This window comes from Ictidomys tridecemlineatus, chromosome 5, assembly GCF_052094955.1.
Source record: "Ictidomys tridecemlineatus isolate mIctTri1 chromosome 5, mIctTri1.hap1, whole genome shotgun sequence".
Classification (NCBI taxonomy): Eukaryota; Metazoa; Chordata; class Mammalia; order Rodentia; family Sciuridae; genus Ictidomys; species Ictidomys tridecemlineatus.
This window is the reverse complement of record NC_135481.1, coordinates 66477445-66725985: the sequence shown is the minus strand read 5'-3', so window position 1 is coordinate 66725985 and position 248541 is coordinate 66477445. Positions and strand designations below refer to the sequence as shown.

Genomic DNA, 248541 nt, shown 5'->3' with positions numbered 1-248541 from the left:
CTTCAAAAATATCTGCACAAGTCTCCTCCATGAACTCTTCCCTTACCATTCAAGTACAATTGACCATACTTCCTTTGCACTGCCACTATAACTGGTTTATATCTTTATTATTGCAATTATCCCAAAATCACAACGATTTTTTTCTTATGTCTCTCTTATTATGGGTGAATGGACAGTTTAAGGATATGGGATGCATCTTATTGATTTATTTGTCCCTAATATCCAAGAGAGTGATGTGTATCCCTGATACTTAGCATAGAGCTTGTTGATTGAATTGAATGGAAAAAAAAAAAAAAAGCATTGAGTTTCAGAGAAGCCATAGAGGGAGGATTTGATAATGAGATAAGGGAAAAGAACCATATTGTGGATTTTATATAAGTTGTTCTAGACTTATATAAAATTCACAATATACATAGGACCTCAGCTTTGAGTTAAATCTGGAGAAAATGCAACAACAATGAGCTACATTTCATTTGCTGTTTGTTCATTTATGTAAGTATTCTGAAAGGTCTCCAGAAACTTCTCTGCTAAGTTCTGCCCTCTGAAGCCTCCAAAAGTCTGCCACACTGGGCTCTTCATGTTTTCACAAGTGGACTACTTCTCTTTTTTGGTACATTCTGCTGTGAATACCAAACTGGTAATGTCCTAAACATTACTGATGTCAAACAGGATTTTTTTTTTTTTTAATGAGAGTAACCTCTTGATTCTTTCCCCCTGTGACTGCTTACTCTCTTCTGTGACAATGGTGGAGTCTAAAAGAGAAAATGAAGAAATCTGGGTGAGCTGGGCCTAGTGGTACATAATTGTAATCCCAGCTATTAGGGAGGCTGAGACAGGAGGATTACAAATTCCTGGGCAGCTCGGCAACTTAGTGAGACTGTATCTCAAAATAAAAAATAAAAAGCCTGGGGGAAAAACTCAGTGGTAGAGCAACCCTGGGTTTAATCCCCAGTACGTCCCTAACCAACAAAATAAATAAATAAATAAATCTGAGTGAGACATAAAAGTAAACCACAGGCACACTGCTATTAACTTGGAACTCTTTCTTTTTGACAACTGAAGATTATGTTTTCCTGGATCATGTTATTGTGCCGCTTACTTAGGACAGTGTCTTGAGTATCCCTCCAGCTTGCAAGAGTTTACCAGTCTGAAGTCTCAGAATGAGCAGTTGGGAGATTGCCTCCTTCCCTACCTTTGTTCCCATACATTACCTAGCTTAACTATAGTCACAAAGCTAGTCAGTAGGTACCATTCTCACTTTACAGAAAGGGGAGCATTCAAAGAGTTTAAATAGCCTAAGGGAATACAGCTAGATTAGGTAGTAATCAAGTGAGCTGCTTTCTTTAGAGAAAAATAGACTATTCAAAGCTTGGGTGCATAAAGGGAAGGTGATCATATCTAGAACTTAAATGGAATTGTCTTCCAGAGTTAACTGGGAATTCTGTTCCTACCAGCTATACAACACCTCTCCAGTTTGCTCCTGTTCCTTGGAATCCCAGGTTAACAACCAGACACTTATTTTATAAGGGCAGAGAGTAAATAGACTGAATATGGGTATCTAGTACATGCCTGAAAATAAAAAGCAAATTCTGAACAATTAAAAAAAATCCTGTAACAAAATTTAGAAAGACGATAGCTATTTTACAGGAACATCATTATACTTACATCAATAAATGTCACTGAAATCCAAAAACATTCTCTGGTTAAACATTTATTACTTGTGAGAATGTTCAACTTGTTTGTCCTGTTTGTAAGTTTCTAGATATCAGTCCTGTGTTCTATTGCATGAGATTATTCTTTACACTCATTCTGAATGCTAAGTGTAAAGCTTCTCATTTAAGCTTTGGATAAATCGTGCTATTCTTATTTAGATCACTTTAATATGAAACTGTTCTATACATGCAGTACAAACAGATTTTCAGAACACATTATTTTGGGGGTGGGGGAGGTTAACTGGGCTTTAACCCAGGGGCACTTTACCATTGAGCTATATCCCTAACCCTTTTTTATTTTTTGAGATGGGTTCACTAAGTTGCTGAAGCTGGCCTTGAACTTGCCATCCTCCTGCCTCAGCCTTCTGAGCCAGTGGGATTATAGGTGTGCACCACTGCACCCAGTTCAGAACACATTCTTTAAAAGAACAAGATCGAGTATTGAATGTAGATATATAGTATTGTTGGTACTTTAACTATAACTCTGGCAATGATTTATCTAAGCAATAATGAGCCAATATATGGGCCTGGAATTTAAGTAGATTAACAAATGAGTTAACCTTCTAAAAATTACTAAAGATTTCAAAGTACTTGGGCTGGGGTTGAAGCTCAGCAGTACAGCATTCGCCTAGCATGTAGGAGGCACTGGGTTTGATCCTCAGAACCACATTAAAAATAAATAAATAAAAATAAAGATTAAAAAAAAAAAAAGAAAGTACTGACCCATCAAGAGTTTAATCAACTGCCAGGGGTAGCTCAATAGAACTAATAACCTGAAAGAAATTTGTTAACTACTCATTTATGTCTTGAGCTGTATCTAGCAATGTTTTCAACCTTGCGAATATTAAAAAAATGTGAATTGATTCTTTATCAAAAGAACTTAATAGATGTAATAAGATTTTTAAAAATTAAGACCAGCTGTTTAGTATTCACAATGATCTTTTCTATCAGTAGATAATAAAAAGGCTTGAAAGTTTAATATGTAGTAGAGCATATGTGTTACTTAACACTGCAGAGCAATTTAAGTTTTCTCATGTTGTCTGTTGATAGGTAGCTTGAAGAATTAGTTAAGACTTTGCATCCTATCACATACTTATTACACACACAGTAAAAGACCATTCATCTGAAAGCAACTGCTATGAAGCTCCTTTATAGTTAATACATCTAAACTCTGAAAATATTGTTATATAGACCTTAGAAATATGACCTTCTGCTGTACTTTAATTACTTGCTACCTAACTGCTCTCAGGTTTAACAGAGATAAGAACTAGAAGGCAGAATTGGCTAAGGGTTGGGGTCAATAGAATGTTAATCTTGAAGCTCCAGCCAGCACACCCCGACTCCCTATTTAAAGAAGGTAATTTCTTTCTTTCTTTCTTTTTTAAATATTTATTCTTAAGTTGTAGGTGGACACAATATCTTTATTTTACATTATGTGGTGCTGAGGATTGAACCCAGTGCCTCGTGCATGCTACGCGAGCACTCTACCACTGAGCCACAACCCCAGCCCCTAAAGAAGGTAATTTCTTTGGTCCTTGGCTTTTGAATGCTCATGGCACTTGCTTTAAAATTGTAAAAAAAAAAATTAAGGGTAAACAATGATTTTTTTCTACCATATTTTCCTCTTTCTAAAACTGCATACTTGTTCAAATAACTGTATGGTGGAACAGTGTTCTCAATCTTCTTCTACCAGTTGCCTCTCCTAACAGAAAGGAATGTTTACATGCATCCTATATTCTGAAAAAGATGCCCAGATTTCATACTGCAACAAATAAAATCAATTGGCATTTTCCAAATTCTCCCTGTAATTGTACCCCTACTCTAATCACATTTATTGAACTTACTGTGTGCTAAGTATCTTCTTGGACTACATATATTAAACTAATTTAACCCCCATGGCATTGCATGATATAGATACTATTATGATCCTCAACTTAGACATGAGGAAAATAAGGCACAGAGAGTTTAAGTAAGTTTCCCTAGCTAACACAGCTAGTAAATGGAAGAACTGGGATTCAAATCCAGATAATCTGGTCTTAGGGCCTACCCTCTGCCATGCAGTTTTCAGAATGCATATGAGAAAAAGATTATCATGCAGATAACTCAATATAGCATATTTTAAATCTATTATTTGCAAACTATCATATCTTGCTATTAGTAGTAAATTACTTAAGAGTATCTCACAATTGATGAATACTTCCTAGGTATTTTCAGAACTCCATCAACACATGAGAACTTAAGACAGTGTCTTAACTCTAATCCCTGATAGTTAAACTTAACTATTGGAAATAGTTTGAAAATCTTACTGCTTTTCTATCTAAAATAATAAAAAGTAAAAACATTTCATTTTCCATTGCTTACTTTTCAGTAAGCTTTGTTGGCACATTTCCCCCCTGTATTTGTATTAGGTCTCTATGGTATAAAAACTGGATATTCTACTTTTATAATATTTGTTATCAAACAAATCAAAAATATTTTCAAATCCCAATGTTTCTTGAGGAGAAAAATCCCAAAAAGGCAAATAGCTGACCTAAGATTATAGGATTGTGAGATAACCAAAGACAGAGCTTCAGTCTTTTGATGTAAAAGTGCTACTCTAATGAGAAAGGAACACTGATTTGAAAAACTAATTAAAATTAATTAGAAGTTTCAAGTCCTCAGATGTAAAACCATGTATTATGTAAAAGGTATTTTCAAGGTGAATTTAATTTTCAAAGGTTCACTTGAACTAATTTAACCTCTTAAATGCCTATATACCTGGGAAGCTGAGGCAGGAGGATCACAAGTTCAAAGCCAGCCTCAGCAACTTCGAAAGGTCCTAAGCAACTCTGTGAGACCCTGTCTATAAATAAAATACAAAAAAGGGATGGGGATGTGGCTCAGTGGTTGAGTGCCCCTGGGTTCAATTCCCAGAACAACAACAACAAAAAAGCATGTATCCCTCTTACAGATGATATCAGTAGCAGATAAAATGTTTAATGAATTTTAATTCATGTACCTTTATGAAAGACATTCAAACGTATCAAAATGAAACAAAAATAGAGGCTTGGGTGGTAGCTCAGTTGTAGAGCTAGCATAGCTAGCATAGCTAGCATATGTGAGGCACTGGGTTTGATTCTCAGTACCACTCTAAAAAAAATAAATAAAATAAAGGTATTCTGTCCATCTACAACTAAAATAAACACACACACACACACACACACACACACACACGCCAAATACAATTTTATAACAAAGTGATCCAGTTTTACTTGCATCATGTTATCTTCTGAAAGGAGCTCATAATAGGCTTATTTAAAAAAAAAACAAATTTAGTTCACCTTAAAAATCTAAGTGTGATTAATTCAAAATAGATTCTATTTTTACAACTTCCTTCCTATAAACTGTTAAAGACAAAGAGAAGTAATGCCATCTACAGGGAACCTTCAGAACAACAGTTATACTTCTATGACCCACACTCTTTAATATCCAAAATCTAAGTTAATATCACATGTAACGTCACTGAACAAGGAAATTTTCAAGGAAAGGGGTAAAAGAATTGAAAAGGTGTGTGATATAAAAAAAAATCCCACTAACATTATGGATTATCAATACTTCTTAAAAGTAACCTAACTTCAAATTCACCTAACATGATTCACAGACACTTGGTTAGAAACTGCAGCAGGTTAAGATGCAAAGTTACACAACCTCAAAGGTCTTTAAAGTTACAGCTAGTAGAAAGACTCAAGTCTTTGGAGAATAAACCTGTGACAGTTTTCTTTTTCCAACTGTTGGATCACCCTTTCCTCTTGAGTAACATCACCTTCACCTTCTTGGCTAAATTCTCTAAATTTTTAGGCATTTTAATAGTCCATTTCACTTTCTAAAGCTCATTCCTATTTTTAAGTCTCCTATTTCATAGACAATTATACATCAAAGTTTTTCCTCTTTATGCAGCATATGCCTACTCTAACCACAGATGATTTCATTTTTTATACTTCTCTCTGCTGTCTTCCCCGGCTAAAAGAGGTTTCCTTATTACAATGGTTTCATTTAGGCTAAATTTTAAAACTATCTGGAGTCCTTTAGCAACAATACCACACCTCTAACTTCCTTGGATTGGGATGGGGCTTGAGTATGGATTTTGTGGCTTTCAATTTTACAAGTGATCTCTCATGCAACCTGGTTTGAGAAATAATGCCTTACTGTGGATTGGAGCCCTTTCCCTAATTGGCTCCAACAGCACTCTTAAGTGTTTATGGGTTCCAATGTGCACAGTGGCAACCCCCGTTGCCCTCCTGGCTTGTTCTTGAGCTGTTTCCCCAGTCACTAGCTGTGCCTTGAGATGGACAGTTAGCTATATGGTAGCTGACCCCCAGGTAGTGGCATCATACCTCATTCATTTGCTGCAGCTAACCCCAACCCCCAACTTATGCTGTTGTAGAAGCTTTCTAGCTCCCAGCTCACGGATCAATTCTGGATCAATCCTCAGGCTGACAAGAATCCAACTGTTACACAGTGCCCACATCACCCCTCCAATTCTGTCTCCATGCCCTGGAATAAAACAACTGAGTTAATCTGGATAAATCCAAACAGAGGAGAAAATGTTGGTCTTCCCTTGTTACAATTATCTTGAATCTTGAGTATTGCCTCAGGCATCCTTCCTATGGTTTCTGAGTACAGATACATTGTTCCCTCCCCCACACAATAGAGAATCCAAAGGACTAAACCTCATTCCCCAAACTGTATTCCTCCAAGAGGGAAATTCTCCCAAGGCTTCCATGGTAGTTGGTGATAGAGCAAGTTCCTTCAATTGGTAGCCCTCAGTAAGCTCTCTACAGTAAGCTCTCTGCAGTACTCATTGGTACTGACTAGTGGCTATTTGATCTTGTGGAACTGGCATGTTGTGATGCCAATGTTGATATTCCAGAATGGGATGGGGGAAATCCCATTTGATTTTGTTACAAATCACTTTTATTGTCAGTGCCTTAGGTAAGTTCCCCAGAAACAGAATGAGATGAAAGTATGCAAGTGATTTATTATGCAAGTGATAAGTAAAGGGGTGGTACTAGCAAGGCAGGGAAGGCAAGCAGAGATGATTTCAGCAAATTTGTGTAGAAGCTGATTCAGTCTGATTCACTCAGAAAGTTTTAGACTATAAATAGCACCTTTCTGAGATAAAGGAACTGGGCTTTCATATAGTAAATCTATGGGTACACTTCAGGCCAAAGACTCACAAACAGTATAAATTAAAAACCACAGTGAAGAAAGGAGGGCATAAAAATTGGAAGATGAAAAGGGATGTGAGAAATCCAGCTAGACTACTACAGTCAATGTCAAGTTTACCTTCACAATTCCATAATGTTTTGGAACAAGCCAGAAAGTTGTCATTTGTCCTAAGACCTCACTAATAATAGATAGTGCTATCTGTAACTACCAAAAGCATCACACATTTAGGTTACACGAACTGCCTAGGGGAAAAAAGTGCTTAATGAAATGCTGGGGCAATATGAACAAAGTATTTTGACAAAGAACAAAGCAAACTTTAAAGACTAAAGTAAGCCTGAAAGGAGAGAACTATTTCCTTTGCTTTGATCCTCAAAGTCTCTAAACAGGGCTGTTTTTGCTCTTTCTGGAAGGCAGTCACCTGCTTTAGATGTTTATTTTCTTTAAAGCTATTTCTGAAACATTCACAAAGTCACAGGGTCTCAAAATCAATGTTTATTTTAACACATAAAATGTGACATCTAGCACCAATGCCAGTAAATACCAGAATTCCATCTGGTCACCACTCTGGAACCAGTGTAATGGAAGTCCTTGACATTCAGTCCATGTATGCTGAAGATTATCATAACACGAAATAGAAATGACACAGCATAAAAATAATCTGATGGATATGTATAGAACTACATTTGTAGTTACTCAATAATCTTTTACTGTTTCATGTAAACAAGTTAACTTAATACCAGTGTTTTAAAACCAGATTTTCCTGGAAGACAATCACAAAGAAAAATGCATGAGCTATACCAGTGCATAACCCTGAAACTGGGCTTTCCATTCTCACTCCATTTCCAAATGAAAAATTTTGTAAAGGTACCTTTTGTTTCCCTAATCTCTTTTATTTTTTTCTTCTTTGTAACTAATTATAATATTGTTCACTATTTAGAGTACTTACATATTTATTTGAAAAGAATAAAACTTTGGTAAATGTAAGTATACAAGACAATAGTTTTGTTTTGTTTTTTTAAGTAAAAGGACAATTAAGCATTAAAGATACCATATGAAGCAAAAGACAAAACTATTGCCTAATTATGTAAAAGTGAAATATTTAAAATTTACTTATTCCCAAGACAAACTAAGGTTTACTGGTTTGAATTTAGAACATTATTCGATAGTGATATACTTCTAAAAATTGCATCAGTTTCCCTCTAGTTTCTTGAAAATGTGTCAAATCAACCATGTTGCTTCACTATTTACTTTTGGCAGATTTTAGCCTAATCCTAATACCAGTTTTTATTTGAGTAACTGATCTCAATATTTCTTTTAAGCAGAACTTAATGCTGAGGCTAAGTAAACCTAAGATGGATTTCAGGCCCACTGGAAGGCAGGCAGTCATTTTTCATATTGCAGGCAGACCATGGTGGTTGTCATCCATATATCAGACCTCTAAGGACATGCTGGAAAAATCTGTAAACACAATCTTCCCATGCTGTATTCACATGCTTCATTCACATCTTTAGCTTACCCAGGTTGTTAGAGGTTTGGGTAAGATGACTAAAAGTTTCATGATGGCAATTTCTATAAGAAAAAAAAAAAAAGTTCACCAACTATTTATGGAGTACTTAATACTAGGCAATATGCCCAGCAGTGGCTAAATGAAAGTCAAATGAATAACCAAGTATAATGTTTAGAAAGTTTTAAGCTGACACATGTTAAAGCTGCAAGCAACTAAGGAAAAAAAAAGATATACTGGACATTATCAAAATTCAAAACCTTTTTGCTATAAAAGACATAATACCAAAACAAGAAAGACAACCTGCAGAATAGGAGAGAGTATTTTGCAAATTGAACATCTGATGTCTCAGTATCCAAAATGTAAAGAACTCTTAGACTTAATGAAAAGACAAATAACTCAATTTGAAAATGGTCCAATGATATCTTGTCAAGTGAGACAAGATATTCAACATCTTTAATCTTTAGTTATTAGGGAAATGAAAATAAAAAACATAAGATCTGCCGGGGGCAGTGGCGCATGCCTGTAATCCCAGCAGCTCAGGAGACAGATAGGAGAACTGCAAGTTCAAAGCCAGCCTCAGCAACAGCAAGGTGGTAAGCAACTCAATGAGACCCTGTCTCTAAATAAAATGCAAAATAGGGCTGTGGATGTGGCTCAGTGGCTGAGTGCCCCTGAGTTCAATCCCAAGCACACCCCACAAACAAACACACACAAGATCCTATTTCACACCTCCTAAGATGGCTGTAGTTAAAACGATGGACAATGGCTTAGGAATACAGTTTGTCAATTCCTTAAAAAGTTAAACACAGAGTTCCCATATAACCAAGCAATACCACTCCAGGCATATACCTAAGAGATCTGAAAAGATGCTCACACAAAAAAAACTTCTACATAAATGTTCACAGCAACACCATTCATTACGGCTAAAGACTGAAAAAGTAAAATGCCACCAAATGATGAATGGATGGACAAGATGTACACATTCATACAAATAAATATCCTTTAGACATAAGAGTAAAAGCATGCCACAATATGGATGAACCTTGAAAACACTGTCTGTGTTGAGTAAAGAAGCTAGACATAAGAGACCATATAATGTGAATAATTCATGACATGAGCACAATAGGCAGATACATAAAAATAGAGGTTAGTGACTGCCAGGGGCTAGACTGGGGAGAAATGAGTGACTGCTAATGGTATGGAGTTTCTTTTGAGAAAGATGAAAACTTTGTTCTGTGAATATATTTACACTGAATTGTATACTTCAAAAAGGTGAATTTCATGGTATGGGAATTATTATCAATTAAAAAAAAAAATGAAGCAAGGCGTGGTGGCACACTCCTGTAATCCAAGCAGCTTAGGAGGCTGGAGCAACAGAGAGATTGTGAGTTCAATGCCAGCCTCAGCAACAGCGAGGTGCTAAGCAACTCAGTGAGACCCTGTCTCTACATAAAATACAAAATAGGGCTGGGGATGTGGCTCAGTGGTTGAGTGCCCCTGAGTTCAATCACTGGTTCCAAAAAAAAAAAAAAAATATTTAGGAAGCCAAAATCTTTATGCCTCAAAAAATTTCTACTTGTAAAACTGTATAATGCTTTAGTTAAAACTGAATCCCTTAGCTGGCTGTGATGATGCAATTCCAGTGACTTGGAAGGCTGAGGCAGGAGGATCACAAGTTTGCAGTCAGCCTGAGCAACTTAATGAGACCATGTCTCAAAAAAAAAAAAAAAAAAAGACTAGTAGCTACGCACATCTGTCTGGGTTCAATCCCCAGTACCAAAATAAAAAACTGGATACTTTAAGGCATAAAACATTTTAAAAATTTTGTCACATTTATAAAAGGTGCTGGAGTTACAAAATAGATGAGATACAGTTGTACAAGTTAAAAACTGTAGGCGTCACAGATGCAACTTGCATAAAATGGAATTGTTATATCATGTAAAGGAAGCACCAAACAAGGGGAACAAAAATGAATTCTAGGGCTGGGGTTGCGGCTCAGGGGTAGAGCGCTCGCCTCGGATGTGCAAGGCCCTGGGTTCCATCCTCAGCACCACATAAAAATAAATAAATAAAATAAAGGTATTATGTACAACTAAAAAAAATGAATTTTATTTAATTAGGTGCATTTTTCTATAATAAACAGATCTAATTTTTTTTTAAAAGAGAGAGTGAGAGAGAGAATTTTTAAATATTTATTTTTTAGTTCTCGGTGGACACAACATCTTTGTTTGTATGTGGTGCTGAGGATCAAACCCGGGCTGCACACATGCCAGGTAAGCGCGCTACAGCTTAAGCCACATCCTCAGCCCCAGATCTGTCTGATTACATTTTACTTTGTTAAAAATAATTTGAATGACTGGAGAAAGTTCACAAAAGTATGAACTGGCATTTTAAAATCTGAGTTAAGAGAAACTACAATATAAAGAGCTAAGTCACTTGTCTGGGATAATGCCCAATGCTATAGTCTGAATTAGTGTCTCCAAAAGGCCCATATATTAAAGGAGGAAGTGAAATCTTTCGAGATGAAACCTTGTGGGGGAGGTCTTCTGATCATCGGGGATGTGTTTTCCACAGGACTCTGCCCTTTCCTCTTTCTTTCTTTTTCCTTCCCAGCTATGAGGTGATTGGGCTTTCTCTCTCATGACATACTGCCTTGTCATAAGGCAATGGAGCTAAAGGATTACAGACTAGAAATGTGAGCCAAAATAAACTTTTCCTCTTTTTAAGTTATTACCTCAGGCATTGTTACATTAACTGCTGCTTACTAACACATCCCATTACAAAGCTATATATAAAAAAAAGCCTGCTGGGCTGGAGGTTTAGTTGAGTGGTAGAGTGCTTCCTTCCACATGCAAGACCCTGACTTCAGTCCCCAGCACAGCATGAAAGAAAACAAAAAGCCTGCCTTACTTAGAATAAGAACCAAAGGCAAGACAGATAAGTGATCTTAATCCTGAGTCAATGCCTGAGTTCAATGAAGTCATAGCTGTTTTACCACATCAAAATCAAGGCCTTGACCACACACAAGCCCAGAAACAGTGATCAGATGATGAAATATCCTCAGAAGATGAAGAACTGGGAATGTACTTACTGATTTTTTCTTTCTGATGTATATAATATGAATATCTTCACTTCGATACTCTTCATCATGTTTTTCCAAGGGAATTTTTTCAAAATCAAAGTCTAGCTGAAGCAGCTATAAATTTAACAGATATACTTTAAACTCAATAATATGAACAGACCTGTGATAAAGAAGGTACAATGGTGGCTATCTTTGTAGGAATACTGACTAGGAAGGGGCACTGTGGAAACCTTCTGAGGTCTTAGAAATGTATATTTTTATGCTGGGTAGTAATTATGTGGCTGAGTGCTTGATATATATGCATTTAACTATGTTTTACCTCAATAAAAATTATTTTAACTATATAAAAAATTAAAATTAAGAGTCCCAGGGGCTGGGATGTGGCTCAAGAGGTAGCGCGCTCGCCTAGCATGCGTGCGGCCCGGGTTTGATCCTCAGCAGCACCACATACCAACAAAGATGTTGTGTCCGCCGAGAGCTAAGAAAAAATTAAAAAAAAAAAAAAAAAAATTAAGAGTCCCAAAAGCTCAGTAACATTCTTCATATTCAGGAAAAACATGAAGGCTGGGGCTGTAGCTCAGTGGAAGAACACTTGCCTAGCATGTGTGAGGAACTGGGTTAAATCCTTAGCACTGATAAAAAAAATAAATAAAAATACATCTACATCTATTACTACAAAAAAAAAGAGAAGAAATTAAAAAAAAATATCATATATTATCTGAGGCAGTCATATTCTTGCTTTCTTATTAAACCAAAGCAGTCCGTCAGCAGACAAAAGTTGCAGAGCTATATAGATGTACAAAAAGATTTACTTGTAATGGGATGAATTTTTGCCCATAAAAAGGGCCTGGGGTCACCACTGGGGGAAAAAAAGAGTAAAAGATACGTAAGATGTTATGTATTGGGTGCAGTGGGGCATGCCTGTAATCCCAGCGGCTCAGGAGACCAAGACAGGAGGATCTCAAGTTCAAAACCAGCCTCAGCAATGGCGACAGGTTAAGCAACTCAATGAGACCCTATCTCTAAATAAAATACATAACAGGGCTGGGGATGTGGCTCAGTGGTTGAGTGCCCCTGAGTTCAATACCCTGTACCAAAAATAGCTATGTACTACATTTGCAACTTCCTGTGAATCTTTCTGACTATTAATTAAGTCCCTAAAAACAGGTATGTAGGTCAGAGGTTTCACAAAAATGTAGAGAAAAACAGAGAAGTACAAATTTATCACCTCCTCATTTCTATCATGAATTCTCTTTTTTAAAATATTTATTCTTAAGTTTTAGGTGCACACAATATCTTTATTTTACATTTATATGGTGCTGAGGATCGAACCCAGTGCCTCATGCATGCTAGGCGAGCACTCTACCACTGAGCCACAACCCCAGCTCCTCTCTCATGAATTCTCTAAAAGCAACATATGTATCACTGATATGTTCCCCAAAGCCAACAATTAAGAAATATTAAGAACTTTCTCAGAAAAGACAGTGTCACCATTATTATTTTACACGGTTCTGTAGATATAGTATCAACTAATTAGATAAAAAATAAAGGATGAGAATAGAAAATGGGGGTGAGCTTTGTGGAATAGTGGATTTTAAAGAGTCCCCTACTGGCTGGGTTCATACAAACAGATTGTCCAAACCTCCAAAATTGCCATAAAATACTAGATTAGTCACATATAGCCTCCCTGAAGGGTACTCACTACAAAGATAGATCTTGTAGTCCTTACCTCAAAATATTTTTTCTCAATTTCTGGATTTTTCCCCATTGTACGTTGTTCATAGCAACATATGATACAAGTTTCAGATCCACTGAGATCTTTCAGTGTTTTCAGCAATGGTTCCAAAGACTATAAAAGAAAAACGTATTTCATGACTTCAAAAATTTTCTATTAAGAGGAGGTTAGGGAAGTAAAAGGATTAATTCCCCTATTATTCATTTTTGAATCAATACAACAAAATACACGTAGTTAACGTTTTCTAACAATGTTTGGTAAACTCCTCTTAATAATTAATTATTGGCCTGGGTGGTGGCTCAGTGGTAGAGCACTTGCTTAGCATGTATGAGGCACTGGGTTCGATTCTCAGCACCGCATCAAAATAAATGAATAAAATAAAGTCCATCAACATGTAAAAAAAATTTTTAAAAATTAATTATTATACTACAGTTTTCAGAAAAAGAATTCAAGTGACTGAGTTTTGAAGTTCCCATGGAAATAAATGAATAGTGTTGATTTCACTCTTAAAAGTAATTTCATTTACTCTAATCTAATGTAGGATTTAAACAATCAACAATTTTCCCTACAAAAGTAAATCTGAACTTAACTTGAACATGGGTTGGCTCAGTGCTCATTATTTTAAATATAAATGATACCCACAATGCTATCATAAACCAATATTTAAAGAAAAATATTGCAGTGGCACATGCCTGTAATCCCAGCAGTTTGGGAGATTGAGACAAAAGGATCCTGGGTTCAAAGCCAGCCTCAGCAATAGCAAGGTGCTAAGCAACTCAATGAGACCCTGTCTCTAAATAAAATACAAAATAGAGCTGGGAATATGGCTTAGTTGGTCATGTGCCCCTGAGTTCAATCCCTAGTTCCAAAAAAAGAAAAGAAAAAAGAAAAATATTTGGTTTAGTAAATCTTGCCACAAAACCATGAATTTTTTAAAAAATGCAACTTAATTCTCCTGGTTAAACATTTCATTGGGAACAACTAAGGGCAGGGGTGGGAGGCTAAGGGGTCATTTTAGGGCTGGGGATGTAGCTCAGTAGTAGAGCACTCACATGTGTAAGGCCCTGGATTTGATCTCCAGCCCCCTAATGTCTGCCACCCCCAAGAAAGTTTTTTTTTTTTTTTAAAAAGGTTATCATAGCTTTTCATAACAGATCCAAGTGGTAAAATCCTTTAAAACTTTTGAAGAAGCCTCTAATAAAATGCATATAACACTCTTCTAAACATGATTTGCAGGTATATATGAATGTATATACATAGTCTCTTGTGACTTTTGTTTTATTTTTGCTACAACCATCTATTAACCATAGACAAATATCCTGAATTCAGAGATGTTAAAATGTGAAGAAATGTAGTTTCAGAATACAAAAAACAGTTAATCGATTAGAGAGATTTCACTCACTGAACATTTACCTCCTCGTAGTATATGCAGTCAGCCATCAGTATGTAGTCTGGTGGAGAAGGAAAGTCTTCTATTTCTTCCCCCCTTCAAAATGTCAAACAAGTATTTTAAACTGTTAATAATTTAAAATACTCTTGCTTTATAAGCAAGAGCCAATAAGTTCATTTCGTATTATCATGGCTTTAATGAGATGCAATTTAAAACAAATTATGAATTGTTATTTTAAAACAAGCTGAAAGGCCATACAAACCATTTCAGTACCTTGGCTTGAACAGAACCAGTGACAAGATGTTTGTTCATATTAATATTCATCTTCAGCAAGTCTTGTAATTCCTCAAGATCGGTGACCACAACATCTGCCCTATAAAATAACATTGATTGAGGGGTAGGCACAGGGTGGGTAACTGGCAATATGAGTTTCAAAGCAAAGCGGTGTCCCCTCCCTTCAATTCTTACCCGAGGGTAGCAGCCATGAGTCCCACCGCCCCGGTGCCTGAGCCCAGCTCCAGCACCGACCGCCGGCTCAACACATGGGCCCCATCTCCAGAAAACCCCGGCGTTTCCAAGTATTTAGAGAGCACAATGGCAGCGTCCCAAACAACGCAACCCACACCACCGGAGTCATACTGCTGCAGTCGTAGGGCTGTCCCATCGCGCTTCTCCAGAACTCTCACAAAGCTCCGCAGCGGATCCTCCACCACCGAATCCACAGCAGCCGCCATCTCTGCCGGCTAAAGGGTGCAGCTCGCTTAGTGACGACTCATCTGTGCGCTGCTCACAGGCCAAGCCTTGAGAGGGGCCCGCGCCTCCTAGTGGCGGACTTGGCACGTCGCGCGTGCGCAAGTCAACAAAGCCCAGAAGGCTGCAGCACCTTGGGCGTAACCCAGCACTAACAGCCCTCTTCCCTTCCTTCTCCTGTAAAACCGCGCCTGGCTTAAGGAACAGCTAGTTTAAGTCACTTTCCCAGATAAAACTAATATAATCCGCTCTGTGAAAAAACAAAGCAAACACTGGAGCATTTTTACGTGGTTAGAGATTGACTCATTACTGTAGTTACCTTAAATCCAGGCAGCTTCCCAGAGCCTACCAAACGTGTCTATTATCTTTCTCAGGAAGTTTCCAAGTGTGCTCCTAGTTTTTCCATATGAATGCATAAAAAGGATTACTGGAAACTTGCAGCTTGCATTTACCAGTTAAAAAATTTTTTTTAATCCCTCTAAAATTTACATCATATAAATTATTTGGGATTATGTAGTTTTAAGTTGCATGAAATAACTCAATGTGTATATACATATATCTACAGTACTCTAATATCCCCTTATTCTTTATAATGAAAACACATTTTTTAAAAAGTCTTTTAAAAATTAAGACTGAGGTGATTTATTAATCTTGTTAAGAACTCTGATACAAAGCACAGTAAAAGGCCACAGACCAGTAAATAAAGAACGTCGCTTTTGGCTACTTTACAACCACTGCTATAGCCTATCACATAACATAATTTTCATCACTTTGAGCGAAGGTATCCAAATGGCAAATAAAAGTTTTACTCGCTTCTGATTAAAAAGTTTAATAAAGCATTAAGTATTTGCTGGTTTAAATATTACCAATCTAAAAAAATATTTTTAAAAAATTTCAGTTAACACAAGATTTATAGAGAAAGTCACTAGGTTTTGAAGGCAAGGCAGTTGGTTCCTATGCCATAAGAACTTTTCCTCTGAACCTATGAATTAGTAAAGTAGCAGATTGTATTATAGACCTCAAGTCATTTAAATTTATATAGGTTATTAACATTATCTTTAAATATACAATATAAACAAAACTGTACATACATGGCATATTAACTTTGTTTTCTAAAACAATAGGCAACTTATTAGCTAAAGACACCATACTCTGCAAAAACAAAAGGCACATCTGAATGAGATACATGCCCTTTTTTTCCTCTATAATTGGGTTATGTATTCTTTGTTTACATTTTGACAAAATAATATACACAGTGCATTCTATTATTTTCATTCCACATTTCATTTTTGTCTCCAGCAGCAAATACTGGCATTTAAGACATGGCATTAAAGAATTTAAGAACAGTGGGTGTTATTCACAATTCTCCTAGATGTAAAAACTACAAGTAAAAACCTTCCAGAAGATGGTCAAAGAGATTTAAAAATCAGTAACACCATACACCTCTATATTTGTGTAAATTCATTACCTTAAAAAAAGGCCTCTATTACTCAAATTTGAAAAATTCCACAAAAGCACTATCCCCTTTCAGTGCAATCAAAGTCACTTTAAACCATATTTTAGCAGAGTCTACAGTGCAAATATAAATTCATTATACTGGCCTTTTGGCAGCACTGAGGATCCAAGACAAGGCAATGCAACTGATCACCTGAGGATATTGGTAAAGGACTTTTGTATTTTATCTTTCCAATTCTTAAAAGCTTATTTGATCAGTAGCATTTCTGTAAGAGCATTATTTGTAAAAACAAAAAACAAAAAACTAAAATACTATGCCTTTTTGAATAAATTAAAAAAAAAACTTTACAAATACTATTCCAGTGTCAATGACTACGTATGGCTAAGGTCATTGAGGAGTTTCTGCATTTTCTACCATAGACAGTCTGTACAATGGGGGATGTGAAAACTCTCGCTTGTAAGTCTTTGGTGGAAGTTTTGGTAGGTGAGGGCTTGAATTCTGCCTTGGTGGAACAGGGGGAGCTTGAGGATGAGCAAGACTGTTGTGATAGCATCGACGTGGTACCCTTGGAGAGGGCGTGCTAGGAGGAGTGCTTGGTGAATTTGGACATGTACTAATGTCTCTGAGCCAGTCTGGATCTCTGTGAAGATGTCCCAGTGGAGGTGGCTGAAGATTAAACGGACAGTTTATAAAGTGTTCTGGAGGTCGAAGGGGAACTGGTGGAGGGGTATCAGGAAGAGGATCTCTTGGCGGAGGTGGAGGTGGACTATGCAGAAGTCCATCAAATGCACTGGTAGGAACAGGAACTCTGGGTTTTATCTTTGGGGGAGGAGGCTGTCTTGGTGGAATAGCAGGAGGGTCGTCATCAGATTTCACAGTTCCCTTTAAAACAAAAAGTTATATAACTATACTTCTTTTCTCCTGAAAAACTTACAAGGCAATTTTAAAAGTCTGAAAAATTCTTCACACAGAAGAATTTTTTAACTCGACACACAAGTTAAATCCAGAAGCTCAAAGTAAATTAATCTGGTTTAATTATCAGATTTATAAGTACATTACTTCTAGTTTAATCCAGGGCTCTGTTTAATACTTCTATATATGAGATGTTTTAATTGAAGTCTTAGAACATAAAGCTTCAATTTATCTTGCTTTGTGTTACTATTTCATAAATTTAAGAAATTCATGAATTTTAATTATAATAATAGGTAAGCAAAAATAATATATAGTTTTGTAGATGTGAAAGGACATGATGTTAAGGAGACTTAATGTCCAGCTTCTCCTGATTAAGCATTTACTTCTACTTTTCCCAGTGACACTCAGAACAGTGGATTTCAAAGGGTCATCCAAGGACCAGCAACATCAGTACCAGTAGGGAACTTGTTAGAAAAGCAAATTTAAAAAAAAATTATTTGTTCTTTTTAGTTATACATGAAAGGAGATTATATTTTGAGATATCATACATACATGGAGTATAACTTCCGATTCTTCTGGTTGTACATGATATGGAGTCATGTATTCATTTATGAGCATAGGAAAGTTATGTCTGATTCATTCTACTGTCTTTCCTATTCCCATTCCCCGTCCCTTCCCTTCAACCCCCTTTGTCTGAGCCGGTGAATTTCTATTCTCCCCTCCCCACTGCTTATTGTGAGTTAGCAACTGCACATTGGAGAGAATACTGGGCCTTTGGTTAGAAAAGCAAATTTTTGAGCCTCACTCCAGATCTACTGAATCAAAAACTCTAGGAGTAAGGGTCAACAATCAGGTTTTAACAATCTTTCCAAAAATTAAATTTGAAAAGCTGATGGAAAGTTGGAAGAATCCTTCACATAATAGTACCAGAAAAAAAGTGTATTTGTGAGTCTGTGAATCAGCACCCCCCCCCCCCGCTTTTTAAAGAAAGTTTTTTATAAGAATTAAACTACTAAAAGCATTTTTCAAATACAACAATATAAATGTGGAAAATGATAAAGAAAAGCCAAAATACAACAAATTCGTAAGAATAAAGTCCTATCTTGAAAATCCATAAATTTTTAAATAAATTGAGGCAAACCCAGGTCCTGTTGACTACCTTTGAATTTGAAGCATCTTGGTCAAACTTTCTTCGAGGAGGAAGTGGAGGAGGAATCAGTAGCTCTTCACTTGGTTTATTTAAACTACCACATGAACTGAAGACAGACTCTAGAGAGGCAAAGATTAGTTTAACCACTATTTACAGTGCAATTAATCCAACAAAACTTCATTGCAACTTGTGATCACTTCTGCCATGGCATTTATCAGACTGTAGTACCTGTTATATATTATCTATCTTCTCTTCTAAAATGTAAGCTCTCTTAGGACAGCACATTTATTTTGTATTCCTAGTACCTAACACAGTTCCTGGTACACAGTATATATGATAGCTAACTGAAGGCACATTATTTAGTTATGATTAATAATGAGACTCCTCCTCCAAAAGTCTTTTTAAAATCTAAAACAAAACCAAACAAAAACATGAATGTATATATGTAGTTACTTTTAGAGAAAAATCATCCTAAGCAGAAAACATTTACTCTGAAGCAGCTACAATCAGGTTCACATTCATTACACAGGTAATAAAATCTCCATATAGGAGACCATAAAGTAGGGTTATATCTCATATAACTCTCTTTGCAAGTCTCTTAATAATAAGGTATATGTTATAGAGTCACACTGAAGAAAATTTACAAAATAATAAAGTATTAGAGGAAAATTACTCCTGAACAGGTCAACTAGGTACAGAATAAGAACTATTTTCATTTTGATCGATTTCTTTTCTTATTTATACGGTTTTAAAGAACTCTAAAATTATGGTCCAACTCCCCATCTAATCTTTCTCCACATTCACAGTTATTATAGAGACATTCATCATGTCTTACTTGTCATTATACTTAGATTGAGTTTGCAGGAATAAGTTGGGAAAGAAGTTGATGAATTTAGTTTTAAACATGCTAAGTGACTGCTTATGGGACATTGAAGTATAGTTTTTGTTTCCTGCTACCACAAAATAATTTTACTTTTGTCATTGACAATATGCATGACACTGTAATTGTATCATTTTTGGTTTATTAAATATTAAGCACACATTAAAAATGTTTTAAGAAATGTGATACATTAAAGAAGTCAAACATATCCCTTCTCAATATATTTTTCTGTTTTGTTTCATATCCAAATAACAATCTACAAAGTCATAAATAAAACTATCAACTCTTACAATCTAGAAGTATATATAGATTTTGTAGTTTGACAAAAGTTTTCTTTTAGATTTTATAAAACAAACTTGAAATATTCACAGTGTTCATTATCAAATGACTTTATCACATGGTCTTATTGTTTCCCAACCCTTCTGCAGTAACAGACCTTCCAGTGCACTTTGTAAAGATACTAAGTTTAAGAGTCAGATGGGTGCTGGGCCCAGTGGCGCATGCCTATAATTCCAATAACTCAGGAGGCTGAGGCGGGAGGAATGCAAATTCAAGACAACCTCAGCAACTTAGCAAGACTCTAAGGACTTTGTGAGACCCTGTCTCAAAATAAAAAATACTAAAAAGACTGGGGATGTGGCTCAGTGGTTAACTTACCCTGGGTTCAATCCCTGGTACCACCCTCCTCAAAAAGCCAAAAGGGTGAAAAGCCTAGATTTTTAATAAAATAGCAAAGAAGGTTGCTATTTTAAAAATGCTACTACAGTGTAAATGCTTATATTATCATTTAAATGATATATAACAAAATTCAAAATTTAAGAAATCAAATCAAATTCATATTAGTCTTTGTAAAAAAAATTCCCGAGACTGTTAGAATAACAGAACAAATAATAGCCTAAATTTCCTAAAATTTTCTTTTGGATCATTGCTTTGATGAGTTAAAACTGTAAGGATAAACCTAACAAAAGAGGTGAAAGATTTATACAATGAAAACTACAGAACCCTAAAGAGAGAGATAGAAGAAGATCTCAGAAGATGGAAAAATGTACCCTGTTCATGGATAGGCAGAACTAACATCATCAAAATGGCGATATTACCAAAAGTTCTCTACAGGTTTAATGCGATGCCAATCAGAATCCCAAAGACATTTCTTGTAGAAATAGATAAAGCAATCATGAAATTCATATGGAAAAACAAAAGACCCAGAATAGCAAAAGCAATTCTAAGCAGGAAGTGTGAATCTGGAGGTATAGCGATACCAGAGCTCAAACTGTACTACAAAGCAATAGTAACAAAAACAGCATGGTACTGGTACCAAAACAGGCAGGTGGACCAATGGTACAGAATAGAGGACACAAAGACTAATCCACAAAGTTACAACTATCTTATATTTGATAAAGGGGCTAAAAACATGCAATGGAGGAAGGATAGCATCTTCAACAAATGGTGTTGGGAAAATTGGAAATCCATATGCAACAAAATGAAATTGAATCCCTTTCTCTCACCAGCCACAAAAGTTAACTCAAAATGGATCAAGGAGCTAGATATAAAAACAGAGATACTGCGTCTGATAGAAGGAAAAGTTGGCTATGATCTACATATTGTGGGGTCGGGCTCCAAATTCCTTAATAGAACGCCCGTAGCCCAAGAGTTAATAACAAGAATAAACAAATGGGACCTACTTAAACTAAAAAGTTTTTTCTCAGCAAGAGAAACAGTAAAAGAGGTAAATAGAGAGCCTACATCCTGGGAACAAATTTTTACCCCTCACACCTCAGATAGAGCCCTAATATCCAGAATGTACAAAGAACTCAAAAGATTAAACAATAAGATAACAAATAATCCAATCAACAAATGGGCCAAGGACCTGAACAGACACTTCTCAGAGGAGGACATACAATCAATCCACAAGCACATGAGAAAATGCTCATCATCTCTAGCAATCAGAGAAATGCAAATCAAAACCACCCTAAGATACCATTTCACTCCTGTAAGATTGGCAGCCATTATGAAGTCAAACAACAATAAGTGTTGGCGAGGATGTGGGGAAAAGGGCACACTTGTTCACTGCTGGTGGGACTGCAAAATGGTGAGGCCAATTTGGAAAGCAGTATGGAGATTCCTGGGAAAGCTGGGAATGGATCCACCATTTGACCCAGCTATTGCCCTTCTTGGACTATTCCCTGAGGACCTTAAAAGAGCACACTATACGGATACGGCCACATCAATGATTATAGCAGCACAATTCACAATAGCTAGACTGTGGAACCAACCTAGATGCCCTTCAATAGATGAGTGGATAAAAAAATTGTGGCAGCTATACACAATGGAGTATTATGCAGCACTAAGAAACGACAAAATCATAGAATTTGCAGGGAAATGGATGGCATTAGAGCAGATTATGCTAAGTGAAGCTAGCCAAGCCCTAAAAAACAAATGTCAAATGTCTTCTTTGATATAAAGAGAGCCACTAAGAATAGAACAGGAAGGAAGAGCATGAGGAAAAGACTACCAGTAAACTAAGACGAATGGGGGGAGAGAAAGGAAGAGAGAAGGGAAAACATATGGAAATGGTAGGAGACCTTCAGTGATACACAAAATTATAAGAGGTTATGAGGGGCAAGGGGGTGGGGGGAAAAAAGGGGAGAGAATTGAACAACAGCAGAGGAGGTAGAGAGGGAAGATGGGAGGGGAGGGGAGGGGAGGGGGGATAGTAGGGGATAGGAAAGGTAGCAGAATACAACAGTCACTAATATGCCATTATGTAAAAATGTGAGTATGTAACAGAAGTGAGTCTGTATTATGTATTTGGGGAGTTCAAAACCCAATTGAGTCGAATGTATGAAAGATGATATGTCTTGAGCTCTGTAATGTTTTGAACAATCAATAAAAAAAAAAAGTTAAAAAAAAACTGTAAGGATAAAAACAATGGCACACAAATAATTTTAGAAAGATATAACTCATAATTCCTACTTCTTCAGAAAATATTAAATACCTATTGAAAGACACTACCTACCTAGTAATTTGTTAAATAACCACTCAAGATTTACTAGGTATGCATTTCAGTTTTATGTAATAAAAAGGAAATTTTATATATTGTTTGTTTAATTTTATACATTTTTGCAGGCCTTCACTGATAGGGCATAAAATTTAGAAAAATATTTCAACTAATATTAGATTTAAATGATTCAAATTGCAAATAATACTAAGTACTGCCATTATTTTAATAAATATAAGTTTATAGAAGTTTTACTAATCATCAATACAAAAATGATCTGGTTCATACAATTCACTGCCTGCATACTGTTTAAAAATTAAATATTCTTTGCAAAAGAGCAGATTACAAGAAATATTTTCCATTCTTATATTTTAAAAGACAAGAGTTGCTGGGCATGGTAGTGGCACACCTGGAATCCCACAGCCTCTTGAGACACTGAAGCTGGGGGATCATGAGTTCAGTCAGCCTGGGCAACTTAGCAAGACCCTGTCTCAAAACAAAATAAAATAAGGCTAGGGATATAGTTCAGTGGTTAAAGCACCCCTGGGTTAAATCCCTAGTACCAGTAAAAAAATAAAAGACAAGAGTTTGCTACATACACAATGAATCTAAATAAAAATTTAAAAGTGGTGGCTGAAAGCCTGTTAACTTTCAGCCCAATACGACTCAAATCCACAGTTGTTATGTATGTATAAACAATTTAATGGAAATGTCAACAAGTCATAGCTACTACTCATCACTACTCACAGATTCTACTACACTTCAACCAGGTACAATAGATGTATGCAGCGAATGACTGTTTAGAAAATTAAAGCTATCAGAGCTATAAATAAGGAATAAATAGAGAATAGCAATGCCAAAGCATTAGGGGCATTAAAAATAGTGTATAAGATGTGATATAAACACATCTGATAATTTTAAGTCACTTTCCACTGACTTATAAAGCTATGTTTTAAAAAAAATTTTATTTGTTCTTTTTAGTTATACATGACAGAATGTATTTTGACAAATTATACATAATGGAGTATAACTTCTCATTCTTGTGGTTGTACACAATGTGGAGTTACACTGGTCATGTATTCCTATATGAACATAGAAAAGTTATGTCTAATTCATTCTACTGTCCTTCCTATAAAGCAATGGATTTGTGTTTCTTTTAAAAAGGAAAACTTTTCTATACTGATGTATATAGTAATTTTACTGTACATTTTTTTACTTCCAATCCTTTTGCAGAACTTGACATATCTCACTAGTATTTCTCAAGAATGTTACATTTTTAGCAGCCATCCATGGTCTCTGTCACTGCATTTAGATTCCCCCCTACCCCTCCACAACTGCTACATTTTTCATGATGAAGAACAAGGAGTCAGGAAAAGGGATTGACTCAGAACTGGAACTTTTTCCTCAAATACAGATATTAAATTTATTATTCCATGTCAAAAGTTGCTGCCCTGATTATGTGGACTCTGCAGTTATTTTCAGGGGTCCTGCTGGTTCAGGGACCCAACAGTTGATACAAAAAGTATACTTTTGGGAGTATTGATAAGAAGTGGGCACGGGATTCACGTTCTCATTTTCTTACCACGATCAGATTTTTATCCACCTTCTCATACATGTAGCCATGTGTGCTTCAGGGAAAGCTGACCTTACCCCTTAGCAACAGGAATAAGGCCTGATTAGTTCAAGTCTGAAAATTCCCGCTAAAGAAATGGAATTACTCTATTAAACTCATCACTTAGAACTCAACTGGTCACTGAAATACCAAAGGAGATTTTTCTGGAGGCTATTAAAAAGGATATCCCTTGGACTGGGGTTGTGGCTCAGTGGTAAAGTGCTTGACTAACATGCGTGAGGCACGGGGTTCGATCCCTGGCACCATATAAAAATAAAACAAAATAAAGGTATTGTGCCCACTTAACAACTTAAAAACTTGTGCCCACTTACAACTTGTTATTTTGGAAAAGTACTTTGCCATTTTGTTTCTCAACCTTTCTCTAACTGCTGAACAAAGAAACATATAACTTTTATCATTCCTGCCAGCATTTTTATGATCTTAAGGAAAAACAGCTGTAGATAAAGATGTTAATCTGGACAAAACAATGAGAGTCAAAAGGAACTCCAGTCTTTAATAACATCATTGAGCCACTGAATCAACTAGTCCTAAAGCAGCTTTCCTATACAGTTCCAATTATATCTGTCAGAATGGGTTCTTACTGTTTAAGGTAGTCTTACATGAATCTTTTCTTCTTTATAAACACATTAGACTCATGGAAACAGAAGATATCTAAATGATGGTGGAACATATTTGATAGTTTCTGAATTTGGGTCTAAAGCCACCACATAACCACTATGTTTATACAAAGTAGACACTCAATAACCCTTGTTGTGTGAACACAATTTTATTTTCAAAAAAGAGCATTTTGTTACCAGATTGTTTTCATTAACATTGGGCCATTTACTATACTGCAAATACTGTTCTACTCGCTAGCAATATAATAGTGACTTGCTTATGGAGTTTATATTCTGGTTGGGGAGAAAGAATAAATATGTAAAAGTAGAATAGCTATACATCATAAGAAGAAATAATTTGTAGGAAAGGGGTTCAGGAACAGGTGGATGGGAAGCAATTTTAAACAGGTGATTGGGGAAGAACTCACTAAGGAAACACTAAGCAAAAACTTGAAGGAGTCAAGGGAGCAGGCCATGATGCCAAATGGTTAAAAAGCATTAGAAACAGAAGGAATAGCAAAAGCAGAAGTCCTAATGTAGTAATGTGCCTTTGTGTTCTAGAGGCAGAATAACTAAAGCAGTGAAGAGTAAGGGAAGAAAATAGCAGATTATTAGATCTCACAGATCAAAGGAAGCCAAGCCCTGTAAGGCCTTGTGGGCCCTATGAAGGAACTTTAGCTTTTAATCTGAGTGATATGGAAAGTTTTATATACAGGAGAGTCAAGGTCTTACTTATTTCCTAAAAGGATCAGTCTGGCTGTTGTATTAAAAACATACTGGAGGGGCTGGGGTTGTGGCTCAGTGGTAGAGCGCTCGTCTAGCACGTGTGAGGCCCTGGGTTCGATCCTCAGCACCACATAAAAATAAATAAAATAAAGGCATTGTGTCCAACTACAACTAAAAAAATATTTTTTAAAAATATATGTATACTGGAGCAGGTATAACCCTAACATCCAAACCAGATACCAAATGGCAATTATCAATTATCTAGGAAAGAAAACTACAGACCAATCTCCTGATAAATATAGATGCAAAAATCCTTAATAAAATATTAGCAAATCACATTAAAACACATATAACGAAGAAAATACACCATGACCACAAGTGGGTTTCATCCTAGGGATGCAAGGTTGGTTCATCATACACAATTCAATAAATGTAATTCACCACTTAAATAGAATAAAGAACAAAAACCATATATATGATCATCTCAATAGATACTGAAAAGGCCTTTGATAAAATACAGCAACCATTCATGTTAAAATGCTGTAGAAACTAGGAATAGAAGGAACTTATCTAGCATTATAGAGGCTGTATACAACAAACCCAAAGCCAACATCATACTGAATGGAAAATAAATGAAAGCTTTTCCTCTAAAATCAGAAACAAGACAAGGATGTCCACCCTCACCACTTCTATTCAATATAGTTCTCGAAACTCTAGCCAGAGCAATCAGGCAAGAGAAGGAAATTAAAGGAATACAAACAGGAAAATAAGAAGTCAAACTTATCACTGATGTTGATGACATGATTTTATATTTAGAAGACCAAAAAAATTCTTCCAAAAAATTCCTAGAGCTAATGAATGAATTTAGCAAAGTAGCAGGATTCACTCATATATCAATAGCTTTTCTGTACTCCAAAAGCAATTCAGCTGAGAAAGAAATCAGGAAAATCATCCCTTTCACAATATCCTCAAAATTAAACAAACAAACAAACAACTGGAAATTAATCTAAACAAGGTGAAAGATCTCTACATTGAAAAATGAAGAAAGAAATTGAAGATAATCTCAGAACATAAAAATACCTCCCATGTTCTTGGATAGGAAGAATTAATATTGTCAAATGGCCATATTACTGCAATATACAGATTAAAAAACTCAGTTCCCATCAAAATAACAATGACATTCTTCACAGAACTAGAAAAAACAGTCCTTAATTTTAAATTCATTTGAAAGATTAAGAGATCCAGAAGAGCCAAAGCAATTCTGAATAAGAAAAATGATACAGGAGGATCTCAAATTATATTACAGAGCTACAGCAGCAAAAATAGCCTGAAGATCAATGGAATAGGACAAACTCACATTTCTACAGCTATCCAATACTTGAAAAATATGCCAAAAATATATGTTAGAGAAAAGACAGTCTTTTAACAAATAGCTGGGAAAACTAGATATCTCTATGTAGAAGAATGAAAGTAGATCCCCATCTTTCATTCTGCACAAAAGTCAAATCAAAATGGATCAAAGAGTTAGAAATTATACCAGAAATCTTAAAACTGCTCAAAGAGAATAGGGTCAACACCCCATCTATAGATGGAGGCATCAATTCCTCAGCAAGACACCTAAAGCTCAAGAAATAAAACCAAGAATCAATAACTGGGATGTCATCAAATTAAAAGTTTCTTTCTACACAGCAAAGGAAATGATTAAGAGTGTGAAGAAAGAGTCTACAAAATGGGAAAAAAAATCTTTGTCAGCTGCTCCACTGACAGGGGATTAATTAATATTAATAATATATAAAGATCTCAAAAAACTCAATGCCAAAATAACCTCACAGTTATAGGGCAAAAAACAGACATACCTCAAAAGAAGAAACACAAATGTCCAACAAATATATAAAAAATGTTCAAAATCTCTAGCAATCAAGGAAATGCAAATTAAAACTACAGTAAGCTTTCATCTCACCTAATCAGAATGGCAATTATCAAGAATATAGATAATATATGCTGGTGAGGATATGGAGAAAAAGGTACACTCACACATTGTTAGTGGGACTGCTAATTAGTACAACCACTTTGGAATCTCAAAACACTAGAAATGGAAAAACCATATGACCCAGCTATATCCCACTCCTTAGTATTTGTTCAAAATAACTAAAATCAGCATACTATAGTGATACAGCCACGACAATGTTTACAGCAGCACAATTCACAATAGCCAAATTATGAAGCCAACCCAGATGCCTGTCAACAGATAAGTAGATCAAGAAAATGTGGCAAATATATATACACAATGGAGTTTTACTCAGCCATAAAGAAGAGTGAAATAATGGCTTTTGCAGGTAAACAGATGGAAATGGAGAAAAGCATGCTAAGTGAAATACGCCTGACTCAGAAAATCAAGGATCAAATATTTTCTATTATATGTGGAAGCTAGAACAAAATAAGGGAAAGAAGGCTTTGGGGGAGGAAAATAGATATCATAAAGATACAGGGAATATCACATTGGAGTAGAAGTAGGAAAACGAGAAGAAAAAAGGAAAGGAAAGTTAAAGAAACATGGAATGAATTTAACAACATCATTTTATATACATATGTAAATGTACCAAAGGGAATTTCTCCTTAATGTATATGTAGAAAATATCAGTTAAATATAGATAAATAAAGGAGTGAAAGGAAGATCAGTAAGGGTTGGGGAAAATTCGGAGGAGAGGAAATCAAATTCCTTGTATGTATGATCTTGTCAAAATGAACCCAAATACTATGTAGAATTATAATGCTTTAATTTTTAAAAAAGGAAAAAAATATACTAAAGCAAGAAAAATGGAAAATTAGGATGCTATCATATTGAAAAAGGTTAAGAGATTGTAGTGGCTATCAGCGTAGTAGCAGTAGAAATGGTAAGAGATGGTTAGATTCTTGATATATATTGAGGGTAATCAAGATTTGTTGATGGGGTCACATTTGAGGTATGAGGAAAGAGAGAAAAGCTACCTCTCATATTTTTGGCCTAAGTAACTGAATTGAGATGAGAAGGCAGTAGGAAAAACAGTTTTAGAGGCTCAGTTTTGGAAAGGTTAAGTTTAGATTCCTATCAGATATCCAAATGAAAATGTGGAACAGGTCATTGAATACATGAGTCTAAATCTAGTTGGAGATATGAATCTGGAAATTATCCCATAAATGATATGTTACTGAATGAGGTAAGTGAGAAATAAAGAATCAAAGAAATTTCGAGATCAAGTCTTTCCAATGTTAATAGTTTGGAAAGCTGAAGAAGAACTAACATAAGAGACCAAGGAGCTATAAATGAAGTAAAAAAATCAAGAGAGGAAGATGAGCAATATGATCTACATGCACTTGATTTTTTTTCCAAAAAATTTGGAGGTATTTTGTATAAACAGGCAGAAAGTCTTTCTTGTTTTCCACCAAATCCCTTGTGCTTAGCTGAGAAGCTGTACAAACTAAGTGCAGGTTGAATACTGCTTATCCAAAATGGTTGGGACAGGAAGTAATAAGGATTTTAGACTTGGAATATTTACATATATAATAAGATATTTGGGGGTTGAGGCCCAAGTTTAAATAAAAAAAATTCATTTATGTTTCACATAACACTTTATACACATAGCCTGAAGGTAAACACAAAATTCATTTATTTTATTTTCCTTTTCTTTGTTGGTACTAAAGATTGAACCCAAGGGTGCTTAACCACTGAGCCACATCCTCAGCCCTTTTAATTTTTTTAAATTTTGAAACAGCTTCTTACTAAGTTGCTGAAGCTGGCCTTGAATTTGCAATCTCCTGCCTTAGCCTCCCAAGCTGCTGAGATTACAGGCATGCACCACCATGCCTGGCTTCATTTATGTTTCATCTTTGAGAGCCTGAAGGCAAATAATTTTGTGCATGAAACAAAAATCTGTGTACAATGAAATATCAGTAAGCAAAGGTATACAAGAATTGCCAGCTAATACCAGAGGCTAAGAAAGGCTGTGTGGTTACAAACAGCATTTCTTAGCCTACCTTGCAGCTAGGTAAGCCCATGTGACTAAGTTTTGGAATGAGAGCAGAAGGGATGTATGCATGCTTTCATAACAAATGTTCTTGTTCTCCACCTTTCTGCTAGCTGAAAAATGGTAACTATTGGAGCAATTGTTCAAGATAGAGATGGAAGCCACATCTTGAGAATTCTGAATCACCCTGCTAGCCTGAAAATCCTGTGGAGCAGAAATGTCTACTTGTTCTGGCTTTTGTGAGAAATAAACTTTTACTTCATTCAAATCCTTTTACAACTGTAGTTATACCTTGGCTATTTAAAAAAAAAAAGGAAACAGAAACTGTGGTCACTGAAAGAAGAATTTTTGTCTATTTTGTTCACTGCCATATCTCTTGTACATATCAAGCATTCAGAAATATGTACTGAACTGGGCACAGTGGCACATGCCTATAATCCCAGATACTACAGAGTCTGAGGCAAGAGAATCACAATTTTGAGGCTAGTCAAGGCAGCTATGTCAAAATTTAAAAAACCCTATCTTAAAATAAAAAATAAAAAGGCTGGGTATGTAGTTCAGTGGAAGAGTATCCCTGAGTTCAACCTTCAGTACTACCAAAAAGGAAAAAATTACATTCAATATGTGAATGGATTAAAATGGTATTAGCAATTATAAAAGCTAGAAGGCAGTAAAGATAATTTAAATTCTATACTCAGGCACACTATTAACAATTAAATGTATAATACACTTCCAGAAACTTAAGAACTTAAACATTTATATACTATAGTATACTTTAACAGGTTACTATGCAAGTATGTGCCCCTACCAAAATGAAGGAACACATAAAGAAAGGAATCTAAGAAACAAAAATTCAATACAGGAGGAAGGTGAAGGGAATTTCTGGATGATAAAGAAACTTCTAAGATGATGGTTGGGTCAGAGGCTAAGACAGCAACCAGTTCAAATTGGAGAATGCCAGGAAGGAGGTTTCCAAGTAGAAGAGGAGAAGGGGTGGAAAGGAGAAGAGAAATGAAAACTCTGATAGGTTTTCTAATAGGCTTGATCTTATGAAAATGAGCTATAAAGGGGCATGGGAAGACCAAGCAATGTCTTAAACAAATCCATGCTTTAATGAGTAAATTCTTAACTCCAGGAAATAGAAGTGTATTAAAAAGGAAATACAATAAATACCATTTGATCTAATAGTGAATAATATCACATTGCCCTCAATGTGATAAGTATAGGTAAGGTAGAACAGGAAATCCTCATCAGTAAATAGTATGTAAAATTAATGATTCAAAAGAGGAAGCAATATAAAAAATCATTTTAGAAATGAAGTTTCAATGAGGAACAAGAAAAGGGGTGAAGAGACTTGGGGTAGGGAGCTTCTGTTAATTTCATTTTAAGTGTTTAATCAGTTTGCATTGGTTGCTGTCTCAGCCTCTGACTCAGAGGCACTGAAAAGACTGGAATTCCTGCTACTGTCTATATCATATACATTTTACTATGTTAGAAACAGAGGTTCTCCAGATTGAGAGAATTATTCCCAAAGCTGCTGTGTTCCTTTTTGGGTTATTTTTGTCTTAAACAAATAGCCACAGAAAGTTAATAACATTTTGATAATAAATGATGAAATAATTAGAATGATAAAATACTGCTTTCCTTAAAATACTACTTTAACTAAATAAGATATCAAGAAATAAATTATCAAAGGCTAGCCTGGGAACTTAATAAACATTTAATATAGTCATCCCTTGGTATCTGGGACTGATTATAGCATATTTCACAGATACAAACTCCACAGATGCTTAAGTCTCTTACAATGCATAATAATGTTATAAAATGCAATTTACTATGATATATTTGCATTTAACCTACATATATTCTGCAAATTTAAATCCTCTCTACATTATTAGTATTGTTTTGAGGTGGGGTACTAGGGATTGAACCCAGGGCATCACATATGCTAGGCCAGTGCTTTAGCAGTGCAGGGTTTGTATTTTTTTTTTTTTAAATTTTGAGTTGGGGTATTTCTAATTGTCCAGGGTGACGCTGAATTTGCAATCCTCTTGCCTCAGCCTCCTGGGTAGCTGGGATTATAGGTATGTGCCTCCATGCCCAGTTCTAGAATATTTATAATACCTACTATAGTAGATATACTATATAAATAGTTACACTGTATTGTTTAGGAAACAATAACAATATAAAAAAGTCTATCTGTGTTCAGTACAGATGCAAGCACTGTAGGTATAACTACATTTCAATATGTGGCTGACTGAATCCATGGGTATGGAAACCACATATATAAAGTGCTGACTGTGTAGCATTCCTACAGGAAAATGAATTGGAAGGGGTGGAGAAGAAGATAGGCAACTGATATGAAATAATTGTTCATTCTGTGCTAAGAAATAAATTAGGTTTTCTATTTTTTTTTAAAGAGAGAGAGAGAGAGAGAGAGAGAAAGAGAATTTTTTATTATTTATTTTTTTAGTTTTCGGGCAGACACAACATCTTTGTTGTATGTGGTGCTGAGGATTGAACCCGGGCCGCACGCATGCCAGGCGAGCGCGTTACCAGTTGAGCCACATCCCCAGCCCAAATTAGGTATTCTAAATAGTTATTTCATTTGGTCCCTAATAAGTTTGGAGATAAAAAAATAATTTGTTCAAGGTCACACAGTCCCTTGAACACAGGTCATAAAATAATTTTAAAAAACTATAGGAAAATTTAAATATTACATAACAATAAGCAAATAATTCAATTTATTTATAAAAATTTCTTTCAAGCTGGGAATATAGCTCATCAGTAGAGGGTTTGTCTAGAATGTATAGGGCCTGGGGCTCAATCTCCAGCACCATAGAAATAAAGAAGAAAAAAGGGATGGGGTGAAGGGGAGAGGGGAAGGAGGGAGGGAAAAAATTTTTCTTATTCTTTCCATGTTGCTAAGCCCCAAAATGTTCAAATACAAATTTGGTCAACCAGATTATTATTATTATAGTAATTTCATTAGAATCATACTTACTTGAATGTGGCAAGAGCACTGTAGCAAAGATGCTATTGCTACCTATTGGAAAGAGAAAAATTAATTTGAAAAGATAGGTAACATGTATGGTTTTATTTTTTACATGTCAGCATAAAGTAACATGTAATATACATAGCACAAAATTTTATCACCATCTTTTAATGTGTCAGTTTTTTTTTTAGAAAGATGAAACTAAGTATTCCTTGTACCTAGAATGTTTTTCTCTTTCTTAGTGTAAATGGTTCCCCTTTTATCACAGTCCCTTTCAATTTTCCTCACTGAACTTATGTACTTATTTTCTTATTCACTGCCTGTTGCTCCCTTTCAAGTGGTGGTGAGGTCCCAAAAGTACTAAATAAATCTTTGTTGAATGAATAAATCAGAAAACAACATGCATTAACAAATGCATAAGTGTGATAATCACCATTTTCACATTTAGATGCCACTTTTCATACTGATTTGATTACAAAGGATTCTATAGTTTGTTAATTAAAATGATGAGAATTATCTGAAACATAAATTCCTTTTTTACCAAATGGTTTGTATCAAATACTTACCACAGGAACTATTGAGATCCATATCTGAAAACACACTATGTTCTGAAGAAGCAGACACTGGTGGAGTAGATGGTGTATTTGGAGAGGTTGGTGCTGACACTGTTGATTCGAGCTCAGTTTCAGCAACCCGACTAAAGCTTATCTTATAAGGTTCTCTTTCTAATGGTGTTGGATGACCTCGTAAAGTGCCTGAGGTAGAGCCATGCCGGCCTGAATTAGGCCTTATTCCAGGAGATTTTAAGGAGTAGGTTGATTTCCTAGCCTAGGAAAAGTAAACATAATTAGTATCATTTATTATCATGAGTTACATTATTAGTTAATTAGTTCTCAAGGAACCAATTAATTAATTCTCAAGGAACAAATTAAAAGAGTGCAACAAAATGCCAATCTGCAGGGGCAGTTTGTGGTATTCTAGTAATAACTTCTGGATTTAGCTGGATTAATTTAAAAATGAACTTGAATATAAGTAAATCTCTTTTAATAACTGTAGAAATAAAATGCCTAAAAAATTGTGTCAAAACAACCTTTAGCTCCTAAAACACTTGCATCTAAACTTTTTTTTCAAATAACTTATATCAATTTAATAAGTATTTACTGGGAACATAATTTATGTTTATATTATGTTATGTGCTTCATTTTTTAAAAAAGTCCCCTTTTCCCCTTTTCTTATACTAAATGTTCAATCTCTACAACAGTACTTTCAAAACCCTTTGGTGAAGAGGGCTATCATTGTTCCCTATCCTAAACTCGATCCCAATTTTAAAACTCTGGCAGTGGTAACTTGATGAAAAAACAAAAAACTCAGATTCATAAATTTGAGTTGGAGGCAAATGCTGTGGTAAATGCCTATAATCCCAGCTACTCAGGAGGATGAGGCAGGAGGATTGTCAAGTTTGAGGCCAGCTTGGATATTGTGGTTTGGATATGTGGTATCCCCCAAAAGTTGATGTGTGAGACAATGAGGGAATGTTGAGGGGTGAAATGATCAGATTATGAGACCTATAACATAATCAGTGGATTAATTCACTTCAATGAATTAACTGAGTCGTAACTATGGGCAGGTAGGGTGTAGCTGAAGGAAGTATATCACTGGGAGTTATACCGTTGGGTTTATATTTTGACCCTGGTGAGAAAGAGTGCTTCTGCTGCCTGGTTTCCACATCTTGAGCTGCTTTACCTCTTTCACGCCTTTCTGCTTCTGCCTGATGTTCTATCTCACTTCAGGCCCCAAATTAGGGGTCCACTGACCATGGACTGAACCTCTGAAACCATGAGCCAAAATAAAATTTTTCCTCTTGATGTTGTTCTTGTTGGTCATAGTGATGAAAAAGTGACTAAAACACTGGGCAATGTAAGAGACATCCTGTCTCTAAAATTAAAAAAAAAAAAAAGACTGGGGATATAGCTTAGTGGTAGAGCCCTTGCCTTCCATGCATGAGGCCCTGGGATAGATCCCTAGCACCCATTCAAAAAAGTTTGAGTTAAAATCTCAACTGTGCCAAAAACTAGCTGTTCAGTCTTGAAAAAGTTATTTAATCTCTTTGAGCCTCAATTTTTTTTATTTATAAAGTAAGGATAATCTCTATCACATACTGATGTGAGAATGAGATACCATGCAACTACCTAATTTACTGCTTTGCCAAAGGGAGTCTGTTTATAAATGTTTTTTACTTTTTTCCAAATCTTGCTTCACTTTCAGCTACTTAGAACTAGTCTTCTATTATTTCTGTTGCCCTTTGCAAACCTGTGGAATAACTAGAAAGTGAAGAAGCAATTCCTAGTGTGAGAGATGGGTTTCACTGGCAACCACAGACCATGGAGCCCTAATAGCAAGAGCCAATGGTCAAGCAAAAAAAAAAAAAACTATATACTACTGCTTACTCTTTTCCCAGTTCTTTTCACTTCCTTTGTTCCATTCAGCTACTGCTAGGCTCTCATATTCTCACACCTGTTTCTCTTATACTAGAAGGGATCAAAAGTGGACAGATAAATGGTAGTAGGACAAAGGATACATCAGATTTTATCAAAAAAGTTGATATCTTCCTTTACAGTATACATAATTTTAGAAATAATACTATAAAAAATCTAAAAATAGCTATTTGATTACAATTTTAAGGAAATAGGTTGTTAAATATTAAAAATAATATTTTCCAACATTGTCATGGACTTACAAATCGAGGAGGTTGTTTGCAGTTTCGGGGTTCAATTTCTAGTGACTTGTTGAACAAATAATCTGTAAACTCTTTTTCAGATGAGCTTCCCATGGGGTTAAGGTTTTCAAAGAACCTCTGGAATTAAAGAAATACTCCTAAGTATATACTTAATCAAATTTTTAGTGAAAATTATTTATTTTATCATTTTTAAAACTAAAAAATTAAGAGATCACAATGTCTGGAAAGGTTACAAAGATTGTTTATTCTAGTCGCTCTACTTTTCAATAAGATTACATAATTTCTCTGGAAGTCATATTCTAGTCAAACATTATGATTATAAGATGATTTTAAAGGCTCAGTAGTTAACACTTATCCTTTAGTAGTCCTACTAATTATAACATAATGATCACGAGTAAGCTAACAAAAGTGTTTAGAATCAAAATTATACTTAAAAAAACCACAACAGAACTTTGATAATTGGAAAGACATATTCAAAAGTAATCAAGAGAAATTATAATAAGCTTTATAACTTATCTGTGTCAAATTCTAGTACAAAAGTATTTTTATCAAAAATATTTTATCTTTATCAAAAAATATTCACCAAATATTTTGCAAGTAAAAATTTGAGTTCCGAAGTAGGAAATTTAATACTTCAGCAAAGTGCTCCCCTCAAAAAAAAAAAAAAAAGGAATCTCACTAATTAGAAACCACCCTGTTTATATTTTACTATATTTTCTGGTGTTTTATTATGTGTGATTATATATACATAAATAAATAAATAGAAACTTTTTCTTTTTTGCAAAATTGGGGTAACAGCATATTTATTTTTAATCTTTTTAAAAGTTTATAGTCAAGTTGTTCCCATGTGGTTTACTTATCTTATAAAGTACAAATTTTAACTCTATGGAATTTTATCAGACATGTTCCAGAATTCATTTCACTAATCCTTATATAGGCAGTTATCCAGATAAAAGCCTTTTAATTCTTTGCTATAATAATAATTATTAAATCCTGGTGCATATATTTTTCTACATAATTCTTATGGTTATCTTTGAAAAATCCTTAGAAGCAAATTTCTAGATTTAGCTTTATTTCATTTTTGAGTGTTTAGAAGCAAGTAAAAGATATTTATTGGGTTTGGCTTTTGTAAGAGGCAAAATGAACTTGAAAAGTATATCACTCCTCTAACAGAAACAATTACTTTTTATATTCAAGTTAGCTAACTTAAATTACACTAGCCAACGGTAATTTAAAAACTTTTAGAAAGCTGTATTTTTAATTTTCTCATCATTTGCTCTAACTTAAAAATACTATTTAGTTTGGTTAATGTTGGTTTGTAAAATGAATAGCTTAGTTTGTATATATTTTAAATGTACTTTGATTCAATCATAAAGAGGCATTCCCCTTCTCCAAAATGCTTTAAATGATGGTAAGAAACCTAGATCAGAACAAAAAAACCTATTGGCATATATGCTACTGAGATACAAATGCTTAAAGTATTATTTCAAGTATACCCAATGACAATGTAAAATTATTTCTGTGGAAAAAATATATTGTGAACTCTAATCTGACTTTAAGAACACATTTTCTTATTAGCCTTCTGAAGATCCACATAGAGAGGGTGGGCCCAATGAAACAGGCAACAAAAATTACTATTTACTTTAAAACAGTTGTATGTCTGCATTTTAATTAATGGTATGCTTTAGGTCATTCTTTCTAAGGACTGTAGAGTATTTGAACTGGGAACAAAGAATAGTAACTATCTCATAATTCAGGAGGGTAGAAATGATAGTGGCTATTTTCATTCAATATGCCCAATTTGTAGATTCTGTTTAAGAGTATAGCATAATTTTTAACATAACAAGTTAAATTACAATATGTTCTCAATTTCAAATACATATGATATATTAAGTTCATTTAATATAAACGTGGTATCATAATCCACTCTAATTTAGATGGCATCCCACATTTTTTTTCCCCTGTTAGGAAAAAAGTACAATCCTAACTTTCTTGGGACAAAAATTTCAATAAAGACAGAAATGGCAACAGCCCACTAGATAGACATATTGGCAGAGTTAAAACTAAAATAATGCATTCCTATAATGCTCAACTTAAAATGAGACAAAGCCATAGAATACACTAAGCATAATGTTTCTAAGAGGGTTCATCATGAGATTTCCACTACCAAAATATTAGCAAGAATGTATGTTCCCAATGAATTAAAGTATACCTGTAGGAAAGCCAGAAGATGTACACTTATGATATCACAGTATCAGTATTATATACCATTGTTCAAAATAGATCATCAGTTGATAGAATATTAAAGTCCTTTTGTGCTATGCATATATACCACTCTTCCAAACTCTTCTCCTACTTAAGCATAGTCATCTTCTGAGAAGATAAGTTATTTAATGTTATACTGGCTCACATAAAATATTTAAAATGGTTATCCATCAATGATGAAATTAGTAGTGAATTTTTACTGCATGGACATCAGAAAAACTTATTTTGTTCAACTTTGCCATTCACTTTTTTGGAAGTGTTGCTTGAACCAACTCAACAAAGAAGTGATATTTTCAAGAGAAAGCACTTCATATTAATAACTGCAGATAATGTAGGTATAATATTTAACATTATTAACTACTAATTATTAACTCATTTTATTTACAAAGCAAAATAAACAGCATGATATGTGATTATGGTATTTTGTAGAGATCACCGAGTACTTAACACATTCCCTTTTAAAGACAAGGAAAAAAAATATTTACCCTCATTTCTGGTTCTATTCGTAAACAATAAGGCTGATTCTGATATTGCTGAATTTCTCCAGTAATTTCTGCCACTTTTCTCCTCTTACTGAAATTGATTAAATCTTTCCCTTTCTTTTTTAAAAAATCATTATTCCCTTCTTCAGTCTTCAGAATATTTGTTAAATATATTCCTAGTGAAAAAAATATTTAAAGAAAATTTATTTTAAAATTGGTCATTTAATCAATCATTTGGGAAAACAATCTTGTAAAACTAAAAGACTTACTAGCAATTCCACTCCATAATGTTGATAAGGCAAGGCTCTGATAGACTTTATGATTATGATTAATTCTCCATTAAATTTTTTTAACATAGAAAAAATTTAAAATAAAAAGAAAATAAAGGCTACTAGTCTAAGAAATAGCAAATTAAGCTTTCCTAAACCGTGTTTACAAAGTCTAAATTATAAGTTTTAAATTGAACCAAAATTTTTAATGCTTGATTTTATTTTATTTTATTTATTTATTTTTCACATTACAACACTTTCAAATTTTTATTGAGTATGGTCTTATTACCTCTGTAATAATGCTTGATTTTAAAAAATTGTTTTCAATAATCTTTAAGTGATCATCAATATCATAAGCACTGCTGATTATAAGAGTTCAGACTTAAATTGTTTTCTCAGAGCCCATGATTTAGATTTAAAAACCAATTATATTTTAATCTTTCACAATAGAAACTTTAATCTCCTTTTTTGAATAATTACTAATATATTTAAATTAGTAGTTATCAATTGATAATTTTGTTCCTCAGAGTGTATTGGAAATGTCTGGAGATATTTCTGGTTATCATGATGTGGGTGTTACCAGCATATAGTAAACAGGAAACTAGGAGGCTACTAAATATCCTACAAGCACATGACATTTACTCATTTATTTGATTCATATGCCAATAGTGCTGAGGTTGGAAAACCTTGATTTAAATAAATTATACAATTTCAACAGTTTAGTCATACATCACATTATTATACTTATATAAAAATGATCTATAAGGCTAGAATGGAGGGGCTAGGAGTATAGCCTAGTGATAAGAACAGGTGCTTAGCATGTGAGAAGCCCTGGGTTAAATCCCCAGCATGAATGTGTGTGTGTGCGCGCGCACGTGCGCACGCGCACACACATACACACACACACACACACACACACACAAAGAATTAAGCTGAAAAACTGCTGTAACATTATAGTACAATATGTTACTCAAGTGTTTGTGGTGATGCTGTTGTAAACAAACACTGTTGCTGCCCACCATATTAAAGTATAGCACATAAAACACACCACATATACGACAGTGGTCCCGTAAGATTATAATAGAACTGAAAAATCCTCATTGCCTAGAGATGTAGCTGTCATGATGCCAACATAACACATTTTTCAAGCCTCCATAAACAGACCTGTCAGAAAAGTATAGCATGTTTGTCTATGAACAGTACTTAACACTTGATAATAGTAATAAATGACTATGTTATTGGTTTATGCATTTACTATACTACACTTTTTATCATTACTTTACAACAAAAACGTTTACTACAAAACAGTATTCTATATTATGCCACAAGTAGCCTCACATGTATCATCTATGTTGAATGCATCAAGAGATCACATTCAAAGCAGAGGCACACACCTAAAGTTCCAGCTACTCAGAAGGCTGAAGCAAGAGGGTTGCTTGACCCAGGAATTTGAGACCTGCCTGGGAAACATAGCAAGACCCCATGGCAAAGCAAAACAAAACAAACAGGCAATGTTTAGTAATTGACTTATACCATCTATAATTGTGTGAATACACTGTTTGCAGAACAGAATTGCTGCCTACTGATGCATTTCTCAGAATATGTCCTTGTCATTAAGCAATGCATGAATGTATTTAAGAAAAGTTCACTTTATAAAACTTTGCCTAATATATAACAATTCTGAGTTTATTTTTTATTAGTGTATTAAAATTTTACATAATAGTGGAATTAGTTGTTACATGTTTGTACATGCACACAATAATATGATTTGTTCAAAGTTGTTCCAATTCTGAGTTTTAACAAATCACTTAAAAGCCTTTAATAAAGAGAAAACGAACACTGTAGATATGACATAAATAGATAAAAACAAAAGTTACCACTCTCTGAGTGCCTGTTCTGATAGAATTTGTATTAGGTCGTATAGATAAAATATTTTTAATTCTTACAACTCCATGAGGTAATTATTATAACCTGCATTTTACAGGCAAATAAATAATAGAGTTTTAAGTTTTATTTATCAATACAGATGAAAATAGACAAGGTAATATAAAATATGAACAACTGACCTCTAAAGACTGGCCTCTTTGGACTATAACACAACTTACCTCAAAATACAATATCCATCTTTAGTAACTTACCAAAAAAAGGCACACAAGGTGGATTGATTGACTTCAGTTTTACTAGGTATTTTTTAAAGTGATCCTGACTTAATTCCACAGCTTCATCTAAAATTTTCCGTTTTCTTTCCTGTAATGCCTTAAAAACATATAAAATGAGCATAATCTCTGTTTATAGTTCAATCAAATGTATGGATACAGAACTTTAGAAATTATAAAATTTTGCAAACATTTGATATTAAATATTTTTTAAAATTAAAATAAGAGAGGTAATCCTTTGGGCATTTGCCTAAAGTAATTTTTCCTCTTTTTATCTATAATATAAAATCTAAAACCTTAAGTTTTTCTAAAACAAATTAGAAGATTAAGCAATCAAAAAATTTCATCCTCAGGACCTTGATAGTCATAATTTTGATTAGCCAGAGTTTCAAGTCATAGATGTAGGAAGGGAGAATCATAATTGTTCAGCATTTAAGTACTTTTCCTCTGAAAGGACTTTTGGGGACAAGGGTGGAGTTTTGGTAAACAGATGACTACAGGAGGGTAAGAAAGCATTAACAAATTTAGTTAATGTAATAAACATAGGAATTTCTTTTTAAATTTCATTGTTAGATTTTCTTACTAGATGTTAGCTTATAACTTGATAAGAGCAAACATTATACTTGAGAACCATTCAATATATTTCCTTTAAGTTATGAAGAAAGAGTACACCATAGCTTTTATTCAAATCTATCCAAAAGTCCTAGCTAAAATGGACAAGAAACAAAAGAAATAACTAGGAATTGCAAAGAAAAGGAAAAAAAAAAAAGAAAGAAAGAAAAACGTCACTATTTACAGAGATTATGACTATCCACAAAGAAACTACAAAACTCTATCTGCAAAGTGTTAATAAGAGAATTTACTAATGTTGCTGTATCAAAAATCAACTAGATATGAAAATCTTTCATCAATAAGGAAAATAATTTTTTAAAAAAAGTCTAACATAAATCTAACAAAAAAAGTATGAAGTCTCTATCAAGAAAACCATAAGACAGTATTAAATGGGTAAATAAATGGAGAGATATACCATGTTCCCAGTTGGGAAGACTCATGACTGTAAATTGGCACTAACTGATTTTACAGATCTAATGCAACTTCTATTAAAGTTCCAATTTTCAACTTGGCAATGGTGGCACATGCCTGTAATCCCAATGACACAGGAGGCTGAGACATAAGGACTGCAAATTCAGCCTCAGCAATTTAGCAAGATCCTTGCTTTACAAAGCAAGACCCTGTCTTAAAATAAAAAGGGCTACAAATGTGACTCAGTGGTAAAATGCCACCTGGTTCAATCCTCAGTACCAATAATAATAATAATAACAATCCAATTTTTAAAAATGAAGCTTAAAATTATTCTAAAATTTATATATGAAAATAAAGGGCTAAGACTAAGTCAACCTTGAAAGATTGCTAAAAGATCTGCTCTACTTTCTTTTCAAGAATTAGTATACAAGTAGGCTGGGGTTGTAGCCCAGTGGCAGAGCACTTGCCTAGCACACTTGAGGCACTGGGTTTGATCCTCAGCACCACATACATCTACAACTAAAAATAGAAAAAAATATAAAAAGACCAGAAACAGGACCACACATAAGGATACTAAATTTATGACAGTTGACACTATAGGTCAATGGGAAAAAATGAATTAACAATAAATGAATGCAAACAACTGGGTAGCCTTATGGAAAAAAAAATGAAATAGTAGGGGTTGTGGCTCAGTGGTAGAGTACTTGCCTAGCATATGTGAGGCAGTGGGTTCAATTCTCAGCACTGCATACAAATAAATAAAATAAAGGTCCACTGACAACTAAAAAAATTGTTTTAAAAAAATGAAATAATATTCCAACCTCACCCCATATTCAAAACTCATTTCCACCTAGAGTAAGGATTTAATGAGAAAGATAAAACATTAGGATAATGGGGGGGCAATTAAAATGGAGAACAAAAGCATAAATAATAAAGAAAAAAATAAGTAAATTTGACTACATTAAGAATTCTTGTTCATCAAAACACATCACAAAAAAGATGAAAAGGGGAACTTCTATCTGGGAAAAGATAAATGATGAAATATTAGAATCCAGAATATAAGAGCATTTGTATATAACCATTTAAAGTTAAAAAATTTCCACAAGAAGAACGAAGAACCAAATAGAGGTTCAAACTCATTAAAAATCAGGAAAATATAAAACAAAACCACAATAATGGAAAAGATAAAGGCCTGAAAATATCAAGTATTGATGAGAATATAAAATAACTGGATTTCATACATTTCTGATGGTTGTGTGAATTGGTACAATTACTTGAGAGAACAACTTGGCATTATCTAGTAAAGTTGAAGACATCTATATCCTAAATTCTACTTTTAGAGTAATATATTTGGGTATATCAGGATATATATAAAGAATGTTAACAGCTATATTGTTCATAACAATTCCAAATGATTATTAACTAATGAAAAAATGATTAAATTTTGGTAAACTGATTTCTATAATTATGATATAGTTATGAAAAAGAATGAACTATAGCTATAAACAACATGGATCAATCTTAGGAATACAGTGCTAAGAATCATTGAAGAATTATAAAATTAAGAAACATGCAAAATAAAACAATATAGGTTAGATAAAAGCAAGAGAATTAAAAGCCTAAGATTCATTACAGTGAAAGAATGGAGGGGCTCTTAAACTGAATGCTAGGTACACAGATGTTTTTATTCTTTATGCCTTATATATATAGAAATACTGTTGTCCAATAGTTTTTAAAATGAATGCTTAGCCTGTAAAATGAATAAACTGCCTCAGAGTTTTTCAATATCTGAGTTGAAATAATTAATCTGAACAGATAGTTAATTTCTTTAATATATAAAGTTCATAAGTCAATAAAATGCAAATACCCAAATAGAAAAATTCAAACATAAAAATATTTTTTCTTCTTCTCCCTCCAATCACAACCCACTAAAAGAATTAATGAAGAAAGACATATGTATCTTTCCACACTATTCTTAATATTCATGCAACTCCATTTAGAGGTTTAGGGTTTGTTCTGTTTTGTTGTACTAATATGGAATCACACTATAGTCATTCAGAACTTCCTTATGATTTTTTCCCCACAAATATCACATATATTCTTGCAAGATAATGTACAAAAATGACATCATTTTTTTCTATAGAACAATATTCCATGTTATAGATATAAGATAACATATTTAATCATTCTGCTGATGGACAGAAGAATATTTCTAGTTTTCTGCTACTACAATAATGCTAAAATAACTATATCTTCATACATATAACTTTATACTGTGGTGCTTTTATTTCTTTAGGATTTTATTTATTTAATATTCTGGGTCTGAGAGTATGTGTACTTTAAATTTTAACATACATTGCTGGGTTGCTTTCCACAAAGATTTTACAAATTTACATTCCCAAAGGCAATATTAATATAGTTGAGTTTGTACCTTGTTAGCTTTCACTTAGAAAAAGTCTTTCATAGTAAAATCACAGGAAGACCCCATAAATTTGGATTGATTTATGAGTCTATATATCAAGGCAGTATAAAAATGTTTATATTAAAAAGCAGTCAAAATAAAGAGAGACACTGAAAAAAATAGTTTGACTGTCTTCATATCTTTAATATATTAAAAAGTCCATAAGTAAAAATGCAAACATCCAAAAAAAATGAAAGAAGACATGAATTAAATAAATCATAAAGAAACAATAAAAGTGACCAATAAATACATTTTAAAATATCCAATATCACTAGTGGCCAATAAATACATTTGAAAATATCTAACCTCACCACTTTTTAAAAACACAAGTTTAAAATGAGAATTTTTAGTTTTGGCTGATGAAGTCTTTAAAGTTTTTAATACAGTAATACCCAGAGCCATTTATCATTTCTTGCTAAAAGACACTTGGCAAAACTACCATCTTTAGAAACTTCTAAGGAAATAATCATATTCTTTTTTTTTAAAGAAAAAGAAAGAGAGAGAGAGAGAGAGAGTTTTTAATATTTATTTTTTTTTTAGTTTTCGGTGGACACAACATCTTTTTTTAATTTTTATGTGGTGCTGAGGATCGAATCCAATGCCCTGTGCATGCCAGGCGAGTGCGCTACCACTTGAGCCATATCCCCAGCCCCAGGAAATAATCATATTCTTAAAAATACATCTACATATGGGTGGTCCATGATAAATTATTTGTCACAACAATAAAATCCAAAATAACTTAATTGTTCCACAACAGAATGATGGAATAAATTATGGTTTATGTGTGAGACAGAAAACTATGTAGACATTAACAATCTTGTTTTTGACAACAAACTAAAATAAAAAAGTGTTAAAGAGAAAAATATGTAGGCTACAAAAATCTACTTACAATATAATCTCAATTTTGTTATTAAAAGACATAAAGTCTTTCTATACACTAAACACATTATTTTATAATTTAAAAGATAAAATTTTAGAAAGGGTTCTTTCCATATTATTTTTTTTTACTATACTAAAGGTGACACTTCTCAGAGGAAGATACACAATCTATCAACAAACATATGAAAAAACGTTCAACATCTCTAATAATTAGACAAATGCAAATTAAAACAACTCTAGGATTTCATTTCACTCTAGTCAGAAGAGTAGTTATCAAGAAAACATGCAAAAATTAGTGTTGGCGAGGATGTAGAGGAAAAGGCACATTCATACATTGCTGGTAGGACTGCAATTGGTACAGCCAATCTGGAAAACAGTATGGAGATTCCTCAGAAAACTTGGAATGGAACCACCATTTTGACACAGCTATCCCATTCCTCGGTCTATTCCCAAAGGACTTAAAAACAGCATAATATTGGGACAAAGCCACATCAATGTTTATAGCACCACAATTCACAACAGCTAAACTGTAGAACCAACCTAGATGCCCTTCAATGGATGAATGGATCAAGAAACTGTGGTATATATACACAATGGAATATTACTCAGCAATAAAAGAGAATAAAATTATGGCATTTACAGGTAAATGCATGGAGTTAGAGAATACCATGCTAATCGAAGTAAGCCAATCCCCAAAACCAAAGGTCGATTGTTTACTCTGATAAGTGGACACTAATCCATAATGGGGACAGGGGGATGGGTTGAGTGGAGGAACTTTGGATTGGCCAAAGGGGAGTGGGCATGGGAATAGAAAAGATTATGGAATGAGATGGTCATCATTACCCTAGGTACATGTATGATTGCACGAATGGTGTGATCCTACTCTGTGTACAACCAGAAATGAAAAATTGTGTTACATTTGTGTACAATGAATCAACGAACATTCTGCTGTCATGTATAATTGATTAGAACACATAAATTTTTTAAAAAGTTATTTATGTAATTATATTTAATATCATTTGTCATTTATGGGAGACTATCAAAGTGCCATTGAAGAAATTCATGTGAAACTTTATTACATTTAGGTTAAGCACATTAAAAAGAGGTACAGGTCCCATATTCTTTGACAAATCCTAAACTTACTAGTATATATTGATATATTTTTAAAAATATCTTTAAATTTCTATATTTAAGTGGAAAATATGGATTCATTCAAAGATAAATTCAAGCCAGGAGTGGTTGTAATCCTAGGTACTTGGGAGGGTGAGGCAGGAGAATCAGAAGTTTGAGGCGAGCCTCAGCAACTTAGTGAGGCTCTAAGCAACTTAATGAGACCCTGACTCAAAATAAAAAATAAAAAGGGCTGGGGATGTAGTTCAGTAGTTGAGTGCCTCTAAGTTCAATCTCTGGTACCAAAAAGGGGAAAAAAAAAAAAAAGATTAACTCAAAAAGACAGGTAGTAGGAGCAATCTCTTTGATATTAATTTTATCTTCCCCCAAAAGGATGAAATACTTAAGCCTAAAACTTACCTCAAAGGTATGGTCTAGTCTGTACACTGACACTGAATTTACTGCACTGACTATCTCCAATACGCCATTGAAATTATTCAAATCTTGAAAAACTTGCAGAATTTCTATAATTCTACTTAGTACTGCCACCCGTTCTTCAAAATTTTCTGCTTCCACAATGCATCTAATAACAACAACAAAAAAATCCACGGCTTAGAAAAGTTTCTCCACCTAACTTAGGAAATAAGAAACTTCTTTAGAGCCAGAATTCAAGCTTAAATAAGACTTATTATGATGATGATTAAGAAGCAATAATAAAGAATAAACAAAAACTTACTTTTCAAACCACAGGGTGAGGTTTGTGGTATGGCGAATCATTTTTAATAAATTTGGAGAATTTATCTCTTTATCTTCTTTGGTCCACACACTCCCTACAAGTTCAGAAGGCTGGACTTTCCTAGAAATAAATTTAAAAAAAATCAGTACAACCTAATCTATCTATAAAGGATTAGTATCAAGATTATTTAAAGATCTGCTAAACTTAATTTAAAAACAGATAATGACAAACATGAAAAAATATTTTCTCTCAGGAAAAAAACTGCAATAAAATTCCATTTTATTATTGCCAAAGCCACAAAACCTCAATAATATCAAATTGGTAAGAAATGATAAAATAATCTCCAACTCCAATATGCAAGTAAAAATTGATACAACCACTTTGTAAAACAATTCAGCAGGATCTTCCATTACTAAAGATATATATACTAGCTGACCCAACAATTCTATTGCTAAGTACATTCCTATGTAAACTCTTACAGAAAGTTACAAGAACTCATTCACAAGACTGTTCAGTGAAGCACTATTTACAGAAGTGAAAAACGCCAAACAATCTACCAGTTCACCAAAAAGAGACTGAATAAACTGTGGAATACTCATAGAATGGCTAAAATAAGTGAACTAGAACTATATTCATGGACTTTAACAGATATCAAAAAGAATATAAGTAAAAACATGATGCAGAATAAGTATGTTTAAAATGTACAGGAAAATGTGTGTATGTATATATAGAGAGACAAACAGAGGAAGAGTAAGCATCAAATTCTGGGTAGTTGTTATTTCTTGTGGGGAAAGGAGAGCAATGAATTAGGGAGAATTATAGAATTTCAATTTCATCTGTAATGTTTTTGTTATACATGAGCACTCATTACATGGCTGCTTATGAGGGCTCCTGGATACAGAAAAGATTTTAATGGAATGATAGTGGCAGGGGCTTACTGTTGAATAGTTGTTACCATTATACTGCATTAGTCTTCCTACCATTCCTCTTGTGAAGGATTGCTCATCCTTAATCTAGGTCTATATAGCAACATGTTAGAAGACTTACCTACAGGACATACTGTGATTAAAACTGCTATGAGCTTCCCTCCAAACCCAGGAAAATAGATGAGATATTTTTAAGCAGTCATGATATGTAGCAAAATGTTTAAAAAATAGGTAAAAGGTATGCTCAAGGTTTTTGAAAATAGACCAAGAAATAACAATTACCTACCTGTAGAGATCAGATTCCAAAAGTGTTAGCTGACGAGCAATTTCTATTGGGTGAAGTGTCATAAGATCAAATGTTTCAAACTGCCCTGGTTTACTGATATGCCATTCAATTGGTGGAGGTGGACTTTCAAAGGTAATATTATGGCTTATTCCATTTGCCTGAGCTTGCTTCTTCCTCTTGATGATCTTAGCAATTGACTCTACCCATTTCTTCATAGCTTTCCCTAGAAAAAAACACATAATTAGAATGTCTTTTACTTGACAGACATAACTGTAAATCTTCATATAATTTTTAACGTTCACCCAACTTCAACAATTATCAACTCATGGCAAATTTTTGCTTCATCTAACCCCAAATCATGCCATTCCTTCACTCTGTTGTTTGTTTTTTGGTACTAAGAACTGAATCCATGGATGTTTTCTCACTGCACTACATCTCCAGTCCTTTTTGTTTTTCATTTTCAGACAGGGTCTTGCTAAGTTGTTGAGGATCTCACTAAATTGTTAAGGATAGTCTTGAACTTGTGATTCTCCTGTCTCAGTCTCCTGAGTTGCTGGTATTACAGGCATACACCACTATACCCAGCTCTAGTTATTCTTTAAACAAATTCAAAAATCATATCATTTTGTCTATATTTAAGTCTTTTTAAAATAATCATTAGGTCATTATGACATATAAAAAATGAAGCATTTTTTTCTTTTTTAAAATTTGTTTTTAGTTATACATAACAGAATATATTTTGACATACTAGATGGAATATAACTTCCCATTCTTGTGGTTGTACATGAGGTGGAGTTACACTGGTCATGTATTCATTCATATATGAACATAAGAAAGTTATGTCTGATTCATTCAACTTTGTTTCCTATTCTCATCTCCACTCCCTCTCCTTCATTCCCCTTTATCTAATCCAATGAACTTCTATTCTCCACCCCCTGTTATTGTGTGTTGGCATCCACATATAAGAGAGAACATTTGGCCTTTGATTTTTTGGCTTATTTCACTTAGCATGATAATCTCCAGTTCCATCCATTTACTGGCAAATGCCATACTTTCATTCTTCTTTATGGCTGAGTAATACTCCATTGTGTATATACACCACATTTTCTTTATCCATTCATCTGTTGAAGGGCACCTAGGTCGGTTCCATAGCTTAGCTATTTTGAATTGAGCTGCTATAAACATTTATGTGACTTTGTCAAAAAGTGAGATCTTAAAATCTTCAAATAGTTGGTTAATATTCAAATTTCTATCTCTTAAATATTTTTCTTAATTTGTTTTAAAAGGACATAAATAACATTTACTTAATTATATTTAGTCCATATATCCTAAGTTTCCTTAGGACTACAGGTTCTCCCTTTATGTCTCATTTTTGCTTGCAATTTATTTGTTGAAGAAATGGAATTGCTTGTCTTGTGGTGATTCTCAAGTCTGTCTTGCCAACTGTACCCCTGTGGTATCATCTGCCATGTTTCTCTATCCCCCCTATTTTCTGAAAACCAGAGACATAGAGATTGATGTTTTTGTTTGTTTGTTTTAGTATTGGGGACTGAACCCAGGAGCACTTAACCACTGAACCTCATTCCCGGCTCTTCTCTTTTTATATTTTATTTTGAGACAGGGGCTTATTAAGTTACTTGGAGACTTGCCAAGTTACTGAGGCTGATTTTCGATCCTCCTACCTCAACCTCCCAAGCTGCTGGTATTATAGGCTTGTGCCACTGTGCCCAGCGAGATTAATGTTTTGACATGAATACTTGCCAAGAATACTTTAATAGGATTCTTAACCAATATCTTATACTGTTAGATAAAACACAAATGTTCTTAATATAACATATGTTTGATGACACATATTATAGCCTGGAATTTTATCACATAGGCTATGTTTGAAACTTCAAGTTGGAAATTCCTATCTTTTAGACACAAAAATGTATTCCTCTGGGGGCTGGGGTTGTGGTTCAGAGGTAGCACGTGCAAGGACCTTGGTTTGATCCTCAGCATCGCAGGCACTGGGTTTGATCTTAGCACCACATAAATGTAAAATAAAGATATATGTCCACCTAAAACTAAAAAACAAATATTTTAAAAAATGTATTCGTCTGGACTATGTTTCTAAGAGAGGAAATATTATTTTAAAAAGCTGATAATCATCTAAAATTAAAGAACCAGATTAAGGAGAATAAAAAAGCATAAAATTGCTGGGTGTGGTGATGCACACCTATAATCCCAGTGGCTGGGGAGGCTGAGGCAGGAGGATCATGAGTTCAAAGTCAAGCCTCAGCAACTTAGCAAGACCCTAAGCAACTCAGGGAGACCCTGTTTCTAAATAAAATATAAACAAAGGGCTGGGAATGAGGCTCAGTAGTCAAGTGCCCTGCCCCTCAGTTTAATCCCCAGTACCAAAACAACAACAACAAAAAGCATAAAATTATATATATATAATTTTATATTATTTATATATATATATATATAATTTATTTAATGGAAAAAAATGGCAAACTTGAGGTGACATAAAATTTAATAGCTTTAATTTATTAAAAAGGACTTTTGACACTTTTAAAAGCAATATTCTCCTTAAAAACTTAAAAGAGGGGGCTAGGATTATGGCTCAGTGGTAGAGTGCTCGCCTAGCACGGGCAGGACCCAGGTTCGATCCTCAGCATCACATAGAAATAAAGGTGTTGTGTTGTGTCCATTTATACCTAAAAAATAAATTTAAAAAAAAAAAACTTAAAAGGGGGTTAAGAGTATAACTCAATGGTATGGCACTTGCCTAGCACGTGCAAGGGCCTTGGTTTGATCCTCAGCATCGCAGACAAATAAAAATATGAGAAGACAAGGTTCTAAGACTTTATATGGTTCTAAATATATGTGAGCTTACTGGAGTCTATAAAGATCATTCCAAATGTTATTTAAGCTTTTTAAAAATGGAAAGCAATTTACATTCTTAGTCATACAATTTTGAAAATAAGCTCAAGTGCAACATAAGAGTCAATCAAAACTTTAAATAATATACCTCTTACACTTGAAATGAAGGATTCCAGTCTTTTAAGCAATTCCACATCTCTTTCAAAGTCATAAAAATGGTGTTCAACCCAATGGCGAAATACATTTAAAATCCTGGTAAAATAAAAGAATCACATTTTAGTGAAATCTTCAATTATACTTTTTTACTTCTATACTTCTTCATTATACTTCTTTCATTTTTCTAATGCCATGGCGATAGTTTTATATGCAACAACCAATATAATACTTAGAGTCTCCATTTTTAATGAATACCTTAAGTGCTTCAATAATAAGAAGAAAATCAATCTCCAAACTGTACATTATTTTTAAATTATACTTTAGCCAGGAGTGGTGGCACACACCTGTAATCCCAGCTACTTGGGAGACTGAGGCAGGAGGATCGCAAGTTCAAAGCCAGACTGGGCAACTTAGTGAGACCCTGTCTCAAAATAAAAAATAAAGGACTGAGGATGTAGCTCAGTGGCAAAGTGCCCCTGGGTTCAATCCCCAGTACTGCAAAAAAATAAAAATAAAAATTATACTTTAAAATATGTATTTGTATAAAGATTATGGTTTCTGTGCTTAATCACCAATTAATGTTAAGGAAAAGTGTCTTTTATTTATTCATATATAGAAAATACATGCTCTATAATAGAAAAGCTATTTTAAGTTTTTAAATTGAAAAAGTACTTTAAGCTGTAAATTTTAATGTATTTTTCATATAAAATGGAAAATTAACTAAGATTTATTGTATTTGGTTCTAAATTCAAGTGCTAGCCTAATGTCGTGGCACATGTCTATAATCCTAGTAACTTGGGAGACTACAGGAGGAAGACTGAACTTCAAGGCTAGACTCAGCAATTTAGCAAGGCCCTAAGCAACTGAGACCCTGTCTCAAAATAATAAATAAATAAATAAATAAATAAATAAATAAATAAATAGGGCTGGGTATGTAGCTCATTGGTAAAGCACTACTCTGTTCAATTCCCAGTAACCCCCCTAAATAAATAAATAAATAAATAAATAAATAAATAAATAAATTCAAATGCTATCATCAAATTTCCCTGTAACCTACAAATATGACTATAACCTTATTTCATTTTAAAAGACAAAAATATTTTTGTCAAGAGAGTGATTTTGTTTTGCATATCACAAAAATGATTACTCCTGATCTTGCAAGTATTTAATTATCTATACAAATATGAAATGCTCTCTACCAGAGACATCCTAATAATATTACTTTTCTTCATTACTTCAACAAATGGCCATTTTCAGGTTAGATTTTATTTCCCTACCACAGACAACTATATTTCTCTCAGACTATGCAAGTACATTTAATTACCAGTCTTCATCATGCTATTTATACTAAAACAACGTTAAGTCATTGTAGTCTGGTAAGTTCAGGAGCTTAGAAAATATATCAAAAGACCATAAATTGTTAGTTTCACTTATATCAGTTCAAACAGTTCTGCTTATATTTTCTTTCTAGTTTCTATAGCACTGATGTAATTTTAAAATTACGATCAGATAAAAGAAAAAAGTCTAATCAGACTTCATCAAACTTAAAAACTTCATCTCATCAAAGTATCATTAAGAAAACTAACAGGCAAACCATAATCTGGGAGAAAATATTTACAAAACCTTTTTCTGACAAAGGACTATATCTAGTCCTACTCGATATACTTATACAACTTAGTAATAAAAAGATAACTCAACAAATGATAGACATGAGTCAAACCTATTCTTCAAAGACGAAGAATGACTAGCCAATAAGAGACAGTAAAATGTTCTCAACATCATTAGTCAATAGGGAAGAACAAATTAAAACCACAATGAGATACCACTATACACCCAACAGTATGGCTAAGGTATGAATAATAACATCACTAAACAATGGTGAAGATATGCAGCAATGGAATGCTCATATATTGCTGGTGAGAATTCACTCTGAGTTATTTACCCAAGTGGGAAAAAAAGAAATACACACACCCACCCACACCCACATTCACAATAAGACTTCTAAGATAAAGTTCATAGCAAATTTACTCATAATCAAAGACTGGAAAAAATGCCCAGGTATCCTTCAATGGGAAAAATACATGAACTGTGGTGTATTCATATAAGGAAATAACTATCTTAGTAATAAAATAGAAAAAAACCATTGATTCAAGCAACATGGATGAACCTCAAAAGCATGTTGAGTCAGGCATGAAAGTTATAGAATCCATACCTTTCTTTCCCATACTAGTCAGAGTCACACCCACAATAGGAATGAAGTAATTCAGACTTGGGGATGGCACCAAAAGATCTCAGAAATTATTATCTCCTAAATTAACAAGTGAATTATAACTCCTGAACAGAGAACAAGGAATGTAGCCTTTGAATGCCTCTTTAAAAACCCTTGTTCCCCCTGATCAGCAGAATCACAGCCTTTGGGACTGGAGTCCCCTGTGTTTCCTTTTTGCTAGCAAAGCAATAAAACTTCTCTCTCCTCAAAACAAAAACAAAAAAGTATAAAAATCAATTTATACAAAATTCTAAGACAAGTAAAAGAGTCAATAGCAGGATAAATCAGAATACTGCCTTTGGGCAGTAGCAACAAAAATTGTCTAGAAGGAGCACAAGGGAATTTTCTGGGTTGTGGTCTATCATTCTGTATCTTGAAAGGAATTTGAATTACAAAGACATTAAAATTTAACCAAAGTACACTTAAAATGTGTGTATTTCATGTTATGAACATTTTAGAACAAATGAATAATAAATACTGAAATGTTATTGATATATAAGTTGAAGTATTTAAGAAATAGTGTACTTTGAAACATATTCAAAAGATTAGGTGATTAATGAACTGAGTGAAAAATGACAAATAAATATATGTGATAAAAGTAAGTAAAATAAAATGTTAACAGTTGATCTGGTGGGTTTATCATTGTTCACTATGAAATTCTCTCAATTTTGCTCTTTTTTAAAATGTCAGAATAAATTGCTAAATAAAATACATTAGCTTACATTTTACTAAAATTCCTTCAATGCTCACAGAAAAAGTTTAACAAACTGGCTTGAATTTCAAAGCCATCTTCAACTCTACCCCGATATAATTAATCTCCTCTATTACAACTTACAATACAATGTCTTCATTCCTCTAAGTTCAATTTCCTTACCTATTTCCTCTGCACACCATTCTCAATCCTGTCTTTTTACTTTTGTTCATACTATTTCTAGGTACCCTCAATACCTTCAATCACCTTTCTGCATATCTAAATTCTACACATCCCTTAGGGACAATCTCAGATTTTACCTCTTCTAAGATGTCTTCCCTAACTACTGGAGTCTAATCTTAGTTATTCCTGAAGTTTTATAGGGGTATATTTTTGTGAGCCATTAAACTATTCAAAGTAGTATAATGTATAACTATTTCATGTATCTTTTTACCCCAATAAAATCATAATATTATGGCAGCATATCATGACAGTCTATTATTTTTGTATTCACCATAAGTAGACAAGTATATAACTGAGAACATGCTTAGATATAAACAGTTAAAGAATTCACATGACTGAGATCTAAGATCTTATTTCCTGTCTGCCCTATAATAGGGACCTCATAAATGTATGCCTCATTTGAGTAGATTAGTACAAATGCATCACAGTTACTTTAGAAAAATTATTCTTCTTTCTTGCTAATGTAATGGGTAAAAAATCTCATTTTCTTATACAAAGAATGACATGTTAAAAGTTTTGGCTAAAAGACATATAGCTAGGAACACCATTATTCCTCTAAAATTGAATTTATTTATGGTAATTATCCTGGAAAATAATAAATCCAGTTCAAAGCTATAATTTATTAGTTAACAGCAATCAAGGAAACAATATTTAGAAAAAATTTAGATCATATATAGTTAATATGATAACTCAATATCCAATGATAAGGGGTAGATAATACTTTAGTTTTCATTTGGATTATAAGAAGGTTAAAGGAGCTTCCAATTTTTAATGCTTAGTGAAACAAAAACACAATGGCTCAAGAGGTCAGATATGGTCCCATCTTGTCACTCCCTTTACATGACCCAAGTTCAAATTACTTAATCGTACTAAGTTTTCCATTTCTTCATATATAAAGTTAGAATAATCATTGTGTTGCACCATAAAAAAAATTGTGTTTTGAGGATGAGATTAAAAACAGATAAAGCACTTAGGGTAATATCTAGCACAGAAAGTACCTAACAACTGGCAACTCTATAATCAAATCTATTATAGATATTACTGCAATGATTCCTTAGGTAACTTTACATAGGATAAAGAGTAGGAAAAGCAGTAGAACTTCCATAAACATTAAAAATTATAAAAAAACAAACAAGGACCAAGTAACTACCATTACAAAGGGACATAAGGGAAATAAAGTGGAAAGCTGACAGTAAGCAAGCTTATATATGTAAGTTTTACTTATAATAACACACATTTATTTTGATCTGTAAATATATCACATGTCAGAGAGAGCTGATGTAAATAACATGGTATACTTATATAAATTTCTTCAGGATATTTATTTAAAATAGCTTCACAGTGAAAGGAATTTGGAAATTTAACTGTCATAAAATTAACAATAATATTTATATTTAAATTAAGAGCTAAGAATTTTTGTGTTAACTATATACTGAAAATGGCACATAAGAAATGTAATATTCAGGTCAAACCTAAGTTGTACTGGTTGGACGTATTCCTTTCGGAATCTTTTAAGGTCTGCACTGATTGGCTGCTCGCCTTTCTCTATTGCCAATTTGTCTGCTTCAGTAGGTTCTGGCTCTGGAATTTCAAATCTAAGAAGAAAACCAAAAGGACAGGAATTTGTTCATACATAAATGAAAGATATTTTAAATACAACAAAAAAAAATTTGACCAAAGAATCCCCTTTCCTATCACTTTGTAGAAAGTGCTATTACTGATAAGCCTTCCCTGTAGTACTCCATACTACACAAGTACAAAAATTGCCTTCAGCTATATGATCCTAAGATTTTATATCAAATCTTTATAAAAAGTTTTTTATGATTAGCATTAATCAACCAACAAAGGGTTCATGGAAAAGATCCAAGAAAAGAATCCACAGGAATATAACTTCTTTAAAGATCAGAAAGAGCTGGGAGATTTAGTGTATGCCTGTAATCTCAGCTACTAGGGAGTCGAGGCAGGAGGACTGCAAGTTCAAAGTCAAACTCAACAATTCAGTGAGACTGTCTCTAATAAAATAAAAGAGACTGAGCATGTAGCTCAGTGGTAGAGCTCTAGCTAGCTTCCGCGAGTCCCTGTATTCAATCCCCAGTACCATAATGTGAAAGAAAGGACTTATCTAACCATCTATCCTTAATATTTATATCATAAAATGAAAGCAGACTAATCAATTTCCTTAAATACGTGAGTATGAAATTCAAAAAGGAAGCCCAAGATGAACTTTTAAATTAAGAACATAACCTAAGTGGGTAAGGCAAAAAATCAAAATTAAAAAACCAAAAACCTTGCCTAACCAGAGGAAATATAGCTATAATGTAAGTTAGGAAATATAGCTATAATGTAAGTCTAGCAAATATACTTTCCTTATTTTGGACACAGAAATAGAACAATAGATTTTCATAACATATTATACTAAGTCTAGTAAGTTTAATTTCATAGAACAAAATGGAAATAGGGGTCAAGACAAAATTTTAGTTAAGTTTATAAACGTAAAACAAAATCATTTTGTAGTTCAGATTATATATGAACATATTCATATACATGTGTGTATATACATATACATATTTGTGTATGTATATATGTATTTTAGTACATTTTGTTTTTTGAAATTGGATCTCATTATGTTGCACAGGCTGTCTGAAATGATCCTTCTGCCTCAGTCTCCCAAGTACCAGAACTATAGACCCATTCCATGACATCCAGCCAGGTTCTTTTTTTTAAACTACAAAGCATTTAAAGTATCACTAAGTAAAAAACATTCAGTTAAAAAATTTTTTTCAATTCAAAAAATGTTTAAATATTAATAAAGGAATTGTTTTTTAGGCTTAATAATAATACATGATTTATTTAAAATAAAAATTCTTAACTTTCAGAGATACACATAGAAGTATTTACAGACAAAATATGTTTTCTGAGATCTACTTCAAAATAATCCTGGGGGTAGAATATTTAAATCTGTAGGGAAGCAGATAAAACATGAGTTGATAATTATTGAAGTTAGATAATGGATAAATAGGTTCATTATATTTTCTGTCTACTCTTGCACATGTTTGAAATTTTCCATAACAAATTTGTTTTAAAATCAAAAAGTGGAAAATTCCCTTAAATAACAGAACAAATTTTACTATAATGTTGTTTTTTTCTCTCTAAATTGGGTCTTTAAGGGGCTGGGATTGTGGCTCAGCAGTAGAGTGCTCGCCTAGCACATGTGAGGTGCTGGGTTCCATCCTCAACACCACGTAAAAATAAATACATAAAATAAAGGTATTGTGTCCAACTACAATTAAAAAATATTTTTAAAAACTGTATTAAATTGGGTATTTAAGATTACCTCTTGGAATATTGCTAATAGCCGAAAAGAACTATGTTACAAACAGCAAACACTACTTAAAAAGTATGGTAATACATCTAATGTAATGCCAAATAAATTATGTTCAACACCTACCTGAGTAGGTACCAGCTACTAGGCACTTTGCAAGGTACAGAACAGTTAATTTTTTTATAAAATATTAATGCAAGTAAAATATACATTTTTCTCACCGTTCAATCAGTAAGCTTAGCAATTCCTGTGGTTTACAAAACGAACGATATGTAGTAAGAAAAGTACGAACAAAATTGGGATCTGAAAAAGTAGAGCATAAACATATTTCATGTTCAATTTTTCAGTTTAATTAATTCAAAGTACCATATTTCCCTTCCTTTTTAATTTGGTTCTTCCTGCCAACTATGGTATTTTCTTGATAAATAATGATTGTTTTCAAATTTTTAAAATTTGCATTAATATGCAAATTTTATGAGCACTTATTTAATAACTAATCAAGTTAACAATATTATATTTTAGAAACATTTAATTAGCTATTTATCCCTTTTGATTCTGCAGTATTTTAATATTCTGGAGGCAAATCATTTTTTTTCCCTGAGATCTTCAAAATAATTCTGGGAATAGGTATTTAAATCTGTAATGAAACAGATGAAACATGAGTTGACAATTATTAAAGTTGGATGATGGATAAATGGGTTTATACATTATCTTTGAACACCATTAAAAAGCTTTTGGGAATTAGGCCCTAGGTAAGTACTCACAATGAGTTTCACATACCTGCATACATATGATATGTTAACCTTTCAATTAATTTCACCACAGTTCCTCCTTTAATAATGGGGATTCCACTTCTACTTTGCAAGTTGTCTTCAAAAACAATGTTTTCCTCAGAGTCTTTTACCACAAAACGATACACATCTGGACTTGGTAATCTCAACGGCTGATCATTTTCTTCTTTCAATAAAACAGAATCTAGCATTCTATCTAGAGTACTACGATAATGAAGAGAAATAAGGGCTGCCATCCAATTATTTTTCTCTTCTGCAGACTTAGCAGCAAATATTATGCTGTTTTCATCTTTGGATACTAATTCAAAAGCATGTCTGCACTCACAAGTATCTTCCTTATCACAGATTTGTACTTTCCTCATGACAAACTTTTCTTTTAATCTATATTCTGCACTACTGTAACCTGGAAGCCGGGTCTGGCCATGATTAGGTTTACAGCTGATCATTAAGCCATCAAAGAGAAAAATATGTCGTTCATGTTTAGCACCAATTCTTGTCAATGGTCCTTCCATTATAAATTCATTGCAGCACTGTCCAATATCTTTGCCTTCCCAACCATCTATGTTTTTCTGAATTTCATTCATTTTTTTGATGGCCAGGTGCTTGCTTCTTAATTGACGATTATAAAAAGGGCAAACAGGATCCCTAATAAAAAAAAGAATATAAGATTATTCAATGATTACACAGTCCTAATTCCTAATTTCTTCAAGTGAGAAGTATCTCAAATCAAGTGACAAAAATATTAAGTTGGGATGAGGGTGTAATCCAGTGGTAAAGCACATGGTTATCAGAATACATGAAATTATGGGTTAAATCCCCAGACTTTCAAAAGAAAAAAATTAAACATCCAAATACTAAATTTTACATACAACATTTACTTTTTTCTAACTTTGTCCCAAAAATATACTTTCATTACTGTGAAAGTGAAGTACTACAGACTATATTTCAAAATTCCTAATGCCATAAGTACTAAAATTACAAAAGAATCCTAAATTCTTATACTGATTATACAAAATTTTTTAGATTCATTAAGTGTATCTTAAGATTATGACAATGCTAACCTAAAACTAAAACAACCAAAAAAAGCAAAAGAAAAAGCACAACTTTTAAAAATGCAACCATCATTATAAATTACACTTTTTGAGAAAACCAAGTATCAGATACAATGAAGCATACAGAAAATATTCATTTTTTAAAAATATTTATTTTTCAATTGTAGTTGGACACAATACCTTTATTTATTTATTTATTTTTATGTGGTGCTGAGGATCGAACCTAGGGCCTCACACATGCTAGGTGAGCACTCTACCACTGAACTACAACCCCAGCCCCAATATTCATATTTTTAACAGTTTGGAATTACCCAGGTCGGCGTCTAGGTGAATACTGCTTGTAAATTCGGTCCATACTACCTTGAAGATTCATGAGAGCAGTAATAGCTTGGTTCAAACATTCTCTGTCTTCTTGCTCTTCACTACATGCTTTCAGTTGCTAACAAAAAAATAAATGATAAATTAAAACTGCATTGTTTGATTCTTCTCTCAATTTTCTTATAATTAGAGAATCATCAAATATTTAAAACTTTAAATACATTTTAAATATACTTAATAAAACTAGCTAAATTTTACTTTATGACCTCTTAAACCAACCTTTTTTTACAAATACAATATAGATACAAATTATTATTAGCAAACAGTAAAAAAAAGACTTTTTTTCCCACAAATAGTTAAAAATGAAAATCACTGGAACATCTTCCAGATTTACAATAATAGTCTAAAATACCTAAAACATGAAGACTGCATGCTACTTTAATTTATCAGTAACTATGAATATAGAAAATAAAATAAACTACAACAGATGATTTTATATTCTCTAATAATTAAATACTCAAGTTTTCAAGTTTCAGCCATTTCAAAAAGCTTACATATCTTTGTTTTACAACATAATAAAGTAGAAAAACACTTCAATCCATCAGAAACTTTTCTGCAAAGAGAATTCATAAAGAAATCTACTAGTATGTTTATACCACAGAATTCAACCATTCTAGTCAAAAATCAAGAAACTATAAAAATTAATATTCTATCTTATAACCATTGGAAATAAAATTTAAAAACTGGCTTGTTAATCCCCAAAGCTCTAGTTTTATTTAATTTTCCAAAATTCATTCGCATCTCACTCTCAGAAAGGAAGTTTACTTTGTAAAAAATAATGCACATTGGATTATGCTTCAATGTTTCAATCCTTTTGATAAAAAATTCAAAGTAGAAATAATATATAGCTATCATACAGAAATTATCTAAATGTGTATTTATGCAATAACAAATATGGAAAATTATTATCACTTCTTTTAGAAAAATTTTAAAAACTTAAATCTATTTTATTTATTTTTTTTTTAGAGTGTGCATGTGGTCAACTTTTTATTTATTTATTTATTAATTGTTCAAAACATTACATAGTTCTTGACATCATATTTCATACATTTGATTCAAGTGGGTTATGAACTCCCATTTTTCCCCCGTAAACAGATTACAGAATCACATCGGTTACACATCCACATTTTTACATACTGCCATACTAGTGTCTGTTGTATTCTGCTGTCTTTCCTATCCTCTACTATCCCCCCTCCCCTCCCATCTTCTCTCTCTACCCCATCTACTATACTTCATTTCTCTCCCTTGTTTTTTCCCCCCCTTTCCCTTCACCTCCTCTTATATGTAATTTTGTATAACGATGAAGGTCTCCTTCCATTTCCATGCAATTTCCCTTCTTTCTCCCTTTCCCTCCCACCTCTCGTCCCTGTTTAATCTTCTTCTCATGCTCTTCCTCCCTGCTCTGTTCTTAGTTGCTCTCCTTATATCAAAGATGACATTTGACATTTGTTTTTTAGGGATTGGCTAGCTTCACTTAGCATAATCTGCTCTAGTGCCATCCATTTCCCTGCAAATATCATGATTTTGTCATTTTTTAGTGCTGAGTAGTACTCCACTATGTATAAATGCCACATTTTTTTATCCATTCATCTATTGAAAGGACATCTAGGTTGGTTCCACAGTCTAGCTATTGTGAATTGTGCTGCTATGAACATCAATGTAGCAATATTTTATGATCTTTAACTTCCTAGAAACTTTGTGCAAACTTTGCGTTTTCCTCATTTTCCAACCACAATCTCAAAAGCATTCAACAAGATTTTCCTTTTTCAGTAAGGAAATGTTTGAATATTGTTTGAGAACTTGGTCCATTATCTTTCATTTAAAGTCCTAAAAATTATTACACATATGAAACACAGAGACAGTTGGCCTTTTTATGCAGAAGTCTTGCTATCAAGAGATTAGCAATAAAAATAATTTAAATGACTATCATTAGAAGAAATGCCTTAATCCCTAGACTAAGAAATAAAACAATGAAGCATTAGCACAAAAGGGTCAAATTACCATGTAAAGTTTATGACCTTTAAAGGTGAAAATTACTAGCAAAACCACTTATTTTGTTGCTTCAAAAATTTCATGATTCTTCACAGCTACACTCTAAAATACTTTAATAAAGATGGATGTTGATGATATAAAATGCTTAAGGCATTTTTATTCTGTTTTGTTGGTAGAAATTCCCAAATTGCCACTAATGTTAAGATTCTGGGGCTACAAGAATAGTAAGTATCTACTATCTATTTAGCTTAAGCCTGTCCAAACTCTTACACATCTTTTAAAAATAGTTGTGTAATAATTACAAGTTGTCAAGCAGGAAAAAAAATTTCAGGATATTTACAAAATGAGATTTCCTACTGATAATAGTATGTAAAACATGACTCTGGCATAACCTTCATCCAATAATTTGCAAAATATTTCTTGAATTCTCAGCAGTAATAGTTCATAAATGTCAGCTTAAGAATATCCAAACTAGTTCTCTACAGATATTTGAAAGGCTGTATTCTAAATTTCTTACATTGACACAGAAATTACCATTCTGAACTACGTGCAAATCAGTCATTCTCTTTTATGGCTCCATAGACTTTCTACATATTTGCTCTGCCTTCCTAAACACCCAATGAACTTAGCCTCTAGGTTATCTAGAAATGCTTCTTTTCAAGGAAGATGGCTTCAAATGATGCCTTTTCTCTCTTTATTTTCTTCTTTTGAAGTAATAGCACATTTACAGAAAAGTCAAAAAAATTTACACAATTCAACTCCTATATACTATCAATCCCTATTTTTTTTAACATTTTTCCACAAGTTTCATCATTCTGTGTTCACCATTCCCCCCCCCCGCCCAAACTATTTATTTAAGTGTAGTTTGTGATACTATCCATTTCCTTGAAGAATAAGGGGAACAACTGCTGAATGATTGTGAGATTATTTTTGGAATGTAAGAAAAACTCAAATGTAGAACAAATAGTATTGTTCCCTTTAACTCTTTTAATATTTCAGTGGTACATTTTAGAATAAGGATTTTCTTTCTTTCTTTTTATTTATTTTACAGAATTATAGTATAGCGATCACTTTCAGGAAATTAAACACTGATAAAGCTCTATTACCTAATCTATAGTACATACTCCAATTCTGTCACTTGTCCCAGGAACATCCTTTAGGATTTTTTTCCCCCAATATAGGATCCAGAGTTGCACTAAGTTCTCACATTTCTATTGTCAATCTGAATAGTTCCTCAGCATTTGTCTTTCATGACTTCTTCAAATGAGTAAGGATATACACACTTACTAGGATAAATCCTTAAACATCCAACAACCATATGATTTTTTTTCTAACTGCCCTAGGAAGAATTAGTTATTCCTACCATGGTGGTCTCACAGTATCATTTCTATTAGGCACTTATAGTATAATTCCTTATTCTTCTTCATTTCCTTCACTAAACTGTAGACACCTTAAAGATTGTGGCTATTCTATTCATTCATTAGTATACTACCTGTGCGCAGTAAGTACCCCAAAGAATAACTAGCAGCACTTAGAATGACTTATTTTATAAAAACACTTAAAATTTTAGGTGTTAAGACAAATAATGATGAATACTTTTTTAGTTCTCTGTCCATTTTCTTTTGAGTTAGCTTATTTAATCTTTATTATATCTCTGCAAGATAAGTGTTATTTTCATAAACATGGTACAAATGAAGGAAGTGAAGTAGAGAAGTTAGGTAATATGCCTAAAAGGAGCAGTAGAACCTATACTCAAACCTAGGAGCCCTAACCCCAATGTACAAACTTTTGGCTGCATTACTCTCTCTATACATTGACACCAAACACAGTTGTGTAAAGCACTGGCCTATTTCTACATCTGATGACAAACTGAAAAGGATCCCTTCTATGTTAAAAGCAAACTGGATAAGTATAATTTAATGAAATTGTGCTTTGGATGAAAGGTCAATGAGAATAAACACCCTTGTAATATATGGTTAAATTAAGTAATAAAATAGAAGTGATTAATTGAAGTGACTAATTTGTAGTATCTTATAAACCTCCCTGAAGAGATAATCATTCTTCTCAGTTGTGTGCATCTTATCCAAGATTTTACACCTCATTTAAGCTTTTTCTCAACTCTAGGGGACTTCACTAAAATATTTACCAAGCTTCTCCTGAATTCCTGTAAAATGCTACAACTACCATGGATATCTGTATGTCTGAAGCATGAAAAATTATAACAAATTTCGAACTTGTCTCTATTGGAATAGGAGCTCTGCCTAGATGTGAAATAATATGTGTGTGATTATTTTTTGGTAGTAATAAATTTCTTTTTAGATTTTTACAAAAGTAGAGTTAGTAATTTGGTGGGAAATTCAATTCATTAAAACAATGATTTTTTTAAAAAAATTGCTTTAAAAAACAGCCCCATATTATTTTTATTCAACATGTCCTTAAATGATGTGTCAGTACTAAAAGAGTAAATATGCAGTAAAATATTTCTCAAAGTCTTTTTCAAGGTTCAGGACATTTCTTTCAGTAGATATATCTCAAGCTTTTGATGTTATGAATTTACTTACACATACATACAAAAAGAATGACAAAGCAAATATTGCATAAGTTAACAACTGGTGAATCAAGGTGAAGGGAGTTTAGTATTTCATTTTTGTAACTTTTCTGGTTTTCAAGGTAAAAGGTAAAAAAATATTACCTAAAGAAACTTCAAATTATTTCATATTGAAATTGACTTATCTTTCTCAATGACTTCATTAAAATTATTAATAATACATCTTCCTGTGAAGCTTTAAAATAGAGACCTCCTTAAATAGGGAATAATCCATAAAGAACTCATAAAGAGAGTGTTGGCTTCATATGAATAATACATGCATGACCCCAGATATTTACTTGAATTTCTAAAATATTTCTAGATAATGTACATGTCTTTTCAGAAGTCCTATCATTAGTCTTATACTTGTCTTCTATGTTTGTCAACATTTTAAAATCCTGATTTGTATATAGTTAAAATATTTTTTTCCCTATCTGGGTGATTACAAGGTTGCTCTTATAGCTACTATGTCTGCATGTAAGATCAAGACATTGACTATGATGGCCTGACTCATCCTGAAGCCACAACTACCTTGTCACCATTCACTTACTAGATCTCTTGGTTCTTGATGATGTGACTAAGAATAGTGGTTGTTTAGTAAGTTAAAATAAAGCAAAGAATCATTTTTAAAAAGATATATAGTATGTACATTACATATACACATAAAAGAATATATTATATATACTTTTGAATGTGTTACTTGGTCCTAACGGTGAGAGAAAGAATACTATACTGCATGGTAAAAAAAAAAAAAAAAAAACCCTCAGAAGTGATTTTCTTAAGAAGTTAAAATAGGATGAAAATTTAGAGCAATGTTATGCATAAAAATTATTATGTAAATAAATCAAGAATTAAAAGACTAGTACTAAGTGTCTCTAAAAGTTAATTTCAAAAAAGTAAACTTTTTTATCAGATGGTAACTCAAGATTCGGGTGTGAAATGACAAATAAATTTTCTACCACATGGAAATGATCTGAACATAAGAAAGATATATAGAATATATAAATTCCTAGAAAATTTATTACACACACACACACACACACACACACACACACACACACATCCTTAGCCCTAAGATATTTTATTTTTGTGAATAAGAAGTATTTAAAATAATATTATCAGGTCAAAAACTAGTTTTCAGATCTCATAAATGTACTTCCTATAAGGCTCAGGAAGTTTTTGCCTTACCTTTAATAATTCAAAATAATGCCAACAATGATACACTGGCACCAGCATAAGACGAGGAAGGACATAACGAACTGCTTCTTTAAAACCATCAGCAATGGACTGCAAAGCAAAAAAAGATGTAATAATGTACCTCTGACTTCAAAGATACATAAAAGCAATTCCTAACAAACAGCTTTAAAAAGTATACAAATTTGTCAAAACTATAATGAAAAGCATAAGCTGTATTGAAATTGTAGTGCCATAAATTAAGTTTTACCTCATTTCCCCCTTTATTAGAGAAATATATTTCTTCGTCTCGGTAAAGCTTAAATAACTCTCACAAAAGTGGTCTGCAGCTTTTCTTTAAACATTTGGGCTTCCATATACCTTAAAGGCATTCTGAAAAGCTATATACTCTCTTGTACATTTTTATGTTGACATTAGAAATGTTCACAGTTTAAATACCTATAAAGCATGTATTTGAAGAGATGTATAATATAAATGTGACTTAAATATATTTCATCAGTGACTGAATACATTTCAGACTAAGGCTATTTAACTTATGAAAAATGTTTGCTTTACAACTTAATTGACAAAGCCAATCTTCATTGGCAAAACAAATAGCCAGATCAAACACTAGTTAGAAATCCTGAGTTGATTATTATACTCAAAAAACATATTAATATGGTCTCAAGGAGTAGAAGCACCAGGAAGAACTTAAAAACTGCTTCTAACATACTACCTCCAGGTAGTATGAGAACTTTACAAGCTGAATTTATACTGAATGAATAATGAAGAACTTTTTAAAAAGTTAATATTCACCTTTGTAATAAGTATCTTGCTTCTTAGTTCTTAGGTAGCCAGATAAATGTGACAAGGCAGAAGGAAATATGACATTCACTACCAAGAGTTTTTACCATAAGCAACCCATATCCTTCTTTTGGATAACCTTACTTTGTATTCAATAAATTCTCAGTAGCAATGTTTTATTTTATTTTGTTTTGTTTTTTCTTTTCACTGGTTCCCTGGAGATTTCTTACATCTTGGATCAATGCATAATAGGAAATTCAATGTGGCAAGGGGTAATGTATAAGAGGAATTGGAAAAGAGAACTTAAAATACATTAAAAAAAAAAGGGGTCTCAGGCAAACTAGGAACCAATTCCCCTAAAGTTATCTGTGCATTTTTATCCCTTGAAAAACTTTCATGTGTACCTAGGGATAAGTATATACAGGTGTTGAAAACTGCTAATCTGTAGAATAGATAATTTTCTAAAAGTTATAGGGGTTTAAAATCAACTCATGCTGATTTTTTAAAGTTGACTTACTGATGTTTCTCCCCAAGAAAAACAATGACAAGACCAATATTTAATGTGAGAAAGAATATGATAGGCTTCTTTGTAAACATTTTCCTCATAAACACTCTAATTCAGATATTTATACTACGGACAAAAGTATAAAATAGAAATATGCACTGTATTTTGCAAATTAAATTAGTTGTCAAAGGTAGTTTTTAGCATTATATCCTGATTAGAACACCATGGTAGTGTTATTCAAAAAACATATTAATATGGTCTCAAGGAGGAGAAGCACCAGGAAGAATTTAAAAACTGCTTCTAACATACTACATCCAGGTATAATAAAGATAACAGATAGTAAAATAACAAAACATTAACTGCCCATTGCTTTTCCAATGTATATATTTAAGAGAGATGGGTAAAAAATAATATGAAGATAACTGACAGTAGAGTGAAAAAATGGAAGGGTGGAGTAGCTAGAATGAAGAAAGGTTAGATGGTTTGCTTGCTCGTTTTAAGAATACAGAGTTGATCATTTCATATGCTGGAAGAAAGAGCTAGTCTAGATGTAGAAGTTGCTAGGGTAATTAGTAAAGTATCACTTATGTCAATGAAACATTTAAGTATTGACAGAATAAAAATTTTGCCTCTCTTCATCCATTTTCATTTTATCTAAATGCATTATTAAACCAAGAAATTCATATCTTACTTCTCACTTCAGTATTTATCTTCTCTAAATTGTAGAACTGATAGAGAAACCAATTTGAGAATATACAATATATTCTCATTTCTTTAAAAGATTTCTCCAAATCTTCCTATAGGAAATATGATACTGAAATAGCTCCCCAGATTCAGCTCTATAGTCTCATCTAGAATGTGCCAGATTTTTCTGGTTGTTCAATATTTGCAATGTAGTACTATAAAAGATTTACCACATTAAGAGCAGACTGAAAAAAGATAGAAAACAGAAAATAATTTAAAATGAGCTTAGAATTAATAGATTTTGAAGAACTAATGAAATTTATTCTAGCATTACAAACATTTGAAGGAGAAGATGGTGATGTATTTCTTTATTTGTTTTATAAAAGAAAAGAGCATTTAAGTTAAGTTTACCTGAAAGTGTAGAGCAACTGCAGGTCTAGCCATCAACTTACTAAAATGTTCATTAAACTCTGGTGAAAGAATGTCCTGTGATAATGTTTCATAAGGATCAAATGCTTGCTCCTGTTTTTTAAAAATGAAAATGTATTAGGTTTAAATGAATATCTTTTCTACTAATATGCTAGAGATCATCTAGTGACAAAATTCTATTCAAGTCCTCAATAAAGTATCATCCCTTCTTGCTTTCTACTTTTCAAAAACAAACAATAATTATGTCTGCAACTGATAATTTTTTTTAAATGTAAGCACTGACCTTGAACACTAGATGCCAAGAGGCAATGGATCTTCAAATAAATAACAGACTCTGTGATCACAGGTGTCAAGGTATTAAAATGTACATTTTATTCCCAGTAAATGAGAAGTATATTGATAAGTAAAAGAAGGCTGGAAACTCAAGCTTATCCAAGTTTAAATAAGTTTACATTTACGATACTTTAAAGGAAATAACATTGATACTCAACAGTTTCCAAAATTAAAGAAAGGAGAGCAAAGAGAACAGAACATTAACAGCTCATAGCTTTTCCAATGTATATATTTAAGTAAATTTCTACTCTCCAATAATAACCAATAACTACAATGTCTAATTAGAACTAAGGCTAGTGCTAATGTAAAATGATATGGCCCCCATAAAAACAATTTGGCACCAGGTGTGGTGGCAACACCTATATTCTATTAGAGGCTTGGGAGGCTGAGGCGAGAGGATTGCAAGTTCAAAGCCAGCCTCAGCAACTTAATAAGGCCCTAAGCAACTAGTGAGACCCTTCTTTAAGTAAATAAAAGGGGCTGGGGACTTGGTTCAGTGGTTAAGCACCCCTGGGTTCAATCCCTGGCCAAGGTGGGAGTGGGGTAGAAAATTTGGCAGGTCTTCAAAAAGCAAACATAGAATTACCATATACAACAATAATTTCACTCCTAGGTATACACCTAAAATAAGTGAAAAAAATGCAATGTTATTCATAATAGCTAAAAGGTGGAAATAATACAAATGTCGATCAACAAATGAACAGGATGAATAAAACAAGGTAAAGGTTGAGTATCACTTATCAAAAATGCTTGGAACCTAGAAATATTTCAGATTTTGGAGTTTTCCAGATTTTGGAATATTACATAGATTTTATGGGTTCAGCATCCCTAATCTGAAAATCTGAAATCTGAAACTTCCTGAAATTCCAAACATATTTGAATGATGGCTCGAAATGCTTTGGAATCCAAAACTTTTGAAAGCTGGCTAGCAGTCAAAAAAAAAAAAAAAAATTGGGGGGCGGGGTGAGCATGGTGCAGCATGCCTATAATTCCAGCAACTCAGGAGACGAGGTAGGAGGAGTGCAAGTTCAAGATCAGTCTCAGCAAATTAGCAAGGCCCTAAGGACTTAGTAAAACCCTGTCTTAAAATAAAATGTAAAGAAAGAGCTGGGAATATAGCTCAGTGGTTAAGTGACCCTGGGTTCAATCCCTGGTACCAAAAAACTCTTTTTAAAGTTTTGGATTTCAGATTAGTGACGTATATGAAATGGACTATTATTAAGTCACAGAAAGGGGCTGGCGATGTGGCTCAAGCGGCATCGTGCTCGCCTGGCATGCGTGCGGCCCAGGTTCAATCCTCAGCACCACATACAAACAAAGATGTTGTGTCTGCTAAAAAATAAATAATATTTTAAAAATTCTCTCTCTTTTTAAAAAAAAAAAGTCACAGAAAGGAATAACATTCTGACTCATGCACTGACAAGAACTTTAAAACATGCTAAATGAAATAACCAAACACAAAAAAACAAATATATGATTCCACTTACATGAAATACTTAAAATAGGAAAATTCACAGAAATAGAAAGTAGATTAGTGGTTACCAAGAGCTGGGACAGGGAAAACCGGAAGTTATTTCTCATTGTGTAGATTTCTGTTTAGGTGATGAAAAGGTTTTGGAATGAGGTAGGGGTGATGGCTGTACAATACTATGAATTTTAATTAATACAAATGAACTGCACCCCTAAAAATGATTAATATGGGGCTAGAGATGTAGCTCAGCTATACTGCACTTGCTTAGCATACTTTACATAAAGTCCCAGCATACTTAAAGTTCTGGGTTCAATCCCCAGTGCCAACAACAAAAAAAAAAAGGATAGAAAAGAAAGTTAAAATGGCATTTACATTTATAAACAAAATAAAAATAATATAGTATTTTAGAACTATACAAAAAAATATAATATTTTAGAACCTCATATATCTTTAAGAGTACAACAAATTAACAAGAGAATAACAATTAATATGACATCACAATATAAAAACATTCTATTAAGAATCAAGGCTGAATGTGAAGTATCAGTAACTGAATATTTTCATCCTGTCATTTTCTTTGTCCTACAAAATGGACCTAATAAAATTGATGTATGTTTTCAGAAAAATATAGGCAAAGTTTATAAAATTAGGCACTTTTACATGAAATCTAAAGATAGCACTAAAAGAAATAAAAATGGCCAATAAGTATGAAAGAATGCTTAACATCATTAGTTTTTTTTAAAAAACAATGATATGCATTTCTTTTCCCATTAGAATGTCAAAAATGAACTTTGTTTACAATAAAAAGAGAAAAAAACTATAACCTTCTAAAGATTAGATGTTATGGTATCTCCATATAACAGGGTATTCATATGTAAAAATTCTGGTGAAGTATATTATTAACATAGAAAACTTTTATAACATACAGGTAAAAAAGGTTATCAAATAAGACAATCAGGGCTGAGGTTGTAGCTCAGTAGTAGAGTGCTTGCCTAGCAAGCACCACATAAAAATAAATAAATAAAATAAATGTAGAAAAGAAATCCAGTCTTTAAAAAAAATAGAACAACCATTTTACTGTAAATACAAATAGGTTTGTATGATACATACAAAAATATTTGTAAGGATTGAGGCTGGGGTTGTGCCTCAGTGGTAGAGAGTTTGCCTATCATGTGTGAGGCACTGAGTTCCATTCTCAGCACTGCATTTAAATAAATGAATAAAATAAAGTCCCATCAACAACTAAAAAAAAAAAAAGATATAAAAAAATTTTAAAAGGGATGGGGTTGTGGCTTAGTGGTAGATTGCTCGTCTAGCATATGTGAAGTACTGGGTTCGATCCTCAGCACCACATAAAAATAAACAAATAAAATAAATTCATGGTGCCCATCTACAACTAAAGAAAAATATATTTTTTTAAATTTTAAACATTTCTAAGGATAAATAAATGTTATCTAAAGGACAAGTTATCTCAGGGAGTTGAAAAATAGAATGAATTTCATTTTATTTGTCTCTATTTTTTGAATATTTTGCAATAAGCCACATTAGTTTTCTTTTCAGTTTTGATCTTTTTAAAAATTTTTTTATTCTAATTTGTTATATATGACAGAATACATTATAATTCTTATTACACATATAGAGCACAATTTTTCATATCTCTGATTGTATACAAAGTATATTCACACCATTTTTGTCTTCATACGTGTACTTTGGATAATGATGTCCACCTCATGCCACCATCATTTCTAACACCATGCCCCCTCCCTTCTCCTCCCACCCCTTTGCCCTATCTAGAGTTAATCTATTCCTCCCACGCTCCCCCTCACTACCCCACAATGAATCAAACTCCTTGAATCAGAGAAAACATTCAGCATTTGATTTTGGGGAATTGGCTAAATTCACTTAGCATTATCTTCTCCAACTCCATCCATTTACCTGCAAATGCCATGATTCTATTCTCTTTTATTGCTGAATAATATTCCATTGTGTATATCCATTCATCTACTGAAGGACACCTAGATTGGTTCTATAATTTAGCTATTGTGAATTGTGCTGCTATAAACATTGATAAAGCCATATTACTTTTATAATCATTTATAAGATTACCAAATAATTTTCTTAAATTATTAAAAATTAATATGAAACTTTTCTATTTTTGAAAATTCAGTCTAAGATTCACAAAAGCTTAAGAACTATGGTCAATAAAATGTATTTTCCTTTACCTTAAATGCACTTACCATTTAAAAAAATATCCTAAATGTTAGTACTCTAGTGTATAAGTTTTCACTAAAAATATTAATATAAGTCACTAAAACTATAAGCAATGTAATTTTAGTTTGCTACTAGTTAAACCTCACATATATATATATTTTTTGGTACAAGAATTGAACCCAGGGGTACTTTATCATTGAGATATATCCCCACTCCTTTTTATATTTATTTATTTTGAGATAGGTTCTCACTAAGTTGCTGAGGTTGGCCTCAAACTTGCGATCCTCCTCCTTCAATCTCCAAAGTTGCTGGAATTACAGGTGTGCACAACAGCACCTGCCCTTAAGTATTTTTTTAAATAGTAGGCATATTTTACAAAGAATACCTTCCTTAATTTCTTAATACAGTATTTAGGATTTTAATGAGAATTTAAAGTAGTTTTGTAAACTTACTTCTGCCAAATCTTCAAAACAGCTGCCAGCTAAAGGATGAGGACTGCTTTCATCTGTCATTTCAACTGTGTCTTCAATTAAACCTAAAAGTTTCACAGTCAATTCATGTATATCTGAAATGTTACTGAAAATCTTTTCGATATCCTGAAAAAAAGAAAGATTAAGTAAGACCTGTGAGGGTGTGAATTACACTTTAAAATTACTAAATACAAACAGAACATAAGTATTAAAGGTGCATTTTCACCCAAAAAGATACTAATATATTCCAAGACATAGTGAAAGTCAATTGTAAATATCGAAGAAAAATTTCAAAATATCGTGTGTTATAGAGAGTAAAAATACTGGAAAATATAAATTCAGGATAGTTTTCTTCCATAATCCTAAAGCCTCACACCAGGAATGATTCTAAGCAATTCTTTTTTTTTTTAATATTTGTTTTTTAGTTGTAGTTGGACACAATACCTTTATTTTACTTATTTATTTTTATGTGGTGCTGGATCAAACCCAGGGCCTTACACATGCTAGATGAGTGCTCTACCTCTGAACCACAACCCCAGCTCTCTAAGCAATTCTTGAAATAGAGAATTCTGGCATGTGTGTTTCTTCAAAACTGGCTATGATGCTAAACGACCTGATTAAGGTTGTATAGAGTTAGTGAATGACAAGAGCTGAGATCAAACTGAAGATACCTCAGTTTAAAGATACCTCAGATACAGTCTGTTTTTACAATTTGTGACTCATCTCCTGAATTTAAGAAGGAATTAAAGATTTCATTCAAAATCCAATGTGTGAATTATATTTAGGTTAAAAAGGTTTGAGTCCTCTGGATATCAACAAATCATATGACTAATTATCCAGGTTGTGATCCACTATTATTCACCCTAGCAACTTGTACTGTAAATATCATGAGCTTTTGAATATAACAAACTTGAGCTTAAATTCTCCACCATGTGTAGCATAAAATGACAAAGTGTTTGGTCTTTGTCCCTGATTTCTATGATGGGGCTCATTTTATCATATAATCTAATCCTCAAAAGAATCCTACCAGAATTGGGTGTTAGTATATCAGATATGTCACCATGAGCAAATTATTTACTTCCATCCTAACTCTATTTAAGGGGAACCCAGGGCTTCAAGGTCAGCAAGGAAAAACAAGAATGAAGAACCCAAATTCAAGTTGAGGTCTCTAACTAACCTGAGTAAGTCATAATTATTTCATGTCAATTTCCCTACTAGAAAAGTAGAAATAATGATACCTACCCTATACATCTCATGACATTGTTATAAAGGCCAAATAAAATACTAAAGGACTTTGAACCACAAAATTCTGATGACTTAAGATCATATGTCAGGTGGGAGTTACTGACATCATTAAACTAAATATATGTACCAAATAAAAAAGGTGTCTAGTATGGTGGCACATGCCTATAATTTCAGCTGCTTGAGAGGCTAAGGCAGAAGGACTCCAAGTTTGAAACCAGACTGGACAACTCAGAGACCTGTCTCAAAATAAACTTTTTAAAAAAAAACATTGTGGATGTAGCTCAGTGGTAGAATTCTCAGTAGAGAATCTGCCTAGCATGCATGAGGCCCCGGGTTTTTGTGCCAGTACTAGAAAAAGAAAAGGTGAGGGAGGGAGGAAAATAAATAAGGTAAAGACCAATTAAAACACCTTAAATTATCATTTAAATTCATAACTCATTCTTTTCGAAAATAATGAGAAAACTAAATCGGTTCTTAACCTTAAACATTCATCCAGCTATGTCTTAACACCACTCTCATTTTTTCATGTAATAGTTATTTTGAGAATGAAGTTAGGAGGTATAAGATAAATAAGCTAAGGGCAGAGTATTTTTAAAATGTGGATGAAACATACAGTTACTTAAAATTAATCATGTGATAAAAGAAGGAAAGAAAAAAATATAAAGATAGTGTTTGTCTATCCATTAAGAGCTGACTTAAGAAGCAATAGAGATAAAAGAAAAAAAGATAAGTCTCTCTGAATCCCCATCCTACTCATGCCACTCCCACCCTGTCTTCAGCAGGGCAGCTCTCCTTTTGTTTATATGTGGCATTCAGTTAAAACTTTAAACTACCGCCTTAAAGTAACTACTAAAAGACAGAAAAAAATCATAGATCTATTTTTTAGACCACACCTTCCAGTGAATAACTAAATCTTAGATATTAAGTAGCAATATTCACACCAGTGTAAACCCCCTCCTTCTAATTTTGTGTCCCCTCCCATGTCACTGCACTTATCATATAACAATTTGCATATTTTAAATCCACAAATATACCAAAGAATATTTATATATGCTAATAAAGTAAAGAACATTACTATTTATAATTTTAAGCTGCTATTTGGTTTGGGGGATATATAGAATTTCAAATCCAAAAGTCACTTACAGAAGGTTTAAATAACTTTCTGTCAGAAAGAAAGGCTTCTCGAAACACTTTTATAATCATATTTAGTTCCCGCAGATACTGTCTTTCTTCTGCAATTTCAGTTCTGACAAGATCATAGTAGTTTAATTCACCTGAAGAACTAGGTTCATCTTCACAGAGAGAAACCAAACCTATATCATCCTGATCAAACATGTCCATCAAAACCTGAGAAATATAAATCAGGAATATATAAAGTTATTTTCTTTACTTTAGTAAAACTGTCTCAAAAAACTTGAAATTGCAATATTAAACAATGAGAATTATAGGTATTATAGGCAGATTTATACTAGAAAATTTAGGAGAAAAAAGAAAAATGTAAAGATGAAGGTAAAAAATGTTAAAGTCAAACTGGATATGGAAAAATAAATACTTCTGAAAATAAGACAAACCTAATGGTGAAATATACACATATGTATAGGTATGCATCTATATGTATACACACATGTATGTAATATAAGATACACATACATACATACAAACATATGTAAAAAAGAGCATACATGAATCTGAACCAAATCCCAGTTCAGCCACTTACTGAACTATGATTATGAACAAGTGATTTATTCTTCTGTAAATAAGATAACCTATATGTAAAATGTCATTGATGGAAGAATTCAATGAGGTAATGTACATAAATGTATACTACCATGTCTGGTGAATAGTAGGTATTTGCATGGTAGCTCCTTATTGTATTATAAAGAAAGTTGTATGCACTTGGGTAGAGTTAAAAAGGGAAAAGTGGCTGGGCATGGTGGCACACTCCTGTAATCCTAGTGGCTCAGGAGGCTGAGACAGGAGGATAATGAGTTCAAGGCCAGTCTCAGCAAAACAAAACAAAACAAAACAAACAAACAAACAAATAAACAGAAAGAAGAAAGAAGCTAAGCTTCTTTCTGTGAAAGAAAGAAAAGAAAGAAAGAGACAGTGAGACGCTGTCTCTAAATAAATACAAAATAAGGCTGTGGATGTGGCTCAGCAGTAAAGTGCCTCTGAGTTCAATCCCCGGTACCTCTCACCCAAAATGGGAAAAGTGAAATGATATATTGTAAAGGTAGACAGTTGATAACAGTATGAATCTTCTGATGCATACAATCAGCTTTTTGTATATATGGGTTCCATATCCAAAGATTCAATATACCTCAAATCAAATTATTAGAAAAAGAAAATCTGCACCTGTGTTGAATATGTATAAAGACTATTCTTCTTGTCATTATTTCCTAAACAAAAAATTTACACAGCATTTATGTTGTGTTACATATCACAAGTAATCTACAGATGAGATATGCATAGTTTAAATACAAATACTATGTAAGAAACCAGAGAAGATCCTGGTACCAATTCCAACAGACACCAAAGAACAACTTATTTACCATATCAACAACTGCTATTAAGTTTACTTGCTAACTCCAAATATCGTACTGACGCTCAAATAGCTATAGTAACAATTTCTTCTCTCAGAAATAGTAAAAACTGCTACTATATATTAAGTCTGCCAATAGGCAAGAACTTTTAGTAAATCAAAAGCAACAGCAAGCAAGGCATTCCAAGTGGCTCAGGAAGCTGAGGGAAGAGGATCACGAGTTCAAGGCAGGTCTCAGCAAAAGTGAGATGCTAAGCAACTCAGCGAGACCCTGTCTCTAAATAAAATACAAAATAGTGCTGGGGATGTGGCTCAGTGGTCGAGTGCTCCAGAGTTAAATCCCCAGTACCACAGGGGGAAAAAAAAAAAAGCAACAGCAATAAGGTGACCACACATTTTAAAAATTAATTATAGTTACAAAAATAGATTCTACCTAGGTAATTATAATTCAAAAATGAATAAAAAGAATTCTCATAATCCAGGGGGAAAAAGATATTATCCTGAAAAGAAAACTCCAAAGTAAAACTCTTCAAAGGCATAAAGGAAAATTCTGACAACACAGTAAGAGATAACATTCATTCAGAAAAAGACCTACATATCACCAGAAATTGTACCAGGTGTTGGTAAATTACCATAAAGAAGAAACTAAAAATGAACCCTGCCCTCCTGATCCTTGTAACTCTAACTCAGAAATCTCTCTTAGGGGGTTGGGGTTGTGACTTAGTGGTAGAGAGCTTGCCTAGCATGTGTGGGGTACCACGTTTAATCCTCAGTACCACATAAGCATAAACAAATAAAATAAAGGCATTGTGTCCATCTATAACTAAAAACATTAAAAAAAAAGAAATCTCTCTTACACCTGGTTGGTTATCTCTATCCCCTTCCATGCTCTAGATTAGACTATTAAACAATCAGCATCTCTTACAAGGATATACAAGTCCCAGAATTTGATCTGTCTGCCACAAGTCTTCCCATTCCCATTTCCAAAATTATGTTCTTAAAAACAAATTTGTATCATCAAATGTGGTGATGCACACTTATAATCCCAGTTACTTGAAGGCTGAGGCAGGAGGATCATTATTCAAGACCAATCTGGGCAATTTGAGAAACTCTCTCTCAAAACAAAAAATAAGAAGAGTTGGGAATAAGCTCAGTAGCAGAATACGTACCTACCATACATGAGGCTCTGGGTTTAATTACCACACACACACACACACACACACACACACACACACACACACACACACACCAAAAAAAAAAGAAGAAGATAAAAATGATACTGCATTTCATTGCCTTCTGCATAAAATTTTATTTTATTTTTTTTAGGATAAAAGCCATTTATAATTTAAACCCAACCTATTTTCTCAAATCCCTTGGATCCCTCCCTCTCCTCTTCATTGCCCACTCCATGTGACATACCTTCTTATCACTGAACATCATTTACCCCTAATTCCTAGTCATTTAGACTTTGAAGAAACCCATGGGGTTACACAGGGAATTTGCTGATACAATCTAATTTTAAACAAATATTCAAAATGAAAGGTATGACACATAAAAACACACAAAAAAGAGCTATCACTCTCTTTTTTTCTCCCTTATCAAAGATCCTTTTAGAACAGTCTATACCTGCTGTCTCTTCTCACTCCTATTCACTTAACAAGCCCATTAGTCTATAAAATTGGTCTCCTTGATGATTTTCTAGTATCAGATCTAATGGTATATTTTTGTCTTTTTATAGGTAACCATCTCTACTTCTTAAAACATTCCCTTCCCTTGGTTTCTAAAAAGCCATCTGGCAATGGGGCCTCCTTCTCTACACTTAATTCTCTACCATCTACTCCAGGGTTCCATTCTTAGAATTCTTTTTGCAACTACTAAAGTTTGGCTAAGTGTCTCCTAAGGCCCATGAGTTAAAGGTTTGGAACTACTGGGAAGTGGTAGAACCTTTAAGAAGTGAGGTCTTGTGGGAAGTAGGTAGGTCACTGGGGGCATGCCCTTGAAGGGTATATTAGGACCACAGTTCTTGAGTTTTTGCTTTCTGGAAACCATGAGGAGAGTGGGCTGTTTCACCATGCACTATTTGCAATGGTATGCAAGTAGTGCATGGTGAAACAAGAACAACTGATCAAGCAACAAGAACAACTGATCATGGACTGTAATCTTGAAAACTCTGAGTCAAAGTAAACCTTCACTCTTTTTGATTGTCTCAGATATTTTGTTATAGTTATGAAACACTGACACACAGTAACAAAACCAAAAGTCCTGAATTTAAATAGTAGAGGAATCAGGCAGGTAACATCTATATAAGAAATAGTAGAGACTGTGACAAATTGGAAGATGTATGCACCTTAAGAGAAAGTCTACTGTTCAATGTCAGCTATTTTCTCTTAGGCTTTTTGCCTTTCTTTTTTCAATAAAAATACAGAATCCAGATCTCTATGTGAAAAAAATTATTTATAAATACAGATGGGAAAATTTAATTTTTTAAAAATCTCGAGGCTTTATTCACTACCAAGCTTCCAGTCTAAAAACATCTGCTATCCTTGCTCCATGAGTAAGTTCATCCCCTTAGATGATTTCCAATTACTATCTAGATCACAATGATTCCTAAACATTTATATGTAGTCTCAGCATCTCTCTGGACCCTAGACAAATGTTGCCAAAGCTTAATATCTCCTTGTCTAACAAAACCTACATATATATGCTCCATCTCAGAATCATTAATAATATCACTTGGTCTTCATAACTACAAAACTTGCCATTACCTTAGACTTATTACTTATCCCATTTTTCTCCTATATCCAATCTATCCCCAAATCCTGTTGACTCTAACTCAGAATATCTCTTAAATCTGGTCAATTCCCTCTATTACTTTTTAAAAAATGTCTTCACTTACTTCCTCCCTCTTTTCCAACTGTTACATTTATTCATCTGACCAATACCTACCCACTTTTTTCATCATTTAGCTCAAATGTAATTTTTATATAGTTTTTCCAAACTCTCCCTCTCTACCAGATTTTCCTACCAGCTTCAGTTGTCCATTAGCAATCTTCTATTTCCTATAGAAACAACTAACTTATAATGAAATTTCTATTCATATCTGTTTTCCCCCATTAGCCAATGACCTTCTAATGATTAAAAACCATGCTGTCACCTTAAAATACACATCATCTGACATATAATAAATGTACCGAACATACTTGTTTAATCTTTAAACAAGTATATGTGGCCAAGTGAAGAGGAACACACTTTTAATCCCAGCCACTCAGGAGGATGAGGCAGGAGAATCACAAGTTCAAGGCCAGGCTGGGCAATTCAGTGAGATGCTGTCTCAAAATAAAATAAAAAAGAAAGGGCTAGGGATATAGCTTGGTGGGGAAAAGCCCCTAAGTTCAAACCCCAGTACCATAAAAAAATAGTAAGATAAATAAGAAGCATATGTATAGTGTATTTATTTTAAAACTATTATACTTGTAAAAAAGGGTAAAGGCAAAATTAGTGAAGAATCATAAAAACTATTAGGACAATTAAAGTATTTTGGGGTCATGTTTATAACAAGAACAATCAAGTAGAGGCAGTTCTTGGGGCTGGGGTTGTGGCTCAGTGGTAATGCGCTTGCCTAGCATGCGTGAGGCACTGGGTTCAATTCTCAGCACCATAGAATACCCCAGAAGAGCCAAGTGCTTTTATTTTTTTTATTTTTTTCAGTTGTAGTTGGACACGATGCCTTTATTTTATTTATTTTTATGTGGTGCTGAGGATCAAACCCAGGACTTGCATGCGCTCTACTGCTGAGCCACAACCCCAGGCACCCAAGTGTTTTTATGTTTAATGTTTTTTAAAAAAAGTTTGATTCTCAAGTTCTCTGGCAAATCATACAGATTCCTAGAAGTCAACATCTTAAATAATTTATTAAACAGATGGATGGTTTGTGAGTTCTTAAAATAGTAATCACTAGAAATCAGTTTAGATTCACAAAGATCACACTGTGTCAAATAATCTCAATACTTAACTTATATAACTATAATCATAAATACAGTCATCTGAATTTTAGCTAAGCATATGGCAATCTGAAACAAGGATTAGCAAACTAGAGCACAGAGGCCAAATTCAGCTCACTGCCTATTTTTGTAAATAAAGTTTTACTAGTAGACAGCCCATGCTCATTTGTTTACGGCTGATTTCATGCTGCCAAGGGTAAAGATAGTAAATAGTTGTTAGAGAAAATGTATGTACTGCAAAGCCTCAAATATTTATCCTCTGCCCTTTACACATAAAGTTTGTTGACCCAGATTTGGACAAGAGATGAAACAGTAAATGAAAAGTTATAATGATGAAAAGTTGTGACATTTAACCTAGAAGAATGCTTAATAACATTTAAAATCTCATTTCCTATACTGTATTTATCAACCATTTTACTAAATAATTTCATCTAAAATAATGTTTCCTGGGGGCTGGGGATGTGGCTCAAGTGGTAGCGCACTTGCCTGGCATGCGCGGGGCACTGGGTTCAATCCTCAGCACTATATAAAAAAATAAAATAAAATAAAATAAAGATGTGTCCACTGAAAACTAAAAAAAAAATAAAAAAATTTAAAAAATTAAAAAATTCTCTCTCTCTTAAAAAAAAAAAAAAGAATGTTTCCTGGACTTGTACACATTATAAAAAGCTGGGTAAAATATTTAAAGTATTATATGTCAGAATTAGATTTTTTTAAGATATCCTGGTATTTTAGAATATAGCTTCAATAATAGTATGAAAGTATCTAGGGATAAATTTGAATTCAATCTTACATTAAAAAAATAGCGCTATGAGGTAAAGAAATCAAAGATATAACATCATAATAGTACTTCATAAGATAAAGTCCAAGGGACTTCAAAAGTATCTGTAAACTCAGTAAGTAATCAAGATGACATTGGGGATCAAAAATGTTAATGCATAAATTATATAACAGCATACAGAATCAAGAAGGTCAGAATCTGATTATACTCAGATTTAGTCAGACCAAGTCTGGACTTATGTCTTTAATATTAGCAATCAGTCTGAAAACAATATAGAAAGGGGATCTGAAAATCATGTCACATGAATTTTTTTGTTTTGTTTTGTTTTTGACTCTCAAAAGATGATGATTTAGGACATGAAAAAAATGTTTCAAATAATTGAATAACTTAAAAACAGTATAGTCTGAAAAACAGTATAGTCTGATTTAAGGTACTTCAGAAGACAGAATTAATGAATGAAAGTTAACAAACAAGCTAATTTTAGCTTTATATGAAAAAGAAATTCCACTTAATTCAAATTTTACAAAAACAGTTTTGTGAGAAACAAGTTTACTAGTGCCCAAGAGCACATAATCACTTGACAATCTGTGCTTAGGATTCAGTGTCTTCTAATTCTGAAACTGTTTTGAAATTAACTGCTTTTGCCTTTCAAGAGTCATAGAAAAGGTGAACCTCAAGTATGGTAGGAAGTCTCTCATTTTCATAATTTTTCAACAGTCTGTTCAAGGTACTAGGGGAAGAGGAAGGACAAGGTAAATAAGGTAGGAATTCCTGCAGGGTGGAAAGGGAAGAAAAGTTGTGGTGGCCCATCTCAGGGTGTTGGATCCTTAGTGGAATAAGAAGGGTGTCTGAGGGTGAGGCACAGCCTGATGTTAGAGACTAAGGCCTATCAAGATAAAGAGACTATCCATATAATAGGCAGCTTTGGTAAACAGTGTTGGAGCTTAGTGGTTAAGAAAGGCATTTACATGGGAAGACAGCCTACTGTGGTATGTTAAAAGCCCTGGAAAGGGAGAAGGATAGTCATATGGTGGGGGAGGTAAGACATGGGGGGAGGCAGCAGAATAAGATTATCAGAGCTTGAGATGGATAAGGAGAATATACATGAAAAGGGTGATTCTAAATTAAAATAGGGTTAAGAAGGCAGCCTATACCAGTGGGGAAAGAGAAAAGGTTGGTTACACACAGGAGGATTGATCAAATGAGAAAATATATCCAAAAAAAAAAAAGAGAGAGAGAGAGAACCACTTTTCCCACAGTCAAAAGGGAGTTGTAAATATGAAAAATGGAAGACTAACATGAATCTTATAGTATTATTAGATTGGATTAGAGAGATGAGAAATAAGTATGTGTGTGCATAGATATATGGGGTGCATATGTCACACACAGCATGGCATTTAGAAACAAGATCTGGGTGCTAGACAAGTTCATTGGGTATCACTGATGGGTATCTATATGTACACATATTCCCTCACTCTGGAGTGAGGAAATATGTTTATGTGTGTGTGGTGTGTGTGTGTGTGTGTGTATTATATATATATTATATATATATGTGTGTGTGTGTGTACATTATGTATAAGTTACATATAAATAAGTGCATACATGTGTATATACACACATATATATGCCAAAGCAGTGACACTCCAACAGTAATGACCTCATATAGCACCTAGATTTTGGATTCATTCACCAGCACCAGCACAAAACATAAAAAAGAGTACAATAAAACTGGGGCTGGGATGTGGCTCAGTGGCAGAGCACTTGCCTTGCACACATAAGGCACTGGGTTTGATCCTCAGAACCAAATAAAAATAAGTAAATAAAATAAAGATCTTGTGTCCATATACAACTTAAAACAAATTAAAAACAGTATGATGAACCTGGAATATTCAGTGTCAAAAGAAAGTACTCCAGAAGGACAAATACCACATATTCTCTTTTATATGTGTAATCTAAAATAATAAAATTCATAGAAGCAGAGAGTAGAATGGTGTTACCAGAGGCTGTGGGGTGGGAGAAATGGAATATGATGGTCAAAAGGTACAAAATCTGAATCAGATAGAAGGAACAGATTTTTCTGTTTTTTGAAATTATTGCACAGTATGGTAAATATAGTAAATAACAATATGTTGTACATTTCAAAATCACTAAAAGAATAATTTTTGAATGTTTTCATCACAAAAATACTGTGGTATTTAAGTTGATGTATATGTTAATAAGCTTATTCCACACTATATTTATAAACCATAACATCACTTTATTTTTATTTATTTTATTTTATTTTGTAGTTGGACAGAATGCCTTTATTTTATTTGCTTATTTTTATGTGGTGCTGAGGATTGAACCCAGTGCCTCATGCATGCTAGGCAGGCACTCTACCAATGAGCTACAGCCCCAGCCCCCATAACATCACTTTATAAGACATAAATATATACAACTAAAATTTGCTAATTTGTACTTTAAAAAATAGGCAAACAGAAAAATAAAATGTTCAAAAAATGACAAAAATACATAAGCCAACTCAGAGATCCCACTGATCATATCTGGTGCAATTTGAAAATCTAAATAAATAATGAAGCAATGGATTATGGCCCACTGAATAAGAATCAAGAAGCCTATATTAAAATAAACATATGAGTGAATTTAAAGCACTGTAAGGAATAAGATATAGTCCGAAAATATTCTATAAATAATTTGTTAATTTACAAAATGGAAAAGAATAACTCACAAATAAAAGGCCTGGCAGACAACCAGAACATAACCACTAATAAAACATAACCACTATAAAACACACTGAAAACTGTATACCCAAGTGCCATGTGAGAAAACACAATGAAAAGAACAGGGCACAATTTTTATGATATTCCTAACTAAAGATCATAACTTGCTCTTAATTAAGAGATTATATCAGAAAAATCTAAAGCTGGGTGTAAGTGATACACTCCTATAATCCCAGCTACATGGGAGGCTGAGGCAGGAAGAATACAGGCTTGAGGCCATTCTGAGCCAAGACTCTGCCTCAAAATAATTTTTTTTTAAAGGCATGGGATGTAGCATGCTTATCCTGTGTGAGGCCCTTAATCTGAAGTACAGCAAAACAAAAAACACAGAACCTGAACTGAGGAATATTCTACACAATAGTTGGCTTGTAACCCTCAAAAGTGTAAAAGTCATAAAAGTTGAAGGAAGAATAAGGAATTGTTCCTGACTGAGAAAAAGATAAATGATAACTAAATTAACAAATATATAATTTTCATTAGATCATTTTGCTATAAAGGACATTATTGGAACAACTTGCAAAACTTGAATTGTATAAGTGTATTAATTTTCTGGATTTTGGTTGCTATATACTGTTGTACTGTAGGAGAATGTTCTCGTTATAGGACTATGGGGGAAACTTATTCTCAAATGGCTCAGAAGGAAGAGGTTTTATTTATTGTACTTCCAAATTTTCTATAAGCCTGAGACACTTTGAAAGTAACCAAAAATATGTTGTCATTATTTTAGAAGTCAAAATAGAAATGGTGAGGAATTTCCAAAATAAAATGTAAGTGAAAAATCATTTTTTAAATTATGTATACTACAATGGATATTGGGTGTATACACATCAGAATCAAGGATGTTTTCAAAAAATAGTGAAGCCTGGCAGTCCAACCAAGGCCAGTTAAATTTCTAGGGGTAAGATGTAGGTATCAGTATTCTTTAAAAGCTCTCTAATAATTGCAATGTGAAGTCAAGGCTGAGAACCATTGGCATGTGGCAGGCCCTAGAAGCTCCATTTTACGCACCTTCTCTGTGCAGTTTCCCAGGCCTTTCCCTGATCACTTTCTCGACTCCGCCCTGGATTATTAGTGTAATAGTTTAAATCACATTGTGTTGCAATAATTTGTTTACAATAGTTTTATTTCACACTAAAACACATTACTTCTAAAATACGGGTTGCTACCTTAGTGTTGTATCTTGCCTGCTTGGTACAGTGACAGTGCTCAGGTCCATAACAGACACTTCAAAAATGTTGATTATATCAGCATACTACAGTGATACAGCCATGTCAATGTTTACAGCAGCTCAATTCACAACAGCTAAACCATGGAACCAACCTAGGTGTCCTTCAATAGATGAATATGTGGTGTATATAGTCAAAGAAGAAGCTTTTAAAGAAGAAAGAAATTATGGCGTTTGCCAATAAATGGATGGAGTTGGAGTCTATCATGCTAAGTGAAGTAAGCCAATCCCCAAAAAACCAAAGCCCGAATGTTTTTTCTAATATGTGAATGCTAATTCACAAAAAATCGTGTGTGGGGGTCGGGGATTGAGAAGAACAGAGTTACCTTAGATTAGATAGAGGGAAATGAAGGGAGGGGAGGGGAGAAGATATGGGCATAAGGAGGACAGTAAAATGAAACAGACATTATTACTTTATGTATATATATGACTGTATGACCAATGTGATTCTACAACATGCACAATCAGAAAAATGAGAAATTATATCTCATCTATGTATGATCTATCAAAGTGCATAAATGCATTCTACTGTCATGTATAACTAATTGAAACAAATAATTTTTTTAAATAATATTGATTTTAGGGCTGGCGATGTGGCTCAAGTGGTAGCGCGCTCGCCTGGCATGCACAGGGCACTGGGTTCGATCCTCAGCACCACATAAAAATAAAATAAAGATGTTGTGTTCACCGAAAACTAAAAAGTAAATATTAAAAAAATTCCCTCTCTTTAAAAAAATATTGATTTTAAAAAGAAAAATAAGAAAAAGTAAAAACAGAAGAAAAGAAGAGAGAAGGAAGACAGATATGTAAACAAAAAGTTATCAGAAGGGAGTAATTTGGCTTTGCAAACTCCTTTTTCTTCAGCTGTGCCCTACTAAACTATCTTGTGAAACCAAAGTATGCTCTTCATTATCAGTTGTACTTAGAAGTACCAGAGTGAACTTTACATGTTCTCCTAAAAATATAAAACTCAAGCTACTTTTTAAAAGTGGTTTGAAACTCTGAATGTTTTTTTCTTCTAGGTAAAAGATTCTTTGTGGGAAAAAAATAGAAATTCCCCACCCATCCTGACATACTCTTAAAAACATGGAAATATTATGATTACTCTGTAACCAAGATTTTTCTGTCTTCTAATATCAGGAATTATAAAATTACTAAGATAATAATATATTAAAAATTGAGGCAGAAATGATACACATTATTATTCAGTTTAAATAACTTTTATCACTTACCTTATCTGCACACATAGACACTTTAATATCCTGTTGAGATATTTCATAATGTCGGATATTAAAAACATAATTACCAGCCAATTTCAAAATATCTGCTGATATATACTCTAGTACAGCCACAATATATAGGGACACATGGTAATCCACTTTATACCCCAAAACTTCCTGTGGAAAAAATAAATAATTTAATTCCAAAAAATAACACTGTCTAGTATCAGTTAAACACTTAAAAATTCCTACTTTTTTCTTATAAAGAACTTTCTATAAGTCAAATGTCTCAACTTATAGGTATTGCAGGATATAAAATTACCTTTTGATCCCAGTGCTACAGGCGTCAAAAAAATTTTTTTAAAGATATCTAAACAAATAAATCTGATTTCTTATCAAATGAGAATAGTTGATTATAATATAGAAATTATGAGCTGTACTTCACTGAAACCTCTTAACACATTATCTAAAACCCATGTGACAAATATCTCCTTTCTTCAAGGACCTTGTTTTAAACCAGCATCCCCTAATTATAACATTTTCTATTGGAAGGGAGGATGTATGTTTGTATGTGTATAGGGCGGGTGTTCTTGAAATTTCTTCAAAATGGTCTTTGAATCAATATACAACAAGCATATTCTAGAGATTAAATAATATTCTCTGGCCTGCTTTTCTAAAGTGTAGTGAAATATCTGTATTACAGATTAATTTTAAAATGTTTATGACATTTTAAAATGACATTTTTATATTACATATACTTTTTTAATATTTATTTTTTAGACACAATATCTTTATTTATTTATTTTTATGTGGTGCTGAGGATCGAACCCAGGTCCTTGCACATGCTAGGCTAGCGCTGTACCGCTGAGCCACAACTCCAGCCCACATTACATAAACTTTTGACATTACATATACTTTTCTAATCAACAAAAGCTTAAGAATCATGGCCAAATACATAAGAACCAGTCAGGGTAGCATTCCTTGAAAAGTGCCACAATGCATTCTCACAATTAATAACTTTTAATATTATTTGAAAGCAATCCTAATTCATCAGAGCACATTTATTTTTATTTTGTTCTTTTGGGGCAGGCAGTGCTGAATATTGAATACAGGGCCTCACATAATTAAGCATGTGCTCTACCACTGACATATACTTGCAACCCCTATTTTATTTTGTACACATACTAATATGCACATATGTATGTATGTGTACAATACACATGCAAGTGCACATATATACTAACAGACCATGCTACATTAATACTACATAAATACACCAATGATTTATAAATAATTATTTGTAAAAGAATTCCCCAAATGTTTAATCTTATTACCTTCAATGAAGGATGAATTTTGTCCACAGGTAGTAAAAGAGGATTTCTTCGTTTTCGTTTCTCTATGGCAGATTGTGCATCAGCAATAGCCCATTTGTCAATTGGATGAGGAAAGGTCTTTTGAACTCGTTCCTGTTCAGATGGTTGCAATACCATTGCAGAATTAAGAGAAGTGTTCACAAATAGAAAACTCATAAAAAAGTCAACTTTAACATTATATTTACTGCAAAAAGGGAACAGTATGATATAATATGTTCCGTTTACTATATTAAATAAATTTTTATGTTTAAAAAAGGCCAATAGGGGGCTGTGGTTGTGGCTCAGCAGTAGAGCGCTCGCCTAGTACGTGCGGGGCATTGGGTTCAATCCTCAGCACCACATAAAAAAGGTATTGTGTCCAACTACAACTAAAACAAAATATTAAAAAGAAAAAAAAAAGGCCAGTAGGACTATTAAGATTTTTTCACATAATTTAAGATGAACTGGAGGCTGGGAATGTAGGTCAGTGAGAAAGCACTGGTCTAGATAGTATGCATAGTACTACAAAAGTAAAAAAAAAAAAAAAAAGATGAACTTGAAAAAGGAAAAGATATAATGTATAGGACATTAACATGAAATAGTTATCAGTGATCATGTTAAGTAAAGAGAATTTATAAAAACAGATATCATGAGATCATGTGGGAGTGGGACCTCAGAATGACCATGGAAATACAGATTTTGGCAAAAATAATCCAAGCCTCTGTGGTTCACCTAATTTTAAATTTAACAAGTGATTGACACAAATAATGAGAATTACTGATACCTGAGTAAAACTTCAATTTAGCAAAGTTTCCTACTTTTAAAATTATATTCTCATATTTTAGCAAATTTAGCTACTGAAAAGTATTCTTTCATTGTATTTATTTAAAGTTCAAATCTTTCAGTGGAGAAGTATAAAAATAAATGTTTTAATTCCAACGGTTCCTGAAAAAAATAATACCTTAATTACTGCAAATTAAGATTTTCCTAAATGCTGCAAGTTGTTGCTTTATTATAAAAACAATCTTCAAAAGAAAGATAATGTAAATTTTATAGTACAAAAGCAATTTTTAAAAGCTGTACTAGTACTTCTACAATTCTAAAAATACTCCCATGAAACTGAGGCAAAACAAGTATTTGAACTCTAATGCACACACACTCTTTTAGAGGTATTTTTAATCAATAAGCAAAAATTTACATTTATCTACTGAAATAATATTTTTATGCAGAAAATGGCACAGATCTTAAGTGTACAATTAGATGAGTTTGTTTTGTTTTATATGGGTGATTGAACCCAAGAGTGCTCTATCACTGAGCCATCCTTCCATCCCTTTTTAAAAATTATTTTCATTTTTTATTTTGAGACAAGGTCTCACTAAGTTGGTTAGCGCCTCCATAAATTGCCGAGGCTGGCCTTGAACTTGTGGTCCTCCTGCCTCAGCCTCCCGAACCACTAGGATTACAGGCGTGTGCTACCATGCCTGCCCAACTTGATGAGTTTTGAAAATGTTCACGCTTTTGTAACCGTCATCTAAATCAACATAGAGAACATTCTATAATTGATCTTCATCCTTCCTAGACAACCACTACCCTGATTTCTACCACCATATGTTTTACCTGTTTCTAAAGTTCTTAAAATGAAATCTTACAATATATGTACTCTAGGTTCTGGCTTTTTTCGCTCTGTGAATTGCAGCTATGTTAGAGCACGTGTTAATAGTTGTTGATTAGTATTTCATTTTATGAATTTACCACTATTAAGAATTAAACTGCCTAGACATTCACATGTAAACCTCTTCAGGAACATATATTTTCTTTCTCTAGGGTAAATTTGGAGAACTGCTGAGTCACGCAATAGATATATAACTTTATTAGAAACTGCTAAACTATTGTCAAAAGTTTTATGCCAGTTTATATTCCCACAAGCAATATAAAGAGTTCTAGCTGCTCTATACTGTCACCAACATGTGGCATAATTAATCTTTAATTTTATAGATTTTGGTTGATGTGAAATAATATCTCACTGTGATTTGTTTTATTTTTGCATACTAGGGATTGTACCCTGAGCCTCATGCATGCTAAGCAAGTGCTATACCACATAGTTGCATCCCCAGCTCATTGTAATTATTTTTTAAAAATATTTTGTTATACATGGACACAATATCTATTTTATTAATTTATATTTATGTGGTGCTGAAGATAGAACCCAGTGCCTCACATGTGTAAGGCAAGCGCTCTGCTACTGAGCCACAACCCCAGCCCTCTCATTGTGATTTTAATTCCTATTTTCCAGATGACTTCTGAGCTTTAGTACCTTTTCATGTACTTACTAGCTACTAAATATATTTTATTTCGTGAAATTTCTTTTAAAGATTTTTGCCAATTTGGGGAAGAAGGTATATTTTTCTTATTTATTTGTAGAAGTTTTTTAACTTATTTTGGGTTCAAGCCCTTTGTCAGTAATACATTTTACAAGTATTTTCCCTTCATATGGGATTTGTACCTTTTTACTGTCCCATCAATTTTATTCTTTCTTAGTTACTGTGTTTTGAGTCCTATCCAAAAATATTTGCCTAACCCTTCTGAGTGTAATGATACATGTCTGTAATTCCAGGATAATGCAGAAGGATCACAAGTTAGAGGCCAGTCCTAGCAACTTATGAACCCTAGCAACTTAGTGATACACAGTCTTAAAATAAAAAATAAAAAGGGCTGGGGATATAGCTCAGTGGTAGAGCACCCCCAGGTTCAATCCCCAATTAAAAAAAAAAAAGTATGCCTAATCCCAAGTTAAGATGATATTCTCTGGCATTTTCTTTTAGAAACCTTACAATTTTCAGTTTTTATGTCTATGTCTAATTGCTTTTGAATTAATTTTTGTCTGTGGTATGAGACAGATTTCAAGGTTTTCCTCTCATAAATTTATCCAATTGTTTTAATATTTTTTTAATGAAAAACTTTTCTTTCTCAATGAACTACTTTGTAATCCTAGCAACTTGGCAGGCTGAGGCAGGAGGACTACAAATTCAAAGCCAGCCTCAGCATCTTAGAAAGGCCCAAGTGATTTAATGAGACCCTATCTCAAAACAAATAATAAAAAGGGTTGGTGATGTGACTCAGTGGTTAAGCACCCCTGGGTGCAATCCCTACAAAAATAAAACACACCACATATATCACATATAATTTCAATGGCTTATTACTAATAATTTAGAATAATATAGATCCACATACAAAATTTAATTTGTACAGCAATTCCATGGCTCTTTGAAATAACAAAATAATTTTTACCTCAACATCTTGAACAGTCCTTGGTTGGGCCATGCATAATTTATTAAGCAGCTGAAAAATCAGTTCTTCAATATAATAAAGAGACTCTTCATTAGCTGATAGATTGGGATGTACTTGCTCCTGAACCTTAAAATAAAAGTTCTCAGTTATAGTACTGGTAAAATAATACAAAATGAATTAAAAAAAACTAAGCAAATCTTATATATAATTAATATTTTGCTAGGATGGTTACTCTAATACAAACATAAATCAAAATGAAAAACTATTTATCGATCCATGTAAACTTTCCTTAACTCACAGAGCAGTGTTACTTTATACTTTTTTGGATCTTTTGAAAATCTGTGAAAAGGCCATTGAGTGTTCTTCTCCCTCAAACCAAAAAGCGTGTGTATGTGTGTGTGTGTGTGTGTGTGTGTGTATGTGTCTCTACAATTTCAAAGGAATCATGGATACCCTAAAGCCAACTAAGAAAACTGCTAGGTCATGAACCCCAGCAATAAAGGTATCTCTGAAAAAAACATACTACTATACAAATTATACAGATACTTTATGAAGTAGGTGCTACTGAACTTTTATAATGGCATATGTTGCTTATTTTACCACCTAACTATGTAGAACCCTTTTTGTTTTTAATTTACTAAAGCTAAACCTTAATAATTTTATCCTAAAAATATCCAGTTTGACTGGATATGAGAAATACAGTAAGTAATATTGCCTACAATAGAGTAGGTGTCTTATAAATACTTGCTAACAGAACTTAAGTACTGCTTTAAACTTTTTATGGCAGGGTATTAAAAGGATATCAGTGCCCTTGACAAATAAACAAATAAAAAATCCCAGAAATCTTCAATAGTCTCATAATTATTTTTAAAAATTGAATCATTAATTAAATCTATCCCACAAAGAAAATAGCATGAAGTTGACTATTTCATCTAAATTCTCAAAATTCAGGATAAAATTCTTCCTCACATCTGGATCATGTATTCACTATGAAACCAATAAATACCAATGAATGGATGGCTTATAATTTAGGTTTTACCATTTCCTGAGTGGTCTACCCTTGAATAAAATCATTGCAAAAAACATTAGCATAAAATAGAGCATTACAGCCTCTTATATTCTGAAGTCTTATAAGATCTATAATGAAGTCCCTTCTGTCATTGCTAATATTATTTATTTGTATGTTCATTCTTTTTCTTGGTTTAGTATCTGAGTTTTATTACTTTTATTAATTGAATCAATTTTAGTAATCTTTTCAAGAATCAATTCTTGACTTCGTTGATGCTATTTTATGTTTCATTTATTTTTGCTTCATCTTTATTATTTCTTTTGCTTTTTCTGTTCTTTTGCTAACTTTCTGAAATAAATACTTAGCTCATTACTGTTCAAATTTCCTTCTTCAATATGAGCATTTTCTCAAAGTGCTACTTTTGTTAAAATTCACAGATTTCTTTAAAAAAATTTTTATTTGTAGATTAATACAATATCTTTATTTTATTTATTTAGTTTTATGTGGTACTGAGGATTTAATCCAGTGTCTCACACATGGGAGGCAACCTCTCTACCACTGAGCCACAACCCTAGCCAAAAATCCACAGATTTTTAAAAAAATATTTATTTTTTTTTAGTTGTAGTTGGACATAATACCATTACTTATCTATTTATTTTTATGTGGTGCTGAGGATTGAACCCAGAGCCTTACATGTGCTAGGTGAGCACTTTACTGCTGAGCCATAACCCCAGCCCCAAAATCCATAGATTTTGAAATGAAATATTTTTGTAAACATTCAGTTCAAAATAACTGTTAGTATATTAGGAAAAAAATGATAACATTAGTATTATGTTTTTTTTCCTAATATACTCTGGAATCTAGAAGTGAATTTCTTAACTTCTGAATATATGGGATTTTTTAGGTTATCTTTTTATTGATTTCTAGAATAATCGTGGTCATAATACACTTTTTATAATTTCAAATTTTTGAAATTTGTTGGGATTCAATATTATAATTCATTATATGGGCCTACTTGATTTCATTGACAAAAATCATCAAACATTTAAGGAAAAAATGCAACAATCTTAAGCAAACTTGACCAGAAAAATAGAAAAACACTAACATTTCTAAATTAATGATGAGACTATCCTTGATATGAAAACTCAAAAAGAAAATTGAAAATTTTAGGCCATTTTCACTCTTCACAGAAACCAAAGGCTAAATAAAATATTAGCCAACTAAATTCCATAATATATATTTTAAAAGACTATATACAACATGATCCATTTGGTTTAACCCAGGAAGGTAAAGCTAATTTAATGCTGGAAAATCAAGTAATATAACTGAATACTTTAGATGATTAAAAGAGAAAAATAAGATCCTCTCAAATAGATGTTGACAAAGTATCTAAAAAATTTTCAACATCCATCATAAAATCTCTCAGTGAACCTCCTTAATTTGGCAAAGGATATCTAACCAAAAAAAGGTAAAATAAAATCAAAGTTAATGCTAAAACAACAAAAAGCTTCATTTTGAGAACAGGAAAAGGGCAAAGATACACGCTATCATTATTTCTATTTCACATTGTACTGGAGATCCTGGTTAGTGCAATAAAGTGAGAAGAAGTAATAAACGTATAAGAATTGGTAAGGAAGAAACTAATTTTCAGATAATTTGATTGTGCCTTGTAATAGCTGATTTTGGAGTACCTAGATATTTGATTATACATTATTTCTGAGTATCTGAGGGTATTTAAGATAAGATAAACATTTAAATTGGTAGAATTAGTAAAGCAAATTGCCCTCTCCAATGTGGGTGGCCTCATCTATTCTACTAAAGACTTATATATTAAAAGAATAAAAGGCTAAGTAATAAAGAATTATTTCCTTGCTTGACTGTATTCAAAATGAGATATCAGTCTTCTGTGTTTGGATTAGGACTCACACTGGAATTTATAATATCAGCTCTTCTGGTTTCTGGCCTTTAGACTCAGACCACAACTATAGTATACTGGGTCTCCAACTTGCCAAATACAGATTTTGTTCTTCTCAGCCTCCATAATTGCATGAGCCAATTCTCTTATAGTAGTAAATCTCTTTCTAAATATGTATGTGTGTGTGTATGTGTATTATTAGTTTAGTTTCTCTAGAGACTCCAGATTAATACAACCATGCAAGACAAACCTATTGTACAGATAAATTATCTGAATTCATAAAAAGTAAACTTTCATTTCTATGCACCAGCAACAAAGCTAGAAAATAAAATTTTCAAATAATTGTTTTTATAATAGAATAAAAAATATCATGTACTTTGGACTAAATCTTACAAAAAGAAGATGACCCTGTGGGAGAAAATCATACTATTAAGAGAAACTGAAAATCTAAATACATGAAAGAGAATAACTTTGTGATTATCGGACTTAATATTGTAAATATATTAATTCTCCACATGAAGTTAACAAAATTACAATTAAAATCCAGCAGGTTGATTTTGTGTGTGTGTACGTGTGTGTGTGTGTGTGTTTGTGATGCTGGGGATGGAACCCAGAGCCTTGTTCATGCAAGGAAAGCACTTTACCAACTGAGCTATATTTCCCAGCCAAGGTTGTTTTCTGAAATTGACAAGATAATTTCAAAATAAATTGACAAGATAACTTCAAAAATAATATAGAAAATGCAAAAGACTAAGAAAATCAGTCACATACTCTTAAAGAAGCAAAAGTATTTGGTTCCCTAGTTGTTATTCTTTACTACAAACCTGCAGCAATTAATGGTATTGGCATAAGGATAGAGAAATAAATCAATGAAACAGATGAGAGTCTTCAGAAGCAAGATTATATGTATATGGACCCTTGACTTAAACAAAACTGACAATTTACTAGAGTATGGGAGAGTGTAGACTGTGGAGAAGTAAGGCAAGTGGATGAACAATTAAGACACCTATATAGAAAAAAACCAAACTCAATCTCTACTTCATATTTTACATAAAAATCAATACTTGCTGGATTTCAGACCTATTAAATACATATTTAATAAAGTTCTGATAATGTAAACAGATGTCTTCATGATCCTAGGATAGAAAAAGACTTATTATATAGAACACATAAGTTATTAACCATAAAGGGAAGGGGTAACACACTTTAACTATATTTAACTCATCAAAAGCTACCTTAAAGAAAGAAAAAAGGTAAGTTATGGAAGTGGAGATGTATGTGACAAATATAACAAAATGATTCATATCCAGAATATATAAAGAACTTCTAAAACTTCAATAAGAAAAAAATTATCCAAACCCCAATAGAGGGGTTGGTGTTATGTAGCTCAGTGGCACAGCGCTTGCCTAGCAAGTGTGAAGCACTGGGTTCCATCCTCAGCACCATATAAAAATAAATAAATAAAAGTGTTTTACCCATCTACAATTAAAAAAAAAAAAATAGAGAGCTGGGGACATAGATCAGTTGTAAGAGTGTTTGCTTACCATGCACAAGGCCCTGGGTTCAATCCCCAGCACCACCAGTGGGGGAGAAAACCAAACTCAGTAGAAAACAAATGCAGGTATGGATAGGGGATATAGCTCAGTAGTGGAGTATTGCCTAGCATGAGCAAGGCCCTAGGCTTGATTTCCTGCCCTGCAAAATAAAAAAAAAAGTAAAGGCAAAAAATACTTAAAATGAGGGCTGGGACCATAACTCAGTGGTAGAGCGCTGAGCACTTCACAAAAGAAGAAATTTAAATAGCCAACATACATATGAAGATACTCTAGCTCTTTAGTAAACAAAGAAATGCAACTTGAACCACACTGAAAGTTATTACCCACTCACCAGTCAGCAAAATTAAAAAGTCTATTAATATCAAATATTGGTGATTATGTGGAGCAATAGGAACTCTCATACACTACTGGAGTGTTAAATGGATCAATTGCTTTCAAAAATTTCACCATTATACAGACATGAGCCACATGACATTCTGGTTAGCAACAGATCACACATAAGAGAGTGATTCCATAAGATTATAATGGAACTAGCCAGACACAGTGGTGCACCTGCTCTAATTCCAGCTAATGGGAGTCTGAGGTAGGAAGATTCAAAGTTTGAGGTCAGCCTAGGCAACTTAGCAAGACCCTGTCTTAAAATATAATAATAATAATAATAATGATGATGATGATGGTCTGGGCATGTAGCTTGGTGGTAGAGAGCCCCTGGGTTTAATCCTCAGTACCACCAAAAAAAATTTACAATGGAACTGAAGAATTCTTAATACCTAGTGAGGTTATAGCTGTCCTGATGTCAACATTGTTATATTGACACTACTCATATGTTTGTGGTGATGTTGGTGTAAACAAGCCTACCATTCTGCCAGTCATATCAAAGTATAGCACATACAATTCTGAAAAGTGCATAATACTTGACAATGATAATCAGCAACTATGTTACTAATTTGTATATTTACTATCCTTTACTTTTTATTTTTATTTTGGAGTACGTTCTTGCTACTTATAAAGAAAGTTTATAGCCAGGTGTGGTGGCACAGCTACTAGTAGTCCCAGCAACTTGGGAGCTGAGGCAGAAGGACTGCTGAGGCAAGAAGATTACTTGAGTCCAGGAGATTGGTGCCAGCCTAAGCAGGACCCCATCTCTTAAAAACCAAAAATGTTAAGTTTACTATAACAGAGAATGCATTAAAAGGACACAGTAAGTGATTAACCAGTAAGTGATTAATCATCTAGGTTTGTGTAAGTATACTCCACGATGATCAAAAAAGGACAACATCACCTAACAATCCATCTCTCAGAATGTGTCTCATCATAACTATATACACACTGACACACACACACACACACACACACACACACACACACACACACACACACTCTTTAGAATTATGCATCTAATGTAGTAGACATTAGTCACATGTGGCTAATGAACACCTATAATGTAGCACCACTGAATTGAAATGGACTCTAAAGAGTATAAAACACATACAAGAATTCAAATATTTAGTATAAAAATGTCAAATATCTTAATTTTTATATTTATTACATGCTGAAATGATTATATATTTATTAGGCTAAATAAAATATATTATTGAGGGGCTGAGGCTATAGCTAAGTGGTAGAGCGCTTTCCTTGCACAGTGATGCACTGGGTTCGATCCTCAGCACCATATAAAAATAAAGACATTGTGTCCATCTACAACTAAAAAAATACACACACACACATATATATATATATATATATATATAATTGAAATCAACTTCATCTGTTTCTTATATATGTGGTTCACATTATATTCCTATTACATATCACTATTCTAGAGAAATGAGCTCACATGCTTACCCAAAGACATGTACATCCAACTAGAGTATAATAGATATGTTGTGGCATGTCCATACAATGGAATATATACAGCAAAAAAATTAACAGTATTAATGAAAAGCACAAAAACATGGATACATTTTCAATAATGTTAACAAAATGAAGCCAGACAAAAAGAACACACATGATGGATTCTATTCACAAAGTTCAAAATCAGACAAAATTAAACTATGGTATTTAGGGACACCTTATTAGATGAGAAAATTATAAAGAAAAGTAGTAACTACCATAAAAGTGGGTTACCTTTACAGAGATATTATGAGATAAATGCTGACAATGTGCTGTCTTCTAAAATACAATGTGCTGGATGATAAACTGGTGTCCCTTAAATTGTATATTTATCCTTTATGCATTTTTCTGATTGGGTTCCAATTCATCATAAATAGGATTTAAAAAGAATCATCAGGCAAAGAGAAAATCAAGGGGTGAAATTATCAATAAAATAAGTCGGGCTGGGGATGTGGCTCAAGCGGTAGCGTGCTCGCCTGGCATGCATGCGGCCCGGGTTCGATCCTCAGCACCACATACAAACAAAGATGTTGTGCCCGCCGAAAACTAAAAAATAAATATTAAAAATTCTCTCTCTCTCTCTTTAAAAAAAAATAAGTCCTATAGCCATCTTGTATACAGTTCAATGAAAAAAATTAAAATGTCAGAATTCTGTACTGGCATAGCACACACACCTGTAATACCAGCTACTCAGAAGAGATAGGAGGATCACAAGTTAAAGGACTGGGGATATAGCTCAATGATATATGCTCCAGAATTCAATCCCCAGTACACACCCCTCCCTCCCTCCCTCCTTCCCTCTCCCCTCCCCAATATCTCTCTCTCTTTCTCTCTCTCTCTCTCTCTCTGTCTCTCTCTCTCATACACATGCAGTTAGAGTTTCAGAGACAGAGAATATCCTACAAGATTGGGAGGGAGGAAGAGTGGATTATATACAAGCAGCAGATATGAGCTAGTTCCTGACTTTAATAGTAATACTAAAAACTAAACAACAATGAACTCAAGATTCCAACAAATTATCAATCATCTGTCATAGTAATGTAAAGATATTTGTAGATATAACAAGGTAAAAATTTTTATCTCCCATATAGTCTTTCTCATTAAGCCTCTGTAGGTTGTATTATACTAAAATGAGTATAAAAATCATGAAAGAGAAAAATCCAGAATATAAGAAAAGAAGAAATCAACATGGAAAAAAGATCAAAGGAATGCCTAGGATGAAATGAAGGTAAATTATAGGATGAGATGTGGTGAGCCGCCTCTGCCGCTTATGCAGATTATGGTCGCCATTACAAGATGGCGCTGACTCCGCTGTGGTATGTGACAAAAAACTCCTTATTTGGGAGAGTTGGCGCATGGTTTTTCAGCACCCTATGAAAAAGTTCCACGTAGCAGCTTCGCATTGGGGCTTGAGATGCTATATTAAGGCTGGGAGGGGCATCCGAGGGATTAGTAGAAGAAATATCAAGGGCCTGAATAAACCGCTGAAAGAAGATTCCCGAGTTGCGTCTTCCTTGCGGGCAAGGGGTCGAGACAATGAGAACTATTTAATAAATAGAAATGTCACCAGTCCAGATTCAGGTCCAAAGGCTCTGGGGGAAACTCTCAAGAAAACAAAATTGATAGAGCACCTGATGGAACTAAAAATCTTGAGAATATTTAGAAAACTGGTACAGAGTTTGAGTTTGAGAATTGATACACAGAAAACGTACAAATAAGAAAACAAGATAATTATTAACACCAGTAAAAAAAGCAAAAAGGAAAGAAGAAGTGGTTTAATACAAATAGCAGTAATGGTCGTAATAACATAAGCTTTTAATATTAAACCAAAACTAACATATGATCATGAGGAGGGGAGGCAGAAAGTATGCTTGTTTGGCAAGGTGTGTGGATGGAGTGGGTAATGTGTATGTTTATTAAAGAACACACTAGAATATTCTTTTCTTTCATGAAAAGAATTCAACAGATAAAGCCCAAAACAGAAAAATCAAGAAAAAGCAATATAAAAATGTTATCTTCCTTTAAAAGACAGAATACAAAAACAAGACACTCAGAAGAGCTAAAAGTGATTGTCTCAAGAAAGCAGACGGAAAGCTAGTTATGTTTTTACTTTGATAAAATACAAAGACAATTAAGAAAAATAATATGAAGTGAGGAGTAGGAAAAAGGAAGATTACATGAAAGGGGAGAGAGACTACTTTTTGAAGATATCTGAGTAAGAAGAGTTTAAGTAAGGCAGTTATAAATTATATATAGAACCAACATCTAAAAAGTCAGCTTTATAATATGTTTCTTAGGTTTTGAATTGGGGAAAATAACCATTTCCTCTTACACCCTGTACTTCTTTAATATGACAAGAGGAAACCTAATATTTCTAAATTATACACTTCTAGGTTAATAGAATAAAAGAGACTTTTTTATTCTTCACTAAAAAACCAGGCCCAACTCCATGAAAATGACTATATATAAGAATTAAAATGTTTAACAGGAAAGGACTTTTTTCTGTGATTGTGGTTTTGATAAATAACTTGCAAAGCAACTTTAATAATAAGGATCAAACTTTCTTATGTCAAACTTCTTTAATTAATATCAAATAAGAAAGCATCCACAATAACCAACATGCAAAGTTAAAATCCCACCCATAGACACCTTAATAAGATATCAAGATAACAATGAAAGGTAGCCATACTTTACATTTCCACAATATTTACTATCTCAGCACCCTAAGAGACAGTAAACATAAAATTATCACATTAGAACAAATTAATCTGTCAAATTTTTCTAAAAGACTAGCCAGAAAATGAGCAATTAAAATAATTTTTAGTCTTTAGCAGTAGATTAACAGGTCAGACCTGTATTTTAGTTACAACATATTTTCAAATTGCCAGAGGTATATGCTTACACATACACTGTAAATAGTATACTCATAAAACTATAAATACATGAATAGATTCACAGACCATTTTAACTTTAAATTATTTTTACTCAGATAAACAGTATATTTGAAAAGTTATAGAAATATTATTTCTTAATTCATACTTTTCAGTTTTCCCTATTTACCATCAAATAAAAAGTCTTCCTAGTACATTTGTTCAATGAACTAATATTTGAGTTTCAGGTACAATATAGAAATAAATTCTTTTAGTAACACTGTCAGATTGACTTTTGTTTATGCAAATTCTTCATTCTATTGCAGATTCCTGCAAGGTTCAAAATGTCTCCAACATTAATTATGTGTGTGTGTGTGTGTGTGTGTGTGTGTGTGTATGTATATATATATATATATAAAATGTGTGGTATATATCTATATTTGTATATACATACATATACATATATATGGGTGTCTGGGGATATAGTTTTGTGGTAGATCATCTTGGGGTTCAATCCTAAGTATTGCAAAAAAAAAAAGCTTTTTTTTTCATTATAAAAAAGTTAAAATTCAATTTAAGAAGAAATAAATTTCATTCCAAAGATATACACTAAAACTATAATACTGCTGATAGAAATTAAAGACCTCAATAAATAAAGAGAGAGACTTTATTTTTTATTTGGAAGACTCAACACTGTCAATTCCTCTGAAGGAATCTATTAAATCAATACAATTCCAATCAAAATTCCAGAAAGTTTTTTTGTAGAAATTGATGTGCTGATTTAAAAATTCTAATGGAAATACAAAAAGATTCTAGAATAATGAAAACAAAAGAACAAAATTGGAGCATTAACATTACTTGACGTCAAGAAGTTTTATAAAGCAGGGCTGGGGTTGTGACTCACTGGTAGAGTGCTTGCCTAAAGTGTGAAGCACTAGCTTCGATCCTAAGTTCCACATTGAAATAAATAATTAAAATAGAGGTGTTGTGTCCATCTACAGCTTAAAAATGTTTTTTTAAAAAAGAATTTTTATAAAGCAACAGTAATCAAAACTGTGTGGTACTGACCAGATACACACAAAGATAGAAAGTACAGAACAGACTGTCCTGAATTAAACTCATATATATATATATATATATATATATATATATATATATGAAAGGTGTGAAGACCTTTAGCAAAGGAGAAAGGACAGCCTTTTCAATATCTGATGGAACAACCAGCTATTCATAAGCAAAAAAAAACCCCTTACCAAATATGGAATTGTCATACTACATGTAAAAGTCAATTCAAATGAATCACAGATCTAAATGTAAACCTAGATCTCTAAAACTTGTAGAAGAAAATAAGCAGGTAGAAAATTTTTGTAACCCTGGGTTAGACAAAGACTTTTTGGATATGACATAATCCCCCCCCAAAAAAATATTCCAAACAGATAAATTGGAATTCATAAAAATCTGAACATTTGCTCTTCAAAAGACCTCATTAAGAGAATGAGAGCTCAGCATGGTGATGCACACCAGTAATCCCAGCTGTTCAAGAGGGTGAGGCTGGAGGATCACAAGCTCCAGGACAGCCGAAGCAAGTTAGTAAGACTGTGTGTGTGTGTGTGTGTGTGTGTGTGTGTGTGTGTGTGTGTGTGTGTGTGTCTGGGAATATAGTTCAGAAGAAGAGCATATTGGGGTTCGATCCCAAATACTGAAAAAAAAACAAGCTATAGACTAGACAAAAATCTTTGTAGTATAGACTGATAAAGGGCTTATATCAGACAAATTCTCAAAACAAGCAACATGGGCACAAAATCTAAACAAACTTCTCCAAAGAAGAAACATGGATAGTAAATAAGAACGTGAAAATGTTCAACATCACTAGTCATTAGGGAAATGCAAATTAAAACCACAAGAGACCATTGCTGAACTATTAGAATGGCTAAAATTAAATTACCAAGTGCTGGCAGAATGAAATGCTAAATATTGCTGACAGTAATTTAAAAATGTACAATCAAACTTTGGAAATAGTTTGATAGTCTCTTAAAAAGTTAAAACATACCATCAATCCAATTACTCCTTGTAATTACCCAAGAGAAAATGAAATACATGTCTAGACAAAAACTTGCACACAAATGTTCATAGCAGCTTTATTTGTAATAGCCAAGATCTGAAAACCCAAAAGTATATCAATAGGTGAAGGGAAAAACAAACCATAGTATATCTATATAATAGAATACTATTGAATAATAAAAAGAAACCAACTTCTGATACATGCATATATGCAAACACATGGAAGAATTTTTAAATAATGAGGATACTGGGTGTGGTGGCATATGCCTATTATAATCCAGAAATTCAAGAGGCTGAGGTAGGACAATCAAAAATTTGAGGCTAGCCTCAGCAACTTAATGATACATTGTTTCAAAATAAAAAATAATAAAAAAACTTAAGAAATGAGGATGTAGCTCAGAGGTAAAGCACTGCTGGGTTCAATGCTCAGTACAATAATAATAATAATAATAATAATAATAATAATAATAATATTGAAAGAAGCCAGATTTTTAGAAAAGAGTATATACTGTATGATTCCACTAGGATAAAACTCTAGAAATGCAATTAATAGTGATAAAAAGCAGATCAGTGATTGCTTGGGGATGGGCAGTGGGAAGGGAAAAGAGAGAGAAGTACAAATAATCAAAAGAAATTCAGAGAGTAAAAGAATGTGTTCATTATCTTTATTGTGGTTTCACTGATGTATACCTAATATCAAAACTTATCAACCTGTACACTTCAAATATATGCATCTTACTATATGTCAATTACACCCCCAACAAACCTGTTAAAGAATATAATATTTTTAGGTAACATTTTTCTGATTAAGGTATATAATCAAGAACTGAAACCAAAGTTGTGCATTATACACTCATTAAGATCAGTCAGGAACCATAGAACAATTTCTCATTTTTCATTCCCTCCTATCTGCTCCCCACACTTTTATTCCCAATCTACTGGTAACCTAGTGCCTTGTCATTAAGTACTCAGTAAATAAAAACATTAAAAAGTACAAGTTTTTGAAAATTCTTTTGGGGATACACAGCAAAAGTTAGAAAACTAATTTACAAGGAAGATTCAAGCAGACTCAATGATATGTAAGGCTAGTATGAGACACAAGGAATGATGTCTGAGTTCTGTTCTGGAAACTGGGTATACCATTTATACTGGAAATGTAGGTTTACGGCCTGGGTTATGTCATGATTATGTAGGATTATCCAAAAAGCAGGGGAATGTATCAGTTTTAGAGAGGCTATAGGGGAAGACATCTCCAAGAAGATGATATCTGATGACAATAAAGACCTAACGGAGATAAAAGGGCCAGCAGCCTAATCACCTGAGGAAAAGGTGTTCCAGGAAGATAAAACAAGCATGAAAGTCCTGAGACTAGTACGTGTCAATGTGTTATAGACATAAGAAAACCAGTATGGAATAGGAGTGGAGCAAACAAGGGACAGTATTAAATAGTTCAAAAGGTAGAAGCAGGAGGGGGCATCACTAACTACAGGGAACCTAGCAGGCCATAAAAACAAAAAACTTTTATTCTGAGAAGCATTGACAGAATTTTGAACAAAAGAGTGATATGATCTCACTTATCTCTGTTGTGCTAAGACTGAATGAAGCAAGAGACCAATTAAGAGACAATTTCAAAACTCCAAGAGATCAGTGATGATCACCTGATTCTAGGTGGTGAATTAAGTATGAAATGGTGACTAGATGTAGTTAGAGTTGGAAGTAGAGCTAAAAGAATTGTGAAAAGATTAGATACATGGTATGAAAAAAAAAAGATTCATCCACTTAGCCTTTTGGCTAAGATCAAGTGTAGTATCTGTTCTTATCAGTTTAATATCTGATACATCTTCTATCCAAGGACAATGAGATTCCTTGGAAATCTGGGAATGGAACCACCATTTGACCCAGCTATTCCTCTTCTCAGACTATACCCAAAGGACTTAAAAACAGGATACTACAGGGATACAGCCACATCAATGTTTACAGCAGCACAATTCACAATAGCTAAACTGTGGAGCCAACCTAGATGTCCTTCAATGGATGAAGGGGATTTAAAAATGTGGCATTTATACACAATGGAATATTACTCAGCATTAAAAAAGAACAAAATCATGGCATTTGCAGGTAAATGGATGGCGCTGGAGAAGATAGTGCTAAATGAAGTCAGCCAATCCCCCCCAAAAAAATGCTGAATATTTTCTCTGATATAAGGGGGGTGACTCATAGTGGGGTAGGGAGGGACAGCATGGGAGGATTAAATTAATTCTAGATAGAGAAGAGGGGTGGGAGGGAAAAGGAGGGGGAAGGGAATTAGCAAGGATGGTGGAATGTGATGGTCATCATTATCCAAAGAACATGTATGAAGACTTGAATTGGGTGTCAACACACCTTATATACAGATATGAAAAACTGTGGTATATATGTGTATTAAGAATTGTAATGCAAAAAAAGTACATGTATAATGGCATAAATTGACGTTCATATACTTTATATACAGAGATATGAAAAATTGTGCTCTATATGTGTAATAAGGATTGTAATGCATTCCACTGTTGTTGTGTATTTAAAAAATAATAAAATCAATTAAAAAATAAAACTGAAGGCATGAATTAGATAGAAACCTAAAAAAAAGAAATATTCAAAAATAACACAAGATTTTTAGCTGGAACAATTGGAAGGATGGAGTAGCCATTTACTGATATGGGAACTGCTACAAAAGGAGCAAGTTCTGGGAGGAAGAGGAAGAATTCAATATTGGTTGAGATAACCATCATACATCTATATGGAAGTATCAAAATAAAAAAACGAAAGTTAAAACTTAGGGGGGTGGCTGGGGATGTGGCTCAAGTTAGTGCGCTCGCCTAGCATGCGTGAGGCACTGGGTTAGATTCTCAGCCCCAAATAAAAATAAAGATATTGTGTCCATCTAAAACTAAAAAATAAATATTAAAAAAAAAAACCTTAGGAGAGGGGTCTGAGGATATATACCTCCGTGGTATTTGCCTACTATGTGAGAGGCAAGGAGAAGGAATTTGGAAATATGTATAAATGATATGTGAAATAATAAAGCTCTCTTTATATCCAAGAGAGTGGGTGTAAAAAAAGAAACAAGTCTATAACTAAGCCCTGGGGAGGTCAAAATGATGTGGATGAGAAAAATGAAAAGGAATCAAGATAGAAGACCTAGAAAGAATATCCTATAAAGCCATCCTAGGTGCCCGTCAAGAGATGAATGGATAAAGGAAAAGTAGCAAATACACACAATGGAGTACTACTTAGCCATAAAGATGAATGACTTTATGACATTTGCTGGTAAACGGATGAATCTGGAGACTATTATGTTAAGTGAAATAAGCTAATCCCCAAATACTAAAGATCAAATGTTTACTCTGGTATGTGGAAGCTAACCCACAGTAAGGGAAGAGATAAGAAAAAAAAATTATATATATATATTTATATATATATATAAATAAGTTCAGTGGAGTAGACAAAGGGAAATGAAAGGAAGCAAGGAGAGATGGGAAAAGGAAAGAGTGGAATGAATCTAACATTACTTTCCTATGTACGTATATGAATATACCACAATGAATCTCACCATCATGTATATTCACAAGAAATTAATTTTTTAAAAAATAACTATATGAGTAAATGGTAGAAAGACCAGTAGAAGAAAAGGAGGGGGAGGAAGGAAGGGGAGGGGAAGAAGAGGTACTGAGGACCAAATTAGAACAGAATATTGCCCATGCTTTTATAAATATGTCAAAAGAGATTCTACTGTCATATATAACTAAAAAGAACCAATAAATTAATTAATTTTAAAAATTAAATAAATAAATAAGAAAGGATATCCAACGAGAGAAAACTAGAAGAGTATGGTGTTGTGGAAGTCATATAACAAAAGGACTTCCAGGGCTGGGGTTGTAGCTCAGTGGTTGAGTGCTTGCCTCACATGTGTGAGGCACTGGGTTCAATCCTCAGCACCATATAAAAAAATAAATAAGTAAATAAAACAAAGATATTAAGGATTTTACGGAAGAGGAAAATATCAGTAGTCAAATGCTGCTAATGGGTCAATTAAGAAAGTACTACAGATTGTTTTGTAAATAAGAAGTAGAATTTGAGTTTATAAAATAACTTAAGAAAACTAGAATGTAGAAAATCTTACTTGAAAGAGCTAACACTAGTACCCATACCTAGATCTTGATGTTATTTTTATTGTGTTGATTTACCACTACACATTAAAATGTGAAATTTATAACACGTTATACATTTTAAAAGATTTCTACTTATTATCACATTTTTATGAAAAGAAAAAATTTTAAATTGTTAATTTCTAATGCTGACTACATGAGATAATGCTAAATCCATTAGTTTCATTAAAATTCCTTCTTAATTCCAATATAAAGGCTAACAGAGGATATAATCAAATTACTGTTCCTTTTAAAGAGAAGCTATGGTTAATATAAAAGACACATACTTGATTTATGTCAAGTGGTAACACAGGTAATGCTGTGGATACTCAGCATAAAACACTTTAATGGAATATTATTACTCCAAATATACCATACCAAAATTAAACTGAAAATAGAAAAGGCTACTAAATCATGGTTGACAGGGAGCTAAATGCACCAAGTTAAAATGCATTTCTAATGCTCATCCAGTTCTGGCTGAACCCTTTGCATTAGTTTGAGCTATTGTTAGTTTAGAATAATTCCAAATGATTCTCTTGAGTTCTATTGTTGTATTCAGTAGCTTTAGGAAATCCAGAACAGGCCCCACATTTAAAAAAAAAAAAAAATCATAGGATCTCTTAGTTTCTGGCTTTAACCTGGAGTGATCTTTTTTCAAAGAGCAATTATGATCAAGTTAATGTAATTACTTTGCTACATAATTAACAAATAACCATACACAACTTTCTTGGTCTAAGGTAAAGACCTTAACTTCATCTACATATAGTCTACCACACAGGCTACTTCTTATTCTCTTTGTTCTTAATTTAAATAAAGTCAGGTTCCTACAGTTCCCTCTACCTCAAATCTCTTCTCCTCCTCCTTTGTTTTGTTAATTCCTACTTATCTTTCCTATAATTGCTTGCAACTTTATTGTCTGTCTCTCCCAGCCCTCTCCCAGCCATTTAGAATGAAAGTTTTAAGACAGAAGGGCCCTTGCTACAATCCTCAGTATCAAGAATAATAGTGCCTGGCATACAGGATACACTCAGTACCATATATCCTCCAGAACCCAGTACTTCTTAAAGACTTCTGTGACCTATTATATATCAGTGACACCAATTTTATTTTCTTAAGTCACCCTATACTTTTCTTGTGGGCCTCAGGAAAGATCATGTACAATCTTCTAAAACAAACTTCCAACAGACATTGGTAGAAAGGCAGAAAACACTAGAATCTTTCAGATTTCACAAAGGCATTTCTCAGTCAGAGCTCTTACCTACTTTTTCCTTGCCATGGACTGCTATTAATTAACCCACACATTTTCTATATCACTTGCCTTTTAGACAGCTATCTGAGAGCAAAATTGTCACAGGGTAGGGAGGTCGATATTTAACAGGAATTGAATTAGACCCAGGAATTCAACCAATTCTTTCTAGCTCTGTTGGACATTTATAACTACAGATGGTAAGAAAATAGACATTTTTCTTTTCCATGACTAGCCTGATAAGGAAAACCTTATAGAAAAGTCATTTACCATGGAAATATCAGACTGAAAATGTGGTAAAGTTATTTTAAGACATATTTCCCATATGAAGAGTGCTAATTTATCTCAGCATATAATCAGCACATGCATAAAATAAAAGATACTTCAAAATCAAAGGTAATAAACTACACTTACAAATGTAGCCCTGCTCTTTTTTCTCCCACAGAATACCATAGCTTCAATGTTCTTGGGGAGTATTGGTGAAGGCACTTATGATCTTGGCTCTTTTAGGAAAGATACATAACTTAGCAATAATGTTAACAATCCACATATTATCAATTAATAATGTCATTTCAACTCTGCTTTGTAGCCCTGTATGTTTTTAAATGCCCTAGCTGAGGTTTTGATTTTAAAGTTAAAGAAAGAGCTGGAAGTGCAGATCAGTGGTAAAGTGCATGGAGACCCTGAGTTAAGTTAAAGAACAACACATTTCTATTTTTACAATTATTTTTCCACAAATCCATTCCTCAGCCTTTGTGTTTCTACATAGTAAAATAAATACATATTATTTTTTTAAATCCCTTACATTTTTTTTCTTTCTTTCTTTTTTACAGAACACTTCATGAATTTGCTATCACCCTTGCACAAAGGCCATGCTAATCTTCTCTGTACCATTCCAATTTTAGTGTATGTGCTGCAGAAGCTATCATCCCTTGTTTTTTCAATGTTGAAAATGATGATTTTGCCAAACAGAGTCTTCATAAAAATTAGCTAAAACTTGAAACCCAGCAAAAGATAATACTAGGCATTTCTCAGTGCAGTGTTATGCTTGAAACTTTCACTATTTTCTATTATTATTTATAAGATAAATTGACCTATAAATACTAAAAGATTTACATGAATCTAACATTTTACTAGAGTTCTCATTAAATAATGACATCACTGACACATGTTTCTTTACATTTGCACAGAATTTTCACCTTTCTGAAAATTCTATTTTAATAATTTTGGAGGTTCCACTAAGATGTCTAAAATGCATTAACCTGACAGAGCCAATTAAACTACTTTGCTACTGAATATTCATTACAGAAATCTAAGCTCAGAACTGGTATCTCATTTACAAAAACCCAAACCTCAGAACTTAGAATTTTGGTCTAGTTGGTAAATGCTTCTTAGAACTTTTGGTCTAGCTTGTAAAGGCCTTTACTTTTTAAAATTTATTTTTGTAATCTTAATATCCAACACGGTGCCAAGTACCTAAAATGTGTTCAATAAATATTAAACAATGCATAGAGCTATAATATATCAAATGTTCAACGGTAGTGCCAAATGAAAGAGAGAAATAGTATAGTCAAATCCTAGTAGTCTGTAACTCTATGGTCATCTGGAGGAAGGTGGTTAAGTTCTACATGCTTTTCTTTTTTTCTTCTCAGTGTTAGGGATAGAACTCAGGGTCTTGGCATGCTAGAAAGCATTCTACCACTGAGTTACATTCCCAACCTACAGTCTTTGAATATGAAGACAGTCTTCTTCATAAATGGTGGAAATTCTTATCATACAAAGACATGGTTAGCAGAGTGAATCTTGAGTACCTTAAGAGCTGTAATTCCTGCAACTCATAGTAGGCACTATGAAACTGCATGTCACAATGTTCCAAATACTGTAAAAATAGATATAATCTGAATCACTTTCACCAAAAATTTTCCAGAGATATAAAAAATGATTCCATGGGGCTGGGGATGTGGCTCAAGCGGTAGCGCGCTCGCCTGGCATGCGTGCGACCCGGGTTCGATCCTCAGCACCACATACCAACAAAAGATGTTGTGTCCGCCGAGAACTAAAAAATAAATATTAAAAAAAATGATTCCATGGGAATGTATCTCAATTCTATAACACTGATTTAATAAATTAATAGAAAGTGTTTTTATAATTCACCACAAAAGGCCAAATTTTCTTAGTAATTTTATAAGCAAAGGATATACCACAATTGTTGAATACAACAATATAGTATCTACAAGGCACCTAGAAAACAAGCACAACATTTAAATGCTAAGTAATAGGACCAAGGCAATGTACTAGGCTTAGATGCTAGTCCTGGTTTTGTTCTAACCTAGCCTGAAAAAAATAAATCTGAACTTGTACATGAGGATTATTAGAATCAAAGCTACCTACACTTAAATACTATTTGCTACCACAAAGTACTAATGAGCATATACTTGCTTCATTCTGCCAACAATATAGGCCTACCTGGTAACTTCACTCACACTTCTGCATGGTAGAAGGGCTAATTACTATCTAAGCATTTCCTCCTTTGCTTTTAATTCAGGCCAGAGTTCATTATCATCATTCAGCACACTTCCAAATTCATTCTCTCTCCTTACAGAATTGGGCTACGCATGGAAGAAGGTCAATTTAATACTTTAGAACCCAGCACACCAATGAAATGACAGTCATTCCACCAAGTGTTTTAAAAAGCCAGACTTGGTGTTTGCCCTAAGGGAAGAAATGTCTACTTTTAAGAATCATGAAATTAGAAAATCTGAAATTCTGAATGCATGAAGAAAACGTTTTTACCTTTAAATGCACTACTGCCTTTCATTTCTAGGAATTTAACGTATAAAGAATTACATTCAAGTGTAGTCTTTTTTCTTTTTCTTTTTTTCCTCGTGGTGCTGGGATCCTGAGCATGGGAGGCAGTCTATCAACTGAGCTATATCCCCAGCCCCCAAGTGCAATCTTTTAAAATTGTTTTTTCTTTATTATTTTTACAATTTATTCTTGGTTATTTTACATAAAAGACAAGGAACTAAGTCTGTATCAACAGTAAAGGAAGCCCATGTTAGTGAGCCTGACAAGTAATCATGAACCCATATACAGTCTTTGAATTTGTCTTGACCTCACAAGATAATTTATTATGAAAATGACAGTATAATTATTACCTAAGTTCACAGAGGAAGACTGACACCACGAACAGGAGAGAAGCATCCTAACAATACGCCCAAACTTGAAAGATCGATTTGTATGAGCTGTCCCCTTTTTTGTCCCTTAAAGTGATTCCACATTCGAAATTGTACCCAGAAAAGAAACTAACCAAATTGGATAAGGAAAATATCTGTATTAAGGCAAGACGTCTTTTGCTGGAAGTGGGGAGGCGCTTTAGATTCACCTCAAGAATTGTAAAATGAGTATTATGATTCACTGACACTTCACACATGTGAAACATTCATATTACAAAAAAGAAAGAAAAAGCAATGCCTTATAAGCGAGTGGACAACCTTGACAAGCAAATTGCCTGGGGGGAACACCCCCAAAGAATTCAATTAAAAGTAATTACCCGGCTGGCCCTCGCCTGAAAATGAGCTTTTGTTTTAGAAACTGTCTAAATATCAGCGGTACTTTCTCTTGCCCGAATCCTGCCTGAGGACAACAAATTGGTCAACGGCGGAAGTTGTCTGACGAAATGACTGCAACATGAAATCCAGTTTTATGATCATAACAAAACCTTCCTTCCGGGACCCAGCCAAAAAGGAAAAAAAAATTGAGAAAACGTCCTTCAGGATGCAACAGGCAATTATGAGTTCCCTGTCGCCAGGCAGAGAGACACTGTTTGGCCTCGGGACCCAAGTGCTGGGAGAACAAGCTGCTCCCCGTTAGAACTTCGGGGGACCGGGCCCGGCACCCCGCCCGCCGTCCGGCCCCTCCCAGGGCCCTGGCGGCCACCCCCGCCCCAGAACTGACCTTCCGCAGGGCCGAGACCAGCAGTCCCCGCCATTTCGGGCTGTTCTCTTCGCTGAAGAAGTCGTACGGCTGCGGCGCCTGCTGCATGGCCCCGGCGGCAGAACCTCCGCATCGGGGGCGGCCCGCGGGCCGAACCGGGCCGGGCCGGTGGCCTGACAGGCAGGGCGCGGGCCGCCTCGCCTCGCCGGCGGCCGCCGCCTCCCGCCCGGGCCGCAGCTACGGCCGAGGCGGCTCGGGGGCGGCGCCGGCGGGCGGGCGGCGGCCCCGGGGGCGGCTTCCTTGGCCCGGCTGGCCCTCGCCTCGCTCAGCGCCCGCTAAGGAAGCGCGGTGGCCGCGAACTCCGGCCACCCCAGGCAGCGACCTCCTTTCTCACGGCGCTGGCCCGCTCCTACGGCGGCTCCTCCTTTGTCTGAGTTCGCAGCCCGGCGAGGGTACAGCTGGCTTTGCCTCCGCCCTGACTCCCGCTACGGCCGCGGCGGGCTGAGAGCGGCGGCAGCAGCTCCTCTCCTCATCCCCGCCCTCCCGACAGGCAACGCCGCCGGCCCGGCCCGTCCAAGTCACCCCCAGAGGGCCCAGGGGACCGACGGGGCGTGCGCGGCGAACGAGCGAGCCCCACTCAGACGTACAGAGCTGGCCGCTGCAGCCGCCCCTTCAGCAGCCGCGCAGAGCGCCTCGGGCCACAGCCGAGCTCCGGGTCGCACCAGCCGCGGCTCGGCCCGCCCCCTCGGCCCGGCGCTCATTATCCGGAGCTGCCGGAGAGGTCCAGCACGGAGCATGCGCGCCACGGAGCCAAGGCGCCGGCTAGGCGCTGGGGCGCCGGGGGTCCTGGAGTCCGCCTCTCCTGGGAACTTTACAAGGGGTCTATTCCAGACTTACTCCCCAATTTATTGATTGATTTTTACGCACACACTTCTTCCTCTAGACCTTCCCAAGACAATCTCGACACAGTGCCACCCTTGGTGAGCCTCCAGCCGCAGGACTGCAGTCGTGGGAGGCAGTTAGTACAGGGATTTGTAGAGAACAGCGCATCTGAACTAGCAAGATACTTAGCGTATTAATGCTCTACATGGCTCCTTGGTATATAGGAGATAATTATCCCCACAACACTGTCGAGTGGTATTGGGGGGCGCAGAAATCCCTTTGCACACTGTTGTAGGGCCAGAAAAAGTTCACTGTCAAGTGAACTTGAATTTATTCAAGATCCTTCACTTAACCCATGTGTGTTCACAAAAGTCAAATCATTTTCATAAAACTTTCTGATAATTTTTTTTGTAACTCGTTTTCTTAATCGTCTCCTTTAATCACATATGCCTCAGGTTCTACAAAACCTAGATCTGCTCATGGGATGAAGTCCTATTCAGGAGCAAGCTAGGAAAAAAAAAATCCCCAATCTATAAGGTTCTCTAAGTTGAGAAAACAAACTCTAGAACCTCTGTCAAAAATTTCACCCCACTAACGATGCTGAGCACATGGCTTTTAACAGGTTGTAAAGAATAAAGGCATGTACTACTCCCTTTACCCAGCCACCAGCAGCAAGGGAAAGGAAGAACAAGGTGAAAAAAAAATTAGCCCATGGAACATTTCACTTCCAGAATCAGTAATTGAGAAATTATCCTTCCCAAAACATGCACCATTTCATGATCTTGGCAAAACAAAACAGGCAGGCATTTGTCTAATCCAAGTATCCACTGAGACAGAATGTCCTGCAATAAATGTCCATGTGCACGTTGCCGTGTACTTGGGATAAAGACGGGATAGTGCAAGGCTTGTATTTTTCCAACTAATCTTTCAGTCAGTAAGGGTGAAGACTTTGACTTCTATAAAGTGTTCTTACTTTTCTCCCCTATTCCCAGACCCAAGCCATAAACTACTAACTGTCAAATTGCTAGATTGGTACCATACTTTCTCATAAGAGAATAATGTTGGTGGGAAGTTTTATTCTTGTCCAAGGATATCAGAGGTCTCCTCTGGGCCAAATCTGGCCTGAAGACACATTTTGTTTAGTCATGGCTGTATTTTAATCTTTAAAATTGTTGTTACCATTTTAAAATTCAAGAGATTACATATAAAAATCTACATTTCCAGATTCTCTTGACAAAATCAGGCAATGCTGGGCGTACTGCCTTTGTGCAAGGGAATAATCAGCAGGCACTGGGTAGTGGCTGCCCTCTTTAGGAAAGTATGCCATCCCATTTCCAGTTGGCTATACTCCCCACTTGGCATTCTTTCCCCTTTTATGTAACCTGCCTAGTCTCTACAGGCATCTGAGCTGTGATCTCTGGGCTAGGCAAACAGAAATGTGATCTTCATGCATGAAGGAGATAATCTAAGAATGACACCAGTAAAAATTTTCCCAGCCAGCCAAGTGGGCCATCTAGAAAACAAAGTTGGATCCATACCCCACACATTACACTACCATAAATTCCTGATATATCAAAAATTTACATGTAAAAAATAAAACATATTTATAACTTTAGACTACAAGTTTTTTAAGCTTTTTTGTTTTATTTTGTTTTGTTGTGGTGCTAGGGCACCACAAAACCCAGGGCTTTAAGCATGCTAGGCAAGCACTCTACCACTCAGTCACATCCCCAACCCTGCAACTCATTTTTTAAATTCACTTTTGAATTAATTTCCCTAACATAGAAAAGTGTTCCTACAAATTAGTAGACTAAAATTCAATAAGGAAAAAAAGGGTATGAAATATAGTTTACAGAAAAGGAAATATAAATGTCTCTTAAACTTTAATTAAAGATGCTCAACTTTGCTCATATAAGAAAAAAATGCAAATTTAAATTATACTGTTATTATTTTTTCATCAATTAGAACAGCACTGTTCAAAAAGGTTGATTACCCACTATGACATTAAAGATATGCAGAAATAGGAACTCTATTATAGATGGGAGTATAAATTGATAACTGATAATACCTACTAAAGCTTCAAGGAGCCAGGTGGGATGGTGTGTACCTATAGTTTCAGCTACTTAGCAGAGGATCACTTGAGCCCAAGAGTTGGAGACCAGCCTGGAAAACATAGTACAAACTTCACCTCAAGAAAGAAACTAAACAGGCTGGGGCTTGGGCTGGAGCTCAGTGGCAGAGCACTTGCCTTGCACATGTGAGGCACTGGGATAGATCCTCAGCACCACATAAAAATTAACAAATAAAATAAAGGCATTCTGTCCATCTACAATTACACATAAATAAATAAATAAAACTAAACAAAAGGGGAAAAAAACCCAAATTTGAAAGGTTCATACCCTTTGACCTACCAAATTCTAGGATTGTGTTCCAGAGGTATACTTGTTCATATGAAACCACTTAGAGACAAGTTTATTCACTGTAGTGTTGTTCATTATGACAAAAACAAAACACATCTTAGAAACATTAATTTAAATAATCAGTAGGACTAGAATACTGGTTCAATAAATAATCGTAAATCCACATAATGGAACCTATAAAGTAAGACCAAGACTCTGTGGAACATTCCCCAAGATACAATGCAAAGTAAAAAGAGCAGGATGCTTAATATAATACACAGAATATGGTAGCACTTATATTTTTAAAGTAGGTACTATTTTATGTATGTAAATACAATTTCTTTGCAAGACTATACAATATTCTTGTAACAAAAGATGAAAACTGGGTGACTGAAGGAGAGAGGGATTTTTCACTAAGTTCCTTTTTGTAACTTGAATTTTCAACCAACTGAATGTGGTATTTGTTCAAAACACTAAAAAATTAAGTTATTTTTAATAAAAAAATATTCCAACTTGATTATAAACTTTTGCTTCATGGGCCAAAAAAAATGGAAATATTAAGCTTTGATACTATGAAGGGGTACATACATATAACAAAAATTCAATCATAAAGTTGAGATGAAATTAACACACTAAATACTTCATTAATAATTTGATAGCAGTAATTGTTTGGCCTTTTCAAATTTATAATGGCTTTGGGAGATAATTTGAATGACCCAAGTACATCTTTGATTTTAAAAGGCAGATAAAATTTTACTACTAATATTCTCTCACTAAAAAATATTTGCTAAAAGGATTTGTTCAACATTTCTCCCATTTCTGATTTCATACTTCCTTAATTTACTTAAAGCTACAAGTGCTGACAATAAGTAGTAAATCAAAGCAACACCACAGGAAACAATAAATGTTGTTACTTTCATAGTTCGCTGCCATAGATGGGCTTTGGTACTTTCATAGTCAACTTGCCTGAAAGAAGTGGGAGCAGAGTCGACCAACAACCCTCATGGGAGGCTCTTCTCTGGAAACCCCATGCCCTGCAAAAGACTACCAATGATGTCTTCTCAAAAGGAACTATAATTTTTATGAAATTCCAAAAGATTCATTGTGCCTATAGAAAAAAGCATTATGTGTTATTGTTAATTACAATCTGCTATTAAACATAAATAATTTTCCTGTTGCTCTGGAGTACGAAAATGACACTGAGGTCATTCAGATATTGCCACCATTACCAGATAGTCATTTTTTGTAAGTAGCTGTTCCAGATACAAAGTCCTATAATAAAAGTGAAAGGCACCATTCAAGTTCTTATCATTTGTATTATTGCAATAAAATCCTTCCAAGTCCTGATGGTTATCAAGTTGAGGTATCAACAATGAATATATTCATCATCTGTTCAGTATAGCTCCCAGACAGGGTTTAGTTTGTTAGCAATCAGAAAATAAATAAAACAAATATTGATTTGTTTTCCCCAAAGTGTTAGCACATATAGTAATTTACCTACATTGTGGTAATTAATTAGTAGGCGTGATGGTTATAGCATATGACAGGCAACGTACATTCTATCCTCCTAGTATCCTATTACCACTAATAGGAAAGCTAAAAGCTAGATTCCTTGCAGCTAGGATTCTGGAAATGATTTAGGATGAGCTTTTCAGATATACTCTGAGATCTAAGAAGATCTAAGAAGTGAATGGAAGTGAGATCTAAGAAGCCAGATGTGAATGGAAGCTACAAATCTCATACTTCTGCAGGCAGCTATCGTTTAGTCACTATTTGTGTGCAGCAGCAGCAATGGCTAGACTCACTGTCTGGCCAATTACCCTGTTGATGGATCATAGTTATTTTGGAACTGCTATGTTGGTGGCCTGGTTTGTGGTGTGGTTTTAGGATTTGTTCCAGAAAGCCCAACCTATCTAGAGTCTACTTCATCAGCTTTCTAATGATCTTGTATGCCTTAGAATAAATATAGTCTTATTTATCTTGTTAGAATAGATGCTATTCCCAGAAGCTGAACTCAAAATACCAAAAGACACAAACTTCCTCCACAAGGGTAGGAAAAAAATGGTATTTGTTAATTTATACTACTAGCCCACCATGAAGTGTTATTTTATTTGATAATTACGATATTCTACTCATGTTTTTTTTGTTTTTTTTTTTGTTATTATTATTGTTTGAGGGACAGGGGTCTTGCTATGTTGTCCAGACAAGTCTCATACTCCTGGGCTCAAGCAATCCTCTGTGTTCAGCCTACTGAGTGGCTGGAATTGGAGGCATGGGCTACCATATTTGGCCAAATTTCAGGTTTTTTGGCCAAATTTACATATACCCTCTACTTAGGCAAAAATAGTGTGATCCTTTGATGTGATCCATCGATGTGATCCTTCTAAAAATTCTTGTTGGTACTCCTGGAAGCTGAATAATTTGGATTAGTCCTGATTCCCTTCAAGCCTGTTCTCACCTACCATATACATTCTTAGGATAAATGCAATCAATATATTCTCCTTCCACTATCCTCTCAATTGGAAATGCTGGTGGAACCTTGAAATCCTCAATGTCATCTCAACCTTGTTAAAATAACACAAAATTTAATACTAGGCCTTTATTTTATTTAATTCTAAAAAACTTATCAAGTAATTTGAGAGAAATCTAAACTCAAAGTATGTTAAAAAATTTACTACCAACCACAAAATTCTAACATGCAAAAATAAAAGCAAAAACAAAACAAATCAAAACAAACCCTACTTGATATCAAAACAAACCCTACTTGATATCCCTAAATCCCAAAGCACCATCTTGGATATCAGAAGACAACTGCTTTATAACATTACCAACATACTTAGTTACCAGTATTTATTTGTTTGTGGTGCTGGGGATTAAACCCAGGGTTGGCCTCACAAATGCTAGGCACATGCTCTACCACTGAGGTACATCTCCATCTGGTTGGCTCTTGCTATTTAAAAGGATCCAGGCAATTAGAACTTTGTACATGTCCCAGCTAGTACGATTGATCAAGAATCTAAGAAAAAGTTAGGCAATCAAAGGTTGAAGAAATTAGACATTCTTGGAAACAGCAATTTGATATTGTATTCCAAGCAATACTGGCTACCCGATCCTTCAAAATACCCTTGATCATAAACTGGTGGCACTAAAAGACATTTCTTGTATTCTCAGTGGACAAATGTAAGTAAAATTATATCTGAAAGGCATGGAGAAAATTATCAACACCGCTTTTGCCTATTCATTTTACTCCAGCAGTTTCAGAGGAACAAGTTAAAAAGAAGTGATTCTAAAGATACAGTTTTAAGCCAAACTTGGCTGAAATTCAAGGTTCTTTAGTAAGCAACATCACTTTGTTACCATTGGCCTTCAGGTCTTTCCCTAAATTTAAAATGGGGCTCCCTGAGCAACCCAAAGCATGCTATCATATACCTCTCCTGTCACATGTAAAAGGTAAAATTCTCATTCATCCAAGAGGCAAAAGAATCTTAACAAGATAACTTTGATGAAAGACCCTTCCGTTAGCAGGCAATAATAACACTTCACAAAACATGATCCACTTTAGGATCTGAGGTCAGAAAAGTATAGAGTTGGTTGGTTTCACCATTCTTCCCTTCAGGGCTTTGGGGTTTATGTCCATTTTTTAATGGGCACAAACTATTTGAAAACATTTCTAGGCATTTTTCTTTCCCAACCACTTTGCCCTGTCCTTGCACCCATCCTTCCACCTTAAATTCTTATGAAGAGATTTTTTAAAAATCCTGGAGTTTACAAAAACTTAGCAACTTACTTCACAATTGCTCCTCAAAATTGTCCATAATGTGTTTAGATAATAAATGGTGTATACTCAGAAAGATGAAGAAACATTTAGCCAAAGAAGTCTAGACATAGATCAAGGGCCCAGGAGGGCAGAGCTAGCTCTTAAACAGGTTCAGAGGGATAACTCACAGGCATAGCCATCAGGGTTGGACAGCCTCCAAATGCAGGCCCAACACACTCCCATATGCCAGAGGTTAGCAATATATATCCCTCTCACCACCGTCCTTTGAAGAAAGTTTTAAGAGTTAAAGTTATCCAGTAGCTAGTAGGCAAACTTCTAAATGACCTCAGGGGAAGTGAAACTCTGCCAACAACAAGGGCAACTCCCCAAACAGTGCAAACTTTGAGAGGATCAAGGGAGGACTTTGATATACATACATGTATAGATAAAAGAGTTAAGTTATATAACACCAAAAATGTACTTGCCAGTATCCTGAGTTCCCCACAAACTAAACACAATGAAGCTAAAACCTAAAATGCTTCACTTTTAACCTAAAATATAAACTTCTCTGCTTCATTTTTATGTTATATACAAATAGAAAGGCAGTTTTTAATTTTTTAAAGATTGGCTTATCTAAAGCTATGACAGTTTTAAGTTTTACACACAGAGTATTTGAGTAAAAGTTTTTATGGAACTAAAAAATATGTTCACAACACCAAGGCTCATTAAAATATTTTAATACTAATATACATTTTCTTCTCTCAGACACAAAACTCTTAAATATTATATAAGTATTTAACAATAAAACCCTATTGACTTAATATTCAAACAGAATATCCTACATGTTCAAAAATTTTTTCAATAAATTTCCTGCTTACATTTTTGGGGGTATAGTACAGACCCCAATGGAATGAGGATTGCGTCCATTAGGACAGTTACTTTTGTAATTTTAGTCTTTTCCACAGCGTAGTGTGTATGCAATCTTACTGCTGATGAAATAGAGAACTGTAATATTTTCCACGTCTTATTAGTCTTGTAACAGAACAGAAAAACATCCTGTGTGCTGCATTTCTCGAAGGAATCAGTTGTTGTAATGATCCATTGGGGCTTGTTTCTTCTGTCAGTGACTTCTGAATGTTCTCAATATGCTCATCCCCACTGCTCAATAATTGCCTAATCTATTTACCTAGGATGAGCTGCTTCTTGAACTGGAGGTGATGATGAGTATTCTTTCAAATTGATGAGGTAGCTTGGTCAATGTAATCACCAAGGCTGAAGTGAAGAAAAAAGGAAGAAAACAGAAAAGTTTTTCCTATCAACCAACATGCACATCCTTTCTACTCATCCATCAAACAGTTTTGGAGAGGTAAGAGGTAAGAAAAATGAAACGTGGAAGATTAGTCCTGAGGGAGCACATGTGAGAGAATAGATTGAAAATGTCTCACCTAAACTGTGGTTCTGTTTCTCCAGTCAGGTTGCCACGTTTTTCACTTACATTTCTATTTGACAACATTCTCAACTGTAAGAAACATTCAATCAGATAAACCATACACATATATACAGAATACAGAATGGCACTGGCCACTGATTTAACATAGTCATGAAGTACACATGAACGTAAGGCACTTTCGCGGTTTACAAAAGTGAATGCCTCAAAGTTAGATATTCATCAAAAATGGAGAAATGTCCTCATAAAAGTTTATAGGAGCCCTGAAAAACCAAATAGGTATGAATCATGAGTGATCTTGGCCAACATTTTAAAAATATTAGGACAGAGGTATGAGATAAATAATTGTTTAAAATTACAGAGTTCTATACATCAGTGTCAGGATTCTAAAATGCTCTTATAAAAAACTATCAGTTCTAGGTGATTTTAGTTTCTCAACCACAGAAGACTGTAGCAATAATCACATATGATATACAGCTGTGTGAATTTAGTGATACCAATATCACATGTTATAAAGAGATGTATAAAGAGATTAGAAATAATAAAAGTTTTGTTTTAAACTACTTAGAAATGTGAAATATCATGTATTTTCTTGAAATTAAAAATTTTTAACTTTCAAATATAAAACTGTTGTTCTGAGTTATGTCAGCTCTTCTATGACTCTTCAGAATTAAAAGAACGTTTGCAACATACAATACACTATACTAGATTTTTCTTCTAAGAGAGACAAAACAGCTTATTAAAGCCAAAAAACTGATTTCAAAGAATAATCAACTTTTTATTTCACCTTTACCAAAAGATTCTTTTCTTCTTCTTCTTCTTCTTCTTCTTTTTTTTTTTTTTAATGAGGTGAGCTTTCACCATTTTGCCCAGGCTAGTAACAACTTATCAGCCTGGGCTTAAGTGATCCTCTCCATCTCATCATCCCAAGTAGCTGAAGACTACTTGTCAGCTCCTCCCCAAAATTCTAAAAGAGTCAAGTCTTCTCTTGATCCTGGTCAGTTAAGGATAGATCATTAACAAAGTCAGGGATTCAAGACAGTTAAAACTTCACCTTGCTTCTTCATTCACAAAGAGCATGAAATTTAATTATTTAAAATTCTTATTTCTCTTATACTATTTTGATGATTCAGTGGGGTTTTTAATCTAAAAGGGTGACTTTAAAACCATTTCTTTCTTTCTTTTTTTTCCCCCAGTACTGAGATTGAACCTACGGGTGCTCTACCACTGAGCCATCTCCCGAGTCCTGCTTATTTTATACTTACTTAGCTTTTGTTTTGCAATCAGGATCTTGCTAAGTATCCTAGGCTGGCCTCAAACTTGCAATTCTCCTGGCACCTCTCAAGTCACTAGGATTACAGGCATGTGCCACCATCCTGGTTTAAAATCTTTTTCTTAAATTATAATTAAAGAACACAATTAATACATTCTTGTTGCTGATATGGAGGTTATAATGCATACCCAACCCCTTCCATTATTTACAATTCAAACCGTTGCTGCACTTCATCTGCAATCATTCCAGAAATTGCAAGGGAGGAAGTGGCAGCAGGGGAAGGAGCATTTCTCACATGAAGAATGCGACTTCCAATATCCCCAACTCCTCCATCAAATACAAAATCATCTACCAGATTTCCATCTCTATCCAGAGCTTGGGCTCTTACTCCAGCTGGACCTCTGAAAAAGCAAAAAAAGTAGTAATCAATTGACTCATAGAGATAGGACACTTTCTAAGTTAATGGTTTACAAAGTATTTTTAAAGCAATAAAGTCTTTATTCTTCTAAATGTACAATTATATGAAAACCCAAATAGGTTTATGTTTAGCCAAAGACTGTCATCAAGAGTCTGGCAAACCTATGTCCTAACCTATAGCATAATGCCTATTATTACCTGGCAGCGCAACAAATGCTTATCAAATATATGCACACTCAGGTAAGTTACTTATAAACATCTGTTCTTTCCTAAAGGAGCAGATAAATTCACATTTAATTAGAATAGATTTATTTTTATTTAAATTTATAAAATGAATTTGTTATAAAAATCAATCAATGACAACAATAAGGCTCTTTTGGTTAATACAAAGCAATGAAAACAGGAATTATGTGTTTCACTTGCATTCTTTATCCTTTTTTCTGTATTTTGTCTTGATAGGACACTATTAAAATTTATGGAGGAAAAATTAAATGGTAACAAATTCTCATTTGTAGTTTTTTTTATTTTTAGCAATCTAACCTTCAATATCAAGATAACCAATTAACAAAAAATGATAGGAAAAGCAAAAAATGAATGAATTCAGCAGCATGTTTTTTTTTTTAGAGAGAGAGTGAGAGAGAGAGAGAGAGAGAGAGAGAGAGAGAGAGAGAGAGAGAGAAAGAGAGAGAGAGAACTTTAATATTTATTTTTTAGTTATCGGACACAACGTCTTTGTTTGTATGTGGTGCTGAGGATCGAACCTGGGCCGCACGCATGCCAGGTGACCGCACTACCGCTTGGGCCACATCCCCAGCCCTCAGCAGCATGTTAATACAGCAAGTCTTTACTACCTAAAATCCTGTTTTATATCATTTGAGTTCACAGATTTCTGTTTAAAATACTTAATATTTTTAGAATCATAAAGCACCTCCTTTGAAACTGCTCAAAGAAACTCAGTGTGAAAAGGCTATCTTACACCACCAAGACTCAAGAAATTAGGCAACAATGTGAAATATTTTTTACTGATTCTGGGATAAGTTCTCAGATAAGTACTTGAGGAAGATAGACAAAACGATAGGAGAGTTAGAACTAAACTTGCCTGAAGAGAGATAACAATAATAATAGCTATTATTTACTAAGTGTTTATCTTGTGCTAGGAGTTATCTTATTTATCCTTACAACTCTAAGAAAGCTGATGCAGTTTATATTTAACAGCCAAGAAACAGAAAGATTAAGTTCCTTGCCTGAAGTCACACAGGTATGCTGTGCATTTATAGTGAAGTATATAAGAATCACAAGTGTAAAAGATACTATGATTAAGGTAAGTAATCTGCCCTAATGAAATCCTAGAGAATTTGGATAGGAAATTCTTGAGCAGGAAAAATTCTCAAGTTAAGAATCTGATACTTTAGAACACAAAAAGAATGGCCCTGAATGCTGATATTTCTAAAGGTAAGGATACCTATCAGTCTATCAGTTAGTTTCTGGTCCATCCTGCAAGTCTTTATTTATAGTTCATCTCAACTCATCAAAGCAATATTTCTCAGCTGGGTGTGGTGACAAACACCTACAATCCTAGCTACTCAGGAGGCTGAGGCAGGAGGATTGCAAGTTCAAGGCAAGTCAGGGCAATTTAGTGAGACCCTATCTCAAAATGAAAATTTTTAAAAAGGGATATCGCTCAGTGGTAGAGCACTTGCCTAATATATGTGAAGCCCTGAGTTCCATCCTCAGTAACACACACACACACACACACACACACACACACACACACACACACACAACCACACCAGTGCCCCTCCCCTTTTTTCTTAGAAAATACTACTGTTGCAATTAAGAATATCTCTGACCTTTTTCTTGTGTCTGGCAGAAGATCAGTATGTTGACCAGATGCTGATATTCTGTGTTAATGTAAAATGACTTTCTTCTGTAGCTGTTTAATCAGTACATTCCTCTTGCTCCTTATAAGTATGTTGAAGTTAATACTGATTAACCAAAGTTAAAAATGTGTCCACACTTATTTCTCTTATAAACATGTACTGTGTCCTCAATGTTCCCCACCCTCTTGCCTAAGTTTTCAAAATCTATAATTCAAAATGAAAATAAAATATTGTTTTTCTTCTTTTTCTTTCCTTCTTTCTTTGTAGTACTGGGGATTTAGCCCAGTAGTGCTCTACCATTGAGCTTTACCCATACCCCTTTTTGTTTTGAGACAAGGTCTTGCTAAATTGCAAACTTGTGATTCTCTTGCCTCAATCTCTTGAAATGCTAGAATTATAGTCATGAACCACTGCACTCAGAATAAAATACTGCTTTACTAAGATCTGACTTAGTTTTTCTTTGCAGGAATATATATAGGCTTTCCCCACTGAACCCTTTGGCTTGAGATAACTTGAAATCCATAAATGTCTTTGAACAGTGTCTTGTACAATACCTCACCTCTCCCTCCATGACTAGATTTTGTCTTATACATAATAGGTATTCAATAAAGCTAGAAACTGAAAGTTTTAACTTCTGATTCTTTTAATACTATTTTAACAACTGAAAAAAATGATTTAACAAATTAATCTGTAAATCCGGCTACAATTAACTTACTGCTATCTCTAACTATATATTTTGCTACATTTCTAGCTAAATTTAATGAGAAGGTATATCCTAAATCCAGAAACAATAGGGGAATCTATAATTACATTCATTCATCTGAAAAGTCCTGTATTACATTATTGTCACATGGCAGGCATTATACTTTGGGTGGGGGAAACAGCTATGAAAGATAATAACTGACATATCTGGCCAGTCCCAAATAGGATAATCTAGAGTTTTATAAAGCTCTTGATGGGACCTACTGCTAATCTAAAAATACAAGTCCACATTAGTATGTTTAAATTAGAAGTGGTGATAGATGAAAATAAAATAAACAATTCCAAAGTAATTTCCATACATGTAGGAATGGCTTTTGTTTATTTTTTTTGCTTTAAATATTTATTTTATTCTCTTTTATTTTTTATTGGTGCATTATATTTAATAGTTGAATTCATCATGCCAAGATGCACATAACATAATTTGATCAATCTCATTCCCCCGTACTTCCCCTTTTCTTCCCTCCTCCCTCTCCCTAAGCTGCTTGCTCTACTCTGATTTCCCTTCTTTATTTTCATTTTAATCAGTGTATTACAATTATATATGTAGGCAGGATTCATTGTGGTATATTTGTACATGGACATAGCATAATTTGGTAATTTCATTCTCCAGTACTTCCCCATACCCTCCTTTCCTCCCTCTCTCTTTATCAAGGAGTGTATTTTTGTTCCTAACTAGATTGTGACAAGAACATTGTTTTTCTATGCATACTTCACCCTGCAGCCCCCCCCCCAGTGTTAAGGATTGAACCCAGAGCCCTGCATATGCTAGATAGGCACCATACCACTCAGCAATCCCAGCCCTCTATGCCCAATTTTTGAATTTTGTTGAGAATCTGATTTAGGGTTTAGAACATTTTGAGCTTTTGTAAATGTTCTATGTTCTACATTCAAATGGTCTAATATTTTATATGCTTAATTATTCTTTTATTAACAGATACATCTTAAAATTACCTAATACTACAGTTGATTTCTGTTGCAATTATGTCAGGTTTTTCCTCTGAATTTCATAGCTATGCTGTTATATGCAAAATTTATTTCTAATAATATTACTTCTATACATTTTCTTTGTATATCATTAATATTTTAATTTCTTTTTTTTCAGAATAGAAATTAGAAGTTTATTAGAGGACAGCAGAAAAGACTTCTCCCAGAGGAAGAAGGGGACCCAAGAGGTAGAATCCTAATATTTTAATTTCTAACAATATTTTTGCCTTAAAGTATATTTATCTTATCTGAAATAAATGTAGTAGTCATCTTTCAATAAGCATTTCCCTAGCACATCTATGAAATAATAAGAGCAATGGATTTCTATAGCTTGAAACCCAAGTTCTGCTTGTTTTATTAATCTTGCAATCCAATGCATTAAAACCATAAATTCCCTATCAGTATTGTGTCATGAGCATATCGGTCAGTTTTTTTAGCACATTTTGTCCCATCATCACAGATGTATGTAGAACACCCATAAAAACTTAAATTGAGAAAGTCAAACTCAGAAAGTAAAGGGTTGTATAAGTTTTCTCTCATATGTGGAAGCTAGGGAGAAAAAGAGTGGAGAAAAAAAAAAAAAAGATGTTGGGGACCTCTCGAAACAGAGGAGACCAATAGGTTAGAGGAGGGGACCAGGAAAGAGGAGGAGGAAAGAGACAGGGGAGGTAGTGTAAATGAAACTGACTAAATTATATTGTTATACTGTGTTGGAAGGTGGGGGGAGTGAAACAGAATCTGAACAAGTCTGGGTCCACTTTTTAAGTTAATTTCTCAGTTTATGATTCCTAAACAAAGTTAGTGATATACTGCTACTTTCCATTCCAAAAACCAAGACAAGAAAAAATTCCTTAACACTTTGGTGCCAAGGGAAATAATTTTTTTCTAGTTCCTTCTCACTAAGAATGTGGTCCTTAAAGAGCTTCTAGCTTAGCCAGGCATTGTGGCACATACCTATAATCCCAGCCACATGGGAGGCTGAGACAGAAGGATCACAAAAGGCCAGTTTTAGCAACAGTGAGGCCCTAAGCAAATTAGTGAGGCACTATCTCAAAATAAAAAAATAAATAAATAAAAAGGGCTGGGAATGTGGCTCAGTGTTAAAGCCCTTCTGGGTTCAATCTTGAGTACCAAAAGAGAAAAACAACAGGGAGCTGGGATTGTGGCTCAGCAGTAGAGCACTCGCCTAGCACAGGCGGGACCCGGGTTCGATCCTCAGCACCACATAAAAAATAAAGGCATTGTGTTGTGTCCATCTACACCTAAAAAATAAAATTAAAACAACAACAACAAAAAGGTACCTTTATAGCACTTGAGTAGCAATCAAAATACAAGTCTCTAATGTTCCATATCTTGTTTTGGGTGATAGATACATAAGTTATGCTATTATAAAAATTTGAGAACTTAAAATCTTTATATTTTATTGCATGTGAATCATAAAATCAATTAAAAATTTAAAAAATATAAATCAAGCCCTTCAGTTATTAAAATCAGCAAATCTTCCCTACCTTTCCAGGTCAGCATCAACTCCTTTAAATACCAACTCAGTACAGGGGTTTTCAATTTCTTCCTTGTTTTTGGTCCTGAGCTACTCTTCCTTTCCTACATTCTCAGGTATACATATTTTGAAGATGTTTATTCTTTTTTCTCTTAGTATTTTATAGGGTGAGGATTACCAAATTCTCTAGACTAGTGATTCTCAACCAAGGAGTATTTTTCTCCCAGGAGACACTGGCAATGTCCGGAGACATTTTTGATTGTGTCCATTTTGGGGAATGGACAGAGGCCAGAATGTTGTTAAGTATCTTCTAAGGAACTGAAAGATCCCCTACAACAAATAATGATTTGGCCCCAAATGTCAATATATCAAGATTGAGAAACTCATCTTACATCATAATAACTTTACTGTACAAATGTTTTTGCCTTTGTGCTTCACAATGACATAGTATAATCTAGTTATCACGCATGATAAAAAGTAATCTTCTTTGAAAATTCACTCTTGAGTTCCCCAATAAGAAAGTTTCCAAAATTATATGTGGGGAAAATGGAGAATCATAGTATATATGTCTTTATTTTTTATATCCTTATAGTGCTAACAGATATAAACTACTGCTAGATTAACAAAAATTAATCATAGAATAAATTAAAGGAGTTTATAGATAAAATTAAAAGCCTGAGAGACAGGGCATCATTTAACAATGAGAAGTTTGTATACCTCATACATAATTTCCTGAGAATAACTTTAAATTTCAGTCTAATATGCACCAGTAAATTATTACCTAAGTGCTCTGGCTAGGCCATGAAAGGTCACGATAAATGCTATTTGGTGGTGACTGAAACTTAAGGACATAATCTCTGGCAACACACTTCACTCTAAGTGTTGCTTCTGTTAGCTTTTACTATTTAAAACTGACTGATATTCATGACACAATGCTAATAGGGAATTTATGGTTTTGATACATTGTATTGTAAGATGAATACAATAAGGCAGAACTTGCTCCTCAAACTATAGAAAAGTCTATTGATCTTATTATTATTTAATATAGCATGAAATATTCAGGCATATAACAAGGTCTAGAGAATAACATAGTGGACACTCATTTTCTTACCAATAAACTTAAGAACTAAAGCATTACAAATATGACAGAAGTCCCTATGGTACTCTCAGGATTCTGTTCCTTTCCTCCCCCCAGAGATAAGCCACCTACTCTTTTGAAGTATTGTTTTTATTATTATATTACATGTATAATCCATAACCAATATATGTATTGTTATGCTTGTTTTAAATATTGTATAAGTAATATCAAGCATATCTTCTTCAACTTTCTTTTTGTTATTGATAATTTCCTGCATTTGATAGCTAGAGGAATCAAAAGAAGGAACAAAGGAATTGCTGAATATGTTCAGCATCTGTCTCTAAAGAGGAACTCATCTGTGGTTGAGTTGAATTTGTCCCCAAATGCACCTACCTACAGTGCTGTGTGCTCTTTTCTATTTCATGCCAATGAAGCTATTAACTGAAATTCACACCCTTACACTCAGAGACAGGAGTCATTAATACCCATAAACCTCAAGTCCAGCTCTACTACATGAAATCCACTGATCTAATGTGTTTGCCTCAGGCATCTATGAAAGGGTGGTAATTGAATATGGATAGTGAATTCACTGCAACTGCTTCTACATAGAATCTACTGTGCCCACCTAGTGTGTTTTTCAAGGAATATTAATAGCAGTAACAGAAACCAGATTTGATCAGTCTGTTTTTAGACAAAAAACATTATAGATCTACTAAAGCAAACCACCAAAGACATAAAAGGTTTTATTAGTAAGCACAAAAAAATAAAGCCCAGATATTTTTATCCCTTCCATTTCAGAAGGTAAGTAGAGGGTAAAGGAGATAAGAATAAAAACATTAGCTGGGTTTTAATAGTTTTAAGGATTCAAAGAGGCTGGTCTCAGAATGATACATTAGAGTCAGATTTAGACCAGGACTATCCCCTATGGGAGACAGCTGACATGATTATTGTTCTCTTCCCAGATACACAGTCAAGTTAGCTGACATTTTATACCAGGCTAGTTCAGCAGCTGCTAAAAAAGAGGTAGACATTTGGTGTTCTGGAAAGTCGTGGAAGGACAGATTGTAAATAAGGGTGACTACCTCCAAGTACCCTTGCTGATAAGGGCTAACAAATGGCTTGCTCAGGGAAAAAGGTGAACACTAAAAATATCACCAAAGAGGAAAAAAATAATGTGCTTAGGTAGTATTTAGGATAACTGACAGATCAAGTTCAGAAAGAAGTCTTTTATCTAACAACAACAACAAAAAAAAAAGTTTACATGTATGTCCCTTATTTTACCTAAACCCCTATAGCAAAAACTTTAATGGTTCCCACACGGCTTCTTCCTTCTTTTGTACTGTTAAGTAGAGTCCCTGTGTATAGAAAGAGCCATGAAAAAATAAAAGCAAGGTAAGATGCCAGGTCTAGAAGATTGAATCTAAAAGGTTTTAAGAATTGATCAAAATATAAAGTTTTAATGCATTTATTGCCTAATTACTTAACATGTGATCGATTATTTTATACAGAATTTAAGCCAAAAGGCTTTAGAATCATAAGAGCAAGTATCCAGGGCAACTTTTTCAAAATCCAGGAAATATGTTTTATCCTGAGTGATAGTTAGACACAAAGGCTGAGGTGATATCAAAATAAAGCTGTGATGGAGATTTCAGTTTAGAGTTATAAAGAGGCCTAGACAATTATAAATGGACCAGCACTAAGGGCCATGATGGAGCCATGCCCAATACACAAACTTCAAAAAGAATTTGGCAACTTGTTGGGAAAGAGAGCATACAAAGATGCAGTGAACACACTGACTCTGTTAAGTATGCTTACTACTCACCAGGTCAGACCTACCTCTCAAGTTCACCAAGGTCAGGACTAGATTCACAATCCTTGTCACTTTTCCTTACCTAAGTATATCAGAGATAGTAATTTCAGGGATGAACTTTTGAAGGTGCTTCACTGTTGCACTCAGAAAGCAGGCTTTATACATTTCACTAACTCCATAGGAGAGATTCTGGGAGATCAGTTTAATCAAGCCACTGAAAGTAAAGGAAAAAAACTCTTTAGGAGAAAAAAGGAATTCTTTATTATTATAAATCACTATTAAAATTATGAGATTTTTTGGGGGGTGGGGGTGTGGCATCACTAGAAATCTAGGCAAAATCAGGAATACTACATTTTAAAATCAACTTTGGGTCAATTTAAGGAGGAAACTTCATCAACTGAAGACGGAAACATCTTCCAAACTCAAATTCCCACGGGGCACTGGTTTCAAACCAGGAGTCTAATAAAGGCTGCCAACATCAAGGCTTTTTAATGCAAATGTCATATGCTTTCAATGACACCCAAAAGGCATTAGCAGGTCTTTAAATCAGGGCATTAAACAAGTGAGACATCTATCCTATTTTAATCATTAAGATACTCTAGTAATGATTAGAGCAAGACACTAACTATAGTAAGGATCCTCAAGACAGACTCTGTAGAGCCTGTGTATGTTCAGCATGCATAGGCAACGTATTTTTACAAAAATGTATTTATAAGAGAATCCCCATCCTAACCCTCTGTTTCAAAATCTGTGGAGGGTGAAATCCAGGTACAGTACAAAATGCTTTCTAGTGATTTGCATACGAAATCCTCTGGAGAGAACTCTGCTATAAAGACCAAACAAAATACCTCATGAAGGTGTTTCTTCAATAATAAAAAAATCTGCATTTTAGGTCAACACAATAGTTCTGCCAGTTTTCCACAAAAAGGAACATTTTGGACATCAGCAAATTTTCTAGTAGCTTACAAAATAACGGTGACTAGCTTAAGATGTTATTATCAAAGGAAGTCATCTACTGATTTTGACAGAACCTTTACTTTTATTCCCTTTCAAAATCAACTGACAGCGGGGCGCGGTGGCTTATGCCTGTAATCCCAGTGGCTCAGGAGGCTAAGGCAGGAGGATCTGAAAGTTCAAAGCCAACCTCAGCAAAAGCGAGGTGCTAAGCAACTCAATGAGACCCTGTCTCAATAGGGCTGGGGATGTGGTTCAGCGGTTGAGCAACCCTGAGTTCAATACCTGGCACCCCCTCTCAAAAAAAAAAAAAAAAATCAACTAGGTTAACAATATAAAATTTGGTGTAAAATGGCTCTTGGCCGTACCTTCCTTTTGTTTGTAGTACTGGGGACTGGACCTAGGGCTTCATGCATGTTAGACAAGCATGAATTACATTCCCAGCCCATTTTTTAAATTTTATTTTGAGACAGGGTCTCGTTAAATCGCCCAGGTTGGCTCTGACTTTGCCATCCTCCTGCTTCAGTCTCTTAAGTAAAGCATGGATTACAGGTATGCAGCCAATACACTCAGAATTTAAAACATTGTTTTTTAAAGTTGTTACCTATTGGCAATTAAATCCTTAGCATCTCTGGCACTGAAGTCAAAGGGTCTGTATCCTTCCCGTTTAAAGGCAAGAACTGCATTAGGTCCTAGCCAAATATTCCCGTCCATCCTTGGTGTGAAGTGAACTCCTAGGAAAGGAAAGCGGCTATCTGGAACCTATAGATTCAACACAGCAAAGAATGGTTAGCCCTATTTCACATTCCATTTTATTATAGATATAAGCATCTGATTAGTAATATAAGACACTTTCTTCTATGCATTTAATTTGCATTATGAACTATATTCTGATATGCTTTTCTATTACCGTGTTCCTGCTTAGAAATGCCATCCAGGAAACACTGATGCTATTGACATTAACACATGCTATCCCATTCTCTTCCTTCGATTATCCACCTCTCTCCAGAACTAGGGATACCTGTGACTAGCAAGTAAAACCATGGCTGCTAGGAAAAAGAAAAAAAAAACTAACATTCATATCACAGACTTTTGTCAAGTGGGAATATTTAATGTTGAAGCAGATGAATTTGGTGTTTTGGCATGGCAAAAAACACCAAGTAAAATCAAATAGCTAAATATTAGTTGAATCAATTTCAACTGCTTCAACCTCATACTTTAAGGTATTCATTCATTTCCAGGGTAGTCTGAGACAGAAAAATGAGCCTTTTACTTAACGATTCTGTGTTCCGTTCCCAGAACTTCAGAGTAGCCACATCCCTTTTCTGTACCTACAGACAACAAACTGAGAAAGACAGTTGGGTATCTGGGATTTCTGTAAGGGAAAGTTCTCTTATTATTAGTCCCTCCACCAGAGAGGAGGAAGAATCTGGTTCCTTTTTGATACACTGCCTATGATACATTCATGCCTTATGGAGATGTGTACCTGTGGGCAATTAATTACCACTTAATGATCAAGATATTAGAATTAATATTTAGGGCTTTAACCACAGAGCAACATAGGAAATGCCTGCATAAATAGCCCTCCAAACCTCCTCCTTACTTTTGAAACAGATAAAAGTTTTCATGTTTTTTATGCTTACAACCAACTTGAGAAGAGTTGAGAAGTCAGAAAACATTTCATTACCCACCGGATAAATATTTCCTTTTACAAGATAGCATTTTTCTGGCTTCAAGAGCAGGTAATCTCCCCGGAATGGTACAATTTGAGGATCAGGATTGCAGCCACTTAACTCTGAAATACGATCTGAGTGAAGTCCTGCACATGTCACAACATACTGACATTGAATTTCCTCTCCCTAGTGCAAAATAAAAGAGAATGATTAGTTTCCATATATGAGAAAGAACAGGTGGTACTTGTCTTTCTGTGTGTGGAAGCTTAAAAGAAAGGTTGACCTGAATATAGAAGAGTGATTAATAGAGATTGGGGATACTGGATACCTGGAGGTTAGATGTGATCACTATATGATATATGCATGTGTGGAAATATTACACTGAACCCATCACTAGGTATAATTAATACATGTTAATAAAAATACAGCATTATTTTTAAAAAATAATTTATCTGTATAAAGAGGGAGAAGAATAGGTCAAAAAAGGAAAGATACATGATAGAAAAGAAAGTTAAGTTATAGAAATGAGTTTTTAAAAAAAATTTTTTTTGAGGGGCTGGGGCAGTGGCTCAGTGGGAGAGCACTTGCCTAGCACGTGTGAGGCACTGGGTTTGATTCTCAGCACCACATGTAAATAAATAAAGTTAAGGTCCATTGACAACTAAAAAATATAAAGAAAAAAATTTTTGAGACAGGTTCTTGCTAAATTGCTGAAGTTGTCCCTGAACTTCAATCCCCCCACCCTAGCCTTCTGAGCAGCTGAGATTACAGGTTTGTGCCATTGCACCCAGCTTTTTCAAAAAGAGGAAATTCAATGTGTCAGCAAAATAAACTCTTCAGCATTGAGATGTCAACCTAGAAACTTAGGATAGTGGCATACAAGAGAAGATCACCTTAAATTTTGTACTTTATATTAGAGACAAGAATGGTTGACCCAGCAAAGATATTTAAGCTCCACATGCATGCTCAGATACACACACCTATTCTACTAGACCTAGGATGGAATTTCACAATTATTTGTTGCAGGAAGAAGCAAACTTCATTTAGTTCTGACCTTCACCTCTGTATTTCAGACAGATTCTCTACCCTCCAGCACGACCCCCCTCAATGTTGTTTTTCTTCTCTCTCTTTTTTTTTTTGACACAGGTCTCCCTAAATTACTGAGACTGGCCTCAAATGTACGATTCTCTGTCTCAGGCTCCCAAATGGCTGGAACTACAGGGGTGCATCACAGCACCTGGTACTTCTCTAGTCCTGAGTAATAGCTTTATTACACTTGGGCTGCTCCACACTCAATAATCCTGTTCAATTCCAACTCTAACTACCCTCCAACCACTTTGTCCTTCCTGATCAGGATCTATTTTGTAAACTGAGGCTACTCTAGAAATATCATCAACTCTATTCTCATTTACAAGAAGCCATTTACTCTACACCCAAGGTTTGCTTTAAGTATTAGGAGAATGCTAATCTTGGACTGTTATAATTTTTCCACAAATTTTATTTTGTGATTGTCATCTGGGTTCTTTCCTTTCCTTCTCCTCCCCCTCCCCCTCCCCCTTGTCTTCTTCTTCCTCTTCCTTTTCTTCTTCTTCTTCTTTTGAGATGGGGTCTTACTATGTTGCCCAGGCTAGTCTCAAACTATTCTTCCTACCTCAGTCTTCCAAGTAGCTGGGACTATGGGCACATATCATCATGCCCAGCTACTTGCTCCTAGTAACTTCTTGTTCTTATTCCCAAATGACTTATTTCTGAAGCCTCAGAGTTCTTACCTCAACATTTTCTTTTTTTGCCATCATCTGTTTCAGCCTTATTTCATTGAACTATATTTTTTACTCTGTATGTGTCCTATTTTCCCCCTTGCTAGAAAAGTAAGCCTCTTTTTAAGAAATATATAAGTCATATTTTTTAAGAAAAATCGGATGAAATTCCTCTATAATGAATTCAAATTAGCTAGACTAAATCATGATAGTTTTGAGAACGCTGAAGTCAAAAGGGCTACATCAATGACAACAACAACAAAATGATTCCTTTTAAATAGGCTGACAGGAGGATCTCAAGGTTAATATCTTTCCTGTTCATCTAGAGTTATATACCAGAAGTACAGGAAATACTTTTGTGTGATACGAATCTACCGGTTCATACTTAAAAGTCAGCAATTTTTATGTTCTTAGAACATAAAACGTAGATAAATCTTATGATAAATATATAGATAACAGCAAAATGCTTAAGATGGTACCAGCATGCAATAGTTCTATTTTTAAAAACTCAAGCAACAGTTCCAAATAAAGAAATGATTAAAAATGGTTAAGTCTCTGAAATCATGTTATGCTGTAGATGAAACAATAATTAAATTTGGTAAAATATTAATTTCACTTCCATAATGAAATTTAGGTAAACATTATGCATTTCTATAGTTCTTTTGAAAGTGAAAAGACGGTTTCCTATCTAATGTATAAATTCTTTTAAAAAAGATTTTAGTTTAGTTGTAGATGGACACAATACACTTATTTATTCATTTATTTTTATGTGGTGCTGAAGATCAAATCCAGTGACTCAAATGTGCTAGGCAAACACTCTAACTGGAGATACAACCCCAGTCCCTCTAATGTATAAATTCTTAATTTGCCTCTCCCCAAAAGTTTATTTTATTTTTTTTTTATTGGTTGTTCAAAACATTACCAAGCTCATGACATATCATCTTTCACACATTTGATTCAAGTGAGTTATGAACTCCCATTTTTACCCCAAATACAAATTGCAGAATCACATCAGTTACACATCCACATTTTTACATAATGCCATATTAGTGACTATTGTATTCTGCTGCCTTTCCTATCCCCTACTATCCCCCCTCCCCCTCCCATCTTCCCTCTCTACCTCATCTGTTGTTGTTCAGTTCTCTCCCTTGTTTTCCCCCCCCTTTCCCCTCACAACCTCTTATATGTGATTTCGTATAACGCTGAGGGTTTCCTTCCGTTTCCATGCAATTTCCCTTCTCTCTCCCTTTCCCTCCCACCACTTGTCTCTGTTTAATGTTAATCTTTTCCTCATGCTCTTCCTCCCTGCTCAGTTCTTAGTTGCTCTCCTTAAATCAAAGAAGACATTTGGCATTTTTTTTTAAGGATTGGCTAGCTTCACTTAGCATAATCTGCTCTAATGCCATCCATTTCCCTGCAAATTCCATGATTTTGTCATTTTTTAGTGCTATGTAATACTCCATTTTGTATAAATGCCACATTTTTTTTATCCATTCCTCTATTGAAGGGCATCTGGGTTGGTTCCACAGTCTAGCTATTGTGAATTGTGCTGCTATGATCATTGATGTGGCAGTATCCCTATAGTATGCTCTTTTAAGGTCCTCAGGGAATAGTCCGAGAAGGGTGATAGCTGGGTCAGATGATGGTTCCATTCCCAGCTTTCCCAGGAATCTCCATACTGCTTTCCAAATTGGCCACACCAATTTACAGTCCTACCAGCAATGTAGAAGAGTACCCTTTTCCCCACATCCTCGCCAGCACTTGTTGTTGTTTGACTTCATAATGGCTGCCAATCTTACTGGAGTGAGATGGTATCTTAGGGTGGTTTTGATTTGCATTTCTCTGACTGCTAGAGATGGTGAGCATTTTTTCATGTACTTGTTGATTGATTGTATGTCCTCCTCTGAGAAGTGTCTATTCAGGTCCTTGGCCCATTTGTTGATTGGGTTATTTGTTATCTTATTGTTCAATTTTTTGAGTTCTTTGTATACTCTGGATATTAGGACTCTATCTGAAGTGTGAGGAGTAAAAATTTGTTCCCATGATGTAGGCTCCCTATTTACCTCTCTTATTGTTTCTCTTGCTGAGAAAAAACTTTTTAGTTTAAGTATGTCCCATTTGTTGATTCTTGTTATTAACTCTTGTGCTATGGGTGTCCTATTATGGAATTTGGAGCCCGACCCCACAATATGTAGATCGGAGCCAACTTTTTCTTCTATCAGATGCAGAGTCTCTGATTTGATATCAAGCTCCTTGATCCATTTTTTTTAAAAGAGAGAGTGAGAGAGGAGAGAGAGTGAGAGAGAGAGAGAATTTTTAACATTTTATTTTTCAGTTCTCGGCGGATACAACATCTTTGTTGGTATGTGGTGCTGAGGATCGAACCCGGGCTGCACGCATGCCACGTGAGCGCGCTACCGCTTGAGCGACATCCCCAGCCCCTCCTTGATCCATTTTGATTTAAGTTTTGTGCATGGCGAGAGAAGGATATTCAGTTTCATTTTGTTGCATATGGATTTCCAGTTTCCCCAGCACCATTTGTTGAAGATGCTATCCTTCCTCCATTGCATGCTTTTAGTTCCTTTATCAAATATAAGATAGTTGTAACTTTGTGGATTAGTCTCTGTGTCCTCTGTTCTGTACCATTGGTCCATCCGCCTGTTTTGGTACCAGTACCATGCTGTTTTTGTTACTATTGCTCTGTAGTATAGTTTGAAATCTGGTATCGCTATGCCGCCTGATTCACCTTTCCTGCTTAGAATTGTTTTTGCTATTCTGTAATCTGCCTCCTTTCTCTCGTAGCTTTTAATATTTTCTCCTTGTTCTGTATGTTGGCTATCTTCATAATTATATGTCTTGGAGTCGGTCTATTACGGTTTTGAATGTTTGGGGTCCTGTAGGCTTCCAGTATTTGGCAATCCATTCCATCTTTCATCTCTGGGAAGTTTTCTAGGATTATTTCATTTAATAGGTTGTCCATTCCTTTGGTTTGAACCTCTATACTTTCTTCTATCCCAATGACTCTCAAGTTTGGTTTTTTTATGACATCCCATAACTCTTGGATAGATTGCTCGTGAGATTTAAGCATCCTTTCTGTGTTAACTATATTCTTTTCAAGTTGATAAACTTTGTCTTCATTATCTGATGTTCTGACTTCTACTTGATCTAGTCTATTTGTAATATTCTCTCTCTGCCCGCCGCCATGTTGAATCATAATCTAAAAGTTTATTTTTAATTTGGTTTATGGTTTCCTGCATTTCTAGGATTACTGTTTGATTTTTTTTAAATCTCTATCTCCTGGTAAAGCTCGTTCTTTGCAGTTTGAATTTATTTGTTTAATTCGTTTTCGAAATATACTTTCATTGCTTGGACTTGCTGTCTCATGTCTTCTCTAATATTCCGTTCCATCTGAGTTAGGTATGCCTTGAGTTCTTTCCCTGTCCATGTTTCTGATGCTTCTAGGTCCTCCTGTAGATTTAAGTTGTCCTGCATTGTTTGTAATCCTTTTTTCCCTTGTTTTTTTTCATGTTGTTCACGTTACTCTCCAGCTCTGTTTGACTGCTGTGTAACTGCTTTCTCCTATAAATTTGTTTTGGTTTTGTATATCTCTGTTGTCTCTCCTTTGTGGTGGGAGATTATGCCTAGAAATGTTGGGCTTTATTGTACTTTAAAGCTGATTCATTCAATTCATAAAAGCCTTCCGGGTTCCGTATGCATAGTGATTTGTTGTTTGTTCTTAGGACTTTATGTTTAGATTAGGTGCTATGATGGTATGAGGGTTAGTATGTCTTGGCTACTTTAGAAGGTTGCTCTACTGAAGGGGGATACTAACAGGCGATTGGATCAGGGTGTTGGTAGTAGCTAGGTATTTAGAAGCCCTATAGACAGCCTCGAAACATTCATCTATTTGCATTTAGATAATTACACATAATGGAAGACGTAATGCTTGGGATGAAAGTTGGGGGGTAGGGGAAGGAAGGTGCTCTTAAAAAGAAAGAAGGAGAGAGAGATAGATAGATTAGAGGAGAATGAAAAGAACAATAAAACTGCTAAAGTGGATTCCGCTGGGAAGGAATTCTGTTGGCGGAACTCCGGTGATGTCACCTCTCCGCTATGGCGGGGCCCCAGGCTCCTTGCCAGAGTGTCCGAAGGGAGGGGTGGGACTGGTCCGTCCCTGGTTGGCCTCAGCTCCCGGTTCGCTATTTCATGAAGGCTTGGCTAAAGACCTCTTCCTGCCAAGCTGCGTCTCAGAGGCTAGCCACCCGGTCACGGTGGCTACGGGCGGGCGGCTGCACCGCGGCGCTCGGACAGCGGCTGGTAGTTCTGCACCTCTGTGTCTCGGGGCGGGGATTCACTCGTCTGGGGCAAAGTGTCACTGCCAAAAATCCTAGTAACTCCCGGCCGGTCTCTCTTCAGTGGAATTTTGCTAGGAGATTCTCCACAGGTAGAATCTAAGCGTATCTATGCATCTCTCTGACCCCATCACTGAGGGGGTACTGAAAGCGCTGCCTCTCCGCCCGCCGCCATGTTGGATCATAATCCAAAAGTTTTTTTTTTTAAACTTTCATAAAGTACATTTGTTTAACCTGATACGTAAACTCAAAAACTTGAATTTGAACCCCCAAACTAAACTACAGGAAAAGGCCAAGATAAAAAGCAACAAGCAAGGGGACTGGGGTTGTGGCTCAGAAGTAAAATGCTTGCCTAGCAGTGTAAGGGCCTGGGTTTGATCCTTAGCACCACATATAAATAAATAAAATAAAGGTATTGTGTCCAACTATAAGTAAAAAATAAATTTTAAAAAAAGCAACAAGCAGGGATGGTGGCACGTGCCTATAATCCCAGCCATGTGGAAGTCTGAGGCAGGAAGGGTACAAGTTCAAGGACATCTGGGCAACTTAGCAAGACTATGTCTCAAAATAAAGAATAAAGAGGACTGGTGATATAACTCAGTGGCAGAGTACCCCTGGATTCTATCCCCAGTAACCTCCCCAGACCCCCTAAAAAGCAACAACTATAGTAACTCTGAGTAAAATATATAACCACTGATAGCCCATAGACATCTACGTGTTTTCCATTACATGGTTCTAAACTCTTGTGAAAAATCTCCAAAAATAAGGGCAGGCACATAAACAGATTTCCAATACTTCTTTGAATGGAAACACTGGTTGTTCTGCCACTTGGGCTACCTGATCCAGCAGGTCTAATAGTAACTGAAGTGTGTTAACAGACAGTGATGTTTTACAAAGCCTTTGGCAGACCCTAATCATAAAAAATCATACAAAACTCTAGGATTTTCACAGAAAAGTTCCACCATCCTCTGTAGATAATAATCCTTCTTGAGAAAGTGCTTTTGGTTTTGTCTAAACACTTGACCACAGGTCATTAAGTTACCATGCCAACTACCCATTATTAATTGGGTGCTATCTGACTCACCAATCCACAAAACTGGGTGTGTACAGTAGCCTCCTTTCATCAAGAGAAAGTATATTATAGAAGATCAGGACTGTAGGTCCTGAAGGCACATAGAAGTTACAGAGGCAAGTGGTTTGCAATGCCTACTCCCACTAAATTTCCTTCTTCCTCTCAATCTGCACCGATGGCCACATGGAGAGTACACTATGACCAGTTGATCAAAGAAGAAAAACTACAGATATGATTTACAAATGGTTCTGTAGAACATTCTAGCACCATTTATCTAGGAGAGATGGCCAGATATATGGATCTATGCTGCTTCATGTGCAATAACTAATGGTTTGGCTGGATGGTCAGAAAAAGGAGCTTAGAAGAAAATATATGTGAATGGAACATTCCAAAAAAGCTCAGAGGGTAAAGAAGTTGAAGAAACATCTTTATTCTCATATTTATTATAGCATATTTGAAATAGCCAAGACATGGAAACAACCTAAGTATCCATTAACAGACAAAGAGGTAAGAAGGAAATCCTTCCATCTCTGACAGCATGGATGAGTCTGAATGATATTGTGCTAAGTGAAAATAAGACAGATGATGAAAGACAAATACTGTATGATATTACTTAAATGTGAAATCTAAAAAAGGGAATTCATAGCAACAAAGTAGAATTGTGGTTGCTATGGATAAGCAGTAGGGAGTGGGTGTGAATGAGGGGATATTTGTCAAAAGATATAAACTTTCAGATATAAGATGAGTAAGTGTTGTAGATCTAATGTACAGCAGGATGACTATAGTTAATAATAATTGTATGGCATATTTGAAATTTGGTTAAGATAACAGATCTTTTAAAACATTTTTTTTAGTTGTAGATGAACACAATACCTTTATTTTATTTGTTTATCTGTTTTATGTGGTGTTGAGGCTCAAACCCAGTGCCTCACTCATGCTAGGCAAGCACTCTACCCCAACCCCAAGATAACACATCTTAAGTGTCTTCATAACACACAAACAGTAACTTTGTGAGGTAATAAATATGTTAACAATCCTCACTGTAGTCATCATTTCATATCATAAACATACATCAAATCAACACATTGTATATATTAAATATATATAACTCTACTTGTCAATTAAAACTCAATAAAACTGGAAAGATAAAAATGGACTTATTCACAAAGGCTGATCTATCTACAGCCTGTCTACAGAGATCAATGGAATACCTGACGGGGTTCCTGAACCACTTCCCCCATAGAAAAGGCAGAATGTAGGTTTTGCTGGAATAGACACTCACTCTGTATATATATTTGTCTTCTCTACTGCAATTCTTCTGAAACCACCATCTATGAACTTATAGAACCACCATCATTTTATTTACACAGAAACATTGCTTCTAATTCAATGAAATTATTTTGCAGTAAGTGAAGTGTAGCAATCAGCTTATGCTCATGGAATTTATTCATTTTGCTATTTTCCCCATCATCCTGCAGCCAATAGGTAGCAACAAGTGGAATGGGTTTTTGAAGATTAAATAACAGCAATACTTGAAAGGGCTGGGGCAATGTCCTCCAAGATGCTAAATGTACTCTGACTAAAATATAGCATTGTTTCTCCCATAGCCAGAGTTACAGGTCAAAAATCAAGAGGTAGAAATGGGAGTAGCTCATTACTATTACCTCAATAATTTTTTTTTCTTTTTTTTTTATTGTTGGTTACCTCAATAATTTACTAGTCAGTTTTCTGCTATCTATCTCTTTAATCTGTAGCTCTCATGATTTAAAGGTCTGAGTTTCCAAGGGAGAAATATATCTACTAGAAAATAAGCAATGATTCCATACTATGTTGCTTTGATCAAACTGGGGACCATGTTTGACAGAATCTCTCCTCTACATGCTTGTAAACTAAAGCTGGCCAAAGCAGGAACTACATATGACTTGGCAGGCAGAGGCAAAGTGGCAGTCATTAGTTTCTAAAGATTCTAGTCCAATGTGGTGACAGACATACACTCACTGCCCAGGGAATCCAGCTCCATATCCAGCTCTATTTCCCAACTACTGACTAAGAGCTGCCCTGGGCCATTACTTGGATATACACACAGAGCAAAGAGCTTTCCACAGATCTCAAAAGCTTCCCATTTGAAGTCCCACCTCAAGATCTGGATGGTTGGCATCTCAGAATGCATGAAGTGCCTCTTATCCACCAATTCCCTTCTGAACCCCATTTCCTCGCACAATTGTGTAAGGTCTAATTCCTACCATAAATCCTATAACTCATGAGTGACTCAGCTCCCCTGGCTGAACCTTGAGGACTCAGGAAATCCAGCGCTCTGTGTCATTCAGTAGTTCTTGCTTTAGACTATGTGAAAATGAAGGAAAGTCTCAGAAATAGTAGAGAGTGTAGTAAATGTAGACAAGTTGACAGAGTGATAAAAGTGCCCCCCCACACACACACACACAAAAAGAAGAAAGTAGATATCAGTTTTAAGAATTTTTACCTTTGTATTCTTTACCATAATTGGATATTTCATCCCTGAAAAAAAAGAAAAAAGAATTAGCAAAAAGAGGCTACCATTACTTGAAATATAATAGTAACCAATTTAAATGACTTTCTTTTGTCATAACTCAGCCCTACTCTTCATTCTGAAACTTTTTACCAGGTAGCAAGATTAAACTAGTCCATGCTTGACAATATGTATCTGACAAGCATGTCTTTTAGCTTGTTTTATTTTAACAAATTTAATCTATGCTTATAAACCACCCTATACCTTGGCTCCAACAGACAGTCCCAGCTTTTCAATGAACTACAGTCCTAGAAATCATGTTGTACAATGCGTCATCATAAATCATTACAGAACTAAAACTATGATATGAGAAACCTTAGTGTCTTGAATGATGATTACCCGATTTCTTGCAAGGTCTGAGTTGTTTAGAAAAGCAAGAGTTATCATGACACAAAAGAATTCCAATAATAACTAACCATTTATAAAATTTAGTTTCCTCTCAGATACATGGGAGCTTAAAGTTTTATAAAGCAAATGTAGAGCAAATAAAATATATAATCTATCTGTATCATGAATATGACTTATTAAGCTACCTACGTATGATGGCCTTATTTAACAATTTTGTTCATCATCTTAGAATTTAGAACACTGAGAGAATGATTTAGATGTCCTAGATGTCCTTTAAAATCTGTCAAGGAAGAAAGAACTGTACGTTACTTTTTTTCTCCTCCAAACTTCCCTGTAGCAAATAGAGGGCTCCCAAATTTTTCATTTGGTTAAAAGAAAAGAAAAAAATAATAATGTCCTCAAAAAAACCCAAAATCAAAGTGCAGTCTAAAGTAGGGCTGTTCCGAATGGCTGAGTTTTCTTATGATCTTAGTTGCCATTCTAGAGCTTGGGTATGTTCAAAAATCACTAACTGCTACCTATTCTGAGGCCTTATTCCCAAATAGTCTGTTTCAATAAGTCTAGGTGATGCCAAGTCTACATTTTTAACAAGCATTACCAGGAGATTCTGACTCTAACCTGTAAGATGGAGAAGTATTTGGGTTCTAATTATCTATAAGCAGTTGTGGCAGTTCAGATTTTAAGCACTAGTCAGAATGTCTAAACAGTGCCTAGTTCTTTCAGCACAAAACCCTCCAAGAGTTCTGGCTCTCCTATGTCCAATCTCTCCCTTGTTCCTTCTGCACCCACCTCTCACTCTGCACCCTACTAGCCTATCTCCTGGTGGTCTTCCTACTATACTACCCCAGACAAAAACAATCCCAAGTTTTTGAAAAAGTCAATGAAATTATTCAATAAGAAAAAACAAAGATGGCTTACCATCTATACTTCTTGGAGGGCTTTCTCTAGCCATTTCAATATCTTTTACTTCAAAATTAGTCAAGACAGACCCACCAGCTTCTTGGAAATCCTGGGCAAATGACAAAGCTACCTGCCGATAGTCGACAATACCAGTATATGGACAATCAATAGCCATTAGACCCTAGGACAGAATTATAAAAAAGTTAAATGATACAAACAAGAATCAATAAGGTTTGTTCAAAATTTTATTTTTAGTTGAATTTTTTCTTGTTTATTTTGATGGAAAATACACATTAACATTGTTTGACAAAAATCTGATAGTCCAAAAAAATAACAGAGAAGTTTGTTCCATTAAGTGCTTACTTACATTTGTTAATGAACACATATATATTGTTTTTATCAAAGAAGAGAAATAACACTAGCTAAATAAGAAAATCTCTATTATCAGGAAACAATGCTCCTCTTTAAAGGAAAATTTTTGCCAGGCTCTTCTAACTGCTACAATGATTTTCCCAGTTTTATTCATCCCCTAACATATATGATTCTGAGTTGAATTCCAAAAAATTATGTGTAAGCAGCTCTACTGAAATGTCCCCAGTGGTGTATCATACAATGCCCACACGGAAAACAGAGCATCATTCTAGTAGCTATTCACAATATTTGCAAAGCCCTGAATTGACTGTTGCAGTCCTATCTTCAAGACTACAAATATGGAATGGAGACTTTGTGATTAAATCAAACTTTCTCTTTGGGAAATAGGAAGAATTAACAACCTATTTCTTTGTTTATGTTTTTGGCCCCAGAAGACATGTCCAAACTCTGTAGATAAATGATCTAAATCCATGCTTATTTTATTCTTTGAAGTAAATGTTGAATGTACCATCAGCCTTTTCTAAATCTGAAGAAAACGATTAAGAGTAGAATTTCACACAGTAAGTACAAACTACTTCTGGTAATAGCACCTTGGTAATGACACCATTTTCTGTTGCCTTACTAAGTCTATGACTATATCAGTTCTCCAAATATCCTATAAGAGGGAAACCGCTTCCCAGGATAACTAATGTCCAAATGCTGAGTGCAACGGTAAATTCTGCTGTCCTCTTGCTTGGCCAATACAATAAGGGTCTTGTTGCTGTTTTAAAATATTATCTAAGGGGCTGAGGTTATGGATCAGTGATACAGTGCTTGCCTAGCATGCTTGAGACACTGGGTTTGATCCTCAGCACCAATTAAATGTAAAATAAAATATTGTGTCCACCTAAAACTAAAAAATAAATATAAAAAAATAAAGTAATCTGAAATAATATTATTTTAAACATCTCACTCTTGCATTCACCACCCAATTCACCAACCTCATTACAAACTTAGCCCTTAAAAGCTTTTGAGTTTGCTACCCAGCCTGTGTGACCAGATCATGCTAAGGGTAAAGGCTAACAAAATCAGGCTTTTTATTTCCAGATTACGAGGGCATTTTTAAATATATCATTCCTTCTGTTTCAATACAAGTTGTTACATGTAAGACTACATTAGCCCTACTCACCACCCCACAATCCCTAAATTACAGGTCAATAGTTATAACTTAATTTTAACCTATATATAGTATTTGGAGTACAATAACTCAGAGAGGTAACTTGGAAACAACTCATCTGTTTTGTTCCCTATTTCTGCTTTCCTTAGTCTTTTTTTTTTTTTTTTTTTGGTACTGGGGTTGATTGAACGAAGGGGTGCTTTACCACTGATATTATACATATATATATATATATTTTTTTTTTTGAGACAGGGTCTTGCTAAGTTGCTGAGAGTCTTGCTAAATTGCTGAGGCTGACCTTGAACTTGCAATCTTCTTGCCTCAATCTCCCTAATTGCTGGGATTACAGGTATGTGCCACCATACTCAGCTATCCTTATCCCTTTTCTGCTTCTAGAGCCAACCTCTGCTGAGCTCCAATGGAACACTTTTCATTGGAACTACTGTAATTAGGACATTATGGTATCAGTAAAAGAAGAAATGGGACAGAACAAAGTTGAGATACATCTACACATATACAGAAAATACACAAAGAAAATACTGCAGGGCAGTGGGAAAATAATGATAAATTTTGATAAATGGTGCAGAGTTAACTAGATATCTATAGTGGGGAAAAAATTTGCCTTGATCCATATCTCACACCATATTTGAAAGTCAATTCCAAATGATAAAACAATAAAACTTATAGAAAAACACACAAAGTACCTTCCAGACCTTGGAATAGGCAAAAATTTCTCAAACAGAACACAAAAAGTGCTAAAAATAAAAGAGAAACATATGTATCAATTGCTAAAATAAGTACATTATGAGCTTCTGCTAAGTAAAAAGAAAAGTTACAGGCAGGTAGAAGATACTTGCAATATATATTTAAATATACAAATGATTGCAAATGCATATATATTGGACAAAAAGTCACATTCTTAAAATTAATTAGAATAATTATAAGAAATACAGTAAACCCCCCAAAAAAATAGGCAAAGGACTCAAGTACTTCACAAAAGAAAATACCCAAATGTCCCATAAATACATGAAAATAAAGCTGGGCACAGTGGAGGCGCATGTTGCTAATCTCAGTGACTCAGGATGCTGAGGCAACAGGATAACAAGTTCAAGGCCAGACTCAGCTACTTAGCAAGGCCCTAAGCTACTTAGTAAGACCATGTCTCAAAATAAAAAATAAAAAAAGGCTAGAGATGTAGTTCAATGGTACAGTGGTCGACCATTCCTAATCTGAAAGTCCAAGATGTGAAATGATCTAAAACCTGAAATGACAATGTGATGCTCAAAAAGTTTTGGATTTTGCCTGGCATGGTGGTGGTACATACCTGTAATCCCAGCTACTTGGGAAACTGAGGCAGGAGAATCATAAGTTTGAGACTAACCTGGGCAACTCAGTGAGATTCTATCTCAAAACTTAAAAAAAACCAAAACAGTGGGGGGTATAATCGCAGCTACTTGGGAAACTGAGGCAGGAGAATCATAAGACCAGCCTGAGCAACTCGGTGAGCTTCTATCTCAGAATTAAAAATAAATAAATAAAAAACAGTGGAGGGGGGTAGGGATGTAATTCAGTAGTAGAATGCTTAGATAAATGCTTAGATAGAACAGGGTACACATGTGTCTCTGAGCTTCCTTGCAGCCAATGCAAACAGGAGAACACAATCAGTGAAATGATTCAGTGTCCATAAAACAAGCCAACTTGTGCTCAGAAAGAACAAAAATATTCTCAGAACTAATATCTGTGAGGAATTTCTCCTGCTGGTTCTCCGAGCAAGATGTTGTGTAACAGTCAACAACATATGTCCTCAACCACATCCTCAGAGGCCAGACTGAGTGACACAACTGCCCTTCCCATAGGCTAATGCCATAAAAGCAAAACACAATTCAAAGCAAGTAACTGGAGTCAAAGAGTAGGATAGGGAAAGATAACACTACAGTGTAGGTATGCTACTCAGATGGTTTGCAGAGATATAAGGAGTAAGTAGTCTATCTATCCTCTCAAAAACAAGCTTTTGATAAGCATGACCTGGCAGTGAGTTCTAGGTCACTGCTCTCTAAGACAGAAGCCTGGAATCCAGCTCTTTCTAAGTGCCAATAACATGGTAGAAAGTAGGGAACAGGAGATATGCACTACAATAATTGCTGGAATCTGGGGTTGAACTCAAGTCTCTGAAAGATTATCAGTGAAAGATTACATGTAGAGTAACCTATTATTATTCATATTTCAAGAATACAGATATTTTTCACTTTAGCATATTTTAACCAAGATACTCTATAGCCTACCCTTCATATTCATGTCAGGCACATCTTCCCAAAACAGAGATCAGACACTATAGCTACCCTCTTCAAAATTTTTCAGTTCTTCTCCATGCCTACTGGAAAATTTTTAGTTATTAGCATGAATGCCAGTCCCTTTATACGGGCCTTATCCTGACTTTCTAGTCTTATCTTTTATCTCTTCTTACACACCCTAATCTCCAACCACACCTCATCATTCGTGTTTTCCAAACATGCCATAGATATTTGGCAGGATGGGGCACAAATAGGCTGCTGGGAACATTTTAGCACATATGTTTTGGGGAACACAACTTCCTATTTCTATACTTCCTTTTCCCTTTGTTTATATTGCTTGGACTTGATATTTTCTCACAGAGAAACAAGAAATCTGGTGTCCCGTTTTGTGGTAATGCCCTCTTAAGTCAGTCACTTCAGTAATCTGTGCCAGGATTATCTGATTTTATGATCCTTGCCTTCTGTAAATTAATCCTCAGCCTCCATGTAAAAGGACTGAGTCCTAAATGAAAACATCCCTTTGGACATATGCTTTGGCCATGAGCTGATGAATCACTTACCCTACAATATGGCTCCTTCTTTTTTATATCCTCCTGCTGAATCAGTCTCAAGCCTTGGACACCATTCTGCAGGCCCCTCTCATACAGGGCCCGAAGTCTAGGAATTTCTTCTTGTTCAACAGCTACTATTAGCTTCAAAACAATGATAAAAAGCATGGATAAAGTTAAGTATATCATCAGCTATGAAAGACATAAAGTGCATGAAAATCACAAATTTTTACATGGCTCAAATAGGTTTAATTAAGAACTTTTTGTTCATGTATCTACTTCCCCCTTTCTATAGAACTTTACTTTCTTCCTTTACCAAGTAAAGCTTTCTTTTTTTAATATTTTATTTTTTAGTTATAGTTGGACACAATACCTTTATTTTATTTATTTTTATGTGGTGCTGAGGATCAAACCCTGGGCCTCGCACATGCCAGGTGAGCGCTCTACTGATGAGCCGCAACCCATTCCCCAAGAGAAGCTTTCTTAATAAAATTAGAACAAATTTGCAGGCTAAGTCTGTAGCTCAGTGGCAGAGTACTTGCCTAGCACATGTGAGGTACTGGGTTAGATCCTTAGCACCGCCAAAAAATAAACAAAATAAAGGCATTCTGTCTATCTACAACTACAAATATATAAATAAATGATAAAAATAAAACAAGATTTTCCCTAAGTCATGAGATGCAGCTTCAATTTCCACTTCATTATCATCATCTCTACTTGCATCTTGGTCATAAGTAACTCTTATCATTACCACTCCCTCAGTCCCAAAGACAAGAGAAGCACAGCTTGTTTAGCCTTTACATTTTCCAAAAATGGCCTTCTTATTTCTATAAGGAAATGTGAAATACCAGGACATCAAAAGACAGCTGGTAATTCAGTGTATTAGGAAATCACTGGCAGAAAACTATCCCTTTTATTTCCTAGAATAAAATTACAAAGTATTTTCTTTGAATTCTGTTCCAGAGGAAAATAATTAGTATATTCAATATATTCATCAACTTTATTCAAAAATCTTTAACTTCTGGGCAAAGTATTTGAAGGTGAATTTCTTCTTATTTAATAGTTACTAGCAAACATAGCACAGATGTACATTCACAGGTGCATTAGAATTCACAAGTCACTGTTTCATACCACAGAGTCAACAGAATTTCATGAGTTAGTACTTAAAAAAATTTTTTTTTAGTTGTAGATGGACACAATATCTTTATTTTATTTATTTACTTTTATGTGGTGCTAAGGATTAAACACAGTGCCTTACATATGCTACAACCCCAGTCCCAAGGTATTACTTTAATTGAGGTGTAAAGGCCCTTTAAATCAACGAATCATTAACCTTAAAAAGAGAAGAGGAATAAAAGGACACTAATAGAAAGTGAAAATACAATTCACAGAATGGGAGAAAATATCTGTAACCCATAAAACTCATAAAGGTCTGGTTGGTACCCAGAATCCATAAAGAACTTTTACAACTTAACAACAAAAACTGTACAATTTTCTATCTTGCCCTTTTCACTTAACATTTCATCAGAGCCACTTCCCACATTAATAAAAAACAATTTTCAAAGCATCTTTAATGACAACAATGAACTTTTATTCTTAAAAACCATATAAAAAAGGACATCACTACCAACTTTAAATAAAGACTAATAAAGACAAATGCTATGACAACTGCACACCCACAACTAAGGTAATCTCGATGAAATGAATAAACTCTTGGAAAGACACAAACTTCTAAAACTGATTGGAAAAAAGAAAATGAAAATCTATTCAGACCTGTAACAAGTAAGGAGATTGAAAACTTCTCACAAAGAAAAGCCTAGGCATCAAAAGTTTTGCTCATGAATGCCATCAAATGTTTAAAAAAGAATTAATACCAATTCTTCATAAACTCTACCAAAAAACAGAAGAGGAAGAAATGCTTAACTAATTTTATGAAGCCAATATTATCTTGATACCTAACCCAGAATGATGCCTGGCATTTGCCAGAGGGAATGGTTGTAAGGTGACACCAGTGAACCATTGAGATGATGATTTGAGTTAAGCTATTAATTGCTGTAATGCTGGATTGATTGTATTGTATATTTGATCTTTACTGTCACAGGGCACCTCTTGCTGCCTCAAGCGCCTGCTACTTTGGGGGGGGGGTGTTTCCGGGAGATTGGACAGAGCCCGGTGGAGGGAGTGTGTTCCCAGGTGGCATGTGCAGTGCGGTGAAAGGTGGGGAATAAAGAGTTGCTGTTTGAATCTACAAGGCTTTGTGGCAGCTCGGTTATTTGTGCCCAGCCAGACTTCGACAGACCAATATTTCTTGTAAATACACACACCAAAAAAAATTTGAGTGAGTGGGGAGGGGGTGCTGGGGATCAAACCCAGGGCCCTGCACCTCTTAAGCATGCACTCTATCACCAAGCTGCACCCTCAGCCCTACCATATAAAGACTGGTGCAAAAATCCTAAACAAAACATAAAAACTAAATGCAGTAATATATAAATATCATCTCATGATCTAGTAGGATTTATCACACAGCAAGGCAAGATCAATTTCACATCCAAAAACCAATGAATATAATTTACTATAGTAATAAAGTTCAAAACCACATAACCACTTCAATAGAATCAGAAAAGGCATTTGAGAATTTCCAGCATCCTTTCATGATTAAAAAACAAAAATAAAAACCATTCCACAAGCAAGGAATAGAAAGGAACTTCTTCAGCCTGATAAAGGGACTCTCCCAAAACCACAAAAACAAAAACAAAACAAAAAACCCACAGTTAGTGGCATACTTAAATGGAAAAGACCAAAAAAGCAACACAAAAACAACCACTTTTACTATTTCTACCCAACAATGTATTGGTAGTTCTAGCCAAGGAAATTAAGCAAGCAAAATAAATAAATAAAAGGCCTCTTTTTTAATGGTAAATTTGAATTGTCAACTTGGTTGGATTAAGAGATGACTAAGAATAAGAGCCTTCTGGGTGTGTCAATGAAAGTGTGTCTAGGAATGGTGGTCCTGTGGGATGGTGAACAGAAGTGGAGACCCTCCCTAAGTGTGGACAAAGGTTGGGGCTTGGGTGGAAAAAGTTTGGAAGAACAAGGAAGCAGCAGCAGATACAAGCTCAATTCTTCTTGATGGATTCTTGATTGCTGCTGCAATTGCCTGAAGACATCAGACTAAAGCTCCCTCAACTCTTCCAAAGTGGACTTGGCCAGAGATTCTCCAGGGAGTTTCCAGAAGCCTTCAGTGCCAGACTAAGGTAGCATTGTTTATCCCTCCTGTCCTGAGGCTTCAGCATCTTGGACTGTTCAGCTACTGGTTTCTTATCTCTCCAGCCTACAGTCAAGGGGCTACCCAGCTTCTGGTTCTGTAAGCCAAATTAATAAATTCCCTTTTTATAATCATATCTATAACATATATATGTGTGTATATATGTATACACAGATAGATAGATGTCTCCTGTTGGTTCTGTTCCTCTAAAGAACCCTAATACAGCACCCAAACTGAAAAAGAAATGAAACTTATTTGTAGATGACATGATCTTTCAGATAAAAAAGCCCATGAAATATGTACACCTATATTCACACAGTCATACACAATTAGAACTAATGAATTAGTTTGGAAAGACTTCAGGATTTTAAAAAAGTCAATATACAAAAATTAATCATAGTCTATATGTTTAGCAATGAATAATCAAAAATAAAACTAACACAATTCCCTCACAAAAGCGTCAATAAGAATAAAACAATAAGAAACAAATTTAATCAAAAGAGGTCCTTGCTTAAGTGACAGCCACCATTTTCCCACTCAAGGACCTTTCCCAGAGAGGATCACCACTCCCTCATACCAACCCAACCCTTCACCAGGCATTCTTTCCTGCCCAAGGACATATTACCACTCCCTCATATCAACCCCACCCTTAAATCTGCCCTCATTAGGACCTGCCCAGCTCAGATCCCTGAGCCTGGCCATAAAAGTCCCAAAATCCAAGCCTGTCCTGCCTCTCTCTATCTATGGAGATATGGCCTTTATTTATCAGTTCTGATAAATAAACTCTCTTATGTATCTCTGCCTGGTCTCCCTCTTTCATTTAATTTCTGGCTCGCCCAGCTTCTGTTTTCTCACTTTTAGGGCAAGACTGGGGCTGGGGTTGTAGCTCAGTGATAGAGCACTTGCCTAGCAGCATGAGGCCCTGGGTTTGATCCTCAGCACCACATAAAGAATTGATTGTTATGGTATCATAGGGCTTATGTTCAAGTTGTTGGGAAAACATATAACAGCAGCAGCACCCCAGAGAAAAACCCCAACAGGCCATCTAACGACCCTCTTTCTCCTCTTTGTTTCTTTCACTGGCTCGAAACTTCCCGCCAGGCCAATGTTCAAACCCTGCTGGTGGGAAGCCTTAGCCCCAATAAGAATTAACTTCTTGGGCTCCGGAACTGACATATGGAAGAGCTTGCCAGTAAACGGGCGACCTGTTATCTACCTCAGCCCTGTGACCTCTCCTTAGACCTATGTAAACACACAGCCTCTGGTAATAAAGTGGAACCTCTTTGGTGATCTGTGTTGTGTGGTGCGGCGTCTTCCAGTCTTACACAAGTAACTCTTATTTTACTTAACAATAGTTCCAGGGGCTCCTGGCTCAGGAGTAGAGCACCTGCCTAGAATGTGTGAGGCACTGGGCTTCATTCTCAGCACCACATATAAATAAACATTAAAAATAAAGGTCCATTGACAATTATTTAAAGAGGGCAAGACCTATACACTGAAAACTATAAAACATTGTTGAAAGAAATTATAGAAGATCTAAATAAGTGAAAGAAATTTTTTCACGGACCGCAAGATTTAATAATGTTAACATGGCAGTATTCTCCAAATTGATCTACATATTCAATATAATTCCTATCATAATCCCACCTGCCTTTTGGGAGAAATTGACAAATTGCCCTCAAAATTTGTTTAGAAAGGCTGGGGTCCCAGAATAGCTATATTAATCTTGAAAAAGAAAAAGTTGGAGAACTCACAACTCCTGTACTGGCATAAGGAAACACATATTATCAATGGAACTGAGAATCCATAAACATTTTTTGTTCAATGGATTTCTAATAAGGGTGCCAACACAATTAATGTACAAGAAATAGTCTTTCCAACAAATGATGCCGACACAACTAAGTATCTATATGCAAAATATGAAGTTGAACCCCTCCCTCATACCACATATCAAAATTAATTCCAAAGTGATCATAGACTTAAATGTAAGAGCTAGGCTGGAAAACTCTTAGAAGAAATTACTGGAGAAAATCTTTATGATCTAATGTTAGGCAATGACTCCTTAGATATGATATTAGAAGCACAAACAACAAAAGAAAAAAGATAAACTGGACTGTTATGATTTGGATATGAGGTGTCCCCTGAAAACTCCTGTGTTAAGGCAGGAATTTCAGAGGTAAAATGGTAAAATTGTGAGAGACAAAATCTTATCTAGTCTACCTTACTTTTACTAAACTAACTGGGTGGTAACTCTTGGCAGGTGGGGCATGGCTGGAGGAGGTTGGTCACTGGGCATTGGGTACATGACTTAGAAAGATCATCTTCTGCTGGCTATCTGGAGCTGAAGAGCTTTCCTCCACTGTGCCCTTTGGTCATGAATATTCCTCCTTATCTTTGGCCCAGAGCCATGGAGTCAGCCAATCATAAACTGAACCTCGAAACTATGAGCCAAAATAAACTTTTCCTCTTCTAAGTTGTTCTTGTCAGGTATTTTGGTCAATGTATGAAAAAGCTGACTAACACACTGGACTTTAATCAAAATTAAAAACTTTAGTGCTTCAAAGGACACCATCATGAAAGTAAAAAAGAAAAACCTACAGAATGGTATAAAACATTCCAAATCACCTGGGTAATCCAGCAGTTCTCCCTTATCCACCGTTTCATTTTCTGTTGTTTTAATTATCTGCAGTCAACCACAGTCCAAAAATATAAAATGAAAAATTCCAAAAATAATAATTTAAAAGTTTAAAACTGCATATCAGTCTGCATAGCAGGATCCAATCTTGCACAACTGTGTTCCACCTTGTCTAGGATATGAATCATTCCTCTCTCCAGTGTATCTATATTGTATACACTATTCACCCATTAGTCACATTGTAGCCATCTCAGATACCAGATTGACTGTCATGGAATCATAGTGCTTATGATTTTAACTTATTTTAACTTAATAATAGCTCCAGGGGCTCATAGCTCAGTGATACAGCACTTGCATAGTATGTATAAGGCACTGTGTTTGATTCTCAGCACCACATATAAATAAATTTTTTTAAAAAGGTCCATTGACAACTAAAAAATAAGTAATAGCTCCAAAGCACAAAGTAGTGATATGTCAAGTGTCATCTCACATCATCACAAGGATGAATACAGCACAATAACACATTTGAGAGAGAGAGACTAATCACATTCACATAACTTTTATTATGACTTATTGTTATAATTATTCTTTTTATTTGTTATTATTATTACTTTCTTACTTTGCCTATTTTTACATTAACTTTTGTATATGAAACATCAAGGTATACTTAAGATTCAGTGCTATGCAAGGTGTCAGCATTTACAGGGAGTCTTGGAAAGCATACTTTATGGATCAGAGGGGAATACTGTATCTAGAACATATATAAGAACATATACTGCTCAACAACAAAATAAAAAGTAGCTTAATTTTTAAATGATCAAAAGATCTGAATACACATTTTTCCAAAGAAGCTATAGAATGACTGAAAGCACATGAAAAGATGTCAAACCGGATCCAGCAATCCCACTACTGGGTATATCCCCAAAGGAAATGAAATTGAAATGTCAGAGAAATACCTGTACTCCTACATTTATCATATCATTATTCACAATCTCCAAGACATGGTATCAACCTAAGTGTCCATCAATGGATGCATATATAAAGAAAATGCAGCATATTTACACCCTAAAAAGGAAGGAAGTCTTGACATTTGTTGACAACACAAATGACCCTTGAAGACAAAATGTCTTCACATCATCAAGTGAAATAAATCAAGCACAGAAAGACTTATGCTGCATTATCTTAAAAGTAGAGAGTAGAATGGTGGTTACCAGTGGCTGGGGGTGGGTGGGATTAGAAAAATGTTGGTCAAAAGATACAAAATTTCCGTAAGACAAAAGGAATAAGTTCAGAAGATCCATTGTATAAAGTGGTGACTATAGTTACTAATAATATACTATATTCTTGAAGACTGCCAAGAGAGTTTAAGATTTTTAAAATGATAAGTATATGAAGGCATACATGTTAGCTAAATGTAGTCATTCCACAATGGCTATGTTATCATGTACTTATCCAAGTTATCATGTACATATACATACTCATGTACATGATGCACACAATATGTATAATTTTGCCAATTAAAAATAAATTAATTTAAAAAAATGATTATCAACCTCATTAATCATTGGGAAAATACAAATCAAATCCACAATGAATACAACTTCATATCTACTAGAATGGCTAAAACACAAAGACAATAACAGGTATTGATGAGGATATAGAGAAATTGGAATCCTCATTAATTACTTGGGGAAATGCAATGTAATACAGCATTTTAGAAAAGAGTTGGGCAATTCCACAAAATGCTAAAGATGGAGTTTCCCATATGACTCAATAATTCTACTCCTAGGTATATAACAGGGAGAAATAAAAACATAGTCCCATAAAACAGGTACAGAAAAGTCCACAACAATATTCACAACAAAAAAAATGTGGAAACAACTGAAATGTCTATCAACTGATAAAGCAAATTAAAAAAAAAAAAACACCCAAAATGTGGCACATCCATACAATGAAATATTTAGTCACAAAAGGGAATAAAGTGCTGATTCATGCTATGACCTTTGAAAACACTAAGTTAAATCAGTCATAAAAGACTACATGAAAAGATGCCCTGACATGATTCTACTTATATAAAATGAACAAAATAGGCAAATTTAGAGACAGAACGTACATTAGTAGTTGCTAAGGGATCAGGGAAGGTGGAAATGGGAGTGACTGCTAATTGGTATGGGGTTTCTTTTTGGGGTGAAGAAAATATTCCAAAATTAGATAGTGTTGTGATGGTTACACAATTTTGTGAATAGACTAAAAGCTGAACTGTACACTTTAAAATTGTAAATTACATATTAATGAAGCTATTATTTTAAAAGTTACATGGAATTAGTCATATCATCATTTTTTGTTATTCTCAAATACTAGATTGCACAAATTATATAGATACAGGAAAAGTTTAAAAATTTTTTTAAAAAATTCAACATTAAAACATCAGCAAGAAAAGACTAATAATTACACATAAGTCAAGGCCATAGTAAAATATCATACCTTGCCACACTGCTTGTAGGAAATTCCCTTCTTGTTACAGTACTCATAGATGAGGCCTGCACCTTGTACACACAATTTAGCTTTTAGAGATTCAGGTTTATAATAAATTCCACTATGTATGACACCACTGTTATGTCCAGTCTGGTGAGTAGCTACAGAACAAGAGAAACAGAGTAAAGAGAAAGTCTATGAGTCACACAAAACCTAAAAGGTGAGGAAACAATTACAGTTGATGCTACTAGATACCAAATCATTTAAAATTCTACTTCAATTTTTTCAGTTTACTGGTAATTTCCTCTAGCAGCTGTCCCTGGTATCCATGTCACATTGCTCCTGCCTATCTCTGATTTCAACTATAACTCACTTCTCTAGAACCAGCAAACCACTTACCAATAGGACTCTCTGCACTCTGTCCCAGGACTTTTTCTATCTTTTAGGGGAAGGGTAGAGGCTGTTCCACATCACTAGGGACAATCCGCAACCAAAAGAGACAACAATTGATAAATAAACAAGCACAATCCTAGAAAACATTACACCGCTCTTTAGAGGTCCCAGTGGAATCAAGCTCACAGAAGCAACTTCAATAAGGCACCCTCCTTCCTTGTCTTACTCTCTCCATCCCCTCACTCCTTCCTGCCTCCTCAGATAACCTCTCAAATAAATTACCCACATACAAGTTCTTGTTCCAGGTTCCACTTTTAGGAGAACCCAAAATAGGCTATTAACATTGACATTTGGCATGATTGATTGGAACTGACAGAACAAACAGGTGCATAAGCAAACCAGAAGATCAACACTGATAACATACATACCTAAATCTTTCTCCTTTTCCAGAACACCAATTGAAAGTGCAGGATGTCGCAGGATAAGTGCTCTGGCAGAGGCAAGGCCCACAATTCCACCACCAACAATGACTATATCAAATGAGCTTTAAGGAAAAAAAAATGGCATTTAAAGAAATTTGTTTATAGTAGATATCACCAAACTTCACATGCACAATTTTCATCATTAGCAGACAATTAAACTATTAATTTATAATAATTGAAATAATATGAATTTAGGTTTTATGCTATTTGGTTTCACTCTCATGTAAAATCACAGACAATGCTTGTCAGTAGATTAATTAACTACAGTCTATTTACTGGCAGGGAGGATGGTTGGTCACCTAAGCTGCACTGTCTCTACAGTACCCCACTTGACCGGTTACATCAGTGATGACTTTTGTGTTACGCATCATACTTTCTTTACCACCTATCCTTTCAAAATTCAAACACAGTATTCTTGAGGACAGCCTAACACATTAAGCCTTTAACATCTTTCTGTACCAGGATTTATACATTTTTTTTCTGTTGAAAAGAAAACAGTGGTAGGAATTTTGTGAAATAGTGGGTCCAGAATATGCTAGAACCACTGAAGTAAGACATTGCAAATTAAGACTACAATGAGATATCACAAAATCTCTTTCAGAATGACTAAAATGAAAAAGTAAAAACACCACATGCTGGTGAGGATGAGGAAAAACTGGATCACTTACAGATTAATTACTGCCACTCCCAAAGAGTAAGGCGATTTCTTTAAAAAACTAAATATGCACTTACTACATGACTCAGCAACTGCATCCTTGAGCATTTATCCCAAAGAAATGAAAGCTTATGTTCATAGCAGTTTTATTCATAATAGGCAAAAACTGCAAACAGTCCAGAGGTCCTTCAACTGGTGAATGGTTAAACAAACTGTAATGCATCCGTGCCACGGAATGCTATTCAAAAATGAGAAGAAAAAAAACCCACTATCAATATTGACAACATCTTAGATTGATAGATCTCAAGGACATTATGCTGCATGAGGAAAAATTAATATCAAAAGGTTACACACTGTTTTTTATTTATATATCATGATCAAAATGACAAAATTATAGTAATGGAGTATGGATTAGTGGTTGCAAAGGGTTAGGAAGAGTGAAGTCGTAGGGTGTGAATATGAAGGGGATATGGAACAAGGGATATGGAACAATTCTATATCTTAATTGAGGGACTTGTTACACAAATAAACACATGATTAAATTGCATAGAAAGCGCATAAATTGTATACACATACACAAACACAAAAAAGAGTGAATGTAAAACACTAATGAAACCTGTACAAGGTCTGTGGATTGTGCCAGTATCAAATCAATTTTCTACTTTTGATATTGTCCTACAGTTCTATAAAAATGTTATCATTGCCGTAAAAGTGTGAAGGCTCTGTACTATTTTTGCATCTTCCTATGGATCTATAATTGTTTCAAAATTAAAAATATTTTTAAAAATTTCACTAAACCTACTTTTTTTCCCTTAAGAAAGGCTTCCCAAAAGAATGGTCTACTTTTGGCACAACCAATCATTGACACTGTTAACTCCTGTCCCTTTCCAATTCACTACCACATAGTAACCAGAGTCAACAATTGAAACAACATTTAATCTCTCCCCTATTTTAAACCTTTTTAATAGTTTCCCATGGCTCTTAAATAAAAATCAGTGTGTAGTTAAAATTAAATCCCTGTTGTAACATAGCAGGTGTCATTCCATGCTTCCTGTCTTCCACTAAGCTCCAGTCACACTCATTATTGCCCACCTTCAAATCCTCAAAATAACCAAAAGAAACACCCTTAATGCCTTCACACAAACTGTTCCTTCTAGGAGAGGACAGAAAGTCAGTGGTTTCAAATGTGAGCTCCAAACATCTAATTACAGGACACTGAATTTTACTGGCTTTTAATAGGCAACGGGGATGCTTCGCACAAGGACAAATGGCCGATTTAAGCCCGATCCAAGCAACACCAGGGATACCAGCTAATAAACAGTATATTTGATTGCTTACAGTGTGCTAGATCTTTTTATCCTCAAAACGATCGCGAACAGGAGAGACGAAGATCCTATTCACAATTCAGACTTTTAATTAACCCGCCTATAGTTGAACATAACATGGGAAGGGTGTATGGAAAGCCAGACCTGTTCCTGACCTCTACTCAACAATGTCTCTCCTCCGGCCCATAAATACAGCGAATAAACTCGCAGCTCCATAGCTCCTAAGGTCCAGCTCTACAGGATCCCAACCTTCTCCTAGGCCCCGCCTGACAAGGAAGTACCAGTAGGTGTATAAATTCAGCATAAGGCACCACTGAAAGCAGCGACAGCCCAGGCGGCGGGGGCGGGTCATTTGCCACTCACCTGCTGCTAGCACTGCGGACAGCCCCGCAAAGCGGCCAGGGCCTTCCCGACGCCGGCCCGCACACCCCGGAGAAGCTCCCGGGGAAGCCCCCACGGGCCCGTCCGCAGGCACCCCCCAGGTAACGCAGCACCGGTACCATCGCCTACACCCACTCCCCTTGCTCGGCCCCTAGAGGTGGCAGCTTTAGCCCAATAGTGCCCGGGTCCCGCTACTCTCTAACCCCGCCCCTCAATCGGGGACCAATGAGACGTGCGTTTTCACCACACGTGGGAGCGGCGGGCGGCTGCCAATGGGCGCGCGCGGCGGAGGGCGAAGGGCAGGCCGGCGCGCCGTAGAAGCGTGGATGCCGGCTCGCTCCCTCCCTCCCTGCGACGCTGTGAGTAAAGGACTTAGGCCCCGCGCGGGGCGGGACTAGGATAGTGGTTATTGCTCGCCCCTTTCCCTTCTCCCAAACCTGGCTAACTGAAAAGCGAGCCGGGCAAATCTCGCGTCTTCGACTTTGACCGCCGAGCGGATCGGGCCTCGGGGAGAAAGCCTGGGAGTGATTACGGTGAACACTCCTCCGGGCGGCCCGGTCCCTTCCCGGTCCCTCGGTCCCGCCCCTGGGCTGCTGGAGGGTATTGCTGGGCGGACGCTCCCTGCCCGACCCTAGCCCTGGGGGCTCTTTGTCACGGCCACGCCCAGTAGCCTGCAATCTCCAGGACTTCTTGCCTGACTCTTGGCGGTGCCATTCATTCAGTTATTGATTTGCCTTGTTAATATCGAGCGCCTACTATACTGGACCGAGCACTGAGTACTGGATGGCCAGACAGTTTAATCTCGCCATCATTTACCGATCTGTGTCCTTTTCTCAGTTTTAAAAATGCTCTCTGGAACTCGGAACAGCGAATCACCTGTGCATGTCACTTCATCGCAATTTCCTTATCTGTAAAATTAAGGCGATGGGCTAAATAATCTCTAAAGGACCTTCTAACTGTAAAATTATGTGATTTTTTTTCCTACCATCCCAGTATAATACTTAATTATCTCTGCTTTGTGATAGTTTTTAAATTTTTAGGATCAGGAGAACTGATAAAATAGAACAGTATAACTTTATTGCTGGGAGGACTTAAGGCTGTTTTCCAGTCATTAGGTACCTCTGGGAAGTCACTTAACCTCTTTGCCTCAGACCCTTCTCTGTGAACATGGGTCTTTTAGCAGACTGTTTGAGAGAAGGCTCATCAGATCTTGAGCACAGTGAAGCACACAATTGAAAAGAGAAGATGGCTATTTTAAAAATTCAACATATCTTGAGATATTGGTAGTGTCTCATGCAGTTCAGGAAATAATGGAGATCCTGCATACCTTTGGCCCATTTCCCCAATGATAAACCTTGTAAAACTATAGTACACTATCACAACCAGGTAAACTTATTCAGATTTCCCTAGTTTTACATTTGTGTGTGTGTGTTTCCATAAATTACCATCATGTGTGTAGATTCATGTTTCTACCAACAGGTCAAGATACAGCACAGTTCCATCACTACAAGGAACCCTTCAGATGCCTTTGTATAAACTACACCTTTCCCTCATAGCCCTCCCTCAAATTTTTTCTTTTTCCCTTCTAACATTTTGTTATTTAAAGAATATTATGTAAGTGTAATTTTACAGCATGTTAACTTTAGGGGATTGACCTTTTGCATTTAGTGTGATCCCTTGATATTCATCCACATCATTGGGTATATCAAAAGTTCATTGCTTTTCACTACTGAGTATCAGTTCATAATATGAATGTACTACAGTATGATTAACCTTTCACTCATTGAAGGACATCTGAGTTGTTTCCAGATTTAGAGTGTCATAAATAAAGCTGTTATGAATTTTATTGTACAGCTTTTTTGTGTGAACCTGTTTTTATATCTCTAGGATAAGTGTTCAAGAGTCTGATTGTTGGGTCACATTGCAATCACATGTTTAATTTTGTAAGAAACTGCCAAACTGTTTTCCAAAGTGGCTGTACCATTTTATATTCCTACCAGCTATGTTTGATCCAATTCTCTTCATTGTCACCAGCATTATGTGTTCTCACTATTTTTTAACTTTTAGCCATTCTGATAGATGTGTATGGAGGTGGTTATTTCTTTATTTTGCACAGGGTATAGTTGATTACAGAATTATGTACTTGCAGGGGCCAATTCCCCCCCCCCCATAGGCCATTTGGGCCCATAGTAGTGTTTTGTTTTGTTTTGTTTTCAATTGTGAATTCAAACATGTGCTTCTTAGTTTAGCAAGGGTGAAAGTACTGGAACACACATGCCCTTTCATAAAATTTTCTCTGCTTGCTCTCCCTTACAATTTGAATAGTAGTTTATTTTGGTTAAGTAATTTGAGCTGTCTTGCATTCATATACCCTGTAACATTTGTGGGTAGAAACTTTTGTATTCCTGACACTACCTTTCTTGAGAGTTTATGTTCAACTTGTCTATGTAACAAGTTAGTCAATAAGTGTCATTTGATAGCCTCAGAACAGTATTGGGTATCTTTGCTTCCAACTCCTAATGAATTGCTCTGTTGATCTGTTTCATTTGATTCTAGATACCCCAGTAATAAGAACTAGAATCAACAATGGGTGATGTACAGCGCTACAAGGTTGTAACTAAGAGAAAAAAGTCTCTCATCCTGTTGCCCACTCCCGTTTACCACTCTCTAGAATTAGTAGTGTATTACTGGGAAGTGAACCTAGGACTCTTTTTTTAGGGGGGTGGGGGATGGTACTGGGGATTGAACTCAGGGGCACTGAGCCACATCCCCAGCCCTATTTTGTATTTTATTTGGAGACAGGGTCTCACTGAGTTACCTAGGGACTCATTAAATTGCAAAGGCTGTCTTTGAACTCATGATACTCATGATTCTCCTGTCTCAGCCTTTCCTGCTGCTGGGATTACAGGCATGTGCCTGGCTGAACCTACGATTCTCTACCACTGTGCAACATCCCCAGCCCTTTTTAAATAGCCCAGTCAGTAATTGCATTTAATATATTAAATCATAACTCAGTTTAAGAAGATCTTACTGCCTTCATGAAAACAAGGAAACTCTCAATCAAACCTACTCATGAAACACTTTGTATATATCCTTTTTATTTTTATATTTTGTGGTGCTGGGGATTGAACCCAGGGCCTTGTGCATGTGAGGCAAGCACTCTACCAACTGAGTTATATCCCCAGCCCATTTTGCATATATCCTATTGTGAATAATACATTAGAGGTGTGACTGTCTCTAAATCACAAACATAATTGCAGCTTTTAGAAACACTGCTACAAACTTATGGCTCTAAACCAAGTTCTGATAGCAATAAATTTGTTTTGCATAATTTGAATTCCTATGTTATTTATGGCACCAGTAATTCAGTACTTATTTTCTAACTTGGTTGTAATTGTTTTCTTTCCATTTTATCAGAGCCAGATACACTAACTTACCACTAGAGGTCCTCTTTCCCTATAGAAAGCATTCTCAGGGTAGCTGCTGCTTGACGCTGTAATTCCCCAAGTCTCAAGTAGCAAAGTTGCAATTAAGAATGTAAACAAACACAAAAAACTCTACTGTTTGTTTTAACCTTTATTGCCAAGTCTAATTTCAATTTTCATGTTTAAATTATTTAAAATATAAAACTAGTGTTTTTAGAGGTCATAGCTGATGTAAATTAGGCCTTCCCTTTAAACTGAATTAATGGGCCAAAATGAATCAAGTGAAAGTATTCAATTTTCAAAGACCACATCACCTACTTAATAACAGTTTCTTTGGTTTGACTTTTATCCATGGAAATTTGTCAACCATTAAAGACTTTCTTAACAAATATTTATTAAACTTTTACATTAAGCTGAGGAAAATAGAAATGAATGAGACCTTTGGTCTTCCTCCTCCTCTGCATGCTTCTTTTTTTCTTCCTAACTAAAATTCTTAGTCATTAAAATCCATCTCAAAAGACACCTCTGGTGTGAAGCTTCCCCTCACTCCCTTTTCTATGCTCATGTGGACTTGTTCACACCTCTCTTAAGATTCCATGTTGGATATTATTTGTTTACATGCCATTCATCTTCTTTGTTATACTGTACATTTTATGAGGACAGAAACCAGGACTTTCTCTCTTCTCTATAGCTTTTGTTATTGTTTTGTCTTATCATTATTATTTTTTTGCAGTAAGTATAGCAGACATTCAATAAACATTTATTAAGTGAATGAATGAATGAGTGGGCAGATGTGGCATTTGAGTAACTTCTTGAGATTGGGTAAGATTTCAACAGGATTGGATGGAAGGTAAATAAAGGGAATAACCTGTGTAGAAGCTGGGAAAGCCCAGATTGAAAATGAGGTTGGCAACCAATGTAGTTGTTAAAAAGGTAGGTGTAGGTGGAGAGTGCTTTAACAAAAAGCTGAAGAGCATTTAGAACATTGGTAGCAGGGGCAGAGGTTTGTAGTAATGAAGACAGAGTGATGGCGGAAACAAAATGAAGTGGGAGCTAAGGATGTAGCTCAGAGGTAGAGCACTTGTCTAGCATTCATAGACCCTGGGTTCAATGGATAGCAACATGACGTGGGGAAAGAGAGAAAAGAAATAAAGAAGGCAGTAGGTGATTCCAGGGTTCTGTCCTCAGTCTTCATCTCTCATTGTTCCATTACCTCTACATCCACAGTGACTTCCACAATTTCTTCCTCTTTAGTTCTAGATCATCTGATGATTAAGGAAAGGTCCCTGTATTGGTTGGTTTTAGAGAAACTGGGTTTAGGTTTCAGCACTGACACCAATTAGCCATGAAACATTGAGCAAGTCCCTTTAAACACATGCATTTATTAATGCCCCACCTTGTTCCAGAAAGGATTTAGTGTGTCAGCAAGTTACTTAATATCAGGGCTTCAGTTTCCTCATCTCTAAATGAGAGGTTGGTCTAGGCAATCTAAGTTCCTTCCAGCTCTAACACTTTGTAACACTGATTCCAGTAATTTGATGGTCATCTCTACTTAGGAGTCTTGCCAACATTTAATACTTAGAATATGAAAAAAAAAAAAAAAGAAACAAAACAAAACTGAGCTCATGAGAGGCTAAGGCAGGAGGATGGCAAGTTTGAGACCAGCCTCAGCAACTTAGCACGACACTGTCTCAAAATTAAAAAAAAAAAAAAGTTTTTAAAGGCCGGCCAGGGATGTAACTCAATGGTAAAGTGCCCTGGATTCATTCAATTCCCAGCACTATGTTACTTAGGCTGGCCTTAACTCCTGGGCTCAAGTAGTCTGCTTCCATTTTCCAAGTATCTCAGGCTATAGGCATGTGCTACCATTCCCAGCTGGACCCTCAGTCTTAATACTATTGATACTATTCTACAGTATAGCTCTAACAATGGCAGTATTCTAAAACTATTGATACTATTCTACAGTATAGCTCTAACAATGGCAGTATTCTAAAACCTCCGTGACTCCCAATTGCCTACAAAATATATTCCAAGTTCCCTGGCTAAGCATGTAATACCCTTTATGAACTGACTGTGCAAATTATCTGCCTCATTTTCTCATGACCCCTGTGTGCTAACTGATCTACAGTATGCCTTGAATGTTCCTGCCTCAGGTTATAACCTACCATAACTTTTCGTGACACCTTTATCTATTGAAATCCTCTCTGTTGTTGTTGTTGTTGTTGTTGTTCTTCTTCTTCTTCTTCTTCTTTAACTCTTTGAGGCATTTATCAGGTTCTGTTATTTATTTTAACTACTTGGTAACTTGTCTTAGGCCACCCCACTCTACATTAAATTGGTGGTTCCTTTAAGGCAGAGACCATGTTTCATCTATCTTTGTTTCCCCATACATACCTGGCACAATACTAGAAAAAAATCTGAATTGAGGTAAATAAGATTGAGATGTAGTCTTATAATCACTTTTCAACATGTTGTAATAGCTAGAAGTTACCTGAACAAATGATGTGCTTTTATAAATGAGATAAACTAAGATCAGAGAGGCAGAGTTACTTGTCCACCCTTTCCCTTATGCAGTTCTTTGTGCTGCCCTGGTAACCCCACTTGCAACTTTATCATAAGTAGATATATTTTCATTTATTTTCTCCTGCCTGGATGTAAGCATCTTAACCTGGTCACATTGCTCTCTAGATTGTAGTTGGTCATTTTGACACTGGAAATGTAGATTGGAAGTAGAGTTGATTTGAGCAAATTTGTAGCTATACTGCCTGAATGGACACTAGGTGGCAGCACTGCAGACAGACTCTAATTGAGGTTTCAAAGATGGAACTTAGGCTGGAAGGAACCTAAGACACTGTCCACGCCTTTCCCTCATTTTTGCACCAAAAAGGCAAAAACAAACAAGAACAAAAAACAGGACTGGCTTGCTTAGTAATTATTGAGTGGCAAGTGAATCGTCAGCTTAATTGGCATAAGAGCATTGATTCAGAAGTTGTGAAGCAAGTTACTATATGTATGGGACTGTGTTTGCCAGCTGATTATCTAGTATGTGTATTGTTTTGTGTCTAGATCAAATGATGCTGTTTGGAAAAATTTATCAGCAGTTGTGTGGCTTACAGAAACTCCCATGGTCATGTGATTCCAGACACTTCTGGGGCTGGCTGAATGCAGTGTTTAATAAGTAAGTAAGTTACTCTAACAAAAGTGAAGAAATGTGGGGATTACTCTGATGAACTCCCATGGTTATTTCTTGTATTTCCAATTTTTTTTTTAACAATGTGTGCAGTACAGTACTAATTTTGTTTACAAATAAAACAGAAGCGCAGGGTTGTGGCTTAGTGATAGAGTGCTTGCCTTGCACACATGAGGCACTGGATTGGATCCTCATAAAAATAAATAAATACAACTAAAAAAAATTAAAAACAAAAACAAATTAAACAGAAAAAAACCAATATAATTACAAAATATATTATTGTGATTCTCTGGATTGCAGGATGTTAGTGATTTTTCTTATTTATCTTTTTGATGTATTTCAATTTTTCTAAAATGAACATTTATTACTTTTATAATCAGAAAAACTTAGTAAATATAATTTTTAAATATTTTATAGTTGCTTAAGGAATGTTGTTAACTTTTTAAATAAACTATAATGGGAAATCAAGCTTTTAAAAAATGAGTGGGTGACATGCTTAGGAATACCATTTTGAAACTGATATAAATAACCTCCTTATTGCTTAATATAGAATTGTGATTGTTAACTAAAGAAAAAAAGGCATGTGCAGAACCGCTTAAGGAGATTAATTTGAAAATTGATTCAAAGTTATTCCCTCTTTTATCATTAATAAAAGTGTTAACTAATTGTAGTCATTCATTCACTGCATAATTACTAAATATCTCTGGTGTTAAGCCCTGTGATATATATGCATCACTGAAGACCCCTGTCTGCCTGATAAACTCATACCAAAAAAAAAAAAAAAAAAAACAAACACACCTTGGGACTTGTTTGCTTCCTACCATGTGTGAGGCCCTGGGTTTGATCCCCAGCACCCCAAAATAACAACAAAATATGCCTTGACAGAATTTACCTGAAGATAAAAACAGAAGCAAAAAAGTTAGCTGTTAGAGCAACAATTGTTTTTACTTTCATGGAATTCATTAATAACTTCTCTTTCCTTTGTCATTGAGATGAAAATGTGTTGCTATTCTGTATTTATATTGGTGAATGCAATTAAGAAGCTAATGATTATGTGAAAGCGAACTGCTTCTGTTTTCTTGTTAACAGAGTGGATTACGATCGCATCAGGGATGTTGGCCCTGACAGGGCTGCGTCTGAATGGCTATTACGCTGTGGGGCCACAGTGCGCTACCATGGCCAGGAGAGGTGGCAGAAGGACTACAACAACCTCCCAACAGGCCCTCTGAACAAGTACAAGATTCAAGCAATCGATGCCACCAACTCTTGTATCATGAGCATTGGATTTGATTACATGGGTAACTGTCTTATTGATTTGTTTATAAGAAATGCAGGTGATTTGCAATGACCATTGTTATAGTCAAAAGTATGTACTTTTTGCCCATTTCAGTACAATCAGTTTGGCTTTTTCCTGTATTTGGTATTTATTTTCTCCCTAAGTTTGTTTCTACATTTCTTTTTTTAAAAATATTTTTTAGTTATACATGGACCCATATCTTTATTTTGTTTATTTATTTTTATGTGGTGCTGAGGATCGAACCCAGGATCTCACACGCGCAAGGCCACTAAGCCCCAACCCCAGCCCTGTTTCTAATTTCTTTCTTTTTTTTTTAAAGAGAGTGACAGAGAGAGAGAAGAGAATTTTAACATTTATTTATTTTTTCTTAGTTCTTGGCGGACACAACATCTTCATTTGTATGTGGTGCTGAGGATCGAACCCGGGCCACACGCATGCCGGGCGAGCGCGCTACCGCTTGAGCCACATCCCCAGCCCTCTAATTTCTTTATGATTTAAATTCAAAGCTTTGTCAAACTTCTGCCATTGCAAAACGCGCAATAATACAAGAGTAATTCTATCCACATGGCTTCTGCTTCCATGGACATTTCTTTCTGCTAGTGCTTGGGCATCTGACTATAAAATGGCCCTGTAATAAGCACAACCTGTGTAGTGAAAACCTTATATAGTTAATAAGAAGAACAGCTATCCCAGTTCTCATAGAACTTTCACTCCTCAAGTCAGGACAGTCGTGGGCAAACCAAAACCATCATTGATTGTAATGGTAAAGCAGATTAGTTTTTTTTTTCCTCTTTCCACATTTTTTTATTGGTGCATTATAGTTGTACATATTGATGGAATTTGTTGTTATATATTCATACATGCACACACTATAACACTGGGTCAAATCACTCCCCAGCACATACCCCTTCCCTCATATTCTCCCATTCCCTGGTTCCTTTTCTCCACAGATTTCCCTTTGATTTTCATGAGATCCTTCCCACTCCACCCCACACCTTTCTTCTCCTTTTTCCTTTCAGCTTCCACAGATGAAAATACATGCAATCCCTGACTTTCTGAGTTTGGCTAATTTGCCTTTACATGGTCTCAAGTTCCATCCGTGGCAGATTCTTAAATTGTATTTTTCCTCCCCAGAGGGCCTAGAGCATGTTGAAAAAATAACATTATGCAAGTGTCATTATATTGAGGATGACTGTTTGCAGAGGCTTAGTCAACTTGAAAAATTACAAAAAAGTCTACTGGAAATGGAAATAATTTCCTGTGGGAATATCACAGACAAAGGCATCATTGCTTTGTGTAATTTAAGGTAGGTGGTCAAAGCCAAAATGGAAACTTGATAATGATAAGGTGAATTAATCAGAATTTAAAGCCCTTGAGGGGTGGTGTTTTCTTTTGGTTCTGAAAAATATACTTGAATAAAATTACCTCACTTTTATCTATAATTCTTTAAAACAATTAAATTATCAACTTTAATACATTAAGGCTTCATGGCATTTAAGCAACATATTTTTTTAAATTAAATCTACATAAAGCACCTTGAATGGTGCTGGCCACAGTAATCCTTCTATAAGCATCAGCTATTGTGCTTCTTTTCCATCTTTTAAAGACATCTCCCCCAATTCTATATTTTTGGTATCCTAATATTTGGCATATACCAGTTAGCACACAATTCATTTTTTCTGTTGTTGTTTTGGTTTGGTTTTGGATACTAGGGATTGAATCCAGACACTTTACCACTGAGCTATGACCCTAGTCCATTTTGTTTATATTTTAAGACAGAATCTTGCTAGGTTGCTGAGACGGTCTTGAACTTGTGATCCTCCTACTTCAGCTTCTCAGGTTGTTGGGATTACAGGTGTGTGCCACCTCATCCAGCTAGCATTTAATTCTTTAAGTTGCTTTAAGTACCTTTCTGTCTCTGGAGCCTAGAACATGCCTCACACTATAATAAATTTCAAAAACACTGCATTTTGCCAAGCATAGTGGTGCATGTTTATAATCCCAACAGTGTGGGATCACAAATTAAAGGCCTGCTTTGTGAACTTAATAAGACTTTGTCTCAAAATAAAAAATAAAGTGGAATGCGGATATAGCTCAGTGGTGGAGCACCCCTTGGTTCAATCCCCAGTACCAAAAAAAGGGGGGGAAAGAATGCAGCCATTGACATGAGAAAGTTGTTTTATATACTCTTCTACCACCAGTTGCCTAGACCCATATCATGGCCTGGAGCATTTAATTCCAAATGCAAAAGTAGATAATACTAGCAAGGAATATTTAATTCTAAAATTGCAGAATTCTGCATCTCATCAGAATGATGAAGAATGTAAGTTTGTTTAATCAAATCCCTATTTTAGGGATACTGTCAAATTCTGAATTTAGGTAATGTAGTTCTGCTTTAATGTGTAATGATCTGAAAATGACCTCAGTATCACAGAAAGTTTGAGAAGTTTTAAACATAAGGACAAAAAGTGCTAGAATGTCCATCTCATGATTCCATAAATTGAGGCTTGAAAGCTTTATCTTCTAATAGGAATTTGAGTACTTTTAAGAACCTTACCAGTATTTTTCCATTTTTGCATTAAGGTTTTATTTCTCATGCACAGGATATCTATGCCATTTTACACATGTGATTTAGAAAGATTGTTACAAAGATTCATGTAATTAGTAACAATAATTTCTAAAGCCTGGCTTAGTTTCTAGCATAAATTTCATTTAAAGTAGTACTCTGAATACTGCTCTAAAAGTCATTTTGAAGGTGTAGGGTGATAGAAATACATTCTGTATGTAATTTTTCATTAAACTTAATAAATCAAATTCATCTTTAAAGCTATAAAAGTAAAAGCCAAATTGAAGTGACTTTTTTCTTTCTCTATTTGCAGAAACCTCAGGTATTTGTTGTTAACTGATCTTCCTGGAGTAAAAGAAAACAAGAAAGAAAATCTTGTCCAAGTCTTTAAGACGGCATTGCCTTCTCTGGAACTAAAATTGAACTTGAAGTAAAATAATAAGAATCAGTAAGTGTCTTACTTCATTATGAAGGATCACTTGAAATTGTTGATCCTAAACTGCAACAAATACTATATAAATCATCAACAGAAACTGTAGAGAATCTGTCATATATAGAAGATAAGTATTAGATGTGACTCACTAAAGTTTCTAAATTGGAAGTGAGAAAGTATGTACATTAAATCATTTTAAGAAAAGTGAAAACTAGGTGACAATTTAATTTTAAATATATTCTTCATGTAATATAAGTATCAATATACTAGATATCTCCTGGTATGTTGACTTAGAATTCTTTAAAGTGATTTAACTATACAATGAAGATATTTTTTATTGTATTAAAACAATTTATATTACAACTTTAAATTTATTGAAGCACATTGTTATAAATGCACAATTATGAAAAATTGGAAGCTAAATTACAGATTCATTGAATCAGTTATGCAGAGTAGTCACTGATTGTTGAGGCATGCATTTCATATTGCTTCTAGGATTTGCACACATTTCTCATGATCCTGAATTCCTGTGTACTTGATAGTATATGCACTTTCTTAAAATAAATATTACTGGTTAATCTAGCATACAAGTTTAGGGTAGTGTTTCATTAAAATTGGACATAGATACTTGACTGAATAGTTTTGTCAATTGGAACAGAACAGAGGGTGACAATTGTAAAGACCAGCAGGCCACGCTGAACTTTTTGTACTTCAATTAAAAAACTGCTCTAAACAGAAAATTGTAATGTACCAATCACAAGCTAGTTTTTCTTGACTTGAATATTTTGGATGCTACCACCTATGAGTTCAAGAGACATCAAAAAGAAGTATAAACACAAAAGTCAATTTATATCTAGAAAACAGTAATAAAGGAGGAAACAAGGTCATAAATAGATAAAACAAGTCTTTATTTTTACCTGCATGAAATAGTTCTTATTCTATTATTATTTATGTCAATTTGTTAATGGATTTCTGTATGTTTGGTTTGAACATTAAGCTATTGAATATAAACTTAACTAGAAATTATTTTAAAATAAACACTTTTTATGATGAGTCTTTCAGATTGAAAAATTAAATTTAATTGTATTTAATAAGGAAATATTCACTTTTCATGGATAAAATGTACTCTTATGGAAAGCATAAAATGATATAGCATTTACTAATAAATAGTGATTTCATACTGAATAAAAGGATTATAGATATGGTTGAATTGAGTATATGCATAAATTTAATAGACTTCATTAGAGAAAAATTTGCCCTTTTTCTTAGGTTTGTTTCATCACTGTGTGGTGAGTCAGCTGATTGACCACAATTTAGTCTGGAACTACTTTTCTAAATGTTTTTCTGTAAAACTATTGGATAAATATAATCATCTGCTTCCATAAAATACATTTTCTTGCATTAAGGGAAAAAAGAAAAATTATAATTATAATTTATAATCAGTTATAATCATCTGCTTCCATAAAATACATTTTCTTGGATTAAGGGAAAAAAGAAAAAAATTTATTGACAAAAGTTTGATGTCCTTATCATTTGAGTAAAGACTGTGTTACAGGAATTAAATAATACTGAGACAATTATTTAACCCACTATCTGTTCTATACAAAAAGCTACATATTAGGAAGCCTTAAGGCTGGCTAGGTCACCAGAATTATTGAATAGATGACAGAATTTAGTGGATTAATTAGCAGTAAGTGAATAGGTTCAAGTGCTGTCATGAAGAAAATTAGGAGCACATCAACCAGAAGTGGTGTTGAGTTCTAAGAAATAAACATGGAGCTTCATATTATTCCTGTGTACAGGACACAAAGATCAAAAGCTTTTTGATTAGGAGCAGTAGGCCAAATCAGAGCTAATGCTGAGTCTCACTGTACAAACTAAGAATCCTCAACAGAATTCCTTTCCCTCCCCCTACATACACTCTACTGGGGATTAAACTGAGGGGCACTCTCTGGGCTATATCCCCAGCCCTTTTTATTTTATTTTTGGGGAGGATCTCACTAAATTGCCCAGACAGTTATAATCATCTGCTTCCATAAAATACATTTTCTTGGGTTAAGGAGTAGGGCGATAGAAATATATAATGTATTTCTATCACAAACTTGCCTCAGCCTCCTGGGTAGCTGGGATTACAGACATGCACCACCACATCCTGCTGGACTACTTTCTTTTAACTTATATTTGTTAGGATTGTGTTATGTAACACACACACATGCACATGTGTGCTTGAGTATATACATATGTGTGTATATGTATTTTTTTGTGTATATATATATATATATCATATAAGAAGATATGTCAGGGAAAACATCAGTCAACACCTGTTATGGTTTGGATGTGAGGTGCCCCCAAAAGCTCATGTGTGAGACAATTTGACAAGATTTAGAGGAGAAATGATTGGGTTATGAGAGCCTTAACCCAAATGGTGAATTAATCCCCTAATAGGGATTAACTGAGTGGTAAGTGAAGGTGGGTATGGTGTGGCTGGAGGAGGTGGGTATTGGGGCCATGCCTTTAGGGTATATATTTTTTATCTGGCGAGTGGAATTTCTCTCTGCTGCCTGATCATCTTGTGAGCTGTTCAGCTTCACCTCAAGCCCTTAGGAATGGAGCCAGCTGCCTATGGACTGAGACATCTGAAACTGTGAGTTCCTGAATAAACTTTTCCTCTTCCACAATTTTTATGGGCAGGTTACAGCAGCAAAAAAAAAAAAGCTGACTAAAACAACATCCTATTATCTTTCATGACTCAAGTAAAAGTTCATAAGCAGTTTCTTCTACCAGATCACTATGCATTTCTACCCACAGAACTGTCTCCAAAGCTTGAGGCTAGGCTGGAGAGAATAAAGTACTTATTATTTTCAGGCTGACAGATTCAGTCCCTGTGAAGCCTGTAGGTCTTGTTCTACCCCTTGACCACCTTGGTCAGCTGCCAGGCTTCATGCCATTGTTTTCAAGAGGAATTAGGTGAACAAGTGTGGACAGATTATAATAAATCCATCTTGCTGCAAAAGTGACTAAGATGCATCCTTTACTAAAGGTAAAGACAAAAGTATTTTCAAGAAATGTATAAACATAATCATTAAATGTACAGGCAATCACAAAATCTTTATAATAAACCATAAGATTTTAAATACTTTGAATAACTTAAAAAAAATTAAAACAAAAATCAAGAGACAGAGCAAGCAGGAAATGGAATTTTAAACATTTTGATTTCAAGAACTACAACTCTGCTTACATATGATGTCAAACTATCTGCAAGACAGAAGTTAGGACTCGGGGCAACAGAGATCCAAGGAAATACATATGGGCATTTTGTAATTCATTTTTCATATGTGGCATACAGTATAACTAAAGCATAAATCTTTTTGACATCATCTAATTTTTCTAGAAGTATGGGCAGTGGATATAGTTTATATTCTGTCCATAAGCTCAGCTTCTTAGATAAACAAAAATATAAGTGAAACTCCAAGTTTTTTTTTTTTTTTCTATTCTGGACACCATCATCACGCATGGAAGACTGAATCTGGAATTTCCCTTCATATCTTGCCAAGTGGCTTCCCAGTTGTTTATATTTTCTCCTGGGGTGTTTTCAACACTGTGCTTGCTTTTAACTAAATGTGTAAGTTTTCTTTTCTTCAACTTATTGGTCACTTCTTCCTTTATCACCAATTTCCTAGCTTCTTAAATGTTTGGAAAATGATAGTTAAATCTCTTGGTATTACAGTAGTACTTCTTATTCTCCAACGCTGGAAGGATGTTATTGCTAGTAAGCTGAGGTAAGTACTGCAACTGAAAAGACAAAACCAGAAATAGATTCAAAACAATGCCATGCATTGTTTTCATTATTTAAAATACATCACAAAAGAGGTAATTAAGCAACTTTTCAGCACAAATACTTTTTCTGGCACAAATGTAGAACCTGAGAAAGAACAAAAGGTTTTAATTTGGTCTCTGCTTTTCCTTTTAAAGGTTTGTTTTACATTAAAAAGCAAATACATACATTAAAGAGAATTTAGAGAATATTAAAAAAATAAAATCTACAATGTTAACATTATTGTGAAACAACATAGGTTTATAGGAGTTGAGAGCTTGCTGGGACCTTAGGAATAATTTAAACCAATTCCCTGCCTTAGAGCAGAGAAAACTGATGTCCAGAGCATGAAGGAAATTTGCCTTTTATTCCCTTAAAAAGGCAAAACTACTTCCTTTGAACTTTCAGAAAATTAAATTTATTGTCAATGTCAAATGAAAGTAAGGAGAACACACTTTTTTTTCTTTTTTTTTTGGTATTATACTATAAGGCCTTAGGCATCTCAAAAGAAGGTACTTTTTAGTACTTTTAAACCAAACAATCAAATCCTTCAGGACTTAAATGCAATATACCAAACAGGTTCCACTATTCTTTCAAGGAGAAATACTTCCATCAGGTTTCTTTGCTCTTCAACACAAAGTAACAGTGAGATGCAGATAACCCTCCGGTCAGGAGGTGGGGAATCTATTTCTGGCCTGTTTTGCTATCTGGGTCATATATAATAAAGAATAAAACTAAAACATTCCTAATGCTTTGACTGTGTGTGGCCTATCTCAGGGCCCTGGAGATCATATAGTACCTATTCCTAATGAACTCTCCACCTCTTCCCTTCTCCAAACCTCACACACAATATGCATTCAAGATGAAAGCATATACTGATGCATTTAATGCAGTGGAAGCTGCAAATGGAAAAACTAAAGTAAGGTAGTTTATAGCTTAAGGAGTGCCTAGGTATATTCAGAAGTGACCAAGAGCAGCCAGTCATTCTTAGGTGTGGTTCTAACTATAGACCAGAGATTGTTACAGCTTTTGCCTTCTGACAAAATATAAGGTCATTTTACCAATCAAGATTTTCCACAGGCTTCCAGTGTGCAGTTTGGGTGCTATTCTCTGATTCAATGTGCTGTCCCGTTGATAGCACTGCAAACTTTCATTGCTGTAGTAACCCTAACCAGCTCTGATAATTAAAGGATCAGGAGAAAAAAATAGTTCCCTTTTTTGGATAAGCCTGGAATGTTTATTCTGAAGGAAAACATGATGACAAAGAACTTCCTGGATAGATTTGATTTCATTCCCAGTGCAAGAAGCACATTCAGCTGGACTTACACTGATGTACCTGATTGAGATCTGTGCTCATGTACATCAGAAACCCTTGCCCCTGTGTGGCAGCAGGAAACAGCAGGGCAAGAACCTCAGAAGATGGGTATCTTTGGGGTTGATAGATGGTGTGACCTGTTTCTTAGGGCTTGAATAAGGGTGCTGGAGCTGTAAGCCACAATTGCCACCCTCACGTCTAGATGCCAACTCTGAACCAGGTGGCAGGTATGGGATCATTTGAAACTATAACCTTGGTTGTTTCTGTAAAGCAGTGCACCATTTTTACCCCAGGCAGGTGCTTTCGGCTCTGTCTTAAAGTCTTCCTTGTTGGTTTGTCTTGTTCTTTTGTCAAATCCCCTACTTCTCTGATGCTGTCAAAATATGGGTGCTGCAACAGCTGTTCACATGTCAGTCTTTCAGCAGGGTCCATGTGGAGGCAACCCTGAAAGAACAAAAAATTCCTTCTAATTGTAGGAACTTACTAATTTCATTTTTCTTTTCTGAAAGGCTAAAGTTTTTAAGATTGATTTTATTTTAAAAATTATTTTAATTGACACATAATTTACATATTTATGAAGTACAATGTGATTATTTCACACATGTATATGCATGATAGGTTATGATCAAATCAGGATAATTAGCATTTTCATCTCCTTAGACATTTACCATATCTTTGTGTTGGGAACCTTTTAACTCCTGTCTTCTAGTTCTTTATAAAATATATAACAAATTGTTGTGAACTATAGTCACCCTACTGTGCTGTGGCACACTAGGTCTTATTCTTCTATAGCCCCCCTTCTCCTACCTTCCAAGCCTCTAGTGACCACTGTTCTATTCTCTACTTATGTGATATCAACCTTTTCACTTTCCATATATGAGTAACAACGTGGTATTTGTGAAAGACTAAACTTTGGTTATGAATAACAAGGGGAAAAAGTAAGGAAAACACAGGTCATGCATGGTTTTAGCTCCTTCCACAGTCATTCCTAAAGGGGATAATAAATAGGTCTCTAGAAGCAGAGTCGAAGAATTCTCTCTACCTTGTTCTATTCCTGAGTCAGCTGGTGTTCTGCCATGGGGAAGTAGGATATAATTTTGGAGTTAACTCCAGTGGCCAAATGGGACAATCCACTTAACCATCTTGATATATTTTAGGTGCTTTGTTTGTTTGTTCGAAAACAGTTCTCCACGCTGTACTTGAACTTGCAATCTTCTTGCCTCAGCCTTCCAAGTAGCTGGAATTACAGGTGTATACCACCATGCCCAGCTTTCCTTCAGGTAGTTTGTAAAAACTTTATTTAGAAATACTATTTATATGTAATACAAATAAAATTCATACAGTAAAATCAAAGTCTCTGCCACTCATCTATTACTCTACTATCTCCTCCCATTCCCCATTCCATCCTTTTATTTAATTTAGTGTGACTTTTCAGAAACAGTCTGTGCATTATAAGCATATATGACTATGAATGTAAGAAAAGTATAATTTTTTTTTGAGAATTTTTTAATCTTTATTTTTTAGTTTTCGATGGGCACAACATCTTTGGTTTTTTTTTGTATGTGGTGCTGAGGATCGAACCCGGGCCACATGCATGCCAGGTGAGCGCGCTACCACTTGAGCCACATCCCCAGCCCCAAGAAAAGTGTAATATATATGCCTTTATATTACATCATTCTTAACTATTTTCTTTGTCATAAGTAGGCCGTAGGGCTTACACTTGGATAGATAAATCCCACAACTACATACCCCAATTAATTACCTCACTTTTTTTTTTATAAATGCATCAACAAATGTATTAAATAGTTTTTGAAATATGTAAGACATTGATTATAACTTGCAAATAGTTAAAAGTGAGGTACCATACCTCATTTTACATAATGGCTATATTTCTAAAAATGTATATATAAGTCAAGTTTTAAAATCAAAATGTACTTCACATGTACTGGGGCATTCACTATTTAAAGGATCATATAGTTCTGCATTTTTTCTTTTAAAGAAAAAGATCCTTTTATAAGGATCCTTTTACAAGTACCATCTCTTTGAAGTTTCTATTTTGTGTAAATTTAGATTTTAAATACATGTTAGTTTTATTTAAAGTGAGAAATTCTTTCAGATGTTTTCACTATAATAGAATGTGACCCACTTTAAAAGTTGAAAATATTTAAGCTTTTTGAAAGAGAAGAATCCTAAAAGGAACACTTCATTTTGTGGATTGCCATAAGTAATTCAGATTCCCCAATGATGACATTTGTGTGCTTCCATGTCTGTGGAAAGCCATGATTTTACCTTTAGGAGCCCCAGGGCAGGATAAGAGATGTTTGGGAATTTTAACTCAAGTGGTTCCTGTTGAAAAGAAAAGGGGTTTTTAGTATACAGTATGTATTCAAATTAAGTTACCTCAAATTAAATTTCCTTCCAATAGAAATGTCTTTCTAGCACCTTCCTTGCCTCCTCCACCCTTTCCCACTCCACCTCCCATCAGAAATCACCTCCTTATGTCTGTTTCACAAGCTCATTCTCTCCCCACCTCCAAAATGTTTTTCCAAATTCACTTCCTCAAGAAGATGGCAAATCAGTAAATACTAATGAAAAAAAAAAAACAACAAAACAACAATAAACACTTGCAGAGCAATTGTTATTTTTTTTCTGCCTCAATTTATATAACCTGCTTTACCTGAGAATAACTTTTGGCATTTATAATGGCATTATTAAAAGGGTCTCTAATTATATAATAGCTATTGACATTTATATAAGGGAAATTCAAAATAGATTTTTCCCCCCTACCCAGGTGAACAGATGCTTCTTAGACTTCTGGAATAAACACTGTTGTCTCCTCCCACAAAAACCTGCTGCTGTTTCTCTGATCAGCTCACAATTTAAAGAGTCTCTTGAGCCAGGATTCACCAATCTCCCTTTGGCCATATAAGGCTATTTTGCTCTAGTCATGCTGGAGTCAATCAGGAATAACACTATAAATGGGAGGAATGCTGCCCCATGTCAGGCAGACAAATAGGCCAGTTAAAGAGACATACCACTGACAAAGGCTAATTGAGGAGGGAAGCTGAGAAAAGAAGAGGCAGCCAAGTTGAGCAAAATAAATGACCACAGTACATTTTGTATATAAAGATGGCAGAGTGTGAGCTGCAGGCTGGAGCAATTGACCAGGCACTAATGAAACAGTTCTGATGTGGTAGTCCAGCTTCAAAACAAAGAGCCAGCTCCCAGCAATTAATTCTTGATTGTGCACATGCTAATCACTGATGAGAGAAGAACCTCCCTTTTGGAGTTCCCTATATTCAAAAGGAGGAGGGAAATCCTAAAGCTGATCTGTCTGTCCTTGAGAGCCTTCCCTCACCCCTCATAGCCTAAATAGTTCTTTTGCTCTGTGTGTTGAATGTGAGCACCTCTGGGAACTGACATGACATTACTCACATCAGGCTCTGCTGGCTCAGCAACAGTGCCTGGGTTGAGGCCAGCTGGTTGGCTGTGAGATGTCAGGGCCCATCCTGCCTGCTGAACCAGTCTCCCAGCCCAGAAGCCAGTGGGACTCCCTAGTCAGGGTTAGTGACCAGCAGAGGGACTGGAGCACAGATGTTCAACCAGTGCAGCTCCTGCACTGCTTCTTCCTGTGTTTCTGTCAACAGGAAATCTCCTGCAAGACAACCTCTGGGACACCATGGGAAGTTTTTTTCTTTTTCATTTATGAAACCAGGACTTTTTCTGAAACTTCACTAGTAGACAATTGAACAGGAAATTGCTGAGGAATATTTGGTGCAGAACTGGAAATGTACAGGTCACAAGAGAGCCAGTTGGGTCACCTCCCATATGCCAGATTTTATTCCTGCTTATCCAGCATGACCCACTTTTCCTAGTGCAGGAAGGGGGTGTGCTAGGGAAGTGGAAGCCTTAGCTATGGGACAAGCCCAGGAGGCTGAGGGAAGAGGAGATGTAAGTGCAAGGGACAGGCAGAACTTCCATCTGGAAAATGTCAGCAATGTAAGAGAGTGTTAGTTTCAGTTTGAAAATACCTTCCTCAGACCACAGGAACTCTGGGTCTCACAAACCTCGATTATGCTCTGAAATGTTCTTTGTTTGGCAGCACTAGAGCTAGAACCTAGGGCCTCACTGATGTTGCATATTTTATTAAACATTTAATTTATGTCAAATTGAACATGCTGTTCTATAAACTTTGTTTTTCCTTTAACAACATGTTGTGCCCTTTTTCAGATGATATATATAAATCTAAATATTTTTTCAGGCTATGATATAGTTCTACTACATGGATGTACTATAATAATCCCCTGCTGATGAACACTACAAGAAATTGTTTCTGTTAAATGCTACATCTTTATGCCTTGTCTGATGGTTTTATTGAGATAAATTGTTGAAAGTAGGTTAAGGGGGGCTGGGGTTGTGGCTCAGCGGTAGAGTGCTTGTCTAGCACATGCGAGGCCCTGGGTTCAATCCTCAGCCCCACATAAAAATAAATAATAAAGATATTGTGTCCAACTAAAAAATAAATATTAAAAAAAGAACGTAGGTTAAGGGTATGAGCATTTTTAATTTTTCAGTTCTTTTAAAAATGTTTTTTTCCACATCAGCCACGGAAAACAGGAACCAGAGTGAAGCTTGCTTAGAAAGTTCACTATGTTTTTCCCCCATGATCTGGGAGTCAGTAACCGTAGAGTATGGAATCTGGACAATGTTGGGTAGTTACTTTTCCTGCATGGGCCACTGTCTGGTTTGTCTAAAAGTTGACTGGCTCTGAGCTACTGAGGATCAGTTGATGAAAATGATAAGGGACAAGTACAGCTGGGGCAGACAGTTCTGCATTCCTGTCTGACAGGCTGACTAAACTCTGTTATCTAAATTAGCACTGAAAGCTGAGATCTTGTTAACCCATTTGCTCCCATGTTCTTTTTCACTCTAATACAAAACTTCCAGTACAGGGTCAGCTATGGCAGATGAGGAAAGTGAATAACTACCAAGACCTAGCTAGCCTGGTCTGAAGAGCTCTCTCCAAAATGGATTACTCACCACATCTTCAGGGTCTGGAATTTTCACCCCACTGAAGTACTGATTCATGCTAAATACTTGCTGGTGTCTAGGGATGAGATCTCCTTTGGAAAAGAAAGAAGGAAGTGAGATTGGTTACCAAACCAATGGTCTCCCTCCACGGAAGTTGTGTTTGTCTGTACCTGCACCTACAAAGGGGGCAGTTCTCTTTTCCAAACAGAAGGAGAAGCATTCAAGCAAAACAGCCTACACTGAGCTTTACAGTGGGCAATGCACCTTTATTTGGCTCAGAGATGGTAAGCAACAGAAGTCTAAGTCAGCAAGGTTTTGTCTGGTTTGTCTAAAAGTTGACTGGCTGGAGGGCTTACAACCTGTTTGAGGAATCCAAACCAAGCAACTCAAGTAGACACACAAATAAAATAATGCCGTTTTAAAAAGTAACAAAAGGGCAACAACTGTAAGGCATTTGATAAATATTTTCAAAGGGAGGGAGGAAAGAAATCACAGAAAATTTTCTAGCCAGAAGGAACACATTTTCAAACTGGAACCATCTTAATTTACCAATTAGTGATCAATTGGAAATGCCATTTCATCTACTGTTGAGAAGCACTTACAATGTGAAGGATTGATACAAAAGGAGCATATCTATATTTGAGGGGACATGTGAAGCTCAGCCTGCCTACATGGCAGCTAAATGGGCTAAATCATCCTTATATAAAATTCTAGGGATAATACCCTTAAAGAAAAATTTGTTCAGAGAATATAAGGAGGGAATCCTTAAGGCACACCCAGCCCCCTTTCCAGAGCAGACTGAAAAACAAAAACCTTCCAATCAAGGGCCTGTGCATGTCTCCATTGGACTGAACTAGAGTTCCTACACAAGGGCATCAAATTGTCTAAGTTTACTGATTTTAGAACTTTACCTCTCATTCAAATCTAAAACCTTGCTCCATTTTGGAGGAGGTCAAAATATAGCTTCTAATGCCTCTGTCTCCATCCTCAGTGGTTTCCTTGTGAGCACAATCCCCTATGCCCTAATGACCTTCCATCAGAGCTGGAGGGATGACACAGAGAGGGTGTCCTAAATCACTGGGGGAATTATATCCACAGAAGACTAGATGCCCCTGAAAGGGTTACAAGGTGTCTACAATGTGCAGACATTGGTTGTTAAGTACAAATATAAGACACCATCTCACCATCAAGCAGCTTATAGTAGAAGGCAAGACATGATGATAGCAGGTGCTATAAGAGTTTATGAAGTAGGACAATTTTGCTTTAAATTGGGATACTTAGGAGAGTAGTATCTAAACTCTCTGCCTTCTGAAAAGGGCAGTCTTTGCCTATGAACCTTTTCATCTGTCCCTCACCTTCTCTTCTTTCTTCTCCTCTGCTCTTACCACTCCCCTCAAGGAGAAAGGAAAGGGCATTGAGGTGGGAAAGAAGGAAAAGAGAAGTGGCATTAGAAAGAGCCAGTCTTTCTGCCTTACATTTAGAAGTTTGGGAATCTTCCTACATAGAGTCTGAATAATCCAAACTAGTCAGACAGGCTGAAGTTAGGGATATCCAAATGAATTAACATATCATAATACAAATTGAGCATCCCCAGTCCAAAAACATGAAATCCAAAATGTTCCACAGTGTGAAACTTGTTGAATACCACCATGATGACAAAAGTTTAAAATTCCACATTTAATCTCATGTGATTGTAATCAAAACACAGCTGCACTAAAAATATTGTATAACCTTCAGGAGAAATAAATTGAAGAAGAACCCAGAAGATGGAAAGACCTCCCATGTTCATGGATAGGCAGAATCAATATTATTAAAATGGCCATACCACCAAAAGCAATATACAGATTCAATGCAATTCCCATCAAAATACCAATAGCATTCTTCACAGAATTAGAAAATATACTCCAAAAATTGATTTGGAAGAATAAAAGACCCAAAGCAATTCTAAGCCAAAATAGAATACCTAACTTCAAATTATACAACAGAGCTATAGTAACATCACAATACCTGACTTCAAATTATACTACAGAGATATAGTAACAAAACTGAATGGTACTGGCATAAAAACAGACACATAGACCAATAGTATAGGATGGAAAACACAATAGAGACACCATATAGACAAACCCACACAGATACAGTCATATGATATTTGACAAAAATGCCAAAAATATACATTAGAGAAAAGACATTTTAAGCAAATGGTACTGGGAAAACTGGTTATCCATATGTAGAAAAATGAAACTAGACCCTTATCTCTTACCCTCCACAAAAATCAACTCAAAGTGGTTCAAAGAGACCTAAGAATTAGACCAGAAACTATGCAACTCTTAGAAGAAAACATAGGGTCAACATTCTAGCATATAGACATGGGCAATGACTTTCTGAATAAGACCCCTAAAGTTCAGGAAATAAATGGTATGGCATCAAATTAAAACGTCTCTGCACAGCTAAGGAAATAATTGGGAATGTGAAGAGAAAATTTATGGAATGGGAAGAAATATTTGCTGGATACTCTTCTGACAGAAGATTAATATCTAGAATGTATAAAGAACTCAAAATGCTTTACACCAAAAAATCAAATAACCCAATTAATAATGGGCAAATTAATTAAATAAACATTTCTCAAAAGAAGAAATACAAATGGCCAATATGTAAAAAAAAATTGTTCAATATCATTAGCAATTAGGGAAATACAAATCAAAACTACACTGAGATTTCATCTCACACCAGTCAGAATGGCAGCCATCAAGAATACAAATAATAATAAATTCTGGAGAGGATGTGGAGAAAAAAGAATACTTTTACACTGTTGGTGGGACTGCAAATTAGTTCAACCACTATGGAAATCATTATGGAAGTTCCTTAAAAGGCTAGGAATGGAACCACCAAATGACCCAGCTATACCACTCCTTGGATTTATACTGCAGAATCAAAGTCATCATACTACAGTGATACATGCATACCCATGTTTATAGCAGCACAACTCACAATAGCCAAACTGTGGAACCAGCCTAGATGAATAATTTTTAAAATGTGGGATGTGTGTGTGTGTGTGTGTGTACACATATATATACACACATAATGGAGTTTTATTCAACCACAAAGAAAAATGGAATTATGGCATTTTCAGGAAAATAGATGGAACTAGAGATCATTATGTTACGCTAAATAAGTCAAAGTCAGAAGGTTAACAGTTGTATGTTTTCTCTCATATGGAGAAGTAGAGAGGAAAAAAGAAAAGAAAGGTGGGGGCAGATCTCAGGGAAATCAGTAGAAGAAAGGGACCAAGGAGTGGGATAGGGGAGGAGGGAGGAAGTGCTGGGGAGTGATATTGGCAAAATTATATTGTTATATTGTATATTGTGTGCATGTATGAATATGTAACAACAAATACCATCAGTATGTACAACAATAACCCACCAATAAAAAAACATGTAGGGAAAAAAGTAAAAAAAAAATTACCTTTAGGATACGTGTATAAGGTGTATATGAAATATAAATGAATTTCATGTTTAGACTTGGGCCCCATCCCTAAGATATCTCATTAGGTATTTTGTAAGTATTTTTAAAAAAATCCCAAATCTAAAAACTTCTGGTCCCCAACATTTTGGATAAGAGGTACACCATCTGTAAATGAAATAAACCATGAAAGCATTCTGTGAACTACTAAGCCCTAGCAGAAATGTTCCTATTGTTGCCATGATTATTTTTCAGAGGTTAACTTGGTCTAAACTATGCTCAAGAGAGAATCTCATGTCTTTTGGATAATTAGTAAATACTCAATATTATCATTATTAAAACAAACATGGACACATTTAATAGAGCCATTTCAATGAAGCTCCAAAGTTGTTGCCTTTTCCTAACCATAAAGAGGATCAGATAGGCCAGGAACTTGGCTCTGCCTGCACCGCCAACATGGGTAAAACTATGCAGTTTCTTAAATGGTGGAACAAAAACACTACTTACCCAAGGTTTTCCTAATCAGATAGAGTTGATCCACATCTGATTTCCCTGGCCACAGAGGCACTCCTGATAGCAGTTCAGCAAAGACACAACCAACTGCCCAAACATCCACAGGAGGTCCATACTGTGTGTCCCCCACTAACAGCTCTGGGGAGCGGTACCACCTGGTAGCCACATAGTCTGTGTAGTAGTCACTTGGTCCAGCTTGCCAGTGATAGAACATGGAAAACAAAGTGGTGGAAACCTGGAGTCAAAACTGGGAGGGAAAGAACTAAGAAAGCAAGTTTGCCCTCAAGCTTGTGGCTTTTTGAAATTGCTGTTCTCCATGCTGGTTGCACATTAAAATCACTTGGAATGTAGTATTTTTTAAAATTACTGATGCTTAGGCCACACCCCAGTCCAATTATATCAGAATCCTTGGGAAGGGCCTAGGCACATCAGTTTTTAAAGTTGCCCAGATGATTCTAATCTTCAGTTAAGGTTGAAAACTCCTCTTCTAAAATAGTATTTTTGGAAAGTATTATTTTAGTACAACCTGGTAGAAGCCAGAATAGCATACTTTTTAAAATATTTTTTGTATTTAAAATTTTTTTTCAGTTGTAGTTGGACATAATATCTTTATTTAATTTATTTATTTTTATGTGTTGCTGAGGATCAAACCCAGGTCCTCGCACGTGCTAGGTGCACACTCTACTGCTGAGCCACAACCCCAGCCCAGAATAGCATACTTTTTAATAACATTTTTCTTTGAAATAATTTTCATATAGCATACATATCTATCAAAATCACTGTATGTGTCTACATTTTCAAATTACAAATACATTATAGAATTCTGAAATTACACAATTCTAATTTATAGCAAGCTTATGCTTTAAATATATAAGAACTAGCTTTCTCTAGCGTCTAGATTCTTTAACATATCAAGACCATTTCCATCTTTAACATGTAACTAAAGAAAACTTCAATACTCACTCAAAAGCCGAGCAAATCCAAAGTCACAAAGCTTAATCACTGAATGTTTTGTAATAAGGATATTTTCAGGCTTCACATCTCTATGTATGCACTAGTTACAAAAACCATAACAAAATCAGATTACAAAGGAGTGACCATAATATATGACATAAATAAAACACCTCAACATTTAGCAAATAATGGATAAATCATTTGAATCTTTCATTAGCCTATTGGATAAGAGCAAAGCAACGACCTAAAATACATCTATTTCCATACCTATAGCTCGAATCATCCCCAAAAGGGTTCAAAAGAACCATCATGAATAATAAAAAGGAAAAATAAAAATAGGGCAGTCAGCAAATAAAAATATAAATATATGGCAACTAGTTAAATTTGAATTTCAGATAAAAACTCTTGGGTTTTTTTTTTTTTGGTCGTGTTAAGAATTGAACCAGGGACTCATGCATGCTAGGCAAGTACTCTACCACAGAGCCACATTCCCAGCCCCAACAAACATTTTTAGAATAGAAATATGTCCCATGCAGTATTTGGAACATACATATATTAAAAATGTAGGCTTGTTTATCTGAACTTTGAATTTAACTAGGAGTCCTGCCTTTCATCTGATGCCTGTAGGTGAAAGGGAAAATGGTAAAAGGCTCTGGGTAAGGCTTGTGTCAGTGTTGCAGGAGCTTCCAGTTGGTGCATAAGCAGAATTCACAATGGAGTTGCTGAGCTGAGAACACAGCTGGCCTGGTAAACAGGACAAGCCCTGGGCCTGCTGAGATAAGCAGGGAAGAGAAGGGTGGGAACCATGAGCTTGCCAGGAGATCTCCCTTTCAGCTCTGACATTTGTCCCAACAAGATAAACAAGAATAGGCAGCAGTCCTCACCCTCTGGGGAGAGTCGCTAGATGTCAGCTCTGCCCCACAACACATCTTGCTCACAGAGCTGTATCCACCCCTTGGATGTGCCTCCTGCTCCATAATTTAGACTGCAGTCACCTGTGGTTTTCAGACCGCAGCCTACATTCCTTAACAGAGTGGTATTAGAAGAACATTTGAGAGTCTTCATACAACTTTCTTATTAAATGATAATTTTCTTGACAAAAAACCAAACCAACAGCCTAAGTATTAATTGCATTTAAAAATTCAGTTGGGCCAAAATTACCACTCAGGATTGCTAATAACCTTCCCATCTCCCAAGTGTTTTTCTCTCTACAAGGGAATGCTTCTTTCTGCAACCTCAGAGACCCCTTTGGCACCCTGAAGCCCTGGGGTTATTCCTGACTTTCTAGAATCTGGAGATAGGAGAGGAGTTCTTCTTGGGCCTGGATGGTTCTCACTCCAAAGAATGGTAAGGGTAAAAGGGACAGGGCTATAGCTCGCAAGTGTGAGGCACTGGGTTGGATCCTTAGCACCACATAAAAATAAACAAATAAAATAAAGTCAATCTGTTCGTCTACAACTACAAAAAGATTTAAAAAACAAAATTTTACGAGTGAGAGATCAGCATCAGTGTTTTCCCATAAATATATATTAGTCTAGAAAATTTGAAAGGGGGCAATATTTTTATTATTCTATTATAATCTATCTAGTTTTCACAATTAGGCACTGAGGTCTCTTTTATCACTGGCTTCACATTTTACTATAAATGGGTACAACTGTGAATATCATGGTGACATATGGTCAGAAGTACTTGTAAGCAAGAATGTGCTCCCATTCTGTTCTGGGAATTCTTTACAAGTTTCTGCACCCTCCCCCATCAGCACATGGAGCCAAACAGAGCATTTGGGGCTCTCCAGGAAACTGTGGTATGCATTATATTTGTCTTTACTGCCTCAGATCATCTCCATGATGGCCTTCATGTCTCTCTCTGTCTCTCTCTCTCTCATCCTAAAATCTACTCTCAGGAAAGTACCAACCATTGTTCACAGTGACTAGCAATATAAAGTGTTAACTCTCACGGCTGTGCAATAATGATATTTTATTTTATTTTCAGTGCTGGAGGTCAAACCCAAGGACTTACACGGCCTAGGCAAGTGGCCTGCCACTGAGACACATCCCCAGCCCTGACAAGGATTATAGCCTTTGGTTAATGGAGACTCAGTAGGGAGAGGTGCTGGGTAACACTCATGTTTTCTCCACCTGGAAAGCAGCTTCAGAAAAAAATCATTTGGAACAGCCCAAGGAAGGGGATTTAGCCCTACTGGCTCAATTGATGCTGACACTTGGTGGGTTGACAGATTACAGCTGAGTTGCATTCATGGCCAACATGAAGTTCCAACACTGGAATTCATGTTTTTGTTGTTGTTCTTCTTCTTTTTTTGTGGTACTGGGAATTGACCCAAGGCCTCCACATGGTAGACAAATTCTCTACCACTGAGCTGTATGTCAGCCCTGGAACCTGGTTACCATGACAGGGAGTGGGAAGGATTGTCCTAGAGGGCACAACAGGCCTCCCAGAATCAGTGAAGTCACACCACAATAGTCCATTGTGCCTCTCACCAGCCCAGCTGTGGACAGGAGTACAAGAGGCTTCCACTGGGCTACTCCAGTTCTGACTTAGCACTCATATCTCACCAAAGCACTTGTGCACTGAGCTTGGGACTCCACCTACTACAATGGGCATATTGCCACCAAACAGGCAGAAAGCACCTTCTGATTTCAGAGCCTCTGCAGGGGGTACAAGTCCAATATAGACTTCAAGTGAGTAGGGATCTTTCCATCTTAGATTTGAGAAGTTTCTAAATAGATGACTATATTCTTAAAATAATTTGAAAATGCATGTCTTATAAAATTGAGCAAAAAAATTAAAAAGGAATCGCTAGATTAGTCTCTTTTTGCAACCAGGCTAATCAAAGTTTGAGTGAAAACTATACCCACAAAAGTATGATTAAAAATGTTGTACAAAGTTTCTCCTCGGCTTGAGAGAAGGCTTCTGTTTTCCAAGGGAGATCATGAGACTTACATTGTGTTTATGGCAAAAGTTTACAGCTTGCAGTGTCTGCCAAGTTATACTCTTCACAAGATGTTCTGGTACCCTAATAAAAATAAAGAAGCATCACAAACACATTCTTTAGTGTAGTTAGGGAGTTCAGTTCAAGAAAACGTAAACCAAGACAGGCTTCAGCAATGAAAAATCCCAGGTGACATAGTCACCTCACATGACAGGCCATCATTCCATGAATTTGAAATGTAAAGGGTGGGTAACCAGCACTTTACTGAATTCTAGGGACAGCATGTTAACAAAAATGCAAACATAGGTTTCTGGGAATCTGGGAAAACTGGGACTCTGCCTGGAAACTTCAGCTCCATTACTATATGGGGTGTGTGTGTGTGTGTGTGTGTGTGTGTGTGTGTGTGTATTATTTTTTTTTTTGGTAGCAAGTTAGTTAATATACAGCACAAAAGATGGCTGCTTATTTTTTTTATTCTTTTTTTTTTAAGATGCAACTTATTTTTTTCAAGTTGCCCCAAACTAATTGGTAAAATATTCATCTTCCATGCAGATGAATGGGCACTCAGTTTCTCCATATTCCTGAGTCATTTTTGTTTTGTTTTGCTTTTTAGGTAATAAAGATTTTTACAGATGAGAGCATGCAGCAAAAGTCAATCATAATTAAAAACCCAGGTAAGCATTTTGTTTCTTTCCCCATATTCTCTTGTAGGCAGCTGCATCCTGACATCTTCCTGCCCTTTCCTTTAACACAGCATCTAAACCCTGTACCACTGACCCCAGCCCTTCTTGCCTGACTCTAAGCTGATTTAATCAGTGCAACCAGAAGTCCTAGCAGGTGCTTTGTGTAAGTTAGGAAAAAGCACCTTTGTCTGGGAGTATTTTTTTTCCCCTGAGGCAAGGAGTGAAATAGACTACAGAGAAAATGTGTTTATTTTTCAGACTCTCACCTACGAGCTGGACTTACTGTTTTATGAATCAAAAATTAAATGACATTGTTGTGGTCCTCATCCAAGATTAATAAGTAAACCAGAGAGGGAACTCTTGAATAGTTGTTAAATGTGATCACAAAAAAAGTCACTTCTAGCCCCTGGGACAGGCCACAAGGCCACTGTTGTCACAGACCAGATGTTCAGGAAATCCTTTCAAGCAGATCAGAGGATGCTTGAACAGAATGGGACAACATAGCGGAAACGGAGAGGTCACCTTTAGGAAGAATAGCTGGCATTTCTGCATCAAGATTATATCTCTAGGGCTGGGGCTGTATTTCAGCGGCACAGCACTTGCCTAGCACATGTTAGGCACTGGGTCTGGATCCTCAGGACCATTAAAAAAAAAATCATATCTCTGGGCTGGAATATGGCCTCTCCAAATTATTTTGGTCTTAATGGTATACAGGCACAGATGCTAGAAAGAAGGCCTGGGGAAATGCCACTATACAGGATACATTTCAGGTTCCCTCAGCCTCCACTGTGACCAGAAAAAAAAATAGAATATATTTTAAATATATTTGAATTATTTTATATATTAAATATTAACATAAGGTTTCTGTGCCAGGCAACTTGTCTCTAAAATCATTTCCCAATAGAATTATCTGGAAGCTGGGCATGGTGGCACATGCCTATAATCCAAATGGCTCAGGAGGCTGAGGCAGGAGGATCACAAATTCAAAGCCAGCCTCAGCAACTTAGCAAGGCCCTAAGCAACTCAGTGAGACCCTGTCTCTAAATAAAACACAAAAAAGGGCTAGGGATGTGGCTCAGGGTTAAGCACTGCTGGTTTCAATCCCTGGTACCAAAAAAAAAAAAAAAAAAAAAGGAAGAAAGAAAGAAATATCTTTATATTATAAATAATAATAGCAGAAAAAATAATTGCACATCATTAATGCCCCTTTAATGCTGAGTACAGTATTACACAATTCTCAAATGCAGAAATCAAGTAAGCCCAGTTTATTAATCAGTTTCTTCTTTGTAACATGGGGCCTCAGATTCTAAGATCCCTTTAGCTGCAACACTCTGAAATGATAACAGGGTCAGGTTTTCCTGAGGGAGAAGGCACTTACAAATTCAGAAGAGAAAAGGGCTATAATCTGTGGCTTTGGGTGGGAATTGGAGGGGTGTGTGTGTGTGTGTGTGTGTGTGTGTGTGTGTAAAAAACGCCAGAGAGGGAACTGTTGAGTAGTTATGTTAAAGGTGACCACAAAACATCATTTCTAGTCCCTGAAAGAGACCACGTGGCCACTGTTAATCATAGACCAACCCCTCCCCACGCTAAAGCACATACACAGGAGAGTGAGTGCTGTGCTGGAAGGGGTGCTATCTTCTATAGGGTGGTTCAGAAAGCAAATATCTGAAGTAGGGGTTAAAGTCGTAAGAAGTGACCAGATATTTTAAAAATACAGCCACCAGGACTGTCCAAAAGATTGGATGTCAGAAAGGGAAGGAGCAGCACTTATTGACCTTCAAGAAAGGATTCTGAGAAGGTGATCATGAATTCAGAAGGAAGGCTCCACTGGACGTGTGAATGTGAGAAGCAGAAGCACATTGGTGGTATTTAGAACCTAGAACTGGATGAAGCCACTTGAGGAGTAAATACAGATAATGAAGGTAAGTTTTGAAACTCTTCAATGTTCAAAGGTTAAAAAAGGAGGGGGACCCAGCAAGGGAGGCTGGAGAGAGTGCAATGTCACTGCAGTCAGCTGCAGAAAGTGCTCCAAAGGACTTCTGAATTAAGATAACAAACTAAGCAAGCCCACCAGCTCTCTCCCCCTCCCCAAACCTGATTAGAATACACTGATGACATTTTTCTAAAGACAAAAGCCCACAAGTCATTCAACTACTTTCCAGAGTATAAGCGATAGCAACACATTTTGGAATCCAGAAAGCCGTTGAATGAATAAGTGACTTAACAGATTCTAGTAGCTGAAATATAAGCCATGAGAGGAGAAAGTGGAGAACTAATCATTTATCCCCAAATAATCTTCCATAGGTTAAGTACCAGCAGTCAAGATCTCTGTAGAGAACTAAGGAGGAGTGTAGAATCTACTTAGAAAACAATAAAATCCTCCAATCCCCTCTGCTACTCTATGCCAAGAGGGAACACTCTTTCCCATGCCCAGTGGGAAGCTGGAGATTTGTTTTCTGGAGGGAATGGACTAGCTTGGCATAGCTGGGATCATGGACACAGTTCTGAAAATGAGATCAAGGGCTGACTGCTAAGATTCCCCAGCTCTCTCCTGTCTTGGGACTGTGAGAAAGCTAGCAGTAACCTGCTCCCCAGTTATTCTCCAGGCAAAATACTGGAGAATCTTTTGCAGGGAAATTGTGGAGGGAAAATCTGAAGATTCTGACACTGGGATCATACCAGTAAATGGCCCAACTAGACAACTGACTCCACAGTGATGCTCAAAGCTTCCAATAGTTCCCTACTCTTAACCATGAGCATACAACCAGGGATTATATAACACCCAAGAAAACCTCTAATAAGAAAGGTACAAACAGAAGAAATCATCTTGAACAAACTATGGAAGATTAAGAGAGCATTTAAAAAATCATTAATTCTCAGAAGAATAAAAGAAGCTGTTGCATCTATAAAATAAGAATAGGGTACCATAAGAAAAGAAGAACCAGCACGAGTCCAATGCCCAAATAACAGAGGTCTAGAAAAAGAAAATAGAGCAAACAAAGGAAAGGAAATCAATAACAAAGCAATTAATTTTTTTTTCTCAGAAAGTGTCCATCAAGTACCAGAATAATGGATGAAAATCATGACTCACAATTTTCATAATCCAAAACAGTGAGAACAAAGAGGATTCTCCAAGATTCTGGGGGGAAAAAAGAATGGAAGAAACAGAACTTTGAAAAGGAATGGAAAAATAAAATTACTTCCTAATAGCCCAGAAGATTGAAGGCACTAAAACAATTCCTTCAAAATGTTGAAGGAATATTTTCAACCAAAACCCCAAAAACCCTATATGTGAAGGAAATATAAATCAAATGACAGAATAAAGACTTTTCAAACATTTCAAGGGCAAGGTCTTGGCTTTTTTTCTTTTTTTTCCTTGTACCTCTCATATGTTCTTTCTCTGGAAGCACACCACCAAAAAGAAGAAGTAAACTATAAAAGATTATGAGGAAGTGAGAAGTGAGAAAACTGGAAACCCAACACAAGAGGGAAGTAATGGGATCTCTGGCAGGATGGTGAAGGGAGATGACAAGGTAACTACAGGAAAAAAACCAGCCCAGAGTATAACAATGTGACTCAAGAGCCAGGCATGTCGAGGGTTGGCACCATTGTGCCCTCTGACTTAAGCCATCTTAAATATGAAAATACGTAATAAACAAGCTTAAGAGCTTCAAAAAGTCTGGGTGACTGGCCACACCTTCCAGGCTAAGGCAGAGTTCTTAAAAACTGTAGCCTATGCTGATGAGTCTAAGGAATTCACTTCATTCTGAAGTGTTGGTTTCCATTCTGGTGGTAAGTGGAGGCCATGGGGGGTTCTGGGGGCAGGACCTGCTCTGAGGGAAGAATAGTGATGAAGGGAAGGAGTCCCACTCTCTCATTCTTTACTAATTTTAAGACCCCCACTAGGTTGCTAGTTCAAACACCAATTTGAACTATATAATCACATATAAGCTCAAGCTTAACCTCTGAGGGAAGAAGGGCTTGAGCTTTTCTCCTAGGTCTGGTTCTCTTCCACCATGGGATCAGAGGATGAACCCTACACAAGTCATATCTCCAGTTCCTCTGCTCAGCAAATAGTGCTCAGAAGGTATTGGCAATCCAGGCTGGGTTTATTACTAAAGGCAATGTTCTTGCTTCCCTTGATCCTATTTCTAGATCTGGGAAGCTGGCAAATTCCATGAGACCAGGCTCAGTTGATGAGTTTAACAGACCCAACCTGGATTGCCAATACCTTCTGAGCACTACTTACAATGGGTAGTCAGGTGGTCTTCCTTGAGGTCTTCAGTTCAGTTGCCTTATTGAAAGCTACAGCTATCCCTTTGAAGCCCATTGGGCTATTGCCCAGCTCCACAATCCTTCTTCTAGGCAAGGTAGGATGGAATCCAACTCCTACCAATGGGAAGATATTAAAGAGGGGCAAGCTCCCAAGTCCTCCACCAGTGTGACCTCACTTCACTCTGCCTGTACTAGGAATTTTATTTTACCCCCAGGAACATAAATGGGTCCTAACTGATCAACTCCAAGGAGGCATGAGGGTAGGAGGCAGTATCATTAGAAATATCTAGAGTCTAGATTTCTGTGTGATTGTACCATCTTTTTAACCAATTAAGAGACAGAAGTGCTTGATCAAAAAAATTAAGATAACTCAGAGAGTAATGAATCCAACCATGAAGAAATGCAGAGAGAGTTCCAAGAATAACAGTAAAGAGAAGTCCCAGGAAGAAAGCTGGACAGTAGGCCTTGAGTATACCAAGCCTGAGAGAAGGAGAAGAGGACTTAAAGACAGGGTACTGCAAAGAAAACAAAGATGGATCTAATGGGTTACCTGATGCGATTATCCTATGCAAAGTTGTATTGAGAGACCATTGAAAGAGTGGGAGAGGGCTGGGGTTGTGGCTCAGTGGCAGAGCTCTTGCCTAGCACATGTGAGGCACTGGGTTTGATCCTCAGAATCACATAAAAATAAATAAATAAAATAAAAATATGTGTCCATCTACAATGAAAAATATTTTTAAAAAAGAGTGGGAAGAAAAAAGGTTAAGCAAAAAAGGTTAAACAAATTTAAAAAGGCAAATATTAATTTGAGAAAAAAGTACAAAATGAAGTCATAATGTAGCATAATGTTCAGTTAAAAGTAATATTTACATAGGTACAATAATAGGCATGATAATAGGGATAATGAATATTAAACTAATAAAATGTTAATGTAACTACTTGGAGGGATTAGAGTGGAGAAGCAGGAGTATAATGCCTTAAGAGACTAAATCTTCATCTATCAAAACAGGACTCCTACAGATAATGTTTAAAAAAGGATATCTTAAGAAATAATACACCAGGGCTGGGGTTGTGGCTCAGTGGTAGAGTGCTCATCTCTAATGCACGGGACCCTGGGTTCAAATCTCAGCAACACATAAAAAAATAAATAAAAATAAACTGCTTAAAAAAAGAAATAGTATGCCACTCTTTTTATATTAAGCTATATTGCTGAATTTCATTTGCTAATACTTTTGTTAAGGACTTTCCACCTACATTCATGAGAAATACTCATCTGTCATTTTCTTGTTTTGAAATGTCCTTATCTGGTTTTGGTGGAGAGCAGCCTCATAAAATTACTTGGGAAATATTCTTTCATCCTCTATTTCTTAAGAGTTTGGATAGGATGATTATGATTTCTTCCTTATATGTTGGATATAATTCACAATGAAATATTTTAATAACAGAGCTCAATTTAGCATGACGATAAGGAAAAATATACATCAACCCACTTCATAGGCCATAAGGTGAATTCATTCACTTTGGCAAAACCAATGACCTGGAAGTTCCATTTTGAGAACTTATAAAGGAAAAGCACAGAAAAGGGGAGAATCTGTAGGAAAATTTCATAGCAGAATCATTTATCATTAAACACTAAAGACAGCCTCAATCTTCAATATTGGAGGAATGGTTAGACATAATGTTATGTTAATATCTGAAGTCAATAATACAGCTAAAGATTATATTTCAACATATACAGAAATGCATATGAAAGCATATTAATGAAAGACAGAACTCGTCACAGGACACAGAGAATGTGGAGCTGGCAGGTGGCTGCCTTTGCCATGGTGTCGAGGCTTGCAGACACTTCATTCTGTCAGCACGTGGAGGCAGTATCCATTTCACAGTGGCAGGTGAGCATTAAACAAATTAAGTAGCCTGATATATAAAACCTGCAGCCAACTTTTTCACTCATGCTCAAGTCCTGGGTACCACCTAATGCTCTCCTTGTAGGCAATTCCATAAAGAAAGCCAATTTCTAATCCTTGTGGTGAGCAAAGAACTGGGATGCAAGAAGACAGGTAACTTGACTGGTTCTGTCATTAAGCTGGGATAACAGTCACACCCGTCTCCACATTAGGAGGGCCTATCACTACATACAACATCTTCAATCAGTCAAATACGACAAACCCAGCAATTATTCTCTTTTTACAGTTGCTTCGCATACCTCTGCCCAGATGAATTATGTGTTGATTTCTGCAATACTATTATTTTTATATACACATATAAAATATATTTGTTTTTTTTGTCCCTGGTTCCTACCTAGCTCATTACTCCCTCCCCAAGGTGGATCATTAAAACCTCTTCTCTTCCTCCACCTTTCTGTCAGGGAGCTGGCCATAAAGAAATTCTCTGGCCTAACCTTGTCTGATAAGTCAAAGAACCTTCTCATATCAAATGAGTCCTGTTCTCTAACTTGGAGGAAGGAATGCTGCACAAAGAGGCCAAGAAGAATCTAAATAGACAGGTCTGGCTGGGCTCTCCACCCAGTCTATTAGTATTTGTGCCTATGCAATGACGTCTCCATAAACACTCAAAAGGACAAAGTCTGGAGAGCTTCTGTATAGCTGAACACACGGAAGTTTCCGGGAGGGTGGCACACCCAGAAAGGACATGGAACTCCACACCTTCTCTCACACTTTGCCCTAAACATCTCTGTGTACTTGTAATATCCTTTATAATAAACCAGTAAATGTTAAGTAAGTCCTTCCCTGAGTTGTGTATGCTGCTTCAGCAAATTAATCAAGTCCAAGGGCAGAATGGTGCCCTGATTTATGGATAGTCATCAGAAGCACAGGTAAAACAACCTGGGGCTTGAGATTGACATCTACAGTGTGTGTGTGTGTGTGTGTGTGTGTGTGTGTATGTGTGTGTGTGTGGTGGGTGGGGCAATCTTGGAGACTGAGCCCTTAACCTGTGGGATCTGCTGCTGTCTCAGAACTGACTTGAATTAAAGAACATCCAGCTGCTACCTGCTGCAGAATTGGTTTTTTGGTTGCTGGTGGGGAGAAGTCCCTTCATCTTTGGAGGTCACAGAAGTCTATGTTGATCGTGGTGTGATAGCAGAGGAAAACAGGTGCTCTGTTTTTCCTGACGATACAGTTTCACAAAATAACAGTGTTGTGACCCTTATGTCCTGATAACAGGATTGAAATGAACAGAGAGAAACAACTGCTGTATGAAAGTGAAGAGATCAAACTGATTTTAAACAAACAAACAAACAAAAACCCCACCTTTTCAGCAATCTAAGATGGGAGAGATGCTAAAGAAAGAACATGTATCTTGGGGCTGGGGTTGTAGCTCAGTGGTAGAGCGCTTGCCTACCATGTGTGAGGCCTCGGGTTTAATTCTCAGCACCACATATACACAAACAAGTAAATACATAAAAATAAAGGTTCACTGACAACTAAAAAATATCTTAAAAAAAAGAACATATATTTCTTCCCACACGTTCTCAATTACAGAAGACCTCCTTTGCACTGCTGTTCTTCTCACACTTGTGATGTTGCTAATCAATCAATCAATCAATCAATCAACCTTCATCAAGACTTCATTTCAACAGAAGGCTACAACAAAGATGGGTGAAGGGTGAGGAACTGGTCAAGCCCTTATGAGAACTGTATGTTATTAGGAATTTACCCTAAAGAAATATTCATAGAAGTGGTTATCCTATCTGTATCTGTACACAAGCAGTTTCCTACCATGTATGTTTTAGCAATAGTTATGATTTTTTTTTTTTGGTGCTAGGATCTCACACATGCTAAGCACAAGTATGTTCTTTTATGTTTTGTTTTGTTTTTGGTACCAAGGATTGAAATCAGGCCCACATCATTAACCACTGAGTCATATCCCCAACCTTTTTTATTTTTTATTTTTTTTTATTTTGAAACAGGGTCTTGCTAAATTGCTTAGGGCCTCACTAAGTTGCTGAGGCTGGATTTGAACTTGTGATCCTCCTGGCTCAGCCTCCTGAGCCACTGGGATTACAGGTATGCACCATCATTACCGGCACAAACATGTTCTTAATGGCTTCACTATGTTACTTTGTAAAGCTATATCAATTTTCTATCATCCTACACTTCAATTGTTTCCAACTTTTTCATTTAAAACACTACTTTAACAATAGATACTTTGGTAGCTAAATCTTTTGCACATATACATTATTGTCTTATGGTAAATTATTAAAAGTAGAACTTCTGGGTTATGTTGCCATTGTGACAATTTCCTCCAGCAGTGTACTTATAATTTCCTTTAACAATATTAGGATTTAGAGTTTTAAAGTCAAAGCAACTATTTTCAAATGCAAATCAAAACACTGTGATGATGATTATTCTTTGAAATCATTTCATAAGTATCAAATTTATTGGTTTGCTAATACAGTCAGGTCATTCCACAAGTATTGCATGTATAGAGTGCCAAGTACTCAGCTAGAAGTTACTGGAGATATACAGGTGAGAAAGGCCCAACCAACTCTTGCCCTTGAGGATTTTATAAATTTTGGGCAAATGGGCTCTATTATATAAATAACCCCAGGTGCTAAGAACACTGAAGGACTGTTGACTCTCCACAGTGTTCTGACACACATCATAAAGGAGTTGTGCTTGGGTTGCACCTGAAGCACAGCAGGAGTTTGCTAGGTGGCATAGAGAAGGCAGGGAACCCAGGCTGAGAAAATACCATGTCCTAAATCCAAGAGTGCAAATGGTTTAGTGAGGCAAGATTAGGTTTTATGGAGCAAACTAGTGAGAAATGGGATTAGTATTGAGACTTCATTACACCAGTAAGAACTGAGGAACTATTCAAGGATTTTATATAGGGATGGATTGTCACTTTGTATTTTAGAAATTTATATTTTGAAAATATAGGAAGTGATCACAGGACATTCTTGAGGTGATGTAGTAAGCTAAGAAGGACCCAGACTGGCAGCAGGCAGAGACAACAGCATCAGCTCCTTCTCTCTGTTGATATTATCTGACAGATCAAATGAGAAACTAAAGGATAATCTGTTTCCTGACCTCTAAAGTACTAGATCATCAATTCATAGCATTATGGAGCTGGAAGTCCCCTTAAATTTCACCCTAAACTCTCATTTTTTACAGATGAGGACAATGTAAGCAACTTGACCAAGATGAATTTTGACTGTGAATGCACTTACAAAGTTTTATTTTATGATGTGAGATTTCTTACCTTGAAAATTAAAAGATTCTTATAAATTTCAAAATCTTTGCTTGACATCATTTAGCATTTACTTCATAATAATAACAACTGAAAATTTGAGATTGCATTTAAAATAAATTGGAGAATTGATAAATATTCAGTATAATGGAAAGTGACTTAGTTTTGAAACAAAAAATAATCCTCAAGCTTCCAAATAAATGGGTATGTCTGGTTAAAAATAAATCTTATTTTTCAAACTTGCTCATTTAATAGTGTTCCTCAAATAAATCTTGTATTTGATAAACCATGGCACTTTCTCATTTGGAAACAAAGTGGCTTTGACTAATCACAGTGTCTATTGTTCCTTCCCTTTTTAAACCCACCTTCATATTAAAGCATCTTCTATTTCCTGAAACATATGTAACCTATTTTAGTTAGATGGCTTTAAAAATACCTGCTTTCAAAACTCTAAGCACCTGTTCTTTTATTCTGCTCAAACTATATGCCAAAAATACCCCCCAATTGCTTTCGATCCCTCAGTGTTCCAAGCCACTCAGCCTAACATGACTAACCAAACTCCCTGTAGTATCTCCCTATTCCCAAATAGCCATGAAAACTATACTATAAATTTTATTGCAGTATCACTTACAAGCTGTCAAAAGAGCAAATATCAACACAAAATGTTTTATCCTTTGAACACACAATTATTCTGTATCAATGACTTTCTGAAGGGAGCTGTCTGTCCTCTTGGCTGTCTCTGGTTGGGTAAATTAACATTCCTGAACATGAAAAGCCTGTATCATGGTCACTAACAAACCATGAGACACTTTAATCCCATTTGCTTGGAGGTCATGGAAGATCTTTACAACCAGCAACCTCAGGGCAGAGCGTCCTTGGCCGAGGCTAGAAAGAGCTGTTGGAAGAGCCTCAGCCTCCTGTCCCTGAAGTATGTATGTGCCCAGGGATTGAGGGATCATTCTGTGACTCTGACCTACAAGGTACTCTTCATATTCTCCCCAACCAAAGCTGAGCTCCCAGGGACAGAGCAAAAGAAGAGGATGGAATATCCTTTTCCCTTACTGACCACTCTAAACTCTTCCCATTTCCACTGCAAGGCTACCTCCACCATGAGGCCTTCTTTGATTAACTCACTTTTTTTTTTTTTTAATGGTACTGGAAATTGAACCCAGGGCCTCACACAGGCAGGGAAAACTCTACCTCTGAGGTATATTCCCAGCCCTTTTTATTTTTATTTTTATTTTTTTTATTTTGAGACAAGGTCTCAGTAAGTTGCTGAGACTGGTCTTGAACTTGCAATCATCCTGCCTCAGCATCCCAAGTCCCTGCAATTGCATGGGTGTGCCACTGTGCCCGGCTTAACCTAGTCTTAACAGGAGTCATTTCTGCTTTTCCTTCACAGATTCTGGTGTGTTTGTGCTTTGTTTTGTTGGTAAGGGATAGATCACTCACCCTCTTTGGTATCTGTCCAACTCATGGAGAACTGTGTGGTCACAATACTCAAACACCAGGTGAAGCCTCCGCTTCCTCCTGAAGACCTCCAGGAGGTTGACTAGGTTGGGATGCTTGAGTTGCTGTAAACACAAAAAGCAAGGTGGCAAATATGAGCTGTGAAAGGCAGTTTTCTCTAATTTTGATCCAACACCAACATCAACAACAAGGCTGTTTGCCTTTAGGAGTTTCATTTCTTGGATTGAAGAAGGCTATAATCAATATTATCTTACCTCTCTTTATGGGCTATTTTTATAGTAGCAGTGGATTACACAAAGGGGAATGAAGGGAAGGGAGGGAGGATGGGAATAGGAAAGAGAGTAGAATGAACCTGACAGAACTTTCCTATGTTCCTATATGAAGACACCACTAATGAGTCTCTACATCATGCACAACCACAAGAATGGGATCTAATTAGAGTAAGTTATACTTCATGTATGTATAGTATGTCAAAATACACTCTACTGTCAAGTATATCTAAAAAGAACAAATAAAAAAATTTTATAAAAAAATTATTATAACCCAGAAGGTTTGTGAAAGCAAACAGGTAAAAGAGGCTGAAAAACAAGAGAACAAAAAGGTACAGGAGATCTTTTTTTCTTGGGGAGGGGTAGTATATTTTTATTAATATCTATGATCAGCTTGCATATAAGTAATAACACTTCATTTGTCTAGTTTCAACAATCTTTATGATTCTTCTATACCCAGAAGCCTATTAGACAGCTCACATAAATATCATATAGTATAAACGTTTCTAAACCATTATCAACATATCTGAAACCTAATTTATTATCTTCCCTCCTTAGGAGGGTCACCACTACTCTAAAGTCTTTATTTATATGTAAATACTTTCAAGAAAGAGTATTTCAATAACCTGCCTGGGAATTGCAATCCTTCCCCAGCAGTTCTGACCACCCCCCCACCTTGCTTTGTATTTTGCCAAGTTCATCCTCCATATCACTTGTCTATTCTGTTCATAGTGTATTGTCCTTCCCCCTTCCCTCAATGCTACAGTGTAAACTCCACTAGGACAGTAGGGGACTTTTTAAGTTAACACAAACTCAGCCTTCCAACCTTGTATAAAATGTCCTTCCAAAGGAGATCTTCCATGGTCTCCCCAGTGCCCAATAAATCTCAAAGCCACCCTGAAGGGTGCCTTTCTCACAATTACTAAGGAATCACTAAGTAGTAATTAATACATAACGCTTACTTAGTAATCATTGTTCAGCTGATTGTCTAATGTTGCCTGGTGTCGAGACACCTGTAGATACAACAGATAAATGCAGCAGACTATAAGAACCACAGCATCAGGACCTGCGTTCTCTTTATTCAGATCATGCCACCGTACCTCCGGCCCTGAGCCTGTGCACAACAGCCATTCCATGATGACTGGTGAATGTGAGAGTGAATCAAGATTCCTACGCTGATGAAACACTTTAAAACAGAAAGATGAAAGCCATCCAACGTGACTGCCTGCAAGTGTGTATCCAGAAAAGCAGGGCAGGTATGGATATTGGCTTTGGCAAAAGATAAACTTCCTACTTAATTTTCTGGCACCTTTGTACAGAGTCCTATCAGAAATGTCGCATCTCAGCACTGACCTCATTTTTCTGAAGAAGTAAGAGACTTGAACTAAGGAAGACAAAGCATTTCACAGGAAAACACACCAACCTTTTGGCAGGGATTCCACTCTTGATTCACTGACTTAGTTAATCATCCTGAGTATCCATTTTATTTATTGAATTATTTAAACGTTGGGATTTTGCTACTCCTTTTTCAAATATTCTTGGATTGTATCAACAAATAATTTTCTATAAGAATTTCACAATCAAGTATTTCTTTATCATATTAACTCTCCCAATATTAAAAAGTATGGTAAAATACATGTAACTTAAAATTTACTACCTTCACCATTTTTTAATTGCACAGTTCAGTGATACTAAGCACACATTCATATTGTTGTGCAAACATCACCACCGTCCACCTCCAGAACTTTCCATTTGCAAAACTGAAACTGCATATCCATTCAACAAAAACTTCCCACTCCCTTTTCCCCAGGTCACTTGTAGCCAACATTCTACCTTCTGTCTCTATGATTTTGACTACCCTTAGTATCTCATATAGGTGGAATGACACTATATTTGTCTTTTTATGATGGCTTATTTCATTTAACATGATGTCCCCAAGGCTCAACCATGTTATAGCACATGTCAGCCCTTCCTTTTTAAGGCTGAATACTATTCCATGGAAATCATTTTCTTTTCCATTCATCTATTGATTGATGGATATTTGGGTTGCTTCTACCTTTCAACTATTATAAATAATGCTGCTTTGAATATGGGCATACAACTGAGTCTCTGAGACTCTGCTTTCAATTCTTTTTGTCATAAACAGGGCTGGGTGACTGTTTTGTTTTGCAATTCAAAGTATAGTGAGAGGTCTTAATTATAAGCAAGCAGGGACTCCATAAGAGATAAAAGGTGGATGGAGAAAAACTAAAGTTCTTGAACTTCATGCTGTAAGATGTTTATATAGGCCATGAGAAAGTTACTAAAAAGTTATTTTCTGTATAAAATCTCTCTGTACTTTCAAGATGAGAAATTTATGTTTTATCAAGTATATACTAGATACATTAAAGTCAATGACTTAGTCTATTTGTACTGGAACAAAATATCTTAGATTTGGGTAATTTATGAAGAATAGGAATTTGTTTCTTATAGTTCTGGAAACTGAGAAGTCCAAGATGCCTTGCAAAGGTGGCTTCTAAGATGGCATCTCATTCCTATGTCTTCACAGAGTAGAAGACAGAACAGCAAGAGAGCAATCCCTTTAATTCTGAGCCCATTTATTTTATTTTTAATTTTTTATGGTGATGAGAATTAAAACTATGGCCTTGCACATACTAAACACACACTCTAACACTGAGCTACATATGCCCCCAGTCTCTGAGCCCTTTTTTAAGGTTGTGAATCTCAATAATAGGGCAATCAGGCCTTAATCACCTCCCAAAAGCCATAGCTCTTAATACTGATGCACTGGAGTTAAGCTACAACATGAATTTTAGAGAGAACCATTAGCTTCATTTGGATGTTAGAAGAGAAGGTATCCCAAACTATAAAATTTATTTTATCGTATCTGGAAACTTTTAGCCTGAACAAACATTTTCTGGACATAATAGGAAAAAACTGACTTCTATCTTAAATGCACAAATGTCATTAGTTTAGATGTCTCAGACCAAAAGCAAATAACCAAATTAAAAGGGACTAAACAGCTGCTTTAGGATAGAATTAGCAGAAAGCAGATTTTTTTTTTCAGACTGAAAAATATCATACTTAGGCTCCACTCTCATTTTCACACTGTTTGCTCCTTTGATGATATTGAGGGCAAGACTGCAAATCTGAGAGTCTTTGAATTTTTGTTTTGTTTTGTTTCATATCTAGTTCTCACTTTCATCTCTGGCCAAGTTTTTAAGCAAAAGTAGAAATTCATCAGTCTTACCCAAACACAACCTGACCTTCTCTGAGTACTGGAACTAGTGCCTTCATTCTCCACATACAGATCTGCAGTGATCACTACAGGGCACAGCTGCCCAGGATAAGACCCAGAGGTCCTCTCCATTTGGCCTCTGTTTACCTCTCCAGCTTAATGCCTTAGAATTTCCTCCCAGACCCACAGAATTTCTCTCACTTCCTGCAAGGCTCACGTATCTTTTCATTTCAGGAGTCATTTCCTCTCTCAGAAACACCCCGCACTTCCAGATGTCACTTTTTCTAACCAGCATCCCCGAACACAGCTGGTATTCACTAGAAGAGCTATCTATGACCTCAGGACCCATCAAGAGGTATCACTGTGGCATTATCCCAGTAGTAGCCATTTCTCTGGATGGGACCAGGAACTATTGATTATATTCATCTTGCTATGCTACTACTATGTACCTTTTGACAACTCAGATTCTAAAAATGTACAACATTCTGTTCAAATACCATGTAGTTTCTTTTCAAAATTTGGCTAGTATAAATGAGGTGGGTATTTCTATTTTTGTTTTTATAGTACTGGGGATAGAAGCCAGGAATGCTCTACCACTAAGTTATGTCCCAACCCTTTTATTTTTTAGTTTGAAAGAGAGTCTTGTTAAGTTGCACAGGCTGGCCTTGAGCTTGCCATCCTCCTGCCTCAGGTTCCCTAGACGCTAGATTACAGGTTTGTGCCACCATTCCCAGCTATATAAATGAGGTTTTGAGGAGCAATTTACTAGCAGGTTGACTTTAACTTTGAATAAGATAGTTAACCTCTATAATCCTTAGTTTCACATGTGTAAAAGTAGGTATTCAAGGGTTGTAGTGACAATTACACATAAGCCATGAATAACTATCTCAGGAACATGTTAGCCTCTTTATGAAGTTTAACTATTGGTATTGATTCCTTTGGTTTAAATCCATTTTTATTTAGGACATTTTTCTCTACTCATCTTATTCAACAGTTTCTTATATATTTTTCAAAAATAATTATTTTCTATTAGTATATTTTAATTACACAGAATAATGAGTTTCATTGTGTCATATTCATACATGCATCATATATAATATATATAATGATAAATAATATATATTATATATGATAAATAATCATATAATAACATTACATATTATTATATGATTACTGTAATGTATTATGTAAAAATTATACTATTATATAATACACAGTAATGTATAAAATATATTGATATATACCCTGTTTATTTTTTATTTTGAGACAGGGTCTCATTAAGTTGCTTAGGGTCTCACTAAGTTGCTGAGGCTAGCTTTGAACTTGCAATCCTCTTTCCTCAGCCTCCTGAGTGTTTGGGATTACAGGTGTGCACCACCTGGTGCATACAACAGATTTTGATCAATGAACACAAGGTACTATGCCATCCCTGAGGAGATAGAGACAAATAAAGCAAGTACTGCCCTTTCCCTTATGGGAGCTTAGAACATAGGAGGGGAGATAGACATTGGGCTAGTAATTACAGAAATAATAAATGTTACAAAAATCAAGCTAAGGGTCTGATTTTAGGATGAAGGGTGGTTCAGGGAAGATCTCTTTGAGAAACTGGCCATTAAGTTAATGGTTCATTAATGGGGAATGAACTAAAATTAGCTGAACACCATTTAGAGCCCCCAATACAATTTAAAGCTCAAACAGGTACAGTCAAATTGCTTTCCAAAAGGATTATACATATTTACCCACTGCCAGGAGTATCTTTTTACCATACATATCCAGCTCTCAGGAGCATATAGACAATTTAAAGTTTGTAAAGTATACCGCCAAAAGGCATCTCCTGAGAACTGGCAAGGCCTTCAGCAACACAGTGGGGCATCATATGATTCTTAAACAACTTGGCTCTCCCATCTTCCTCCAGGAAGATAGCATTCATATCATTGCAAATAACCAATAACTTTGCTCCACTTTCTTTTAGAATAATTTTAATTTAGAAAGATGAATTGCTTCAAGAAATTCAAAATATTAAATTAAAAATGTTTTAAAAAAATTATTAGCTCTCTCTAGGTTGTCAGAATTCCAGGTCCTAAAACTTCTCCAGATCAACAAATTTCTGATCTGCCCTCATGAAGCCAGTCACTGTCCTGGCTGTGTTCACAGATTGAACAAATATCTATATTCATCTACTCAGCATCAGGCACTATTCTGGGCAGGGGAGACACACACTGGCAAACAACTCAGAGGACTCGGGCATTAGACAAAGAAATGCCATGAATAAGCCCTCCATTTACAAGAGATCAGGCAGCGTCAGAAAAACTGGCCTTGAGGAAGTGACCTTGAGGAAAGTCTTGGGAGGGTGAGTAAAGTCCAACCAGACCAAGGAGGGCAGTGGCTCCAGACAAGAGCTGGCTTTGAGCCAGCAGAGAACTTAGGTCATTTAAGGAACTGAAATAGTGTGCCTTACAGGTGAAGCTCATGGACTGAGGCCAGCCAGTTCAGAAGGCAAGTCCTGTAGGGCCTAGTGGGCCACGCTAAAATTTTACACTTTATCGTAAATGCAGTGAGAAGCCACTAGAAGGATATGTATCAAGATATGATACAATATCACTTGGAGTTTGTTTTGTTTTGTTTTGTGTTTTGGTACCAAGGATTGAACCCAGGGATGTTTAAACACTGAGCCACATTCCTAATCCTTTATTTTTTATTTTGAAACAGGGTTTTGTTAAGATGCTTAGGGCCTCACCTAAGTTGCTGAGACTAGCTTTGAACTTGTGATCCTCCAGCCTCAGCCACCCATGTTGCTGGGATTATAGGCATGCACCACAGTGCCCAGCTCCAGTTGAGTTTTTAAGAGCATTTTATGATAGCAGGATACAGAATGGCGTGGAGGAAGAAAAAATAGACAAGCAAAGGTCAGTGCAGAGCCTATTGATAGATTAGCAATGACAGTGGTGTGGACCAGAGCAGAGACTGGAGAGAGGGTGAAAAAAGTGCTGGTCTAAGATGAATTTTGTTATTAGAAAAGTCAGGATGTGGTGATGAATTACAGGTGAGGGATGAGGGAGAGAGAGATGTCAGGAATGACACATAGGGGGCTGGGGTTGTGGCTCAGTGGTAGAGTGCTTGTCTAGCATGTGTGAGGCACTGGGTTCGATTCTGGGTCCACCAACAACTAATAAAATATTAAAAGATGAACACATAGGTTCGTACAGTGAGGGGGCGCAGATACCATCATGGAAAGGAGGAGCAGGTTTGATGGGGAGAAAACTACTGTTTCTGGCCCTTCGATTGAGCAAGGAGGCTAAATACCAAGTGGTATTTGGCTGGAGATTGAGCTCAAGACATGAGTCAGGGAATCAGCATGTGCTTAACTGAAGCTGTTGATGGAGCAGGGATGAGATGGAAAAAGGTTCCAAGAACCTGAGCACCCAACTGTGGGGTGGTTGAGGAGGATGCAGAGAAGGAGAAAGGGAAGAAGGTTCCCAAAGAGAAGAGAGAAGACAGCAGAGCATGATGCGACAGCATCCCTTGGAAAAAGTGGTCAATGGTAATGGACATAGCCAAAAGGTCAAGTGAGGAGAGGACTGAAAGGCACTCAGTCAGCTTCTCTGCCTGGGGTCCTTCTCTGACCTTGTTGGAAGTGGTGTCTAAGCAGTGGGGACCTCAAGGGCCAGTCTGTGTAGATTCAGCAACTCAAACCACACCTTCCTCCTCCTCTCTCTCTCTGGACTCTGCCATCAGGGGAGGAATTCAGAAGGACACCTCTGGTCCAAAAACCATTTGCACTCCACACCCTGGAGCTTTCAATCACAGCTCCAACAATGTGAATGTTTGCATTCATGAGGATTTAGATGTTTCTACTTCAAAACTGGATGAACATCTTCAGGGACACACAAAGGAATTAGATGAGAACCAAGTGACATGATGGATAATCTGTTCACAGGCTCACCTGACTTCTGCAGCATACAGACACGTAATCGTAACAGGACAGACTAAATGACTGTATACTACAAGGATGTCAGGGCTCCTTTAATTATAACTTTCCTATTTATGAGTGTGTGGAACCAAAGCCTCCGGCCTCATCTTATTTCTCAGCCTTCTGTTTTGTGCTGGCCCAGTCTTGAAGGTCTCAGTGAGTCCTACCAGGCCATTAGCACAGTGTGTCACTTATGCTCAATCTAGAAGCACGGCCTGCTTTCCTGTACAAAGTTTCCCTCCTCGATGCTGCTGTTTTATCTTGGCCCCCGCCTTTTATTTTCTCTGTGTGTTTTGAATACTGATGTTTCACATTATGCTGCTATGTGAGGCATTTTCTCTCACATGATTAAAAAAAATGCTTTGTTTGTATGTTTACTTGTTTGGGTTGAATTCAACCTGAGCTCTACTTGGTTTCCCCTGCAGAGCTGAGAATGCCACATATCCTTCTCGGACCCCTTCTTCTCCTCTGCTGTCATCCCTATGTCTTCACTGGACATCTATCTGTCATGATAAGCGTAGGACCTACATCCTCTAAAGTCAACCATTCGATCTCTCTAGTTGCATCATTTTGAAGACTTCGTACTAGTTGTCCACTTCATGATCAAGAAATATGACTTTAAAATCCTCTTTACAAGAGTACTCGAGAGATCTAGCAACTCCAGGCCTACTGTCTTCATGGCATTAGTAAGCCAGGCTGAGAGCAGCTGTCTCCATTAGAGAAGGCCCATGTGCTCTAGTTCCCCACAGTCCCCAGGGCTCCTGACACTTACACCAAATGAGACATGACTCACATCATCATGTCTTAGAGTTAAAAGTGAAACATTCAGAGTACCCGTGTTTCTACTGAAAGAGGAAAAATGTGCAAGCAATACACATCTGCATTTCTTCAAGATAAATAAGAACAAGTATATCTGTTTGTGGAAGTCACACATTTTGACACTGATCACTGCATCTATGGTCTTTCCTGTCCCCCGGGTGTCAAGGAGGCTCTGGTCTGGGTTCTTTGTGAGGGGAGGGGGAATGTTTATCCTGTGTCTGTGCTTTGGGGAAAAGCAACAGACCATTTTCTCAATGGCAATTTCCTGTTTTGCTTTCAAAAACATTCTTATTCTCCCACAACTGTGGTAAATAACAAAAAGACAGAAATTGAAGTTTAGAAAGTGGGAGTTGCTCCAGTAAAATATTTTTTCACAAGGCTTTAAAACTTTTGAACTTGACTCTAAGTCTTAGTTACATAGGGACTTTTGCAGTAATCCCTCAGGCACAAACCTCCACCCAGAGTGGAGAATGGTGGTGTTCTTCCCTCCTTTACAATAATTATAATAAAATAGCCCCATGTATTTCTCATGGACTTCTAGAGCAGCACGGTAAAACACTTGGAAGGGCCTGAGACCTCTTAGCCTCTTGCATCGGTTTCTCTTCCTTTCGTGCTCTCCTGTCCCCTACTTCTGCTCTCTAGTCTCACTTCCCAGAACACACTACTAACAGACAGTCCCTTGGCTCAGATTTTAGTTTCTGGAGTGTACACAGGCTGAGACAGTTGTTCTCAGAAGTGGACCCCCACTAGCAAGTCTACAGAATGGAATTCTGGAACTGGATCAATCACCAGTAGACAGGAAAAAGAAGGATCCTGAGATCTGGGATAGTGACATATGGAGAGATGAATCTGAAAACCTTAAACCTTCAAATTTTCCTGAACCCTCTGGGGTGAGAGAAGCAGCTTCTGCCCATTGCCACCACTGCTTCTTACATAGAGACCTGAAAAGTCCTCATTTGAGGAGGAGGATGCTGGTCCTCCTGAGATTTGATTCCACTTCCTCCCAGGGCCCATAGACCTTTAATGAGGTAGTAAACCAGAGCCTCAGGAAATAACTCGACTCAAAATTACAAGACCTGGCTCATATGAATCAGCAGGAATCTTTCAGGTATTGGATCACAGACACAAAGGCTGGAGAGGGGGAAATTCACTGATAAAGAAGCACTGGCCTGTAACTTGGGACTTCATTCTGTCTTTTTATGATGACAGTCTTAAATGTGTTGCTGGCCTAGCTCTTGAAGGTTAGGCTTTCAGGAGGTAAAGTGGACATGTTGAAACTGCATTGGCAGAGTTTTGAGGAAGGAGCCTAGGAACTTAAGAAGTGGAAATGTGATAGTGGATGACCATGGAGGGCTCTAGCACCCAACACTTGATTATGTTTCCTTGGAAGGCCCAAAGGCTACTCTCTCCATGAAAGCATAGGGAATAGGAAGAAGCACCATCGACTGTGAGAAGTTCCTTGGTGATTTTCCTCTGTGGGATGGGTAGACAGGCTGGAGATACTACCATGAAACTAGGCTCACTGGTTCCAATGGGAATAATATGATTCCAGGGTGGCAGAGATCAGGTTCTGAGAGTGGCAAGGTACACATGTGATCATAATGGGAAGGAAGGCCAGACGACCTTACTTCACAGAAATCTGTGCTGATGCACAAATAGGACCTTACTGTGAAGTTCTTATTGGTGATATAGAAGGGCAGGGGGCTAGTGTGTTACTTGTCATGCATTTCCAAAAGAAATCCGGAGATGGCAAGTAGAAGGTTGATGTCAACTTTTAGAATGGGGCAGTTCTTCACCCAGTTTTGAGATCTAAGTTAGTTTATAACCAGCATCACCTTAAGGAAAGATCTTGCAATACCACAAGTATTCTTCAAATGCTTTCTAAAGTGATCTGTGACCACTTACCAACGTCAGCTGCAGGAAGGGATATGGCTACAAGATCTGAGCTGACACTGATAACTGGGGACCCCAAAATGCTGTTGTGGCCGCCTGATAGAGTACTGTCTGAGACTGGACCTTATAGGTCTATAGATCCACCCTTGAGATTATTTCCTCCACTTTCAAGTTCAAAATTGAGACACATTCACTTAGCAGTTGGCAAACCCTCACATTGGTCCCATGAATAAGAGTCAATATGACAGAAAGGTTCAAATAGAAGCCTCTGAAAATTCTTCCCCTCCTTCAATACAATTGCTTCCCTCTAGTCAAAACAGAAGCAAAACCATGTTCCAGGAGAAATTAATATCACCATTAGGACACAGAGGTGGTAGTCCCTATCACATCTTCACACAATTCACCTGGCAGACTACTATAAACTCAAGCAATTCATAGTTTCAGTTTCAGCAAGAAGTGGTGTCTTTCAGTTGGGCCAGATGTGGTATCTTTTCTGGAATACATACACATAATTTCTGACATTCAACATGTAAATGTTGATCTAGTGAATGTGTTCTTTCCAAATCCAGTCATCAAATAGGATGGAAAAAAGTCCATTTTCTCATGGAATAGACTGGTTCACATTTACTCTCTTGCTCAAGGTTAACTTTCTTGCTGTCTGTATGGTCCACAGGAATGCTGATTTCTTGATATTCCACAGAATATCATCCTGCTCAATTATACTGATGACACCATGGTAACTGGAGCTTCTGGTAATTGATTTCTGGTGAGCAGAAATGGCAAGTCCTCTGATTATCCAATGAAGACACATATGTGCTAGAGAGTGGGAACAAATCTTCCAGGGAATGGTATAGGGTTGATGTTCTAGGAACTTAATGGCCTGGGGCATACTGAGACAACCTCTTTTTTAAAAAAAATTTATTAACTTATTTATTTCTTCTAACTTGTTATACATGACAGAAGAATGTATTTCAATTCATACTATACATATGGAGCACAATTTTTCATTTCTCTGCTTGTACACAAAAGGAGTCACATGAGACAACCTCTTTAAATTGGCAATTGTTGCACCTTGGATCCCCTACCATTAAAAAAGAGGGATTGCTCTTGGTGGATCTTTTTGGATTTTGGAGGCAGTATAAATAGCCCTTAGGAATACTGATGTAATTTGTCAAGTGATTTAGAAGGCTGTAACATTTCTTTAGAACCCAGAATAAAAGAGAACTCTGCAGAAGGTCAAAGATTCCCTACCACTCAGAACCCATAACTCAGTGTGTTAGGTCATACTGGAGGTGTCCAGCTCCTGGCATGCCATGGTGCCTTAGTAGAATGAGCACCTGATCATGAGGCAACAACACTGGCAGTCTCTTTACAAAATAGATCCAGCCGTGGCTGCTGCTGAATGGTAAAAACTCAAGAAGAGCTGGTCATGGTGGTGCAGGCTGATAATCTCAGAGACTTGGGAGGCTGAGGCAGGAGGATGGCAAGTTAAAGGCCAGCTTCAGCAAGTTGGTGAGAGCCTGTCTCAAATAAAAAATAACTGGGGTGGTACATATGGTACATAATGGAATATTAGCCATAAAGAAAAATAAAATTATGGCATTTGCCAGTAAATGGATGGAACTGGAGGCTGTTATGCTGTTATGGTTTGGATGTGAGTGAGACAATGCAAGAAGGTTCAGAGGAGAAATTATTTGGTTGTAAGAGTCATTAATCCCCGGTAGGGATTAACTGAGTCGGAACTGAAGTGGTAGGGTGTGGCTGGAGGAGGTGGAAATTGGAGCGTGGTTTGGGGTATATATTTGTATCTGAAGAGTGGACTCTCTCTGCGTTCTGATCACCATGTAAGCCACTTCCCTCTGCCACATTCTTCTGCCATGTTGTTCCTTTCTCACCTTGAGCCCTGAAAAATGGAGCTGGCTATCTATGGATTGAGACCTTTGAAACTGTGAGCCCTCTATAGTTGTGCTGGTCGGGTCCTTTAGTCACAGCAGTGGCCAAAAAAGCTGACTGAAACACATGCTAAGTGAAATCCAGAACAACCCAAGGCTGAATGTTCTCCCTGTTATGTGGATGCTGACTCACAATAGGCAGTAGGGAGGGAGGAGTGTAAGTTCACTGCAATGAACAGGGAAGTATGGGAGGAAGGGAGAAAGGATGGGAATGGGACAGACAGTAGAACGAATCAGACATCCACATCATGTGCAACCACAAGAATGGGAGTTATATTCCATGTATGTGTGATATGTCAAAATACATTCTACTGTCATGTACAACTAAAAAGAACAAATAATAAATAAATTGAAGATAGGAAGGGCAGCAGAATAGAATAGACAATATGATTGATATAAGTACATTCCATGTATGTATTATATATCAAAATGCATTGTACTGTCATGTATGACTAAAAATAATAAATAAAAAAATAAATAAATTGATTAATAATTCAATAATTAAAAAAAAAAGAAAAGAAGAAGAACTGGGGATATAGCTCAGAGGTAAAGTGCCCCTGATCAACTCCCAGTACCCAGAGGGGGGCGGCAGGAATAAGAAGAAGCAGAAGAAGAGGAAGGGGGAGGGAGAGAAACCAACTCCCCTCCCCCAAAATCAATAACCTCAAACTAAGTCCCTGACATATTCTCTTCTTTAATGAAACCGGCCACAATGTGGATGAGATAGTAGTTTTTCTTTAATGGAATTGATACTAACTCTAGAGATGGGTTGTGCCTTTCCTGCTTGTACCATAATCCCAGGGTTTAGCAAGAGCTTTCTTTACTGGCATAGGGGTTCACACAAGAGGACAAGGGACACATTTCACAGCAAAGGAGGCATGATAATTAGCACATATCATGCTATGGTTCTACTTCATAGCTCACCAACTATGAGTAGCCAACCCAACCAAACGATGGAATTTGTATTCATTACCCTTCAGGGATATGCACATTGAGCCAGAAGTCACCACATGGTAATGTGTCACCAACAGCCAGTAGGTCTTAGAACCAGGAGTGAAAGTAGGATTGGAGTCTCTCATCACCACTACCAATGATCCACTTGTGGAAATTATCCCTAATATTCTTACAAATATGGCAGGTTTTTTTGTGTACTTGATTGGCCACTGGAAAACCACAAATACGCAATTAATATCAATCAGATAAATCAATCTTAGGACTTCATAGTACATACAAATGATGAAATACTATGTGGCTGTTGAAAAGGGAATAAGGCATATATTTATGCATTGACTTGTAAAAATGTCCAAGATAAACTACTAAGTATAAAAAGGAAATTACAGAAGAGTATATATTATATATAAATTATGATAGTATTTTTACCTGGTTTGTAAGGTAATATATGTCCCTAGACAAACAAAGAACTCTTCTAGAGTGATACACAAGAAAAAGATTGTTGGAAGGAGGATGAGAATGGGGAGTAAAGGGCAAGGGAGACTTTTTTTTCACTTTACATTCTTCTGTACTTTCATGTTTCTGTTTAATTTTTTTTTACATAAGCATATACTGCTTTATCATACATATGGGTTAAAATTATTTCCTTAAGTCCCTTTGCTATGTTAAAAACCTAGTTAAAAATATTTTAAAGTTTATTCAGAGCCCTAGTTAGTAGATCCCTGTTGTGTGTGGGGGGGTCTATTTTTTTTTAAAGAAATTTTATTTATTTTTTAGGTGCAGATGGACACAACACAATGCCTTTATTTTTATGTGGTGCTGAGTATCGAACCCGGGTCCCACCCATGCTAGGTAAGCGCTCTACAGCTGAGCCACAATCCCAGCCCAGGGGACTATTTTTAATAAGAAAAAACCTCTATTTAGATTATTACTTCCATCTCCAGCCTAAAGGAAAATATTTCTCATTTTCCTTGGTGTTGCTGAGGAGTCCTTCTATAATACTCTTGATAAAAGAAACTTCTTAACTCACAGTTCCTCCAAATGCCAAGAATCCCCAGGGAGTCACTGTGGCTAGTGTCTTTCTTGGGTGGATGGCTAGAGAAGGAAAAAGGTGAGATAATGTGGACTGGAGGATTGAAAAGCTGGATCCACTAGGTGGAGAGCTCAGGCCAGGGGGCTGTCTTAGGTTGGCTGGTGATCACCGGGAGGGAACAGAATGTGCCAGGCTGCTCCTCTGGCCAGAGACCTCTAATGGATTCCTCTCCAGCACAGGCTAGCAATGCACACAGTGGGATGCTTGACCTGTTTTATTGACTAATAGAGTAGGTGAAGTGTACTAGGAAAGAGGTAACAGGACAAATGTGATCACAATGACAGATAACACTGATGCAGCCAAAAATTAATGCAGTAACGTACTGATAGACATAAAGAAAATAATTTGTTTGGTTTTTATATGTGGCTGACAGCATTAGTTGGTTGAGAAACTCCTACCTTTCTTTCATTGTCCCAACAGAAAAGAGCGATGAAGTTCAAAGATTTTTCAACCTGGCAATTTTATCCAACAGTGTTTTTACTCAAGGGCTTTTAATGTTAATAAGTAACAAAGAAGGTTAAAAATTAGCAAGAAAATATGCCCGTTGAAAGCAAATCTGTGGCCTAAAACATTAATCCTGCCAAATATAACGGTGAATTAAACATTTTAAAAAGTTAAAGTGAAAGACACATGCCTGGCCCATTTGGAAAATTTTCCATTCTAGCTGGGTGCATGGTTAATGCTGTAATACCAGGTACTCTGGAGGCTGAGGCAGGAGGAGTGCTGGCCTCAAACTTTTGATCCTTCTGCCTCAACTTCATGGGGAGTGGTGATTACAAGCATGCACCATCATGCTCAACTGGTTTGAATGTTTTATAATAACTATATGTAATATTGGCTATCTATCTAGAAATTTTATTTGTGAAAAATAAAAATAATTTAAGTGGTCAAAAAGCAATAATCATATATGTTTATTTGTTTTATATATATATTTGTTTTAAATCAAACTGAATTATAAAATCATTTATTCTGAAGTTTTGGTGATATGTTTAGCACAGCAAGGTCACTATAGCTAGAAATAATTTATTATATATTTCTTTAAAAAAATTTTTTAGACATTGATGGACTTTTATTTTATTCATTTATTTGTATGTGGTGCTGAGGATCAAACTCAGTGTCTCACACATGCTGGACAAGTGCTCTACCACCAAACACAACCCCAGTCCAATATATATTTCAAAATAGCTAAAAGAGGATTTTAAGTGTTCTCACCACAACAAAATGATAAAAGTTTGAGATCACAGATATGATACTTACCTTGACCTGATCATTCAATAATATAAACATAAATATAGACAATTGTTGTTAATAAAAACTTTACAAAACCCACTTATTCTGACTTCTTCTGCCCTGTGTTATTTCATTTTCTAGAGTCTAAGGTGTGTAGCAGGACCCGTGTAGAAGATCAGGACGCGGACATCTACCTGCAAACTGGGGGTTTTGAAGGTAATAAGCCAGCTTGCTGATCTTTGCTTCTTTTGTTCTTGGAGTATTTACAAGGCAGCTTTATCACTTAGGAGTTCACTATATAGCAGGAATACAATCTTCCTAGATAAACACAACTGTGAGCTAAGCCTAAAATATCTTCCTATAAACAAACCAAAGTCTGTTACTATTTGCAGTTTGTACATTATCTTGTAAAAACAAAATTAAACAGGTCTCCACTTGTTGAACAAATAGAGAGAGATGATGATAAGGGACTGTTTGGTTTCTATCCTTGTGGGCAAGGAAATGTTCTGCTTTGTCTTCCATGCTGTTGACAACCAGTTTACATAAACTCCTGACATCCGTCTATACCATCTATCAGTAATGAACATTAACGGCCAGATCGCTGCTAATCTGTAATGACAATATCTGCATAGAACAAGAACTGCATGATTCAAAGGCCCCAAACTGGCAGCCTGCAGGCCAAACAATATCTGCATATGTGTTTTATTGGGACTAAATGGTGTTTAAAACTTTTTAAAAAATTAATTGTTAGTATTTAAAATCAGGAGATATCCCTAAAAGGTCTCTGGGGAAATGGCTGATCACAAGGGTGGGGCAGGATGAACTTGAAATATTTTGTTGTGCTGCACAATAAAGAAGTGCTCAAAGAATGATGGACATCTGTCAGGATACTGGAGCAGGATCAAAGTAGCCCCACATGGCCAAACACATGATATTATTCAAAAAGAATAATAATGATAAATGTTGAATAAAAAAGAATTCATGAACCACAGTGATACTAAAAAGCATGTGTTGTGGGGGGTAAAGGAAAGTTCTTTACAACAACTAAGAAGTAGAAAGAATTATAGAAAAATAAGTGTTATAATAACTGATTATAATTGATTCAGGCAAAGATCATCAATAGATTTTTTTTGTTGTTATTATATATAGAGAGAATTTTTTAATATTATTTTTTAGTTCTCGGCGGACACAACATCTTTGTTTGTATGTGGTGCTGAGGATCGAACCCGGGACGCATGCATGACAGGCGGGCGCGCTACCACTTGAGCCACATCCCCAGCCCATCAATAGATATTAAAACCACTAGGTGAAAGTTTTATATAGAAAGATAGACATTAACTAACAATATATATTAGTTTTTTAATTCTTTTTTTATATTTATTATTTTAGTTGGACACAAAATCTTTATTTATTTATTTTTATGTGGTGCTGAGGATCGAACCCAGGGCCTTGTACATGCTAGGTGAGCACTCTACTGCTGAGCCACAACCCCAGCCCTATATTAGTTTTTATACATTTTTATGTTATACATATAATTTTATAGGTATTATTGGAACAATAAGATAATGGAGCATAAACTATATTAGATGAGATTATTTGAGTTGATTGAGTATGGAAACCACAAAATGGTTATATAGAAGAATGTCTTTATCCTAAGAGATTTATGCTAAATATTTAGGGAGATGATTCAGGAAAAAAAAAAGAGTGTGTGTGTGTGCGCGTGTGTGTCTGTGTGTGTGTGTGTGTGTGTGTGTGTGTGTGAGAGAGAGAGAGAGAGAGAGAGAGAGAGAGAGAGAGAGAGAGAGAGAGAGAGAGAGAGCATGCCAGAGAAAGCCAGAGCCAGAGCAAGAAAAGGAAATGTAACGAAATTCTAATGGCTGATGAGTGAATCTAATTAGGGCCACGCAGGTATTCATTGTAATATTCTTTCCACTTTTATCTATTTTGAGTTTTATTTTTTTCCAAAATAACAATTTTGTAGAGAATAGCCCAGGAATTTTACATAAAATTTGAATTTTCTGGCCTTTAAAAAAGACTGCAAATCCAGCACCCTGTGTTCATAGCTCAGAGAGCTGAGCGGTGGCTAGTCACTTCAGAGGAGATGTTCCCCAGTCTTCTCCTGTCCGTCTTGTTCTACATTTCACACACTATGGTATGACTGTGCTCCCCACAGATACTGGAATGTGTAATCTCCTATAGTCTATAACAGAAAATGCCCAACATGGCTAAAACTATTTATATAGACACATGCTACTAATCCATTTCAACTAACCAAGTGAATGATTTGAAGAAAAGGGGCCCCTTTTAGGACTAATTTTTTTTCCTTTATTTTGCCAGGACTAAATTCTTAAAGATGCCACAAGATTTCCCATTAAAGTTTTTACTGCCTTCGGAAATATTCCTTCCCAAATAACATTGGGAAAGCAGATGCCTTTAAAAATTATGAAAGCTCTTATTAGATTCTAGTGCTAGGGAACAATTTGCATGGCCCTCTGGTAGCATTGAGTAGAATGGGGCCCTGGTACATTCAGTGAAGCACTTAATGCTTTGTGTTGAATCTCAGGGAACTTTGTCGGTCCTGCTCCTCACAGTGCACGCCTGTCACGAGGATGGTACTTTGCCCAGCAGTATTTGGGATCCAATGTTTGCAGATAGTGAGTCTTTTAGGGAGGCTGTGTGAAGTGCTTTCCCTCCATCACCTAACCTTGGGGACAGCCCTATCTTAAAGTCCAGCCTTCCTCCTTTCCACCTGTGCTCTTCTCTCTCCCAGTTACTGTCCTTTTCGACCTTCCCTCTTGTGCTCCTGCATCCTTGAAGCTGCCTGACCGCTATTAGAAGTTTGACCCAAGAGCACTCTGCTCGCCTCAGCTGAGTCAGCAAAGCAGTACCCAACAGAGACATAAATCATGGAGATAAGCTGGGCCAGGTTCCAGGAGGCGTTGGAGCTTGCCCAAGGTCAAATGACTGCTTTGGGTGGAATCAGGCAAATTCTCAACAAGGTTCTGGTCCCTGTGCAGCCACACAGCCCTATGAGGCTATTGGAAGTGGGGCGATAGGCAAAAAGGAGCAGTTCTGAACATTCTGCATGCTATTACTGTTCATGATTAATTAGATTCAAATGACAGCGTGTTTCTGGCCCACAGCACACACAGTCTCAGTTGCCCACACCACAAGTATCTTTTTTCATTCCCCCACTCAAGGGTTTTGTTTGTTTGTTTTGTTTTGTGGTATTGGGGATTTAACCCAGGGCAAGCTACCTCTGAGCTACATCCCCAGCCCTGTTTTTTTATTTTATTTTGAGATATGCAAATTGCTCCCTAGCACTAGAATCTAATTAGAGCTTCCATAATTTTTAAAGTTCCTGTCTTAGCCTCCCAGGTTGCTGGGATTACAGAAATCTTTTACATATTTTTTTCCTAATCGCTGGACCTAAGAACATGTAATGCCACAAATACATTGGGTATCTGTCTAGGTACATTATGTACCTATATACCTACTTCATACAAAAACAAGGTTCGATATGTTTTGCCACCCAAATCTAATGACCAATTTTCCTCCTCTTAGAAGTGATACTATTCTCATTTGGAATGTGTGTACTCTATTGTAATCTTTATAGAAAAGTTTTAAACATTTTCCCCCATGTTTATTCTCATCCTTGTTGGTGGCAAACCATAACTTTCTGCCTCCTAAAATAATCTATAGGGCTTTGCAATGAGAGATTGAGAATCTGCACTCAGACTTCCACGAAAGTCATGAATCTCACAGGGAAGGCCCTTCAGGAGCAAGGACAAAGTCACTGGAGAATTCAGAGTGCAGTGCCCAGTGTAATGTCATGGTTCTAATGTGTGAAAGCAGCAGGGCGTGGACTTGGGACAGCTGCATTCCAGCTTCCTAACCAGGATGATTTGGCAAATCATTAACCATCCTAAATGCATTTGTAAAACGGGATAACAATATCTACCTTCTACGGTTGTTACTAGTGTAACTCCTGCACCCTAGGTAATATTACTTGGCAGTTTGTCCAAGTCTACTAGGTCACCAGCCCCTACCTGCAAATGAAAAATGCGATTCCTCCTCTTTGTTTGTCTTTGAGAGAGCTGTCACAGTGTCCTAGAAGCTGCTTCCAGCCTTTGACTGACATCGATCTACTGACATCTAATGCCCCTTCTTCCACCTGCCACAGGTAGAAAGTCACCCAGGCATCCATAGTGGCCCTGTCCTATCCTTGACCTCTTACTCCCCTAGGATAATCGATTCTCTTCACCACTGCTAGATGGAATAATTTCCTTCTTCTTCCAATAGTTCTACCATTTTCACTCCACAGAGAGAAGGTTCAGGTATCACAGAGGCTTGGGGTCTTAGTAAAACAATCATTCTCAGAGGGCTGGTTTGTGTTTGTTTTGAACCACACAGACCTTTCCTTGCTGGACACACAGTCCCCAGAGGCTGGGCTGAGTTTGAGTATATTCACCTGCTTCATGATAAAACAGTGCCCAGTTCCCACCACAGGCCCTGTGATGACTTCAACCCATCGTGCCTGACTTTTTTATTTAAGGTGATTTTCCTTCAGAGACCTTGTCCCTCCCTGTATTCTGGCTTCTCTCATGACCACACCATCTCTCATCCAATATATTTAAACCCCAAGTTGTGGAAAGGGGTTGAAGTCCTTCCTGTAGGGCTCATGTGTCAGATGCACTTCAGAGGATGTCATATACCCTGGTGAAAGAAGTTCTACACTCATAACCTGGAACCAGCTATAAGGTCATAAAGATGAAGGACAGCATATATAAAGAATCAAGTATTTTCAAATAAAATGAGGCAGCGTAATCTCCTAGGTGGTTTTTGAACTGGTCTTTTATTATGCTGTTTTTCTTTTTGGTTATGGTCCTGGTTAGTAACTCAAGGTCACAGCTCCAGAGATTCTCTTGCCCCTACACTCCTACAACATCAACTTTTCTATTAGATTGATACTGCTAGCTATCATCTCCTACCACATCCTCCATTATTCTGCTCCAGACACAGTGACACATCAGACACATCAGAACATGCCTAGAACATGCACTTGATCCTATCTTGGGGCCTGTGAACTTACCAGTGCCCTCTGTCTGGAATGCTCTCCCCCAACAGCTGCGTGAGTCATCCTGCATTTCCTCCTGGTCTCTGGTCTAATGCCATTCATAAAGGCTTTTCCTAACCACTATGTAAAAAGGCAAGCTTCCCAGTTTGCCTGCTAGCTTCTTGTTCTGCTTTAATTCTTTCACTACTTGACATATAATTATTTGGTTTTTTTGTTTGTTTGTTTGTTTTACTATTGGTGTCTCCTTACTAAGATGTGAGTTCCTGAGGACAGGGACCAAGAACAGTACCTGGTACCAGGCAGGAGCTCTAGAAACACCTGCCAAATGAACATATGTCAGTTCTCTTATGCACAGGTGCCACACTCAAAATGCTGACTGAATGAATTTAATTCTTTCCTTCTCTTTACAACAGAAAGTAAGTTTGAAAAGGGGTAGAATAGTTGCTGTGAGCTCAGATGTTACAGTAAAATTTAATTATTGCCATTAGAATAGTACTTACTTTGCCCCTAAAGTAGACTGTGAACTGACTGAGATTAACTCGAAAGGCAATTATTTGTTTTTTTTAAAAGACTTATTATATCACCTGGAAAATTATGATTCAAAATTGAAAACACTAAAAAGAGTTGACTGCCGTAGGACCTCTTGGTGAACAGTGAATTACATTTAGTTTAGGAAATAGTTGAAAAACGAACATTGAATTTGTGTCATGAAAAAGGGTCACACCTTTTTTCCCCCAAATGATATAATAATATTATTTGAAAAGTATTTCCAATTTTCAGAAAAAAAAACTCTTCCAAAAATTCTTAGCAAAATCGATTTCTCAATAACAATATCATCCTGAAAAGCATTTACCAATGGGCAGCTACACCTTCACAAGTGCCTTCCACACTAAGAGTGTGAAGCATTGTGGACATGCTGCCTTAAAAACTGCCATAGTAGCTTTTTCAAAGCAAAGAAAACAAGATCATGAAGAAAGAGCCTATAGAATGGGAGAAAATATTTGCCACCTTCACCTCAGAGAGAGCATTAATTTCCATCATATCTAAAGAACTAAAAAAACACTAAACAAATAAACAAACAAACAAAAAACCCACCAAATAACCCAGTCAATAAATGGGCAAAGGAACTGAACAGGCACTTCACAGAAGAAATATGTGTGATCAACAAATATATGAAAAAATGATGCAGTCACATCAATGTTCATAGCAGCTTAATTCACAATTGTTAATTAAGCTATTAAACCAACCTAGGTGCCCTTCAACAGATGAATGGATAAAGAAAAGATGGTGCATATACACAATGGAATATTACTCAGTCACAAAGAAGAATGGCTTTACAACATTTGCAAATGGATGAACCTGGAGACTATTGTGCTAAGTGAAGTAAGCCAGTCCCCAAAAGCCAAAGGTCAAATGTTTTCTCTGATATGTGGAACCTAACCCACAAAGTGGGGGTGGTTGAAGAGAAGGAAGGGGAGATAGGAAAAGGAAAGACAGTGGAATGAATCTTGACAATTTTCCCATATACATATATGAAAATAACACAGTGAATCCCACCATCATGTACATCCACAAGAATAAGATATATACCATGCTTGTATAATTATATCAAAATGGATTTTACTATCATGTATAACTAAAAAGAACCAATAATTTTTTAAAAAATTGCCAAAATGCAGCTATGCTCAACTGATCCCTTCTACCAGGGCTAGACCCATGGTCCAGCAAACTCTTTACACCCCTTCCTACTTGTTCCCAGCTTTCTTCTCTCCCCTTGTCCCTCTGGCCTGTTAATACCTACCAGGCATCTTGGCCAAGACTTTGGGGTTTCTACCTGTGTTCCTTCAAAATACTGAGCTTTCTATTTATGCACCTTTTCTGACAATATACTGCCTGCCCTGAATGCCTTAGCTCTCATTCCATGCCAACATAAAACATTTCAAAGTCTGCTTCAAGCATGCCTCCCAACAATCTATTTTCATGATCCAACAACATGTAGAGAGTTCTTGCCAGGCCTGGGAACCCACCGTGAGTGGCACAGCCTCGACTGATTAGGAACCCAGTACATCAGGAGTGAGAGGAAATCCACCTCACCTCCCTTCCAAGAATTTTGCATCTGAAAGGGAGGGTGTACAACCTTAAATAACCATTGTTTTAAGCATCTGTCCTTCCCTGGATCACTCTTCCCTTGTCACACAGTTGCACAGCTCAGAACACTGAGGTCATCACTGTGTAAAACAAAGGTAAAGGCCACTCTGTTCAGCATGTCACATTCTAGACTGTGATTTGGATTGCATCTACATGAAATTTAGAAAAGAACCTCTTTCCATTAGAGGAGAACTACTTTTGGTTGTAATGAATACCACTCTCCCTTATCATGTTCTCCTAGTGTGAACTAGGAGATAAACACTGAAAAATGGATCGCTTTGCTTCTTTTAGAGAACAGGACACTATGATGCTTTAACAGTGTATATGTGTAAGGTGTAATGAAATCCTGTAGCATGTTCAGGATCTGGGGCTCAATCCCCAGCACTGCAAGAATAAATAAATTCAAGAATGGTAGCAAAAGTGAGTTGTTTTAAATTCCTACACTATCCAGTGTACTAGCTGTTGAAAACCCAGGTCTAGAGGTGATGTGGGAGAGAATCTATTGGAAGGAAACATAAAATAGTCCACAGCATTTCTAAAAGTGAATACCACCTTACCACTTATCAGCAGTTATGCTTCCCGGTTCCTTACATAATTAGTTACTTGTGCACAGACATTCCATTGTGTCACTAAGGACACAAAGCCATGAAGTCAGGAGAGGTACCCACAGCCCAACATTACAGGACTCAATATTTTTCTAATCCCTGAAAATTCACTTTAAAGAAAAAAATGAGCCAGACGCGGTGGTGCACTCCTGTAATCCCAGTAGCTCTGGAGGCTGAGACAGGAGGATCGCCAGGATTCAAAGCCAGCCTCAGCAACATTCAAGGGGCTAAATTCAACTCAGGGAGACCCTGTCTCTAAATAAGATGCAGAATAGGGCTGGGGATGTGGCTCAGGGGTCGAGTGCCCCTGAGCTCAATCCCCTTAACCCCCACCCCCACCCCCCCCAAAAGTGAATCAATTACCTTGAGCATGCGGATTTCTCGAAGGGCGATTTTCTTTATGACAGGGTCATCTTCTGATTCCAGAAACCTCTTGATGGCCACGATCTGACCCGTGTCCCTGTTTCTGCATTTGAAAACAACTCCGTAGGATCCTTCTCCAATTTTCCCAATTTTTTCATACTTCTCCATTACAGAGGAATGGATCTTCTTAAAATGGTCTCACATTGGGCTGGGGATGTGGCTCAAGCGGTAGCGCGCTCGCCTGGCATGCGTGCTGCCCGGGTTCAATCCCCAGCACCACATACCAACAAAGATGTTGTGTCTGCCGAGAACTAAAAAATAAATATTAAAAATTCTCTCTCTCTCTCTCTCCTCTCTCACTCTCTCTTTAAAAAAAAAAAAAAAAAAAAAAATGGTCTCACATAGCTTTCTCAACGTCGTTTATGAAATATGGGCACGAAGGGACTGCACTCGAGCCCCAGTCAGGTAGGGGTCGTGGCAGAGGACCTGGAACAGAGCAAGGGCCCTGGTCCAGGAACCCAGGGCGGACTCAAATCTTTAAAGCTCGCCCCCGCCCCGCCCCCAGCAGCGGCCACGCGGTGAGGGACGTGAGCCTGGAGGCAGCGGCCTCAGGTAACCCAATTTTAACCGCCTGTGATATACTCTGCAACTCAAAATGTAACCCACCATCCTAAAACGAGCCGAGCTGTAAGATAATCTATCTTTTTAATGTTATAGTTCATCCGATCCAAGACACATGAGCTGGCTGGAGGAGCGGGAAAGCTCAGGGCTTCCCCGGTTCTAATTTCGGGTCTCATTTCTCTGCGGCAAGAGGACACCTCCCGGTTCCCCGCGGGGGAGGCGGCGAGGTCCAGCGGCCGGAGACCTCTGGGCCTGCAAGGTGTCCGCACGCCCACGCCCCGGGCCTCTGCGCGGGCCCAGCAGCTCGGGCCCGGGACTCGTGGAGCTCAGCCGCCTCTCGCGCTCCACTGCAGCCGCGCGGTGGCAGGAGGACGCCACCCGCGCGGGAGCCTTGCCACTCGCCCCGCGCAGCCTCCGCGGCGCCACGTGGCAGCCAGGGCTCCCCGCACCCCGGCCCCGGGGTGAGCCTGGTTCCTGGCCCCGGACTCACTGCGCCACGGATGCCCCGGCCCTGCTCCCGCCACTCGGTCTCCGGACTCGCTCAGCTCGCGGCGGGCCGGACCCGCGATCCCTATGGGAACCGGCTAGTCTGGGCGGGGCCGCCGCACCCCGACTCCTCTCCTACCCGCCCTGTTCCTCTCGGGAAGAGCTGTCCCGACAGTGGGCCTGGGTCCCTGCATGTCCCGCCCGCAGAGATCCGCAAAACGGCGAACTCCTGCAGGTGGTGGAAAACAGGACACTGTCACCTGGGAACACCCTGCACCGGGAGCCCCCGCCTGTGAAGTCTGCACTTGCCTGGGAGAGTCGGCTCCGTGGCTCACACTCTTTGGTGTCCCTGCTAACTTGTCAACGCTTTGAGGACGGCGACTATGTTCTGATCAGTGCATCAATGAATGAATGAGAGGGAGAAAGGGAAAGGAGATGAAGATACGAGGGCTGAAACTGGCTGAAGTCAGCACACGCCTCCACTGGCAGCAAAGGTTCCACTGCAGTCGGGCTTTCCCATGCGGAAGGTGGAAGTTTACAGTTTGGGGTTTACCTGATTTAGGTTTCTTTTCTCCATCTTTCTCCCAGTTGGGCGCCTACTGCTCAGATCTGAGCACAATGGTGGGCAGTTGATGGATATGAGGAAATCATGAAGTAGGTAAAATGCCAATGGGCCCACCATCTCAACAGTTACCATTCACCCCATTCCGTGCGCCCACCAGGAGGTCGATGCTTGCCCCAGAAGCAAGACCTCCGGGGAGAAAATTAAAACACTTGTCTATGAAACAGGGGGCCAGCCCCATACCAAGCAGCATGCTACCAAATGCCAGTCTTAGTGAGGTTCAGGAAGGAGCTGGAGCTGGGAAGAGAGGGTTTTGTGGCTGGCTGGAAAATGAAGGAGCATAAAGATTGGGTCCAGGGATGGCCTAAAAGTGGTCTGTAGACCTCCCAGAAATTCAAATGGCAGCTACTATCAATTTTTTTTTTGTCTCTTTAGCTTTGCCTTTTCCAGAATGTCATATAAATGAACTAATACAGCCCACAGCCTTTTGAGAATAAACTTCTTTCAATTAATAGAATGCATTTGAGATTCATCCATCGGGTTGCATTTATCAGCAATGCTTTCATTTTTACTGCTGAGTAGTATTCCACTGTATAGATGTATGAATATTTGTTTATCTGTTCCTGGTTTTCAGTGATTGTATGTCAAGCTTCTGTAAACATTCATGCATGACTTTTTGTATGATTATATAGTTTTATTTCTCTTAGGAAAATACTTAGGAGGGGACTGCTGGGTCATATCATAAGTATATGAGTTTTTGTAAGTCACTGCCAAAATGTTTTCTTGAGTGGCGGTATCATTTTACATTCTTGTCAGCAGTGTTCCAATTACTCTACACCTTTACCAGCATTTGGACTGCCAGTTCTTTTGATTTTAGCCATTCTAATAGGTGGGTAGTGATATTTAGTGGTTTCAGTTTGCATTTCTTTAATGATTAAGCCTTATTTACCATTTAGATGTTTTATCGCTTATGGATTCTAGGAGGTTTTTATAAATTCCTTGGGATTTCTGTGTAGACCACCATGTCATCTGAAAATAGGGATAATTTTAGTTCTTCCTAATCAGTATTTCTTTTATTCCCTTTTAAAATAACCATGGTGAGAGCACATATCTTGTCTTAATTGCTCATCTTAGGAGGAAAGCATTCAGTCTTGCAACATTAAGTAGAAATATTAGCTGAAGATATTTATTTTTGTGGGTATTATGGTAGACAGCTTTTAAGAGGGCCCTTAATGATCCCTGCCTCCTGATATCTGTGCCCTTTTATACTCCCCTTCCCTAGATTTGATATAGGAAAAGAACATGCCAAAAGTGATGAAATATCTCTTCTGAGATTAGGTTACAAAAAGACTGTGACTACCCCCTTGGGTACTCTTTTGTGGTCTCTTGTTCACTTGCTCTAAAGGAAGCCAGGTGCCATGTTGTGAGCTATTCTATGGAAAGGAACCAAGAGAGGCCCACAGTTAGGGAAGAATTGAGGCCTCCTGTCCAACAATTCCATGAGAAAGTGAATACTACCAACAACTATGTGAGTGAGCTTGGAAGTGGATCTCCCCACTGCTACCTCTCTCCAGTAAGTCTTAAGATCTTGAGACTGGAGTTCCAGACAACAAGTTAAGTTCAACCTTGTGAGAAACCTTGAGCCAGAGGCACTTAGCTAAGTCATACCCGGATTCCTAACCTACAAAAGCTGAGATGAAAGTTTGCTGTTGAGTTTGGGGGTAATTTGTTATGCAGCCATGTATAACTAACACAGAAGCCTTTTATCAGGTTGAGAAAGTTATTTTAATTCCTAGTTTGCTTTGATGTGTTTTTATGTTAGTTTTTTAAAATCATGAAGGAATATTTGTCAAATTCTTTTCTTTGTGGTGGCACATGCCTGCAGTCCTAGCAATGTGCAAGGCTGATGCAGGAGGATCACAAGCTTCAGTAACTTAGTGAAACCTGTCTCAAAAAATAAAAAGGACTAAGAATATAGCCTAGGTTAAAGCCACTCTGGGTCCCTAGGTTCCATCCCAGTACCAAAACAACAACAACAACAACAACTTAATCTATATGTCATATTATTTTTCTTATTAGGTTTGTTGCTACAGTAAATTACACTGATATTTAAAATGTGGAGCCAGGCATGGTGGTACACAGCTGCAATTCCAGTGGTTCAGGAGGCTGAGGCAGGAAACACTTTTGAAATCATTTTAGGAGATCAGCATTACCCTGATACCAAGAATAGACAAAAAAACTATAGCTCAGTATCTCTCAGAAACATGAATGTGAACATTCTCAATAAAATACTCCAATTCCATTCAACAGTATGTTAGAATGATAGAACATGATAAATAAGTTGGGTTTATCCCAACAATGAGAGGCTGGGTCCATATATCTATATATATTTTCTTTTTTTGGCACTGGGGATTGAACCCACGGGTGCTTTACCATTGAGCTACCTTCCCTGTCCTTTTTATTTTTTGAGACAGGGTCTTTGGCTAAGTTGCTGAGGCTAGACTTGAATTGTCTTAACCTTGCTTCTGTCTTAACCTCCTGAGTCTCTGGGATTATAGGCATGAGCCACTGTGCCCCAAGTTATTTTCCTTTGAAGTACCACTCCAAAGGCATCACAGAAATCTTGATATGTTGTATTTTTATTTTTATTCTGTTCAAAATATTTTCTAATTTCCCTTGTGACTTTCTGCTTGACCCATGGGTTATTTTGAAATGTGTTGTTTAAATTCCAGCTATTTGGGGATTTTCCAGATATCTCTCGGTTATTGAGTCCCAGTTTAATTCCAATGTTTTCTGAGAACTTATTTTGTAGGATTTAAATTCTTTGAAATGTGTTGAAGTTGGTTTTATGGCCCAGGATGTGGTCTACGTTGGTAAATGTTTCTTTCTGACAATTAAATGTTTTGAAATGAAATGAGAAAATCAGTGTGAATTTCTCCAGAGCTACCTTGTCTGAAGTTCATACCAGGTTAAATAAAGTTAGTTTGGAAAATTAACTTTATGGACTCCACAAGGTTCAGTACCCAAGGAACCTGGGACAGTGCCAAGCCCAGCAGTAGGAAGAGCAGGGAGCGGGGTGTGCCAGCTGTTTATGCCCAAGCAGGCAGTGAACCAGAAAGGTGGCGTGACTTGCAGCTGTGAGCTGTTTTGTTCCGGGGAGCTGGAGCAGAATATCAGAGAACAACTTTGAAAGGGAGACAAACAGTTGATGTCACCATTTAGCAAGAGACACCATTTAGAGACAAGACATGGCCTCTAGACTGCCAAATCGACAGTCCTTTCAGTTGGCAGGGCTGTAATTGGTTTTGATATCAAAGAAGTTTAACTCCCGGGAAGTATAACTCTTGGGAAGCTGAGAAATGGTCTGGGTATGTGGGTTTTTTTCCTCAAGCAAGTGCAAAGAACAGTGAAACCATATTATTTTCCACTTACAGCAGAGCTGTGTAATTAGAATACTTTGGCATCCCTAGAGTAGCACAAACAGTACTGTGGTATTTTAATTATTTAAGGAAATAATAAACATTCAGCTGAGTAACACATAGTAACAGAAGGAACCTAGAATTCGGAGTCAGAAGACAGGATTTACTTCTACCCTCTTATTGGTGTTTGATCCTATGCATGAGAATCAATGTCACCAATACAATAACTACAACAACTGGTTTAGGAGTGCCAATCTGGAGGCAGCCACTGTGCTAAGCATATTTTACACCCGAGCCTCACCATAACCCTAGGGGATAGACATTTGATAAGCAATATCCTCCTGAGGTTTCAGATGAGAAAACTGAGTTACAGGGGACAAGTAAGTTGTAAGGACACACAGCTAGTGGCTTGTGAGGGAGATCTAGAATGCAGACTGTATGCAGACAGTTTGACTCCAGAAACTGGAGGAGTTACCTAATGTCTAAAGGTGACTGTTGGGATTTTTTCAGGACATTGCAAGTTGACTCAAAGTACTTAGGATGTATACAACCTTAACATCCCCTTCTTTTTAAACTCTGCCTGGAAGAGGACTCTTGTCATTATGCTTCCTTCTCATGGTAGTTTAGCAACTTGGTCTATGTGCAGCTCCAAACTCAGGAGACTAATTGGCCTCAGGTTAGGCAGAATACTGGCACCTTGGCCACAGCTTATCCAGGGGTAACGCTCAATTATGTTTCCTATAAGGAAAACTCGAGTCATGAACATTGTAAAATGATACTATACAGCAGCTTGAGGAAATATTTGAATTTATTTTTCCTGCTTTAAGTGGATTTGGAAAGGTCATTATTTGCAGGGTACATACAGATAATAGTTAGGGGCACTTATGTTTCAGGCTCTATATCTACATTCTCTCTAATATTTATAACAATCCTACAGGGATTTATTAGCAGGTAGCAATTCTTAACTGCTGCATTTTATAACAGAAGAGCTGAAGTTCTGAGAGGTTGCTATCAGGGTCCCCCTCCATCAAGGGCCAAAGACAGGTTTCAAAACCAGCCCCACCCATATCCCAAACCCGTATTCTGGCAGAAGAGAATAACTAAGAACACCTTGAGAAAGGTCTGTCCTCACGTGTTAAGGAGAGCTGGAGGTAAGCAGACTGATTGCTCCAATCCCCGTAGGGAGCAACCTAAAGAAAAGCTACATGCCAGCCCAGGTCTTCCCATGAGTCACTGCTGGAACATTATAAGTCCAGGGATGGAATAGCTTTCTGCCTTATCTAGAGATAGTAAAGACTAGCAAATCAATGTAAATAGTGAGAAATCAACTTAGATGAAAAAAGGCCTATTATGCCTGACTTTATATGGGGGTCTAGTCAACAAATAAAATGTTTAAACCCTTAATGAACATGACCATAATTCTTTTTTTGTGTGTTTTTTCCCCTTTACTTACTTATTGTACTTTACACACAGTAGCCAGTCTCTTTAAAGCACTTATTTTTTGTTGTTGTTTTGTTTTTGCAGTCCTGGGGATTGAGCCCAGAGGCGCCCTACCACTGAGCTATAATCTTCAAACCCACTTTTTATCTTGAGGCAGGGTCTCACTAAATTTAATTGCCCATGCTGGCTTCAAATTTAGGATCCTCCTACCTCAGCCTCCTGACTAGCTAGGATTATAGCTTCTTAGTGTATTTTCTATTTTCTTGCCTAGACTGATATATTTGATTCAATATTTTTAGAAAATGTATTCACACCTCTTTCCTCATTCTTAGAAAATTGGCAGATACATTTGCAATTTACCTGTACTTTGGAGATACTCCAAAGAACAAATTTTCTTAAAGTGATACCCATGGCTGAGTTATTTCATTACTGATTTACAACATCCATAATGTTTATTATATTATAGTTTGATACAACAAACATTTACTAAACATATAGTTCCTAATAGTATGTGTCAGGAATTCTTAGGGCCCATGCTTTAAAGAAATGCGTTGTTGCTCCTTATTCTAAAGAAGGAAAAAAACTCACTTAGATAATCATAACTTTAATAAATGATACACAAGAACTTGTGGGATCTGGAGATTTCTGAGCTGGATTTTAAGGAACTTAAGTGGACATTGTTATCCATTGTGGGTTTCAGAAACCACACACTGAGGAATAATTATATACTTAACTGCTTGACACAGAGAGTCAGTGCTTTTTATAGAGCATTTACAAATCAAGGATACCCTGGCAGGTGTTCAATGACCCTCATAGGGCTCTGGATTCTCTTCTGCCACAAGAATCATCATCACAAGATAATCATAGGGAAGCAGCTAATCCAGGAAGACTCAGATTTGAGAAACATGACCAGGATGAAGTCATATAATCCAAATTAAATGTCACATTTAGATGTGCTAAATTTCATACTTACCGAAATTACTGAGGAAAGAATGTGTGGCTCACTATTATAAAGATTTAAATGAACCATTTTGCTCACCTGTGGTGAGTGGTTTTGTTTCTCAAAGCTTCACCATGTTGTGGTTTGTAACTATAGAGTGTGAGAAATATTCTGGTGATCTATTTTCAGAATATAGAATTTATCCTTAAGTGTAAAATTGGGATGTAAGAAAGGCAGCCAAAGGGGAATACAGCAAATGGAAAGTTACATAATAGCACCACAGCCTATGGATTTCTTTAAATAATCAACTAACCATTCTGAGCTCCTCAACCTATATCTAATCATAACTATAGCTCTTCCTTTTGCCCACTCCCATTTTTTTTATTTTTTTATTGGTTGTTCACAACATTACAAAGCTCTTGACATACCATATTTCATACATTAGATTGAAGTGGGTTATGAACTCCCAATTTTACCCCAAATGCAGATTACAGAATCACATCGGTTACACATCCACAATTTTACATAATGCCCTATTAGTAACTGTTGTATTCTGCTACCTTTCCTATTCCCTACTATCCCCCCTCCCCTCCCCTCCCATCTTTTCTCTCTACCCCATCTACTGTAATTCATTTCTCTCCTTGTTTATTTTCCCATTTTCCTCACAACATCTTATATGTAATTTTGTATAACAATGAGGGTCTCCCTCCATTTCCATGCAATTTCCCTTTTCTTTCCCTTTCCCTCCCATCTCATGTCTCTGTTTAATGTTAATCTTTTCTTCCTGCTCTTCCTCCCTGCTCTGTTCATAGTTGCTCTCATTATATCAAAGAAGACATTTGGTATTTGTTTTTTAGGGATTGGCTAGCTTCACTAAGCATAATCTGCTCTAGTGCCATCCATTTCCCTGCAAATTCCATGATTTTGTCATTTTTTAGTGCTGCGTAATATTCCATGGTGTATAAATGCCACATTTTTTTTTATCCATTTGCCCACTCCCATTTTAAAATTATCCAATTGCATGGATTGTAACCCCAAGCTCCTCCTATCAGTGTAAGGGGCAGTGCTGTATTAGGGTTAACAACTGGTAGACTGCCTGCCCAAGTGTGCTTGCTTGCCAGACCCTTCTGCAGAAGTAATTTTGCTTGCTGAGCTACTTCTGGGTATGCTTTTGATTCATCATGACCCCCTGGTATTTCTAACAGTGGGACATCTATCTGCTGGTTTTACGAGCTCAGCATCCATTTCTCCTTCTGTTGAGAGTTCAACATCTATTTCTTCTGCTTTGGACATCCGTCTTGGTGGGACTGTCCTTCAAGATAACCTCACCTTCCCTGGCCAAGGAATAACCAAAACTATGACAAGCAGATTCTCCTTCCCAAGAATCTGAATCTTGCACAAAAGCATAGTGAAGAAGTCTTTTGGAGTGGCTTCTTCCTGAGGTCTCAAAGGGGCCATCTTACTGTCTGGATCTACTCTCAGCCAGTTCTTTAGCTTTTTCTTTAAGGGGACTGTCTGGATTCAAGCAGACAGACCTGGGGTTGAACTCAACTTTTCCAGTTAACCAAATGTGTGTGGTAGCTATGATGTGTACTTATCAGTTTTCTCTTTGAGAGAGAACATGCTGCAAATATATTGCTTAATCTTGAGAATGTTCCTCAGCATCAGCCCGGCTCTGCCTTGGCTGCTCCCAGCTGATGACTTCAGTTCATCACTGCAGTCCCCTAATAGGCCATCTTTGCTCTCAAGCTCACCACTGACTGACCACAAGGTTCTCATAGTTGCACTGAAGTCTGAGTCTATCAAATTCTTCCTCCTCATTTCACATGTCAAATCTTTGCTGAGTCTCCCTACTTTACTTCTGCTCCCCATCCCTTTTATTCTTCAACACGGTGTTTTCCCAAAATTAATCACATGCACTCTTGAGTCCATCTTGATATGTGCTTCTGGGGAACCCAATCACCAAAGTGACAACCACTAGCCTCTACAGGAAACAGGAACCCCACTATTGTCATTATAGGATTAAAGTGAAAGTTAAGTATTTCCCCTAGTACAGGTTTAGATACAGGGTCTTTTAAATAAGCATATTTATTGAAGTACATATAGAAAAATGCATACATCATGTATAAAGCTTCTATCACAAAATGAGAAGGAATGGAACAATTCAAGCACCTTGAAACATCCCTTTATGTTCTTTTTAATCATGATTCCCTCATTTGCTCTTGAAGATAAATGCCACCCTGATTTCTAACACCATAGTTTTTGAACTTCATATAAATGAAATCATATAGCATACTTTTAATGCTAGACTTTTACACAGAATATACATTTTGGGGAACTGAAAACCATGTCATTCTGAATATTTCAAACTTTTTGATTGTTCTGCTGCCTTTTGAGTTGTGACTACCATCACAGGTTATCTATCCTTTCTAGCATTGATGAATGCTTGAGTTGTACTTAATTTTTGGCAAGTCTGAATAATGCTCTATATACAGTCTTGTATACAATATTTGGTGAACATGTCTTTTGGGTATAGAGATCTGTGACTGTAATTTTTGGGTCTCAGGTGTGTTCAGCTTTAGTTTTTAAAATGATATCAACTTATACTTGTACCACAGTGTCCTAGAGTTCAGTTGCTCCATATCCTTAACACTACATATTGTCCTTTTTCATCTTAGCCATTTTGGATTGAGTCGCACAGTAGTTTCATTTCATAATGGCATTGCTTTAACTTGCATTTCCATATTCAACTTCTTTAGTTGAATAACTTTTCAAGTGTTTATTGAAATGTGCTCTTCCTTGATTTAAACATCTTCGCTCAGGTATATTTTACATACCATTAAATTCAGTCATATTAAGTCTATGAATTTTTTTTTTTTTAGTGAATTTACAATTGTACCACTTTCATCACAATTTAACTTTCGAATGCTTCCATTATCTCAAAAAGAAATTTCAGGCCTATTCAGGTCACTCCCCATTTTTAACCCCTGCTCTGTACAACCATTAATCTTCTTTCTGTCTCTATATAGATGCACCTTTTCTGGACGTTTCATATAAATGGAGTCATTACAACACGTGCTGGTTTCTTTCACCTAATTTTGAGTTTCATGCACATTATAGTATATACATTGTTCCTTTTTACTGCTGAATAGTATTCTGAAATATGGGTGTGCCACATTTACCAGCAGGTGGATATTTGGGCTGCTCCACTTTTTGCCTTTTACGAATAATACTGCTATGGATATCTGTATCCAAGTCTTTGTGTGGTCATGTTTTTTCTTGGGCTGACTGGTAAATAAGAAATTGTCACTGTTTTCCTAAGTGGATACGCCATGTCACATTCCTGCTAGCAATATACAAGCACCCATGTGTCCAATCTCACCATACTTTTTGTCTTCTTCATTTTAGTCATTTTGGTGGGTAACACTAATTTGCAGCATTGTTTTGTTTGCAGTGGCATTGTTTTAATTTGCATTTCTCTGGCAACCAATTAAGCTGAACACACCTTCACATCATTGAGTACCTCAACATTATCTTTTGTGGAATTATGTTCAGAATCTCTTGTACACTTTTTTTTTTTTTCAAATTGGGTTTTTGTCTACTGATTTGTATAAGTTCGTTACATCTGCTGGGCAGATCTTTTGTGAATATATACAATATAAATCTCTTCCATTCTGTGGCTTTTCGTTTTTGTAAAGTTGTCTTGGATGAACTTTAAAAAAATCAGCTTTTTTTTTAAACAGCTAAAGCTTAATGTTCTGTTTAAGAAATCTATGTGCACTGAGTTCATGAAGTTACTACTTTCTTTTCAAAATGCTAGTTTTATAAATGAGATTACAGTCCATCTGCTATGTTTTTGTATAATGCAAGATTCACCCTATTTTCCAGTTTCCAATATAACTTATTGAACAGGCCATCTTTTCCTTCATTTTACTGCAGCCCATCTTAGTCATATATGAGGTGACCAAGCATTGCTCTGATTCTGAACTTTTGTTTTTTATTTATGTCCTTGTGCCAATATCATAGTATCAAACCACCATGGCAGCTAATAATTCTTGGAATCTGGTAGCCTGAAACTCCCAGGGTTGTTTTTCTTCTTCAAGATTGCCTTGTTTCTGGCTCTTTGTATGTATGCAAGTTTAGAATTATCTTTCCAAGTCCCACAAACTATTTGCTTAGGTCACATGAAACCTACTGACCTCTATATAATACTGAATTTTCTAATACATTAACTTGGCATAATTTGATATTTATTTCAGCCTACTTTAAATTTTCTTCCATTATTTTTGCATTTTCCACAGAAAGACCGTGTATTTTTTTATTTCATTCTATTGTTTCTATTATGTATTTGTTTTAAGTTAAAATTTTAACATTAAAAATCAAATGTATACATGCACATAAACAAATAGTCCTGTCAAAGTGTACACTCTTCTCAATCTCTTCCTTCTCAAAAACTTTCCTTCTTTTAGCAGATTATCTTCATGTCACTAAGTTTCTTCTTGATTTTTTAAAAGTAATTTCTTCTTGTCTAGCTGAAAAATTTTTTTTCTTTGCCCAACATCTCCTCCACACCATCCCGAGTCCCTGGTAACCACCATTCTCTCTACTGAGTTCAACTCCACAGTTCAAGTCTACTGAGTTAGACTTCACACAGAAGTGAGATCACGTGGTATTTGTTTTCCTGTGTCTGGCTTATTTTGTTTAGTGTAATGTTCTTCAGGTTTAGTCATGTTGTAAATGACAATTTCCTTCCTTTTTAAAGGTTGAATAATATTGCAACATGTATATTACCATTTAAAAAAATCTACTTATCTGTTTCCACATATTCGGGATAATGTAAATTGTGCAGCGAACATGGATGGGAGTGCAGATATCTCTTTGACATACTAATTTTATTTCATCTGGACATATACCTTTATAATAGAATTGCTGAATTATACCATTTTAAATTCTTCCAGAAACTTTCATACTGTTTTCTATAATGGTTGTACCAACTTATATTGCTACCAACAGTGTGTAAGAGTTTCCTTTTCTGTAAATCCTCACCATAACTTATTTTTGTCTTTTTGATAAAAAGTATCAGGTATGAGGTGATAATCTCACTGTGGTTTTAATTTGTATTTCAATGATTAGTGATGATGTTGAACATTTTTCATATATACTCCTTAATTTATGATAGGGTATGGCCCGACAAGCCCATTGTATGTTGGAAATATTCTAAGTTGAAAATGCATTTAATGTACCCAATTTATTGAATATCATAGCTTAGACCACCCTAACTTAAACATGTCCAGAATGTTTACATTAGCCTACAATTGGGTAAAACCATATAACACAAAGCCTATTTTATAATAATGTGTTAAATAGTTCATTCAATTTATTGAATACTGTACTGAAAATGACAGAATGGTGGTATAAATGCATTTTTACATCACTGTAAGGTCAAAAATTGTAAGTTGAATCATAATAAACTGTACAGGATTACCTGTACCCGTTGGGCATTTATATACCTTCTTTGAGAAATGTTCACTCAGGTCCTTTGCCTTGAATTGTGCCATTTTGATTGTTTTTGTTGTTGTTACTGAGTTTCTTGTATATTTTTTATATTAACCTTTTATCAGATGTATAGTTTTCAAGTATTTGTCTTGTTACTCTTATTTGTTTCGTTTTGCAGAGAATTTTCAGTTTGAAATAATCCCTTAATTTTAAAAGTATTATCTACTGATTTCCCATTGTGGAAAATAAGGTTCCTGATAACTTTTCTACTTCATTTGCACAACATCATGTTCTCTTCCAATATAATTATGTTGCCATTTGATTAGATTGACATTCACTGTTAACATTATGCCATTTAACCAGCAATCATAGTTTAGTTTTTCTTTTCTGCACATTTTGCTTTCCTAGAGTTAAGAATTGCCAATTATTGAATTTAAATCTTAAATAAAAATTTGCTTCAAATAAAAATCATCACTGACTAAATCCTGGGGTCTTGCACAAATATTCACCTGCATCTGATTTCAGCCAGAGAGGTAGTAGACAGTCCATGGGAGCTCAAACTCACACTCAGCTTTTGGCCTCAGCACTCTCTCTTGACATTTAAGGAGCTTACATGGCCTATGTGCAAACTGCCCCTGTTCAAGGAGGTAATGGCCTTGACATTATAGGTCAGTGAGGAGTAAGTCTGTAGATAAATGCCTGAGCCACTTTTCTTTCAGGAGATAATTCTGGGAGCTATCATATAGCTTCTTAGAGGACATGGTAGAATCAAGTTCCCACTATTTACACAGTAGTGAAGAATGCACACCCTTACATCAACTTTTCTCCCTCTTCCATTAAAGTATCACAAGTACCAGGGGCTGGGGTTGTGGTTCAGTGGTAGAACACTTGCCTGGTATGTGTGAGGCACTGGGTTTAATTCTTGGCACCACATGTAAATAAATGAATAAAATAAAGGTCCAACAACAACAACAACAACAACAACAACAACAACAACAAAAGAAGTATCATAGTCCCCACTCATATTTTCTGGAATCTCTAAAATAAACTATCTTATCCATGTTCTTGTCTCAGGCTTTGTTTTAGGAGGAACTTCTCACTCTGCTGGTTGTCTAACTTAAGACACTAAGAGCCCTCAGGTATTTTATTAATCTTTCTGAAAAAGTATCTCCAGAGCTTTCTGATATGCTTCAATATAGTCTCCTTGGAAATCCATCACCATCATTTGGGAATTTCCTTCATCTCAATTCTCTATTGAATCCTGTTTTCTGCAATTTACATCTTCATATTGCTTGGTTTATGCCCTTGTTTTTATGAAGCACAAACTCTAGTAGCCTCTTGAGAAAGCGTATATCTTTTGAGAACTCATATTACTAAAACTGTCTTCATTTTTTTCCTTATTTACAGGAAGACAGAATTTTTTAGAAGTTTAAAGGCATTGCTTCTGTTGAAATTTGAAGCTAATGTGATTCTTATTCCTTGGTAGGTGACCTGCGCATTTTCTCTGGAAATGTAAGGAGCTCTTCTCTTGACCAATTGAAATTTCATCACAACGTATTTTGGTATAGGTATTTTTCATTCACTGTGCTCTTTCATTCTAGAATCTGATGTTCTTTAGTAATGGAAAATTTTCTTAAAATATGCTACTGATTTCTTCTGTTTATTCTTTCTTTTTGGAACTCTGAGAGACTGAACATTGGATTTCCTGGGCTGTTAACTTACTTAAATCTTATTTTTCAGCATTTCTTTCTGTGGAGTGTACTAGGGATTGAATCCAGAGATGCTTTACCACTGAGCCCCTGGGTTCAGCCCCAGCCTTTTTTTTTTTTTTTTTTTAATTTTATTTGGAGACAGGGACTTGCTGAGTTGCTTAGGGCTTTGCTAAGTTGCTGAGGCTGGCTTTGAATGCATTATCCTCCTGCCTCAGCCTCCAGAGCCACTGGAATTACAGGTGTGCAGCACCATGTCTGGCCAGGATTTCTCATTTATTATTTTTATTTTCTGAGAAAATTTCCTCAACTTTATATTCTAAAGCTTCTAATTGAATTATTCATATTATTTCCCAAGAGATCTTTTTGTTTTCTGAAGAATTCTGCCCTGGATTGATGGTTGCAACATCTTTCTGAAGATATTTTGTCTTTTGACATTTCTCCCATCCTGAGTCTCCTGGTGGTTGTTTCTCTCTTTCATGGAGAAGCTTTCCTCAGATTTCTTTTAATTCTTGGTTGGTCATTCATTTTTAATAGCACAGACTGACTATAAGTTCTGGAGGCATGGTGGGCACACCAACCATGATATTCACTGTGTTGTTACCCCACTGAGCAGTTTATCAAGGATGTCTCTGATGCCAGGATCTTATTGAGGCCTTTTCGCTTGCACTGGTCAGATTCACAAAAAATATTCTTCCACAAATACTAGGCTGGCTGCCAGAATTCAGTGAGAAAAGGAGGATGCTGGATCTTTGTATCCATTCATGTCAATCTTTTAGAGAATGGTCCCCCTGTCATCCACTGTATCCAGTATCCATCAGTCTAGAAGACCCAATAAACATATCCCAAATACATAGCCATTCTTACTGATATCACAGCATATGTGCATTTTTAAAGAACAAATACTTTATATTTCACTTGTAAAACATTTTATTGTTTACATATAGCCTAGTGAAATGAACAGAGTCAGAAGACTCATAGTCTGGCTCAACAACTAACTTGTATGAACTTGATAAAGTTATTTAACCTTGCTAAATCTTATTTCCTCACTTGAAAAACAGTAATGATACTATTTATTTTACAGAACAGCTGAAGATTGAATGAGATAGTTATATTGTTTTCCTCTCAAGTAACTGGTCAGAATTCTACCGTTCGCTACTACTTAATCCTTGTTCATCATCTCAATGCTAATTATTCTTAAAAAATGCATTAAGACAACAGGTATCAATGTAATACTTTAATTTTGAATACTAACATTACCAAAGAAAAACAAACTAAATTATAGCCCTATTCTTTATTTTTAGAATACTGTTTTTTATAATAGTTATTCATACTATCCCATCAGAAATCCAATTTCATTAATTTTTTTTTTCTTAAACCTACTCAAAAAGTAAACAAATTACTTTTTTACATATGTGACAACCCCAAGATTACATGTGTAATTGCTTTACAGCTCTCCTTCTGGAATAGTATAAGTAAAATATATAACATGGGTAGTTAAATACTTTTCTCCCCCTACATTAGGGATGATAATATGTATGAAGATTAATTTCTTATGATTTATCCCTAATGAAAAAAAGTCACAGGTATATTATACTGTTTGTCAAGAATACATACATATAGTAGCCACACCTGACATACACACCCTTCTAAGAATATTTCAACCATCATCATTATTTTCTTAATGACCCCTTATATAAGTATTTGTTGTTGAGAACACAAAACTCCCTTTTAAGGCAATTCTGCATGAAATTGTATTAAGAAATACTTTTGTTAAATGACATTGCATATGTGTTGAACCCCCAAACACATTGCCTTTAGCCCTTAAAGTACTACTCTAAAAGGTAAACAAAATTTTTTTACATTATAAAAAAAATTTAAGCTGCTCTGCAACCTTTTTTTGCTAAAAGTTAGATACATTACACCAACCACTCCAGCAAGAGATTAATAAATAAGGATTAAATATTCTATTTTACAAAAACATACAGAATGGCCAATGTATAAGTGAAAGGTTTGTTTGATAATTTCTTTATCAAAGTATGTTCATTAATAAAGAATAAAACATGGTATAAAATGATAAAATGGTCACTAAATTGAATATAATCACATGAGTTATCTAAAAATACCATGGCACCCTTGTTACAAACATTATTATTATTATTTTTTTAAAAAAGACTGTGTTTCCTGGAACTAGAGGACTATTTGTCTCATAGCTTTTATTAAGCAAACTTGATGTAACCACCACATAGTGGCAAGAGATAGACTAGCTGTTTCCAGCTACAGAAAATATTGAATTCTACCCTAACGTACAGAACATTTGCGATAATAACCCATAACAGGTAAAGTAAATCATAGTGCAGTCTGTATTGAATTTCCTTAAAATATTTTTGCTTTCAATGGAGTATGTTCATTTCCCTGTCATTTGAGATCAGTTTTTGGTGCTTAGTAACTATTTTCATGTCCAGCCAAGATGTAGAGATTGCTGTGTGCCGTAGGATTTTCTGTTGGCCTACTTTCCAAAACGACAACCCTGAAATTAAACCAAAACAAAAGGCTTGTTTAAAAGTAAAAACAGGTTGCATGCTTCAAATACTAACCTCAAACCAGGAAAGAATGTCAATGTTCATGTTCTTATAAAATTACATAGAGATCACTGATGCATAATTCATATTTACATGTTATAGCTAAAAAACATACCTGAAAAGAACTGATGAGTATAAAATATCAAAATATTTTGATATTTGATCATTGTCTTATTGCAACTAAAAACAAATTTAAAAACACCAACAATAGGAATAACAATGCTTTAGGAATTTATATTAACAATGCTTTAGGACAAAAGAACGTAGAAGAGCTGAGAAAATAAAACGGGATCCTAGGAGAACTTCATCCAAACTGTTCTTTAAGGTATTTGAAAACAAATAGTTTTAAACTAAGTATGAAATGAGACACCTCGCCCCACCCCCATGTCCAAAAGCAGGGAAAGAGTCAATCAATCACCAAGAGGAAGAAAAATAAATCAATCAACTGTGGATTGAGAATAATATAAAAAAATAATAGCTGGACACGGGTGGTGCATGCTTGTAATCCCAGTGGCTCTGCAGGCTGAGGTAGGAGGATTTTGAATTCAAAGTCAGCCTTAGCAAATTAGCAAGGCCCGAAGCAATTTCACAAGACACTGTCTCTATTTTAAAAAAGGAGGGGGGGGGGCAGGGACAGATGTGGCTTAGTGGTAGAGAGTTTGCCTAGTATGCAGAAAGCCCTGGGTTCAATTCCCAGTACCACAAAAAAGGATGGGCTATGGTGCAGGGGATGTGGCTCAGTGGTTAAGCACCCTCCGGACCCAGAAAAAAAAATTTTTACATAGGTTCTCCCCCACCCAGCACAGACACAGATATCTATATTTAAATAATAAAATAAATTTTTAACTACTATTAAAATTAGAGGACAAAATAAACACTTTGGGATGTTAAAATCAAGGAGATGCCCAAATAAGTACATAATATGACAAGTAGGGCAGTGATCTATAAACAGCAGAGTTTTAGAGACAATAAGACCAAGAAGGTAATAGGGTAAAAACTCTGGGTAGAGGACTCGGAGCAAAACACATTACTGAGAGGAATAGTTTCTGACACAAAACTTCTGTCAAGCAGAATTCTTTCATGCTAGATCTCATTAAAGCATTATTTCCACATATAGTGGATGACCCACAACTCATTTGTCAGCCTTTCCTGCAAGAAGTAAAGAGCCTCCCATTCTTGTTCTAGAGCCATTTACTAGGTGGTTCTCAAACTCATTCCCACGCTGCCCCCCATTTTTGCTGGCCTACTCCTAGGTTGCTGTGCTGTGTGCTTACCTTTTCTGCTAAGGCAGTCCTCATCATTTTTCCAAAAGGTCCTTTCTCTCTTTACAAAACTCTTCCAATCTTTTATAGCATAACTTTATCCCTTCACCCCGAGCTTCCTTAAGCATCTAATATTTAAGCAATGACAGTGTGAATCTGAAGACCAGCGGTCTTCCAACCATTCCAAAGACCTAATGCATAATACCATAGCCAACTGTGCTGGAATAACAACTTTTGGTAGCAAAATTGAAAGAAACGAATATTTTATTTGATACAGAGGATGATAATATTCTTTGGAGAACAAAAGCTACCATTTTTTTTTGCCAATTCTCATATTATTTTTTTAATAAGATAACATAGTTTGGGTAGGCTGGGGTTGTGGCTCAGAGGTAGAGTGCTCGCCTAGCATGTGTGAGGGTTCAATCCTCAGCACCACAAAAAATTATTTTATTAAAGATTTTGTGTCACTTATAATTAAAAAATTTTTTAAAAAAAGGTAACACAGTTTGGGGACTTTTATTTGGTTTACAAAAAGACTACATAATCCTTTGCAATTTAAATTGACCCCCAAAACTGAGTTGAACATTTTCTGATATAAAAGCAAATATCAGGAGGTACATATTTATAACAGTTGATAGTAGACAATACACCGGAGAAATTATAAAAATGAAGAGTTCTGAAATATCTGTCATGATTCTAGAGACATAAACACCTATATTTACACATTTTGTCTTGGTTGAATATAACTCTGGAATCATGATCTTCACACTGAAATAAGATTGCTAAATTGAATTACTAAATATTATTCACTCTCAATAAATTATGGAAAAATTTCTTTCAATTGAAGAGCCCTCTAAGAATTTTGACTGAAACACAATTCAGACTGACAGTATAATTGAGAGTATAATCTTTGCACTCTTTGGTAAATTAATATAAACAATTACCTGTCTGATCCTAATAAGCGGAAAACTCTGGTTTCATCTGAAATCTCCTGGGTAACCTAGAAAGAAAACACCTATCCGTTACAACCTGGGCCCCCATATTGCTTAAATAATAATTTAAAACTCATTCAGATAGAGTAATTATTAAACAGGATGAATAATTTTTGAAAGGCTCAATTCCTCAAATGAAAAAAGTTTCAGGAAGTTTCTTTTTTGACTATTAGTAGAAATGAATCAACATTTATGGAATGTCAGGCATTTTCCTTAGAACTTTGTGTGATATGCACTATAATTCTCATATTATTGAAGAAAAACCTAAGACTCGGAGAGGTTCAGTAACTTGCTCAAGGTCATATAACCAGTAGAAGATTTGCCCTTTCTTTTATTTCTGAGTTGGAGATGTCTGCATGGGCATCCTATGGCCCACCTGATTTCAGCATAGTTTGGTGGATGCTTTCAAGCACCAGTGTCTCACATTGGTGTATACCACAGGGTTCTTCTCTCCTTTCTCCAATGCTGCAGAAGGCGCTTGGCTATGCATCAGTATTATCTCTAAGTATGGAAAGTTTTGGGGCAACCCTTAACCAGGAAGGAACAGCAGTTGGTGCATAAATGCTCCAACGGCCCCCCACTTCTAAGTAAGTCAGTTCTGAGGTACATTCTATAGTATTCATTAGTGGTCCTTCCAGGATTAAGGCCTGGTTGTCCATGATGGGAACTAGGTTGTTAATATGCTTTTGTTGACTTTTTACACTTACATATTTTACATTCCTCATTCGACTTTTTACACTTATGCATTTTACATTCTTCATTCCATCAGCAGTTTTCTGGACTCTATTCCAAAATAAATTACCTCCACTTGAGACTTTTATCTTAGCTCTGCATTTAGAGAAATCTAAACTAAGACAATATGAATGTAAAGTTAAGTATAAAGACAGTCTGTTAACAAGGCATGCACAATCTAGCTGGGAAGGCAGAATTAATAAATGTGAGTCAGAAACAAGTTTGATGCTATACTAGATGGAGATGATTTCCAAGGTATTAAATATTCTAATCATTGTGGACTATAATGGATGAATATCAATACTATTTTGTGAAAGAAGATTTCAGCTAGATCCATGTTAAAGGGTGAGAATACAAACAGAAAGAAAGAAATGTATTAAAAATAGGTAAATAGGGGGATGGAGGTATAATTAAATTGTAGAGTACTTGGTTATTAGCAGGAGGGAGGCCTTGGGTTTGATGCCCAGAAACACACACACACACACACACACACACACACACACACACACACACACACAGAGAAAACAGAATTTTGAATTTGATATGGTGAGAAACAGGTTCTCTTTTGTGATTTCTAATCATAAGAATGACATAATGAAAATAGCATTTAAGAATAATTAACCTTATGACAATAAGTGAGACTGTAGATTTCATCAAGTGCAGGGACCAGGTGACATTTAGTGACATGGGTCAATAACAGATGAGCTGATATATTCAGACAGTTGACTTTTGTCATTTTTCTCATGGAAGCATTCTAATTCTGCCTATATGTAAGAGGCAGAACTATTTATTTACTTATGAATAAGAATATGAATAAAACTGAATCAAACAGAAGACTCTGAGCTTTCAGGTAAATCCACAAATTTGTGAGGCCATGGTGTAGACAGGCACAAATGGGAAGAGTCTTCTATAGTAGGATTCATCTTTCAAGGTAAGATCCCAAATCCTACCTCCTGTATGAAATGTCTCCAGATTATCTCAGCTAGAAGTGACATTTGGAAACCCTTCAAATCCAGGCTCTGCCATTTAACTAGCTGAGTAAATTTGAATAAGTTACTTTACCATTAGGTACTTGTAAAAATGGGAATATAAATAGTATCTATCCATTGGATTATTCTGAGCCTTCTATGAATTAACATTTGTAATGTGCATGGAATATCATAGGTGTTATTCATTATTTACAATAATAGTGTCTTCAATGTAGTTGGTACTTCATACTAAATGAGTAAGATCTTAAAGATTTTCCTCTGTCCTTTGATCCAATTCATATTCTTTATACTTTTAAATATAATATTTGAAAAGGAGCTATATATTTATAGATTATGGGAAGTATAATTACAGATTAGATGAATAAAATTACATAAACATATTTTGCAATTCATAGGGGCCTCTGAGAATTTTAAAATACAAAAATTAACATATTTGAGGGCAGATTACAAATTTTGCTCCACCAGTTCATAGCATTAAGGCATTAAACTCTGTTATGTAGGTTCAGAAAGAAAACACATAAAATGAACATTTCAACATTTAAAATCTTTAGTTGGAGTTGGCAGAGGTAAACTGAGAAAATGTACCTCATCTGACTTGAAGCTTTTACCCTGCATCCCATGTTTCCAGAAAGCCAGCACACTGTCTTGAAGGCATACTAAAAGAGATAAGGGAGAAATGAAATTAAAATAAAGCACACAGCATTTCACCATATATTTCCCTTAACTGTTTTTAATAAATGATAATGTAAGGCTATTCAAATACTTAGGGCAAAATTCCACTGTCTAGACCATTATTTCTCAACATTTTTGTGGCTAAGACATGTCTAAACTCAAATAATTTATTGGAGGAAGGTTATATAAGTTTTCAAGAATATACGTAATAGGCATTCCTTTAAACTTCTGATAAGCTTCTATAGGCATATTAATTTCTCTTTCATATATTGTATCTTTGAATAAAGTGAATAATAAAAACAAAGAATGGGCTTTGGATAAAAATGGTTATCCAAACAGTCATTAAGCATCTTTTCTATTCACATTTTCTCTATTACAAAATAAATTTTTAAAAATAAACCTTTGTGGGTTAGGGTTGTGGCTCAGTGGCAGAGAGCTTGCCTAGTATGTGTGAGGCACTGGGTTCGATTCTCAGCACCACATATTAATAAATAAAATAAAGGTCCATCTACAACTAAAAATATATTTTAAAAAATAAATCTGTCCTATAGTTCAAAATTTAATCACATTAAATATTTATGATCTAAGTTGATTCTTCTATAAAATTCTTAGTATTTAATCAAGTATTATAATGTAGGTATTAGAGATAATTAAGTAGAATTAGAAAAACATAAATATAAATAAAGATGATAAGGAAAGTGACTGAAAATTACTTGTATTGGTTATTAGACTACTAAGTACAAACTACATATGAAAAAACTGAGATGCCAGTATGTCTTAATTAAAATAAAAAGGAGCTAAGGATCTATTTGTTAGAGTCTCTCTTAAAAATGTTAAATTTTAGAAACTGGTATTTAATACCCAGTACATAAAGGAGTAAGAGAAGAAATAATTTTCTAAAATTCCTTCTGTTCTAGCATCTATTTAGCCAATAATTTATCTGGATTCAAGAAAGTTTAGGTTTTCTGCTTCAAAAATTTAAATTTTCCAATCACAGGTGAAATATTTTCTGTCAGATGTTAGTAGAGGCATAAACATATTTTGTTTTCTTTTGGTGCCGGGGAATGAACACAGGGCTTTCTCTGCTCAGTCACTGACTATAATATCAGTCCCTTACATTGTGACAAGAGCTAAACTCTGTATATTGTGTCACACCAAACTCCAGTTTAGAATGAAAATCTCATATTAAGGGAATTTAAAAACAAACAAGTAAGCAAGCAAGCAAGCAAGCAAACAAACAAACAAAATCTGGTAAATAGCCAAAAACATATTTTTAAAAGTGCATGCTTATAATTATAAAATGCATAAATTTTGTATGGCCTAAATAAAAAATGACAATTTTAATACTTTCTGTGATTTACAGCAGAATCCTATCATCAATTACTCAAAATGTAGTCATAATATTTTTCTCACAAGTTCTACCACTCCTAAGGTAAATACTTAACTGCTGTAAAAATCAAGGAGAATGCAAGTAATGATAAATTATAATGATTTTTAAAAATCATAAAACCAATGAATAAGTCAGGTAACATGGCGCACACCTATAATCCCAGCAATTTGGGAGGCTGATGTAGGAGGATTGCAAGTTTGAAGCCAGCCTCAGCAACTTAGCTAGACTCTCAGCAACTTAGTAAGACCCTTTCTTAAAAAAAAAAAAAAAAAAAAAAAAGAACTGGAAATGTAGCTCAGTGGGAGGGTGCCTCTGAGTTCAATATCCAGTACCAAACAAGAACAACAAAGTATACAAAACAAAAAAAAAATGACAAAAAATAATATGACAAAAAACAAATGACAAATAATAATACAGTAAAAGCACTCTTGGACAAGGAAGCAAATTAAAATGTGGGAAACTTGCTATTTATATATAAACAGACCTAAAAGCAATAGCCATCTACATACTTCAACCATGGCATATCTAACACTGCTATCATATTACATAAATAAAACTTCTTGCTTTGGAGATAATTGGGAGAAGTATAATTCACTTGGTGCAGCAATAGGAATAATGAACAAAAAATTTAAAAATAGTTTCAACTTTAAAATATTCAGGATACAACAATATGGTCTAGACCTTTACTATACAATAAGACAGCTACTGGTCATATGAAGCTACTTACATTAAAATTTAATTTTAGAAGTTTAAAGTAATATAGCACTAGCCAAGTTTCATGTACTTACTAGCCACATGTATTTTCATCATCACAGAAATTTCTACAAGACAGTGGTACTTAGACAACTCTAAGTACAGAATAAACAGAAACAAAACAAAAACTCAATTATTCCAAACACAATAATAGAAAAGGGAAACTTACCTACAGATTCAATGCGAAAATCAAAACTTAGCTCAGAGGCTAGTTTCTTACTTGATTTTAGTTTTCCTTGTAGATTTACAATTTTTACATATTCTTAAAAAATAAAAAAGTCAATTAGAAATGTAAATTTCCTAAAATAAATGTAATAATACATGGATTTTATCTGGGTATCAAATAATATTCTTATCAATGCCAATAATTTATCTGGATTCAAGTATGCCCTGTGAAATGTGTTTTAAAAGATATAACAGTGTGTGTATCCTTTGGTAGATGGCAATTCTGCTACTATAATTTCTTTTTTTATGCTAGTATATATACCAAACACTGACATTCTCACCATTTTTTTTTGGATGGGAGGGGGGGTGTACCGGTGATTGAACTCAGGGGCACTCGATCACTTAGCCACATCCCCAGCCCTATTTTGTATTTTATTTAGAGGCAGGGTCTCACTGAGTTGCTTAGCACTTTGCTTTTGCTGAGGCTGGCTTTGAACTCAGGATCTTCCTGTCTCAGCCTCCCAGTCATATTCTCACTTTTTAAAAGTGTTTTCTTCTTTAAAAGTTGCTGCTTTGGTATCAAAATATTTAGCAATGGAGTTGTTTTTTTCCCCTTTTAAATTACATAACATATGGTAAGAAAGACATGCAGTAATTCATAACTTTACTGTATGAGTCCTGTTCTACCAACATAGTCAGGGCAAGAAACAGTACTCTGAAGGTAGTAAACTAATTCTCTTTCCCTTTTTAGCTATTTGTTTTTTA

General features: G+C 35.8%; 6 protein-coding genes, 1 long non-coding RNA gene, 1 other non-coding gene and 1 pseudogene across 24 annotated transcripts in view; 3 read left to right on the top strand and 6 right to left on the bottom strand.

Annotated features, from left to right (window-relative positions):
• Positions 1–7397: 7397 nt before the first annotated feature.
• On the bottom strand, positions 7398–15872 carry Vcpkmt (valosin containing protein lysine methyltransferase). 2 transcript variants are annotated; one of them, XM_078050157.1, is made up of 6 exons: positions 15103–15872; positions 14897–15007; positions 14658–14730; positions 13239–13358; positions 11519–11623; positions 7398–8489 (listed from the first exon to the last, which is right to left on the bottom strand). In XM_078050157.1, exons 1-6 carry the CDS (start codon positions 15366–15368, stop codon positions 8475–8477), a joined length of 690 nt encoding a protein of 229 aa, XP_077906283.1. In that variant the 5' UTR covers positions 15369–15872; the 3' UTR covers positions 7398–8474. The 2 variants fall into 2 exon arrangements, with proteins under 2 accessions (XP_077906283.1, XP_077906284.1); XM_078050158.1 differs by lacking the exon at positions 11519–11623.
• A 129-nt stretch (positions 15873–16001) lies between these two features.
• Positions 16002–111822, bottom strand: Sos2 (SOS Ras/Rho guanine nucleotide exchange factor 2). 5 transcript variants are annotated; one of them, XM_078050149.1, is made up of 24 exons: positions 111619–111766; positions 95396–95546; positions 90928–91053; positions 87622–87753; positions 86300–86464; positions 74882–75085; positions 72476–72619; positions 67991–68101; positions 65602–65700; positions 59768–59895; positions 58394–59049; positions 57835–57916; positions 55764–55886; positions 51081–51184; positions 48065–48287; positions 46853–46972; positions 46537–46699; positions 40626–40743; positions 38222–38394; positions 35472–35588; positions 33301–33562; positions 32744–32785; positions 18912–19021; positions 16002–17722 (listed from the first exon to the last, which is right to left on the bottom strand). In XM_078050149.1, exons 2-24 carry the CDS (start codon positions 95396–95398, stop codon positions 17228–17230), a joined length of 3900 nt encoding a protein of 1299 aa, XP_077906275.1. In that variant the 5' UTR covers positions 95399–95546; positions 111619–111766; the 3' UTR covers positions 16002–17227. The 5 variants fall into 5 exon arrangements, with proteins under 5 accessions (XP_077906275.1, XP_077906274.1, XP_077906276.1 ...); XM_078050148.1 differs by lacking the exon at positions 95396–95546 and having other exon boundaries at positions 111619–111816; XM_078050150.1 differs by lacking the exons at positions 55764–55886; positions 95396–95546 and having other exon boundaries at positions 111619–111817.
• On the top strand, positions 104003–104126 carry LOC120887095 (U2 spliceosomal RNA; annotated as a pseudogene).
• On the bottom strand, positions 108485–108586 carry LOC120886984 (U6 spliceosomal RNA). Its single transcript, XR_005730160.1, has one exon. It is a non-coding gene; the product is annotated as a U6 spliceosomal RNA (small nuclear RNA).
• Positions 111823–119355: 7533 nt separating the features above from the next.
• L2hgdh (L-2-hydroxyglutarate dehydrogenase) lies at positions 119356–159585 on the bottom strand. Of its 4 annotated transcripts, none has more exons than XR_013439007.1 (12): positions 159349–159585; positions 156952–157067; positions 156140–156291; positions 147768–147899; positions 143407–143569; positions 142075–142109; positions 132430–132597; positions 131343–131500; positions 129867–129998; positions 121348–121756; positions 120081–121076; positions 119356–119907 (listed from the first exon to the last, which is right to left on the bottom strand). XR_013439007.1 is itself a non-coding variant. In XM_013357531.4 (10 exons), the coding sequence occupies exons 1-10, from the start codon at positions 159486–159488 to the stop codon at positions 121561–121563; spliced, it is 1392 nt and encodes a 463-aa protein (XP_013212985.2). In that variant the 5' UTR covers positions 159489–159585; the 3' UTR covers positions 119356–121560. The 4 variants fall into 4 exon arrangements, 1 of the variants encoding a protein (XP_013212985.2); XR_005730055.2 differs by adding an exon at positions 157738–157898 and having other exon boundaries at positions 120081–121756; positions 159349–159490; XR_001229692.4 differs by having other exon boundaries at positions 120081–121756.
• On the top strand, positions 159314–171017 carry Dmac2l (distal membrane arm assembly component 2 like). Of its 4 annotated transcripts, none has more exons than XM_078050159.1 (5): positions 159314–159467; positions 165858–165969; positions 167071–167279; positions 168413–168584; positions 170158–171017. In XM_078050159.1, the coding sequence occupies exons 2-5, from the start codon at positions 165863–165865 to the stop codon at positions 170276–170278; spliced, it is 609 nt and encodes a 202-aa protein (XP_077906285.1). In that variant the 5' UTR covers positions 159314–159467; positions 165858–165862; the 3' UTR covers positions 170279–171017. The 4 variants fall into 4 exon arrangements, with proteins under 4 accessions (XP_077906285.1, XP_005322934.1, XP_077906287.1 ...); XM_005322877.5 differs by lacking the exon at positions 159314–159467 and adding an exon at positions 159594–159725; XM_078050161.1 differs by lacking the exons at positions 159314–159467; positions 168413–168584 and adding an exon at positions 159594–159725.
• Positions 171018–173470: 2453 nt separating this feature from the next.
• Cdkl1 (cyclin dependent kinase like 1) lies at positions 173471–225124 on the bottom strand. Of its 6 annotated transcripts, none has more exons than XM_078050156.1 (10): positions 224983–225124; positions 223567–223877; positions 199941–200062; positions 188328–188400; positions 185376–185466; positions 184407–184607; positions 180447–180529; positions 177696–177752; positions 175659–175850; positions 173471–174069 (listed from the first exon to the last, which is right to left on the bottom strand). In XM_078050156.1, exons 2-10 carry the CDS (start codon positions 223732–223734, stop codon positions 173962–173964), a joined length of 1095 nt encoding a protein of 364 aa, XP_077906282.1. In that variant the 5' UTR covers positions 223735–223877; positions 224983–225124; the 3' UTR covers positions 173471–173961. The 6 variants fall into 6 exon arrangements, with proteins under 6 accessions (XP_077906282.1, XP_077906281.1, XP_077906280.1 ...); XM_078050155.1 differs by having other exon boundaries at positions 223567–224052; positions 224983–225120; XM_078050154.1 differs by lacking the exon at positions 224983–225124 and adding an exon at positions 224678–224818.
• LOC120886231 (uncharacterized) lies at positions 184601–192342 on the top strand. Its single transcript, XR_013439008.1, has 4 exons — positions 184601–187590; positions 188930–188990; positions 190717–190921; positions 192044–192342. It is a non-coding gene; the product is annotated as an uncharacterized LOC120886231 (long non-coding RNA).
• A 7980-nt stretch (positions 225125–233104) lies between the features above and the next one.
• The window catches only part of Map4k5 (mitogen-activated protein kinase kinase kinase kinase 5), a 112509-nt gene continuing 97072 nt past the window's right edge, over positions 233105–248541 (bottom strand). The window contains exons 30-33 of the mRNA XM_005322872.3: positions 247781–247873; positions 245382–245452; positions 243028–243083; positions 233105–240769 (exon numbers count right to left, since the gene is read on the bottom strand). Coding sequence (XP_005322929.1) covers positions 240682–240769; positions 243028–243083; positions 245382–245452; positions 247781–247873 — 308 coding nt within the window. The 3' untranslated portion in view covers positions 233105–240681. The remainder of the gene's footprint in view (positions 240770–243027; positions 243084–245381; positions 245453–247780; positions 247874–248541) is intronic.

Coding starts and splice junctions, on each gene's coding strand:
- Sos2 (XM_078050148.1), bottom strand. CDS start 111,705: ATGCAGCAGGCGCCGCAGCCGTACGACTTCTTCAGCGAAGAGAACAGC. Junction 48,288..51,080: donor CTTCATTTCAAGTGTAAGAG/GTATATTATTTA, acceptor GTTTTTTTCTAG/GGAAAGCTATGAAGAAATGG. Junction 17,723..18,911: donor AAGATGCTTCAAATTCAAAG/GTAGTCAACAGG, acceptor TTTGTTTTAAAG/GGAACTGTGAAATCTGATGA.
- Dmac2l (XM_078050159.1), top strand. CDS start 165,863: ATGATGCTGTTTGGAAAAATTTATCAGCAGTTGTGTGGCTTACAGAAA. Junction 165,970..167,070: donor CTGAATGCAGTGTTTAATAA/GTAAGTAAGTTA, acceptor TCTTGTTAACAG/AGTGGATTACGATCGCATCA. Junction 167,280..168,412: donor CATTGGATTTGATTACATGG/GTAACTGTCTTA, acceptor TTTCCTCCCCAG/AGGGCCTAGAGCATGTTGAA.
- Vcpkmt (XM_078050157.1), bottom strand. CDS start 15,368: ATGGCGGCTGCTGTGGATTCGGTGGTGGAGGATCCGCTGCGGAGCTTT. Junction 14,731..14,896: donor CAAGCCAAGGTACTGAAATG/GTTTGTATGGCC, acceptor GACATTTTGAAG/GGGGGAAGAAATAGAAGACT. Junction 11,624..13,238: donor TTGAGAAAAAATATTTTGAG/GTAAGGACTACA, acceptor TTAAATTTATAG/CTGCTTCAGCTAGACTTTGA.
- L2hgdh (XM_013357531.4), bottom strand. CDS start 159,488: ATGGTACCGGTGCTGCGTTACCTGGGGGGTGCCTGCGGACGGGCCCGT. Junction 143,570..147,767: donor AGAAGGAGCCATATTGTAGG/GTAAGTGATTCA, acceptor ATTCTGTCCTAG/GGTCTAATGGCTATTGATTG. Junction 132,598..142,074: donor TTATGGTAAAGAATACAAAG/GTAAAAATTCTT, acceptor ATTTTGCACTAG/GGAGAGGAAATTCAATGTCA.
- Cdkl1 (XM_078050156.1), bottom strand. CDS start 223,734: ATGGAGAAGTATGAAAAAATTGGGAAAATTGGAGAAGGATCCTACGGA. Junction 180,530..184,406: donor TCTGATTAGGAAAACCTTGG/GTAAGTAGTGTT, acceptor TCTTTTCCAAAG/GAGATCTCATCCCTAGACAC. Junction 174,070..175,658: donor GCTTTACAGAAACAACCAAG/GTTATAGTTTCA, acceptor TTGTCTTTTCAG/TTGCAGTACTTACCTCAGCT.